Source organism: Schistocerca americana, chromosome 1, assembly GCF_021461395.2.
Source record: "Schistocerca americana isolate TAMUIC-IGC-003095 chromosome 1, iqSchAmer2.1, whole genome shotgun sequence".
NCBI classification, from domain to species: Eukaryota; Metazoa; Arthropoda; class Insecta; order Orthoptera; family Acrididae; genus Schistocerca; species Schistocerca americana.
This window is the reverse complement of record NC_060119.1, coordinates 526,222,285-526,510,642: the sequence shown is the minus strand read 5'-3', so window position 1 is coordinate 526,510,642 and position 288,358 is coordinate 526,222,285.

Sequence of the window (288,358 nt, the reverse complement as noted above, 5' to 3'; positions counted from 1 at the left end):
ACAATGGGTGCGACGATCTTGGTAGTCGCCATACCGAACCTTATTTGTAGTGCGTCAAAATGCTAAGCCTCCTTCGAAAGAACGAAAGCGGTTTAAGTTCAATTGTAAACGACAGAGTTTGTGAAAACTGATTAAGTTTACTTTTTATCTCTGGTTATTAATGTGTGGAACTGTAAAACATGTGAGGTACTGGCACACGCTTAATAAATTACTTGCAAAACTGATCGCGTTACCAACATGTTTTAAAATGGTTGTAGCACGGAAACAGTATGTTTCCTGACACGGGTCCCAATTCAAAATATTTGATACTCGGTCCCCACCACCCCACCCCCCACCCTCTCTGTAAGTCCTCCTAGAAGTTTCTAAGGGGAATTTTAGAGCATCCTGAATAAGTCTACAGGGTGGTTAGAAATAGTCTGAAATGCCTGTAAGGATGTTGCAAGGAAGACTGTGCGGAGATATAATTGTTAAGAAAAAAGTTCGTTGCGTTGCGCCGTTTCCGAGTTAATTGTCACTGAAGTTATCCATTCAGGATGTTGCGCGCCCAAACTGAAGTGGCCTTCTAAAATCGGTGTCGCCAAACGTCTGCTTGGTATAGTTTCCTAAAACTGAACAAGAGAGCGATACTAAAATTTGGACATGGGATGGCAGAAAGGATTGAACCCGACCCAATGGCTGAGCAGTCTCGTGCTCTGTAATCTACGTCATGGCAATAGACATTAATTGTATCTGGCATGCCACTTGAATTTGCACGTAAAACGGCCTGATTGAGTATCTGCAGTGCTAATTAACTGGGAAACTTTGCAACGTATCGATTTTTTTTCTTGACAATTATTTCTCAGCGCAACTTTCCCACCCCTATGAGGAACACGAGTACGAGCCTTCCATAGTGTTTCTGACAACACTTTAGAACCATAGTAGGAAATAACTTTTGTTCTGCCATAGATAAGTGGGCTGAATTGATACTAACATCCACTTAAACTATCCCGACAAATAAAAATCCAATTGAAGCGTAAATAGTTTACTATTCTGCAACGAGTAACCAAATGTCTTGAGTCCCATTTACCATAATAGAAAACATCCCTGAATATTGTCGGCGGAATTCGGGTTCACCCTGTATCTCATCTGAGTATAGACATAAAAGCAGGGTTCAGCAAGAAACTCAAATCTATAACTATACGATACATGTGACAATTACGTGCAATCCATACTTATTATAAAAATGATTGTTCGAACGTCGATGTACTAGAAAGGGAAACAGTGGTTGAGAAGGAAGTGAGACAGCGTTGTAGCCTATCCCCGTTGTTATTCAACCTGTATATTGAGCAAGCAGTAAAGGAAACAAAAGAAAAATTTGGAGTAGGAATTAAAATCCAGAGAGAAGAAATAAAAAACAAGGTCTGCTGATGACACTTTAATTCTGTCAAAGGCAGAAGACGACTTGGAAGAACAGATGAACGGAATGGGCAGTGTCTTAAAAGGGGGATATAAGATGAATATCAACAATAGCAAAACGAACATATAAGACACTGAAAGTAATAGATGAGTTTTGCTATTTGGGCACAAAAATAACTGATGATGGTCGAAGTAGAGAGGACATAAAATGGAGACTGGCGATGGCAAGGAAAGGATGTCTGAAGATGAGAAATTTTTTAACATCGAGTTAGATTTAAGTGCCAGGAAATCTTTTATGAGATGTAGCCATGTATGGAAGTGAAACATGGACGATAAACAGCGTAGTCAAAAAGAAAATGGAAGCTTTTGAAATGTGGTGCTACAGAAGAATTCTGAAGATTGTATGGGTAGATCACATAACTAATGAGGAGGCACTCAATAGAATTGGGGAGCAGAAGAATCTGTGGCGCAACGTGACTAGAAGAAGGGATCGGTTGGTAGGGCATGTTCCGAGGCATCAATTGATCACCAATTTAGTACTGGAGGGTAGTGTGGAGGGGGGGGGGGGGGGGAGTAAAAATCTTAGAGAGAGACCAAGAGATGAATACAGTAAGTAGATTCAGAAGGATGTAGATTGCAGTAAGTACTGGGAGATGAAGAAGCTTGCACAGGACAGAGTAGCGCGAAGAGCTCCATCAAACCAGTCTTTGGAATAAAGAACACAACAAAAACACGTGTGTGTGTATACGTTCCACATATCGTCCAAAACCACTGGACCAATTTCAGCAAACCTTGGAACACATGTCCCTCACTGTCGGGCAACAACTGCTGGGGGATAAGAACCACCTACCTATCGTAGCTCAGGAGATACCACGTTTAAATTTGTTACTTCTTCGCAACACATTTCCGAACATTATTCGCATATTCTGTTGGATGTGCCGACACAAAAATGTCTTTGAACGACACATAGTTGAAAAGATATGGCCTCTTAAACACTCGGATTCATGAAGAAATGCCGCATCATGAATGAAGTTTCAATACATGTATTCTTTACTACTAAGACACTTAAACTGTCGAGACAGCTTAAGGAAATCCCTGACACCTGGCAGCACTTTTCACAGCTTTAAACTGCGAAGCCTAAATGGCTCTAGGGGAAAACATTAGCCATCTATAGAGCTATGAAGAGGCGTTGTCGTAGAGCCGTTTACAATGTTGCTTTGTAGACACGAAGCAGCTGCTCCCGGCGTACAGAAACTGTCAGGAATACTGTTCTTATACATTAGTATATTACGCATATTTCTTTGTAATACTGTTTCACAATTTGAGAGAAGTTTTCACGAATACCTGGAAATTAAATTATTTCGATATTACACTACAACCACATATCATTTCTTGTTTTAGTTGGTAACAGAAAAATGGCAAAATGAATACGTGGACAATGGTTTGTTTGTCAGCTAGCATGTAGTAAATAACGACAGTCGGGATCACAACTTTCTGTCTAAACGGTGTTTGTTTGTTTATTGTAACAAACACTTCATGGTTTCTAAGACATGGCGTCAGTTATGTCATGGAGTATGTGTCGAACTAGAGGTGTTCCTTGACCTAGACGAGATGGTTTCATATTGGTGCGAACAATAAGGTGAGCTGGCAAGCACTGAGCCAGCTGCCTGGGCAGAGCTGTTTCAGGTCAGCAGCGGTGTCCTACTGCAGGGGAAGCTTCCCTTGGCGTTTATGTAGTCGAATCTGTTCCGTCGTAAAACAAATCTACTCTCGCTCGGAGACGGCGTCTGTAAAATCCGACGGTGACGGGCTGCTGTTTAGGCGTCTTTGTTTGCCTCCTTATTGGCACGCCGTGCCGGCAAACCCCTTTCCAATTACCGCTCCGGTGGATCACTCGGACCCCCGCCGGCTCACTTTGTAGCGGCTCCGCGTTATCAGTAACCCACGGGCGTTTCATGCATTATTCATGGCCGGCGTATCTTTAGATCGGCGCGATGCGGTTTCCCGGAACGAACGCCGGCTCCGAAACAGCCCGGACGGACGAAGGAGGAAGGCGAGGGTGGATCTGCGGGGGCGGCGGGATTGTACAAATCAGATGAAGAATTCGATTAGGGTGCCGCGTGCCCCGAGGTGCGCAAAACAATGCCTGCGTCGGCGGCGTCGGCGGGCTGGCTGCGCCCGGCTTGTTGATTGAATGAGCTGGCGCGTATTGATCGGAGCAGGTGGCCCCGTAGAGCTGCGTTTGTAAGGGTACGAGTGTGTGCGAAGGCGCGTGTATTGGTGCGCGGCGCTCCGCAATCGTCTCCACCCCCTTCCCACTTACTTTCCAAACGACCTGAAACAGGAAGGGACGACGGAATTCGTCCGGGAACCGGCCGACTGGACATTCGCTTTCGTGTCCGTTGGTCCAGACATTCAGACTCGTGAGAAGAAGACGGTGGTTTACATAGGTGGGAAAAGAATTAACGGCGCTCGATTTATAAATTGCTGTGTTGCAAAAAAGGCAAATAGGCGTTATGGGAAATGAAAGTGCAACACAAACCACATATAGACAAGTGAATGTTGATTCATGAAACTCAGACGGAAATTGATACAGTTATTAACGTAACTCTTCATTTAACCATCACTGCGTACGAAGATATTCCTGAAGTGTATTATCTACCCGTTGCTAATAACTTCTTTAAACATAGTAAGGCGAATTCTTCGACTTCTCATTTTCAGCCTCTATCTGACTAAGATCGCGTTAGTGTAAAGATGCAGCGCATTACTGTAGGTACTGAGGGACAATTGGCAGAACTAACTCCCCTGTGTATTGCTTCCAGGTTCTCAAGTGTACCGCAGGATCCAGTCATAGAAGATCTACGATAGTTCAGCTTACCGTTCCGCTAACAGGAGGTGGTGTTGATGGAATTATGTGTCTGCTGCATGCTGACAGTATTTATATCTGCCAGTCCAGAGTTCAGGCTTCAGGGGAAGGGGCGACATGCGGCTGCGATGGTGGTGGTTGGGGGAGTCTCAGTTGCCTTCCGCCCGTCGTCGCCGTTGCATCCCGCGAGCGGATGTTGCGTTCTGCTTTAGTGGAGCTTAGGATTTGCTCTTACACCTAATTGATTTGGAAGTCCGTATCCCTGTTCATTAACTTATTCGCATGTCCACACTGATTTCATGGCGTACTTCGACGAGGAGCACTGGAAACCACTGAACTAAAACATGTTTGTTTCTTGGTCATGTCGAAGAAACTTATGTCATCTAGCTGCACGGACACGAAAAACTACAGAAATTCTTAGAACAGAACAAGAGCGCCACACTCCCTTACTGGAGCCCAACAAGTCTGCAATAGGCGTCCTAGTTAAGCGTAAGGCCAACGGCTCGCTTTCCGACGGTTTATTCCCTAAGCCAACCTCTACGGATTTTTATATCTATGATTCCAGTTGCCATCAATGGAGAAGAACAGCGTGCTCAGCGCTCTAATACATGAAGCATACTGCATTTCAGACGAATTAAGTCTGACAGCAGAGGTGCAGCACCTGGAGTCCGTCTTCCGACGCAAGAGCCCCAAGAACGAAACGGAAAATACGGAAGAAGACGATAGGAAGACCACTTTCATGCCATTTGCTGGCAGACTACTGCGAAAATACCGCATAACGCCAGTTTTCCGCCCTGCAGCCAAAAGAAGAGCTTCTTTAGGAACATTGGTAGCGCGGTGTACCATGTTCTTTGTGGATGTGGAAGAACTTATGTTAGACAAACGACCCGCACAATGTGAGAGCGATGTATAAAACATGAGCACCACACTCGCTTATTGAGCCCAACATGTCTGCAATAGCAGACCACTGCACTGAGAACCGAGATAAAATGAGTTAGCAGCAAACGAAGTTTCTGGCTGCCACCGATGAATTCTGGGACTCCGTTTACAAAGAAGCGATTAAAATCTATGTGACTGATCATTTAATCAATAAGGACGCTGACTTCCAATTGATTAAGTTATGGGAGCCAATACTAAGGTGCAGCAATCTAGAACGCGGTATCCGGACGCGATAAGCGACGGGCGCAGTCGCACGTCGCCCCACCGCTGCTCACGGCACATAGCCGGCGAGGCCCGAACTCTGTGCCAACAGGCAAAGGTACGAATACCACCAGCACGCAGTTGACACAAAACTCCATCAGCACCTCCTGATGATGGCAGAGCAGTATTTCTCAGAAGTATCGTGAACCTTCGAAAACAGTTTACGGCAGTACACCCGAGAACGTTGGAGACATCAGTACGCCGGGAAAGCTTCAGAGCACATTTACGTATTCTTCAGATTTTCTTCTCCAGAAAGAAGTTTGCCACTTTTGCATCGTAATCCGTCTCACGAGGATAGCTTAAGTGCAATGTTGCAGCACCTGCAGAAGATGCCAGGGAGAATGCGTATCCAAAGTGGCAGATCGCACTTGCAGTTTCTAATGCCACAGCACAACGGGCAATGGAACTGCAAGTAGAGATATCGAATTCAATGTATGCCGAGTTGCCTTCCGCTGGTGCAGTGTTCTCTAGGAAGCTGAATAAGAACGAGGTGAAATATGTGCCTTACCGATCACTGAGGATCGAGACAGTATCAGGAACCATTTAGGCTTACGGGTGTTAAGGTATCTAGGACTGTTGCGATACAATGTAGAGTAGATAAGCGACACAATATCTTATAAAATCTAGATAAACACCTGTAGCACAACTCAGACCCTTCAGTTGAAGGACTATGCAACGTTTAGCCTATGACGAGCATTAGTACGTAATTTCAGTCCACGTATAAATCATTCAGATCGGGAAATTCAGTGAACAACACAACTACGTGGCCAGGAAGGGGACACAAGAAGCGAATCTGCCTTGTACTAATGTATGAACAAAACTATTATAGAAAAAAGTATTGCCAGACATGTGGGGAACAGTAGCAGATGCCCTGAAGTGCGTACTTGGAAACAACAGGGCAACTATACGCCGGCACACGTGGAGTATTGGGACGCCTCTGATGCATACGTGAACAGAAGCGTATATTTGTGAAACGCCAGTGTTTCACTTGTGTACCTGACTGACTGACGTTATAGTAGTACATTTATGAAAACGCACATCGCACTGTAGGTTTCTCTCTGCTTGGAGCATACGAATCCAAAGTAGTATATTTCAAATGATGTTTCGCGGCACCCTGCTACCATCAGGTCCACTCTATGGTCGTAACGAAGTAATAAAATACTTATCAGTAATGCCCAAGTCTATTCTGTCATTTATCTCTGATGAGTGCTGAACTGGTTAACTGGAAGGTACGCTTATGTAGTTACTGTGTATTAAAAAACTTTCGAAATTCGTGTTCATGGTGTTGTACTACCTAGTTGTTAAAACTGAGAAACGAAATATTTAAGACGTTCTATGCTGAGGTGAATGCCTACTATTAACTTTGACGGCATAGCTAAATCTGTCATGCAGTCGTATCCTATTTAATGTTAACAAACTTTCATGATACTTAATTATTCTGTCACTTAGCGACGGTGAAACCTGCCCTTCTCATACAATTCCGATTATCAGACTAACTTTAACATTAACTTAATTTGCTTCATATTTCAGATTTACTAAAATTTAGTTACACCAGATCGGATGAACAGCATATACCACCACATATATTCTGTTCGTTTACTGCATACGCATGCTATGATTGTTGTACGCTTGATGTGCAGCTATTTCGTGTAAGCAAACACAACTGGCTTTCTACGATAGTGCAGTGCCTCTGTTATTCCAATTTACGATGCAAAGTTCCTTTGCACATGCACTCATGCTCAAAGGAACTTTGCATTGTAATTCGGCATAACACAGGGACTGCACTGTCATATTTATCTGCCGATACCGTGCAAGCGACTTTCAAGTACAACATCTGACCTGTTCAAGTTATTCACAACGGATGTACGAGTACAGGTTGTGGACGCGTAGCTGACGACAGATGGAAGTCGTGCACGATAGCCAAATGGTAAGGCGACCTCACGCGATAAGTGGAAAATCGGGGTTCTGGTCCCGGTCCAGCATAAATTTTCACTGTCGTCATTCCATTCTATATCTGGTGGTTGTCTATGTTCGCAACTGCGAAGTACACAATTTAACTGTGCTTCCTGTTGCATGGAAATGACTCAAAGAAGATTCTTGATTCTGAAACGATTTTTCCAAGCTTTATTGTAACTTCCATATTCGTCTATTTGAGACTATATTGAAGTAAATGTAACTTCATTGTAACGAATACACGTAACTGATATGAAATCTGGAAGCAAGTATACGAGACTGCATCGAGAGAATTGTAATACTGCTGTATAAAGTACGCAGCTATTTCAGAATAGAGATTCTGTTACCCCAACCTATGCTGAAAGAAATGTACATTATAGTAATGAATATGAAAATATTTTAAAGGTAAAATCTTGCTATTTGAGACGATTCCAAATTCAAGTAATATAACTTCAAACAAAGACGTACATATTCCAAGGGAACTTAAAAATCGCATGTAACTTGAAACTGCATATTGTCGAGAACATGTATAAGGTGTACAACTTCGCTTCCTCCGTTTGCCGATAGTAATGATTTTACGTTTTTGTTTCCTATACAAAATGAGGTCAATAAGGACTGGCCCTAAAGTTTATTGTATTTAACTCTGGTTTAAAATCATATGTGGACATGGGGACACGTAAGACGGTGTACCATTGGGTGAAAACCTGTATGTTTGTGACTATGGTGTGTTGTGAGCAAGAAGGTATTACTATGACTGGGGTTGTAGTGTTTCTATAAATTTTAAAATAATGTGTCTGTGTACTGATGTCAGTGGTGAGATCTAAGAAGTTTATGGATTTGTTGCCAATTTCCATTGTGAACTGAATATTTTTATGCTGACTGTTTAGGTTTTTCCAAAATATGTTGAGTTGTCTTGTACTACTTGGCCACATACACAGGACATCATCCACATGTGTAATCCAGTGTTTTATATTTGCACTCAAAGTTTCTTTTTTTCTGAAAATGTTGTTCAAAACGCCCCATAAATATTTCAGCCAGCTGTGGACTGGGAGGCGAACCTTGAGCTAAACTATCTAATTGTTTATATGAGTTCCTTGCAGCTGGTAATAGTTCTGAACCAAGCCAAGTGGGAAATCACAAGTTATTCAATACCACAGGATTGACATTAGAATTATACATCAGCTATGCCAGAATGAACCATGGACCTTGCCGTTGGGGTGGAGGCTTGCGTGCCTCAACGATACAGATAGCCGTACCGTAGGTGCAACCACAACGGGTATCTGTTGAGAGGCCAGACAAACGTGTGGTTCCTGAAGAGGGGCAGCAGCCTTTTCAGTAGTTGCAGTGGCAACAGTGTGGATGATTGACTGTTCTGGCCTTGTAACACTAACCAAAATGGCCTTGCTGTTCTGGTACCGCGAACCGCTGAAAGCAAGGGGAAAGATATCCTCTTGGGTAAAATATTCCGGAGGAAAAATAATCCCCCATTCGGATCTCCAGGTGCGGACTACTCAAGAGGGCGTTGTTATCAGGAGAAAGAAAACTGGCGTTCTACGGATCGGAGCGTGTAATGTCAGATCCCTTAATCGGGCAGGTAGGTTAGAAAATTTAAAAAGGGAAATGGATAGGTTAAAGTTAGATATAGTGGGAATTAGTGAAGTTCGGTGGCAGGAGGAACAAGACTTTTGGTTAGGTGAGTACAGGGTTATAAATACAAAATCAAATAGGGGTAATGCAGGAGTAGGTTTAATAATGAATAAAAAATTAGGAGTACGGGTAAGCTACTACAAACACCATAGTGAACGCATTATTGTGGCCAAGATAGACACGAAGCCCACGCCTACTACAGTAATACAAGTTTATATGCCAACTAGCTCTACAGATGACGAAGAAATTGAGGAAATGTATGATGAGATAAAAGAAATTATTCAGGTAGTGAAGGGAGACGAAAATTTAATAGTCATGGGTGACTGGAATTCAAGAGTAGGAAAAGAGAGAGAAGGAAACATAGTAGGTGAATATGGATTGGGGCTAAGAAATGAAAGAGGAAGCCGCCTAGTAGAATTTTGAGCAGAGAATAACTTAATCATAGCTAACACTTGGTTCAAGAATCATGAAAGAGGGTTGTATACATGGATGAACCCTGGAGATACTAGAAGGTTTCAGACAGATTATATAATGGTAAGACAGAGATTCAGGAACCAGATTTTAAATTGTAAGACGTTTCCAGGGGCAGATGTGGACTCTGACCACAATCTATTTGTTATGAACTGTAGATTAAAACTGAAGAAACTACAAAAAGGTGGGAATTTAAGGAGATGGGACTTGGATAAACTGAAAGAACCAGAGGTTGTACAGAGTTTCAGGGAGAGCATAAGGGAACAATTGACAGGAATGGGGGAAAGAAATACAGTAGAAGAAGAATGGGTAGCTTTGAGGGATGAAGTAGTGAAGGCAGCAGAGGATCAAATAGGTAAAAAGACGAGGGCTATTAGAAACCCTTGGGTAACAGAAGAAATATTGAATTTAATTGATGAAAGGAGAAAATATAAAAATGTAGTAAATGAAGCAGGCAAATAGGAATACAAACGTCTCAAAAATGAGATCGACAGGAAGTGCAAAATGGCTAAGCAGGGATGGCTAGAGGACAAATGTAAGGATGTAGAGGCTTATCTCACTAGGGGTAAGATAGATACTGCCTACAGGAAGATTAAAGAGACTTTAGGAGAAAGGAAAACCACTTGCATGAATATCAAGAGGTTTGATGGAAACCCAGTTCTAAGCAAAGAAGGGAAAGCAGGAATGTGGAAGGAGTATATAGAGGGTCTATATAAGGGCGATGTACTTGAGGACAATATTATGTAAATGGAGGAGGATGTAGATGAACATGAAATGGGAGATACGATACTGAGTGAAGAGTTTGACAGAGCACTGAAAGACCTGAGTCGAAACAAGGCCCTCGGAGTAGACAACATTCCATCAGAACTACTGACAGCCATGGGAGAGCCAGTCCTGAGAAAACTCTACCATCTGGTGAGCAAGATGTATGAGACAGGCGAAATTCCCTCAGACTTCAAGAAGAATATAATAATTCCAATCTCAAAGAAAGCAGGTGTTGACAGATGTGAAAATTACCGAACTATCAGTTTAATAAGTCACAGCTGCAAAATACTAACGCGAATTTTTTGCAGACGAATGGAAAAACTGATAGAAGCCGACCTCGGGGAAGATCAGTTTGGTTTCCGTAGAAATGCTGGAACACGTGAGGCAATACTGACCCTACGACTTATCTTAGAAGAAAGATAATGGAAAGGCAAACCTACGTTTCTAGCATTTGTAGATTTAGAGAAAGCTTTTGACAATGTTGACTGGAATACTCTCTTTCAAATTCTAAAGGTGGCAGGGGTAAAATACAAGGAGCGAAAGGCTATTTACAGTTTGTACAGAAAGCAGATGGCAGTTATAAGAGTCGAGGGGTATGAAAGGGAAGCAGTGGTTGGGAAGGGAGTGAGACAGGGTTGTTGCCTATCCCCGATGTTTTTCAATCTGTATATTGAGCTAGCAGTAAAGAAAACAAAAGAAAAATTCGGAGTAGGTATTAAAATCCATGGAGAAGAAATAAAAACTTTGAGGTTCGCCGATGACATTGTAATTCTGTCAGAGACAGGAAAGGACTTGGAAGAGCAGTTGAACGGAATGGACAGTGTCTTGAAAGGAGGGTATAACATGAACACCAACAAAAGCAAAACGAGGATGATGGAAAGTAGTAGAATTAAGTCGGGTGATGCTGAGGGAATTAGATTAGGAAATGAGACACTTAAAGTAGTAAAGGAGTTTTGCTATTTGGGGAGCAAAATAACTGATGATGGTCGAAGTAGAGAGGATATAAAATGTAGACTGGCAATGGCAAGGAAAGCCTTTCTGAAGAAGAGAAATTTGTTAACATCAAGTATAGATTTAAGTGTCAGGAAGCCGTTTCTGAAAGTATTTGTATGGAGTGTAGCCATGAATGGATGTGAAACATGGACGATATATAGTTTAGACAGTAAGAGAATAGAAGCATTCGAACTGTGGTGCTACAGAAGAATGCTGAAGATTAGGTGGGTAGGTCACATAACTAATGAGGAGAGAAGAGGAGCTTGTGGCACAACTTGACTAGAAGAAGGGATCGGTTGGTAGGACATGTTCTGAGACATCGAGGGATAACCAATTTAGTATTGTAGGGCAGCGTGGTGAGTAAAAATCGTAGAGGGAGACCAAGAGATGAATACACTTAACAGATTCATAAGGATGTAGGCTGCAGTAGGTACCGGGAGATGAAGAAGCTTGCACAGGATAGAGTAGCATGGAGAGCTGCATCAAACGAGGCTCAGGACTGAAGACCACAACAAGAACAACATGTCAGAATATCAATGCATTCCAGTAATGGTATGTTGTAAAACAAACTTCAGACATCAAAAGATACTGATTTACCACTGTGTGAGACAGAAATAACTTTTATATTATTAACTAGGTCTACAGGGTTTGAAATACCATGCTGTGGTTTGAATTTAGTCTTGCTCTTAAGTAAGGTGTCCAGTTTACTAGCTAGTTTGTAAGATGGAGCAGTGAATGACGATACAACTGGACGAACAGTAACATCTTGTTTGTGCAGTTCTGGAAGCCCATACATTCTATGAGGCACTGGGCTCATATTAGTTAACAGTTTTGCTTCAAAATCAGAGACTATGCTTTTGCATGAATAACTGCATATTTAACATCCTCTTTGAATAATTTAGTAGGGTCTTTAGGAAGAACTTGAAATGATTAAAAATGTAGCTCGGTGTATATTTCCTGATGAATAATATGTAACCAACTTAGTCAATACTAATATTTCATCTGTCACGATCCCTTTCTTAATTAGTGTCTAACATTTCCAAATACATTAAAAATTAATTAGTTTAGACATTTAATTGCTAAACTTCTTCCACATGACACAATGGTGTGCATATGTTGAAAACACTTTGTGGGATCTTCAGTAGTTACCATAGTAAAGTAACCATTATCTGTTGTATCAGTTATCTTACAATTCACAAAAATCCTTACACAGTCTGCTTTTCCATACTTATCAAATACATCCCTCAGGTATGTTGCTATTATTCAGTGTATTATTGTAATATTGTTGCAAACAAATGATTCCCGCTTATTATCTGTTATCACATCCACTGTGATACACCTGTTAGAAAATTACAGTTAGCAGGTTCAGATGTTAACCTAAGTCAGTGAGTAGAACTGTTGGGTGAAATTGCGATCACTAATGGAGTTGGCTGAGAAATGATGTATTTATTTATCATGTTTGAAGTAGAATGCAAAGGAATACGTGATGGAAAAAAGAGAATTTATGTGTTGAATGAAGTATTGAAGATGGTGAATATGTGATTACATTTTATTTTATTATTACAGTGATATATATGTTGCAAGAGACATAAATATGTACTGTTTAAGGAATAGCTCTTCCCACCTCTAATTTTGAGAATATGGTGAAATATATATGTCTAATAATATAAGGAACGGATGGTATCTGTACATATAAAGCCAGTGCCCGTAATATCTGATTCTAGTAACGCATTGTAAAAAGATTAATCGTACTTTATTGCTTGTATAATATTCTCATTTTGAAGATGTCAGTTTTAAGTTGACCCATTTTGCGTTTTGTTTGGACTGATTCAGCAGTCTGGATAGTATCACTTCGACTTAGTGGGAACCTGTATACTGGTTAGCCTGTGATGGCAGTTAGTAATTTTGATCCTTGTTCAAGTCATTAAGAGAGAAGAACACTCTGAACAATATTGGTGAATGACCAGGTGTGTTGTGAATAAACATGGTATAGAAAAAGTATTTTGATGACATGCAGCATCCAGAAGTGCTGGAGGAAAAATAATGTCTCGACTGAACTCTTTTCAGGGTGACAGTACTCCAGCAGCCATAGAGTGTCATGTCGCCTCTTTTGCTGAACATGAAATAAAACTGAATATTGTAAAATGACAGTCTTGCGTTTATAGTCTTACGTTTATGTATCTCATCGACAGGTGTAATCCTTTTCACCTGCGTCAAGTTTAAGTTTTAATAAACTGAATCTTCCATTAATGCTGAAACATTAAAGAGAGTATGGGAAATACGAGCACGTATTTATCTGAAAATATACTTCAGATATATTACAGTATTTATCCTCTTTATCAAAGCTAGAACTTAGTTGAGTGATAGTAAGGAACATCTATCTCGATATGAAATTTAATATGCAGCACCAGATTTTAATTTCATGCGGAAAAGTAATTACAAGAAGGGAAAGCTATTTATTCTTTGGAATTACGTACCATAATCGAAAAAAGTGGAACTTTAGATTTCGCGGTCAGGCATGGGCCTTAACTACAACGCTGTTCATGTTATTTACGTCCATCAGCCTTTTAAACAGTTGAGCCTTGTTCTTGGTATTTAATATTAGGACCCTATTGTGGGTCCCACATGGACCGGAATTTAATATTCTTTGAGCTTCCGGGATCGGGAGTGTTTGAGCAAATAGACAGTATTAAATGGCATTTAATCACCTCCCAAAATAAGTATAAAGCCACAGAGGGAACAATATACGACTCCTGACGGGAGAAGCGCCACACTGCTGTTGTAAAGGAGTCCACACAACTTTTTCTTCGCAGACTTGTCTCTGTTACGTCTGCTGTTTACGCTGGTGTTAGGACATACACATGATGTGGTATATGTAAAATATTTGTTATATTTACGTAACATAGTAGATGAAGTATAGGAAGATTGGAATGAAACAGGAGAAAGAGAAAGAAAAACGAGCAGAGATAGATGAAATTACAGAAGACAGTGTTCTTGACAGTTCTAACGTTCAATGACCTGTTCATTGCCGTACTTCCATACGTCAATAGATTTATACAAAATACCATCTTTCATTTATATGTTCACTCACCAACTCCGCAAGAGCTGCTTAAAAAATAACCAGCTAATCCGTACTCAGCATAGGAAGCTCCATCTCTACTTTAGTGTCTACCGGTTTCAGCGTTATAATATGCCGTCAACAGGATCTTAAACAACAGAACTTTCAGCCATATTACTGACAAGAAGTACCTCAAACAAAGACACAAACAGTAGACTTATTGTCATTAATGATCTTATCTGAGCAAGTCTGAAAATAAACCCACCATGTATGGATATTCCTCAAACTATTATCCTTGTGTTAAAAGACGATAAGAATAAAAATCGTCAGACAGTGAATCAACGAAGGCGGATAAGCCCATAACGAAGTATATGAGCGTAGTACATCACTGAAAGTATTTATCAGGTAAAACACCACATGTAATAGCAGCATCAGATTGTCACTAGTAAAACGATGTAACATCAAAATAAAATCTCCATATGACCGCAGAGACACTGTTTAACCAGTATGCTTATGACCTATAGTAAAATAGAGAAGATGTCGGAGACTAAAATGATGGAAGCCTTGTCACGGTTAAGTATGTTACTAGTAGAATCAAAATAGTTTGCCAGACAACATCACATAATAAATGATAAGAAATTTGTAAACAGACATCAGTGGAAGACTCCTTTAGTTACGTCAGTGATATCCCAGAACACGTTGTGTTTGTATAATTCAGTTACGCATGTAGGCAAGCTGACAAAGGTGACTTTACTACTCCAACCCAATAACTAGAACGCTGCATCGTGCACTGTCTTAAATGGAGTAAGGAACAAGAAGTACATGCACATTCAGCCTCATAACACCTATCTAGTGGCGACAGAGACTTTTTTAACCTGGTAAAAAAGTAAGGATGGCAGGAAATTTGTAATACATGTAAGATAGACGATTAATATAATGCTCTCCTCAACACTTTTCTCTTGCACTTCGGAACTTCTTTTCTATTAAGTTTAAAACTTGGTACTGGCAGTAATAGACAACCTGATAGCTGACTAATGGATAAGGATATCATGTGGAACAAAATGGGAATTATATCAAATATTTAGAAATTGCAACAGTCGAGCTGCAGTAGTCCCTTACAAATAGTACTGGAAGGCGCTTAAAAGATGTCCTTAGGAAGGCAAAAAGCATGTGCTACGCAAACATAACATGAAACAATGAAGTATTTCCGTAATTATAAGTCCCTTAACACTATCTCGAGAAAGTTCTGAAAATTTGATTAGTATTTGTTGAGCAGTTTATCTTGTATAAACCAACGCTACTGGCTCAGGCAGACTCGCCCGTAACTTATCGGCGTTAATTATGAACCTTCTGAACCTAATTCATCTAAGTCCCATAGTGCTTAGAGCCATTTGAGCCTAATTAATCAGTCCCTTACTCACCTTCCCCTTCTGCAGTACTAAATCAGTGTACCTACCCCATCTGTTTGCTTTTACAGTTAATGTTATTTGAAAGTGTGAGGGTGTTTTCTAAATGTCTGCATAACGTGGGTACCAATCCGGTATTCTCCTAGTGGGATATGGAAAACCAGCTAAAACTCACATCAATAACGTCCATCTCTCCAGCCGTCATCTGTAATCATTGGAGCGGATTCGATCCGGGTCAAGTTAGGCTCTCAGAGTCCCAGAACCAACGCAATCCGGGAGGGTATAAAACTGGGAGTGTAAGTTACTAGGTGCCACGTTATCTAGGCAAAAGCATTGATTTTCGATGTTGAAGGGGAATACCAATCTAGAGTGAACAAAGCGTCCACCGTAATACATTCGGCTGACGACCTCTTTATATACCGTCCAATCATTTTAATGTGATCACCTGTCGGAAGCCTGAATAACCACCTTCTGCAGCGTGGACGTGTAGAAAAAGAGTCGATAATGTTCAGGAATGTGGATCCATGACGACTCCAGTGACGTGGTCGTAGCACACATTTCCCTAGGAGCCGGTTTTGGATAGCGCCATTTTGCCATGCACGGCCGGCCAGAGTGGCCGAGCGGTTCTAGGCGCTTCGGTCTGGAACCGCGCGACCGCTACGGTCGCAGGTTCGAATCCTGCCTCGGGCATGGCTGTGTGTGATGTCCTTAGGTTAGTTAGGTTTAAGTAGTTCTACGTTCTAGGGGACTGATGACCTCAGCTGTTAAGTCCCATAGTGCTCAGAGCCATTTGAACCATTTGAGCCATGCACGATATATTTTAAACACGGCGGCACGCTGTTTGCAAACTTGGCCGTTTCGGCAATGTTTTCACTCTTGGCCCGAACGCCAAGGACTCTGAAGTTTTGGACGTCAGATCAACCGCTCCGTTTCCACATTACGACAACGACTGCACTGTTTTCCGCGTCCATCCCGAATTGGTTTATGTACTCTCCACTACTAGTGCTGCCATCTTCCGCCTCTGAGAGGTTATCGAACTTTTGCGTCGAACATTGTTTGTGGTCACATTAATATGACTGGATCTTGTATATGCTAGGTTCCTCCACGCCCAACCCCATATCTGAAACTGTTCTCTGAAAATGAAGCTATTATTGGGTGGAGCTATTAATCGACCCTTGTAAAAATAAGGTGTCCCAATGCAGCCAGAAAGCCATTTCTTTCGTTGTTATACTTACTGGAAAGCACTACTATGCAGCACTGAATGATATTACTTGATGGACATTTGATTACAGAGCTGCCAAAATGCCTCTCTTTGATTTCTACTTTGTATCGAAAATATAGACATCACGAATTTTGTTACAGGCGATTTTCTACTGTATGCAAGGAGTCGCGCTTTTCCGACCGAGTGCATACATGTTGGTTCACCCTGCATAATGCCTTTAAAATTCCATGGCCCGTTAACAATGTTAACCGTTTCGATAACTTTTTGTAGCTGATTGCAGTTGCCAGGATCTCTAACGAAACTGGCCGTTTGTGGCACTTTTACTACTTTTTGTGCAAAACAATCCTTCAAGAACTAAGAGAAGTGAAACAGATGGAAAACTAGGCTGGCCATCAGCAAGTTAGACATCTCAGTGTCACACACACCCTTGCCGTCCTCCGACGCTGAGCTTGTGATTAACCAGCTTTGTCGCCGCATGTGTAACACAGCGCCAGCTGAATGTAGTGTATTTGGTAGCGAGCAAAGGGAGGAACATGGGCCTAGTGCTACTTCTCTCGGTGTGCGTAACTGGCGAAAGGCATTCCAAACAATCTAAAATTGTCGTATCGAAGGTACTGAGGATTTCTTACTGAGTAGCCAACAGGGAAGAAGCCAGGAATAATACAAATTTTGTGCAAGTTTATAAAATGACAACAAAACATTGTGGTATTGCCGAATCGACTGTATTTCGTATGAAGTAACACCGAAAGAATTTCTAGATGTGAGAGTGTATTGATTCTCCAAGAAAGGGTTACAATTGAAAACGGAATTAGGAAATTTGACGACTTTGACGAAGGGTTAGTGGTAAGATACCACGACAGAGCAGAGTATCCACCAGCTGGAAAAATATAGAGTGATTTCCGTCTGAAAAAAAAAAAAAAATAAAAAATAAAAAAAATAAAGAAGTGAAATATATACAAAATTTCTTAATGGAATTCTGAGAAATTGCTACAGCAAGAACGAAGATTTGTGTAAAACGTAGTTACCGATTACTGGGGACAATAATCTTCTAGAATCCCCAATAATACTTGGGTTTCACAAATCGGCAGGCAAAAATATATTTTACTCGACTTCAACGGAAATATTGGCCTGAAAGTATGCCTACCTGCAGTTTCGGGTAACCTATATCGGCGATTTGTATGGTGGGCGCAGTGGCGAAGGGTCAGCAAGAGCTGCAAATAAAAGAGTTTCGTGGGATAGGCAATATTATCGGTCGTAGTATGGTGAGCCGTCGGAACTGAAATCTTGGCGGCGGCACACAAGAACTCGCCCATCGTCGCGCACCGAGTCTCCCGTAAAGGAAATGAGTTTGTACGTGACACGACACAGTAATGATGTGTCAGATGTTGCCAGAATTAATTTCATTGTTTTTTAATAACTTTCGCCGGCCGAAGTGGCCGTGCGGTTAAAGGCGCTGCAGTCTGGAACCGCAAGACCACTACGGTCGCAGGTTCGAATCCTGCCTCGGGCATGGATGTTTGTGATGTCCTTAGGTTAGTTAGGTTTAACTAGTTCTAAGTTCTAGGGGACTAATGACCTCAGCAGTTGAGTCCCATAGTGCTCAGAGCCATTTGAACCATTTTAATAACTTTCTCGCTGTAAGTTTCTACGAGGTCAACCAGAAAGCAAGTTCATCAGCGACGGCATTTCCGATACATAGGTGGAAGAGCTTCACCGCTCTTACGGTATCTTATTTTATGTTTTCTCAATAATATCACTGGTTTTGTTTTTCCACAGGATGAAGTAAAAAAAGGTTTTTTCACACTTTCTTGTAACGTTAGCTTTTATTTATTTATTTTCGTAGCAGCCGACAAGAATTTTCTTTTGCGGAGTGTTGTAACTTCCTAAACACGCACTGTCGTTCTTTAGTGGATACAGGGCGTAGAACAGGTACAGATCGTGGACAGAGAATTCAGATATTAAGTTTTTTCTACAGGTAACAAGATCGCCGAGATTTTTATTTATTTATTGCCAAATTATAGACCTGCTACCTGATGTTTAAAACAGGTCGTACATCTTACAATTTTCGTTTTTCATCTTTTTACAATTTTCTTTCCTTTTGTTTTATCTACAACATTTACAAAGAATGATACTTTTCAAAATAGCAATAATTTAAGGTTGAAATATAAATAAAATTTTGTTGTTTTTTTAGGAATATAAAAAGAAGATAGGATAGATGAGAGATTTGTTAGTACCATCACTGAGTGTGACTGACGGTGAATACCTCGGAATGGTCGTTGACCGCGAGTCACACACACACACACACACACACACACACACACAAATGGTTATTAGTAGAGAAATAATGTTGCTTATCCTATTTATTACTAATCCTATATATTGACTACTTTAGGTGCCCATCCATGTACAGCATTTGGTGTTTTCTTGGTTAGATTGCCATGAATTTGCTTATTTACTGTCATATCTCAGCTCCTTCCTCCTGTTCCTCCTCATTGTCACTATTTTCGTTGTCACTGTGGGTATCGCTGTCCATACTCTGGAGATCGCCGAGATCGCTAATGCGCTGCTTCCTAGACTCGGGTAAGCGCGCCGGCCCGGATCGAATTCGGCCGGCGGATGAGCGGCGAGGGCCGGTATGCCAGCCAGCCTGGATGTTGTTCTTAGGCAGTTTTCCACATACCGCTAGGTGAATACCGGGCTGGTCCCCACGTTCTGCCTCAGTTACACTACTCGCATACATTTGAACAAGTTCGCATTATTTCATGGATTATACTCAACGCAGACAGGTGGGGTAAACTACTTCCGTTCTGGGCGCTTTGAGGTGACGGCAGGAAGGGCATCTGGCCACCCTCTGCAACTAACACTGCCAAATCCATAATAACAAGGCTGGCACCGCATTGGTTCGGGACAAAGGCCCAAGAAAGAAAGAAAATAAAAATAATACGTAACTTTGTTTGGGTAGTTACAGCATCCATCAATTAATACCAGTAGATTTGAATATTGAAATACATGCAGTTGCAGAGGTTTATAATTACTCTTGAATACAATCACTGTTCCGTAGATGACGAGCCCTGACGGCTCTGAAAGTGTAAATGTTATGAATTGACAAACACACAAAAGGGGGTCTGTGCATCAATGCTTGAAATGAAGTATACCTGTAGCTGAGCTCCGTGGAGGGGATGCTAGCATAAATTGGCAACGGTGTAAGCGTTCGGGGCAACATCCTCATGCCACAGTGGTGGCTATAGAAAAAATGTTCGGAATACTTACGAAAATTTGAAATTATCACTAGCTGACAAAGCTGTGGGATGACCTTGACTTGCCTATTTACGTGACGGTCGCTATAGAAAGCGGAGAGCTGTGGTTGGCGCCGGGAGCCAGGCACGTGGCAGGGTCACTCGAGAAGCGGCAGCGCGACCTCATCAGCATGTGACGGCCGACAGAGGAATTTCTCGTCTCCGGGCGGGCGAGGCCGGCGTGTGCCGGTCCAGAGCGGACACGCGGCGCGTCGCATTCCGGCGCCGGCGCTACACGGCTGCCCAGCGCCGGAACACGCCGGCCAGCGCAGTGTGCCCGCTCCGCGCTGCGCACCCCGCGCCATGCCCTGCCGTGTGTATTGAATCGCAGCAGGTCGCCGCGGCCATCACTGGGCGGCGCTGCTCAGATATTGGCAGCCCAGAGGTCGCCGGGATGCATACCGAACAGGCTTAAAGGCGACGGCTGGGGCGGCCGCAGCTGCGAGCGGGAAGGCGGGTCGCTCCGGCCCGCCCTCATGTGGCGGCCGCGCTGCACCCTGCTCTTGTTCGGCACTCATCCGTCGATGGAAGCCTCACAACTGTCCCGACGGCGGCTCACCTTTCGCTCTGTACAGACGTCGCGGAACAGTAGTAGAAATTCAACAGCTGAAGACTACGAGAGCTATTCGGAAAACAAGGAACGATCGGTCGCGGTATGGCAAACACGGTGAAAAACCCATCTGTTTTATTTGAAACACCATTCAGCTACTTCTCTACATAGTCGCCGTTGCGACTTAGACGTCTATCGTAGCGCTGCACTGACTTTTCAATACCCTAGTCATAGAAGGCTTCCCGACAATTTGCTGCGCTGGGCTGCAGCTCCTTGTCTGTCTCTAAATGTTGTCTTCGGAGCCAGCGGTTCATTTGGGCAGAGATGAAAATTCGGACTGCGTGGTCGTGTACTGTTTCTCCTGGGTGGACTTGGGCTTACAAAAAATGTAAACTAAATATTACGATAAATTTTATAAATAGTCGACAAGTCCGCCAAAGAAGAAGAGAGAGAACTACAACGGACGTGTTATTCCATGGACCCTTGCACTTCTATGCATGAACTATCTTTCCTTTGTCTTTCACTTATCTTATCTGCTTGGATTCGGACCTCAGAGGACGTTCTAGTGTAAAGCTCATATTGCTGTACCAGCTGATAATGCAACTTGTAATTAAAACTCGAAAAATATGTTATTTTGTCAAAAGAATTTTGCATATGTGGTCAACGTATTGTTAGTCTGATACCTAGACTGTTTTAAGTAGATGTGGACGTTAAGAAAGAATTTTCACTGTTAGGCGCCATCTTAGAAAAATCTTTAACGTTTTTCTTTTGTAAGTAGGCTGTTCAGGTCTTTATTTTGGTAACGCCAAATAGCGCTCTGTATGAAAATCACTGGCTGTGCTGTGTGCAGTCTGTGGCTGGTTGGCATTGTTGGAATATTCGATATTGTAGTGTTGGGCAATTGGATGTGAACAGCGCGTAGCGATGTGCAGTTGGAGGTGTAGGGAGTGAGATGGCGGAGTTTTGAGAGCGGATGATCTGCACGTGTGTCCATCAGAGACAGTAAATTTGTAAGACTGGATGTCATTATGAACACTATTAAGGTTGTTTGTTCTCTATCAAAATCTTTCATTTGCTAACTATGCCTATCAGTAGTTAGTGCCTTCAGCAGTTAGAATCATTTATTTAGCTGGCAGTATTGGCGCTCGCTGTACGCAGTAGTTCGAGTAACGAAGATTTTTGTGAGGTAAGTGATTCATGAAAGGTATAGGTTATTGTTAGTCAGGGTCATTCTTTTGTAGGGATTATTGAAAGTCTGATTGCGTTGCGCTAAAAATATTGTGTGTCAGTTTAGTGATGATCAGAATAAGTAAAGAGAGAAATGTCTGAGTATGTTCAGTTTTGCTCAGCTGTTTGAAAATCAAATAAAGTAAGGGGTTTACCAGCACAGTAATTCATAAATTTTTTTAAGGGGACGTTTCACTTTTAGCTCAATTACGAGACGTGCCGTCGGTTAGGACAATTAACTTTATTTCAGACCCCACGAGACCGGAGGCTGCTACTAATAATTTAACAATTTCATTTACAGATTTTCTTAATATAACGAGATAACATCCCAGGCACAAAAGGTCTGGTCACAGGATTCCAGTTCCATTATAGGATTTCATTTGTAGATGCTACTCTTGTTATCTTGTATTGGTGAATCGATACGATAAGTTACGTATTAAAGTAGTGTACATCGAACAGACTTGGCAAATATTATCTGGTGCAATAAGCACACGGCTTCTCACGAGCCTGGAATAATATCTGTAGTGTTGGATAGATAAGAAAAGGACAATTAATTATTGACGATTACGTAACTACCCTGAGAACTGAGCTAGTTTACTGAGTGCTTATACACCTCGGGCTAAATTAAACAACATATTACACTGTTGATAATATTCCTACATTAGTTATTTCTCTTTTATGCTGAGCCATTGCATTAATGTGTGTTTCTTTTTTGCATAAATCACGGCTCATATTCATTCCATTACATTACACTGATAGCAAAGAAAAGGAGTCACAAATGAAAATTTTTTATTTTATTACGTTACAGTCGGTAGTCAAATTCTCCCATCGGAAACGCTGCACGATCGTCCTCATTGTCGCTACAGTGTGCGTCCGAGAATTGCCATGGAGTATGAAACGCACAAGAGTTAGGTTGCGCGGAGTTGCATGAGATCATGCAGACACGCTCGGCAATCACCCAAACTTGGCGAGGGAAACTATTTTCTAGACATCTTTACGCTGTCACTGTGCGCTCAGAACTGAGCAGAGCGACGTCACGCTATCTAGTGGCATACTGGAAATACTGCGTAACATATCTGTGCAACGTTTCATCGGATTTCCGCTTTGGTTTCCATTCAGCGAACGATCGTCCCTTACTTCCCGAATAGCCTCTCGCTCGACTTGTGAGCTACAGCTAACGAATCTTCCAAGGATTGTAATAACAGGTCATGTCACTACGAGCAGTTTAGACAAGTATACTCACTCAAAATCAAGACTTTCTCACTTCAATACCGACAAAGCAAGAGTCACAAGGTAAGCAAATCCACCACACGTTGCCAGAAGGAAAATTCGCGGGACAAAAATCGAGTAAAAAATGTAGCATAGTGGACATTGTTGCTTAGTACCACGCTGAGAAAGCAAAATAAAGAACATGTGTTACGAGAAAGCTGTATTTCACCACCCTGATAACCTTTCACTCAATATTACGTAAATACATACATCAAAATAGTTTTGCATCACCCGGTTCCCAGAACTCCTGAAGATAGACGTTTACTGTGGATATTAAATCACAGACAATCCCTTTGTCACTAAACCCGCCCAAAGTGTAAACAACCATGCATGAGCAGCGTCTATTAGACAGAGGGCGTCCGACAGCCGATCAGTTCCAGTCATTCGACCAAGAAGGAGGTACACAACTCGTGTTGTCTGTAGTTCAACCATGTCTAGATGGTCAATACCGCGGTTCGATTCGCGTCCGCATTGTTACTTCGTGCCAGGAAGGGCTCTCAACAAGGGAACTGTTCAGGCTTCTCGGAGTGAACCAAAGCGACGTTGCTCGGACATCGAGGAGATACAGAGAGATAGGGACTGTCGATGACATGCCTCGCTCAGGCCGCCCAAGGGCTATTACTGCAGTGGATGACCGATAACTACGGATTATGTCTCGAAGGAAACCTGACAGCAACGGCACCATGTTGAATAATGCTTTTCGTGAAGCCACAGGACGCCGTGTTACGACTGAAACTGTGCACAATAGGTTGCATGATGCGCAACTTCACTCCCGACGTCAGTGGCTCAAAAATGGTTCAAATGGCTCTGAGCACTATGGGACTCAACTGCTGAGGTCATTAGTCCCCTAGAACTAGTTAAACCTAACTAACCTAAGGACATCACAAACATCCATGCCCGAGGCAGGATTCGAACCTGCGACCGTAGCGGTCTTGCGGTTCCAGACTGCAGCGCCTTTAACCGCACGGCCACTTCGGCCGGCCCGACGTCAGTGGCGTGGTCCATCTTTGCAACCATGACACCATGCAGCGCGGTACAGATGGGCCCAACAACATGCCGAATGGACCGCTCATCATTGGCATCACTTTCTCTTCACCGATGAGTGTCGCATATGCCTTCAACCAGACAATCGTCGGAGACGTGTTTGGAGTCAACCCGGTCAGGCTGAACGACGTCGACACACTGTAGATTTGTGGGGCCGACGTACGCCACTGGTGGTGATGGAAGGCGCCGTAAGAGCTGTACGATACGTGAATGCCATCCTCCGACACCGATAGTGCAACCATATCGGAAGCATACTGGCGAGACATTCGTCTTCATAGACGACAATTCGCGCCCCCATCGTGCACATCTTGTGAATCACTTCCTTCAGGATAACGACATTGCTTGACTAGAGTGGCCAGCATTTTCTCCAGACATGATGCCTGGGATTGATTGTAAAGGGCTGTTGACGGACGACGTGACCCACCAACCACTCTGAGGCACCTACACCGAATTGCCGTTGACGAGAGGGACCAACAGTACCTTGATAAACTTGTGGATAGTATGCCATGAAGAATACAGGTATGCATCAGTGCAAGAGGACCTGCTGCTGGGAATTAGAGGTACCTGTGTGTACAGCAATCTGGACCACCACCTCTGAAGGTCTGACTGTACGGTGGTATAACATTCAAAGTGTGGTTTTCATGAGCAATAAAAAGGGCGCAAATCATATTTATGTCGATCTCTATTCCAATTTTCTGTATAGGTTCAGGAAGTCTCGGAACCAAGGTGATACAAAACTTTTTTTGATGTATGTATAAAATTTTCTTCTCCATCTTTCTTCTTCTCGTCCTTCCCGAAGTAGCGACGCTTTGGGAAGTACGTATAGCCGCTATCTACATCTACATCTACATGATTACTCTGCAATTCACATTTAAGTGCTTGGCAGAGGGTTCATCGAACCACAATCATACTATCTCTCTACCATTCCACTCCCGAACAGCGCGCGGGAAAAACGAACACCTAAACCTTTCTGTTCAAGCTCTGATTTCTCTTATTTTATTTTGATGATCATTCCTACCTATGTAGGTTGGGCTCAATAAAATATTTTCTCATTCGGAAGAGAAAGTTGCTGACTGAAATTTCGTAAATAGATCTCGCACCCTTTCGATGTCCTCCGTCAATTCCACCTGGTGTATTGTAAGCTGTCTCTTTAGGTGGACTTGTTGCATCTTCTAAGTGTCCTGCAATGAAACGCAACCTTTGGCTCGCCTTCCCCACAATATTATCTATGTGGTCTTTCCAACTGAAGTTGTTCGTAATTTTAACACCCACGTACTTAATTGAATTGACAGCCTTGAGAATTGTACTATTTATCGAGTAATCGAATTCTAACGGATTTCTTTTGGAACTCTTGTGGATCACCTCACACTTTTCGTTATTTAGCGTCAACTGCCACCTGCCACACCATACAGCAATCTTTTCCAAATCGCTTTGCAACTGCGCAGGGAGGAGACCCCCCCCCAAGAGGGATCATTACCGACAAAATTTTATTAAGTAAATTTTTCATGCATAATGTTCGGCCGTAGCCGGCTTGGGCATACTGTGGTGGAAGGTGCTGGCCGGAAGACCATGGTCGGCACATTCCTGCCACGTGCTCCTCGGTCAGACTCAAGTCCCACGGGTTGGTTGCGCTGACGGGGGTACGCTACTAGCAAGACGAGTTGGCGGAATCAATCCTCCAATCAGAGACGTGTGATCACGTGGGGACGCGGCCGGGAGTGGCGAGGGCGGCTTGGAAACAGCTCCGCGCTCTCTTAGCTTCTGACCTCGGCCCCGAGTAGTCGCTCCTCTAGCCTCTGCCTCTCTGATGAGCAGACGGCAACCCCTCTTGGGGCTGCTCAGCCCTACGTAGGCACCACTGTACCTTCATTACAAGAATAAACTGGGTCCATTCCACTCAATTAATTTTCATTTTACAACGTCCTCCGCTCCTGACTTCTATCCTGACGAACAAGTGGTGTCAGAAGTGGGATGCGACCCACCTTACGGTTGTAAAATCAACTCATCAGTTGAGTATGAGTACTACAAAGGGGCCGAGGCTGAGAAAATAAAGGAAACTAGACCGAACGTGGCGAGGCTGCAGCGCGCCATGCGCGTGCCAGCCGGTCGCCTGCGTTGCAGAATGTGCGTGGCCGCGCACTAGCGCTCCACAAACGTGACACAGTTCGCCGCCGGACGTGAGCCGAGGAGGGTCCGCGATGCAGTCACGCTCGTCGACGCCGCCGCCGCCGTCGCAGCTGTCCGTGCTGTCGCCCGCCGCCTGCTGCGCCCGCGCGTGATCAACGCGCCTGCCGCCGCTCGTCGACACCGCCGCCGTCCGTCGTCTGCACGCCACCAAATAATGTAAGACGCTAGCGACGCTACGGTGGTGTAGATGCCCACACTATTGTGACATGCCGATCACCAGGCAGCAATCGGAGGCAGGAGCAGCTGGAGCGGATGAAGATCCCCTCTTGGCGCTGCAGTCCCAGTTAAATCAATTAATTCTAACTAACGCGGAGCTTAAGCAACAGATAGATGATCTTAAAATGGCTTCTCCGCAATCTAATGTTGCTAAGCCAATGCTAGTGGAAGATCAGCCGAAGCAGGTGATTCCACCACTTACGAGTGCAGAATCACCTGTAGCAGTAGCCACCTCTACTTTGGTGCAGAGCTTCCCAGCAGTAGCGTTATTCCGGCGTTCGCTGGAAAGCCGCACGAGGATATTCAAACGCTTGTCCAGAATATCCAGGACATCGGAAAGCTTTTTCGGTTGGCCAGATGAATTTCTCTTAAACGTGATGAAAATGAAACTCACCGGCGAAGCGCGGAACTACGTGCAGTCGGTCGAGAGCTTGAAAAATGCCCCTACCTTCCAGTCCCTTGCAACAGGGTTGATTGAAAGGTATACAGACAAACGTGGTACTAGTTACTATCGTGATTTGCTTTCCACCCTTAAGCAAAAAACGGGTGAAGATTTAGAAGCATTCGCGGACAGGATTAGAAGCGTCGCATGCCACACGTACGCACTAAGTGCCAGTTCTGCTCGTAACGGAGTTCTGTTTGAAGAATCAGAATGTCGTGTGATAGGGGGCGAAATCAAGGTAGCTTCCCCCTGCACACTGCACGAAGCCGTGCGATTAGCACTCTTAAGAGAGGAGGCGAGCCGATTTGTGGCCGTCTCCGCGCGGCAAAGCGAGCCCCGACGTGTCTTTTCGAACGATACTAAGTGTGGGCGCTGTAATAGACAAGGACATGTGGCAGAGCAATGTCGTGTGCCATATTGTCATCAGTGCAGGAACATGGGTCACCAAAGCGTGCATTGTCCAAATAGTAGGCCACAACCGCCAGCAAATTCCAGGCGAAATGCAAACCAACCACAGAATTCGGGGAACGGCCGCGGGGCAGGAAGTGCCACCCCTCCCGGCCCCCGTTAAAAATAGTGACCCCCCCCTAGTCGATAATGGATTCACGCAGGTGGCAAGCGTGGTTGTCGATGGTGTTAGAGGCCGCAAACCAATACGCGTGCTAATTGACACAGGCGCACAGATTAGCTTGGCATTTTTATCGAAGAGAGATAAAAGAACATTGCAACCGCCGCGGTACCATATCAGTGGTATTGGTCCCGGCATAGTGAAACCTGATGGCAGCTGTTGCGTTGAGTTCATGTTGGACTCCACAGAATATGCTTTTACAATGGAGGTTGTACCGAACAGGCGCACGGATTACGACATCATCCTGGGAAGTGACTTTCTGCGTCATTTCCAAGGGGTTATTGACTATAGGTTAAATACCGTCCAATTCGGCGACAACGTGCACCGTTTTGGACGTGACTGCACGTTGCGGGCGAGTGGAGCTGGGAAAAAAGGATCCGTTTCCCAAGTTTCGGAGTCTCCCGTAACGATGCTAAAAGCCGATAATCCCGTGGAGATACCAGAAGGCACAGGAAAGATTCTTTGGATGCCTGTCGGGATACGTGAATCCGAAGAGGTTCATTTCTTGGTAGATCCAGTCTGCCAGAATGAAACTCTTGACCAGATGCAGGTCCACGTAAAACGTAGCCTGTGCAAAGCGCAGCAAGTACAGAAAGAAAATTGCGTACCCGTGTGTTTAGACAATTTTAGTCACAAGCAAGCTTTAATACCGCGTGGTACAGTATTAGCCAGCTTACAGGTTATCACAGAAGATGAGTTGCCAATGAGAACCCCTTCTCTGAAAAAGAAAAAGACTGCTGCCGCCTCTCAACACCTTTTGACAATCACGTCACATCTGACAGATAAGTTTAAAGCTAAGCTTAGTCACCTCCCATTGCACGAACAAAAGACAGGAAATATTTACCAGCAACACATCTAATCCAACATGAGATTCCAACCGGAAATGCTAGGCCAATAGCTCAAAAAGGGTACCGAATTCCCTACCATCTTCAGTCAGTGGTAGAGAAAACTATACAACAGCAACTAGAAGCAGGAATAATACAACCCTCTTCTAGTGCGTGGTCTAGCCCAAATGTAGTCGTTCCAAAGAAATCTATAGACGGAGAAAAATCCTATCGCCTCTATGTAGACACGCGAACAGTAAACAAAGTTACTACTCCAGATCATTATCCATTACCCCGGATCGATGAAACACTCGATCGTCTGGGCAATTGCCGGTACTTCACAACATTAGACATGCGCAGTGGGTATCATCAAATTCCAATTGCTCCTCAAGATCGAGTTAAGACAGCTTTTGTAGTTCCTGGTGGCTTATATGAATTCTTAAGGATGCCTTTCGGGCTTCGCAACGCGCCAGCAACCTTTCAGCGATTTGCAGATCTGCTATTACGTGGGTTGAAACCTACTATGTGCCTTGTGTATCTTGAGGATATAATTATATTTTCAAAATCCATTGCTGAACATGCTGAACATCTACGCAGTGTACTGTTGCGCTTGCAAAATGCTAATTTAAGCTTAAAATTAGAAAAATGTTCTTTTGCTCAATCACAAGTGCAGTATTTAGGTCATGTCATCAGTTCTAGCGGAGTCAAGCCAGATCCACGATTAACTGAAGCAGTAGACACTTTTCCTATTCCAACAAATTTAAAGGAATTACAATCCTTCCTTGGTCTTGCAAATTATTACCGCCGTTTTGTTAAAGATTATGCTACTATTACCAAACCACTTACTAAATTGTTGAAAAAGGGTACTCCTTTTGTTTGGACGGATGAATGTTCGACCGCCTTTCAAACAGTGAAAACTATTTTAACTAGTTCACCTCTACTTGTTTACCCAGACTTCGCTGAACCTTTTATTTTATCTTGTGACGCATCTGATTTTGCTGTAGGATGTGTCCTAAGCCAAGTGCAAGATGGTGAGGAAAAACCTGTTGGGTATGCCTCTCGTCAACTGAATAAAGCAGAAACTAATTACAGTATTACAGAAAAGGAATTGCTTGCCCTTCTTTTTGGAATTAATTATTTTAGATGTTACCTTTATGGTCGCAAGTTTACAGTTCTTACCGATCACTCTGCTCTGCAGTGGTTATTGAATCTTAAAGACCCTAGCAGCAAACTTATGCGCTGGGCCATGAAACTGTCAGAATATGATTTTGAAGTTCGGCACAAGCCTGGTCGGTTGCATCAAAATGCTGATGCGATAAGTAGAAAAGTGCGTGTCATTCAACCAGATGAGGTATCAATTGAAGAGTTAAAAGAAGCGCAGCAGGTGGACGTTCAATGTCAAAAATACGACACCTTGCCAGAATTTGAAGTAAAAGACGACCTTTTGTATCGAAGAACTCCCCATGGAAATCGTTTGGTAATACCGGAATGCTTGCAGCAACGTATAATACGGCAATGCCATGATACAATCCAAGCATGTCACAACGGAAAACGAGCTACGAACGCTCGAATTGCGACACGTTATTGGTGGATATACCGACAACGTGACGTGGACAGGTATGTAAGATCTTGTCTGCCGTGTGCACAACGAGCACAAAATAGGCATCCGCGAGTGCCGCTGCAAACACTTCCTCAGGCATCTTCACCCTTCGAAATTCTTGCTTTAGATTTCCAAGGTCCTTTTCCACAGTCGCAACAAGGTAACAAATACATTTTGTCTATTATTGATCACTTTTCACGTTATCTAATTTTGGTTCCCCTCCCCGACATGACAGCTGAAACTATGGCGAGAGAGTTTGTAAATCGTGTGATACTACCTTTTGGAAGTCCTGATGCCATTTTAACGGATCAAGGAACCAATTTCATGTCTGCTTTATTTGTACAAGTTTGTAAATTGCTAAGAATCAAAAAATGGCGTACAACTCTCTTCCATCCTAAAGCCAACGGTCGCGTTGAACGCGTACACCGTACAATTTGTAAAATGTTATCCTATTATGTTGCAAAAACGCACGCTGATTGGGACAGATATGTACCGTATATTTCTTCTGCATACAACACCCGAATACATGAATCCACGGGGTATACCCCTTACGAAGCTGTGTTTGGACGGCCGATGAATTCGCCGTTCGAAATAGACAAACTACCTCAAGGTGTAGAAATAAAGGAAGCAAAACGTTTAGCCCGCCGACTAAAAGCGATCTGGTATAAGGTAAAGAGGAATAATATCAAAGCTACTAATAAACAGTTGCACAGGCAGAACAAAAATGCTGTTTTACCGACTTATCAAACAGGTGATTTAGTGTTACTACGAAATCCGGCAATCAAAAAGGGACGAACTAAAAAGTTCTCTCCTCGCTTTGAAGGCCCGTATCGGATTGTACGGTTGACCTCACCAGTCAATGCAGAACTGCAATTAACTGATCGTACGGTGATAGTGCACTTTGACCGCCTGCAACCTTACCACGGTAGGGCTGTGTCACCACAACAGGTCGCAGCCCCCGATCCGCCTGTGTCACCTCCACCTCAAGTGGAACAAAGACGAAAGAAAAAACGGAGGAGATTACCTCCACAGGGTTGTAGATACCCTTTGCGGAATCGACACCCTTATGGGTTGAGGTCGCGTGATTAATCACGCCTAATTAAAGTTTTATGTTATGTTTTATTGCAGCTTAGTTTAAGTTATTTTCTCCAGGGACTTGGAAGCAAGACGTGCCTGGCCACCACGGAGTTCCCAGCCATTCTCAATTGTCAATTTCCAGTCCTGTCATGTATTTTTGCTCATTTTTATATGTATGATTATGTTTTATGTTTTGCAAGCAATGCCACGCATTAGACGTCACGCAACTGACTTGCTTCAAATGCAACCATCACACTTGGTGTTGGCAGAACCGCGGCTGCTAACTCCGAATAATATTCTTCAATGTCCTCTATTGCCATCTATTAGGCAAACCAGTACATGTGGAGTATTTTTACTGCGAGCTTTTCTTAATACTTGTTACGTTGACGTCTAGTGTATTGTACTATATGTCGTAGTTCTGCATTTGCTGCAGCTATTCGTAAGTAATCGGAACAGATAAAGCCAGGACTTGAAATGCATACGCCTCGTACGCTTTGTTTACGGGACCAGCTGTTGGCGGGGCAACACATCAGCTGTCGCCTCCCCTCCTCTCTTCAGCGCTGTCCCTTCTCCTCGCCAAGAACTGGCCAGCGGCCATCATTTTTTCTCAGCCAGTAACAGCGCTCCGCGCGATGACGTATCTTATCACCACGTGCGCTGCCGCCTCCAGCGTCTCAACACGCGGCGCGCCCGAGTAGTTACAAAAACAAACCGCAAATTACTGCTCTATCCTCCGTGTATGACAGACTACAATGCATTTACCATCATTTTATCATTTTATATAACTAACAGCCTTTTTCAAAAACTCTTATTCTAGATAATTAGTAATTTCTAATTCATCATTGTTTCTGGTACACGCTAAGCGCGTGATATTTGTCGCTGCAGTAGCGGCCGGTCTCTCGCGGCTACATGCCGCCTCACATAACCGCTGACGTGCCGGTGCCTACTCCGCACCTACGCGTGCGCTGCGCGCTCGCTAACAGCTCCAAGCTGGTTTCTTTCATGCAGCCGGAAGACACGGCAAACAGAATTCATTCAAACATCCCAATAAATCTTAACATAAATGTTAAGTAGATGTGATTCATTGTTTAAATTCTTTTCCTCGTTTTGTTTCACATTAGCTGGATAAATCACACGAAGTTCTTAACAATTTACATTATTCTGCATACCTTAGTCTGCCAATCCTATAAGTGAAGTCACTACTGCTTTGATTCATTGTATAAGCTATAAACTACAGCCCTAACCCTCTTACACATCGAACTATGAGGATATTTAACGTTATCTTCCTTGGACAAGGCCAGATATGGGCAAACCAATGCAATGCCACTGGTTTTTCACGCTACTGACGAGGCACAAACGACTAATCGTCCGGGCTGCCGTATATCGGTGGGCGATTGTTCCTTGGTTGCTACGCAGTTACTTTTGCCCTCCCCATTTATTTTACTCTACCGCCGTGGTCATTGTTCTACCCTGTTTTCCTTCTTCTGTCGATGAGGAGGCCCCTACAACATGTTAGGTACCCTCTTCCGACAGTACCGGTCTTTTAATCTTACCACCTATTTACACCGAGATATTGCTCTCCCTTGTTGCAGTCTTGCCCCAAAATATCGGCCGATGATCCATTGTGAGATACGTACTTTGCCTCTAATTAGCCGGTGATGTAAGCGCTACGGGAACTGTGCCTAGTTGTCCTTTCAGTTCAATTTGTTATCGTCAGTTTTAAAACTAACACACACGCAGCCTAGCAGCCAGCCCCAGGTGGCCAGTGTTACATGTTAACGTTGAGCGTTCCGACTACTTACAGCATTATTATTATACATCATTGTGTTTTTATTTTCCTATCAATACATATCATTGTGTTTAATTATATTATGCTAGCGCTAGTGATTTATAGTTCATGATTTTCATTTTATGTAGTGTTATGTACTGCGCGCACAAAAAGTGACGCTATTTATGCATGTATGCTATTCTAGCTTCAGAGCTATTTTTATTGCTTGAACAGTCGACATTTTCCTAGTACAGCAGGTCGCTGATAACGCCGCTGATACTTTTATTCCATGTATCGCAGGAAACCCATGTGCCTACACTAATTCTTATTAAGTCAGACGGACGCCCTTAGGCCCGCTGAACCACGGTATCGCAGATAGCTCCAATGCACTGCCTACCCCTCAATTATTAGACAGGTTGCCGTAGCACTGTCCGCAGGTTGCTCCATTGCCCTGCAAATTATATAATCATCAATCCAAGTCTGCAGATTGCACTAATGCACTGCTGAACTTAATAGTCGAGTCACTCGCAGGTAGCTCATCCGCACCGCGAACTTGCACTTACACGTCACCGAATCCTAGGCTCCTCGGTTGACCACAAAACAATTCATACATCAATTACCGTGAGACAATTTGCACTCACACTACTCCTGTGGCACTCAACCACAAATGAACTGAGCCCCAGACGCTCTTTTATTACATTTTATACAACGCCACTTTCTTGTAGATGGCAATTCCATTGAAAAATCATCGGATTCTGCCAAAGATTTAGATAGCGTTCCCCAAATGGCAGCCTTTTCCGTTGCTGAACGGATTAGTTGCTTTTCACCATCTGACAGTGCAAGCTGCACTTTCAAGAACAATGTTGTTATATACACACACTGTCGGATTCTACTGACGTAGTCCCTTATGCACTTCGTCAACCGACTAAAAAAACAACTTCTCCTGACGGATTTCGTATCCGATTCGGAAGTTATGTTCGGGAAATATTCCCTTTATTTTATTTCTTGTCAATTATGATTACTTCAATGTCATGTTTTATTGTTATCAATTTATAGTTATGATTAATGTTAGTACACTTTATGGTTATACGCTATTTTTGTGTCATATTCGGTATTCCCTTTCAACTTTCATCGTTTCTCGACTGGAAGTATCTCTGATAGCACCTATTGGCCTTCAATTCGTATCCACCATCAGCTACCATTAGTCACACATTTACACAACACTTCATACGCCCAATAACAACTTACAACACACTCACACTGTTCATATCCACACTACCTTGGTGTAACTTGTTGATGTTACCAGACCTCTATTGTCATATACTAAGTACATGAACAAGGCTTTTATCGTTTATGCCCTCCGCTCTTCGGAAGGGGAAAGGGAAGTACGTACGTATGTACGTTAGGTTCAGTAGCAGTTTCTTTTAATCAACGACGTAATCAATTTACCTGTTGAGCACTTAAGTTGCTCTGTTAAAATGGAATCAAACGTCTTGTGACATCAGCTATTCGTTTATTATTGCTTTGCAATAAACTGTTACTTTTAAGTTGCACTTACAATGTCTTAGTCTCGGACGCAGAGCCACTAGCGCTCTCCGACGCTGTTATCTGAGCTCAGCACTCTGCCGGCTCAGCGCTGATAAAGCTGCGCTGCGCCGCCTCCACTGCTTCACGCCCAGCCTCTGTATTCACGAGCAACAGACTCGCTCTCGCTAACATTCATTTCCGACTTCAGTACAGTTAATCTCTCTATTGACCACTTCTGTAAGTAAAGATCCTATGATTATTGAGTTAACTTGAGTTGTCCTACCCTCATTCGGGATTTCTACAGCTGAAAAACCACTCAATATTATTTCTGAAATTTATGAAGTACTTCACCTGTATCGCCGTGTCGAGCCTTAGCGGGGTGGGTGCCCCTGCGTAGTGGCCAATACGTGGGAGGGCCTAGGCTGTGCAGGTTTACACCGCGATCACAGGATTCCTTCTCATTTTATTCATTAAAAAAAAAAAAACTTTCTTCGTACAAAATCTCAAATTAATTAACGACACTTGGCGTTCGTCCCGTAGCAGGTTGAAAAATTTTTTCCAGCGAGTTAGTCTGCGCTGCGTAGTACTGCCTCCGCGTTCAGCGTCCCTTTTGCTGACGCGTGATTGATCAGCGGATACTCAGTGTTGAATTACACCATTGTCTGGCCGCCTTGCTACCCCCACGGCTGCCAAACTGTTGGTTGCCTGCCGTGATTCTACTTCGTGGCCTTCTTCATCAGTAAGCGTGACTGGACGGGTTCATCGTCGCTACTTGCCAGGTAATTATTGCTACAACGTTGTACCCCCTCTCTCATCTCTGAATTACTCATCAAGTAAGCCAGGAAGTTTTTACTTGTGGGGTCACTAATACCTTCTCTCGCAGTCGACCGTTATCAACACTGGAAGCTGAAAGCAACCTCCCCTTTTACTATGCTGCGTTGGAGGTCCGACTTACCCGTAATTCTGACGGTATTCGGATGCGAATGAGGTTGCCAATCACGTGCGCAAATTGCGAATACGAGTGCTATCAAATATACATTTTTCCAGTCTCTTGGGCTACCCTTCATCACCATGTTGTTTGGCAGACTCAAGAACTTTTAATAGTTAGTCGGGATCGACAAAAAAATGGTTCAAATGGCTCTGAGCACTATGGGACTCAACTGCTGAGGTCATTAGTCCCCTAGAACTTAGAACTAGTTAAACCTATCTAACCTAAGGACATCACAAACATCCATGCCCGAGGCAGGATTCGAACCTGCGACCGTAGCGGTCTTGCGGTTCCAGACTGCAGCGCCTTTAACCGCACGGCCACTTCGGCCGGCTCGGGATCGACAATCTCACGCCACTCTCTCTCGCGCTGAACTATCCAGTTGCTTCCATACAACACATTACTTATGCTCCACGCTAATTTTACACACTAACACTACTGAGTGCGAGATGTCATTGTTTTTAGCTGAAACTACTACCCCTCCATGTCCTCGTGTTCTAGTCTCACTTCGTCAACCAATAATTCAGCCTGTTGGCAACAGTTTTCTGTTCGCTGTTCCACAGACTGTCACCGCCACCCTGGTGTGCCACCGTTCAATGTCAGAGACTGAATCGTACCGGGTAACACTGAATAATAGTGGCCTAGTGTATAACAGTTCAAGATGTGACGTATACGCTGCTTCTATGAGGATATCACCTCAATTGCACTCCACCTTTCATGTCACCATTCCCACATTTACCTTATACCTTCCTGAACTCTCTTTTAAACTCCATCACCATGAGAAGCTAAAGAATTTACCGAATACCAATGATTCAGATCTACTCCAATCGACCAATCATCTCCTTACCCAGGAACACAACCAAGTTGCTCTTGACCGAGTGGCCTCACATATTGCTGATTGGCACCAAACCAAGCGATTAACCACCGTTGTATTACCCAGCGCTGGTTCGGTAATAATCATTGTAATGATTCTGATTATAGTATCCTGGATACTCTGTAAAAGAGGATTTTGCGCATGTTTCATTTCCTTCCGAGAAGTAGTACCACCCCCACAACCTGAAGGTGAATATCACACCTGAAACTACCTGCCAACCTTGGTGCATGCGATCAGGCATGACCCCCCCTTAGAATTAAGTTGTAGTCTAGGTGTCAGGTCAATGAACTAATGTTGTAATGGATTTGTATTTCTATGTAAAGCCTATGGAATCACAATTTAACTGTCGAGTTTTAACCCTCATGTAAGTCATTTTGTTTTCTCTTTAAATTTTTATCATTTTGTAATGTTCTCATTCACCCACTTGGGCAATTATCATTGTAATCCTAGATTTAAGAACTCAAAGTAATATTACGGGGAAAAACCCCCTTGTGACTATTAGGCCTGGGAGCATTCTCTCACCCCCACGAGGGTGGAGTGTTTCAGTGTGCTGTGCTCCGGTGCCCCTCATCAACGCCTGGGTACCCACCACCACTGATACCGCCGACACACATTCACAGCATGGCGCCGCCCCACTGCCGTCGCACCAACTTCACAAGTTTGTTATTCAAGAGCCTTCCCTCAGGCCCTTCAGGCCACTTTGTAACTTTTGCACATATTGATATCACTATGTTATGGGACCCTTCATAAGGATCATATATTTTTTAAATGGAATAATCAATTAGAATAAGCTCATTCATTTTCATCCACAGAGCCTTCTTCGGAAGGGGAAAGGATGTGCAGGGAGGAGACCCCCCAAGAGGGATCATTGCCGACAAAATTTTATTTAGTAAATTTTTCATGCATAATGTTCGGCATACTGTGGTGGAAGGTGCTGGCCGGAAGACCATGGTCGGCACATTCCTGCCACGTGCTCCTCGGTCAGACTCAAGTCCCACGGGTTGGTTGCGCTGACGGGGGTACGCTACTAGCAAGGCGCGTTGGCGGAATCAATCCTCCAATCAGAGACTAATCGTGTGATCACGTGGGGACGCGGCCGGGAGTGGCGAGGGCGGCTTGGAAACAGCTCCGCGCTCTCTTAGCTTCTGACCTCGGCCCCGAGTAGTCGCTCCTCTAGCCTCTGCCTCTCTGATGAGCAGACGGCAACCCATCTTGGGGCTGCTCACTCCTACGTAGGCACCACTGTACCATCATTACAAGAATAAACTGGGTCCATTCCACTCAATTAATTTTCATTTTACAACGTCCTCCGCTCCTGACTTCTATCCTGACGAACACAGCTGATACTGGTCTTCGGATGGCCTTACTAGACAGTAAATTACAGCATCATCTGCGAACAACCTAGGAGAACTACTCAGATTGTCACCCAGGTCATTTACATAGATCAGGAACAGCAGAGGTCTCAGGACGCTTCCCTGGGGAACACCTGATATCACTTCAGTTTTACTCGATGATTTGCCGTCTATTACTGCGAACTGCGACCTTCCAGACAGGAAATCACGAATCCAGTCGCACAACTGAGACGCTACCCCATAGGCCCGCAGCTTGATTAGAAGTCGCTTGTGAGGAACGGTGTCAAAAGCTTTCCGGAAATCTAGAAATACGGAATGAACTTGAGATCCCCTGTCGATAGCGGCCATTACTTCGTGCGAATAAGAGCTAGCTGCGTTGCACAAGAACGATGTTTTCTGAAACCATGCTGATTACGTATCAATAGATCGTTCCCTTCGAGGTGATTCATAATGTTTGAATACAGTATATGCTCCAAAACCCTACTGCAAACCGACATCAATGATATAAGTCTGTAGTTCGATGGATTACTCCTACTACCCTTCTTAAACAGTAGTGCGACCTGCGCAATTTTCCAATCTGAAGGTACAGATCTATCGGTGAGCGAGTGGTTGTATATGATTGCTAAGTAGGGAGCTATTGTATCAGCGTAATCTGAAAGGAACCTAATCGGTATACAATCTGGACCTGAAGACTTGCCCGTATCAAGCGATTTGAATTGCTTCGCAACCCCTAAGGTATCTACTTCTAAGAAACTCATGCTGGCAGCTGTTCGTGTTTCAAATTCTGGAATATTCCATTCGTCTTCCCTGGTGAAGGAATTTCGGAAAACTGCGTTCAATAACTCCGCTTTAGCGGCGCAGTCGTCGGTAACAGTACCATTGGCACTGCGCAGCGACGGTATTGACTGCGTCTTGCCGCTTGTGTACTTTACATACGGCCAGAATTTCTTCGGATTTTCTACCAAATTTCGAGACAACGTTTCGTTGTGGAACCTATTAAAGGCGTCTCGCATTGAAGTTCGTACCAAATTTCACGCGCCTGTAAATTTTAGCCAATCTTCGGGATTTCGCGTTCTTCTGAACTTCGCATGCTTTTTCCGTTGCCTCTGCAACAGCGTTCGGATCTGTTTTGTGTACCACGGGGGATCAGTTCCATCTCTTACCAATTTATGAGGTATGAATCTCTCAATTGCTGTTGCTACTATATCTTTGAATTTGAGCCACATCTCGTCTACATTTGCATAGTCAGTTCGGAAGGAATGGAGATTGTCTCTTAGGAAGGCTTCTAGTGACACTTTACCGGCTTTTTTAAATAAAATTAGTTTGCGTTTGTTTCTGGTGGATTTGGAAGTAACGGTATTGAGCCTAGCTGCAACGACCTTCTGATCACTAATCCTTGTATCAGTCATGATGCTCTCTATTAGCTCTGGATTGTTTGTGGCTAAGAGGTCAAGTGTGTTTTCGCAACCATTTACAATTCGGGTGGATTCATGGACTAACTGCTAGAAATAATTTTCGGAGAAAATCTCGGAAGATGTTTTCTGCCTACCGCCGGTTTTGAACAAGTATTTTTGCCAACATATCGAGGGAAGGTTGAAGTTACCACCAACTATAACCGTATGAGTGGGATTTTTATTTGTTACTAGACTCAAATTTTCTCTGAACTGTTCAGAAACCATATCATTGGAGTCGGGGGTCGGTAGAAGGAGCCAATTATTAACTTAGTTCGGCTGTTAAGTATAACCTCCACCCATACCAATCCGCACGGAGTATCTACTTGGACTTCACTACAAGATAAACCACTACTGACGGACACAAACACTCCACCACCAATTCTGCCTAATCTATCTTTCCTGAACACCGTCTGAGACTTCGTAAAATTTTCTGCGGTACTTATTTCAGGCTTTAGCCAGCTTTCTGTACCTATAACGATTTCAGCTTCTGTGCTTTCTATTAGCGCTTTAAGCCCAGGGACTTTCCCAGCACAACTACAACAATTTACAATTCCGACTGTTCCTTGATCCAAGCACGTCCTGTATTTGCCATGCACCCTTTGAGATTGCAGCCAACCCCGTACTTTCCCGAGGCCTTCTAACCTAAAAAACCGCCCAGATCCCGCCACACAGCCTCCGCTATCATCAACGAAATTTGTAATCAATGGGACCAAATGACTTAGATGTACTGGCAGTGAGGTGTGATATAAGTCATACACTGAAAAAGGAAATCGCCGCAGTGATCGCACTCTATGAGCTTAAATTGTTGCTATGGTAATCAGAAACTAAATTTTAATCACCCAAGTCAGGTGCGAGCAAATAACGGCCCAAGGGCCGCATGCGATCCGCTAATGGTTCTGTGCGGTACACCAAGACAGTCATGATTTTTGTCTGAGAATTTATACCGTTTCTGAAATGTAAAGTTAGCTAATGCTTGCAGTCATTTTGAATGGCGTGGGCCTGCGCTAACCTCTGCTTCTACAAAGTCGCCTTCGAGCCAAAACTGTTGCCAACTTCTGACCTAAGTAATTTTTTAAAACAATTCAAAGTGAATGTTGGCAATTCAACCAAAGTATGAAAAGGATGGATTGCTTCTAACCGTTAAGATAACAAGTTGAGTTACAAATAGGCAGAACGAAAAAACTGTTACATAATGAGCTTTCATCCGAAAATGTCATTCACATGCCAGACTGCAGCCAGAGATAGGGGTCACATGTGGGTCAGGTTTGCCTATTTGTGTGAAAGTGCGTGTGCTTTCTTTTGTTTTTTGAACGAGGCTTCGGACGAAAGCCAAATGTGTAACAGTCTTTTGTTGTGCCTGTCTGAAACTCAGAGTGTCATCTGTACGGTGGCTGACTAATTCTTTCTTATCTCAAAGTAGTCCACTAGCATAAACTTTGCACAATTTTGACACTAATGATTTGGGAATCCCCATATAATGTAAAATAACTCTATGAAGTAACTCCCAAGCAACAGGTCTATCTTTATAGTTGTTACTTACATAAAGTCTGAAGATGACATTATAGCTTTCTTTCAGTGACATTACATTTAATACTAAAACTTCATATCTGCAACTAGTTTTTGCTGAATGCAGTCATCTACTACGCGTAGAACATTCCCGGTCATCGAAATAGATTCGATAGTGGATTAATAAAAAAGTAGAGAAATGTTAAGAGGCGGATTTAATGCTTTATGTCTCCGCCGTAGTCTGCCACTCTCCCCACTTGAGCGCAACACACAGACGTTTTTTACAACCACTTGACACTATCAGAAAGGTCATTGTTAGGGGTGTTATACAACTAGCGCGTCACATTTGTGTCTTCCTCGAACTCGACGAACCATCAGAGAGGCATTCTGCACTTTATCGTTTTGTGGTAGTTTCGAACTGATAACACCAATCCTCGTCACATGTGATGGTTTTCTGTAGAAAATCGCTATCAGCTTGTTTCATTTCAATGAAGTTGCTGTATGTCTTCACGCGTTGTTATTTTTGAACGGGAAATCATGTTGTGTGGAACAAACTTTGCTCACACTTTTCTCTTCTAAAATTCTGGCGAATGTCTTGAACACATAATTTAGAGATGTTCAATTCGTTGCTTCATTATAGTTTGTGGCACACAGTTGCCGCACGTCCACAACACTGCCTGCTGTTTGACTGACTGTTTTAATCCACATCTGTTTTCTACAGTTGTCAGTTCAAGCTGACTCCGTAGTTAGTGCGCTGTCGTCGCGTATACGCTGGGAATAAAATCAGTCTGTGAACTTTTACGTCTACATTTGCAGATAACGAAATTTTGCCTAAACTCTCTGTAGAAATAGAGGTAATAGCAATAAGCACCTTTGTTGGTAAGTACGATGCCATTTCAATCAAAGATTTGTGTGATAATAGTTACATATAATTACGACAACGTAATTTGTCTATGAAGTGACAACTGAATACGACGTGTGTTCAGTTAGTAATGGGAATTTCTGAATATGACTTATTGTGTTGGTTCTATTTGAGCGATTTTTCAAATTTGTGTTGATAAAAATCTTTGAAGAGGTAGCCACATTGGTTGCTTACGCCTGTTAAAAAGAAAACTTTTGTTTATGTACTGTAGGCGATTATTAATTTTTTACAAAATCAGTCAGATGATTTGTATTAAATTTTGCTGTACGGAGGGGTTTAAGTGCAGCAAAGTTTTAGAAATGTCAGATATTTGTTTTGGGCAGTCTCCTATGAGTGAAACAGGTGTTTCAAAGAAAGCCGTGAATACAATCACGAGCGCCGTGGACTAGCCACCATCTCATCAACAGATGAGGGACTGAAGAAATTGAAACGATCACTGAATGACAGTGGTAGAACTCACTGATGATGTTTGGCATATCAACTGCTTGATGTTATGCATCTATTTCAGATTTTTTGGGTATTAAAGACGCTATTGCAGAATTTGTTCTAACAAGGGAACCTCCCCATCGCACCCCGCTCAGATTTAGTTTTAAGTTGGCACAGTGGATAGGCCTTGAAAAACTGAACACAGATCAATCGAGAGAACAGGAAGAAGTTGTGTGGAACTATGAAAAAAATAACAAAATATACAAACTGGGTAGTCCACGCGAAGATAAGCAACACCAAGGACAATGGGAGTCTAGGAGCGCCGTGGTCCCGTGGTTAGCGTGAGCAGCTGCGGAACGCGAGGTCCTTGGCTCAAATCTCCCCACGAGCGAAAAGATTTTTCTTTATTTTCGCAAAGTTATGACCTGTCCGTTCGTTCATTGACGTCTCTGTTCACTGCAATAAGTTTAGTGTCTGTGTTTAGCGACCGCACCGCAAAACCGTGCGATTAGTAGACGAAAGGACGTGCCTCTCCAATGGGAACCGAAAACGTTTGATCGCAAGGTCATAGGTCAACCGATTCCTCCACAGGAAAACACGTCTGATGTATTCTATACGACACTGGTGACGGCATGTGCGTCACATGACAGGAATATGTTGTCGACCCACCTAACTTGTACATGGGTAAAAAGCTTCTTCTACGTTGCCCGATTTAGGTTTTCTTGTGGATGTGATAATTACTCCCAAAAAAGTGATGAAAACATAAGAGTTTGTCACATAAACTACAACAAATGAATCCAAAAGTCTCACAGTCGCACACTTTTCCCTGTGCTCTGTCGACACATATGTTTTTAACGTTTTCAAATTTTTCCGAGTGTAGATCGTCAAATCCTGCGTATGTCCAAGCAAATCTGAACATGTCCTGGAATTTTGGAGACCGAAGTTGATTATGTGTGAGTGCCTGAACTTTGATAATTGTCTGAAAATAAAAAATTAAAATTTTCGCTCGAAGGAAGACTTGAACCAAGAACCTCTCGTTCCGCAGCTGCTCACGCTAACCACGGGTCCACGGCGCTCCTGTGTTCTTTGTAAACTTGATGTTGCCTACGTTGTGCATGGACTAATCAGTTTGTATATTTTGCTTATTTTTTCATAGTTCCACACAACTTCTTCCTGTTTTCTCGACTGATCTATGTTCAGTTTTTCAAGGTCTATCCACTGTGCCAACTTATAACTAAATCTGAGGGGGGTGTGATGGGGAGGTTCCCTTGTAAGATCGTCAAATGTAGAACAAAAATATCGACAGATGGAAGTTGCTCAGAAGTCCCTAGGTGAAGTTAACAACAAAGGAGGACTATTGAAACTTGTCATAATATGTGACGAAACATGGACTTACCGATACGTCGTCGAAACTAAGGCTCAATCATCCCACTGAAAGCATTCTGTATTGCGAAGACCGAACAGCCCTCCGTAACTGGTGTCAAATGTGAAGGTTACCTCACTGTGTTGGAAATGTTGGTGTAGTGTACCAGTGTCCGTTTCTTGTTCGTGAATTTGAGGAAAAAACAAAACTTGAATGCCACCCCAGCCTTCATATTCGCTTGACATTGTCGAATGTGATGTTTTCTCTGTTCCCAGAAATAAAGAAAATCTTAAAGGCTTGCGTGAAATTAAAACACATCCAGGAGAGATTTAAAGCTATTCCTATGATCGAGTTCCAGAAGCGTTTCGGGGACTGAAAACGCGCTTATATAAGTGTGCAGTGTCTAACGGAGATTATTTTGTAATGGGTGCCATTAATATAGAAGAGTAAATAAAATTATTGGAAAAAAGCTTGCTATTTTTTAAACACACATTGTACGTGACAGAATCAAGAAGCAAGATATAAGACGCCCATCTTCGAGTTCTGATCCAGGGACGAATTTTAAATTGTCACTCGAAGTAGATCCCACACGTTGTCTGAAATGCTATCATCCCAGGAGTCGTATATATGTGTAGTGAAGAGCTGTATTTTCTTGTCGCGTGAAGTATTGCTTTGTTTCACGATTGGTTTGACAAGCATAAAAGGAGTTTGAAGTTAACGAGAAGTGAGGAACCGGTTATGTTAACAATGTAGCAGTGGGGTTCTGCTTTATTGGGCAGGAGTACCGCCCAATCTCTAACGCACAACGTGTTCACTTACTGTGTTATCGCACACCCGACGCTTTCGCTGGACTAACGAATTAATCCGACGCCAGACTCCCAGCTGGGGCGATGCATCATCACCAAAGTGATGGATTCTCCTGCGTAAACGGCAAGCAACAAATAGGGACCACTTTATATGATTCATTGGTCTATTTCACACAGTTCATTGCACAGATCGTACTGGCTGAGGGGTGGAAAATTAGTCAACTGCAAATGATACGTAGAAACGTGTCCTGAAATGCAACTCTCTCGAGTATGGTGAGCAACGATTTCATACGTCGTCGATATAGCTCGAGAGACAGGTGAAGATTTCAATAACAATAAAGAAGTAGGTCTAACATAACGTTGTACAATGATTACAGTTTGACATCTTTATTGTTAATGAAATAATTTATGTAAAATGTGACACTAGAATGTAGGAGTTTTGGGAAACTGAGCATTAAATTTTAGTTATGTACTAATAACTTCGGTCCTAGAAACTAACAACTATTTACTGATGGTATTCCGGCTTTGGAAAGAAGCTCCAATTACACAGATAAAATACTTGCTAGCTTTGTAGTACTACATTTGCTTAATCAAGTCCCGTTTTAAATTAAAATCTAAATTCTGATTGTCATTCATTAAACTGTGTCTAGAGCTAGGCTCAAGCTCTGCGCTTTAGCTGCAATATTCCAATGGTAAATTTTAATGTTTTTCCAGAGCACCAGTTGTTAGTGATGTTTCCCGATTTCTTGCAGGAAGATAGAGCACAACTAAAATCCTAGAAAAACTTCCTGGCGACACCACCTATTGTTAACACATTTAAGGAAACTAGAAATTTCAAGTTTTATTCAACTGATGTTCAGCCTGGAACGCTCATTGACGTATAATAGCGCAAAAGCACAAGAATATGTAATAACACACGAAATGACTGAGGTGGCGCAATGGTTAAACGATTGAAATCCGATTCTGATGGAGCGGAGCTTAAATCGGCGCCAAAACGTCCAAATGTTGATTTTTCGTTGTTCCTCTAAATCACTGACTTACAATTTGCACATTATCACCTCCTGGAGGTGTATTCACTTTTCTAGATTGGCAGCAGAACGAGTTGGACCTAGAGAGTGTGTCACTATAAAGAACACGAGCGCTGTGAGGGAACAGACCAAACGAGAATTGTATTTTCGAAACTTGGGTAAGACGATACAAGACAGCTGAGTGGTACTAATCAAAATTATAGTTCTAATAGTAGTTTAAAAATGAGAACACACAAGAAATGTATAAAAAAATGCTTTGAAGCGTAACTTTGTGAGCATTATTACTTAAAATTCTACAACCCACTATACTGTGAGCAGGTGTTGTGTTTTGGAATCAGTATGGGCACATCCAGTAGACGGCCCCAGGCTGTGTAAATAAATGTTAGAAAGAAATGTTGCGACAAGGGAATTCCGCCAGGCGACTCGGTGTTGACATCTTTGGCATTACCGACGCAACGGTCCCGAAACTGTTGAAGATGTGTGTGTTACAAAACGTTGTGCCTCCTTTTTGCGACGTCTAGTCAGTGATAGCACAGTGCATTTTAGAAGAAAATTTTCCCTGGAAGGCCGAGAAAAGGTGACGTCATGATTAGCGTAGTGAATACTTGATACATAATTATAAATCTCGCATGTAAGTGGACAACTACCATTTAGTTTCACTTAAGATGATTTTGTAAAACTGCATTCTGACGAAGCGAGTAAGTCAAATCAAATTAGATGTACGAAATTTTGAAACATTAATTGTTTCCAAAGCGGCTGTCTTTCCCATCAGAAATTATTGTTGCATTCATAATTCACCATTTGGAGCACTGTTGTTTATTGGTGCTCAAAACAGTGTTCAGTGGGCATTAAAATACCTTTTTGTCAACTGTCAGTTGAAAATGTCAAGTTCTACAATATATTTTCAGTGTTACGATAGCTACGCCTTAATTGACCGCATTTAAACTAAAACTGACAATGTGGTGGAAACTTTTACGTAAAATGAAGGTGGAGTGAGGAGAAAGGAAGGGAAAAAATTGATGACATCAGCTGCATCGGCGCTTTGTGCAGAATCATCGGCGATGAGCTGAAATGTGTGTCGGAAGGGGACACGCCCAAAAGTGTTTCGATAAGCCGCCGCTTCCACTCTCTTACAGAGGAAGACGATACCGCTCAGCCCAATTCGCATTATCGACAAAGACGACAGCAACGTCTTTGTACTAAGCCAGCAGTGCGAAGATTGAATTTTCAGAACTCTACGTAAAAGTTTCTATCACTTATAGTTCACTAAGGACTCGTATCTTGCCAGAATCAAGTGATATGTTAGTGTTGAGTGACAATTATCAATACTAATGATACTCATGTGGAAATGGACTGTACCATTAAGTAACTCATCTTCTCTATGTTATAATTAAGTGAATTAATACTGTATTTTATATGTTATAGTATCTATTCGACGTCCTCCTGGAGTAACATAAGGAATCCATCACAATACTGACGAGGGTATTTCCGTCCGGTACAACGCTTTACATAACTTTTAAAGTCACTTTTCAGGAGCATTATGGGTTTCTCGCGAGTAGGAAGTTTGTTATCGTTTTGTTAGATTGAGATAGGCCCGACTCTGTTCTTGATCCAGTCATGATCCACCTCATGCACGGTGATCCCATTTGTGTTTCGTACTTGCATTCGCTGTGTGTCATTGCCCAGTTTTGACGACTTCACCAGAATATGGTGAACTCTGCTTTCGATATTCTTTGAATGTTTGAATCTTTGTGGTGGAGCACACGAGAGTCCATGTTGCATTCCTTAACTTAATCTCGCTGATTAATGATGATTAATATAATGAAAAACAGTTTTCCTTGTGTTAGAATTTTGTGTTAAATGTTCCTGAAGTTCACGAGTACGTACCGTTTCGTGAAAAAATGTGGATTTTGAATAAACTTAGTTCGTTAAACTTTTCCGCAGTGTGCATACCAGCACCCCATTTTACCTCCTGTGGTCGTTAAGACACATTTACCCTGTAAAGGAAAGATACTAGAGAGCATTCAGTGAAGGTCTGTCGATCTTTCGATGCGAAGTCCAGTAAATTTCCATTGCATGGTTTCTTTGCGGTAGAATGTATAGTCAAATTCTATTAATGTTTGTGACCACAAATGGCTTGGCATTCAGTGTAAGAGAATTACAAGCACTGTTTTGTTCAATAGGGAGCTCACGCCTATGGAAAGATCCGTGTTATGTAACGAAAATAAGTTCCACCGAAGATACAGTTACCAGTATTTAGATGGTTTGAATATTTTATGAACAGTGGGCGGCTTTTAACGTATCACGGGACAGAGGTTAAGTCCAGGAGGAAGTATTAGCACTAAAGATAAAAGTCGCTATCAAGGAAAGTATGTGGGCTCGAGAAAAACATTCACACCACAATCCCGAGAGCGATCATCTGAAGGTCCGTTACTGCGCCAGTGATGTTCATTTATCTGCAAACCTCTGCACTCCCCCACTGGAGGCTGCTGTGTATGCTACGCCAAATTCGCCCATTGCCTACCGCCACACCAGTCGAGACCAGGAAGACAGTGCATTGTGTACGTGATGTTGCATTTTGGGAAATTATTTGGTGGATGCATTCCAAGCTCTGTCTTCGTCTGCAGTTTTTGCCCTCTACAGCTCCCTCTGGTATCATGGAAGTCATTACCTGACGTTTTAACATGTTCTACCATCCTGTACCTTCTCCTTGTCTATGTTTTCACATATTCCATTCCGCTCCGACTCTGCGGAGAACCTCCTCATTCCTTACCTTATCAATCCATCTAATTTTCAACATTCGTTTTTATCACTACATCTCACATGCTCCTATTCTCTTCTTGTACGGTTTTCCCACAGTTCACGCTTCACTACCATGTAACGCTGTGCTTCACACTACATTCTCAGAAATATCTTCTTCAAATTGAGGCCTACGTTTGATACTAATATACTTCTTTTGGCCAGAAATGCCTTTTTTGCCATTACTAGTCTGCTTCTGACGCCCTCTTTACTTCGTCCTTCTTGGTTGTTTTGCTGCCTAGGTATCAAATTCGATAACTTCATCTGATTCGTGACAATCAATGCTAATGTTAAGTTTCTCGCTATTTTCATTTCTACTACATCTCATTTGTTTGTCCTTCTTCGATGTACTCTCAGTCCATATTCTGTACTCATACTGTTCAGTCCATTCAGCAGATCATGTAAATCTTCTTCACTTTCACTTAGGATAGCAATGCCATCAGCGAATCCTATCATTGATATCCTTTCACCTTGAATTTTAATTCCACTCCTGAACGTTTATTTTATTGCCATAATTGCTTCTTCGATGTTCAGAAGAAACATTAGGGGCGACAGGCTTCATTCCTGTCTTACTCTCTTTTTAATCCGAGCACTTCGCTTTTGGTCGTCCACTCTTATTATTCCCTCTTGGCTCTTGTACATGTCGTATATTACGCGTCTCTCCCTGTAGCTTTCAACTATTTTTCTCAGAATTTCGAACATCTTACACCATTTTACATTGCCGAACCCTTTTACCAGGTCGACAAATCCTATGAACGTTGAAACGCGGTTCTGCTAGGGAATAGGGAAACGATAGGAAGTACTGGACCCCTTTTGTTACCACTCGTTTTATTTAACAATAATATCAACAAATTCCTTTAAAACAACAATATCTTAAGCCTGATTACTTTAGGTAATAAGAACGGTAAGCCACAAGAATTTAGTGAATCTGCTACCAATGTCTTATTATGAAACTAAGTCTATCTCATATATAAGAAAATTTTAAAACCACTGACAATTATGCTTCTGAAAGCTTAAATTAAGACACACAATATTTCCGATAGGTCTTCGGACACTGAGAACTGATGCTCTTAAAAACATTTACCTACATAACAACCTGCCAGAGATGCACCCAATAAATAGCATAATGAAGGTAATACAAAGGCACTTGTTTCGCACTCAGGAGTCAATCAATATCACTAAGGTTTTAGACTTCGGCTCCAAGGCCCTGTAACACAATTAGCTAGCGCCAAGTATTACTAAGAGTGGCACAGCAACAAACTTTCACAATCGTATGTTGCTCTTGAGACAAGGTTTAACAAAAATAATAAATATAATAAATACCCAAGTAAATATAATCAGCGCCAGACTAAATTAGCTAGGAATGACTCCAGGTCACTCGAAGCCAGAACGAAACCTTAACTTCGAGAAGCCAAGGCCGAAGGCGGAAGGCGGCAGTTCGTACAAGACCCACTTCTCGAGCTTCGACCCGAAGTCATCTCCCGCTATCCAGGATTTCATAGCCCCGGTATCCATAGGTGAAAAGGTAGCGCTTATTCCAAAACACCAGCCAGCCAGCTGTAACATTAAACAAGCGCACAGAACAGGTCATCATGGACAATACAAACAACGACCAAAAGATATTAAATAACCTGTTAAATTATTCACTAGTAAAGTGGCACACTGCCTTTGCCCCACTACGAATGAACTGCACAGGCAAGGTACAGTCAACAGCGCAATTCTTATCAATAACTTTAAGGAGAATTGCTTGCTATTAAGATATTTAAAATAACTTACAATTATTAGCAAGGCCAACGGGCCCTCCAATCATAGTCACAATTAAATTACGTGAACTCTAATGCTCCACTGTTCAGTGAAAACCGTAACGAGCACACTTCTGAAAATTTCATTATAAGCTTTACTGGGGCTCGCTGCGCTAAGGCTACTAAACACTCGAATGCAGTATATTTGATGAACAGATTAAGGACTTGCAGCTGATTACGTATTACATCAAACAACAAATTCCCACGAGCTGCCAGCCGGGGTGGCCGAGCGGTTCTAGGCGCTACAGTCTGGAACCGCGCGACCGCTACGGTGGCAGGTTCGAATCCTGCCTCGGGCATGGATGTATGTGATGTCCTTAGGTTAGTTTAAATAGTTCTAAGTTCTAGGGGACTGATGACCTCAGAAGTTAAGTCGCACAGTGCTCAGAGCCATTTTGAACCCACGAGCTGGAAGAGGACGCTCGTGCATTATATTAATATTTAACACCTGTCTTAAGCACCATGAACTCTTCATAGGCACACCATTGCTTCCGTGGCAACAGCCACGCGCTTATAGTTACCAGAAGCGAGGTAGCAGCCCTCAACACCTTCACACTCATGCCCTAATCACACTTGACTTTTCGCTGGACGTCCGATATGGCTTGCGTCGGGAACAGCAGGTTGCAATAAGCAGAGGACGACCGTAAACGGCCGTGTCCGGAACTGGCAGCCCGCAACCCGAGGCATTAACAAGCCTCCTCACAGGCGACAGGAAAGGCTCTCCACCCAGCTGCCCCACACACGTGGTCGGTTCCCTCTCCATTACAAGCGCACTCCGGCCTCAGGTAACATTGAACGCCAACTGTCCCCGTCCTTGGCGAGAGCCTCCAGTTAACTCCTCCGGCAAGGATAAGGCAGCGAATGCGAGGTACTTGCAAATACGCTGGCGCGCCAGCAACGCCACGGTTCGAACGTCTCTTGATTTTTCTCTAGTCTTATTTCCAATATCTAACGCAACGTCAGAGTTGGCTCTCTCGTGTCTTTACCTTTCCTAAAGCGAAACTGATCGTCATCTAACACATCCTCAATTTTATTTTCCATTCTTCTATTTATTATCCTATTCAGCAACTTGGATGCATGAGCCGTTAAGCTGGTTGTGCAATAATTATCGCACTTGTCAGCTCTTGCAGGCTTCGGAATTGTGTGGAGGATATTTTTCCGAAAGCCGGATGGTATGTCCCCAGAATCATACATTCCGTATACCAAACTGAATAGTCGTTTTGTTGCCTCTCCCCTAGCGACTTATCACTAATTTGAAAAAGGAGTTTAGGATAACAACATCCCGAGCAGCTGTACTCCAAGAACGATAACGACAACGGAGAAGAGAGGATGCAATGAACTCAAACATTCGTTTCTGAAGTCAACGCGCGAACCACGACAAAAAAATATTAAAATGGTTCTGTGTAGAACTGTCATCAGAATCAGTTCAGCTATGAACTTCCTTCCGAAAGAGCGCTATCCACGAAAGAGAAGAGAAACAATGTGTCGACATTGCATTTAGTTAACAGTGCAACACAAACCTACGCGATTGATATTGCTTTATCAGTGGACGAACGATTAGCAGACAAATTCTACATTTGCTTGTAAAAAACAGATGGAATATTTGGACCACATGTGTAAAAAAAAGTAGAAAAATGGTGCCCTCCAAATGTCTTAGTAGATGCAAGTGTGAACGAGAAGCTGGCGAAGTCTTCACCATATTGCGTTTGGCTTCTACAATGACATCTGCAGTGACATCTAGATTATGTTTGCAGAATCTTACAGACACGAGACACTCACCAACACATTGAGGGGGTACGCAATGGTTCTCTAACTATAATTTCATATATTTATTTAGCGTATGGATTTGGTATAACATATAGAAGTAATATCTTCAAAATAAAGTGATAGAAATTCAAAATGTAGTCACAAGGATGAAACAGAACATACTAAAAATGTATAAACACATTTATATTTTGAAGTTAAGACAGTGAACCTAATCCAGTGCAGAGAGTGAAACGTCAAAAACTCACATTTTACTCCTGGATGTTATGTAAGGCAGAATTCCGTGAGAACGTGGTGAACAGCCTGACGAGGTTTCCGGCAGATCACTTGTTCGGTTATTCACCATTTGTAAAATGAGTCACAACGGATGGCCATGTGATATTTTCATTCTGTTGAGTGTTTTCCATAATTGGCGAGGCAGTTATATTTTTGTTGTAAAGTAGGGTCGGTAGTGAGCGGAGCCTGGGCCGGTTTCAGTACTGCCCAATGTTCTCTCCACGTATCGTTAATTTTGAAATTTCCCGTCAAAAGGAGTTCTGCTAATTGTAGTTGGGAAGCAGTGTAGACTATGTCACTGTGCTGTGAAAAGTGCGGATTGGCTACAATTTTGTTGTATTCCTCTACCATTCCTTCCTGTCTGATAATATGAGGAGGAGTGGAATGGCTCAAAACAGGGGTAACCAAGAAAGGGGAGCGCTAATTGTTATCACTGTCTCATTTCGTTTGGCATGAATCTTCGTCACGTGGCGTTTATTTAACTAGAGTGGAGCGTAGTATTAGGCAACCGAATACACAAGCCTACGTGCTGATGTTCTGTGGGTGGTTGTGTTCCCAAGTAGTACTGCACATCTTATGGATTATATTGTTCCTGGTGCTGAGTTTCGATATGGTGCTTTTTAGAGGCTTTTTAAAAGATAGTGTTCAGTCCTTTTTTTTTGGTCATCAGTCTACTGACTGGTTTGATGCGGCCCGCCACGAATTCCTTCCCTGTGCTAACCTCTTCATCTCAGAGTAGCACTTGCAGCCTACGTCCGCAATTATTTGCTTGACGTATTCCAATCTCTGTCTTCCTCTACAGTTTTTGCCCTCTACAGCTCCCTCTAGTACCATGGAAGTCATTCCTTCATGTCTTAGCAGATGTTCTATCATCCTGTCCCTTCTCATTATCAGTGTTTTCCACATATTCCTTTCCTCTCCGATTCTGCGTAGAACCTCCTCATTCCTTACCTTATCAGTCCACCTAATTTTCAACATTCGTCTATAGCACCACATCTCAAATGCTTCGATTCTCTTCTGTTCCGGTTTTCCCACAGTCCATATTTCACTACCATGCAATCCTGTACTCCAGACGTACATCCTCAGAAATTTCTTCCTCAAATTAAGGCCAGTATTTGATATTAGTAGACTTCTCTTGGCCAGAAATGCCTTTTTTGCCATAGCGAGTCTGCTTTTGATGTACTCCTTGCTCCGTCCGTCATTGGTTATTTTACTGCCTAGGTAGCAGAATTCCTTAACTTCATTGACTTCGTGACCATCAATCCTGATGTTAAGTTTCTCGCTGTTCTCATTTCTACTACTTCTCATTACCTTCGTCTTTCTCCGATTTACTCTCAACCCATACTGTGTACTCATTAGACTGTTCATTCTGTTCAGCAGATCATTTAATTCTTCTTCACTTTCACTCACGATAGCAATGTCATCAGCGAATCGTATCATTGATATCCTTTCACCTTGTATTTTAATTCCACTCCTGAACCTTTCTTTTATTTCCGTCATTGCTTCCTCGATGTACAGATTGAAGAGTAGGGGCGAAAGGCTACAGCCTTGTCTTACACCCTTCATAATACGAGCACTTCGTTCTTGATCGTCCACTCTTATTATTACCTCTTGGTTGTTGTACATATTGTATATGACCCGTCTCTCCCTATAGCTCACCCCTACCTTTTTCAGACTCTCGAACAGCTTGTACCATTTTATATTGTCGAACGCTTTTTCCAGGTCGACAAATCATATGAAAGTGTCTTGATTTTTCTTTGGCCTTGCTTCCATTATTAGCCGTAACGTCAGAATTGCCTCTCTCGTCCCTTTACTTTTCCTAAATCTAAACTGATCGTCACCTAGCGCGTTCTCAATTTTCTTTTCCATTCTTCTGTATATTATTCTTGTAAGCAGCTTCGATGCATGAGCTGTTAAGTTGATTGTTCGGTAATTCTCGCACTTGTCAGCCCTTGCCGTCTTCGGAATTGTGTGGATGATGCTTTTCCGAAAGTCAGATGGTATGTCGCCAGACTCTTATATTCTACACACCAACGTGAATAGTCGTTTTGTTGCCACTTCCCCCAACGATTTTAGAAATTCTGATGGAATGTTATCTATCCCTTCTGCCTTATTTGACCGTAAGTCCTCCAAAGATCTTTTAAATTCCGATTCTAATACTGGTTCCCCTATCTCTTCTAAATCGACTCCTGTTTCTTCTTCTATCACATCAGACAAATCTTCACCCTCATGGAGGCTTTCAATGTATTCTTTCCACCCATCTGCTCTCTCCTCTGCATTTAACAGTGGAATTCCCGTTGCACTCTTAATGTTACCACCGTTGCCTTTAATGTCACCAAAGGTTGTTTTGACTTTCCTGTATGCTGAGTCTGTCCTTCCGACATTCATATCTTTTTCGATGTCTTCACATTTTTTCTGCAGCCATGTCGTCTTAGCTTCCCTGCACTTCCTATTTATTTCATTCCTCAGCGACTTGTATTTCTGTATTCCTGATTTTCCCGGAACATGTTTGTACTTCCTCCTTTCATCAATCAACTGAAGTATTTCTTCTGTTACCCATCGTTCTTCGCTGCTACCTTCTTTGTACCTATGTTTTCCTTCCCAACTTCTGTGATGGCCATTTTTAGAGATGTCCATTCCTCTTCAACTATACTGCCTACTGCGCTATTCCTTATTGCTGTATCTATAGCGTTAGAGAACTTCAAACGTATCTCGTCATTCCTTAGTACTTCCGTATCCCACTTCTCTGCGTATTGATTCTTCCTGACTAACGTCTTGAACTTCAGCCTACTCTTCATCACTACTATATTGTGATCTGAGTCTATATCTGCTCCTGGGTACGCCTTACAATCCAGTATTTGATTTCGGAATCTCTGTCTGACCATGATATAATCTAATTGAAATCTTCCCGTATCTCCCGGCCTTTTCCAAGTATACCTCCTCCTCTTGTGATTCTTGAGCAGGGTATTCGCTATTACTAGCTGAAACTTGTTACATATCTCAATTAGTCTTTCTCCTCTTTCATTCCTTGTCCCATGGCCATATTCTCCTGTAACCTTTTCTTCTACTCCTTCCCCTACAACTGCATTCCCGTCGCCCATGACTATTAGATTTTCGTCCCCCTTTACATACTGCATTACCCTTTCAATATCCTCATACACTTTCTCTATCCGTTCATCTTCAGCTTGCGACGTCGGCATGTATATCTGAACTATCGTTGTCGGTGTTAGTCTGCTGTCGATTCTGATTAGAACAACCCGGTCATTGAACTGTTCACAGTAACACACCCTCTGCCCTACCTTCCTATTCATAACGAATCCTACACCTGTTATACCATTTTCTGCTGCTGTTGATATTACCCGATACTCATCTGACCAGAAATCCTTGTCTTTCTTCCACTTCACTTCACTGACCCCTACTATATCTAGATTGAGCCTTTGCATCTCCCTTTTCAGATTTTCTAGTTTCCCTACCACATTCAAGCTTCTGACATTCCACGCCCCGACTCGTAGAACGTTATCCTTTCGTTGATTATTCAATCTTTTTCTCACGGTAACCTCCCCCTTGGCAGTCCCCTCCCGGAGATCCGAATGGGGGACTATTCCGGAATCTTTTGCCAATGGAGAGATCATCATGACACTTCTTCAATTACAGGCCACATGTCCTGTGGATACACGTTACGTGTCTTTAATGCAGTGGTTTCCATTGCCTTCTGCATTCTCATGTCGTTGATCATTGCTGATTCTTCCGTCTTTAGGGGCAATTTCCCACCCCTAGGACAAGAGAGTGCCCTGAACCTCTATCCGCTCCTCCGACCTCTTTGACAAGGCCGTTGGCAGAATGAGTCTGACTTCTTATGCCGGAAGTCTTCGGCTGCAAATGCTGATTATTTATCAAAATTTAGGCAGTGGTGGGGATCGAACCCGGGACTGAAGACGTTTTGATTATGAATCAAAGACGCTACACCCTTTTTTTTTTTTTTTTTTTTTTTTTTTTTTTTTTTTTTTTTTTTTTTGTTCGTTGCATCTGCTCGGGGCGGACGTCGTAAGACATCCCTTTAAGTTCGTTGTTGATCGGTTAACTCAGTTTTTTTATTACAGAGGGCAGCTAACCCTCTGACCGAACACGCTGAGCTACCGTGCCGGCTGTCCCTAGACCACGGGTACCCTTTTCAGTCCATTATTATTCCTAATTGTGGAGAAGTACATTATAGTTGAACTATACTTGGAAGTATAGAAGTGCTTGTATATTGCTGAGGTGAAAGTCCACACTTCAGTTTTGGTCTTGTTTGGTAAAGTATCTCCGCAGTTCTGTGAGGTCTTTGGATAAGATGATGCTGCATTCCTCTATGAACCTACTACGGCAGGCAAGCGCAATGTTGTTGGCATGTATAAATTTTGTAAAAGTGGTACTTGATCAAACCAAGACGTATTCAGGTTGAGTCACCTAACGTTACCGCTGGATGTATTTCGTAAACCACATCAAATACTGACGAACCGATTCCACAGACCGAACGTGAGGAGAGGGGCTAGTGTAATTGGTTAATACAAACCATAAAAAAATGCACGGAAGTATGTTTTTTAACACAAACCTACGTTTTTTAAATGGAACCCCGTTAGTTTTGTTAGCACATCTGAACATATAAACAAGTACGTAATCAGTGCCGTTTGTTACATTGTAAAATCTTAATTACATCCGGAGATATTGTAACCTAAAGCTGACGCTTGAAACCTCCGACGTTCAGTTGCGTGTTGTAACAAACACGGGCCACGGTCGCGCGAGCAGCATCCAGGGACATGTTTACGATGACGACCGTGTTTACGAGTGTGGCTGTAGTGCACTGTTGTGGTTTGGTCTAGCTGTCGCAGTGTCCGCATGTAGCGCTTGCTGCTATTGTTATTCTGCATTCGTCTCCGCACGCAGACCAACTGTAGTAAACCGTCTTACCAGACGTCTGTGATAGTGTAGTGTTGTAGTTCTGTGACCATGGTGTATTCGAACTCTGAAAAGGCGGAGATGATACTCATCTATGGCGAGTGTCAACGAAATGCAGCTGAAGCCTGCAGGGTGTATGCAGAACGGTACCCGGACAGAGAGCATCCAACGTGCCGCACATTGCAAAACATCTACCGCCAACTGTAAGCCGGCACGGTAGCTCAGCGTGTTCGGTCAGAGGGTTAGCAGCCCTCTGTAATAAAAAAACTGAGCTAATCGATCAACAACGAACTTCAACGGATGTCTTGCGACGTCCGCCCCGAGCAGATGCAACGAACAAAAGCGAACAAAATGAGATTAAAAAAAAAAACTGTATGCAACAAGTATGGTCGTAGCACGCAAACGGGTCCGTAACAGGCCTGTCACAGGAGAAGCGGGTGCAGTTGGTGTGTTAGCTGCTGTTGCCATGAACCCACACATGAGTACACGAGACATTGCGAGAGCCGGTGGACTGAGTCAAAGTAGTGTCATGCACGTACTGCATCGTCACCGCTTTCACCCGTTTCATGTGTCGCTACATCAGCAATTACATGGCGATGACTTTAATCATTGAGTGCAATTCTGTCAATGGGCATTACTAGAGAATGCGTTGCAGTTCTACCTGTTTACCGATGAAGCGGGTTTCACAAACCACGGGGCAGTGAATCTACGGGACATGCATTACTGGTCCGTGGACAATCCTCGATGGCTCAGACAGGTAGAGCGACAGCGACAGTGGACTGTAAATGTATGGTGCGGAATCATTGGCGACCACCTCATTGGTCCTCACTTCATTGCAGGGGCCCAAACAGCTGCAGCATACATCGTGTTTCTACAAAATGATCTGCCAACGTTGCTCGAAAATGTCCCACTGGAAACTCGTCGACGTATGTGGTATCAGTATGATGGTGCACCTGCACGTTCCGCAATTAACACTAGGCTGACCCCTGACAGGATGTTCGACGGGCGTTTCATAGTACGTGGAGGACGCATAAATTGGCCAGCCCGTTCTCCTGATCTTACACCTCTGGACTTCTTTCTATGGGGTACGTTAAAGGAGAATGTGTACCGTGATGTGCCTACAACCCCAGAGGATATGAAACAACGTATTGTGGCAGCCTGCGGCGACATTACACCAGATATACTGCGGCGTGTACGACATTCATTACGCCAGAGATTGCAATTGTGTTCAGCAAATGATGGCCACCACATTGAACATCTATTGGCCTAACATGTCGGGACACAATCTATTCCACTCCGTAATTGAAAACGGAAACCACGTGTGTACGTGTACCTCACCCCTCATGGTAATGTACATGTGCGTCAGTGAAAAAGACCAATGAAAAGGTGTTAGCATGTGGACGTAATGTGCTGTTCCAGTCTCTTCTGTACCTAAGGTCCATCACCGTTCTCTTTGGATCCCTACGTAATTCGGTGCTCTCCGATACACACGATGGAACAGCGGAGGAGTGGTACTCAAGCGTCAACTTTAGGTTACAATATCTCCGGATGTAATTAACATTTTGCAATGCAACAAACGGCACTGATTACGTATTTGTTTGTATGTTCAGATGTGCTAACAAAACTAACGGGGTTCCATTTAAAAAAACGTTGGTTTGTGTTAAAAAACATACTTCCGTGCATTTTTTTTATGGTTTGTATTAACCAATTACACTAGCGCCTCTCCTCACGTTCGGTCTGTGGAATCGGTTCGTCAGTATTTGATGTGGTTTACGAAATATATCCAGCGGTAACGTTAGGTGACTCACCCTGTATATTAAACAGGACTGGGGCGAGTACTGAGGAAGTACATTATTTAAATCTCTCTGACTTTTAGATGTTATTGGTTGGAAAGTTCTGAGCACATTATTCACTAAACGTTGAGCAGTTCATAAATAAGAGTTTCCCTCAAACCGTGTCGACAAAGACCACTGGGGTTTTCAACCGCTTCTGAAACCCAGACTCAAAGTGTGTTGTTGGGCTGAGTACTTGGTGGACACCACTGTGATGGTGTCTCAATATAGCCTTTTCTGCGGGCGCGTATTCTAGTAGCAAGGGGTCTACTTGCTGTAGAATTATTCTATAAAGGGGTTTGTAACAGGAACTCAATAGGGCTACAGGACGTAACTTTGAGGTGGGTTCTTCGATTTTTTCGGTTTCAGTATTGCAATAACTTTCGATTTCTTGAGTGCCTTAGGGATGTATCCTGTTTGCAGGATGCCATAGGAAAATTTGCTTGGCCATGTTCTTGTATGTTTTCCAGAGTTTTTGAGGAATTCGCGGTGCATTCCATCAAAATTGGGACCTTTGTCCGGCTTAGTGTTTTATTCGGCTTTAGTTATATCATCAACAGTAAGAGAGTCCTGGAATATACAGGATGAGCTGTTGTTGCTTGGCGGCGTACTTTCAGCTGCCGGCCGAAGTGGCCGTGCGGTTAAAGGCGCTGCAGTCTGGAACCGCAAGACCGCTACGGTCGCAGGTTCGAATCCTGCCTCGGGCATGGATGTTTGTGATGTCCTTAGGTTAGTTAGGTTTAACTAGTTCTAAGTTCTAGGGGACTAATGACCTCAGCAGTTGAGTCCCATAGTGCTCAGAGCCATTTGAACTTTCAGCTGTTTTTTAATATCTTTCTTATATTGTTTGTTATGTGGAACTTTAGAGAGCACTGCAACTCGCTCTGCAATTTGGTCTACCGATATTCCTCGAGATTAGCGTTCAGGTGGGTTAGACCCACCTAGGTTTTTAAGGAGACTCCAAGCTTTCATACTTGACTTTTTCAAGTTCATGTTGTTGTCTGCTCCAATTTTTTGCGACTTTCTACATCTAGATGGGCAAGCGGCCACAGGTGAAACGATGAAACGCAGTATAAGATATAGGTAAAAGTAATCTGTGACTCTTCAAATGTGAATTAATTTCTGTTTAAACATAAGATTTTAGCTTCTGTAGCGACGTCTCTTATCTCCTTCACACACTCTATTCTGTCTTACTGTCCGATGTAGACGTAAGCTTGCATCTACTTTGTCCTAACTCGTACTTATCTGTTTCAATGTCAATTTGAGACGAGGTAATGTGAAAGTCTTGATAAGGTGATGAACCTGATCGGCCCATTGTAGCAGTCTATATGCAAATGTGCATGTTCAATCATACAACCTGCCCTTCATTATCTTTTCATGATTTACGAAGTCCCATCACAATTTGTTGTATGTATGTTTATTCACGCCAGCACTGGCGATTCAGATCTTCATTAACGACGCACTGTCTGGCATCACTCTATTAATGACTGATCACGGAAATCAGCTACGTTGAGTTTCAAGCACAGTTTCTTTTTAATAATTTCGTTTTCTTTATCAGAACGTCTCGTCTTCCTGATAATATTACTGCTCTCATCAGTTCCATTAGTAAACATTTTTAATGATTAACTCTTACCCGGAGTAGAAATAGTATATGCATATTTATTAGTCTCCGGTGCTCTGAAACTCTTGGTAAAGCCTCTCAAAAATTCATTTGCACTGCCTTCTTAGGAAATGTTTCTAAAAGGGTTCAACACCCTCTAGTGAATAAATATAACCTTAAGGTCTCTTTCTCTATAGACAATAGTTTTCAGAGAAGACTTTTGCTTACAGTAGAAAATACTGGCGACTCGTTTTCCTATTCAGGTGCCTATAAATTAACCTGCAACAGTTGCCCATGCTATTGCATTGGTCATCTACTGATCGGCAACCACACTCTGAAAAATGTGGAAAACGTAACTGTTCTTTACAGAGAAGTCAAAGGGCTTATGCTGGATGTTTGGAAAGAATTAAAGATCTATGAACATCTAGACCGCAGAGAGGGGAATTTACTAAGCAACTAGCTGCAGCTCGCCTGTAGACAAATTTTCGCAAGAAAAGTCTTCATACGACTGCCGGTAGCCTTTGCGAGTGGTTCATTTCCTCAAAATAAATTTTGTGAATACAGTTTCATTTGTCAGTTTATGTTGTACTAAGATAGTGATGCCACTCACTATTATTACGTTTGTCACTATACAGGGGACCTACGAATTTTTGCTCTTTAACGTCATTATGTTTAATAGCATACTTATGCACTGGCATTATTACTTTTCGTTTGATGATGTACCGAAAGTCATATTAATCTGTTTAATGTCACTATGCTTATAATAACGTACCTTGGCACAGACATATTTTCTTACCATAACGTACTGATGGTTGTACAAGGGTCTTAACGTATGGTAACATATTTAATTTTGTGTTTGTGTTTTCCAACATTTCATTATATACCCGTGTATTTGTGTAATTGTGTTAGTAATTGGCTGTTTATGCCGCAAAGCATACATGTTTATCGACGCATGCGCCTCAAGATTTGTTTGCGTGGTACTCATGCCCTCTATTCTCCCTCAGTCGACATGTAGGTATTAACATGGTCTGGCATTTTATGTAATTGATTTTACTGATGTGACAATTCCTTGATTTTGGGGCCTTAATTTTTACAAATGGATGTACAGATAATCACCGATACAGTTCATATGGATGTGTTAAATAGCTTTGTTAACTGATTGTTTGCTAATGTGAAGTCTGTGAGTACTACTTTTTCTATGTTGATATATGTCATTTTGTTTCTGACATGGCTACACTTGTTGCAGGCAGTAGGTTCTGTATGACACGTAATACTGGTCCACGATGTTTTGATTGCAATTTATATTGTCGCGTTGTATGCAGGTTTCTTGTCCTTCTGAGGGGTTTCCATCCTTTGAAACCATGGTTAAGGTTAATTGAAAACAACCATTTGTTGCAACTTGTTGGCTGCCTTGTTTACCGGTTAATGCCTCTCTGTATCATCATTCCAGGAACATATACCCTTCAGAAACCGTGAAGTATATGTCTTTTAGTTGTTGTTTTAATGGCTTCGACAAATCTGCCGTGATGGTCGGTTTTTGGATAGGTTAGCCGTCCTTGCCAGAATACACACGTGCACCCTGGGTAACACCAAGTGAGGCACAACGACGTTTGGCAGTCAGATAATATCTTCGGGAATATCTTCACATCTCCTGCCTCTACTACGAATGTGGAATTTTATCCAGATACATTCGTTCGAAAGCAAATACTGCTCTTGTAAGTGAAATAAAGGAAACAGAGATCTGGCTTGTAAAAAATAAGTAACTCTGGCCTAACATTCGTCAGTTGCTCTGATGGCAGCTTACTGACAACCGGCAGTAGCTACGCGTGTCATTGCACCTTTGATGGTGAACGTGTTTGGTATTTGCTGCAGTGCAGCAGTTTGGAGCACGAAGTCTCTTGCTGTTGAGCGACTGCCGACTGGCTGTTCCCGCCGGCGTCCTCGAGTTGTGCTGGTCGCGGATTATCCGGGACGCGTGCCGCAGGCTTAGCGAGTCCCGGCGGCCATCCAGTGCTGGGACGCCGGCCATCAGCGCCGGGTTTACGGCGGGGCGCGGCCGTATCCTGCGACAGCGGTCGCCACGTGCCTCCTCGAGCGCCCCTTGACCCGGTAGGCCCTCGGCGGCGCTCCACAAATGCGTCGTAGCGTTTCTCACCGGTTCACTCCGCAACTGCTTACACGCTGCCTCATTTACGTGCATCAGGTCCCTTTGCAACTGTGAACCCTGACACGAGCAGTCAGTCTAAGAAACGAAGCAGCAAGGTGTTCCGGAGAACTGTCAAGTTAGGAAAGTACAAGTCAGGTACTAACACAAGTGAAACTGTGCGGAGGCGTCATGAGACGCACGTGTAGACCTCATTCCATAAGAGCGTCGCCCACTAAAATCAACGTTACAGTCCTGCCTGACACACGCATTGTCACTATTGTCGCTGATTGTTAATTGCTTTCTTACAAATTTAAAATTCTGTAAATTTATCGCACTGCGCAAGCTAGATCTACGTTCATCGTGTTTCCTCTGCACGCGACACACACCATATTCGGCGCTGATGACTATGACATTTTGTGTCTTAAATCACCAATCACATCAGATTTGTGACCAGTGCTACTGAAGAGTGCTATCTTAATAATAATGCCGACAGAAGCGAGCAAAAGCACGTAACATAAGAACTGGTACAGCGTTACTGACACACTAATGTCCCTGTTGCCGTGTGTCGTGGCTTAAGGAGCGCGTGTACATGCAGTGTAGAACACTTGCCCCCATCTGGGTTAAACAGTAGAAAGCAGCTGATCTGCAGCCTGTATCTACATAATACGCCTTTGCCTGCTTGTTGCCCCGTCGACTTGAAGCGAAAAATGGAGTTCTTCAGCATCAGTTTTCACCATTTAACACTGTTTGTAATATCCAAATAGTGGTATGATTTCCGATTACAACATTATCTTAGAGCAGAGCTAAAAAAAAGGGATCAGAAGGAGAATACTGGTGATTTTTTGTAGTATTCAACCACTCATTACTTTTCGAGATCTGAAGCGAACCGTGAATGGACCAAGTTTTGTTTAATTTCAGTACTTAATTTAATATTTTCATTCTTCTTATCTTGAAAATAAAATAGTTAAAATTTTTCAATCTTACTTCGATTTCTACGTTTATTACAGGGCTCAATTGGAATAAAATGGTTCAAATGGCTCTGAGCACTATGGGGCTTAACAGCTGAGGTCAGTCTCCTAGAACTTAGAAATACTTAAACCTAACTAACCTAAGGATAGCACACACATCCATGCCCGAGGCAGGATTCCAACCTGCGACCGTAGCAGTCGCGCGGTTCCGGACTGAAGCGCCTAGAACCGCTCGGCCACGGCGGCCGGCCAACAGCAATAAAAACAGAAATTCGGTTATTTTAGAAACTGTTTATTGCGAGTGGTTTTAATACTTAGCTTAAACTGGTTTCCAAAAAATTGATATTACCGAAAACAACTTGTGTCAACGATAATCGACAACCCCAGCGTGAATCAAACATTCACTTTCTACATTGATTAACCGAAGCTAATCTTAAGGAAGTAGGTAAAGAGGAAGGGCCCAACAACAATCACAACAACCCTTACCAGAATGAGGTTTCACTCTGCAGCGGAGTGAGCGCTGATATGAAACTTCCTGGCAGATTAAAACTGGGTGCCGGACAGAGACACGAACTCGGGACCTTTGCCTTTCGCGAGAAAGTGCTCTACCATGTGAGCTACCAAAGCAAGACTCACGACTGGCGGAAGTACAGTTGTGAGGACGGGGCGTGAGTCGTGATTGGGTGGCTCAGATGGTAGACCACTTTCCCGGGAAAGGCAAAGGTCCCGAGTTCGTGTCTCGGTCCGGCACACAGTTTTAAACTGCCAGGAAGTTTCACATCAAACCTTAATTGGGATGTATTCCGTATTCAAGAATTACAAGGCAACAGAAATAGAATATTAAGCACTGAAGTCGGGAGCGAGGAGTGCACAAATTTTCAATATCTAATTCGCATTTTATCAGTCATTAATTAAAATAGAAGCTACAAAAATCCAATAAATGAAGCCCCCATGAGGCTGAGACGCAAGAGAGACGGAAATACTGGACGCAGTGTGCATTCGCAGCCCGTACGCCGTACAGTCTCGCCTCATTTTGTCACCGCAAGGTGGCAGTAGTCCACAAGGTTCTTCCCTGATGGATGTGGACGCCTCGTGTTGACAGTTCTAGTGCACTCAAAAAAGTGACGCTGAGTGAGTCTTATTCGAAAACTCACCCCCAGCAAAAAAACAAAAGGCTGTTAGCGTAGGCATGATTTTCTACTGCCTTCTTACATGGCCGTATCTACAAAAATGTGTATCTTACCACTCAGTTCTGAAATAACTGCCCAGATCTCTTACTTTGCCGATACCTAGCTGGTCGTAGCCGCCAGTTAACTCTGTGGATTATGCCCCTGAGCTGCTGCTGCTAACGATGGAGATTCTTGAACGGTCGCCTCCGTCTTGCTCACATCATTAGAGTTGGAAAGCCGTTGCCTTAAAATTAACGTGGCCCATAATTATTCCTGTACAGAGGCAGTGAAGTGAGGTTACCTCCGTCACACTATCGTCTCGTGGTGGCCACACAGAAACAAGGGAGACAGGTTTCTTTTACTTTAATTTATAACTTAATTCTCTCATAAAATAAATGTAATATCACAAGGTACTGTAGGTGGACTTGTTTTGAAAAATAATTGTGTATGTTCATGAGCTTATTTCGAAATAAAATTCCACGAGACACGTAAGAAGCCTCTGTCGTTTCCACAGTGTTTAATGCAGCTAGATTTCTCGCGCAAAATAGACTTACAAATTTAAACTTCGTTTACATTGATAAGAATCAGAGAAATAACTTATTGTCACCTCATTTGAGATATTCGGCAGAGGGAGTACGCCGGAGGGGAATTTTAAGATCTCTTCTCTCCGGTACATAAAAGTATTCGCAACTGCGAATATGGATAACTATCGCTATAGAATGGAATGACGACAGCGAAAATTTGTGCCGCAGCGGGACTCGCATATCGCGACCGGTAGCCTTACCTCTTTTTATCTCATTTTGTTCTATATTGTTCGTTGAATTTGTTCGGGGAGGACGTCCGATGACACACGTTCAGGTTCTTCGTTGATCCATTCACTCAGTTTTCATTACAGAAGGCAGCTAGCCCTCTGACCGAACTCGCTGAGCTACCGTGCAGGCGCCCTTCGGCTATCCGTCCACGAATGACGGCCAGACCCAAACTTCCATATATCGTTAGCAACGCGTCTACAACCTGTACTAGTATCTCCATTATGTTTATTACTGTACAGGTGAGATATTTTCCTTGGAAGTCACTTGCCCGATGTCGGAGGGTATATGCGATTTTGCAGCACCTCTGTTGTCCTGAATTACAATATGAGGTTCCTGTACACATGTATGCATTATAGAGCTGACGGTTACCCGTATTCCCGATTGCGAATACATGTAATGTATTTCATAACAGCTGTAGTAGCCGCAGTGCCTTTTCCTTTGCACATATATGTGTGTCTAAAGGAGTATGGCATTGTAATTCAGAGTAACACGGGCACTGCACTATTGTACTTCCTCAGATGTTGTCCTTTGCCTTAACACTGCACAGTCTTACGAATATATGTCCGGAAATGCATCTTTGCCGTGGTAAATGCCGCTGACGAGTGAAGGTTCCTCTGACCACGCAGCGCGTGTTCAACGTGTATTACTTATGTGTGATTGACACACATTGGCTGAATGGTCAATTACTCATCTCTGGAACAAGGCGAGATGGTGTTTTGTGTACGGCAAGGCAGACGGCACCGGTGGAGAGGCAGCACAACTATAGCAAAACAAGTACCTCCAACCACGTCACACATTTCAAGCCCTTTATGTGTGATCAGGGTCCTTCCACACAGACGTATATTCAGGGAGACGGCGGACCGTGCGTATACCAGATTTGAAGGACCGTGTTCTACAGGATATTCAGACAAACCCTAGCACAAGTGGCCGAGCGGTTCTAGGCGCTACAGTCTGGAACCTCGCGACCGCTGCGGTCGCAGGTTCGAATCCTGCCTCGGGCATGGATGTGTATGCTGTCCTTAGGTTAGTTAGGTTTAAGTAGTTCTAGGTTCTAGGGGACTGATGACCTCAGAAGTTAAGTCCCATAGTGCTCAGAGCCATTTGAACCCTAGCACAAGCTCTAGGTAAGAGGCGCCAACATAGTGTAAACCAAAGTATGATATGTGTATCCAGCATGACAACCGCTACTATCTTATCAACTGCAACGAGTGCAAGGATTATCAGCAACGGATTTCCCTGTACGGGAAGGATTTTGTCGATGGTTTTTACACCAATTTTGGGATTTTTGTCATCTGTCCTCTTCACCGTCGAAGGAACTTTTACCAGGACTGTCATCTTCATAAGTGTCATCTGTAGCCTACAGACCATCCTTGGGGATGGCTGAGGCGTCTCATCAGCATCGGTTCAGACTAGTGTGTGGGCACGAATCCTTGGTGACCGCAAATTGGAACCGCTTATTATTCGACAACGCCTCGAAGCAGGAACGTACTTGGACTTCCTATGGAATACTCTGTCTGGACTACTTGAGAACGTGCCTTTCTCAAAACGACAGGTTATGTGGTTTCTAGCAGTGTGCACGAGTGCATTGCATCCCATGGAGGCCACTTTGAATACCTGTTGTGATGCCGATGCTATACAGCTCTGTACTATACTCCGGGGCAATTTGTTATCTTTGGACGCATACCGTAATTTTCCGAACATATGTTCTTAGTACCCTTTTTTCCTCCATATCCAGCCAGGAACCCGTCCCTACACTTTGTCATTTTATTAATGTTCACTCTTTATATGCAGTCTGCACAGTGAAATTGTTAATATGAAAGACTGTCGCCAAAGTGGCGGAAATGCTTGTCTAAAGGTGTGAGGATTATGCCAAATGATTTTACGCCGGATAATTTCCAGTGGCAGTAACTTTCCCTCGAATGGAAGCGTGCAATAGTAGGCTTGTTCCGGTGGAAGTAAATTAGCTACCATTTTTCAGGCGGTGAGGTGACAGCGGAGACGGGGCAGCGGCGTGTGTATAATGGGAGCTGTTGCGACTGCGGCCAAGCGGTGCGGAAGCCGCGCAGACAGGTGGCCGGGTCGGCTCCTCTGGAGTGCCGGCTGGCTAGCGCTAGCAGAAAGTAATAAAAGCCCAGGCCGGGCCGCCTCATAAATCTCTGCGAAACTTTTTATAAGGTCGCCGGTGATATTCCATTATCACACCGTTTCTGACGCGGCGACTTCCCTTTCTCTTTTTATACCGACCGTCTATTTACTTCAGGCAGATAAAATGTCGCAGTTCGCTGTTGCTGGTATGATGACAGGGTGAAAATTTTTCGTCAGGGCAAAAATTCTCTATTTTTCCTCCGCTACTCCTTTTGGGTCTATGCCCCAGATTTTGCAGTGAGTAAACTCCACTCTTTCGATGACAAACAATTTCATTTTAATAAATATGTTTTCTAGCCACAGATAATTTTATGATGAATAAGTGAAAATCTGAGTAGGTGCATTATCTGGAAAAGGTTGGCTGCTTTCTTTTCCACTGCCAGGGATAGACATCAAATTTTCATTATTACCTTGAAACCAAAACGGGCTACGTAATTAATTTTTGTTTATTTACTGCTATATGTCAGCAGTCCAGATACACCTGGTTCAAAAATGGTTCAAATGGCTTTAAGCACTATGGGACTTAACATCTGCGGTCATCAGTCCCCTAGACTTAGAACTACTTAAACCTAACTAACCTAAGGACGTCATACACATCCATGCCCTAGGCAGGATTCGAACCAGCGACCGTAGCAGCAGCGCGGTTCCAGACTGAAGCACCTAGAACCGCTCGGCCACAGTGGCCGGTCAGATATACCTGGAATACTGGCGCTATAGCAACTTAGAACGCTGCTAGAAGAGACACAACTTAATGGTCCGCCCACTGATAAAGTGGAAATGACTTGTGCCATTTCAGTTTTTCTCCTATAGCGGCGTGCTACCGTACTGACACATCAAGATTCCGTGTGTATCGGAACTACAGACGTGTACCTGCAAACAAACAACAATTAATCGGTGGAATTACATTTTTCTGCAGACGCACGAGTCTCAACTTTATCGCCGATAGGGATACTAGCTGAAGTTATGAATTAATGTTTGTGCCAAGGCTGGTAGTTGAACCCAGGTCTCCTCTTTACTGTCCTTCTGAAAAGGACAGTATTGCCAAGGCTTGGAGATAAAAATTTCTCCATGAAGATGTAATTTGACAAGATCAATGGGTCACCTACGCTTGAGATAAGGGCTGAATTTCTCCATGACGTACAAAGTTGGGGTGCTATTGCAATATCGGAAAGTCTCAGCAGTACTGACGATTTAAGAAGGAGGAAAATGGGCTGAAGGTGTGGACTGAAATTTGTGTCAGGCAGGGCATTGGAATAGGGTAGTTTTTGCAACTGTGCAACTCTGCAATGCCACGGTGAGTAGTGTTTGATACATCTGCCAAGTAAGCAGGAGACCTGGGTTCAAGTCCCATCCTTGTCCCAAATTTTAATTCATTCTGTCATCGAAAACAAACATTAGTAAAGTAAATATATTTTTTAATTAAGAGTGCCTTCCTCCCACTTACTTTTCATCCAGCGGGTCAAGAAAACTTCCGGAGTGTTTGACAACTATTGTTTGACCAAGTCAAAAATAATCTTATTTTATTTTCTTACGTCACAATCACAAAAGCAGCTTACACCCCGTTATCTCTTGAACTATGTGCTCTAAAAATACAAACACACAAATTTTTATCGATGTCGCTAAATAGAATAGATCAGACTAAATTTTTGGGAGTCGGTGCCAAATATACAGCAAAAAGAAAGAGAGAACAGTTTACTTTTATTGAAAGTTCAGGGAAAACTGGGCACTTGTAAAGATCTTCTCTATATGCACTTTCGAAACCTTTCCCAGTTACTGTAGCATCTTATGGTTTATTTTGTGTTTTCACGTGATTCTTAGCTTGATTGTGATGTTGAAGAATGTAATTTATTGGCTTTATTTTGTTACACATTTATGGCTGGCTGTTATAAGTTTAATTTCATCCATGCCGTGTGCTAAATATTGACGTAAAACAAAAATAAATTTTTTTGTAGTCCACAATTCGTAGTCTAGTGTCCATGCCGGCACGTGACCTTAACATATTCAGTCAGGGGATCGGCCACCTCACGTAATAAAAAAAAGTGAGTGACTGTATTTCCGTCTATGATCACTAGCTTGTTTGAATTTGAAAGATGTCACGTGACATCTGGATAGATCGAAATAACCGAAGAAAAGCAAAAAGTGGTTAGCGTCGAAGCGGAGTAACTGGTTCGATTCCCAGCATGGTCAGAGATTGGCTGTTGGTGTTGTCCTAATCATTTCACCTCATCTTCATCACAAAGGCGCGCAAGTCGCTGAAATAGTGTCGAACAGAAGCAGCTGAAGAAATTCAGAAGGGGGTCTCCTGGCAAATAATGCCTTACAGTCATTTATTGTTACTTTGTCAACTTTTACACATTTTTACACATAGCCAGAAGGCCTGCAACAGTTGTAGCCCATACACATACAAAAAAAAATTATAATAAATAGGAAACACAGCAATGATAAAAGTACGACTTGGAAAAGATAACAAAAGACAAGAAATGAAGCACAGTGTAAAAGATGATGTGACACAGTACATCTAAAGTTACACTTTGGAGAGACAAAGACATTTCTCTTTATAACAACTTCTTTCAGGGTATCATGAAATTCCTTTCATAACGTTGATAGTGTTCACCATAGCAGAATCAAGAGCAATTTTGATTTTCAAAATCATTAACAGTAAACTAAACTCCTTGTACTAAAGGCGACACAGGGCCCTGGCCTGTAGGCAGCAGCTGATCTCACTCCGTCCAGTGGCGTCATTGGACGCCAGGAAGGAGGAGTACATAGTCAATATGATACCTTCCGATCATAGATGGCTTTCACAACAAGAATCCACAGCTCACTGAAGTAGAACCGTAACTGGTTCCACGAGGCTAAGCCGTTCTACCTAGAAAAGTTCATGCCATTGTTGGGAATCTAACATTTCTGGTGTCAGCCAGGCTCAATGGTCGCTGAGCTGCAAAGGCTACTTGTGGAAATAAAATGAAACATAACTAGATACAGAAGAAAGTAAGCCTTCATACTCCTCTGATAACCCATCCTTTTACAATATATAAAGATACTCAATGTCATTTATATATTTTGTTCACAAGTGATTCAGCTATCCTTATCTCACAGAGATAAGTACAAGATGGTTACAATTGAAGTGCAACTATCCACAGAGTGGGATGTAGTTACCTTATGACAATGAAACTTCGTAGATATTATAATGCGTTAATGCGGAACCGATTTATGCTGGGGAAAAATTAGATCCAATTTTGGCCACCAGGGGAAAACTGTCACTGTGAACGAAAGAAAGACACACAAAATGTTTCGATATACACCGAAGCGCCGAAGAAACTGGTATAGACATGCGTATTCAAATGAGAGATATGTAAACAGTCAGATATCGACAGCGCGATCGGCAACGCCTATCTAAGACAAGTGTCTGCCCAGTTGTTAGATCGGCTACAATGGCATATTATTAAGAGTTATGTGAGTTTGAAAGTGGTGTTACAGTCGGCGCACGAGTGATGGGGCACAATATCCCCATGAATCCGATAACACATCAAATCTCAGACATAGCTGCTGCCGGGAACAGGTCCTGCAAGAACGGGACCAACGACGACTGAAAGAGACTCGCTCAAGGTGACAGAAGTACAACCCTTTCGAAAATTGCTGCAGATTTCAATGATGGGTCATCAACAAGTGTCAGCGTCCTAACGATTCAGCGAAACGTCATCATTGTGTGCGCTCGGAGCCGAAGGCCCACTCGTGTACACTTGATGACTGCACAACACAAAGCTTTGTGACTTGCCTGGGCCCGTCAACACCGACATTGGACTGTTGATGACTGGAAACATGTTTCCCGTCGGACGAGACTCGTTTCACATTATATCGGGCTGATGGACGTGTAAGAGTATGCAGACAACCTCATGAATCCATGGACCCAGCATGTCAGCAGAAGATTCTGTAATGGCGTAGTCACGTGCAGTTGAAGTAATATGGGACCCTTGATGCCTATAGATACGACTCTGATAGGTGACCTTGTCTCGTGGCTGGCTCCAACAGTAGAATGGTTTCTAGAATGAAATTTTCACTCTACAGCGGAGTGTGCGCTGATATGAAACTTCCTGGCGGATTAAAACTGTGTGCCGGACTGAGACTCGAACTCGGGACCTTTGCCTTACGCGGGAAAGTGCTCGCCCGACTGAGCTACCCAAGCACGACTCACGCCCCGTCCTCACAACTTTAATTCCGCCAGTACCTCGTCTCCTACCTTCCAAACTTCACAGAAGCTCTCCGGTGAACCTTGCAGAACTAGCACTCCTGGAAGAAAGGATATTACGGAGACATGGCTTAGCCACAGCCTGGGGAAAGGTCCGGAGCTCGAGTCTCGGTCTGGCACAAAGTTTTAATCTGTCAGGAAGTTTCATATCTAGAAACATCCCCCAGGCTGTGGTTAAGCCATGTCTCCGGAATATCCTTTCTTCCAGGAGTGCTAATTCTGCAAGGTCCGCAGGAGAGCTTCTGTGAAGGATTGGAAGGTAGGAGACGAGGTACTGGCGGAAGTAAAGCTGTGAGGATCGGGCGTGAGTCGAGCTTGGGTAGCTCAATCGGGCGAGCACTTGCCTGCGAAAGGCAAAGTTCCCGAGTTAGAGTCTCAGTCCGGCACACAGTTTTAATCTGCCAGGAAGTTTCACATCAGCGCACACTCCGCTGTAGAGTGAAAATTTCATTCTAGAAACCATTCTATTGTTGGAGCCAGCCACGAGACAAGGTCACCTATCAGAGTCGTATCTAGAAGGGTTGAATCCTCGTGGCAAATTAAAATGTGATACTTCGCTGGTACTAGCACAGCAATGATGTAAGCACCTGTCTGATCACCTGCATCAATTCATGTCCATTGTGCATTCCGACGGACTTGGGCAATTCCAGCAGGACAATGCGACAACCCAAGTGTCCAGAATTGTTACACAGTTGGTCCAGCAACACTCTTTTTAGTTCAAACACTTCTGCTGGCCATCAAATTCCCTAGACATGAACATTATTGAGCATATTTGGGACGCCTTGCAAGGTGCTGTTTAGAAGACCGCTCGTACTCTTATAGATTTATGGACAGCACTGCAGGATTAATGGTATCAGTTCCATCCAGCACTACTTCAGACTTTTCTAGAGTCCATGCCAGGTCGTGTTGTGGAACTTCTGCGTGCTCGCGGGGGCCCTACACGATATTAGATAGGTGTACCAGTTTCTTTGGCTCTTCAGTGTATAATGGATAACGGATTAGGAATGGAATGTGCAGAGAAAAGGTCAAACAAGTGATTCTATTATTAACCGTCACTCACACAGTTTGTTCAGTATAACACCGGAGGCGCCGACGAGATGCTGTTAAGCACCGGATTTCCGCCTGGTGGGCAAAATTGATCTCATGTCGTTCAGCGTAAATCGGTTCAGCATTAATGCATTAGCATATCTACCAAGTTACGCTGCCATACGATTGACCTCCGAGAGTAGTTCCACTTTAATTATAACCAACCGATACAGAAGTGTCGTCCTAACCGCCGTCTGCTTCACGTCTGCTGTGCAGCGAGCTACCTTAATTTAAGTATTAACTGTATTTTTCTTACTTGTCACTTTTTCTTCCATGTGTTTTTGCTTTTAGGAAGCTTTAATTGTCGAGTGCTATTAATAGTGTTCCATAGATTTCGTGTTTGTTTTGAATACAGTCAGAGAGAGTCCCTTTAGTCAACCATAGTGCCAGTAGTGCTACTGTTTGTTTTCAATACAGTCCAGAGACAGGTAGTGCTATTTTCATTGTTTTCTACAAGAAGAGGCTAGCAATCACAGTTTAGTCAATAATCAGCCGCCTTTAGTGAATTAGCAGTCTAGTTAAAAGTTGATTAACTCTCTTCAGTAAATTGATTCTTTAGGATGGATAGGATGTGTGACTGCTGTGTACGGACGCAGGAGGAGCTGGCCACTGTTCGCGAACAGCTGAGCGTGTTGATGGCCGCGGTCAGCCGTCGTCAGGCTGCTGCCTCGGAGTGTAGCGGCAGTGGGGAGTCTGGTGCGTCGCAAGGTACACCCCAGGTGTTTCATGCTTCACCCACTGTCCCTGCTGTCGAGACATCTTCGCGGGTACCGGGCGCGGTTGGGCCACCCTCTCCCCAAGGGGAGTGGCGGGTTCAGCGGCGTTCACGGCGCACGAGGCGGAGGGTAAATGTGGAGGCTGGCCTTGTGGCATCGCCCGCTCTGCCTGTGAGTGGACATGTGGCTGCTCCTTCAGCAAGGTCCGAGCAGGCACACGGGGGGAGGGGTTTATTAGTTATTGGGAGCTCCAACGTTAGGCGGGTGATGGAGCCTTTTAGGGAAATAGCGGAAAGGTCGGGGAAGAAGGCCAGTGTTCACTCTGTCTGCTTGCCGGGGGGTCTCATCCGAGATGTGGAGGAGGCCCTACCGGCGGCGATAGAGAGCACTGGGTGCACCCGACTGCAAATTGTTGCTCATGTCGGCACCAATGACTCCTGCCCGTCTGGGTTCAGATGTCATCCTCAGTTCGTACAGGCGGTTGGCGGAATTGGTGAAGGCGGAAAGCCTCGCTCGCGGGGTGGAATCAGAGCTAACTATTTGTAATATCGTTCCCAGAACCGATCGCGGTCCTCTGGTTTGGAGCCGAGTGGAAGGCTTAAACCAGAGGCTCAGACGATTCTGCGGAGATCTGGGGTGCAAATTTCTCGACCTCCGCTATCGGGTGGAGAAATGTAGGGTCCCCCTGAATAGGTCAGGCGTGCACTGCACGCCGGAAGCGGCTACAAGGGTAGCGGAGTACGTGTGGAGTGCACATGGGGGTTTTTTAGGTTAGAGAATTCCCTCCCTAGGCCCGACAAGACGCCTCCTGAGACGCGGCAAGGTAGGAGTAGGCAACATGCAACAGGGAATAACAATATCAATGTGCTAATAGTAAACTGCAGGAGCGTCTATAGAAAGGTCCCAGAACTGCTCTCATTAATAGACAGTCACAACGCCCATATAGTACTAGTGACAGAAAGTTGGCTAAAACCAGACGTAAACAGTAATGAAATCCTAAACTCAGATTGGTATATATACCGCAGAGACAGGCTGTACAGTGAAGGGGGAGGCGTGTTTATAGCGATAAGAAGTGCAATAGTATCGAAGGAAATTGACGGAGATCCGAAATGTGAAATGATTTGGGTGAAGGTCACGGTTAAAGCAGACTCAGACATGGTAATTGGATGTCTCCATAGGCCCCCTGGCTCAGCAGCTGTTGTGGCTGAGCACCTGAAGGATAATTTGGAAAATATTTCGAGTAAATTTCCCCACCATGTTATAATTCTGGGTGGAGATTTTAATTTGCCGGATATAGACTGGGAGACTCAAACGTTCATAACGGGTGGCAGGGACAAAGAATCCAGCGAAATTTTTTTAAGTGCTTTATCTGGAAACTACTTGAGCAGTTAAACAGAGAACCGACTCGTGGCGATAACATATTAGACCTTCTGGTGACAAACAGACCCGAACTATTTGAAACAGTTAACACAGAACAGGGAATCAGTGATCATAAAGCGGTTACGGCATCGATGATTTCAGCCGTAAATAGAAATATTAAAAAAAGGTAGGAAGATTTTTCTGTTTAGCAAAAGTGACAAAAAGCAGATTGCAGAGTACCTGACGGCTCAACACAAAAGTTTTGTCTCAAGTACAGATAGTGTTGAGGATCAGTGGACAAAGTTCAAAACCATCGTACAATATGCGTTAGATGAGTATGTGCCAAGCAATATCGTAAGAGATGGAAAAGAGCCACCGTGGTACAACATCCTAGTTAGAAAACTGCTGCGGAAGTAAAGGGAACTTCACAGAAAACATAAACATAGCCAAAGCCTTGCAGACAAACAAAAATTACGCGAAGCGAAATGTAGTGTGAGGAGGCCTATGCGAGAGGCGTTCAATGAATTCGAAAGTAAAGTTCTATGTACTGACTTGGCAGAAAATCCTAAGAAATTTTGGTCTTATGTGAAAGCGGTAGGTGGATCAAAACAAAATGTCCAGACACCCTGTGACCAAAATGGTACTGAAACAGAGGATGCCAGACTAAAGGCCGAAATACTAAATGTCTTTTTCCAAAGCTGTTTCACAGAGGAAGACTGCACTGTAGTTCCTTCTCTAGATTTTCGCACAGATGACAAAATGGTAGATATCGAAATAGATGACAGAGGAATAGAGAAACAATTAAAATCACTCAAAAGAGGAAAGGCCGCCGGACCTGATGGGATACCAGTTCGATTTTACACAGAGTCCGCGAAGGAACTTGCCCCCCTTCTTGCAGCGGTGTACCGTAGGTCTCTAGAAGAGCGTAGCGTTCCAAACGATTGGAAAAGGGCACAGGTCATCCCCGTTTTCAAGAAGGGACGTCGAACAGATGTGCAGGACTATAGACCTATATCTCTAACGTCGATCAGTTGTAGAAATTTGGAACACGTATTATGTTCGAGTATAATGACTTTTCTGGAGACTAGAAATCTACTCTGCAGGAATCAACATGGGTTTCTAAAAAGACGGTCGTGTGAAACCCAGCTCGAGCTATTCGTCCACGAGACTCAGAGGGCCGTAGACACGGGTTCACAGGTGGATGCCGTGTTTCTTGACTTCCGCAAGGCGTTCGATACAGTTCCCCACAGTCGTTTAATGAACAAAGTAAGAGCATATGGACCATCAGACCAATTGTGTGACTGGATTGAGGAATCCCTAGATAACAGAACGCAGCATGTCATTCTCAATGGAGAGAAGTCTTCCGAAGTAAGAGTGATTTCAGGTGTGCCGCAGGGGAGTGTTGTAGTACCGTTGCTATTCACAATATACATAAATGACCTTGTGGATGACATCGGAAGTTCACTGAGGATTTTTGCAGATGATGCTGTGGTGTATGGAGAGGTTGTAGCAATGGAAAATTGTACTGAAATGCAGGAGGATCTGCAGGGAATTGACGCATGGTGCAGGGAATGGCAATTGAATCTCAATGTAGACAAGTGTAATGTGCTGCGAATACATAGAAAGATAGATCCCTTATCATTTAGCTACAAAATAGCAGGTCAGCAACTGGAAGCCGTTAATTCCATAAATTATCTGGGAATAAGCATTAGGAGTGATTTAAAATGGAATGATCATATGAAGTCGATCGTCGGTAAAGCAGATGCTAGACTGAGATTCATTGGAAGAATCCTAAGGAAATGCAATCCGAAAACAAAGGAAGCAGGTTACAGTACGCTTGTTCTCCCACTGCTTGAGTACTGCTCAGCAGTGTGGGATCCGTACCAGATAAGGTTGATAGAAGAGACAGAGAAGATCCAACGGAGAGCAGCGCGCTTCGTTACAGGATCATTTAGTAATCGCGAAAGCGTTACGGAGATGATAGATAAACTCCAGTGGAAGACTCTGCAGGAGAGACGCTCAGTAGCTCGGTACGGGCTTTTGTTAAAGTTTCGAGAACATACCTTCACCGAAGAGTCAAGCAGTATATTGCTCCCTCCTACGTATATCTCGCGAAGAGATCATGAGGAAAAAAGCAGAGAGATTAGAGCCCACACAGAAGCATACCGACAATCCTTCTTTCCACGAACAATAGAAGGGAGAACCGATAGAGGTACTCAGGGTACCCTCCGCCACACACCGTCAGGTGACTTGCGAAGTATGGGTGTAGATGTAGATGTAGATATTCGTGTCTTGCATGAACTATTTCTCGGGATATGTTAGTGATGCCAGCTGCAAATACGTATGTAATCTACGACCGGAAAACGTCTGCCATGGCCCATGAACTCACTAACGTACCTATTCATTTTCTATCCTTAGTCGTCTAGCTGAAAAAAATCAATTATGCATACAATCCGATGTACGAGTATCATTACAAAGGTACCTGCTTTAGTGACTTCAATCGACTTAATGAAATCTTCAGTTGCTTAGAACGAAGTTTATACAACGAAGTTTATACAAATCAGTCAACTTGAGTACGTTTTGCAAGCAGGCAGCATACAAGGATATTGTCTCGTGTGTGGCTCCAACCGTAGAAGGGTAAAAACCCTCGTCGGAAATTAAAAAGTGGTACTTCACTGGCACTAGCACAGCAATAATATGAATAAGGAGGTTAAGAGATGCTAAGATGTCTTGGGATTGTTGCTTTAAGGACGGGTATGCTGTGGAGTGAGGGAATATCATCTTCGAGGAAGACTTTTCTTTCCTTTATTTTTATTATAGTTATTTTATTTCTTTGGCTATCATGGTGAGGATGAACTGATAGCGGCATACTTCTATTGTTCGACGGACAACATCAATAAAATGTGATTCTTGAGTTCCTCCCGGCGTATTTGATAATCAAAATATCCACGGGTGTTCTGCCGGTCTACAGTGTCCAACGGGAACAATATTTCGGCGATCATGCATGTCGCCATCATCAGGTGAACTGACGGACTGAGCTCCTGTGAACGTGCCGGTACGGAGATCCGTACGCTATGGCTGCTCAGGGGGAACTGGGTTCAGTCGCGGCGGCGGCCGGTTTAAATACCCTCCGCCCGCGGCGCGACCCCTCCGCCGCCCGCGCCCAGCACCACGGTCGCGCGGTGGAACAGATTGGGACGGCGTCTGAGATGACGTCGGTGTGATGGCTCTGTCCGCCGTGGTCGTCACAACTATACGTTTTCTCGATTTACTCTTGATTAATCCAATCGCTGGTTCCCAACCCTTGCTAAGATTATAGCCACAGTGACGGTTTATGAGGTCGTCATTGGTGCGAATTTCGATGGCCTGTCTAACAACGCTAAGGTTATTATGCATCACATCGATTCTGCAGCAGCCAAGGGAATCAAGAAACGAGCCAGCCTCGCATTGGTTCGTGAGAGAGTGCAATTCACCCACTGGAGCCTTGAGTTTATCTCACACGAATTACTTAAACTACATTTGCAACTGGCTAGTAATTTCACTTCTTTTTTCTGGGATTGGATTGATGGTGTCACCTGGGTTGCAGCTGATTCCGCCCATAAGAAGGCAACGGGACGTCAAATAGCTAAGTTCTCACGTCTCCTTGACAAACCATCTCTGCAGGTTCCGTGCAAGACTGTCATCAATTTGAGTGGCATGGTGTTGAGTGATGATGCGGTCTCGGTTTTGCAGAAAGGTCTCAACTTCGCTCCCACCCCCAAGTTCACTCCGGTCGCAGAAATTGTTAGTGCTGTTGAACAGGTTACAGCTCGACTTCCGCCTGAATCAGCTGAGGAAATACGTCGTGAACCTTGTCGTGCGTTGACGAAATCCAAGCCGATGAAGTCAAATATCACCAGTAAAGAGAGGGCGGCCATTCGTTATCTGAGGGAGCGCTCTGAAATTGTCTTACCGGCTGACAAACCCAATGCTGCAGTTGTTGTCTCTCATAAGGACTACACTGATAAGATGCGGAGCCTGCTACATGACGATTCCTACCGGATTATCAGCGTTGACCCTACAAAGAATGAGAAGAACAAGACGAGATCGCTTCTCAAGGACGCAAATTTACCGGAGGGTGACGCTAAGAAATTCTTACCTCAAGGTCTGGTACCGCCTAGACTATATGGACTTCCGAAGGTTCACAAAGAGGGGTTACCATTACGCCCCATTGTCAGCAACGTCAGGGCGCCTACATATTTGTTGGCCAAATACCTGACGGGAATATTAAGTCCTTATGTGGGTAAATGCCCTCATCACATCCGTAATTCCGTGGATTTTGTTAAACGCCTTGATAGCTTCAGGTTGGATGAGACAGATATCATGGTGAGTTTTGACGTCGTTTTATTGTTTACGAGGGTACCCCTGCGAGCGTCACTAGAATTGATTAGTCAGAAGTTTGACGAGAAGACCACCGAACGTTTTAGGCATGTCTTGAAATCCACGTATTTTCTTTTTAATGGAGAATACTACGAACAAACGGAGGGAGTCGCCATGGATAGCCCACTCTCACTGGTGGTAGCGAATTTGTGCAAAAAATCTTATGGGACTTAACTGCTAAGGTCATCAGTCCCTAAGCTTACACACTACTTAACCTACTTTATCCTAAGAACTAACACACACACCCATGCCTGAGGGAGGACTCGAACCTCCACCGGGACCAGCCGCACAGTCCATGACTGCAGCGCCCTAGACGTTCGGCTAATCCCGCGCCGCGAATTTGTACATCGAGAACTTCGAGGAGGAAGCCCTGTCGTCATCCGAATGGAAACTTACTTGTTTTTTCCGTTACGTGGAGGACACGTTCTTCATCTGGCCACATGGTATGGATAAACTCCTTGACTTCCTCACACATCTAAACTCCTTACACCGCAACATCAAATTCACTATGGAGACTGAAACGGAGGGTAAATTACCTTTCCTTGATTCTTGGTCAAGAGAAGGACTGACGGCACCCTAGGCCATGGGGTGTATCGGAAGACAACGCACACTGATCTGTATTTGCACGCAGACAGCTGCCACCACCCTCCAGAGAGGAATGGGGTACTTAAAACACTAGTACATAGGGCGCGCACTATCTCTGACGCAGAGAGTCTACCCCAGGAATTGGAACATCTGAGAACTGTATTTGGAAACAATGGGTACTCAGAGTGACAGATTCAACGTCCTCTCCGCCCAACCACTACTGCACAACCTGTGGAAATGGATGAAATCACGAGGGAGGAGGTAGGCACTGCGTTTGTTCCATATACAGGTGCACTCTCGGGGAAAATCGCCTGCATTTTGAAGAAACACCGGATCGGAACTGTGTTTCGTCCTCCGAATAAAACTCGTGCACTGCTGGGGAGCGCCAAAGATGACCTCGGTTTGAGGAAGGCCGGCGTGTACCAGATTCAGTGTCAATGTGGCAAGTAGTATATTGGTCAGACGATGCGTACCGTCGAGGATCGATACCGTGAACACCAGAGGCACACTCGACCGATGTATCCGAGAAAGTCGTCGGTCGCTGAACATTGTTTGTCGGAAAACCACGCTATGAAGTATGAACGCACGACGAATCTGGTACAGACGCCGAGATACTGGGACAGCGTTGTTAGAGAGGCCATCGAAATTCACACCAATGACGACCTCATAAACCGTGATTCTGGCTATAATCTTAGCAAGGCTTGGGAACCAGCGATTGGGTTAATCAAGAGTAAATCGAGCAAACGTATAGTTGTGACGACCACGGCGGACAGAGCCATCACACCGACGTCAGCTAAGACGCCGTCGCAATCTGTTCCACCGCGCGACCGTGGCGCGGGGCGCGGACGGCAGAGGGAGCGCGCTGCGGGCGGAGGGTATTTAAATCGGCCGCCGCCGCAACCGAACCCAGTTCCCCCTGAACAGCCATAGCTTACGGATCTCCGTACTGGCACGTTCACAGGAGCTCGGTCCGTCACTCACAGCAGGCAAAGGGCGCCAAGGCCGCCCCCCACACACGTAAACAAAACACGACAAACCCAACCAATCACACAAGAAAACAAAATACAACAACACACACTGACAAGGCCTGGGTGAAACCAAGACCGGACACACCCAGGGAAACATACGCAGAAGTGAAACCGTGGCCCTGTCACCACAACACCAACCACAGTCACAAGAATAACACTGGGAAACACACAACAACAACGACCAGGCCCACCAAGGCAGAGGAAGCTCTAGGGAACGCCACACACAGTCCCCAGTCCCCCCCCCCCCCCCCCACGGATCAGTTGTTAGGTGTTATGGTGCAAACCATGAACCTCGTCATGGAAATGATGAAGGAATTCAGGGAAGCCCAGAAACAGAACACACAGATCCTCGTTGCCCTTCAGGCAGCAGTCCAGCAGTCGCTCCCCTCTGCGACTTCCTCAGTAGATCCCCATCATGGATAGACGACCAAACATCCGAGGCCTGACAATGTGCGTCTTTAACGCAGACGGAATTGTTAATCAAGAGGTCGAGTTCAGAGAACTCATAAAGGAGTTCTCCATCGACATATGCATGATGGGGGAAACCCACCTAAAACCGGGAATAAAAGCGACAGTTCCCGACTACCTTAGCTACCGCAAAGACAGGCCAACCCAAGGCGGAGGAGTGGCCATATACATAAAAAGAGGGGTCCCCCACCATGAGGTATTCTTACCAGCTACCAATAAAATCGAAGCAGTGGTGGTGGAAGTAGCCACTGCCACCGGACCCCTAACAATCGTTGCAATCTACCGACCCCCACAAGACCAGATAGATGAGGGAGACATAGCTGCTCTTAGGGCAAATTGAAGGCAAACTCATAATAGGGGGCGCAACCACCATTTCGAAACATGGGGGCCAGTCGAGCACACACATTTTCCAAAAAATGGAGACAGGCCTGACGTGTTAGACATAGCTCTCATCAGGAGGATTACGGGGTTTGTGACCGCGAGGACAATCAACAGAATGTCCTCCGACCACAACCCAGTGATTCTAGAGGTCGACGTGGGAGAATGGGTAGCACTCCTACGGTACCAGACGTCTTACAAACGTACAAACTGGGAGCGATACCGAGAAACTGTCGCCTCTGATGTCGCTCGCGCTCCGCCACCTACTGCCGAAACAGTAGAACAAGGACTACAAGACCTAACAGGTACCATCCTGCAGGCAGCAGAAGAGGCCACCCCTCCACAAAGGGATGGCCCGCCGCCGCAAATACAGCTCCCGGAACACTTGCTAGCTCAAATTCGACATAAGAACAGAGTGGCAAAAGAGTGGAAGATAACCAGAAATCAGGCTACAAGGAGGCTGCTCAATCGTCTACAGAGAGAGTTGAAGGTAGCGCTCAATGAGCACAGAAACCAGAAATGGCAAAACCGCCTCACAGCCCTCAAAGTAGACGATCACACACTTTGGCAAGCAACCAAACAATTCACAAAAAGACGCGCTAGGATGCCGCCACTGCACGGTGAGCGGGGTCTGGCCTACAGCCATGCTGAAAAGGCCAACGGCCTCACCGACACTTTCGAAAAGCAGTTCCAAGCGGCAGAACCCCAGGACGATGAGCATGAAAGAGTGGTCCGTCGTCAACTGGCTGTCTTCCTCAATGCTGAGGAGGACCCAGAAGACGAACCCACAGTCTTTGCCCCTGAAGACGTGGAAAAAGTAATTAGGTCTCTCCCCTCCAAAAAGGCGCCAGGGCATGACAGTGTCACCAATCAGATGGTCAAAAACCTCCCACCCACGGCGATCGAACACCTGGCGAACGTCTTCAACGAGATTACTTGTTCTCGCGGGTCCCCAGCATGCTGGAAACACGCGGAAGTGGTCGCGATACACAAACCAGGGAAAGACCCTCTACTCCCGCAGCACTACAGGCCGATTAGCCTCTTGCCAACTCTCAGCAAGATCTATGAGCGCCTCCTGCTAAGACCCATACGGGAACATATTACCAGAGAGCAACTTCTTCCGGATTTCCAATTCGGATTCCGGCAGAACCACTCTGCCACACAACAAATCATGAGAGTGGTTGAAGCAGCCACAGAGGCTACTGCGGGATAGTGCTACTAGACGTAGCCAAAGCCTTTGACTCAGTATGGCATAGAGGGCTACTCTACAAGTTGTACACACAAGGGTTCCCCGGGAGCATAGTTAAGCAGATCAAAAGCTGTCTGTCGAATAGAACTTTCTCTGTCAAAGTAGAAACAGCCACCTCCACCAAAAGGCGTATTCGTGCTGGGGTGCCACAGGGATCGGTCCTGGGGCCCGTTTTGTACAGTCTGTACACTGCGGACACACCAACGGCCCCCCTGATGCACACCGCACAGTACGCTGACGATACAGCCTTCTACAAAAAAATGCGAACAAGGACCCGGTCATCCGCAGGCTTCAAAGGGTTTTAGATGACACAGAAACTTGGGCCCGTCGCTGGCGAATCACTATCAACTCCGAAAAGACGCAGGCTATGCTGATTACCCGTAGGCTCGGAAGGCGCGAACCCCCTCAACGCCCCCCCCCCTCCACCTTCACCTAAACGGAACCCAACTCCCCTGGCGCAGAACCGCCAAGTATCTTGGCGTAACCTTGGACTCTCGTCTTACGTGGAAACCCCACATGGACGAGGTCCACAGGAAGGTCTGCGCCAGAATGTCCATCCTGTACCCAATCCTCAACTCATCCAGCTCCCTTCCCTGCTCAGTAGGAGTGAACGTATACCAGGCCCTGATCCAGCCAGTCATGGAATACGCGTGTCCTGTCTGGGGATACGCGGCGATGCAGCACCTGGACAAACTCCAAAGGCTGCAGAACCGCGCCCTCAGGAGGGCACTGCGTTTACCTCTTGGATTCCCCATTGACGATTTGCACGCCGCTGCTGAAATCCCACTCCTGAGAGAGCGCTTTCAAGACCTGCCAAGGGCCTTCTATGAGGGTTCTTCCAGGTCGGGAAGCGTCCTCATCCACTCCCTAGGTCGGTATGACATGTCCCGCGATAAGCACAATCGCCCCATGTCGATCTTCGACAACTAAGTCGAAGAGAAAATCCCAATATCCATTCCCAAATCCTGCTCCTACCCAAATAACTACAATTATCTCACCAAATCTCAGGCAAGTACTAGACACACACAGAACAATCATCACATTTCACAGACACCAAAAAGTACAGACATAATCACGCACACAAGTACATAGGGGAGTAGAAGCCGAAAGGCTACAGACTCCCCCTCACACTTCCCCAAAGAGGGGAAAGTAAAAGATGAGAGCAGCAGTCCGTCATATCACCTGATGATGGCGACATGTATGATCGCCGAAATATTGTGCCCGTTGGACACTGTAGACCGGCAATTCACCCGTGGATATTTTGATTATCAATAAAATATTCTTCATAAATTTGAAAACAGGCTGTTGTTATTGAAAATACGGTGTTTCTTAAAATGCCATCATTTGAAGCAAGTATTTATTAAAGAGAACACATCTATCACTGAAGTTCAGCAAATGGCAGTAGGCGAGATGGGTAGTAGGATGAGGAGCGTGATGGAAAAGTTGAGATGGACCCCGGTCAAAGCTCTTGGTTGGTGGGAAGTGGAGAAAGGAAGGGAATGTAGGCAAAGAGTATGTTATAAACACCTTAAGAAACAATCTTCCACTTTCAGAATGTATGTTAAATTTATAAATGCCGCCATTGTAGTCCAATTGAGGTGTTGTTATTTTAAGCGCATCATACTGCCTTTGTATTTCATAGTATTGTAAATAGGTCACTAAGTTGGTCTAACAACCATTTGTATCTGCCAACTGTAATAAATAATGGAAAAAAATTAGATCTATGCACACGAATTACATTTAATTCTAGAGATTAAAGCAAATCCTCAGTTATTTTGATCTATTAGTCTTAAAAAGTCTTGGGAAGCAGAGAAGAGAAATTGCAGGAAATTAACAAGTTTGGACATAATCATCGGCAGAAGAGATTCTGAAACAGGTCAGAAATTTTCTGCTTAAAGAAATTCTATCATATTTGATAAGATCCATAGAAAGTGCATAATCGTAGCTTTATTCGGTATAACGAGAGAAAGCAATTGACAATCTAGTCTGTTAGTCTTTTCATTTTTGTATTAAATAGGAATTTCAGATTTATAAGTTTTGCGATTAAGCATTCAGAGTGGAGAAAAGGAGGATGGAGAACACACAATTCAAAAAAATTTCCAGCTTACCAGAGTTAAACTCACTATTTTGAAGCTTCGGTCATAAACTGAGAGATATTCAGTGACGAGCTCGCAAAAGTGTGTAAAAACGTGAAAATTTTCCTCAGATGAGACGTTCTTTGCTAAAACATAGACACTAAGATAAAGATTGTGATGGAACAGTGAAAGTTGGGCAAACTTTAAATCCCGATCCATGCCTGGTTACATTAGACTTAACTATTCTCTAATGTTGTCTGGATATAGCTTGACTTTTAAATCAACTCGGCTAAAAGTAGCGCTGTGCCATTCACTGGCTAATTTGATAAGCTGTGCTGTCGAAACAGCATTGCAGTGAGGTAGTCGATAACTGGTACTGTAGGCGGCAGTGATATTCACAATGATCAGTCTGAAGAGAGCATGAATATACTATTATTCTAACAAATGGTTCAAATGGCTCTGAGCACTGAACTTAACATCGGAGGTCATCAGTCCCCTAGAACTTAGAACTGCTTAAACCTAACTAACCTAAGGACATCACACACATCCATGCCCGAGGCAGGATTCGAACCTGTGACCGTAGCGGTCGCTTAGAACCGCTCGGCCACATCAGCCGGCTTGATTCTAACTAATATAACACATACGCATGTATGAACTGAGCCACCAGTGAAGCGTCTTTTCTTGATCAAACCACGCTTTTTATGCTAGAAATTTATATCAACAAGTGCAGTGTAATACAGTATAGTTCAATAGTAGCTTAATCGGACGAAACATCACTGCTAGCCACATCCAAATGCGCTCGCTAACCAGATAACTTCCGCTCACTCGTTGCTGACTGGCGTTCGTTTTATGGTTGTACTATCACAATGGTTCTTTTACGACCTATTGTTATTCGGAAACTTTTGCTCTGTTCGACGTCTTCATCCCTGCTTTGACCCTGTTATCAGGTAAATCTTGCCTCTAAGACCACAACCTATTACTCTTTCCATTCTGATTCATTCCGTGTTGTACTCCACCTCCAGTGGTATCCAGATCAATGAGATGTTAAACTGTTACTTTTTTCGACAAACATTTGTTTATTTGTATACGTTATAAGGGCAACTCTGCGAGAACGTGTGAAGATTTCAGTGGTCCCCCTATCCTTCTGTTACATCTACTTTTGCATCTATACTTCGCAATCCAACTTTCGGGTTTGTGGCGGAGGGTACTTAGTGCGTCAGCGCCATTTCCCTTTTTCCATGTTCCAGTCGCGTTGGTTCGTGTTCGCGGGAAGAACGATTGCTGCTGTACCACTGTGTGGGTTCGAATCTCTTTAATTTTATTTTCAAGGCTTATTTTCGAGACATACGTAGGAGGAGGCAATATATTAGTTGACTATTCTAGGAAAATACACACTCGGAACTTTAGCAGTAAACCACTCGGTGATGCCTGTCTTCCAGCATCTGCCAATGGAGTTTGTTGATTATCTCCGTTACACATTTTTGCTTACTATATGATCTGGTAACGAAACGCTCTGCCGTTCTTCGGATCTTCTTTAACCCATTTATCATTCGTATGTGGCACTGATCCCATACCGATGTACAGAATTCAACTGTCTAATGGATGTTTTGTAAACTACTTCCTGTACTGATGGACCACAATTCCGAAAGATCCTTACACACCAGTAATCGTTTGTGGTTGTCCACTTCCAATTGCTCCTTACGCATACACCTAGATACTTCATGGAAGTAACTGCTTATAGACTGCTTTGCAATCAAATAATCATACAACTATAGGTTTCTTTCGGTCTGTGTGTTCGTCATACGTTACATTTGTTTATATTGAGAGTCGACTGCCATACATTGCGCTAAGGGTCGATCCTGCATGAGGTGTTTCTGCATGTTGCTACAATTTTGCAGTGTTGCGTCTTGTCTCTGTACAACAGCGTCATCCGCGAAAAGCCTTATGGAGCTTCTGACATTAACTACTATGTTATTTATATACAGGGTGTCCGACCTAACTATGCCCTCTCAAATCTCTACAAGTAATCAAACATCACTTGCGACACAAAGTTACATTTCTTAAATGACACATGTCTTTTCCTTGTACCGAAATGAAAACTAAATGCATAGTAAGTGACGGCAGACTTTGTTTTACTGTTTTACGCCGTATACTTCCCGGAAAACTTAGAATTTAAGTAATGGAAACTGTGTCACAGTTTGTACCGAAATGTTGTAATGCCGTCATGCGGGTTTCCTGCACTGCCCTGAAGCCTGCTGTAGGCAACCCTTGCTCGGCGGAGCGAGGTGGCGCAGTGGTTAGACACTGGACTCGCATTCGGAAGGACGACGGTTCAAACCCGCGTCCGGCCTTCCTGATTTAGGTTTTCCGTGATTTCCCTAAATCAGTCCAGGCAAATGCCGGGATGGTTCCTCTGAAAGGGTACGGCTGACTTCCTTCCCCATCCTTCCCTAATCCGATGAGACCGACGACCACGCTGTCTGGTCTCCTTCCCCAAACCAACCAACCAACCTTGCTCGGCGCATTACGGCAGTAACTGTGGCGCCGTTGTCATCCTTTAAAGCTTACGTATTTCCGAAGGTATAAGCTATAGGACAGTGAAAACAAGTATGCCATCATTATATGTATCTTTAATTTACATTTCTGTAGAAAAACTTATACATGCCGTTTGAAAAAAGTAACTTTGTGTGGAAAGTGATGTTTGTTTACGTTTTTGGATTGTGCATTCCTGTCAGTTCTGTGAGCCCCTGATAAAGGTGCTTCCCTAGCCAATTTCAGTTTACACATTTTGTTTCGTTTCGGAAATATACGATGTGGTAGAGTTAGGTCAAGTACCCTGTGTACTGTACAAGTAACGGTCTTATAATACTCCATTGGAGTGTACTCGAAGTTAATTTTACTTCTGAAGACTTCTCTCCGTTCAGAATGATACGCTGTGTTCTGGTTGGTAGAAACTATTCGCTCCAGTGACACAGTTGTTCTGATATTCCGTACACTCGTGTTTTGTTCATTATGCAGCAGTGCGGAACTGCTTCGAACCCCTTCCGGTATTCAAGGAACAAGCCATATACCTCAGTGCCAGTGTGCTGGATTTCATACGACTGTTGTTTTCGGAACCCATGTGTTTCTTTGTACTTTGAGATGAGACTGCATATATACTCCACTAACCGAGCGGCTGTTTCCTCTGTGTAATTCACCCCTGATCTCTTTAGGGGAATCCTACAACTCTCCACCCCATGATCAGGTCCGTAAATGTGCTATTAAGACCGCCAAAAAATCAGCGAAGCCTCTGACTACCAACTCGGCTGCAAACCTAAAGACTACTGTCAACTATCATCTAGGGGACAACATACAAAACACTTCTGCTACCCCTTCTTGAGTACTGCTCGAACATTCAGGATATACACCAGACCATATTAAAGTAAAATATCGAAGCAAGTCAGAGGAGTACTGCTATATTTGTTACCCGTAGATTCTATCAACACGGGACTATTACGAAAATGATCAGTAAACTCATATGGGAAACACGGGAGGGATTAAAACTTCTTTTTTTCTTTTGAGAGACACTGTTGAAACACTGCCACCGGAATAAACCTAGCGTCAGGGGTCGTAAGCCACACACACACACGTTTTTCCCTCTCTCTATACGTTCCGTTTGCGAGTGGAATAGAAAAGGGAATGACTGACAGTGGTGCCATGCACCGTATGATGTATTGTGGACAACGTTTTTAGACGAAGATGTAAATGTGGGCATAGACATGTGGCACGTATACCGATGAAGATATTGGCCTGCTGCACGAATGATCAAATTAGTGCCTGACAAGAAAAGCGAACAACACCGGTAGTACAAGGCGAGAGAAGGAGTGAGAGAGAGGGAGAGGGGGGGGGGGGGGAGAATGTGATGCGGAATTTCCTTTGTTTCGCTCTGTTAGCCAGCCGCAGGCGAAGTTACTATCGGGAACAACAAAGAGCTGTATTCCGCGTGAGAACAGTGGCCATTGGGTAACGCTGTCGGGGTTTGGGGGATGCGATTTATTTCTCCCTCCACGCTGCCCCACCCACCTCATTTTTTCCCCGCGGGCAGGGAATTGGAATGAGCAGTAATTATTCAATCTGTTGCCACACCTACAAAAGAGCGCCGGCACACGGGGTGAAAGCCGGCAGCACGCCGGCGTGGGGCGTAGCCGGTGCCTGCCCACGCGAGTATCGATTGTATGTATCGCGCGGCACAGCGCCCCCAGCTATGTGTGTGTGTGTGTGTGTGTGTGTATGTGTGTCTGGCTTTTGTGCCGCCGCGGGGCACAGTATTTTCGGGGCGAACACGTATTATTTCGAAGTGCGCAGGACGTGCTCATCCCGCAGGGCCACATCGTAGGGTTAAGCAGGAGGTGCTTCCGTTGTCTGCCGTGACTTCACTATAGCTAGGGATAACTTGCAGGCTAATTATAAAGGCCCTTTTTTTCAATCTCTGACAGATTACAAGTAGATCAGCCAGAACATTATGACTATGGACCTACTATCGATGCAAATCGCTCTAGGGGAACAGGAGCGTCACCTGTCGAGGAACGGCTGCTAGTTCGGCACACACGCAGTGCATGTAATTTCAGTGAGCTTGATGTCCTTCTGTAGAGTTGGGAAGTCGAGCGATCTATCTAAATTTGACCAAGAGCAGATTGTGATGGCCCGGAGATTCGGTACGAGCAATTCGGAAACTACACCAGTTGTTGGGTGTTCGGGCAGTGCTATGGTGTCTTCAAAAGGTGGCGAAACCAAGGTGAAACCACTCACAGGCGTCACGGGGTTGAGGTCCACCCCTCTGTACACATGTCGGAAGTCGTAGGCTGGACAGGCTGGTGAAGTAGGACAGGCGGCGAACTGTGGCAGGACTGAGATCAGGCTTTAATGTTGGGCAGAATAACAGTGTGTCTGACTACACAGAGTACCAAATGCTCCTCACGATGGGCCTCCGCAGCCTACGAGCCATGCATATGCCAATGTTAACACCATGAAATCGTCAGCTACAACTGAAATAGGTACGCGACCACTGACACTGGACATTCTAAATCTACATCAACGTGATTACTCTGCTAATCACAATAAAGTGCTTGGCAGAGGGTTCAATGAACGATCTTCAAGCTGTCTCTCTACCGTTCCACTCGCGAACGGCGCGCGGGGAAAGCGAGCACTTAAATTTTTGTGTGAAATCCCTGATTTCTCTTATTTTATAATGATGATTGTCTCTCCCTATGCAGGTGGGTGCCAACAAAATGTTTTCGTAATTGGAGGAGAAAACTGGTGATTGAAACTTCATGAAAAGATCCCGTCGAAACGAAACCGCCTTTCTTTTAATGATTGCCACTCCAATTCATGTATCACATCTGTGGCACTATCTCACCTATTTTGTGGTAATACACATGATGCGGATCCCACACCTCACAGCAATACTCCAAAATAGGGCGGACAAGAGACTGTTTACACCACGCTTGTCCGCCCTGTTCTGGAGTATTTCTGTGCATCTGTTGCATCTTCTAAGTGTTCTACCAACGAACCGCAGTCTTTGGTTTGTTCCACCCACAAAATTATCTATGTGACCGTGTCAATTTAGGTTATTAGTAATTGTACTCTCTAAGTATTTAATCGAAATTACGGCCTTCACATCTGTGTGACTTATGGCGTAATCGAAATTTAGAGGATTTCTTTTAGTATTCCTGTGAATAACTTCGAACTTTTCTTTATACAGGGTCAACTGCCACTTTTAGCACCATACAGGTATCTTATCTAAATTATTTAGCAATTTTGATCGCCTGATGACTTTACAAGACGGCCAATGACAGCATCATCTACAAATAATCCAATCCGGCTACTCAAATTGTCTCCTATGTCGTTAATATCGATGGGGAACAATAGAGGGCCTGTAACACTTCCTTGGGGAACGCCGGATATTACTTCTGTTTTACACAATGACTTTCCGTCTATTACTACGAACTGTGATCTTTCTTACAGGAAATCACGAATCCAGTAGCACAATTGAGGTGATATTCCATAGGCACGCAGTTTGGTTAGAAGACGCTTGTGAGGAACGGTGTCGAAAGCCTTCTGGAAATCTAAAAATGTGGAATCAATTAGACATCCCCTGTCTATATCACTCATTACTCCATGAGTATAAAAAGCTAGTTGTGTTTCACAAGAACGATAGTTTCTGAATCCGTGCTGACTAGTGCTGACTATGTGTCAATAAACCGTTTTGTTCGAGGTACTTCATAATGTTCGAACACAGCATATGTTCCAAAACCCTACTGCAAATCGACGTTAGTGATATGGGCTTGTAATTTAAAGGGTTTCTCTTACTTCTCTTTTTGGGTATTGGTGTGACTTGAGGAATTTGCCAGTCTTTAGGTACGGTTTTTTGTTTGATGGTTCAAATGGCTCTAAGTACTAGTCTGAGGTCATCAGTCCCCTAGACCTAGAACTACTTTAACCTAACTAACCTAAGAACATCACACACATCCATGCCCGAGGCAGGATTCGAACCTGCGACCGTAGCAGCAGCGCAGTTCCGGACTGAAGCCCCTAGAACTGCTCGGCCACAACGTCCGGCACTTTTTGTTTGAGCAAGCGGCTGTATATAATTGCAAAATAAGGAGTTATTGTATCAGCATACTCTGAAAGGAACCTGACTGGTATACAATCTGTACCGGAAGTCTTGCCTTTATTAAGCTGCTTTGCTACACCGGGGATATCTACTTCTATGTTTGTCATCTTGGCAGATGTTCTTGGTTGGAATTCAGGAATATTCATTTCGTCTTCTTTGGCGAAGATGTTTCGAAAAACCTTGTTTAATAACTCCGCTTTAGTGCACTGTCACCAATGACTTCACCATTGTTATCGCGCAATGAAGGATTGATTGCTTCTTCCCACTGGTGTGCTTTATGTATGACCAGAATCTCTTGGGTTTTCTGCCAGATTCCGAGACAGAGTTTCGTTGTGGAAATTATTAAAAGCATCTCCCATTGAAGTACGCGCTATGTTTCGAACTTCTGCTAAACTTTGCCGATCTGGGGGATTTTGCAGTCTTTTAAGTTTTTCGGTGCTTCTGCAACAGCGGTCTGACCCGTTTTGTGTACCATGAGGGATTAGTAACATCACATTAATTTATGAGCTATATATCTCTCCATTGCGTCTATAATGTCTTTTTGAAATGATTCCACGTCTTTTCTACGCTTATATGATCAGATTGGAAAGTGTGAAGACTGTCTCTTAAAAAGGCGTTAAGAGAATTTTTATCAGATCTTTTGAAGTGGGTGTACTTTGCGTTTCTTTCTGACGGTTGTAGATGTTACGGTTTTAAGCCTAGCAGGAACTGCCTTGTGGTCGCTAATCCCTGTATACGTCACGATGATCCCTATTTCTCCAGGAATATTTGTTGATAAGAGGTCAAGTATGCTTTCGGAACCATTTACGCTTCGAGCGAGCTCATGAACTATTTGTTCAAGTTAATTTTCTGAAAAAGCATTCAGTACAATTCTGGATGACGTTTTGTGCCTGCCGTCGGCTTTAAACGTATAATTTTTCCAGCATATTGAGGGTAGATCGAAGTCACCACCGACTATAATCATATGAGTGGGGAATCTATTTGAAATGAGACTCAAGTTTTCTGTGAACTTAAAAAAAAAAAATGGCTCCAAGCACTATGGGACTTAACATCTGAGGTTATCAGTCCCCTAGACTTAGAACTACTTAAACCTAATTAACCTTAGGTCATCATACACATCCATGCCCGTGGCAGGATTCGAACCTGCGACCGTAGCAGCAGCGCGGTTCCAGACTGAAGCACCTAGAACCGCTCGGACACAGCCCCCGGCTTTCTTTGAACTGTTCAGTAACTATATCTTCTGAGTAGGGTAGTCGGTAAAACGATCCAATTAATAGTTTAGTCCGATTGTTAAGTATAACCTCTACCCATACTGTTTCGCAGGAACTATCTGCTTGAATTTCACTACAAAGTAAACTACTTGTGACAGTAATAAATACTCCACCACAACCTGTGTTTAATCTATCCTTTCTGAACGCTGGTAGATAGTTTGAAAATATCTCGGCTGAATATACTTCCCGGTTTAGCCAGCTTTCTGTACCTATAACTATTTGAGGTTCAGTGGTTTCTATTAGGGCTTGGGGCTCTCGTTCTTTCCCAACACAGCTACGACAATTTACAACTACAATACCGGTCGTTTCTACAATTACCTGCCCCCTTTTAGACGGACGCACTTTCTGTGGTTTCCTCAGACCCTCTATCCTAAAAAAACCGCCCAGTCCCTTCCACACAGCCCCGCTACCCGTGTAGCCGCTTCCTGTTGGTAGTGGACTCCTGCCACATTAAGCGGATCCCCGAAACCCATCACCATTGGCGCACTAGTAGAGCGTTGTAAGGTCTGATGAATCCCGATGACTTCATCTCGCCTATGGGAGCGCACGAATCCGTCTTCTTCCCGGGGAACAGCTCCTTGACATCTGTACTGCAGGAAGGAGACAAGCCAGCGGCGGCTCCATTATGCTCAGGGGAACATTCACGTGGACATTTATGGGTCCAGGGTAGATCTTGGAAGGCACCATGACGGCCAAGGAATATTGTACACTGGTTGCAGACCACATGCATGTTTCCCGACTCGAGTGGCATTTTTCACCAAGATAATGCGCAATGTCATAAGGCCAGGAGTGTGATGGAGTGGTTCGACGAAGACGCTGCCGAGTTCTAATTGATATGCTGGTCCCCCAGTTCGACAGATCTGAACCTGGTCGAACGCATCTTTGGTGTGATTAAACGTGGCGACAGTGCTCATCGTCCCCCTCCCCTTAATTTACGGGCATGTGATTTGTGTGTGCAGATGTGCTGCCAGCTCCGTCCAACAACCTACCAAGGACTCACTGCTTCCATGCCACGATGTGTCGCCGCTGATATCCGTGCCAAAAGTGAACATACTTGCTATTAGGTAGATGGTCACAAAGTTCCTACTCATCAGTATAAAAGACACCTGTATACCAAAAATTATTTTATTACTACCTTAATGACTGAAGAATTTATTGTACCTCTCCAATACCAACGTCGTCAAATGTTGCTGTCAATGAACTGTGACTGAAGATGAGGCCTACTATTCGTGGCCTGCAAGCAGAAGAGAGTAGTGCAGCAAACATTTATCGAAGACATATTAAGAAGAAAATAATGCTGATTTCTGGAATTGTTCTGATTCATAAGAACGTCTGTTCTCAAAGAGCTGGTGTAGCTCAATGGCTCATTGGTTAATATCGCAAAAGAAAGCCCGACCTCGAATGACGTCCATCTCTCCCTGAAGCGAAGAAGTGGCTGGGGGGGGGGGGGGGGGGCAGCGCTTACAAACTAACGAGGAGTTTTGAGACAACGCAAAGAATCAGTTCAGTTCATTGGTGGCAACATTTTATGAAGAGAGCATTGGATAGCTGGTCCGGAGTTACGACAGATCATTAAGATGATTATGTCGAAAAGTAATTAAGAGTGTAAGTAATTTTTAGTAATAAATTAATCTTTTATGTACACTTGTCTTTTATTTATGGTGTGTTTGAAAGGGGGAAAGAAAAGTGGAGAGATAGAGAGAGAGAGAGATAGAGAGAGAGAGAGAGAGAGAGAGGAAGGGAGAGAGAGATAACCTCTTATTATATCCATACATATTATAAAAATCCATCTATGTATATTCCTCATCTCCTCCTAAGCCACTTTATCGATTTCAACGAACTTGTTACACATGTTCGTTACTATCAGGTGACAGTCACTGTGGTGTAAGAATCACATGTCGATCAGAGCCCTGGGGGTGCGGATGGAAAAGAAGTGTTGCCCGCGACGTGTGAGTTCCCAGACGTATTTGAGAATGAGAACACTTAGCGACTTGCAACAAACTACATATAATTTCAAACCCTTACGAAATCTTCTCTCGCTGACCACGCCTACAAACTGATGAAAGGAAAAATGCTTATCGCTTACTACTTTTCCACTGTTCGTCCAGCAGAAGCACCACTAAGCCAAAACGTCATAATCTATTACTTCTTTACTATAAACTGTATTTGCGACTCATTTTACCAACTGTGTGTCCTTATACCACTGAAGGTATGTGCAAATTTATATCACTTTTTAGCACATAGTTCAGCAGATATATCGTCATAAAGCATGAGACGTGAAAACTGCAACATCATATAGGACGTATAAAGTTATTAATTCTTTGCTATTAACCCTGTTCGTAATAAATTCCAGACAGTATTCACATACGATTCTGCATGTACGTACAATCTCATATCATTGTGGGACATATAGTGCAGGAGATGTGGGGTCAAAAAGAGTGAGATGCGTGGCACACTGTGCAACGGGCGTGACGTTTAAACTTATTACTTTCTTGCTATTAACTCTATTTGCAGCACATCTAGAATATAGAATCCACATGTACCGCTGAGTGTACCTGCAAAAAATATTTTTATACGAAACAAAGTTCATGAGATATGAGGTTATAAACGTAATCACAAGGCCAAGCGTTGCTTGATTGGGAACATAACCTCGGCTATAAATAAATACATAGGCAACTCCGTGTTTCTCGGCTACTCTAATAATAAATTTCGGTCATCGGCTTTCTGACTGGTCTGATGCGAGCTGCCACGAATTCCTCACCTGTGCCAACCTCTTCACAGAAGAGTAGCACTTGCAACCTACCTAGTCAATTATTTGCTGGGTGTATTCCAATCTCTGTCTTCTACTACAGGTTTTACCTTCTACAACTCTCTCCTCTGCATTTAACAGTGGAATCCCGTTGCATTCTTATTGTAACCACGCTTACTCATAATTTTACCGATGCGTATTTTGACTTTCGTGTTTGCTGAAGCAGCCCTTCCGACAATGATTTCATTCTCGATTTCTTCACATTTTCCATGCAGCCATTTCGTCTTAGGTTACCTGCAGTTCCTATTTATTTTATTCCTCAGTGACTTGTATTTCTGAATTTCCCTAAAAGTTTTTGTACTTCTTTCTTCTATCACCACAAGTATGTCTTCTCTTATCCATGGTTTCTTCGCATTTGCGTTCTTTGTACCTATGTTTTTGTTTCCAACATCTGTGCTTGCCTTTCGAGAGATGTCCGTTCCCCTTCAACTATACTGCTTGCTGGTCTGTTTCATAGTGGTGTATCTATAGCTTCAGAGAACTTATATCTCGTCATTCCTTATTGTTTCTGTGTCTCACTTCTCTATGTATTGATTCTTCCTGACTAATCTCTTAAACTTCAGCCTACTCTTCATCACTACTACATTATGAGCTGAGTCTATATCCGCTCCTGGGTACGCGTTACAACCCAGTAGCTGATTCCCGAATCTCTGTCTGACCATGATGTAATCCAACTAAAATCGTCACGTGTCAACCGGCCTTTTACAAGTATACATCCTCCTCTTGTGATTGTTGAACAGAGTGTTCGCTATTACTAGCTGCAATTTTTTACAGAACAGAATTAGTTGTTCCAAACCCATATTCTCGTGTAACCTTTTCTTCTATTCCTCACCCTGCAACTGCATTCCAGTCCCCTTGTCACTATCAAATTTTCATTTCCCTTTGCGTACTGTATTACCCTTTCAATATCCTCATATACTTTATCTCTTCATCTTCAGCTTGCGACCTTGGCATGTATACATCAACCATCGTTGTCGACATTGGTTTGCAGTAGACACTGATAAGAGTGCCCCTATCACTGACCCGTTCACAGTATCATAACCTCAGTCCTATCTTCCTATTCATAACGATGCTATTCCCGTAATATAATATTCTGCTGCTGTTGATATTATCCTATACTCATCTGGCCAGAAATTCTCGTCTTCTTCAATTTCACTTGACTGACCCCCATTATATTTGAATTAAGACTTTGCATATCGTTTTTCAGATTTTCTAGCTTCCCCACTACGTTCAAGCTTCTGACATTCGACGACGCGACTCATAGGACGTCATTCTTTCGCAGGTGATTCAGTCTTTTTCTCTTGGTCACCTCCCTTTTCGCGGTCCCTTCCCGGAGATCGTAATGGTGGAGTATTCCGGAATTATTTGCCAATGGAGAGATCGTCATGACACTTTTCTACTTCCAGGCCACATTCCTGTGGATACAAGTTAAGTGTCTTTAATGCAGTGATTTGCATTAACTTCTGCATCTTCATGCATAGATCACTGCTGAGTCTTCCCCCTTTAGGAACAGTTTCCCACCCCAAGGACAAAAGGGGACCCTGAACCTCTGATCCCTCGTCCGCTCTCTTTGACAAGGCTGTTGGCAGAATGAGAGTGACTTCTAATGACGGAAATCTTCTGCCGCCAATGTTGATTATTAATCAAAATTTAAGCTCTCTTTCGAATCCGGGACTGATGACGTTTTGATTACTAATCAGAGATGCTATCCTTAAACCATTCCTACCTATCACAGGGACTGAATAATTCATGCTGTAATATCGACATTCAGTGGCTAGTTATTGCTAATTTTAAATCGCAGGGTAAATATCAGGCTCCAATGTTCAGCAGACTACATGGTTTCTTGTACACGGAATTCGTAAGTAAATTTGTAGTTAAACAGGAGGTATTTGGTATACATAACTCGCAGTGATAACGGCAACAGCCCAGTTAGGCTTCGAATGCGATAGCTGAAACTGAATGACAGAGACGGGTACGTCACGTTTCATAAAACTCTACACCAGAGCTCACCATATGTAGTAAACCGACTAGCAGCAGTGCACCAGTCTCTAGAGGTCCCATGACCAGATGTTTTTAAGGGACTGCAGATCTGGAGAAAGTGCTAGCCAGGTAGGCATTCGAACGCTCTACGTATCGAGGTACGTCAGGAAACTACTGGTAACATGTGGTCTTGCGTTATCTTGTTGAAAGAGTTCACAGAGTCTTCAAAGACAGAAACAGGCTTACAGAAGTGTAACGTCACCTGTCAACATTGTAGATTCTGCGGAACAGAAGTGATCGTGTTGTGGATCCTTCAGCAACCCATACAATCACAGAAGGTGCTGGGCCAATATAAAAAAGACGAATGCGAAATATTGTCGTTCGTTCTCCGTGAAGTCTCCATACATGGGGAGCACATTGTGACTCTGTACACAGTACCTGTACTTGGCTGAGGAAGAAGCGACATGTGCCTCTGCTGTGTCCAATGCTGTCATTTGGGGCACCACTACCCAGCACCTATGTCTGTGACTGTGGTAAAGGTACGTATGATGTCAGTCTGTGGTGCTCCAGACAACGTTACAAAGATCTGTGTGGATTCTTGTCTTAAAAATGAACACACTTTGAATGATGATTATTGTTAATGAAGTAAAAGACCCACGCATTGGACACCAAGAGAAAAAGCTACTCCTTATGTTTCAGATCTAGACTGCCATAAAAATGCGATGGTACTGTTAATCATAACTCAGGGAGAAGTTGTAGTCTAATTCACAATCGGTTTATTGATCATAAACACGACAAGAAAACAAAATTATTAAAGAAACAACACATAAAAAATTTTTTATTTGACAAATGCCTTACTAACGTGGGATCTATTGTGGACAAAGAGATCTGCTGGGAATCTACACACGACACTAACCAGAAGACTACTCGCTCTATCTGACTTCATACACGTGAATCCAGGTTATGGCATATGGCGTCAAACTACGCCACCACCAAGCATCTACTGGGTGATCAAAAAGTCAGTATAAATTTGAAAACTGAATAATTCACGGAATAATGTAAATAGAGAGGTACAAATTGACACACGTGCTTGGAATGACATGGGGTTTTATTAGAACCGAAAAACTAAAAAAGTTCAAGAAATGTCGGACAGATGGCGCGTCATCTGATCAGAATAGCAATAATTAGCCTAACAAAGTAAGACAAAGCAAAGATAATGTTATTTACAGGAAATGCTCAAAATGTCTACCATCATTCCTCAACAATAGCTGTAGTCGAGGAATAATGTTGTGAACAGCACTGTAAAGCATGTCCGGAGTTATGGTGAGGCACTGGTGTCGGATGTTGTCTTTCAGCATTCCTAGAGATGTCTGTCGATCACGATACACTTGCGATTTCAGATAACCCCAAAGCCAATAATCGCATGGACTAAGGTCTGGGGACCTGGGAGGCCAAGCATGACGAAAGTGGCGGCTCAGCACACTATCATCACCAAACGACGTGCGCAAGAGATCTTTCACGCGCCATCTGTTAGACATTTTGTGAAGTTTCTTTTTTTGGTTCTAATAAAACCCCATGTCATTTCAAGCATGTTTGTCAATTTTTACCTCTGTATCTACATTATTCCGTGGTTTATTAAGTTTTCAAATTTATACTGACTTTTTGATCACCATGTATATTGCACCATACAAAAAAAAAAAGAAAGAAACCATGGTATGACAGAACAGGGTGCTGAGAAATATATATTATATATTATAGCCCTACGTTGCAGCAGCGAATACTTTACCGTCCTGCTGGTCAAGATGGCACGCCATGATGTGTTCGGCGACTGAAGTCATGGATGGCGGCAATCTGTTGTTAAATGCACGTTCCAGAAAAATGCAAGTACTTGGTCTCACGTTCGGTTAATTCAAAATACAGATAGTTCCCAATGAGCCTCTGAAACCCCGATGGATTCCAGTGTGCAGGTGGACCCGTTTGCTGGTCTGCTAAACCAATCTGACTCCGTGCCGTGACTGTGTGTGTCAGAATACGTCAAATGTTAAGACGGCAGACTCAAGACAAATAAGTACACGCATGTGTCACTCGTTGTGACTGTGATGATATAAGCAGTACCTCTGACGGTTCAGGAGGTGACTGCCATAGGCTCTAAGTCACACACTAGCGAAGGACACAAGTCTCACCATTTAGGTAGAGACCTGCAGTTCTTTTCTAGCAAAGTGCCAGTACAAGAGACTTGTACAAGAGTGATCTTTCTTCCTTTATCACCACTTCCTCCTCAGCTCGGTTCCAAAAGCACATTTCTCTTTTTTACCTTCCCCTACTTTCACACAAGCTAATCACGAGCTGGGGCCCAGCATTCTAAGCTCAGAGAATGGTCTTTGCACTGCAAATCGATTTGACCAATCAGAGACATTAAAGTCAATTGGCAGGAAACGGAAAATATACAGCTTTGTGGCCTCTTTCCCACATGTTTGCCGTGTCTTTTGCTAACACAATAAAGGGTGGAAGCACAGCCCTCCACAAACAGCTTGTTATCTCCCCTGTTGCATCCACTCCAAAGTTTGCAAAGAACGGCCATAAACGCGGAAACAGCTTCGTTTTGAAACAGAGTCTGGACGTCTGGACGCCAGTTTCCTTGTCCCATGGAGATTCACAGAACGTTTACATTCCTTTTGGCGGCTTGCTCCCTAACAAGGGTCTATCCTCTGCTTTATTCCTGGCCTACAATGCGCTGTCAGCGACTTTTCGGCACTAGGCCATATACCTAGACGACTGCTCCCTGTCCAGCGCCAAGCTAATGTGTTTTTGTACAATGCGACTGTGGCACATGGCCATCTGGAAATGTCTCCTCACTGTTCTCCAGAAAAAAACGCGCATTGTCGGCCCACCAACGCCATGCTTTTACTGCAGTCGTTTAAGTCGGCACCCTGTTCCTTTGAATGCAGGTAAAGCTTACCATATTTCCTTCCATAGAACACGCAAACAAGACCATAAACTACTGCCAACCATTTCATCTTACGTATGATGTCAAATCGCAGTAAATCGTATTCCCTACACCGAATCAGAAGTGAGAGTGCCCTGCAATCTGTCAACTTCAAATGCTGTGATCGCAGGTAGACACTTTTATTGCTCTAAGATGACGAGTTACAGCAGTCTTATGCTGCCATCATCTGATCTCCTGGTACCTGCTATAAAACTAATATGGCAATTTAGTTGCAAGTTCTGGAAGATCAGATGTTAGCAGCGTAAGACTGTCGAATCTGGTCGTCTTTTAGCAATAAAAGTGTCTACAAACCGATCTCAATGCATGAAACGGGTTCATTTTGAACGTGGCTATAAGATCCTCAACGACCAAATGAATAATACACTAATGAATAATACATTAATAAAAGCGTCAGCAGCAGTGTTGCCACGTCGGAAACCAAACTGGTCGTCTGGAAGGAGCCTCTGCAAATCAGTATGCCTCTGGAGATGTATCAGTTGTAGCCTCTCAAACTGTATTCACAGCACAGGAAGGTGGCTATTGGTCTTTAACTATCTGGAGATGGCATATACTTGCCAGGCTTCAGAAAAGCTACGAACTCGATGTGCTTCCAGACTGTCGGAAATTCTGCTGAGTTCTGTCGGTTGTCTTAAAAGACGATTTGTAAAGTCCGGTCCTCCTGACTGATTGACAATAAGGGAGTTGAACTGGGTTTTGACTGCTTGCTTTGATATTTGTTGTATGATTTCGTTCAACTAGAATATTGGTAGACGTCGTGTTGTGGATACATGAGGTCGGCGATGGATGTAAAATCACTAGCTTTATCATGAGGTTCACGGATGGTTTTGTTGCTAGCGGCAGCTGTAGAATTTTGCTTGATTTTATTGAGCAGTCACGTCACTTTCCATCCCGTTCCATCTTCAAAACACAAGATAATTTTTCCCATCCATAATGAATTCTGTGAGTTTCCAGTGCAGCTCTGATTTCCTTCCTCATGTTATTGAGCAAAGGCTTTGTTTCACTGCTGGTGGCAATCCATTCTCTGCAGACATTATTCTGTTCTTTGATGACGTCCAGCCGTGAGGAGCGAGGCGTTCTTTGCCTGCTGTTGCTGGAGTCGCATCTTGAACTTCTCGGGGGGTTTCTTGGGTGAAATGCCGGAGGACTGCATTTGCTCCGGCACCTTGAGAATCGGGAGTGTCTCACGATATGGTTTTTGGCATGGCGTCCAACGCCAGGTCAAATACGACTCTCACATGGTTTCTCACAGTCGCCGTGGTGTCATATAGGAGTGACTTTGCAGTGGCATTATATAAGATACCCGGACTTCATCCGTTGATGGATAGCACATCGGATCCTGTGGGCGAATGGTGTCGTTGGCCTCCATGATGTTCAGAAGCTGGTGGCCATTTGCATTGGTCGCCCTAGAATTCCATGTGACGATTTTGCATTAAAATATCCATCGATAAATGTTCTATCATGGAGTCCCATAACTGTGGCGTAGTCGGGAGAATGGAGAAGTCCTCTTGGAGGTCTGTAAGCGGCTATGAATGTTACTCTCTCTTGTGCTCTATCGATTGCTTTTTCAGTCGCTTCCGTTTTCTACAGGTCTGGTAGTTGTAGGAGATGGCGATGAAGCGATTTCTTTATGGAGATAGCCATTTTGCCGCTTGCAGTCAGACACTCATTTTTGCAACAGCAATAGTTTGCTGCTCTAACGAGCTTTAATGAGACTCCCTCACGAGACATATGTGGATCCGTTCTTTGGCAATTCTCAGACTGCTTAATTCAATATGCCATTTGCTTTCGTAAGACGATAGTTATCCTACGATATCTTATGTCCATCGCTGGTGTTAATAGATGTGATGTACGCCTCTTACCAGTACCTCTCTCGTAGCACTATGACGGTTGATATATCACATAGAATGTCGCATACCACGTGGTTTAAAAGCTTCAACATGTCAGGGGGGGTTAAGACCGGCCGAAGTTCGGCTTTCGAAGATGTGTTGTCATTAGGAGTGTTGCTTTTACTGGATGAAGCTCCGGAGGTCTAGTGACAGAGGGCATCGCGGTGATTGCATTCTGTCGTCGTTTAGTCAGTCTCATGAACCATGGACCTTGCCGCTGGTGGGGTGGCTCGCGCACCTCAGTGCTGCAGGTAGCCGACCGCAGGTCAACCGCATCGGAGGGATGCCTGTGGAGAGGACAGACTAACATGTGACTCCTGAAGAGAGGCAAAAACCATTTCAGTAGTTTCAGAGGCAACATTCTGATTAATTGGCTGATCTGACCTTGTAATATCAAATAAAATGGCCTTGCCGTTCTGGTACTGCGAATGGCTGAAAACGAGAGGAAAGTGAGCCCTGGCGGCTCCAGTTCATTTTATCTTTGTCTTCGTAGTGGCTTTGTTCGCTTTTTCCGACCAGGCGACGTGTTTCCAGTCAACGATAGTCCAACGTCGGTGTTGACGGGCCCAGGCGAGGCGTAAAGTTTTGTGTCATACAGACATCAAGCGTACACGAGTGGGCCTTCAGCTCCGAAAACCCTATCGATGATGTTTCCTTCAATGGTTCACAAGATGACACTTTTTGATCGCCCAGCATCGAAATCTGCAGCAGTTTGGGGAAGGGTTGCATTTCTGTCGCGTTGAACGATTCTCTTCAGTCGTCTTTGGTCTCGTTCTTGCAGGTTTTTTTTCCGGCCGCGGGATGTCGGAGATCCGATGTTTTACGGGATTCCTGATATTCACGCTACACTCGTGAAACGGTCGTACGAGAGAATCCTCAATCGCTACCGCAAGATGCTGTATCCCATCCCTCGTACGCCGACTATAATACCACGTTCAGACTTACTTAAATCTTGATAACCTGCATTTGTATCAGCAATAACCGATCTATCAGCTGCGCCAGACACTTGCTGCCCTATAAAGGCGTTGCCGACTACAGCGTCGTACTCTGCCTGTCTACAAACCTCTGTATTTGAATACGCATGCTTATACTAGTTTCTTTGGCGCTTCAGCAAATAATGGAAACCTACAGTGTCTGAATGTGGTGCCTAACCATTGAAGACATGAAGAGGTGACGATGATGTGAGTGAGAGGTCTTAAAAGTAGCTATGTTTCGTGTCATTAAAGGGGGTCGGGGCATTGCGAGTAGTTAAACAGTGTTTCCAAGTGTGTCGCTACTGTTGTGTGGGAAATTGTTATTGAACGTAAATGTTATTAAGTTTACTGACTGTGGGTACTACAAATCTTCGCAGATGGTTGCATTTCGACAAGAGTTGAACTGAAGTATTTAATAAGTTCATCGATTAAATTGACACAAAGGATGAAATCTGATTTTTACACAACAGCACGGGGCGGTAACAACGATTAACAGAGTAGCCTTAAATCTAGTCCACACGAACTACTTTGGGTTTTCTATGACTGTCAAGGGTGTTTGTTATTGGTATCGAGTCCTGTGACATCACACTGTGAATATTAACGACTATTTTCGAGTCCTGAGTCAGGACATTTATCAAACTCTAATGCGACATTTTTCTAATGCATGGCACTCAACACATGCCTCACATATCTGGTAGATACATTAACAGATCGCTATATCTCTATGTACCACCTTGATATTACTAGCATTCATGGAATATGACATCAGATATCATATTCCGGGGACAGAGCTACGTAATTCTCACCAGTGCTGTTGTAAAATTTTACAGAAAACTGATCTTTGGATCGAGTCTTCCCCCACTCCAGCCGAAGCCCCCTCCTCCCGTTTCCCATAGAATTTGCATCCATTATAAGAAAAATTTATTACCATATATTACCAAAAATATTTCGCTGTTCCTTACATGCTCCAGATTTAAGGATGTAAAAGTAACGTTACATCTTTTTCATCATATGAATAGAACAATTTCCTTTTAAGTAGCACAATTAACTATGCACCAAAATTCTATTTTACTAGTAGCACTGATATTTGTTTCTTTGTTTCGCAGTTAAGTCATCACCTGTAGCATACTAATCGATCCTGAGCAAATGAGTGTCATTTTTTCGCAGTATGCGACTCTTTTTGGCAGCATCTGGCATAATGTCACAGTACTAACGAGCTCAACTAGGCGTTAAACAACTAATTCACTGTAAAGACTTGAATGTATGTCTAAGATATGTTTTGTTTTTGTGTTCGAACCTGACCCAAAAGCTGAGGACCCTACAACACAATCATGCCGCGTCACTCAATTCGTTGGTATCCGCTGGGAACCATACAGGGAAGAATATGTTCATCATCGTTACATTGCCTCGAAGACTGTGTCCTTGTATTCAGAGTTAAAATCTCCGCAGCAACTGTTGTAATCAGTGATGTGATGTGACACTACTGATGGTGATTTGACCGGGGATGGGGCACTGGTGGTACTCGAGAAGTGTAGGCTATGACGCAGAACCATTTTTCATTCGTTTCATTCACTCTCTCTCTGAGCCGAATGAACAGAACAGACTTCAGAATCTATACGTTATCGTCACAGCACGAGACATGACTCAAATTTAATTAGTATTTTTATCTTAGTGTAAACTTATATTCTCACATCCTGTCTTCAGTCTCCTGAATAGTTTGCTGCAGCTAGCCATGAATTCCTCTTAACATCAGAGCAGCACTGGGACTCAACGTTCTCAGTTATTTGTTGGATTTATTCCAATCCCTGCAGTTCCTACCCTACACAGTACTAGAGAAACTACTGTTTTACGTAGTACGTCCTATCATCCTATCCAATCTTTTTGTCAATGTTTTTCGTATGTTCCTCACCGATTCTGCGAAGAACCAACTCATTTCTTATCAGAGCACCTTCTTATATCATCACATCTCAAACACTCCGGCTCTTCTTTTTTACTGGATTTCCCATTTTCCTGTAGCCTACGTTTCACTGCCGCACAGCCGCGCGGGATTAGCCGAGCGGTCTGAGGCGCTACTGTCATGGACTGCGCGGCTGGTCCTGGTGGAAGTTCGAGTCCTCCCTTGGGCATGGTTGTGTGTGTTTGTCCATAGGATAATTTAGGTTAAGTAGTGTGTAAGCTTAGGGACTGATGACCTTAGCAGTTAAGTCCCATAAGATTTCACACACATTTGAACATTTTGAACTGCCGTACAATGCTGTGCTCCTAACGCATATAATTAGAAATTTCTTCCTAAATTTAAGATCAATGTTTGATTATAATACGCTGTTTTGGGTCTGCAATTCTGTCTTTTCTTATGCTAGTCTGCTTCTTTTATCCTTCTTGCGTGGTGAGTCATGCATTTTTTGCTTCCGATGTAGCAGAATTCCTTCACATCAACTTCATTGCCCCCATTTTGTCTCACGTCTGTCTCACGTTTGTCTCACGTCTGCTACTGCTCATTACTATCGTCTTTCTTTGTTTCATACTCAATTCTTAATGTATGTTTATTCAACTTCATTTCATTTTGTAGGCCCTTCAGTGCTTTCTCACTTTCTCAGAGGATAGAAATGACATAGCAAATCTTAAAGTTAACAGCTTTCACCTGAAATTTAGTTTCACTATTCAACGTTCGGTTTATACTATCATTGCTTCTTTGATGTAAAGGTTCAACAGTAAGAGCGAAACAGTCCACGGGTGTACTGCCGGTCCATAGTGTGCCCGTTGGACACTATGGACCGGCTGTACACCAATGGACTGTTTGAGAAATAAATACGCCGGGAGAAACTGAAGAAACACAGTAAGAGCGAAAGTTTGCATTCCTATCTTATAACCTTTCTAATCGAAGCACTTCGTTCTTGACCTCAATTCTTGTTTCCTTCTGGCTCCTTCACATATTACCCGTCTTTCTCCACAGATGAAACCTATGTTCCTGAGAATTTCGAACTTCTTTCATCGTTTTAATCACCAAACGCATTTTCTAGGTCTTCAGATCCTACGAGTGGGTTTTCATTTTACTTGAATCTTGTTTTCAAAAAATGGTTCAAATGGCTCTGAGCACTATGGGACTTAACATCTTAGGTCATCAGTCCCCTAGAACTTAGAACTACTTAAACCTAACTAACCTAAGGACATCACACACATCCATGCCCGAGGCAGGATTCGAACCTGCGACCGTAGCAGTCGCGCAGTTCCGGACTGAGCGCCTAGAACCGCGAGACCACCGCGGCCGGCGAATGTTGTTTTCATTATACGTAAAGCGCAATCAGAACTGCTTCCCTGGCTCCTTTATCTTTTCTAAAGTCAAACTAACACATCCATAATTTTCTTTTCCCTACTTCTGCCAATAATTTTTGTCAGAAATTTTGATGCATGTGCTGCTATGACGATTGCGAGGTGGAGCTTACATGCCCTTGATGTCTTCGGAATGGTAGATTCGTGGATTCTAAACAATAACCGGAAAAGCCGGTTCGTTGGCACTTCCTCCTATCATTTCAGAAACTCCGAAGGAATTCAGTCTATCCAGTGTGGCATATTTTGTTGCAAGTCTTCCAAAGCTGTGTTGAACTGTCTCCACATAATTGAAACCTTACATCCTACCTATCGATTCCTTTTTCTTCCTCAGTCACTTAATCAAACTTCTGATTGTCACTTCCACCAACGAGTTTATAAATTCAAAAGGAATTTTAATTATAACATCGGTATTATTTGACCATAAGTTTTCCAAAATTCTGTTAAACTCTGACTTTAACAGTGCATCCATTATGTCTTCGATATCGACTTCATTTCTTCGTCTGTCACCTTTCCAGTTATTCCTTTTCGTAAGAACTTTTAATGTACTCATGGGGCTGTTTGATTCAAATGAAACCAATTTTCTGGATCTTGGCCTTTACACACATTGTTGTGAGCTCAGATTTTTCAGTGAGAAACAATTTCACGTGTTTGGGTTTTTCACTAGTTAACCTAGATAGCTCGTTATTTTGTGAACAATTGTACTTCCATCCTGAATACCATTAGTCAAATAAAAAATTCTTACTGTTTTATTTTGATGCTACAGGTGTAAGTAGGCTGTTTAGGTTTTTTTATTGGTAACGCCACCTCTGTATGAAAATCACTGGCTGTGCTGTGTGCAGTCTGTGGCTGCTTTGCATTGTTGTAATACTCGCCATTGTAGTGTTGGGCAGCTGGGCTGTTAACAGCACGTAGCGTTGCACAGTTGGAGGTGAGCCGCCAGCAGTGATGGATGTGGGGAGAGAGATGGCGGAGTTCTGAAATTTGTAATTTGTCATGAACTGCTAGATATATGATGATATTAAGATCGAGTAAATAATAATTTTTTCAAAAAAATGAGGGAGCACAAAATGACATTTACCTTCACAGGAACTGCATTCATAATTTTCTTTTCAAGTACTTGGTAAGTTTTTGGTAGAATAACTTCTTGTGGTGCACCACTTTAATTACATAGACATTAAGATGTGAATATACATTTCCCTTGTCTGCATTGTTATCTTTAGTGTACTATTTTTTCTGCTTGAGCTATGTCATATTTAGGTATTTCATTTTCTGCTGCTGTTTGCCAGGCATAGTGCTACTGAATTTTAATTTGTGTTACTCTGCTATCCTCAAATATGATTTGCATTTATAATATGTTATTTACTTTGTAAAGATGTTTAGACATTATTTATTCTGTTCTGTTTTAATGCTCATGTGTAAAGTTGATGTTTCGAAAGTTATTCGATCTTTTATGTATGTACTTATGTCATAATTCCTGTAACACTGATGTATATGTTATTTCGATACAAATGTTATCTGTACTGTTACGTTCTTTAATGATGTATTTTGTACCTTTGTAATTGTATTTACATGTTGTAAATTTATAATTGTATAGACACCAGTTCTTCAAATTAAGTTACATTTCACTGCACACATTTCTGTTGGTCATAGTATATGGACAATATGTGATAAGTAGGGACTGTTAGTGTTTGCACGTGTGTTAATAATTCAGCAAGGGACTGGATAACAGCATTGCTGGTTCTAAGGACAATTCCAAAAACTGAGTGAGTGCACAAGTGGTGGTTTATGCACTTGCTATATTCTCCGCAAGACTCCTCGATGGTGATTGTGCACCTGCACAGTCGCAGCAGATGGCTGCTGATCATCTCTACAAGGACTACAGTGGGTCTACTCTGTGATGACCTACCTACCAATGTTCTTCAAAACGTCGAATGACTCTGCTGTGGGTTTGCTATGTTGTGGCCCATTACCTGTCAGCATGTCAAGAGTCAGCACTGTCTTTCCGATGGAAGGACACTACTTCTTCAAGACTGCATGGAAATCCACTACTTCTGTGTGCATTCTCTTTTACTGTTCAGACTTTGAAAAAAAAGAAAAACACTGTAATTTTACTGTGATGAATCAGGACTGTCTTTATAGACTGTGAGAAAATTTTAGCTTTTGACCAACATTGTATCAATAAGTGTGTGCATTTGATATCTTTGTTATTGTAATTATGAAAAATTTTATCAAATCATTATTGGCCACTGCCCAAAACCATTTGTAAACTTTTCGTGGGGAGCATGGGGGCTATGTAAGTAGGCTGTTTAGGTTTTTTTATTGGTAACGCCACCTCTGTATGAAAATCACTGGCTGTGCTGTGTGCAGTCTGTGGCTGCTTTGCATTGTTGTAATACTCGCCATTGTAGTGTTGGGCAGCTGGGCTGTTAACAGCGCGTAGCGTTGCACAGTTGCAGGTGAGCCGCCAGCAGTGATGGATGTGGGGAGAGAGATGGCAGAGTTTTGAAATTTGTAAGACTGTCATGAACTGCTATATATAATATGACTATTAAGGTAAATACAGTGTTTGTTCTCTATTAAAATCTTTCATTTGCTAACTATGCCTATCAGTAGTTAGTGCCTTCCATAGTTTGAATCTTTTATTTAGCTGGCAGTAGTGGTGCTCGCTGTATTGCAGTAGTTCGAGTAACCAAGATTTTTGTGAGGTAAGTGATTTGTGAAACGTATAGGTTAATGTTAGTCAGGGCCATTCTTTTGTAGGGATTTTTGAAAGTCAGATTGCGTTGCGCTAAAAAAAATATTGTGTGTCAGTTTAAGCACAGTCATGTGTAATTGTTCAAAGGGGACGTTTCACAGGACTTACAGTCCCTGAGTCTTTTAGTAATTAAATACTTCATCTTTGCCATCCTTGTATTCATTTTGTCATCGCTTTTTCCAACAGGACCTTTGTGGAGAACACATAAATTTCTTTGATATCCTCGCGTTGTCCTCACAGTGGAATTTATCAATGCTACAGCGCTTTCATTTCGGCTAAATGACTCCTCTTCAGCAAACAGTTCGTGGATGAAAGAGACTGCTGATGACAATCGTTAACGACGCAGTGCACCCACGCAAAGCGTTTCGCAAACAGGTTTACGATTCAAGGCTAAATAAACGTCGAAAAAGACCTTAGAGTTGCTCTCTTGGAGTACAATAAAACCGCATGCGCTTTCATTACATATAGAAGAAAATAATGCTATCCTGATTTTATGTTCCATTACTGACGGCCAAACAGTTCCTCATCAGCGGAAAAGGAAACAATTATTGTTTAGTTCACATTACGGCGGTTAAAGAGTAAAGAAAAATAAAGCTCCCACTTACAAGTGTTACCGATGTGTCCACAATGCTGACCTCATTTCTACATAAATTGCTGTCCATGTAGGTTTCACAGCTAGTTAATAAATTATCGGAAAAGTTCACAGATTTCTTTACTTTGCACATGTAAATCATCCGTAAAAATAGCCCACTCCTTCAGATCTGACATTGGGCAAATTATACTACACTCTATCTTAAGATTTTTCTCGTGTTAAAATTACTCGGACAAAGGGAAGGGTAAAGTAAAAGAAGTTCCCTTAATTTTTTGATATCCATGCCTGAGGCAGGATTCAAACCTGCAACCGCAGCAGCGTGGTTCCGGACTGAAGGGCCTAGAACTGCTCGGCCACAGCGGCCGGCATGGAAAAGTCAGCTGCAGGAGTTATAACAAATTACTTCAGTGTCGATACGGAATGAATCCTTACTGTTTCTGTATTTTCTCTCAACATACAGGCTAAACCAGAACTCCATCGACAAACTTTCAAAGGTGATAGTTCGCAACAGAACAATAAATAATGTTTGGTAAACATGGAACCTGTAAAGCATAGCGTAAGAGCTACAGGCACTTGTTCAGCTTCGATACTGTGGAACACATCTATTCCACTGCAAGCTCTTTGATTCGCATATTTTTGGAGGAGAAAGTATGGACTAAAACAAGAAAATATGCAGACCTTAACCGCGAGGTAGCACCCACGACCACTCTAGCGAGTGGACGTTGTTTACTGCTGCGCTGCACTTGCGTGTTTACATCGCTGTACTTGGGCTTCGCTGAGTGCTGTCCGCCCGTTAATCTCTGTGTTTGTTCATATCCCTTGTGATCTGATCGCTCCTTCTGTTGTGCTGCTGCTAATTGGAATTTCGATTGTTTAACCAAAATTTCGTCACTGGATTAATAATGGCTACAAGCCTGAGGAGGACTACTCTGGTATTTGCTTTTGACAAGGAATCCCGTCCTGTTCAGCCGACATCCCTGAAAATAGATGACTGGTTTACACAGGTAACTGGTCTCAATTCTGAAACCGTCCATACCTGGCAACTGTATCAGGAAAAATACTGTGTTTCTGTCAAGTTACTCAGTGCTGCGACTGATGATAAAATTTTACGAAAGTGGGGCTATAAAGTAGATTTTGTGGATAGAAATGGTTATAAAACTAAGGTTTGCATCTACAGAGCTGACACTGATTACAAAACCATTAGCATCTTGAATCTTCCCATTGAAATTGAAAATCATAAGATTAAGGAAGCTCTTTCAAACTACGGGCATGTTAAATCAATTGCGAATGAAAGATGGTGGTGTCGCTTCAAATTCCAATGTTTCAACGTGGTCCGCTGTGTACCGATGGACGTTAAGACAAATATTCCGTCCCACATAACTGTTTGTGAGTATAAGGCAGGTAGCTACAAGTCATATGTGTAACGAAATCGGCCACTTCCGACAGGAACGTCTGCGGCGAACTGTTGTTCTTAAAAGTAATTTCATACAGCGTCAGAAACTTACCTTAAATGATCTGTTGCCAAAGAATAGCCCAGATCAACTGGTTGAGGATATTAACGCAGCGGGACAAACTGATGTCTCCCTTCACGATAACAGTAAATTTCCCTCGTTAACAACAAAGGAAAACGTGAAACCGAAATGCAACAAAAAAAAAAAAAAAAACAAACAAACCTGGAGACAACTGATAGTCGTTCCGAGGACGAGCTGTCCTTTACAACTCTCTCAGTTCACATGAAAAAGCAGTGAGATGTGGAGGCAGAGGAACCGGAAGGCAGAATGCTAATGGAAACTGATGAACAGAAAGATAATAAACATACAGTACCAGAAACTGAAGTATTAATTTGCAAGGAACAACAGGTGAAGTAGCTGATTGCAAAGATCAGCAGCTATCTGTTAGTAAACAAATTCGGGGAGAGGTTGCAAAACTGCCGTCTCCATTTGTTTCCCTCGATCAGGAAGTGAGTGATATTAGAAAAGAACAAGGAAGTGGTGGCCAAAATGAAATTACGATTAACACGGCAGGGCAGGCGCCAGCAACAGAAAATGCGAAAGCGTCTGCTGCTACTCCAGACCAGCCGCGATGTGAAAAAAAAAAATGTGAATGTAGGTCGTAACCAAGGCAAGGGAAAATCCGGAAAGGGCTACCCAAGCCCAAGGAATGTTCGGTACGAAACGGTCCTACAGTCCTACACGAATCACTGGAGGAAAAATCAGAACGTTTACAAGGAAATCAGTCTGCCAGCGATTCAAGAGAAGACTTCAGAAGTAGAATAAAACGGCACAGTTCAAAATGGTTCAAATGGCTCTGAGCACTATGGGACTTAACTACTGTGGTCATCAGTCCCCTAGAACTTAGAACTACTTAAACCTAACTAACCTAAGGACATTACACACATCCATGCCCTAGGCAGGATTCGAACCTGCGACCGTAGCAGCCGCGCGGTTCCGGACTGCGCGCCTAGAAAAAACGGCACAGTAACTAATAAACTGATTGAATTGCAATTACATGTCTAGCCTTCCGAGAAAACTTAATAGTTTAACTGAAACCTGAACCAAAGGAAATTAAATTACTTCATCAGTCCAACTACACAGTGACGGCGCAATGACGCTATCTTACTCCGTCACCACTATAAACATAAATAAAATAACGACCAATTTGATATTATTGGCACTTAAGGAATTTTTGTGCGAATCAGCGACTGATATTGCCCTGTTACAAGAAGTTCTAACGTCGGATTTATTTAATTCCCGGTTATTTCAATTACATAAAAGTGTCTCACGAAACAAGCTTTGGAACAGCTGTTTTGGTGAGGGAAGTTTTCCAGTAAGTGAGGTGGAACGACTGGAGTCCGGAAGGGGAATAGGACTAACTATGTATGATGTGACTATCAGAAACTCGTAAGCGCCTTCAGGAAGTTCTCACTGAGCTGAAAAGACACGTTTCTTCAAAGACGAACTGATATACTTAATAGGGAAAAATTGTGTTTTAAATCGAAAAGATCTGTTACCAAATTTTAATTTCCCATGTGATCTAGAACAACTAGTTACTGTTTTAGAATTAAAAGCTATATGGGAAATCAAATACTCCTCCGCTGTTGAGTTCACTTATGTAACGGCAACATCTCGTAGCCGGATTGATAGATTATATATTTCTAAAAATCTTGAAACTTCCGTGACAAAAGTAGAAACCATTCCTACGTACATTTCAGACAATTCAAGTGTCTTAGCTTGCATAAATCTAACAAGATAGCCAGCTTGCCGATTCAAGAATAAGTGGAATTTGAACATTTCCTTGTTAGTAAATTATGATTTAGAAGACCTGATTAAAGAAGCAAGGGGAATATGCCTGCGTGCTCGTAGTAGATATGCCACTGCTATCGACTGGTGGGTTAAAATGGGGAAGGCAAAGTTGAGGAAGGTTCTTCCTCAATACAATGCCCAGAACGCAAGAGAAATTAAATGCACTATAGAATATTACCATTCTATTTTGAGAGATCTATATGATCTAGTCTCAGCAGGACCCTCACTTCGGATAGAGACATTAAAGAAGTCAAAGCCAAGATACTTAACATCAAGAGAAATCTAATGGAAGGGCTGAAGATAAAATCTAAGACAAATTCGATGACAGAAAACGAAACTACTTCCCTGTATCACTTAATGAAGCATACGAAAAACGGAAGAAGAAATTTTACTGATTCAATTCGAACGAAAAACTGTACGATTCTCAGAACCCGGCAGGATATCATGGACGAGATTTATCGCCATTATTCTGTAAATCAAAGTGGTGATGCATCCTTGACATCCCAGACCCTCGGCTGACAGAAGATGGCAACGAAAATTTTCTCGAGGTAGTCAGTAAAGAGGACGTGTATGAGACTCTGTGCACCTCACCACCAAAAAAATCCCCAGGACCGGAAGCTCTGCCATCAGAGTTTTACATCCGTTACTGGCCAAAAGTGGGTGCAAAAATCACGGACATTGTAAATGAGATTATTCGGGGTAAAATGATTCCGGCTGAATTTAAGGAGAGTAACATTGTTCTTGTGACAAAAAATTATGGAAACAAAGATCTAAATAATTTTAGTCCAATTTCAGTGCTGAACTCTGATTATAAATTAATAGTACACAAGAGAATTTCATGTCTTACAGATAAAATTATTAGCAAACATTGGAACTGCGGGCAAGGCAAAACCATTTTTCAAAATCTAGCAGAATTCAGGGATACCATTGCAATAACTTTTGTAACAAACATAAAGTGTGCTTTATTGCTTTTAGGTTTTTACCAAGTCTTCGATGCCGTAAATCATGAGTATCTTCTACAGACGTTGAAGAAAATAGGTTTAAACGATAGGGTTATATAGTTGATAAAGAACATAGCAACTGGAATAAATGCAAAAATAGGGGTGTACTGTCAACAATCCAGGCCGATACAAATAAAACGAGGTGTTCCTCAAGGAAGTCCTCTCTCCACATCGCTCTTCACCATTTCACTGTAACTTTTTCTCCGACATGTCCATTCTAGATTAAAAGGCTTAACATTATCAGGAAATAAAACAGTTATAAGTGTATGTATACTGACAATATAGTGGTTACTGCAATGAATAATGAAGAGGTAACCACGCTAGAAACAGTGATTGATACATACTGTGGAGCATCTGGAGCCAATGCAAACGAAAAAAAAAGTATGCTGTTAAATCTCACAGGTTTTGATAATATCAACGTCGAGTGGGCTGTATCAGTCCGACAACACAAAACACTTAGGATCACCCTGACAGCATGCCCCATGAAAATGACGGCCTTAAATTGGAAGGTTGCAGCAGATAAAGTGCAAGGAGCCATTATAGAGAATTTAACTCGATATATGAACAAGTTCAAAGAACAAAGTATATCAACTCATGCATACTTGCTAAAGCTTATTATACTGCCCAACTGTTTCCAATATCGAGAATGATAGTGAGGAGAATAATGTCGAAAATCACAAACATTTTATGGAAAGGTGAAGTGTTCAGAGTACCTGCTAAAGTAACCACTTTAGATCCTAAAAATGGTGGACTAGGATTAACTGATATAACGGATAAAATCTCTGCACTTTTTATCAAAAGGCAAGTTTATTTAATATGAGACTCGCGAGAAAGCATAACCAGCCAACTTTTCGAGATCATTACATCTCTATGCCTGCTTCCCCCCGACTGACGTGCAGAATATCAACAGTCGTTTACAGCATGTTAAGGTTTCCTATGTTGAGTTCAGTTATGTAAGTGCCAAAATCAGACAGTCACTACACTTAACATTAAGAGCCATAATGCGGGATCAAAAGAAAAGCGAAGGAAGGAACAACACAGAACGACTGTTTCCAAACGTTGATTGGACTGAGATTAGGAAAAACATTAGTTCTAACGTGCTCACGTCTAATATACGAGAAAAACGTCATGGTACAAGACAGTTAACAACATAGTTAGCACCAATGAAAGTCTGTACGCAATCGGACTCTGTGAAACAAATTTATGTCAAAAATTATTGACGCAATAATTCATAGATACACTTGCAGCGGTCACGTGAATAGTTGGAAGTGAATCCGATAGCAAATAGCTCTGATTACAAGGACATCCGCTGAGAGTATATCGCTGTCATTGATACACCGGTCCGAAACACGCTATTTCCCAGAGGCAAAAATACGCTCTGTACTCGTTGCTGCTAAATTTTGTTAATTATGTCATTAACAAACGAGGAGACAACAGCACTATAGAGTTCAAGGAACACATGCTGTATGAATACCACAAAATTAGAAGGTATTCGAATCATATGAAAAAGTTTGGTAATATGTTGAAAATTATATTTGAAAGAATGGGCATTGGTAATAAAAAAGAAGACTGTTTTGACAGTGATGTATTGTAGTTACCTTAAGGATATTATTTAAATTTGTACTGTAAATTTTTGGTGTATTCTTTTTCTATTTCAGAAAGCAGTTTTTGAAATTTTATAAGCTAAAGTACAGAACTTATATGACAGTCAGATTGTGTGTCTAATAGTGTCAAAACACAAAACATTAAAGCTGCATTATCGGTTTATAGCATAAATATGAAAATTGACAGTTTTGATGGAAATGTCTTTATCGATTGATTAAAACCATAAGATTGTATCCGATATAATGTAATATTCAGTGGCTGGCATGTTGCACTGTTCATTATTGCACTGTAATGTGTAAGTCAGTTTTCCAGTGAAAGATCTATTATATAGGTATGATCACTTCAGATAGTTAACATTCTATTACTGTCGCGAAAGTGTAGTTGGAAGGCTAGTCAACATTATAGTATCTCTTATCCTCCATTCTAAAGTATATAAGAGATTGATATGACTATTAAATTGTTTGTATGTGGGATGGGCGTAATTATTCCATATTCTGTACAAGTTTTGGTGACTTCCATACAATTTTGTGAAATGCTCATAGCTAGTCGGACTACGCTGAGAAGGTTGAAGAACAATTTCTTCCCTTAACCTGTCTCTCAAGGAGAAGAATTCGTTGTGTACATTAATATATTAATAATTATCCCAAAAACTTGCTGATATCAGTCATAAAGCGCTATTTATGCTTCTGTAAAGATTGGAGAACATGTAATTGAAAGTGCAGTTTTTTATTTATTCATGTTTGAAGAAGTTTGAATGTCTTCAAAAAACTTTTCTTGATGTTCAAATTAATTCTTTCTTGTAATTTAGTCAGTAACAAAATCTTCTGTTGTATTTCATTAACATCAGCATAATTGCAATGACCAAACGGTTTTTGTTTAAATCATTTTATGTAGAACATGTGAGCATGGTTAGTACATGTACTTCGTATGTATTTAAAATGTGTAATATTGCTCCTTAAATAAATATTTGAAAAAAAAATTGTGTAGGAGTACCGTTTTTAATTAAAAATTTAAAGAAAACGTCCTAGGTCCCGGATTCGAAACCCGACACCTCTAAAATTTTCATTAATAATCAGCATTGGCAGCTGAAGAAGTCTGGCATAAGAAGTGACCCTCATTCTGCCAACGGCCTTGTCAAAGAGGGTGGAGGAACAGATGAAGGTTCAGAGCACTCTCTTGTTCTTGGGGTGGTAAACTGTCTCTAATAGTAGAAGAATCAGCAATGATCAACCGTATGAGGATGCAGAAGGGAACGAGAACCACTGCATTAAAGACACATTCTACGTTTCCATAGGGCATGTGGACCGTAACTGGAAAAGTGTCATGATGAGATCTCCGTTGGGAAAAGACTCCAGAATAGCACTCATTCGTATTTACGGAAGAGGACTGTCAAGGGGAAGTGACCGTGACAAAAAGACCGAATAACGAACGAAAGAATAATGTTCTGTGAGTCGCGGCGTGGAATGTCAGAAGTTTGCTCATAGTAGGGAAGCTAGAAAATCTGGAAGGGGAAATACAAAGGCTTCATCTAGATAGCTGGGTTCAGTAAAGTGAAATGGAAAGAAGACAAGGATTATGGTCAGATGAGTATGTTATACCGAAGCCAAGGTAGCCCCAGGGGGCCGGCAATCCAAATAACGTCATAGAGGACGAGCTTGTCTATGCCCAAGGTGTAAGAAAAGCACCATGGCTAACACCGGCTATTTATATACAAGATAATTGAAACAGACATTCCGAGCACTACTTCCTGCAGGGAGAGCTCGAGCCACAGCCTGCAGGAAGTATCATAACGCCAAAACCTGGTTCGCTGGAGACAGCTATTTAGGGGCTAGAACCAGTCCTGAAGTTCAGTTCACGCCGAATGCCGACTTAGTGTACTGCAACCATTGAAGATTACGTCTTCGTCTTTGAATTGGACTGCTACTAGCGCGTGTGTCTTACCACGAACCTTTGTGGAAAATTAGAAGTGAACATCAGTTTGCCTAAATTAGGAGACTTTTACTGGTATATTTATTGTTACCTTTCGTTTGTTGTTCCGTCATCATGCTTGTGAACTTACATTAATAAAAGTTGTATTTGTGAAAAATTGCGAATTGTCAGTCACAACACAAGTGGCGACGAGTTGTTGCCCGCATGTGTCTTCCTCATGGCAGAAGTTGTCCTTCAGCTGCTGGTCCAAAGGCTGCACGTCTTACTACATTGTTTTAAACAGTTTTGCAAGAACTCTCAGAATACACAAGAACGTTTATTTACGGAACTCTTGCAAAACCGCCCGGTTCCGCCGCCCCCGCCGTTTCCAGCTTTCAATGTGGATGCTGAAGACTGGGAAACATACGACAAGCGGCTCCAGCAGCATTTTCAAATCCACCAGGTTGTCCAGGAGGCTACTCGTCGTTCCTACTTTTTCTCCTGGAACGAACCCAAAGTGTACGTTCTCTTGAAGAATCTCCAACCTCGACCTCCAGATTCTTTGACTTTCTCCCAGATTTGTGAGGTTCTCGTGGCTTACTACGAATGACAGTTCCACATGTTGGCTGTCCGTGTCGAATTTTACCAGTGTCAGAAGAAGGCTGGCCAATTCTATCGCCAGTGGTCAGCGGAACTGCAAGGTCTCAGCCGGCCGTGATGGCTGAGCGGTTCTAGGGGTTTCAGTCTGGAACTGTGTGACTGCTACGGTCGCAGGTTCGAATCCTGCATTGGGTATGGATGTGTGTGATGTCCTTAGGTTAGTTAGGTTTACGTAGTTCTAAGTTATAGGGGACTGATGACCTCAGATGTTAAGTCCCATAGTGCTCAGAGCCGTTTGAACCATTTTTTGCAAGGTATCAGCCAGAAATATCACTTCAGCACATGAGTCTCCAAACAATCCTATGCGGATGAGATCGTCCGCGACCACCTCATCCAGGCCACCGCTGACATGGCTTTCCAGCGCGACGCCCTCACACTCGACGATCCTACTCTGGACTATATAATTGATGTAGCATTCAAGTACGAAGTCGCTACGGCGGCCGACAAGTGTTTGGAATTCTGAGCGGAAGTGGCGGCCCTCCGCGACCACGACGCCTTGGAGCCTGTCGCATCACTGGCCGAGGTCGAAGACGTTGCCGCCATCCATTCCGATGACCGGCGCTGGCCATCCTGTTCTGCACAGCATCGACAGGGCAGCCGCCCTGTCCAGGAATTTGCCCTTGGATCACTCCGCGGGCCCGGCACAGACCGTCACTCCACAACAGTCCCTGCACTCTCGCCAGCGCCGCTAGCACCTCTGGCTGCCGTCCTGCCCGGGATACTTTAATAACCATGCACGGGAAGACTGCCCTGACAGGTGGGCGTATTGTGCAGTGTGTACCCATAACGAACATGTCAGTTCAGTCTGTTGATCTCGGCAGCCCCCCTCCTCATCTGGCCAATAGCAGTTGGGGGCCTAACCCATGGATGTCAACCAGGTGCAGTCTTCCAAGCTGATGATCGACGTTCAGGTCAACGGTTGGCCTTTGCAGATGCAGGTGGATACTGGAGCAGCGGTCTCACTGATCAACTATTCCACTTGTGCGAAGATTGGCGCCCCCTCCCCCCCCCCCCACCTCACGCCCACTCCTCGGTGTCTCCTTACTTACAGTAACAAACCGATCGCCCTCTTGGGTCAGTTCACGGCTTCCGTCATGTATAAATTGGTTCGCCGGGAAGTTACCTTCCTTGTGGTCAACAATGCGGCCACTGCAGATCTCTTCGGGTTGGAGGCCTTCTGGGCCTTTGGCTTCGCCATCGACGACAATGTTCATCTGGTGTCTTCCCAGGTTCCATTCTCAGCAGTCGATACCTTGTGCAAGGAATTCCAGGACCTCTTCTTGCGGGGCGTCAGCTGTGCTCAAGATTTTCGTGCGTCACTCCAGCTGAAACTGTCTGCCTGCCTGAAGAACTTCTGAGCGCGGCAGGTTCCCAAAGCCTTCCAGCAGCCTCTTCAACAGGAAATTGACTGTCTCACCATGGAGGGAGTCGTCACTAGCTCCGTTACAGTTCGTGGGCGACACTCTTGGTCGTCCTCAAGACACCAGATGGGTGTCTTCGAGTTTGTGGCGACTTCAGGGCTACGATTAACCCTCAGATACTGGTTGAAGACTATCCCCTTCCGCGTCCTGAGGGCCTTTTCTCTTCTTTCGAAGATCAATCTTACCAAGGCCTACCTCCAAATACCATTAGATGAGCCTTCTACTCACTTGGCTGTTGTCAACACACTGTTTGGGGTGTTCCAGTTGAACTACCTCATGTATGGCATTGCCAGTGTACCAGCCATCTTTCGGTGTTACTTGGAACAGCTCTTGCGGGATGTGCCAGGTTGTATAAACTACCTCGACGACATCGTCGTCACCGGCCGTACCACAGATGAACATCTCAATCATCTGTGACAATTGTTCCTGAGCCTGTGGGCCTAAAGTGCAACCTTCCTAAATGCTCCTTTTTTCAACCTGCTATCTCCTGCCTGGGTCACATCATTTCCCATGATGGCATATCGCCTACCTCCACCCACATTGCTTGTTTGCGCGACGTCCACCAATTGCGGTCGTTGGTTGCTAAAAATTACTATCGTAAGTTCATTCCCTCCGCCGCCCACATTGCGGCGCCGCTCCATCACCTACGCCAAAAGAACGTGCCTTTTCTTTGGTCCCCGGCTTGTGAATCGGCTTTCCAAACCTTAAAGCGGAGGTTGCACTCTGCGGCGTGTCACATTCCATATAACCCCTCTATTCTCTCTTACTTTCCTCTTGGCTACGGTCATCTCAGACTGTGGTGTTGGGGCTGTCCTTTTGCACCATCTACCAGATGGATTGGAATACCCTGTTGCATACATATCTTAACCCCTTACAGAGGTCCGATGTAAATAATCTCAAAGGGGCCCTAGCTATCGTGTTGCCTGTACCAAAGTCCTCCTGTACCTTTACAGTAGGTCTTTTCGCTTAATCAATAATCATAATACCCTCGTGACCTTATTTTCCACATCAGCCCAGTTACGCACGAAGACCTTCCACCGCCTGCAGCGATGGGCCCTATTCATTTCACGTTTTAGGTACACCATTCATTTCCGGTCCACCTCCCAGCATGCCAACGCAAATACCTTGTCACGGCTCCCTTACTGCCAGGATTCAGCATTCAATTCGTCGGACCTCCTAATTTTTCAGGTCGATGACGACACACAGGATGCGTTTGCTGCATTCCCAGTCACAGCTGAGAGGGTGGCTGCAGCGACGACCGCAGACCCGCTCCTCCACCTGGTGCACCACTATGTTCTCTGTGGCTGGCCGACGCTTCCTCCGGCTCGCGCCCAGGCTGACTTCCGATTCTTCTTCTCCATCCGCCATCAACTGCTGGCCGTCAACGGGGTAGTCCTCCATGTTGAAACTGACGCCACTCCACGAGTCATCTTACCAACTTCCCTACAGTCCCGGATCCTCCACTGGGGTATTGCCTGGAGGAAAACCCTAACACATCGCCATGTCTTCTGGGTAGGCATGACAGCGGACGTGGAACACATGGTTCAGGGTTGTCAGCAGTGTACCCAGGCCCTTCCCACACTGCGCCAGTCCTGCCAATTATTGACGGCCGCTTCCCTCCCATGCAAACGCATGTGAATATTGCGACACCCTTCCTCAGTGCTTTCTGGTTACTTGTCACAGATGCCTACTCCCACTTCCCTTTCGTTATCTGATGCTCCTCTATCACCACAGAGAATACCATCGTGGCCCTGTCAAAAATATTTTCCATTGAAGGCCTTCCCGTCACCTTGGTATCAGACAACGGCCCTCGTATTTGCAGTCAAGATTTCGCCAAATTCTGCCACGATAATGGTATCCATCACGTCTCTACCCCTCCTTTCCATTCCCTATCCAATGGAAAGGTGGAGCACCTTTTTCGCATTTTTAAAACTCAGATGAAGACGTTCACACTGTCCTCCAGAAGAAGCTCTTACGTTATTTTTCAGTACCTACAGTGCCACGCCGGTGGGTGACAAGACTCCAGCAAAACTGCTCCATAGTCGGCAGCCTCAGATCCTACTCCATCTCCTCCTGCCGCAAGTGGGACCTCGAGTCCTGCCAGGCACTTCCCAATATTCATCCGACTCCAAGGTGTGGGCTTGCGGTTTCGGGCCTCAGCCCAGCTGGCTTCCGGGGGCCATTATCCGGCCTCGTGGACAGCAACTGTTCGACGTACGCCTGGACGACAGGGTGGTTTCAAATCACCGCAGGCAACTGTGTCCTCGTGTCCTTCAGCAGCTGCAGCCTCAAATGCCGGCCCTCAGGGGCTACTTTGACTCCGGTATAACACTCCTCCCCCCTAGGAAACGCTGGGGCGGCACAGGTGACTACGGGGGAGAGAGTACCAAGACAGCCCGGTACTGTAGGCTGATCTGCAGCTAAGTCCTCCTGAAGGAGGCGGTGGAACCCGGCCGCCGGAGAGTATGGCACCGCTTTCCGTGCGAAGCGGTCCCTTTCTTGGGGCTTGTGTTGATGCCCTCTCCTCAGTTGATGGATTATCTTACCAGAGATAGCCAGCAGACGCTGGCTGCTAGCCCTGCGCTGCCGCATAATCCAGACCTGGGACAGCTTTGGGGCCTTCCCCTAATCCAGCTTCCCGGCCCCTCTTCGGCGACGCCTCGGTTAGACGATGCAGACGTCCCCATGCCGCTTGTCCAGGTCGACTTCGCCTCCCAACCGCCACTGCTGCGTCGTTCCTGCCGCCTCGCGCGGAAAGCGGCGCCATACTCTCCGGCGCCCGGGTTCCACCGCCTCCTTCAGGGGGGCTTAGCTGCAGATCAGCCTACAGCACCGGGCTGTGTTGGTACTCTCTCCCCCGCTCACCTGTTCCTCCCCAGCTTTTCCAAGCCCTGAAGTTCAGTTCACGCCGAATGCCGACCTCGTGTACTGCAATCGTTGAAGATTCGTCTCTGAATTGGACTGCTCCTAGTTCGTGTGTGTTACCACGAACCTTTGTGGAAAATTAGAAGTGACCTTTAGTTTACCTGAATTAGGAGACTTTTACTGGAATCGTTGTTGTTACATTTTGCTTGTTGTTCTGTCATCAACTTTGTGAACTTACATCAGTAAAAGTTGTACTTGTGAAAAATTGCGAATTGTCAGTCACAACAGCGTACAAGATAATATCAACAGCAGGAGCAAATGGTAAAACTGGAGTAGAATTAGTTTTGAATAGGAAGGTAGGGCAGAGAGTGTGCTACTATGAACAGTTCAGCGGCAGGGTTTTTCGTATCACAATCGGCAGTAAACCGACACCGACAACGATAGGTCAGGTATACATGCCGACATCGCAAACTGAAGTTGAAGAGATAAAGCAAGTATACGAAGATATTGAAAGGGCAATATGATACGTAAAGGGAGGTGAAAATCTATTAGTGATGGGGGACTGGAATGCAGCTGTAGGGAAAAGAGTAGAAGAACAAGTTCTTTTTTCTTGAGTCATCAGTCTTCTGACCGGTTTGATGCTGCCCACCACGAATTCCTCTCCTGTCGCAACCTCTTCATCTCAGAGTAGCACTTGCAACGTACGTCCTCAATTATCTGCTAGATGTTTTCCAATCTCTGTCTTCCGCTACAGTTCTATCATCCTCTCCCTTCTCCTTTTCAGTGTTTTCCACATATTTCTGTTTCTCCGATTCTGTGCAGAACCTCCTCATTTCTTATCCCCTTAGGTGGACTGATAAGGTAAGGTAAAAACAGGGTGCAGAAGAATATAGGCTTGGAACAAGGAATGAGAGAGGAGAAAGACTAACTGAGTTGTGTAATAAGTTTAAGCTTATAATAGCAAATACTTTTTTCAAGAACCACAGTAGGAAGACGTACGGTATACTTGGAAAATGGCGAGTAATACAGGAAGATCTCAGTTACATTACTCATTATGAGGCAGAGATTTCTAAATCAGTTATTGGATTGTAATGCGTACCCACGAGCAGGTATAGACTCAGATCATAATGTAGTAGTGACGAAGAGTGGGCTGAAGTTTAAGACATTAGTCAGGAAGAATCAATACACTAATAAGTGAGATACGGAAATACTAAGGAATGATGAGATACTCTTGAAGTTCTCTGAGGCTATAGATACAGAAATAAGGAACAGACCAGTAAGTAGTACAGTTGAAGTGGAATGGACATCTCTAAAATGGGCAATCACAGTAAGTTGGAAACAAAAACATATGTACGAAGAACGTAACTGCGAAGAAACCATGAGTAGCAGAAGAAAGAAGTACAAAAATGTTCAGGAAAATTCAGGTATACGGAAATTCAAGTTATTGAGGAATGAAATAAATAGGAAATGTAGGGAAGCTAAGATGAAATGGCTGCATCAGAAAGGTGAGGAAATCGAAAACGAAATGATTGTCTGAAGGATTGACTCAGCATATAGGAAAGTCAAAACAATCTTAGGTGACATGAAAAGCAAGGGTGGTAACATTAAGAGTGTAAAGGGAACTTCACTGTTAAATGCAGTGGAGCGTGGGGATAGGTGCAAAAAGTACGTTGAAGGCCTCTATGAGGGAGAAGACTTGTCTGATGTGATAGAAGAAGAAACGGATTCGATTTAGAAGAAATAGTAGATCCAGTATTAGAATCAGAATTTCAAAGAGATTTGGGTCACTTAAGATTAAATAAGGGAGAAGGGATGAATAACACTCCATCAGCAAAAAAATGGCTCTGAGCACTATGGTACTTAACATCTGTGGTCATCAGTCCCCTAGAACTTAGAACTACTTAAACCTAACCAAGCTAAGGACATCACACACATCCATGCCCGAGGCAGGATTCGAACCTGCGACCGTAGCAGTCCCGCGGTTCCGGACTGAGCGCCGGAACCGCTAGACCACCGCGGCCGGCACTCCATCAGCATTTCTAACATCATTGGGGAAAGTGGCAACATACGGACACTCAATTCGGCGTGTAGAAATTATGAGTCTGGCGACATGCGAGACCATCTGACTTTTGAAAAAGCATCAGCCACACAATTCCGAAGACTGCCAAAGCTGACAAGTGAGAATGATCGCACAATCAGCTTAACAGCTCATGCATCCAAGTTGTTGACAACAATAATGTACAGAAGAATGGAAAATAAAATTAAAGATGTATTTTAGCTGGCTTTAGTTTTAAATGTTAGTTTGGTTCTAGGAAAGGTAAAGGCACCAGAGAGGTGGTTGTGACGTTGTGGTTGATAATGGAAACAAAACTAAAGAAACATCAAGACACGTTCATATGATCTGCCGTCCTGGAAGAGGCGTTCGAAACTGTAAAATGGTGCAAGATCTAAGAAAGTCTGAGAAAAATAGGGTAAACTATGGGAAGTGACGAGTAATACACGATATGTTCCAGAGCCAAGGCGGAATAATGACAGTGGTCGACAAAAATCGAAATGCTCGGATTAAAAAGGGTATAGGACAGGGATGTAGTCTTTCTCCCCTCCTGTTCAATCTGTACATCGAAGTCGAATTGATGGAAACAAAACAATGGTTCAGGAGTGGAACTAAAATATAAGGTGGAAGGATATCAATGAAACGATTCGCTGATGACATTTCTATCCTGAGAAGAAGAATTACATCATCTTCTGAATACAATAAACAGTCTAATGAGTACAAAACATGTATTGAGGGTAAATTGAAGGACGGCGAAAGTAATGACATGTAATAGAAATAATGTCAGTGAGAAACCAAACATCAGGATTGATGATCACGAAGTAGATCAAAAGCAGCTAGCACTGATAAAAAGGACATTCATGCAGAGAGAAGTCTACTAGTGTCAAACACAGGCCTTAATTTGAGAAAGACATTTCTGAAAATTTACGTCTGGAGTACAGCATTGTATGGTAGTGTAACATGGTCTGTGGAGAAATCGGAACAAAAGAGAATCGAAGAATTTCAGATATGGTGCTACAGACGAATGTTGAAAATTAGGTGGACTGATAAGGTAGGGAATGAGCAGGTTGTGCGCAGAATCGGAGAGGAAAGGAATATGTGGAAACATTGACAAGGGGATGGGACATGATAGAACGTTTCTTAAGACATCAGAGAATGACTTCCAAAGAACTAGAGGGAACTGTAGAGGGCAAAAACTATAGAGAAACACAGAGTTTGGAATACATCCAGCAAATAATTGAGGACGTAGGCTGCAAGTCCTACTCTGAGATGAGGTTGGCATAGGAGAGGAATTCGTGGCGGGATGCATCAGACAAATCAGAAGACTGATGACTCAAAAGAAGAAAGAACCACTGTGACACTGTTTCTATAGACGAGACATGTTTACCAACAGCGATGACAAATAAGTGTTTGTAGATCTTAAGATATGCATTTTAGAGCCCATGTTCATTTGATATTGTGTTTTTGTTTTTTGGTCCACGCTATCAATTTTGAAAGTTTGTCGATGGAATTCTGATTCACCATATATGTACCAGGTAACTTTCCCAAGGCCCCAGGCGTATTTTGTCTCTTGTTCTGACAGACATTTTTAATGTGTAACACGTCATGACATAACGAGAGCGTCTCAATTTCTTAAAAGATCTCCTCGTCTCTCTTAGAAAAGTTTTGAATTGGATAGTATCTGTCCAAGAATGCAAACAACATGAAGTGTTCACTCTTCGAATTATCTTAAAAACTACTGCTACTATAAAATTTAATAAATTCGAAATTGCCACCATGAATATATCCCTGTTGATGACCTCTATCCCATATTCTCACCACAGTGCACTCTCATAGGCCTTTGGAAGGGTACTACCCAGTAATTCAAGCGCTAGTAAAACCACTTCAGAATACTCCACTTTCTTTTATGTCATTGATGTAACTGGATTGATGCAGCCCGCTACGATTTCCTATCATCCTGTCACTTCCCTTCTTACTAGTCATATCCATACGTTGCTGCCTACGCCGATCCTGTGGTGAACTTCCTGTTTTATTATATTTTTATCAGTCCACATAATTTTCCTTATTTTTCTATAACGCATCTCATGCTTCGACTCTCTTCTTTCCGGTTTTCTGAAAATTCATGATTTTCTTCTATACAAAGCTGTGCTCTAGCGTACAGTCTTAGTAATTTCTTCCTCCAATTGAGGCCGATATTTCATATTAGTAGACTTCTTTTAACCAGTGTATACAATAATTATGTGGATAACGGAATAGCAAGATGTACACTGACCCGCAATGATACTGGTAAGTCAACTATAGCTACTACCTAGAACTTTAAGTAGAGATTTATGAAAGTAAGACAAAATTGAGCAATTATAATGCAGTGAATAAAAAGCAAAGAAAAGCTCCTCATCGTGACCCAGACGGGCTCACAGGGACTGAATGATCGCCGAATTATCCCCTATGACGTCATACGTTATCTGGGCTTACGAAAAATACAGACCCCACGATAAACTTGTGACGTCAGACTAGTCAGCTTGTCCGTCATACTTCACCAAAGCTCGGCTCCGTGCAGGGACCACGGGAAATCAATATGTCGTGTGCTATCGAAAGCTTGCATGCATTTAAACGCGCAGTTATTAAACTATTCTGAAATAGTTTTTCGCTCCCGGCCGCAGACGACTGCTAGCAATCCTAAGACCTGCTGGACCACACGCTGTGATGTATGCGCCACGTCCTGTCCTTCTCGTGGGTCTCGCATTCGGTGTGGATGGACGTGGGGTCAGCCCACCGTTTCCTGGTCGTTGTCTGGTTTCTGGTCGCACGTTCGAATCCTGCCTCGGGCATGGGTGTGTGTGATGTCCTTTGGTTAGTTGTGTTTACGTAGTTCTAAGTTCTAGGCAACTGATGACCTCAGATGTTAAGTCCCATAGTGCTCAGAGTCATTTGTCTGCTTTCTGGACCTTGGAGCCGCTCCTCAGTTGGCATCACGAGACTGAGTGGTCTTCGTTCCAGCACTTGGCAGCTTGGCAGTACCGGGTATGGAACCCTGGACCTCCACATTGGAACCAGACATGCTCACCACTCAACTACGGTGGCGGACTACTTTTTGTCACATCAATGAAGTAGGTGACCTCCCCATATAGCTCCGGAGGCGGACGTATAATGTATAAACGTGGGGCATAAAACATTGCTTTTTTGATCTGCTGGTTCATTGAAAGTGTCAATTTTTATAGATAGAATCCATTAGGGCTCTGCCCGTGGTCTAGGGGTAGCGTCTTTGATTCATAATCAAAACGTCTTCGGTCCCGGGTTCGATCCCCGCCACTGCTTAAATTTTGATAAGTAATCAGCATTGGCGGCCGGCCGAAGACTTCCGGCATAAGAAGTCAGCCTCATTCTGCCAACGGCCTTGTCAAAGAGGGCGGAGGAGCGGATAGAGGATCAGGGCACTCTCTTGTCCTAGGGGTGGGAAACTGCCTCTAAAGGCGGAAGAATCAGCAATGATCAACGACATGGGGATGCAGAAGGCAATGGAAACCACTGCATTAGAGACACGTAATGTGTATCCACAGAACATGTGGCCTGTATTCGAAGAAGTGTCATGATGATCTCTTCATTGGCAAAAGATTCCGGAATAGTCCCCCATTCGGATCTCCGGGAGGGGACTGCCAAGGGGGAGGTTACCATGAGAAAAAGATTGAATAATCAACGAAAGGATAACGTTCTACGAGTTGGGGGCGTGGAATGTCAGAAGCTTGAACGTGGTAGGGAAACTAGAAAATTTGAAAAGGGAAATGCAAAGGCTCAATCTAGATATAGTAGGGGTCAGTTAAGTGAAGTGGAGGGAAGACAAGGATTTATGGTCAGATGAGTATCGGGTAATATCAACAGCAGCAGAAAATGGTATAACAGGTGTAGGATTCGTTATGAATAGGAAGGTAGGGCAGAGGGTGTGTTACTGCGAACAGTTCAGTGACCGGGTTGTTCTAATCAGAATCGACAGCAGACCAACACCGACAACGATAGTTCAGGTACACATGCCGACGTCGCAAGCTGAAGATGAACAGATAGAGAAAGTGTATGAGGATATTGAAAGGGTAATGCAGTATGTAAAGGGGAACGAAAATCTAATAGTCATGGGCGACTGGAATGCAGTTGTAGGGGAAGGAGTAGAAGAAAATGTTACTGGAGAATACGGGCTTGGGACAAGGAATGAAAGAGGAGAAAGACTAATTGAGTTCTGTCACAAGTTTCAGCTCGTAATAGCGAATACCCTGTTCAAGAATCACAAGAGGAGGAGGCATACTTGGAAAAGGCCGGGAGATACGGGAAGATATCAATTAGATTACATCATGGTCAGACAGAGATTCCGAAATCAGATACTGGATTATAAGGCGTACCCAGGAGCAGATATAGACTCAGATCACAATATAGTAGTGATGAAGAGTAGGCTGAAGTTCAAGACATTAGTCAGGAGGAATCAATACGCAAAGAAGTGGGATACGGAAGTACTAAGGAATGACGAGATACGTTTGAAGTTCTCTAACGCTATGGATACAGCAATAAGGGATAGCGCAGTAGGCAGTACAGTAGAAGAGGAGTGGACATATCTAAAAAGGGCTAACACAGAAGTTGGGAAGGAAAACATAGGTACAAAGAAGGTAGCTGCGAAGAAACCATGGGTAACAGAAGAAATACTTCAGTTGATTGATGAAAGGAGGAAGTACAAACATGTTTCGGGGATATCAGGAATACAGAAATACAAGTCGCTGAGGAATGAAATAAATGGGAATTGCAGGGAAGCTAAGACGAAATGGCTGCAGGAAAAATGTGAAGACATCGAAAAAGATATCATTGTCGGAAGGACAGACTCAGCGTACAGGAAAGTCAAAAAAACCTTTGGTGACATTAAAAGCAACGGTGGAAACATTAAGAGTGCAACGGGAATTCCACTGTTAAATGCAGAGGAGAGAGCAGATAGGTGGAAAGAATACATTGAAAGCCTCTATGATGGTGAAGATTTGTCTGATGTGATAGAAGAAGAGACAGGAGTCGATTTAGAAGAGATAGGGGATCCAGTATTAGAATCGGAATTTAAAAGAGCTTTGGAGGTCTTACGGTCAAATAAGGCAGAAGGGATAGATAACATTCCATCAGAATTTCTAAAATCATTGGGGAAGTGGCAACAAAACGACTATTCACGTTGGTGTGTAGAATATATGAGTATGGCGATATACCATCTGACTTTCGGAAAAGCATCATTCACACAATTCCAAAGACGGCAAGAGCTGACAAGAGCGAGAATTATCGCACAATCAGCTTAACAGCTCATGCATCGAAGCTGCTTACAAGAATAATATACAGAAGAATGGAAAAGAAAATTGAGAATGCGCTAGGTGACGATCAGTTTGGCTTTAGGAAAAGTAAAGGGACGAGAGAGGCAATTCTGACGTTACGGCTAATAGTGGAAGCAAGGCTAAAGAAAAATCAAGACACTTTCATAGGATTTGTCGACCAGGAAAAAGCGTTCGACAATATAAAATGGTGCAAGCTGTTCGAGATTCCGAAAAAAGTAGGGGTAAGCTATAGGGAGAGACGGGTCATATACAATATGTACAACAACCAAGAGGGAATAATAAGAGTGGACGATCAAGAACGAAGTACTCGTATTAAGAAGGGTGTAAGACAAGACTGTAGCCTTTCGCCCCTACTCTTCAAACTGTACATTAATGAAGCAATGATGGAAATAAAAGAAAGGTTCAGGAGTGGAATTAAAATACAAGGTGAAAGGATATCAATGATACGATTCGCTGATGACATTGCTATCCAGAGTGAAAGTGAAGAAGAATTAAATGATCTGCTGAACAGTCTAATGAGTACGCAGTATGGTTTGAGAGTAAATCGGAGAAAGACGAAGATAATGAGAAGTAGTAGAAATGAGAACAGCGAAAAACTTAACATCAGGATTGATGGTCACGAAGTCTACTACCTAGGCAGTAAAATAACCAATGACGGACGGAGCAAGGAGGACATCAAAAGCAGACTCGCTATGGCAAAAAAGGTATTTCTGGCCAAGAGAAGTCTACTAATATCAAATACCGGCCTTAATTTGAGGAAGAAATTTCTGAGGATGTACATCTGGAGTACAGCATTGCATGGTAGTGAAACATGGACTGTGGGAAAACCGGAACAGAAGAGAATCGAAGCATTTGAGATGTGGTGCTATAGACGAATGTTGAAAATTAGGTGGACTGATAAGGTAAGGAATGAGGAGGTTCTACGCAGAATCGGAAAGGAATGTGTGGGAAACACTGATAAGGAGAAGGGGCAGGATGATAGGACATCTTCTACGACATGAGGGAATGACTTCAATGGTAGTAGAGGGAGCTGTAGAGGGCAAAAACTGTAGAGGAAGACAGAGATTGGAATGCGTCAAGCAAATAATTGAGGACGTAGGTTGCATGTGCTACTCTGAGATGAAGAGGTAAGCACAGGAAAGGAATTCGTGGCGGGCCGCATCAAACCAGTCAGTAGACTGATGACAAAAAAAAAACAAATCCATTGTTAAATTACTGTAATTATTTAACCCATAAAATTGTAGTAGAGCGAATGCACTTAACACACTGAAAGACAAGAGCATCACAACCCTTTGTTCTAAAACAATCATAAGTTACAACATTCTGTTGCTTCTGTTTGTAGTAACGTCTAGTATGTGTGTCAAAGTGCTTCGTAATAATATTATTAGTCTACTTTCCGGCTTCTTTGTGAACGTGTATAGCGCGCATGCTGAGATCAAACGAACACGTTCCTCAAGGGCTTTTATCCGACCGCTAGTATGTAGCATAATTGTAGCAAATGCTATCAGTTCACAAAGTTTACAAACCCAACTTAATTTATTGGCATATATTTACAAAGTAAAAGAAAAATAGATAGGACGTTTGTATGATGAGAAACCTTTTTAAACAAGCTTAAAAATAACATTTTATTTTTGTATCTGACGCAAGGACATAGCTGTCCGCATACATGTTATTAATATATTTTCCATTTCTGCGTCCTCCAAAATGTGTATCCCCAACAACGTAAGACGAATCTCAAATTGCGCTTGAGACTACGATCAAAAACACGTCGAGCGGTAGTGCAGCCTGTACAGAGACTGCGAATGCTTTACATCTCACGTCCATGTCCTGTCCTCCTTGCTTTTAATGCACCATCATTTCTATTCTAGAAAACACCGAAGCGGTTTCAGTACACGTGACCCATTGTTGAAACGCATTCAATGGTGCGTGGGATTAGTAACGCAGGGACTAAGTGCGTCTGCTGTGATAATTCATAGAAGCTCTCGACAACACGATCGTGGCGTGTACTCATGTTGTCCAAGGCTTTGAAAGTTTCCATTAATACCGCTGATCTCGTGGCAAAGTAAGACCAAGGAGTTTGCTCTCCACTGACCTCAGGTTTGTTACCAGCTCGTATTCTTGTTGTGAAGTGAACGCGTTTGTTAATTTCATATTTAATTTGTCAACTCTGTGGGCAGGATTATTCTTTGCTTTATGAAACTATATTTCCAACGTTGATTTTGATACGCTAAGCTACTTAGATGCTTTTTAAATTCACATTGGAGAAGATAAAAGATCCACTTCTGTTGATCGGTCTTTCTAATGTAGATTCGCACCAACTGTCAAACAATGGAAAAACTTAAAGAGTAATTATAATTGCAGAAAAAAATGACGACGCTGAACGGGGTACTGTCCCATTCTGCTCCGTCCCATTGATTGCTCACCAAGACCAAATTATACGTTAACAACTTTTATGGAACATTGAAACTGACGAATTTAAAAGTATTGTGTGAATAACGTACCACGAATGTCGTGCTCTTTAACATTACATGTCATTTGAGAGTATACATTTAACAGTTAACGGCTTACCTTGTATTCAAAGAATTCGTAGCTATAAATGTACTCACTTACAAGTAATTCGAAACTAAGTTAAAGTGACTGCCATTCAGAGACATAGTTCACTGTAGTTGGTTGCTGCACTCTACAGTATAGAAAACAGCACAATCCGTTGTGACCCGCTATCCCGTACCACCCCGAGTCTCCCACCCTACACCTTGCACACGAATCAATTTGTAGGAAGTGAAAGTGTATCAGGGCCTCTCAATTCTTATTGCTGGCATACCGAATATTCTGTGAATGCAACATAACAAATATGTAATAAAATTTTATTCAAAATTTCTGAATAACTCGTTAGAAATAGCAGTAAAGCTCCAATAAGAAGCTAGGGACGCTTATTTGGTATGTAATATACCTAGAGAAGAACATTGTGCTTTGAAAGAGCTTGAAAGCCAAATCTGAGACCTAAAGAAATGTGACTGCTATGAAAGTCGATCCTCGTTCCGTCGTTATAACGGAAATATAGAGAGAACAGCTGCCACAAAAACAACTTGTTATTCTGGTAGATTCAGACGAACCGTATTGAGAACTAAACTTCGAATTTAATCACCCACATATTCTTTGATGTTCCGTGCCGTTAGAGCAGTGTCTTTTTGAATGCGTAATGAATAAGGTAACGAACTGTTTGTAGCCACCTTCATACTGCAGCGTTCCTCTCACGCACAATATCGTAGTGTAGTCTCCTTCAGCATTCAGTCAGTCAAAATGAAATTACTAACGTCGTATTTCGTTTCTGTGTATACTTTACGTGTCTGCGAGGGTTTGTTAATGAAGCAGATAGGAGAATCTGTTTGATGAGTAGAGATAAGCGTTTGTGAACTCGTTACCTGAACAGTGTTGGTTGAAATTGGTAAATGTTATTTCGTGTCTGGTACCATAATTACGTTATCCATGATAGGAAATATTTTTTCTTGTCATAAACGTCTCATATTTTTTATATATCAGAAAGATAACATTTTGTCACGTTTTATTCCACATTATAAGGGAACACGTTCACCTCCGCTTCTTCTGCAAAGACAACGCATATAACAAAAATCGGAGCAATGTTAAGACTAGCCGTTGGAGTGATGCAAAACGAAAATATACAGTATATACATGAAACGCGGAAGCGTGCGGGACTTGGAGGATCTCGCGACTTGACATGTGGAAAATATTCAGCATGTTGTGTTCAGGCAAAGCGCTGGATCGAGCCGGGTACCATAATTTATGTGTTCTGAAAAGTACCTCCATGCGCATCAACGTCAAACAGATAGATCTTAGAAAGTGTCTGGTAGACTCGTAGATGATGTACTGAAGTGTCGAACCATGTATAAGGACCATGGATGTTTCACCGAGATATTTAAAACGGGTATCCATTTCGAATGAGTTGCTGCTTTATGTTCTATCTTCCAGACATATGGCTTGGTGGTCTTGCCGTAGCGTTCTCACTTCCCGCGCACGAGGTTCCGGGTTCGATTCCCGAAGGTGTCAGGGATTTTCCCTGCCTCGTGATGACTGGGTGTTGTTGTGTTGTTTATATCATCATTATTGATCCCCATTACGGTCGGAGGAAGGCAATGGCAAACCTCCTACGCTAGGACCTTTCCTAGTCGACGGTGCGGGCCTCCCGCATCGTTCCATACTCTCCTCAGAGTATGGGACCTCATCATCATCAGTGAAGTGAAGTTTTGTCCATGATGTTCACTTGGCTGGGTAACGATATATATTTGAACAGAATGTTGTTCATCTTTGGTTTATGGTTTCTAAAAGTTCAGTGCAACTTTTTCAAATGATAATGGATTCTTCTAAAGCAACACATTAATAATAACTAGGGTCCTCTATAAGTATGTTTCGAAGAACATGTGGTGTTATCCTTTTGAGACCACATTATCTTAACTAAACTAGCTTTGTGTCGTTCGCTATGACGAGTATAGAGTTTCAGGAAGTTAGATGACCGTTCTCATATTACACGAAACAATAATACGTAAATCTCTATAATAATGATGGCTCGTACAGCACATCACACAAAATTCGCTGTAATAATATTTCTTTCAGGCAACAGAAGTTGTAATCTAAAAAAGTGACAGAAGAATGTTCACAGAGCGACTTCTTGCCACTGATTTTTTGTCTGATATTCTGCACAAGGCGATCGGTACTCTTTAAATTTAGTACAATTAACACAGTTCTTGAAGCGCTTTCAGCAGCTGCTCCAGAATGTATACGATACGATGCGGTTGAATCCATACAGTCACGTACTGAAAGTCTTATCGGACGTGAACAAACAAGTGGCCAGGTAAGCCTTCAATTATCTAAAGCGGTGGTTATTATTCGTCTGGCCCACCCGAAGTACCCAGCGCACAAAATTATATGTGTTGTTCGTTCTCGAGCATCTCTGTTAGCCACTAACGGACTGGATATAGTAAAAAGCGGTCGGGACCTGCTGAACAGCTTTGGAAGAACTGAAGGAATCTGATAGCGCTGAGATATTTTAGTGCTACGTGTCACAAACCCACCACTTTCTCTAACACTTGGAACGCAAAAAAAAAAAAAGAAAATGAAGTTTTACCGTTAGTTTTTGAAACAACTGACTCGATCCTACTTAAAGGCCTGAATGAAGCAACCAGTCTGCATAAGATTAATCAAAGCTGTAGGTGAAGAAGAAGGGCTGTACCAGTCATAACAATGAAGAATCCTATATCTGACTTATTAATTTAAATGTATTTTCCAGTTAAAAGAATTTTAAACACTGCAAACGGTGCTATGCAGATGGTGGCAGGTGGTTGTCTTCTTATAGCATTAGTCACATAGGTCATTTAAGTATAGCGATAAGGCCAATTTTAGCCAGCAAGGTGTCGACAACGAGGTTCTCTGTGATGGACAATGACTAGGCGAATTTGTGTATTGACTGGTACGACAAAAGTGAGCTGACTGACACTGGTGGTAAGAAAACACCAGAGTAGACAGCTTTCTGTTGCCTCAATAAAGGGCAGTTCCCAAAAAGAAACGTCTGCCTTACAAGCGAATTCTGAGGCAACTCTCCAGATGTTGCTATTGCGTGGCTGGTCCTAAATGACAACCGCCTTCCAGAAACGCATCGTTGCTATCCTGGAGTCCTCCAAACCAAAGAGCCTCTCCAGCGGACAAAGCCGTCTTGGTAACAACCAATAATTTCAGCTGGAAGAGTTTTCAGTTAATCTGGCCAAAATTTACTCCCGTACGGAGAAAATGATAAGACATTGCCTCAAGGACAAATTCTCCTGAGACCTGTCCTGCTATAAAAGATTCTCAATTTTCTGATTTTCTCTCGAAATACCTGTGTTTCATTTGAGTGGACAGTATGGTGCGTTATCTAGAAGGTGGGGGGGGTGGGGGAAGTGTCAGTACGATAAATTGATGCCAAGTATCAGCTTTAATTTACGACATGTTACTATGGCAATTTAGTACTTCTTCAGTACTGTGTATTTTTGGAATCTCATTTCATGAACATATGTATCTACTGTAGACAATAGCTACAAGTGTTGTTTTTGTGACTTTGCTGTGTAACATGTTTTGATAGTACTGCATATTTCTTAAATAATTGTTAAAATAGTGATGTCCACTAGTTAACGCTGGGACTTGGTGTCACATTTTGGAGCACTAACCTAACCTAGCGTCCTAGGCAATATCAGTGATGCCAATTTGCAGTATATTTCTTGTTGTGATTGTTGCCAAATGGCATTATCTGCCTTATTATTATTATTTTTTCTAAGGACAAGAACAATAATGAGGCCATAAATGCACAACACAATGCATGTGATACCAGACAAGATCCTTGCAAATTAAGGACATAGGTGTATTGACCAGACAGGACAAAAGTGTAATTTATATTGTAAAATGGTGTGCCCATAAACCAACCATATCTGCATCTGGGAAGATTGGGAAGCAGCCTATGGATCAATGTAAATGATTTTTTAAGAAAGCCGCGTGATACATCCTCGTTGATCGTCCAGCAGTAACCGACTGCCAAATTAAACTGTGGGTCTTATAGACCTTACTGATAGGTTATATATATTTTATAGGATCTACAGCAGAACCATAAAGTTGATTATAAGAACTGTTTTTCACTTCATAGACTTGGGAACTACAAATAGCTGAATTCAATACAGGGTTGACCGAATTAAGAACGATGAGTCAAAGAAGAATATCCTGCAGTATCTTGATTTCAATCTAAGAATTGCAGAACATTTGTTAAGTGGCCAAACGGAACAACATTCTGAATAAGAAGATGAAGATAATTTCTAAGCGGCATAGACTATAGTCCTCAGAATCACCGTTACTTGCTGTAGCCCGTTTGGCAAAAAATGGCTGAGTTGGAAAATAGCATGAGTTGTAGGACCAGTTACTGCACCAAGAAAACCAAAATAAAGAGCCAAGGATGTCTAACATAGGAGAACAACCTTTTCTCGAATATCAACAGAAATAAAATTATCACAGTTTACGTCTTTTCTTAAAGTACAATCAGTGTATGAATGATACCGTCTGATAAGATTTATTTTGTATAGCTTACTTCACAAATTAAGAACTTTTTTACATTTTCATTTTCTTTCTAATGCTTGCTTGTATGTCATCAAGACCAGCGGTCCGGAAAATCATGAACATTTTCTAAAATCTTAAATTTTTGGTGATTCCATTATCACTTGTCTAACAGGTTCAAAAAAAAAGTTTCAATCAATTCATTACAAGCGGTGCCAATATATGGAAAATAGGGAGGAAACATTGTTTCTTCAATGTACATATATCTAAGATATTCATGATTTATTCTTTCAGTCTCTGTCATAAACACGTCGTCTCCATCTTGCACATGCCGGTGTCCTAGCAGGTGGTCCCGTGCAGGGCGCCCCTGTCTGGTTAGGCAGCGGGGCGGACAGCTGAGGGCAGGGCCGTGCCGTGACGTGGCGCGGGCCGGTCTTTGACGCCTATTGACTGCCGCCTGCCAGCTGCCAGAGACAGACTCGGACGCTGATCGCGACGCACACTAATCAACGACAAGCGCACGGCGCTGCGGCCTGCCGCTGACCAGGCGGCCACGCCCTCTCTGTCTGCTCGTTTGTCAGCCGACGGCAACAGTCGCAGAAAGCGGTGCCGCGCAGCACAGACGAACGCTCCGTATCAGACGTTACTTAGTCTCTAGGACGTCATTTACGTTATACCCCCGATGTTTTGTAAACGTAATAATTCTCAGCAGTGGTCACGTTTTAATTTATTTTAACAGACTATCGGTTTCCGCTATACGGCAGTCATCATCATATCTACAGGACGGAAAGATAAGCACAGATATTTCAGAAATTACAAAACATGTTCATGAACCTGATACAAACAAATGGGGAATAGGTAACGTAATAACCAAAGAAAGGACAGCGGCGCACAGGACGCGAAGCCAAAAACATATAATTAAGAAAATGGATGATGGTGGCAGAAGAAATTTCGACAGTCATTTGCAGCGGATATTCACTGTAACTAAATGAAAGAATTTTCACTCAAATGTATGCCCCAGTTTCTGATAGTAGTAATACTAGTGGAGTATTTCATAATACGAGAAAATGCCACCCACTATTAAGCTTCCCAACGCAACGCATGACATTTTAAAGTAGTGCTGTAATTGGAAGGTGTGTGTGCCAACTTTAGTCTTTGCGAGTGGTCAATAAATATCTGTCGTAAGGTTAACTCTGAAAAATGAGCTTGTTATTTATACTATGGTATTGACACTGTGTTCAAGTCGGCTGCTTGAAGAAAATTTCGTAAAAAAGGAAATCTCAATGAATCAACTCGATTTTAGTAGCTATATATATTTTACCTCACGTATAAATAACTATAATTGAAGGAGGTGCAGAAAATATGCCCGAAAAGTCCCAGTCCTACAAAATTTACGTTGCTATCAGTGATAAGTGCAGAGTGGTGAAACGCCAAAATGCATCACTGGTCAGAAATCGATCGTCCCAGGTTCGATTGTTCTATGATCTCGAGGGAACCATCTGTTCAAAGATCATGTGGTTTAATAGGCTGGGATCTCCACCATCCACTGAAGTGACGATAGATTTCCGTCCCTATAACGCAACTATCCAAAATGTACTCTTCTCTGTTCGTGTCCCACTGCAAGCGATTCTTCTATTCGCATTTGGTTTAAATAACATTAACGGTCGTCATCTTTATGGCGTTTGTAGGGGGTGGGGCTGACTGGCACTACTTCTCCTTGACCAGTGTCGGGCCCTCCAGCACTCAACTTTGCTCACCTTTCCCAAGTCTAGCAGCCTGCTGGCTTGAGCTTTCGGCAATGGAAGCTGCAAACTACAAACCACTTGTCTAGTGTTTACAGCAGACCTGACAGATTAGTTGCTAAAAGCCTCGACGTGATCAGTACGGGTCCGCTTAACGAAACAGTTGTCTTCAGCAGCTCCAAACGGGTTATTCGTTTGGGCAGTTTTTACTATGGAACTGTACTCATTGGGACTGGCAGGAAGAGCGTTTGGTCTCTACCGTTTCTTCATCCGTATCAGTTAGCTCTTCTGGTTTCCTCCACAGTAATACTGGTGGCCGCTGTCGCAAATCGCGACAAGTGTATAACTAATATAAATTATGCCTGAATGTACGACGTAAAGGAAATTGTAGGGTGATTCCGTGATGAAGCTAAAAACTTTCAGGGACGATAGAAAAGGGTACATTTATCAGTTTGAGGTAAGGGCCTGTGCCGTCCCAGCGACGATTGTGCCGCAAAGATATGTAAAACAAAAAAACTGGGAACGACAAATATTATACGACGAATTAAATGTACACGAACCTTATGTGTTTCATCGACCGCATAGGCGGTGGAAAATATCCATCTTTTATTGTAAATATTAAATTTTAATCTTAGTATCAAGGAGTAAACTCTTAAAATGCAATAATCTCTATGGCGTTAAAAATGGAGAAGAACGCTCCTAAATTGTTCTTCTCTTCCATCGGTTCTTTCTGGTGTTAAAAAGCAGACATCTTGCTGCACGAAAGTAATGTAAACCTTTATGCTGTTAACCTTGTCAATATAGTACGTGAAAATTTCTATTTGAGTTATTTCAATGTGCAGTGAGCCCTCTGTCACGTTCCTTGCCTTGGTTTAATTTTTTTTAAGACGCTTACAGCTCCACAATAATAACATCCGCTGCTTCAGCGGACACCATTACGCGACGATCTAGAAAAGCGAAATCATAGCGAAAGCGCAGAGATCGTCCGCTTTAACATTTAACAACCATTTTGTCACAGCAATGAGCCGCAGCGGAGAGCAACATTAGTTTTAAGATTTTACTTTCCAGCTTACGCCGAGAGCCAGGATTCAACTACCACAGCCTGAATATGGTGGTAAGAGAAGTATTCTTCGAGTGTTGTGTGGTCCACAATAAATTTTTGAGTCCACGCTCTTTACAGAGCAAATAAGCCGAGGCTAATTATCATACTGTAATATTTTCCTTCTCACGTAATATTCTAGGAAGTAGAAATCAGCTAACTAGTTTTCATTTGGACCACACAATTAAATTTAAAGTTACCAAATAAGTGAAATAAATAAATAAATAAATAAATTTAGTACTCCAGTTGAATAGGCACTTCATTTGGCGCCCAACTTCGGCGCATGAAAATTTACATATGTATATGTATATGTTTTATGTACTTACATTACCATTGCATGATATTAATGTCTATGTAAAAAATTTTTTCATTCACAACAACCAACACCCTGAGACAAATGAAAAAAATGTTCTTCAAAAAGGAAACGAAAGGAATTGAAACTGCCAAACCTATATAACAAAATTTTGTGCGAAATATCAAGGCCATACGCACACGAAAAATTCTCCGTCAAAGCGGTAAGCAGTGCTAACAGTTTGCATTTTTTATGTATTTGTGTGTTTTATTTTAGAAGGGATATATGCACATTTGTGTTAGTGTTTGAACTGTTAGTTGTCCCAAATTAAATGTATGATGGGTAAAGTAGGTGAGGCAAAGCCACCTGTATCTGACGAACACCATTTGCTAGATATGGAAGTAGAAAACAATGTCCAGAATGTAAATGAATCCCATGCCACAGAATCGAAAAACATACTTTCCGAAGCAGCGGGCGAGGCTCTGTGGATACCAGATACTGCACCACAGAGTAATGAACAAGTGATACCTGTAACTCCACTGCATGTGCAGGGGAGCGAGTGAAGTGGTAAGAGCCGGCCGGAGTGGCCGTCCGGTTTTAGGCGCTACAGTCAGGAGCCGAGTGACCGCCACGGTCACAGGTTCGAATCCTGCCTCGGGCATGGATGTGTGTGATGTCCTTAGGTTAGTTAGGTTTAAGTAGTTCTAAGTTCTAGGGGACTGATGACCTCAGAAGTTAAGTCCCATAGTGCTCAGAGCCTTTTGAGCCATTTTTTTTTTAGTGGTAAGATGGGCCGAACAACGGTGTGTTCACCTGTTCCCGATCCCTACGCATAATTTTTGCGACGACTCGATCAGATACTCGAAGAAAGAGAACAAATTTTCGAGAAACAACTGAGTAGCATACATTCCGAATTGTGGAAATGCGTAGCGCATGCAAAGAAATACCAGACCTAGTCCAAAACTTAACTAGTCAGATGCAAAATTTACAAATAGCTCACACTAGTCTTAAAGACGAAGTTCAAAACTTGGCAAGTCGTGTCGAAAATGTAGAGCTTGAGGCACGTCAGAACGTAGAAAAACATCTAGACGGCCAATCAATGAAGGCCGAAAAAGAGTTTCATGAGTGGCAATCTGTAAAGTGCAGCGAAATCTTATCAACGATCGAAGTAAGCGTAAAATCAGCTGTTGAACAAGCGACAGTGGATCTGAGCGCGAAAACCGACGTCAGCGCTGCCGCAATCCAAGCAGAATTAGTTCAGCTAGAATCGCGTGTATCAGCGCAGTTATCCGCTTGGCAAAGAGATGTCGCTCGGAGAGTAACCGAACTGGAAAAGCAAGCCGACTGTCGAAGACCGGTAGCCAGTTAGATTCATGGCTTGGAAACAGCAATAACGTAAACAATGTGCAGAGCGATTACGCGCATGCACCACCGGTTGACAACAGCAATTTGCAGCGCGGAATGCCTTACTGTTCACCGCCGGATATACGGATGGAAGTGGTCAGTGGTAATTCACCGTACTATAAAGAGGATAAAGTGATTAAACATAGGCAGCTTCAAACCCTCAAGAACGGAAAGTGTACCGTGCACCCCATGGTATTCATTAAAAGTTTCCGTAATATTTTTCCACGGGGATGGATGGAAAGGCAAAGAATTCAGTTCACTGTATCACTAATACAAGTTGATGCGACCCTCTGGGCAACGGAAGCATCCGAGAGATGCCATACCATGCAGCAGTTTGAGTCCGCATTTCTACAAAAGTTGTAGCCCAATTGTACACAGGAAAGATTAAGGAAAGAGTAGTATAGTTCTGCGATGTTCAATCCAGGACTGGGAGCCCTCCGCAAGTATGTTGAAAAGTCTATTAATAAGACTAGACACTGGGATGAACCAATGTCTGACCGAGACATAACAAGGCTAATTAAAATGAAATTACCTAGTGGCATAAAAAAGTTCTTCATTAATGTACCAGAATATGACCTTGAACAGTGTAGCTAGGTTGTTGACTAAGTAGATTTGCTTATCGAAGACATGCAAAGCGAAGGTAAATTTAATCATGTAGGCAAAAAGCTGAAAACAACCGCAACAGTATTAATCAAACACCTAATGGTAATGGTAACCGTAACAAATGGACCCAACTGAATCGAGGGTCGAATAATGGTAATGGGTATACGAATCAATTTAGGAAAAGACGTCGCGATGGGCGCATGAACCACGGATACAATGGTAACGGTAACCGTAACCAAGGGCGAGAGCACAATGAACAACCAGCGCAGTGGCAACCATACAAGGGGCCACAATGGGTACAGATTTCCAACTAATCTCCGAAAATGACTGCTGGTTACAACAACAACAATATCAAAATAATACGGCTTATCAAACTGCACCACAGGGGAGTCAAAACAACCGACTCACAATCGCAACAATAATCAAAGTCATAACGTGAGAATAGTGGAGGTGACCGACAGCTGTCAATCCGCTGTAACCGACGCGTCAAACTAAAACTAGTCACTATCTGGTCTTCATTGCTGGCTGTGAGAGGGTGTTGTGAGTACACATTCCACATAAAAGATGCAAATCTAAAAATGCTGAGGTACAATAATGGAGTTAACATTGAGGATAAATTAATGAACGTTCCTGAGAAGTGTCAACAAACCATTAAAGATTGTAATCTCCCCCTCACTTATCGACCTTAATGACAGTGAAAAATTAAACCGCGTGTACCTAATGGAAATTTGGGAAAAAGCAATCGTTACCGAAGTTAATCTGTCGGTAAAGAGGGAGGAAAGGGTTACATCTAAATGAAAGGAAAAATGCAAATGAAACTGGTGGAAATTAATTTTGGAAAGGGGTAAAGTTCCCAGAATGAGATTTTCACTCTGCAGCGGAGTGTGCGCTGATATTTAACTTCCTGGCAGATTAAAACTGTGTGCCCGACCGAGACTCGAACTCGGGACCTTTGCCTTTCGCGGGCAAGTGCTCCACCAACTGAGCCACCGAAGCACGACTCACGCCCGGCACTCACAGCTTTACTTCTGCCAGTACCTCGTCTCCTACCTTCCAAACTTTACAGAAGCTCTCCTGCAAGGTGGTTATTGTCTTCATTATTTAGTGTATCTTTCTTAAGTATTCAGTTAGAACTTTTCGCGATACCTCGTTAGCCAATGTGTTTAAGGTCTGAAAAGTTTCCTCTCGTCTATGTAGTTGATATGTGTCATAGTTGGGTAGTCTGTCACGTAGTGTGTTTGCGACGTCATTGAAGAGCGGACATTCGTAAACTACATGTTCGGGTGTACCCATCGGATCGCCACAGTCACACGCTGGTGTAGCCCTCTTCCCAAATCGACATAAGTATGTCGGGTAGGGTCCATGGCCAGTGAGAAAATGGATCAGACCTCGTGTGGGCTCAAAGTATTTCAATTCCAGGCGTTCCCTTACATCAGGTATAAACTGGAAAGTTCTGCGTCCAGCCTCTTCTACCTCCCAAGACTCCTGCCAGAGTTCCTCCCCTCTTTTCCTTATTTCCCTTTTGTGCCCCACCCTAATACCCATGATTTCTACAATCTTCTCATGATTTCCCTTCTTGGCCCAATACCAAGCCGCCTGTTCTCTTATCTTTATGTCCAGAGGGCAGAGCCCCATTATGACTAATAGGGACCCCCCTGGAGATATTCTGTAGGCTCCCACAGCTCTTAATACCGTGCTTCTCTGGACCCTTCTCATTGCCATGGCGGGCACAACCCTCGGGAGCCTGTGCGCCCGGACTCCCGAACCGTAACCCACGATTGAGGTTAGGATGCTATTGTGGTAGAGTCTAATTAGGTGTGGAGGGAGATGGAATCTTTTATGGCCTATTGAAATGAGGTTATTTAATATCTGGAGAGCTCTCTGGGCAACGGTATCAATGTGTTTTCCGAAGCTCCACCTCTCATCAATGATAACTCCTAGATAGCGTTTCTCACGTCGTTGGAGAACTGGTGAACCATCAATTCTGACAGTCGGATTTCTGATGAGATGTCCTTTTAGCAACAGGTAAGTGGATTTGCTGGACGATAGCGTCATTTTAGTCGTATGGCACCACTGTTGGAGTTTGTCTATAGCTGTCTCTATTTTTGGTTCAATGTCTTCGCGGCTACGGCTGCCAACCAACAGGAGGAGGTCATCCGTGTAGGCTATCACCTCTAGCACCTCATCACTTTGTTGTAGTCTGTCTAATAGAGGCTCCATATGGATGTCCCAGAAGAGGGGTCCTAAAACAGAGCCTTGGGGACATCCTTTGGTAACTGTTTTTCCAACTCCTTCGCTAGGGGATGATAGCCAGACCTCCCGATCCTTGCAATAGCTCCTCAGGCAACCGTATAGCGGCTCTGGACATTCTTTCTCCCACAATCAGGAAAAGAGCGAAGGCCACCACAGGTTGTCGAAGGCGCCACTGATGTCAACCATTATGCCAACCACGTATTTGTGTGGGTTCGAGCCACAGACCTCAGCCGCCAGGGCGATTGCATCAGATGCCGACCGCCCCGGTCTGAACCCGAACTGCCTGTTGCTCATCCCGCACAACACTCGGTGTGCTGCCAATCTGCCAGCTAGCAATTTCTCCAATATTTTACCAAATAAATCCAGCAAGCAAATCGGCCTGTATGATTTCACTTCCGCGGGGTCCCTGTCTCGTCCATTCTTTATAATGACTACGTTTGCCGTTTTCCATTTCTTTGGGAACTTTCCTTGTCTAAGGCATTCATTATACAGATGCTTAAGCGGCGCAGTCAGCTGAGGCGCCAGGAACTGCACCACCTCCGCCACAATGCCGTCTGGCCCAGGTGCTTTTCCTCTTTGCAGTGATCTCATATGGGCTGCTACCTCCTCCTCTGAGAAGGGGTAGACAGCCGTCTCATTAATGTATTCTTCTTGTTCTTCATCTCTCAGTTGCTTCTGCCCCTCTGCCTCCCCATCCGCATTGTCGTCAGGCAACAGGGACCGGAGGAGGACCTCTGCAGTCTCCTGCCAAGATTCCGTCATCCTGTCCCCGAACCTGACTGTTGATAGCTCCAGAGGAGAGCGGATTTTTTCTCTTACCAACTTATATGGAAGCCCCCATGGGTCCATGACTAGCTGGTTGAGCACGAAGTTTTCCCAGCTTCTCACCCTAACTTCACGCAGTTCCTTTTGGAACTTCCGATTTTCCTCCCTATATAGCAACTGCCACCTTTGTCGTTCCTGCCAGACGACACTGCGCTGGTAGTGCCTCCTCAGCCTTCTGACAGATTGACGCAGTTCTCCTAGTTCAGCAGAGCATGGTGACGGAGAGGCCGCCATGGCCCTCCTCCTAGTTGGTACAGCTGCCCTCACCGCTCTTGTCACTGCATTCACCAATTCCTCCGCTCTCTGGTCTACGTCCATGTCGAGATGCATGTCACTTTCCGGTAATGGAGGAATGTCACGCTCCCTTGCTACTCGTTCCCAATCGGCTCTTCTGTAATTTAGTTGTACCTCCCACCTCATGGCCCAGCGGCACTCTCTTTCTCCTAAGGTGAAAGTTATCAAGTTGTGGTCGCTTGTGGTGGCGTTATCTGTAACTCTCCAGTTTTGAATATTACTGGCTGTGTTTGGTGTTACAAGAGTGACAGCAATATTTGTGGCCTGTCCTCCTCCTGCAGCGTAGGTAGGAGGATTGCCAGGCCTGTTGGCTACCACAAGTTGTGATGCCATAATGAGTTCCTCGACTCTTTCACCATTTGCATCTCTTGTGCCACTGTACCACAGGGGGGATTACCATTAATGTCGGCTGTTATTACAACTTTTCTTCCCCGCAACGCAGTGGTAACTCTCGCTAGGTAGTCTGTGTGCTGTTCTATGTTACCACCATGCTGGAAATACATGTTTATGATAGCGATGATTCCCATGGGGGATTGCAGCTCCACGACGTTACAGTGGCTAGTTGTAAACTGTGAAAGTGTGGTGACTCTCAAAAGTTTGTTGGTAATTACAATCGCCGCCTTCAGGTCATCCCCTCTGCTGACTATTTGCCAGCTTGCGGCAGCAAATGCGATTTTCCCAGCCAGGCAGTATGGCTCCTGTAGACAGAGTACATTTAGTCTCCTCTCCTCCACCTCCCTTCGGAGCTCCTGCATTACGAGTCTGCTGTTATGAGTGTTAAGTTGTCCAATATTTATTTTTGTCATTAGGGGAAGTACGTATGTATTCGGTCATGTGGCCAGGTCTTACTCCAGTCGAACGCAATTCGTTCATGTGCTAGTACTGATTGTTGATAAATGTCATCAAGATCAAATTTCTCACCTCGTCTTTCGAACACTTTCTTGAGCAGGTCTCGCAGGGCTCCGAAGTCGGTGGGGAGATTCACTGATTTTAGCTGGATTCTGTCAACAGCGTCCATAACCGAGAAGGTTATCTTCCTGCCGTCTTCATGTCCTACACGGACCACATGTCGTAAGCCAGTGGTCAGGGTAGCCGGCTGCTCCAGTCTAGATAGTTGCATGGCGTACTCCAGGTTGGGGTACACCCTTACCGGATCGACCGGTGGTAGTCTCACTATTGATGTGCTTTGTATACACTCCTGGAAATTGAAATAAGAACACCGTGAATTCATTGTCCCAGGAAGGGGAAACTTTATTGACACATTCCTGGGGTCAGATACATCACATGATCACACTGACAGAACCACAGGCACATAGACACAGGCAACAGAGCATGCACAATGTCGGCACTAGTACAGTGTATATCCACCTTTCGCAGCAATGCAGGCTGCTATTCTCCCATGGAGACGATCGTAGAGATGCTGGATGTAGTCCTGTGGAACAGCTTGCCATGCCATTTCCACCTGGCGCTTCAGTTGGTCCAGCGTTCGTGCTGGACGTGCAGACCGCGTGAGACGACGCTTCATCCAGTCCCAAACATGCTCAATGGGGGACAGATCCGGAGATCTTGCTGGCCAGGGTAGTTGACTTACACCTTCTAGAGCACGTTGGGTGGCACGGGATACATGCGGACGTGCATTGTCCTGTTGGAACAGCAAGTTCCCTTGCCGGTCTAGGAATGGTAGAACGATGGGTTCGATGACGGTTTGGATGTACCGTGCACTATTCAGTGTCCCCTCGACGATCACCAGTGGTGTACGGCCAGTGTAGGAGATCGCTCCCCACACCATGATGCCGGGTGTTGGCCCTGTGTGCCTCGGTTGTATGCAGTCCTGATTGTGGCGCTCACCTGCACGGCACCAAACACGCATACGACCATCATTGGCACCAAGGCAGAAGCGACTCTAATCGCTGAAGACGACACGTCTCCATTCGTCCCTCCATTCACGCCTGTCGCGACGCCACTGGAGGCGGGCTGCACGATGTTGGGGCGTGAGCGGAAGACGGCCTAACGGTGTGCGGGACCGTAGCCCAGCTTCATGGAGACGGTTGCGAATGGTCCTCGCCGATACCCCACGAGCAACAGTGTCCCTAATTTGCTGGGAAGTGGCGGTGCGGTCCCCTACGGCACTGCGTAGGATCCTACGGTCTTGGCGTGCATCCGTGCGTCGCTGCGGTCCGGTCCCAGGTCGACGGGCACGTGCACCTTCCGCCGACCACTGGCGACAACATCGATGTACTGTGGAGACCTCACGCCCCACGTGTTGAGAAATTCGGCGGTACGTCCACCCGGCCTCCCGCATGCCCACTATACGCCCTCGCTCAAAGTCCGTCAACTGCACATACGGTTCACGTCCACGCTGTCGCGGCATGCTACCAGTGTTAAAGACTGCGATGGAGCTCCGTATGCCACGGCAAACTGGCTGACACTGACGGCGGCGGTGCACAAATGCTGCACAGCTAGCGCCATTCGACGGCCAACACCGCGGTTCCTGGTGTGTCCGCTGTGCCGTGCGTGTGATCATTGCTTGTACAGCCCTCTCGCAGTGTCCGGAGCAAGTATGATGGGTCTGACACACCGGTGTCAATGTGTCCTTTTTTCCATTTCCAGGAGTGCAGTAGAGCTCGTGCTTGAGCTTGTCACTATATTTTCTTGAATTGGCTTTTTGTTCGTGTGATCGTCTTTAGTGGTTGCCACAGCCACAGGATGCCCTTGCCGTTGTTGGTGTAATTTCGGCTTTGTTCCACGGCTTTCAGAGGAGAGAGTTTCGGCCATGAGGGGGAAGTTAGTTTGTATGCCTATGACCATTGTTGGGAATTCAGTTTGTATGGCTTTGTCTTCTGTTTCAATTTTAGCGGCGCCCGAGAGCGACCTCAGAAAATCCTTGAATCTATTTGCCCTCATGGCGTCCCTCCTCCTTTTGCTCGGGGACTTTCGTTTTGGCATCCTGTTCGGTATGCCGGGCTCAACCATAATCAATTCTAGAGATTAATCTCTGCTCCAGCATTCTATATGTCAGTCAATTCCTGCCTGTGGCTCCGCAAGACTTTTTCCCTCGATTTTTGCGTGGTATGCAAACTGCCGCCGCATTGCAGTCTTTGCGGCTATGACCGTTTTCCCCACACTTAATGCACGCCGGCTGCCTGGTGCACAGCCTTAAGATGTGATCCAAGTCACCACAGTTGTGGCAACGAGGTACCACGACATAATCTCGTGTACTGATGGCATGAAAACCTACATATAATCTGCCCATTGTTGTTATATTTCTCCACATTGGCGCTGTTACATCGGCGACGTGATGAACAACATCACGACCCCGTGGCCCAGTCTTAAATTTCAACTTGAAGCAACTCTTAAATTCTTCCTCGTTCATTCCGTCAAAGTTTTACTGTCTGGTTGTCTCTGAAAGTTCGTCATTTGTCATAATCGTGGGAACGTCGTATAATATAACGAGAGGATTTCTTTTCCTTGGTGGTTCACATTTGACCACCGAGTTCAGTTTCTGGTTGTTCAACAATTTGTCTTTGTCCTGCTCAGAGGTAACTTCGACAATTACGGAGTTTCTGCTTGGTTTTATCTTTTTAATTCTAATTTTGTCTTTTACAGGATCTATGTTTTTTGTAAAAAGTTCCTGTATTTTCTTTACGCTCGTGTCCTGTCCAGGCAGTGTCCTAAGGAAGACTGCTGTGTCTGTTCTCTTTGTCATTTTACCAATTGCGTCTCTCGTCGTGTTTTGTGGGCGCCTAGTGGGCGCTTGCGCGGCCACGGCTGCCCGCGTCTTTGCCTGTTGCCTCCTTAATCTGTCTTTTTCTTTTTCTAGTTCCTCAACCCTGCCTTCAAGTTTAGCGTGGGCAGTAGCCCATGCTGCTAATTCATTTGTGATGATGGCAAGTCCTGCTTGGCTTATCTTCCCATTCTTTATTTGTTGCTCCATGAGCAACGTGATTCTAGAGTGTCTCTGCATCACTGACTCATTCTCTGCCTGTCCCTGCTCGTCTTGGGGAGAGGGATCAAGCGCAGCGGAAGCCCGTTGAGGCGCACACGAATCACTCGTTTCATTTGTGGCCATGATTGTAACGAGTGATGAAAAAGGTGGGAGCCCGTCTCTTGCCCCGGACCGGCTCCTCTGGCTTGGGGGGGGGGGGGGGGAGGGGCTTCTGCAGCTCGCCCACCGACCTCGCCCCTAGGTCAAGGGCACTTCCGAGCTGCCGGGTTCAGCCCACCGTCGCCAGTGCACTGGTCCCCCTCGGTGACCCCGTCATCGACGATTTCACGCGACGCTCTTCGGCAACTGCACCCCGCTTTCCAGAGAGGCGGATGCACCTCTCGCCCTTCGCCGCCTACTTGCCCGAGTTTCCACCTCTCGGCCAAGGACCCACTCCTACTCAGGTGGCGGGCCGGTCCCCCAGACGTTCGGCGGTCTGGACCCATCTAACCTGGCCCAGGCGAAGTCACCACCTCCTGGGTTTGGCAGAACACGCCCCGGTTACCCAGGGGCGCGGCGAAGCACCCTTGCCGACTCACGCCGCGATCCCACGCCGACAAACGAAGTCGCCGTCATGCAGATCACCTGCTGGTCTGTGCCCTGCGAACAGAAATAGACTGGTGTTCGGTCCCTCGACACAGCTCCCCCTGTGCCACGCACCCTTCGCTTTCGCATCGGGTTGGGTGGCAGCTCTCCCTTTTGTCGCAAGGCAGAACGCCAAGCTTAACATCTGGCACCACGGGAAGGCGGAAAGAGCCACTTGGGAAGGAGAGGCTATGAGAGACGCGTTACTTCCCCTGTGAGGACTGCCGCGGAACGCCCGACTGGAAGCGATACGCCCCAGTGCGAGCCTCCGTGCCTTACGGCGCGCCGGCAACGGGCGGGCCCGCGCCGAACGCGCCGTCAAGCGACCGACCTCACGCCAGACAATATTGTAATTTAGCTGAATAAAGAAATGCTACCGAGTACTGCTGTATCACTCTGCACTGCCCCTCGACGCTCTTGAACGAAATAAGGCGCGGTGGGTGATAGCATCAGCTCTGCCATCTGGAGTCCCAGGTTCCACTCCCTAACCCCACAACAGTGATGTCAGAAGTAGTGCCGGATACAGCGCTGGTACTGGATTTGCACTCCAACATCTTATGTCGTGCAAGTAGGCTTGAGGTGCGCCTGTGTAGAGGGGTTGTTGAGGTGTTTGGTTGCATTCGTGATGGGTGGTCGTGCACTTTTTGTTACGTTTTGTCATTTGGGAGGTATTCGTCCATACCAGTATATGGAGGAAAGCAGGACTGTTAAGCTGCACATGAGCACGATGTGGAAGGGTGAATGATGTTTGATTTATGGTTTATGTGTCATTCCTTCGTTTGGATGGACTATTTAAAAGTAAAACTAGAAGAGCCTGTAGATTTATCTGGATTCAGGGAAGATGGGGGACGTGATAACATAGCGCCTAAGCGATCTAATTTTTGTAACCTGTCATGCCACGAATTACTGTGTACAAAGTGGGTGCCAAAGAATTGTTTTATTTATAAGAGATTTGGTCATTTGGCGCACAATTGTGCAGAATGTAGATGGGCGATGATTCGCCGCAAGAACTAAGTTTAAGGAGCAGCAGAGTGAAATTAATGACAACTGTGGTGCTATAAGCAAGAATGGTGGAAACACGACAAGCAGCGGAGCTTGCAGCAGTAACTACAGCGGAAGGTGTAGCCGCTCTAACAGAGCAAATTCGGGTATTGTCAGAGGCGAGGATAAGTGACAAAGAAAAATATGAAGAATTAGCAGGGAGATTTGAGGCATTCCGAATAGGGGAAGGGACATTGGGTGAAAGTAAATTACAGGTCTTGTAGTGTCATAGACCATTTGACCCGGCAATCGCGGCATTGATTGACCCCTTTTCGGATAAAGCAATGGAGGATGTGTCGGTATTCTTTAATGACATTATGACAATGGCTTAGGCCAATTGGTGTTCAGATGTTGTAATGTTGAGAGTGGCCTAGTTACTCTTGATAGGGGATGCCCAGTCGTACATATTGTGCCATGAAACGTTGAACAATTTGGGGACGTTTTGAGAGCTTGAGGCTGGGTTACGCCAGAGGTACCAAAAACAGAATAGTACCAAGTTTTTTAGTGAAAAATTATGTGCGTTAGTTATGAGCAGAAATGAGACTGTGGAAGTTTTCTCAGACAGGATTCGAAAACTGAATGCACAAACTTTCGAACTGTTACAGAATGGGGAGACTAATAAAGTGCTGTTACAAGAGGCCGAGAACAGAGCGTTAGATGTGCCTTTGCTGGGAGTACTGCCAGAGATGTCACATTGGGTGAGAATGGAGAATCTCAGTGATCTTGCGGCGGCTCTAAGGATTGTCACATACTTAGAGGAGGTAGATTATGTGACAAAGCATAGGGTGGCGCATAGAGTCCTGGCAGCGAAAATTAAGTGTTTTGGTTGTGGCCAGGTAGGGCACATTAGGAGGCAATGTCAGCGCCAGTTGCGGTGTTACTCATGTGGGAAAATGGGTCAACGAGCAGTGAACTGCAGGAGTAAAATTAGGGGGGAACCTCGGCGACAGCGGCCGTTAAACAAGAACGGGACTGCTTCAACCGTTGGGTTTCTATAAATACGGACTTGCAAAAGAGACGTGAAGCCACTCTCGAGTAATGAAGAGTTGGATAATGCGCACTGTTTTGTGCGGAGGAGTTTAGCTCACGCAAGTTATGTGGAAGGAGATTATAGAGTTCCTGTAAGTATAGATAACTTTGGCAGAGCAGATTTTAGCTTGTCGAAAGGGTTGTTATTGGCCACGTTTGGGGTTTTTGATGAAGGAGACCTTGATAGGAAGGATTTAGAGGCGAGCCATAAGCAAAGTGTCGATCCAGCGCAATTTAGGGGAAAATTACAGCATTAGCAAGGAGGAGACAAGGTCGCGTTGGAGGAATTGTTATTGACATTTAACTATTTATTCGGAACGGAGGGTAGGCTACCGGCAACACCGATTACGAAGCATCACATACCAACAGAAGATATTGCTTGAAGTATGAGGCTAGGCCAGAGCCAGGAGGACGATCTGTAAGTGGCTGACGTGTGGGAATTTATCCCTGCAGTAGTTTCTGTCCCTCTCTGACACTACGTCAGAAGCGAGGGGAAAACCAGCACAAATAGATGGGCAATTTTAGCTATAGGAGAAGAGAGTTCCAGGTAAGTTGAGTGTTGGGATGGACCTGTGCTGGTCTGCGCTTGCAGGGGCAGTCTGGCTGCAATATTGTAAGAATTCTACATAAACTTGTACTCTGTTTATATGTACATGTTTGGGCTCTATTCCACATCCAGGGACACAACACCGGGGCTGGACGGAACGGCAGCCTGGAAACTGGAGATGGCACAGTATGCCTGAAAGAGGGCAGTAACAGCAGTCTGCAGTGGGTCCAGGAGGGGCTCGGTTCCACTCCAATCAATGGACCAGGTTCGCTACCGACCTGGTGTATCACGATCCGGGCGAGACATACGTTGCGGGAGGTGCAGCGGTGCTGCAGCAGTGCCAGGGACGGTGGTGGGTGTTGCCATCCTTCAAGCACCACTAGCGGCAAGTTGCAACACTGCATTCAGGAGGGCACAGGTCCGAGTCCGGTCCTGTCCTGGGAGCAGTGGCAGCCCAAGGGCCACGGGTCACCAGTACGTCCATCTTCGTCCCCCTCGGACAGAGCAGGCCAAACAGGGAGGAGGGCAGCGAGGACCAGGGTCTGTAGCAGTCTCTGAAATCGCGGGCAGCAGTGTGGCACAAGACGCGACGCATCGGCAGGTAGTGATCGGGAAGAGTGTGGCTGACTTCCAGCAGAGAAGCCTTGTTAACGGAGCAGTGGCGTCGGCATACCAGGAGTCTGCTGAGCTGACTGGACTCGCGGGACAGCGCTGCGGGCGACACGCTGACACTGCGCTGCACCAATCGAATACTGTAAATTAGTTGAATACGGAATGCTACCTAATACTGCTGTATCACTCTGCATTGCCCCTCGACGCTCTTGAAGTTTCTCAGCCTCCTGAAGAAATACGGCATGGTGGATCCCAGCTTTAGCTCTGCCATGTGGAGTCCCAGGTTCGACCCTCCAACCCTGCAACGCATTTGATATTTCTGAACGCTTTTTTCATAGTAGGCAAATCCGATGAATATGTCTTGATTTTTCTTAATTGTTGCTTTCATAATCATCTGCAACGTCAAATCTTGTCTGTGGTTCCTTTTCTTTTTTTCCTCTTTTCAGACTGGTTTGATGCGACCTTCCAAGAATTCTTCTCTTGCAACAACCTGTTTATCTTAGAATAGAACCTGCATCCTGCGTCCCCAATTACTTGTTGGTTGTGGTCCAGTCCCTGTTTTCGTCAACAATTTTTGTCCTGTAATGTACACTTCAATACTGCCTGTTCGTTGATCTATCTTCTATATACTTCAACACTACCTGTTCATTGATCTGTCTTCGAACAAGAGGTTGACTATTATTTTGTAGTTAGTTTTAATTTAGTCCATTTCACATTTATAGCTATAAATCAGTACTTAACTTGTTAGTTGGTTGTTGGTCTCGTTGTATTCCATCGAGTATTTTTCTGTTCCCAAGTCGTCTTTGTACCAAGAAATATTAAAAGGTGCAAGAATAGTTATTTGCTAATTTCCGATGATAATCCAATAAATGCAGTTTCTGAACTTTGAAGTGGATATATTCTTCAGTATTCCCACACTCAGCACTATTAACACATAATAATTCTACCTTCTGCAGTACTACAAAACAATATCAAGCCCCTTTGCAACCACTCTTCTGTCAAAAGGGTGCATCGTGCATCTTACAGCACATTTCCTCCAAGTCTCTATACCTCCCTCACAGCGACCTCACATAGAGCTCAAAGAGTTTATACAATTTTCGTTAGTAATTGCTGTTACAATTTCGAAACAATTAATAATCAGTTCAAGTGAAATGTTTCAACATTAATGTAAATGAGCAGAATATAAATTTTTCAAGTTTTTTTTATGAATGTGTGTACATGGAAACTATAATCAGGCTGAAAAGATCGATATCCACTCGTATCGTACGTTTCTTATAATGCTGTTATTAGGGTCGCACAACAAAGTTATTGCTTGATGTCGAAACACATATCCTATCATCCTGTCTTCGCCTTTTCTGTGGAGAACTTCCTCATTCCTTAACGTATTCATCCGCCTACTTTTCAACATTCTTTTGTAGCAGAACATCTCACACACCTCGATTCTCTTCTGTACCAGTTTTCCTATAGTCCACGTTACACTACCACACAATGCTAAGCATCAAACGTACATTCTCAGAAATTTATTCCTCAAATTGAGCCTTTGTTTAACAACAGTATAACTCTCCTTCCCAAGAATTCTCTTTTACCCTCTGCTATTCTGCTTCTTATATACACCATGCTTCATACGTCATGGATTATTTTGTTCCCAAGGTAGCGCAATTCATTACCTTCGTCTATTTTGTAATCACTAGTTTTGATATTAACTTACTTGACTCACTCGCTGTTCTCGTTTCTGCTACTTCTTACTACTTTTGTCATTTTTCGGACTCATATTCCTTACTCATTAGACTGTTAATTTCATTCAACAGGCCCTGTAAGCGTTCTTCTCTTTCACTGAGGAAAGAAATGTCGTCAATTGATCTTATCATTGATATCCTTTCACCATGAATTTTAATAAGCTCTTTTTTGTTTCCGTCATAACTTCTTCGAAGTGTAGATTGAACAGTAAGGGCGAAAGAATGCAGCCCAGTCTTACATGCTTTGTAATCCGAGTACTTCGTTCTGAGTCTTCCAGTCTGATTGATCCCTCTTGGTTCCTGTACTTTTTTTTTTTTAAAAAAGGGTTCGAATGGTTCTAAGCACTGTGGGTCTTAACATCTGAGGTCATCAGTACCCTAGACTTAGAACTACTTAAACCTAACTAACCTAAGGACATCACACACATCCAGGTCCGAGGCAGGATTCGAACGTGCGACCGTAGCAACAGCGCAGTTCCGGACTGAAGCGCCTAGAACTGCTCAGCCACAGCCGTCGGCTACTTATTGCATATTAACCATCTTTCCCTATAGCTTACTCCTGTCTTACTTAGAATTTGGTTTCTTTATCATTCCTGAAACTAAATTCATTGCCATCCAACATAACTTCATTTTCTCTTCCATTCTTCTGTACGTTATTCTTGCTTGTAAGGTTGAATACCTGCGGTGGTAAGTGGGGACACTTCTCGCACATATTGTCCCTTGGCATCTTCGACACTGTGGATAATACTTTTATGAGGATTTTATATATGGAATTCTACAGCCCACCGGTTGCAAATATCTGTTTGGTATAATTTACGTAGGTTTAGACGCCTATTAAGGTAGCCCTCATCGGAATGAAGTTTTGAAGAATCATACAATTTCATTGCGAAAAAGAAATGGTCAGAATGTAGAGCAGCTATGCTCAATTCAAAATTAGAATAAAATGCATTCCTAGCTAGCAATAATATCTGACTGATCGGCCCAGTGAGTTACATTGATGCCAAACTCTCTCCCTTGCACTTAATAAAGGACTCCTAATGTTGACAACTTCGCTTTTACTTTCACTGAAGTTTGTTTTGATTTAACTTTCTATTCATTTCATTCCTGAGGGACTGACATCACATTATTTTTGTACTTCCTTTTTCGTCAATCATTTGAAGTAGTTCATCTGTTACGTAAGGTTTCTTTTATTAGTTACCATGTACTTATTTTTGTCCTACGTGTGATCGCCCATTTTAGCGATGTCCCCTCCTCGTTAACTGAACTGCATGCAGTGGTATTCATAACCGCAGTACGTACCGCCTTCGAGAATTTAAAATTCATCTCTAACTAACTTAGTACCTCAGCATCCCATTTCTTTCCACAGTGGTTCGTCCAGACGATTCTACCTTCCAGCATATTTCAGTCGTCCTGTGCGCCGGTACTTGAATCGATAGTTTGTAGTAAAGTCGACTGGCAGAGCTAGTCATGTATCATAGCCCGGATAGCAGCAACAGCAGGAAAAATTAGGATCCTCTTATAGTCTTTGACCATGTTAGACAGAACAGGTTCCGTCGGTGTAACCTGTGTTTACAACTTGTGAACGTCTATTGTAACTTGTGAACCTCTGTTGTAACCGAACTAATTGTATTGTGTTAATGTTGTCTCTTGGTAACAAAGAATTAAAAGTAGTCTGTGTCACGTTTTGTTTACTGTAAGATTCGATATCATCATAAAATGGTGTTTCACAGGAAAAGACGTTAGAAAAAGTGTTTTCGATGTCCCATGCATCTTCCCAGAGTTTGTTGGTATAATCATCGCGCGTAAATTGTGATCCGAGTATTTATATGCCCCTACATACGCCTTACAATCCAGTTTCTGATTCTCTAGCTGTCTATGACGTAATCCAGTGGAAATCTCACCCTTTCTCCGGCTGTTTTACAAATATACCTTACGTTATTGTGATTTTTGGACAGTTTATTACTTTATTAAGTGAAATGTGGAGTAGAACTCAGTTATTTTCCTGTTTTAATCCTACTACTAAGCGCATATTCTTCCGTAACTCTTTCTTCTGTCCCCAATACAGTCCCTCACGATTATTAGATTATTGTCTCCATTTACATGCTGAATTACCCTTTCAACATTCTCATATATTTCCTCTGTTTTGTCATCTTCTGCCTGCGACTATTGTTGTTAGTCTGCCGTTAGTTCTGATGAGGAGAAGCATATCACTGAACTGCTAGCAGTAACTCAGTCCCAACTGTACCTCCCGATTTCCAACAAATTCCACTTCCGTTATACCCTTTTCTGCTGCCTCTGATATTAGTTTGTGTTAGTGTGACCAGACATCTTTGTCTTCTTTCCATTGCAAATCACTGAGCGCCGTACATCTGTTTGCATCTCTCTTTTCAGACATTTTGCACCTCCAGCCGGTCCTAAGCTCTGACATTTCACGCTCCGAATTGTAGAATGTTCCTCTTTAGTTGGAGATTCAATCATTTTGTCGTGGTCGTCCTGCTCTTGGCAGCTCTCTCCCGGAGATCCGAATGGGGACTAACATGGAGCCTTTTTCTTATAGGAAATATACTGAGATGTAAATGGTCTGGACATGAATTAAGCGAGATATCGTTGCCTTCAGTAACGTTCTTGGTGATGGACTCTCAGCACTATACATTTTGCGCACTTCATTAACACGTTATTCTTTATAATCGATATGGGTAACTAGACAATGGATCCACCTTCTTGAGCGCGGTTGTACAAATACGTCCGACCTCCTGTGCGAATCTCTGAGTAGCAAACGGGATTATAATGGACAGGAACTGCGATTAGGTGGCGCTCCGTGGGAATGTAGATCGGCCGTGAGGCGTACCAAGGTAGTCCGCACTTTTGTGGTAAAGCAGTGTACCGGAAGTTGCCGGCACGGTAGCTCAGCGTGTTCGGTCAGAGGGTTAGCTGTCCTCTGTAATAAAAAAACTGAGTGAATGGATCAATAACGAACTTCAATGGGCGTCAGGGGACGTCCGCCACGAACAACTGCAACGAACTATAACGAACAAAATGAGATTAAAAAAGAAAAACAAAGATGTCGCAGTAGTTAATGCACTTGCCTAGTAAGCAGGAGATCCCGGTTTCGAATCCCGGTCTCGTATACATTTTCTCTCGTCGCCACTGATTCAGCGAACGTACCGCTGCAGCTGACAGCAGTGATCCGCCTCACTTTAAACGTTATTGTTACCAAGAATTTCTGTGTGAAGACAGCAGAGACACAACAGGTATAGTTTGTTACAGGTTGTGAGTGATTAATATTATGTGCTCTTTGTACGATTGAAAATTTTTTGATGGCCTGGTTTAGTCGAAAATGTCTAGTAAGACGGCATTCTCGTTCACTCGAAGTTGATGCTTGGAATTTTTGGCTACAAGGATACTGAAAGTCAGTGGGGCATACTACACCCATTTACAACGAGGAAGTAACCCATGCACATGGCCATATCCGGGTGATCTAGCTGTGTTTAGATGTCATCGTGAATGTTCGCAGTAGAGAGCTGAAGATGTACAAGAAAAAGGTTGTTATCACATGAACATGTCCTACAGACAGGGGGCTAACATATGACAAAATGACCCCTGTATCAATATATCAAAAAGTTTGTGTTTCCAGAACTATATTTTCTAGTCTGTTTCTTTTTTTTGTTTAGTTTTAATTAATATTTCTCCTGCAATAATAATATGTGACAGTCGTTTCGAACAGATGGCATATTTTGAAATCATATACAGGGTGAAAATTAGCTAAAACGACAAACCAATATCTTCTCTAATGTCATGATTTCCTAAGAGCATTAATTAATCCTGCAGATGGTGTACTCAGTCTCCAGTTGAAGGGATTGAGTTCTTATTTAAATGTTCCTGTTGCACTAATAGAAGGAATACTTCACTCTTCAGTTGTATTAGCTGTTTCGCCTTTACTTTCCGTTATACGTCTTGATCCAGGACAGTGCTTGTTTACTAATGAAGAGACGCACTTGCAGTGAGTGCATTGCTGTGGTTGTCACTTACTACGCAGCAATGGGGTCTTCAACATCCACATTTCAAATGTGTGGATTGTGTGCAATCTACCTGCCACATTTAATTGCCATCTTCAAGCGAGGTTCTACGTGAATGTGTGGGCAGGTGTTGTTGTTCGAGGATGATGGAGCGCCGGCATACTTCAGACGTCCTGTGTTCCGGTACTTGAATCGACAGTTTCTAGTAAAGTCGATTGGCAGAGCTTGTCGTGTATCGTAGCCTGGATAGCAGCAGCAGCAGGAAAAATTAGGACTCTCTTATAGTCTTTGACCATGTTAAACAGAACATGTCCCGTCGGTGTAACCTGTGTTTAAAGTCAATGGCGGCACTTGTGAACCTCTACTGTAATTAAGTTAATTGTATTGTGTTAATGTTGACTCTTGGTAACAAAGAATTGAAAGTAGTCCGTGTTACGTTTTGTTTAGTGTAAAATTTGTCCGCGGCTCGTGGTCTTGCGGTAAAGTTCTCGCTTCCCACGCACGGGGTCACGGGTTCGATTCCCGGCGGGGTCATGGATTTTTCTCTGCCTCAAGATGACTAGGTGTTGTGTGTCTTTCATCATCATTTCATCCTCATTCACTCGCAAGTCGCCGTAGTGGCGTTAAAGAACCGCCCCGTGAGGGGTCTCCCGGCAACCAATGCCATACGCTCATTGTTACTATAAGAGTTGATGTCTTCATAAAACGGTGCTGCACAGGAAAACACATTAGGAAAACTATTTTCGATGTCCCATTCAACTTCTCAGAGTTTGATGGTAAAATTAATTTTCATCCAGAGAAAACTCCTTCTGCAGGTTTATAAAATCCGCACAGAGAAATATGACAGTAGAGAAAAATATTTGTTTTGATATCCAGTGTAAACTCTCAGAGTTTGTTGGTTTGAATAATTTTCACCTCGTATAACCTTTTTGAAATATAGAACACAGAAACGCAGTGTATTAGGTGCACTTATGCATGGAACATCTGGTATTTCATGTTGTTATGGAAGAAATACAGAAATACACTGAACTGTACAAAGGAATTACACACACGTCTGTACGGTATAATAAGATTCCTAGATACCGCAAATATTCCGCTGCAGTTGGCATAAAAGTCAGAGCTCGCAGAAACTGCAGATACGTGAGCGGGACGGCAGCACTGACGCAGGAGAAGCGACGGGACACGATATAAAAACAAAGAATCGTGGCAAAATGCTTACCGTGCTCGGCTGGGGCTTCTGTGTTGTTTTTTATTCTGCGTTATTCCGCTCATTTTTGAATGATGTGAGAGCCCTGAGCGCAAGACTTTTGATGCGACCAAGTCGGTAGCAGCTCCTGAAATGGAAACATGAAATGTCTGCTGTTTCGGCATCCATGGTATATGCTGCGTTTGCTTATCCCGTGTGCGAGCGCGCGCGCGTGCGTGCGAGTGTGTGTGTGTGTGTGTGTGTGTGTGTGTGTGTGTGTGTGTGTGTCTACGGGAATGAAATAAAATATAGTGCCATATTTTTGGAGCTTTGCTGATGGAATGTTCGTTGTGGGAGAGAGAGAGAGAGAGAGAGAGAGAGAGAGAGGAAGAGAGAGAGAAAGTGGGAGCTATGCTGATTTATAGTATCGGAGCTGAGGCCTCACGAACTGCATTCCTCCCTCTTCCTCCCCCATTCCCCCCCGCTCTCGTCTCTCCCACTCCCCCACCTCTAGCGCTAGCTCACAACCAGCTGCGTCGGATCCATCGCGCCGACACTGGTCCTGATAAGCCACACGCTGGCAGCACCGATAGCGTAAAAACAAAGCGGTATTTCTTGTGGGGTAAAGCCATGCCATATTTGTTCCACTTCTACGGCTCATACCGTTAAATATCTCCTTTTGAATCTTTATGCGACGACATTCTCCTGCTTTTCTACTGCTCCACTTCCTTCTCAATGTGCAAATAATCTTTGACGTACAAGTTACAAAATCCGTGGACGCATCTCTCTGTGTCCATGAAACTGAATTTAATGCAATATTCACCGTGCAGTCGTATTTTTGTCCCCAGCATCCGAGTGTGCCTTTAAAAGTGGTTACAAAGTACCTTTACATGGAAATAAAACTTAGATAACAAACGATACAGACAAGAAGAGAGAGAATTTTCAAATGTGGTATTACAGAATAATGTTGAAGATCATATGGCTACATCGGTTAATTAATGAAGAGGTTTCGGCAGTGGATTAAATCGGGCGAAGAAGAAAATTTGGACACAACCTAATTGGAAACCATGGTCCGGTCACAGTAAGCAGATTCAAGTGGATGCACGCTACAGTAGAGCACGACATGTATTCGCAGTTTCGATTATGGACAACCAACAGCTTTGTAATGGAATGACGACGTTGGAAATTCGTGCCGGACCGCTATTCATATCCCGATGTCACGTGTATCCCATGCATGTCCGAAAGAACATTGCATCGTACTGCTGAAAAACTCAGGAACTGCGTTATCGTATGCTACAGTAGATATTCGTGGATGAATAGACTCGGACACGACAGAGTGGAACGAACAAATACAAGGCGCTAAGGAATGAAGTAAATAGGAAACGCATGTAGCCTAAGACGAAATGGCTGTATGAGATACGTGAAGAACTCGAAAGAATAGTGATTGTCGAAAGGACTGAACTATCATATAGCAAAGACGAATTAACGTGCGGTGAAAATGAAAGCAAGAGTAGTAACTTTAGGAGTGGAGTGGGAATTCAACTGTTAAATACTGAGGAGAGAGCGGATGTGTGGAAAGAGTACATTAAAAGCCTTTAAGAGAGGAAAGAGTTGTTCGATGTGATAGAAGAAGGAACAGGAGTAGATTTAGAGGAGAAAGTGGATCCAATATTAGACACAGAATTCCAGAGAGCTTTGGAGGACTTAAGATGAAATAAGACAGAAGAGCTGGATAAAATTCCATCAGAATCTCTAAAATCTTTGGGGGAAGTGGCAACAAAACGACTATTCACCTTGGTGCGTAGAGTGTATGAGTCTCACGACGTACCAAATAACTTTCGGAAAAATATCATCCACACAATTCCAAAGAGAGTAAGCGCTTACAAGTGCGAGAATTGTCGCACAACCAACGTAACAGTTCATGCAACCAAGTTGCTGACACGAATAATGTACAGAAGAATGGAAAATAAAGTTGAGGATGTTTTAGATGACGATCAGTTTGGCTTTTGGGAAGGTAAAGGCACCAGAGAGGCAATTCTGATGTGGCAGTTGATAATGGAAGCAAGACTACATAGAAATCGGATCACTGCCACATTAGAATGTTCCACAAGTCTGAATAATGAGCGACACGACAAGAGTGTCACATGGAGATCACACGATGAGGCCACCTCCAAACTCTGTCACGTGTTGGAGTCACAAACAATGGCGGTCGAGTTTCAGCTACGTCACAGACAATTAAAACTCAATAGTGTTCTACGTTCCTTGCTGTGAATGTGGTAGCCCATGTGAGCATTAATTGTGATCCTAGCAAGTAATGTAGTAAATTTTTATTCCAAATGTTGGCAGTTGTCGTGTATTGATGGTGGTGTAAAGCGGGAAATTATACGCTTTCATTATGCACAAAGCACGTATATGCTCGTACCTTGGAACCAGCAACGATGCAATCCTCGTCTGCGCCTCGGACTACAGTACGGGACTCCCTGCGTTCTCTGTTCCTGCCCCCTTATATTCCCTAACGGGGAGGGTAACAGCACTGATAACGAACAGCACTAACCACACTCTGGTGGCCGTTCCACCTCCCACTGACAGTTACACCTCTGATCATTTACAAGCCCGCCAATGATACGCACACATATGAAGTTACATTGCCATCAGACCATGTCTTCTGGGTGCCCCTTATTTCTTGTCAGGCATTGTACTGCTTCTTCCGGTATTTCGGCTGTTACACGTGCAGCCAGACGGTGGCTGAGTTCTGAGTGCCAAGAGTATCTATTTATACTGTGAAATGCTAAAATCACTTAATTTACAGATAACCTGTGGAATAAAATACAGACGCGTCACGGGTAAGATAACTGTTGATAGTGCCAGACATGAATAAGACTTACGCGTCTAAAAATAGAAAAAAAGAAAAAAGCCGTAAACACCAGTTCATCAAATCCACAGTGTTTATCACATTAGTCGTCAGGTATTAAAATGAGTGGCACATGTTGGAATGGCAAGTACTGAACAATCAGAACTAAAATTTCTGTTGGAGCGCTGACGTGAAACGAGACATTTCCATGTCGTGATGGAAGTGTCCATTTCTATTGGGCAGGATGTATGTAACAGCTCTCAATAGGAGCCGGGTGTCAGCTTCCACGAGAAGAGCTACTCTGTTGGTGATGGATGGAAGATGGTTCAAATGGCTCTGAGCACTATGTGACTTAACTTCTGAGGTCATCAGTCGCCTAGAACTTAGAACTAATTAAACCTAACTAACCTATGGACATCACACACATCCATGCCCGAGGTAGGATTCGAACCTGCGACCGTGGCGGTCAAGCGGTTCCAGACTGAAGCGCCTAGAACCGCACGGCCACACCGGCCGGCCAGATGGAAGATCGCATCCAAAATTTCCGTAACCCATGGTAAGGGCAGTGAAAATATAAATGTTCAGTTACTTCAGATACTTAGCTGAGAGAAGGCAGGTGGGCCGTAAGCGTTCGATGCTACATTCTTGTGCTGTGCTTATGCTTTATCTTATATAGCTTTTACCACAGTGATTAACTGCATAGATGTCCGTCGATCATCCTTCATCGCTTCCAGACGAACTGCCACTTTAGTAGGTGAGCGGAATATCAAAGGTATTTTGGCTTTCTGAATGCAAAGGTGTTCGCTACGTAGCCCACGGGAGCTTAAAACCTCCTTAACCATGGGTGCCACCACCGACTACCTCTATTGGTAATGATCTATGAGCAGCCACAGAAGATGTACCAACACTCTGTGTGGACGTCGCATATGTCCTCCTCTACGCTTCCTCACTGAACTAATCCCTAACGACCTAGATGCCGTTGAGCAACAAACTTTCGTTCTTCTTCACTTTAGTGAGAAATGTTAAAATTTGTTTTCCCTTCCGGAAACAGGGGGGGAAGACGCGTGACTGGTCCGCAGCCTTTAGCGGGACAGCATAATCCGTCAGGCGGAGGCTGTGTCGCGATGTAATGCAATCCATCTCGCGGCCGACGGCCTGCTCGGAACACCGTAAAGAAACTGAAAGGCGGTATTATGGAGAGAGGACAGAGCAGAGATTGCGGAAGCTTTCGCGCTCGTAAAGCACATTCATTCCGCGCGGCTCTTTTCCGGAGAAAACATCGCGGGACTGGCTTAAGGCATGGCGCGCGCGCTTCTGCGACGTGGAACGGCTAAACGGACGTTGCAGACTCGTTCTCGAAAATTCCTTCCTGACAAGAAAGAAAAGAAACGTGCTCAAGAAATGCGTAATACGCACCACGGTAAATACAGTGGAGAGCCGCATGCGGCGATGGAAAAGAAAACAGATGTCCCCTCTTCGTGCGCTCACTGTCTTTTACGACGTCGACGGGAAGAAGAACGTTTTTTTATTAAAACCTCTTGAAGACAGCTCGAAATACACGCAAATGAATGATAAAATTACTACACCTATCAATATTTTGAATGAGTTGTAATGGATGTCTGCAGGCAGCAGCTTACTTGCCTGCACATTCCAATTCAACATCGTAGTTACACTGACTTTGAAAATGGAACATACATTTCACTTCCAGTTATTTTATCAGTTTTATATAGTACTATTATGGGCTCAACTACATACTTGCTTGTGTTTTCCTGGACTTTACCCATGAGGCCGTACAGGATGGTGAGATGAGGATATAAACACGTGGACCGTGGCTTTGAGAAGCATACAAAGCGTCTGCACATGGGATTAGCACATTATAAGTACATTTATTGTATTACACTGGTTAACAGAAGTATATTTTTCTGTAACATATACGGATCTAATTGTTTCTTATGTGCTTTTGACTTCTTAATTAGAAATACGTCGTTTAAAATGGATCAACAAGTACGGATTTTTAGTTACAAAAATATTTATGTGTTTTAAATAAAACTTTAAAATAATCCGAACAAATGACTGTTGATTACAAACACTGAAGAAGTAAATATTCTTAACTAATTCCAGACATTTGTCTTTTTGTAAGAACAGTAACAATCAAGCAACAAGAAAATTCTATATGGCATTAAACAGTTTTTCATAGTTTTCTCTTATTTGGCTTTACAATTTTCTTCAAAATATAACAGCAGTCGCTTGCCTGGATGCCACTGAACCTATTATCTGGTTTCCATTGTTCTAATGTCTTCATGAAATCTTTCACCGTTCGTCACTAACAGCTCCTTGGTTTTCAGGAAAACAGTACAAGTGTGAATGGAGGAAGTGCAGTTTTAGAGACATTCAGTAACTCACGGCATTATATATCCTCAAAAGGGTTTTAGCAAGACATTTGGAATTTTTCTGTTCATGCCAAGAAAGCCTTTCACTACCTTCGCAAATGCAAAGCACTGTGATCCATTTATCTGGCTTCCTCTCAAATTTCACGTCATTTATGACATTATTTTTGTGAAGATAAAATTCCTTCCTTCATGTTAGCTTTACTTAGTTTAGGAAAAACTACCAAATACACTACTGGCCATTAAAATTGCTAAACCAAGAAGAAATGCAGACGATAAACGGGTATTCATTGGACAAATATAGTGTACTAGAACTGACATGTGATTACATTTTCGCGCAAATTGGGTCAAGGGTAACCGCAGCCATGGTCTCCGAGCTGATAGTCCATGCTGCTGCAAACGTCGTCGAACTGTTCGTGCAGATGGTTGTTGTCTTGCAAACGTCTCCATCTGTTCAATCAGGGATCCAGACGTGGCTGCACGATCCGTTACAGCCATGCGGATAAGATGCCTGTCATCTCGGCTGCTAGTGGTACGAGGCCGTTGGGATCCAGCACGGCGTTCCGTATTACCCTCCTGAACCCACCGATTCCATATTCTGCTAATAGTCATTGGATCTCGAACAATGCGAGCATCTATGTCGCGATACGATAGACTGCAACCGCGATAGGCCACAATACGACCTATATCAAAGTCGGAAACGTGATGGTACGCATTTCTGCTCCTCACACGATGCATCACAACGTTTCACCAGGCAACGCCAGGTCAACTGCTGTTTGTGTATGAGAAATCGGTTGGAAACTTTCGTCATGTCAGCACGTTGTAGGTGTCGCCACCGGCGCCAACCTTGTATGAATGCTCTTAAAAGCTAATCATTTGCATATCACAGCATCTTCTTCCTGTCGGTTAAATTTCGCGTCTGTAGCACGTCATCTTCGTGGTGTAGCAATTTTAATGGCCAGTAGTGTATGTAACTACGCAGGCTTCCGCGAACGGTGTCATGATGATTAAAATTCTTCTGGGTGTTTTACGAGTCATTGTATAAAGTACTTTAATTATAACTTAAAACCAACGTTTCGAGCGCACAACGAAAGTTTTCTTCAGGGCAAGGCTGGTATGAGAGGAGGAAGGTTGCCTACGCTTACTACAGACTATCGGCGGCGGTACGTCATGTTTGAGAAAATTTATCGGCCTTAGAACATAAAAAGGCTTGTCATGACGAAAGTGAGAGGGTAGGAAAGGAGCTATTCGCGGGATAGCCGGCTTGTCAATGACGCGACCGTCTGAAAATCAGCGCTTTGTTTCTGGTGGGGACGTTTTCTTTGCGCATGTTTGGGATGCGTGTTTAGGCTGTCACGTCCGTGTCCGGCATTGCTTCTGCTCCGCAACCACTTGCAGCCCTTTGCGCTGGAATGGCCGGCAGCCAGGATGCCGGGAATTCATAAATGGCTCTGAGCACTGTGGGACTTAACTTATAAGGTCATCAGTGCCCTAGAACATAGAACGACTTAAACCTAACTAACCTAAGGACACCACACACATCCATGCCCGAGGCAGGATTCGAACCTGCGACCATAGCGGTCGCGCGGTTCTAGACTGTAGCGCCTAGAACCGCTCGGCCACACCGGCTGGCCCGGGAATTCATAGCCGCTCTTTCTATGTGGGCACGTCAACGCAAAATACGAGAGGCATTTGGAATTGTTAAACAGCCTAACAACATGAATAGCGTCTTATGTACAGTGACACGGTACAACAACCAGAAGTGTTTCAATAAACTACTTGTAGCCAGCCCCTTTGGCATTTATCAATACATGTTTGGTGCGAAATGGAGACAGCAGAACATTCTTCGGATCAATTAGGCACATGCAGGATAAATTTTCTCACCAGCTTGATAAGATATTCTTTTCAGTCAGTCAGTAGAAGACTTGTAGGGGTTCTGAGACACTTTGCATTTGAATGCAAGTGTCAGTGTGGGCTTCCTACACACATGCACAAGGGAGGGGCAATGTCTTGAACATACGATGTCATCAAGATGGCCCTGGCTTATCAATGACATCATAATCCTAGCAAATGATGAAACCAGACCACATCCCCATTAACCCCATCCCCCATTAATCAAAGTTGGTGGAACTAACCCAATTCGTGGGAAAAAATACAAGATGATGCGTCTACTGCAGTCTTCGTAACCCATCCAACTAGAGCCCATTATTTCAGCCACCATCAAAATGGAACAGCTCAGATACATCGGAAGGACTTGGATTACTTGTCCTAAAATTACATGTGCTCTCTATCCACACATAAAATAAGTCATCAAAACACACACATACTTAAAAATGCTTAAACAACATGTTAACTGCGTAAAATGGAGCCATGTAAAAAAAGTTATCAACTACGTTTTATTCCCGACCGCAAAAAATTGTTTCTGGACTGCTCCAATATCACCTGTAAATTTTGTTGGATGTTATATAGCAATTGTAATGAAATATGAGAATGTATAAAATGTACTCTCCATAAACCTTTGAAAACCAGCAACTGGTTACGTGAAGTAGTTAACAAACGGTTCAAAATGGTTCAAATGGCTCTGAGCACTATGGGACTTAACATCTATGGTCATCAGTCCCCTAGAACTTAGAACTACTTAAACCTAACTAACCTAAGGACATCACACAACACCAGTTAACAAACGGTAACAAATAGTTAATGAAAATATGTTTATGTTACAAACTATTCCATTGAACCTTACAAACACTAAATAAAATCGACTCCTACTTGAAGCACTTATTGACTTTCGTTGACAACAAGTGGATGAGCTTGTGATCATTCAAAGCTCTATTATTGTACGACAGTAGGATTAAGACGTGATAGATTCTCGAAATTACTTTCCACATCTGTGATTTTTGGTCAAATGTCACATTGCTCTTTACATGACAAAAATATACGCAATCAACACAAAAATGTTTAATGTTTACAGTAAGAATTACAATGATATCCCCTACCCTCAGACACACAAGATCTGTGTCCCAATACTACTTCCGTGAGTTAATAAACTGCTTAGTCACATTAACTTGACCAACTTTCAAAAGCCTGAATAACGATATTTTGCGGCACGAAACGCTACAAGAAGCTGCACTAGGTTTCTCGGTTGAGGATCCATGACGTGAACAGCCCGATTGATATGATCCCACAGATTCTCGATTGTATTTAAATCCAGGGTGCTTTTTGGCCTGTTGGGTACAGTAAACTTCGAACCCCACGCAGATCGAGCAAGCTGTGTAATACATTTATTGTATTCCTGGTAGATGCCGTCGTGCTGAGGAAAATTAGCCTCTGAGTAGGAGTAGACGTGATTCTCAGAGATATAAGCATACCTGTGTTGATCCATGGTGCCCCCCAGAATTTCGAAATCACCGAGGGAATGTCACATAAACGTTCCTCTTAGGATAGCTCTGCGCCCTCCGACTTTGTGTTTGCTTTCAAATAGTTCACATCAGACAGGCGAAGAGCCACCTGTAAAACATGATTGATTTGAAAAGGGCGCCACAGTGGAACTCAAGCTGTAGTGTGAAAATTCCAGCCTTAGTTGCTGATGAACAGCAGTCTGCACGACTGCATGTACCAGGCACCTGTTATGGAGGCGCATCAGCAACAACGTTCGGTGAATATTATTTGGGGAAACACAGCTGACAGCCCCCTGTGGTCGGGTGCTCAAAACGTCTATTCGCCTGTACACATCTCTTCTGCCTGCGTTGACATTTGTCATCTACGGCCTGTGGTGCACCACACTTGCCACTGCGGTTGTTCTGGATAGTGCCACTTTGCCGTGTATTGTATGCTATAATAATGGTGCCATGAAAGTTTACAAATTTATCCACTTCGGAGATGCTTCCATCCCTGGCCCGAAATCCAATGATCCTGCTGTTTAGCATGTCAGATAAATCACTCTGCTTTGCACATCCCCCAACAGGCCTTATATACTCTCCACGCTACCATATACTGTCTGTGTATAATTATTGCATGTTAGCATTGAACATAGGCGGTAGTCACATTGATGTGACTGGACTGTGTCGTTACAAATAAATTGCTGAGGAGACAAGTCTGGCCTAAAACATTGATAGTAATCTGCATGTTGGGTAAAATATTAGGAAAATGTGTCAACAAATAGGCATTGTGAATGTAATTATTTAGACCTACTGCTGTTGTAGATATTTTCACATCTGTAAATTTTACAACAGTATCTTAATTACGTAAGGAACATTACCATCTCGATTAGATTTTGTCTACTGTCATCACCTAAAGTTTCGCAGTAATGTTCCACGACCAATTTAGGATGAGTGAAATAATGCCACATTAGAAAAACTGTAGTCGGTGATACTGATTGAAAATTATTGATTTTCACTGTAAATGTTCGGGGTCAGTCGGATTAAGTACAGAATTAACTGCTCTAATATTTAACAGTCCGAACTACACTCCTGGAAATTGAAATAAGAACACCGTGAATTCATTGTCCCAGGAAGGGGAAACTTTATTGACACATTCCTGGGGTCAGATACATCACATGATCACACTGACAGAACCACAGGCACATAGACACAGGCAACAGAGCATGCCCAATGTCGGCACTAGTACAGGGTATATCCACCTTTCGCAGCAATGCAGGCTGCTATTCTCCCATGGAGACGATTGTAGAGATACTGGATGTAGTCCTGTGGAACAGCTTGCCATGCCATTTCCACCTGGCGCCTCAGCTGGACCAGCGTTCGTGCTGGACGTGCAGACCGCGTGAGACGACGCTTCATCTAGTCCCAAACATGCTCAATGGGGGACAGATCCGGAGATCTTGCTGGCCAGGGTAGTTGACTTACACCTTCTAGAGCACGTTGGGTGGCACGGGATAAATGCGGACGTGCATTGTCCTGTAGGAACAGCAAGTTCCCTTGCCGGTCTAGGAATGGTAGAACGATGGGTTCGATGACGGTTTGGATGTACCGTGCACTATTCAGTGTCCCGTCGACGATCACCAGTGGTGTACGGCCAGTGTAGGAGATCGCTCCCCACACCATGATGCCGGATGTTGGCCCTGTGTGCCTCGGTCGTATGCAGTCCTGATTGTGGCGCTCACCTGCACGGCGCCAAACACGCATACGACCATCATTGGCACCAAGGCAGAAGCGACTCTCATCGCTGAAGACGACACGTCTCCATTCGTCCCTCCATTCACGCCTGTCGCGACACCACTGGAGGCGGGCTGCACGATGTTGGGGCGTGAGCGGAAGACGGCCTAACGGTGTGCGGGACCGTAGCCCAGCTTCATGGAGACGGTTGCGAATGGTCCTCGCCGATACCCCAGGAGCAACAGTGTCCCTAATTTGCTGGGAAGTGGCGGTGCGGTCCCCTACGGCACTGCGTAGCATCCTACGGTCTTGGCGTGCATCCGTGCGTCGCTGCGGTCCGGTCCCAGGTCGACGGGCACGTGCACCTTCCGCCGACCACTGGCGACAACATCGATGTACTGTGGAGACCTCACGCCCCACGTGTTGAGCAATTCGGCGGTACGTCCACCCGGCCTCCCGCATGCCCACTATACGCCCTCGCTCAAAGTCCGTCAACTGCACATACGGTTCACGTCCACGCTGTCGCGGCATGCTACCAGTGTTAAAGACTGCGATGGAGCTCCGTATGCCACGGCAAACTGGCTGACACTGACGGCGGCGGTGCACAAATGCTGCGCAGCTAGCGCCATTCGACGGCCAACACCGCGGTTCCTGGTGTGTCCGCTGTGCCGTGCGTGTGATCATTGCTTGTACAGCTCTCTCGCAGTGTCCGGAGCAAGTATGGTGGGTCTGACACACCGGTGTCAATGTGTTCTTTTTTCCATTTCCAGGAGTGTATGACTCTCTAAAACGTTTACCAGTTAGAATATTACTCTTTAAGGCATTCACCGTTTGGAACGGGGGCTCCCTGAAACGTTTATAGACTGCATATCCTATAATCAACTACTAAAAATACCAACAATAATAAAAAATAAGCAATATAAAACACAACACGCATCCATACCAAACATAGACACCAAACATGAAAACCCAATTATAAAAGAAGGAAGAAGGTGTTTTCGATTTTACTGCGCTGTATCACCTAAACTAGAGAGCATCTAATCAGTTTACACGCGCAACACGACCAAAGATTACAGAGACGAACATCTCAAAAGAAAATCAAAGAAAACGAAAAGTAGCAGAGTCGATACCTCGAAATCAAAACTCCTTAACATTTATCGAGTACAAGAAACACGTTTATTTTGCACCAACTGTAACTACAGATCTCAAAAATTCCAACTTCGTTCCCAAAAGAAGTATGTAATTTCGAGCACAAAATACCATTTGGAAGCAAAATGGACCTTCAAATTAAAGGCTGTTCATTAAAGAATTATTGGTAATTTTTTGACAACATAACTTTCTTCAAGCCCACAAATTTGATTGTCCAACTCAAAATAATCCCCTGCCAAGAGATGCATTCTTAAGAACCGCCTCCACAGCAATCACCACTGATACTGATGATGGGAAATGCCACCTACGAAGCTATTTCGTCGGGTTAGAGAATAGAAAAAATGTCACATGAGATCTAAACTGGACAATGGGCATGGTGAGGGATGCACTTCACACTGATGTTTGCAAGATATTCAGGAACAATTTGTGAAATATGTTTTTGTGCATTACTGTAGTGCAGGAAACAGCCCATTTCGCCGATATGTGGCTTTTGGTACACGATACAGACTTTTTTTATTTTTCACACTATGTCTTTTGTATTTCCCAGTTAGTGATGTGTGTGCATGTAGAACTTCAGAAAATGAGATGACCATATCTTTCCCAGCAGATTCGACCGCTTTCGATACTTTGAGGGTTGGTGAAGAAGGGAAGAAGGACATTTCTACAACGAGCTGTGCTGTTTGCTCTCAGGATCAAAATGATGTTTCATCACCTGTTAAGTAAAGTCTGAATCGTTCTCTAAAATCAACTCAACTATATATAAGCTTTCATGTGAATGTCCTTTTGTCCAGGATCAGCAGTCTTGGAATAAAACGGACAACAACGCGTCCCATGCGTAAATATTCTGTGATCATCCTATATGTGGCACCGGATGATACGTTATATATTTCAGGAAGTATTCTTATGTTTATTCATCGATTCTGCCTCACAATGGCCGTAGTGGTGCTGATGGTTTTTTCTGTAAGGCCGGCCGCGGTGGTCTAGCGGTTCTAGGCGCGCAGTCCGGAACCGCGCGACTGCTACGGTCGCAGGTTCGAATCCTGTCTCGGGCATGGATGTGTGTGATGTCCTTAGGTTAGTTAGGTTTAAGCAGTTCTAAGTTCGAGGGGACTGATGACCACAGTACTTAAGTCCCATTTTGCTCAGACCCATTTGACCATTTTCTGTAAGAGAAACTGGAGGTCTGGCTCCACCTTGATATAGACTGTTTAAACAATTTGAACCAATTTTGAGCTGTGCTGTCAGGAAGAGCAGAATCCCAGTAAGCCTCCTGTATCACAGCATAGGTCTCAGTTGAAGGGTTGTTGAGATGAAAGCAGAATTTCAAAGTTGCATATTGTCCATCATGGGTGACTTTCATTGATGTGGTAGGCGATATTGAATGTGTCTGAGACGGCACACCTTTCATAGGCGAGAACTAGGACTGACAACCATGAAACTAGTTTGGTGTGTTTGTTAGACATTAAGCTATCGTAACATTAGCACTTGTTAAGAACTACTCAACACTTTGAAAGAACAATGGGCATTCAAACTAAATGTTTCAAAATCTAAATTAATTGTTTAACTAATTAAAACATACTCAGCTAAAATAACATATAAGAAAGCAGATGACTGTAATTCTATCTATGTACACCCGCTCTGTTCATTTCAGTTCCTTGTAACACACACATGAGCGCTACTGTTGTACTAACTTACAACTTAATGTGGACTGAAAATTAGCAAAGTAAACAATGATAATATCTTAAGCTCGTAAAAAGACGTTCGTCCATTCATCTGGGAATGCATAGCAATATGATCAGAATGCGTTTTGCTGATATGAGAAGAACCTCTGTAAAAGTAGAGCAATGTCTATTATCATCCTAGCCAGTTTTAGTTCAACGAGCACTACTAACCGGAGCTGATAGGAAATACATGTTCTCTAAAGCATTAAGCAGATGACACACAACCAAATTGGCAGTCTGAATTAGTGAAGGAAGTAAATAATTACATTATTTAGGTTGACATTTTTTTTTAGGGTATAATGCACTCTCAGATTACATATTCCCACTTCTAACTTGTTCTAAATATCTGAAAAATGTAAAGGGTTTATTTATTATTTGTAGTTTTGTGTATACTCTTACATGAAACCCCTTTTTTTGTTCGCATTATTCACTGCAGAACAATTTCCTCATTTGGCCAGTTACAGACTTTCCTTTAAATGTCTCTATTTCCTTAAAAGCTTATCAGTGATATTAGTCAAGTACCAATCATCATCAGTTTCAAATTGCATTAAACTCACACTGTTTATATTGAGAGATATTTTTTTTGTCTTCACCTGACTTGAACCAAGGAAACTAGAAGGCTACCGAAAAATTTGTTTCAAGAGATTGATTATTGAGACCAAATTTGTTCTCGAAAACACGAAAACAGGAATCCAAGAAACGTTTGGTTTCCATCAATTCAAGACTTTTATCTGTCACACCAGAACATATTCGTCCCCTAATGGAGATCAATAGCCACTGTTTCGAGATCACCTTATTTATTGGATTTTGCTGCAAGCATACCCATTATCGCTTATACGATAGTCGACTTGGTTCAGCCTACCAAGATCTCGACCTGCCTGTATATTTTCCACTGCTGTCTGCAGATTCTCTGCTCCACGATCTAGATGAAGGTACTAAACCATGGGTTCTCCGCTGCTATTTGCAGAATTTGTAATATTTCATGAAAAAGTGTCTGAGTTGCATTCATATATACGACAAGAAGTGAAAGGTAGACTGCATAAGCAAAACAGTTAGCAAGTAAAAGATCTCCGACACATAATTTTTTGCAGAGGGTTACCATACATGTCAAATTTTTGTACATATTTCTGGGAAGTGATTCAGCTTACTACAGCTGCTAGCAGAAACTGCAATAATGAATGAAAAAGGCACACGCACATTAGCAGTTAGTAGGATAATGGTGTAATATTGTTAATAGTAAAACACATACTTGTTAGAATTACATTTATTTGGTTTCAACAAGGAAACTCATTGAATGATGTTGACAGCTAAAGTAAATGGTAGCAATGCCTTCCTGATGAAGCTCTGCTTTTAGACCCCAACATCCCAGCTGAATAGGCCGAACTGCTACCAAGTTGTTCCGAGACTCCCTCGTGAGCAGTTACTGGAGATTGGATTCCTTTGAATTTCTTATCTCTTGTGTGAAATCCTGCTTAATCAGCAATTTTTTGGGCAGGTGGGGGTTGGTTGGGGGTTGGTTTGGGGTTGGGATGTTTGGGGAAGAGACCAAACAGCGAGGTCATCGGTCTCGTGGGATTAGGGAAGGATGGGGAAGGAAGTCGGCCTTGACTTTTCAAAGGTACCAACCCGGAATTTGCCTGAAACGATTTAGGGAAATCATGGAAAACCTAAATCAGGATGGCTGGACGCGGATTGAACCGTCGTAAACCCGAATGCTAGTCCTCCTCTCTCGGTAACTTTTTTTTGAAGATTTTGTTTAATGTGGAGGACAATTTGTTACAATTTACCTGTAACATGGAACGAAATTTATTACAATTTTACTCTAACATTGACAAATTTCACATGGAGAGTAATTTTTTGCAATATTACTGTAACATGGAGATAAATTTATTACAGTTTTGCTGTAACATGAAGGAAAATTTTATTAAAGTTTTTTCTCTAACTGTGGTTAGTTTCTTACACAGAAAGCTATTTTTGCGGTAATTTGGAATATTTGTGGCAATTTCGCCAGGACATCTACAAGTTGTTACACAGAGCGCAATTTGTTACCGTATTGCTTTAATACAGAAGGAAATTCGTTACAACTTCGCTGTAACATGGACCGTTTGCTAGAGTCTTGTTGTAACATAGGTCAACTTGTTGTTTTTCAATTTCTGTGGCATATGGAGTGCAGTTTGTTACAATCTTACTGTACGACAAATTACAATTTGTCATAATTACACTGTAAAAGGGAAGGGAACCTGCTATAATTTTGCTGTGACGTGAACAACTCGTTACAATTTCGAATTCTTGGTTTGCCATAACTTATCAGGACATCTTCTATAGTTGATTTCACTAACATCTGTGTATGGACACTGAAACAATGTCGAAGTATGTCAATTTTGCTAAGTATTGGAAAATGTTTATCTGCAACCAAAATTAAAATTATTATTTTGGCTCATTTACTACAGATTATTTCGGTTGTGGATTAACAACCTGACCTCTATTGTGAAGGCAGTAGGAGATATTACAAAAAAGAAGAACAGAGGCGGAATATGAAAGGAAATATGTAGTGAAACAGCAAAATAAATAACAGCTGTTTCTTCACTGAGGAAGGTTACTAATACGTATGGGCTAAATTTCGTGATTATGTCTTGATGTCTTGTCAGAATGTATTAGAAGTTCAATATATTTTCTTATTCCATTCTCGGATGAGGGCATTCACGTTTTACACGGCAGTCTTTTTCTGAAATTATAGAAACTACTCCAGAAAAGTAAGGTTACATCATATTCGAGAACATATTGTAAGATACAACATGTTCATGTACGTTTTAACAAATATTCGACCGAAATTTAGAAAAATACAATGGAAAAACTCTTGTCAGTGCTGTATCTAGTAGTCTATCTGTTATATTATTACTCTGCAGCACGCAAACATCTAGTAAATGAAGCCAAATTAAGCACAAGTGTTATAAAAAGCTGCATACGTTTTGAAATAGAAACTATAGAAAACCAGCATAAGTTTCAATTTCCAAGATGAGTAAAACTGTTTTGACATTTAAAAAACTCAGTTCATTTGGAAGTATCACACTCCTTGCTAAAAGCCTTTTCTGCTTCAGTGTACAAAATAGCGTACGACCAATAAAATATGGGTTAACAGCACACGTTTTATAAAAATCTTTAAGCATATAGCATTTTAGTCATATTTAAATAGTTTTAATATGTTATATAACACTAAAAAATAAACAAAGCGGAAAAGGCTGCACAAAACACAACCTCATGTATAACAACAACAAAAACTGTAGAAAACGGTGGAAACTGCTCATTGCTGTCTCCAGGCGGCTCGTGTGATTCTAAAATCAGTCACTAAAGTACAATACAAAAGAACGGGGCGTTCGTAGGTACATTATCATCTAGGCGCAACAGTCTTCCGTACTGTAACGTCTAAGTATAGGAGATTATGAACTTCTCAAGAGTCAAACATCGCCGTAGGCTGCGTGGAGGGCTTAGTGTGTAAAAGAAAAATAGGACGCAGGCTTGTGGTTGCCCGGGGTGAGTATATACGCCTAAAGGGGCAATAAGCGTCGGCTGTAAAACCCAGAGAGTCGATAAGCAAGTAACGGGCCAGCCAACATCCTCTGCTATTGGCTCGAAGTATTTCAAACTCTGTTTTCCTCTACAGTTTTCACCCTCTACAGATCCTTCTAGTACCATAGAAATTACTCCCTGATGTCATAACACATATCCTACCGTACTGACCTTTCTTCTTGTCAGTACTTTCCACATATTCCTTTCTTTGCCGACTCTGCAGTCGCCTTATTGCATACCTAATGAGTCCACCCAATTTTTAACATTTATCTGTAGCACCAGATATCAAATGCTTCGATTCTCTTCCCTTCCTGTTTACTCACAGTCCATGTTTCACTACCACACAATGCTGTGCTACAAACGTATATACTCAGAAATGCCTTCCTCAATTAAGGGCCTTGTTTGATGCTGGGAGACTTCTCTTGGCTAGGAACGCCCTTTTGCAAGTGCCGTGCTAGTCTGCTTTTGATGTCATCCTTGCTCCGACCATCATGGGTTATTTTGCTGCCTAGGTAGCAGAACTTTTTAACTTCGTTATCACCAATCCTGATCTTAAGTTTCTCGCTGTTCCCATTTCTATTACTTCTCATTGCTTTCGTCTTTTTTCGATTTAATCTCAATCCTTATTCTATACTCATTAGACCATTCTATTCTTCAGATCCTGCATTTTTTCTTCACTTCTACTCAAGACAGCAATGTCCCCAGTGAATCTTAATATTGTTATCCTTTTACCTTGATTTTCACCCTACTTCTGAACCTTTCTTTTATTTCCATCATTGCTTCTTCAACGCATAGATTGATCAGCAGTGGTGGAAGGCTACATCCCTGTTTCCGATTCGTGCACTTACGCTCTCGTTGTTCCCTCTTGGCTCTTGTACACATTGTATAAGTGTAATTCCCTATAGCTTAGAATTTCGAACATTTTGCAGCATTTGACATTTTCGAATGCTTTTTCCAGATCGATAAGTTCTATGAACGTGTCTTGATTTTTCTTTAGTCTTACTTTCACTATCCACCACGGAGTCAGAACTTCCTCTCTGGTGCCTTGACTTTTCGTAAAGCCAAAGTAATTGCCATCTAACGTATCCTGATTTTTCTCTTCCTTTATTCCGTGTATTATTATTGACTTGAATGGGTGAGCTGTTAAGTTGTTTTTGCGTTAATTATTGCACTTATTGGCTCTTCTTGTCTTCGGTGCGGTGTGGATGCTTTTTTCCCGAAGGTCAGATAGTTTTATGCCAGACTCGTATAGCCTATAGTGTGAATAGTCGTTTTGTTGCCACTTCTACCGATGATTTTAGAATTTTCGTGGAATGTTATCTCTCCCTTCTGCTTTATTCGATATTTCGTCTTCCAAAGCTCTTTTAAGTTCTGATTTCTACATTGGATTCCCTATCTCTTCTATTCCGACTCCTGTTCGTTTTTCTATCAAATCATCAGCAAATCACCCCCGTCATATATTCAATATACTCTTTCCATCCATCCTCTCAGTCTCTACTGCATGTAACAATGAGATTCTATTAATGTTACTACCATTGCTTTTAATTCCACCGAAGCTCTTTGTGACTTTTTCGTGTACTGAGTAGTCATTCAGACAATCACTTCTTTTTTGGTTTCTTCACGTTTTTCCTTCAGCCATTTCGCCTTAGCTTCCCAGCGCTTCCTGTTTATTTCACTGCTAAGTGACTTGCATTGTTGTGTTCCTGAAAATTTTCTCTGAACAATTTTGTACTTCTTTCTTTCGTCGATGAACTGAAGTATCCTTTCTGTTACCCATGATTTCTTCGCCTTTAACTTCTTTGTACCTATGTTTGTCTTTGAAACTACTGACTGCCCTTTTTAGAGATCTCCATTACTCTTCAACTACCTACTTAGCTATTCCTTACTTATCACGGTTATATATAGGCTTACAGAACGTCAAGTGTATTTCTTCATTCCATAGAACTTCCATATGTCACTTGTTTGCGCATTGATTCGTATAATAGTGCATAATATAATTAAATCGTGAAGACAAATTGATAACTGACTCGTTACCTTTTGCATAATTTGCCATTTCGATAGCAACACCATCTACAGCAGACTGTGCAACCTGAAGGGAAATAGTGCCGGACTCTCCGTTGATTATAATTGTTAATAAGTGAAGTCCACCAAGGTGAAAGAGTGCCATTGCACTATATGACACTATTTTCGTCCTTATGTTGTAAATGCTGTTTTAGAATTCCTTATGTCTCAGAAGCCTGAAAAATAATAGTTACTTTACTCAAACTATACCATTAAGAATGCGCCAATAGTATTCTGAAATGTACCGATTTCACATCTGGCAAGATGGAAGGGTACACTTTCTTTTGCATAACGTGAATTGGAATGCTCTGGAGCGACCGGTATTATTTCCCGGTCGTCGTGTGTCTGGCAGTCGGTTGGAGGCCGAGCAGCAGTGCACTCGGGACCCGTAGCAGTGAAGTCGGGGACGGAGCGCCGGCGGGGCACCGACAGCCAGTGCTCGCCGACTGCTCGCGACACACATGAACTGTCCGACGGAGGGAGATGGGAGCGGGACAACTGTTGGTTGGTCGTTCGGTTGGTTGTCTCATCGGCCGACGTATATTTGGTCCTTTCACCGTTTCCAGGCATGGGCAGTTAATCGGTTGGCGTGGAGCAGCGAAGAAGTCTCCGTGGCGCGTGTCTGGTCCGCGCCGCTGCCGGGGTCCACGCTCGGTCAGAGTGAGAGGGGCTGTTCCCATTGCTACGAGGCCCGTGGCTCACCGATCTCGGACACGAAAGTTAAGTCTTTTCTTAACTTACCAGCCAGCCCCAACTGTTCACATTGTGTAGATTCAATTTCGTTGTGGGCTGTTGGGACATCCAGCCGCTTGGGTTGGTCTGTAAGTCCAGTCGATTTTATTTAAGTTCAAATTTCGCTTGAAAAATGAAATGTTTTGACAATGCAGTGTATGGTGTTCGATAGACACGTATATGCTCTTCTAAAGATTTTTTTTAGTCCTTTTTTTTTGCTGATGTATTCTCTTTTAATTTATTAAATGGAGTGTCAAGTCGGCACATAGCAAAATTTTGCATACCTTCTGCTTTTTGCGTTAGTCTAGATGCCAATGCCACAGAAGTTGCTCGAGGGAGCTATGAAGTGTAGGGAGAAGAGGCAATGGCTGTTATGACGGCTTCAAATTGGTTTAATTCAGAGAGGGCAATTTCTATCTCAAAGACATGCATGATCAAAAAATGGTTCAAATGGCTATAAGCACTATGAGACTTAACATCTGAGGTCATCAGTCCCCTAGACTTAGAACTATTTATACCTAACTAAGCTAAGGAGATCACACATATCCATACCCAAGGAAGGATTCGAACCCGCTGTAGCATATGGTCATCAATTGTGGCAATGGCATTACGAATCCTTTGCTTCAAGTCAGCAAAGTCCAGTATCTGTGTTTGATACACGATATCTTTTAAATATTCCCATTAAAAAAGTCCAAGGGAGTGATATCTGGCGAACGCAGTGGCCAAGGAATTGGTCCATCCTTCCCTATCCATCAACCTGGAAATGTTTCACTGAGGAACCGACGAACATGCTGCCCCCGATGTGGTGGTGCACCGTCTTGCTGGAAAATGATAGTTGGTTGTAAGTCAATCAATTGTGGTGCTACATATTCGGTCAGAAGGTCGAGGTAAACATCTTCAGAAATTGTTGAATCGTTGAAGAAAAATGGACCAATTATTCGGTTGCACATGATTCCACACTGCACATTCACTTCTGGACTATCCCGCTGAACCTCCCTAGTCACATGGGAGTGTTCAGATCCCCAGATTCTCACACTGTGTCTATTTAATGTCCCAGAAACATGAAACGTTGCCTCGTCACCGAAACAAACTCTCTTGAGGAATGCTTCATCCTTCGAAAGGCATTCCAGCATGTTGAGTGCAATCTCTGTCCTTTTTGGCTCGCCATTTGGCTCAAGTGTCTGTAACAGTTGCACTTTGTAAGCGTACAACCGTAAATTCTTGTGGGGAACCTTATGTACCGCTGAACGTGGTAGTTGCAACTGTCTGGCAGCAGTGCGGATGGACTTCGTAGCTGAACAAGTGACGACGTTTAAAACGCGATCCATGTTTTCCTCGAATGTTCTTGATCGCCCGCTCCTCTCTTTATCCAACACTGTCCCTGTCCCCATAAATTTTTTGTGCCATGTACAGACTGAAGGGCGCGATGGTGGATCTCTTCCATACGATATTCTGAAGTTTCGTTGAGACTGAACATCCGATTTTGTCTCAATAAACCAGGACACACATTGTGCCTTCTCTTGAGCAGTTGCCATTTCATATAGGTCAAGTTCCTTCTATCAACTGAGTATATGAAACGCAAAATTTTAGTATATATAAAAACTTTAGTAAACAGTGATTATAATAAAAGAAATTTTGTCAAAATATTTCAACAACTGCCGTTGTAATAAAATTTTGAAGTTGTGAAGGGACTTTATGGACACCATGTATAATGAGTACAGTAGCACAAGTAATTGGTGAAGGAAACATGAAAGCTATTGTGTTTGCAGATGATCTAATGATTTGAGGGAATAAGGAAGAGGAAGTACAAGAGCAGATGGACGTATGGGAATGAACAGTACAAAAATATGGGATGAAATTTAGTATATGTAAGAGTGAGGTGATTATCACAAGAACGAAGGAGAAAGGAACAACTGGAATAACAGTTGGTGGAGAACGATTGAGGAGAGTGGAGAGTTTCAGATACCTAGTAAATATGGTGCAAGAACATGGAAAAAACGACAGAGAAATAAACAGGCGGGGGAGAAAAGCAGAAGCATTTCTGAAGAGGGTAAGAAGTCTGATATGGAGCAAGGATGTACCCCAAATCCATAAAAAGGTTATATACCGGTCATACTGTGTCCCGATCCTGGGTTATGAAAGGAAGATAAAAAAGCGAAGTACAAACTAGTGAGATGAAATTCTTGAGGAACAGTACTGGCGTGACAAAGATAAACAGGTTAAGAATGGAGAGGATCCGAGAGTTAATGAAGATGGAACCATTACAGGTGAAGATAGAGAAATCATGACTGAGATGGTATGGACATGTTAAGGGAATGGAGGAGAACAGGATACCCAGGAGGATACACGAGATGAAACTGGAAGGATAGAGTCCAAAAGGAAGACCGAGAGACAGATGACTGAAAGGAGTTTAGGAATGCGTCCAGAAGAAAGGAGATGACTGGACCAAAATGAAGACCGAGAGATGGCGGCAAGACAGAAGACGATGGAAAGGCTCATGTCACAAACAGACCTGGCCAGAGGCTGGAAACTATACAAGATGATAATGATGATTTAAAGTCAGGCAATTAGGAAATATCAGTTAAAACACAAAAAGAAAAAAATGTTACACAGTGTAACCAGAAATGAATAGATTAGCTCTTAAGTCCAGAACACGTCGATATGGTCCTGTTCCTTACCCTAGGCAATATACTATAAATACCAGCTTGTTTAATTTACGCAATTTCAGTAAAAATTACTCAAAAGGATTTATTGTAGTATTACCAATTGTAGAATACGACGAAATGAATGAAATGTATCTACCTTATGCGTGAGACTTGTGACTCCATAGCACCGTGTGGCTCTTCATGTTGGATTACTCAGGTTTAGCCACATTTCGGAAGACGAATGCCAGTGCACAAGAAGACACGGTGGGAACAGTCGCCAAAGATAACACAAGCCATTACTTTATTCTCGCATCTAAGAAATTAATGGACCATTGCACCATCTATCTATTTGCTATAGATGTAAAGAGATTGAATGTTACCGAGCTTCAATTCGAGCATGAGGCTGGATGTTAGAGATGATGAAACGAGGGAAGGCAAAATATTACTCGCACCTTTGACGTGCAGCAGACAATTAATCACCAAAGTTTTAGCTTTTATCTTAATTACTTATACAGGAACTAGCAGGGGTACGCGGCTTCTCTCAGGGACTTGATATGCGATTGTGAAGTAGTTGCAATAAAAGGATAAACTTCAAAGTATAACAGATAAAATTTTTTATTGGAAACATATTATAACTATTTACAATACTTGTTAAAGTATGAGAGATAAAAAAGTTGTTGCAAACATATTCAAACTATTTACAACACTCGTTTATAAACAACATTTTTCATTTTGTCATCCAGGGCATACAAGTACAAATTTTTCGAATTTCCTACTCGAGAACAAGCTACGTACAGTTGACCGTATGTGAAGCAGGGGTTTGAGATTGATGCCGCAATATTTTAAGGTTTGTCCTTGCACTTTGTTACCTGTAAAACAGTGTGCGAACTTGACTGGAAACTGCAGTCTTTCAAATAAGAATTGCAGTTCAGTAGAGATCAGGGGTATTTTTCAGTCATAAGTTCGGTTTCGATGATATTATTTTATAGCTGTTTGATGATCATCCTTGTTCCATTACATAGTTTTGGTGAGTTGAGATTTCTGAGTAGTGTGATCGGAGATACAATTTTACGTCGAAGGCAGTGTAATGGTATTCCTGGTACTTGAAAAGAGATTAGAAATTTTGTAGGAAATTTAACACCTTCTTCAAGTGTTTACCATCGTGTCGATCGATTTGTATATTGTCTCTTCACTGGGAATTTTCTTTTGAATATTAAACCTAATAACGTCGACAACATTATTTTTAGTTCCCAAAAGTGCCCCTTTAAATAGCCAGTATTCGGATGCTCCTGATATTTTATAAATGGGGAATTGTTATTCGGCTATATTCAACTATAGTTTTCAGGCGCAGTGGGCAGTTCGTCTTCCGTCGACAAGTGTGGCTGCAATACCGGATGATACCGGTGCCGGACGATGCCAGTGCAAGTGTGATGTGGTATTTAGCGCCTATTTCCGTCAGGAATAAATTTATTAGAAACATTTTCACGGTGCGTCCAAGTAAGTAATTACGCCAGTGTTGTCGATCCAGTCCATGATAACGTTGTAAATTTCCTTTTATTGTCACTGAGGAGTGGTTTGTTGTGAGCAATGTAGTAGTTCGTTGATGATGTAGTTTTTTCCTCTGTAGTTTCGAAGTTTAGCACACTGATAGCACCTTTTCGTGGTGCTTGTATCTCAAGTTGCCCTAAGGTCTGGTTGTTTATTGCTAAATATTCATCTTCTAGGCGAATGAGTTTTTCATTGAAGAAGTCGTCGTAGGATTCCATGGTCAGTTCAAGATGAGCATGTCGGATTTAGTACCGTATGTCGTCACTCGTACTCTCTGTGAGGGAGTCCCATAGCTGTTTTTGATTCGATGGATTATACGTTGTTAGAATTAGGGCGAGTAAGTCTCTTATTTGTTCAGCTGTGGGTATGCGTGAGTCTTCTTGTAGTGTGAATTCCCAGCGGCTGTCGATTTTAAGTAGTCCTAAGCGTTGGCAAGCTTCTCAGTACGTCTGGCGTAAGTAAGCGTCAACAGACTTGGCAACGCCCCTTGTTTCGTGTAGCAACATCCGGAAAGAGAAACATTCGCCGTTGTTGGGAAGTACGGTGTATAATCGGCCTAGTGGTCCATTTTAATGATTCCTGGATGAACTATTGGAATTCGTTTTCGTCGTTGAAAGATTCTCCTTATTGTGCTCCACGTATAATAGGTAGAGGTGTCAACTTATAGTAATGTTTTCGTGAATGGGTGTGCTTGGCACGGTAAAAAGCTGTTGAAGTTGTGTCCTGATAGTTTCGGTTCGCTGGCAGTTTCTCTGGCGGTGTCTTTTGTGAAATAAACTCTCTGTCCAGTCTCCAAACGTACTGCTAGATCTTGCACAGCCGGTTCTCGTTCGTGTACGGGAAAACCGAAAATCCGCCACGCTGTTACTGTTGAACTACCTTCCCATTTGGTACATGAGGATCTCGTAGTGTGTGTTTTGTTGTTCGCTGTCTTTGGCTACCTGAAATACTGCCATGTCACTGCCTTTGTTCACATACTTACAGACGTATTTGGTAGATTTCACTGAATTGCAGTAGTCTATGTTTATGTGTGTTTGGAAGATTTTGGAAAGTAGTAGTCTATTTCCAGCTTGTCGCTGCCTCGTATTCGAATTTTTCCTGTGAAGCCACCACTTTTGGGTGATCGTCTTCTGTGTTTCCGATTTGTGTGTCGTCCAAGTGTGGTTTTGGGTACTCTTTTATACACTTTCCATCACTTATAAATAGCGAACTGGGGTTTAATGGCCCGCATCATCCATGAATCATATGTTTTTCACTATTATGTTGTACAGTTGCGGAACTTCTTATGAATTGGGAAGTCCAGCTTGGATGATTTGTCGATATTTGTGGGATGAATTCCGTCGTGTAGTCTTATGAGATTGTGTGAGTGAGGCATTTCTCGATTTTGCCATTCGATTGTGTACACCCAGCATCTAACGGTTCTAGAGACGTGGTATTTTGTGTTGACTCCAATGAATCTCATTTGTTTTTGTCGGAAAACTCGGGCAATTATGTTGTGTCGATGCATGGAAGCTTGTCCGTATCTTGGTTGTTCTTTGATTTGTGACCACGAAGAGTCACATGTCAATATTATGAAAAGGTCAGTTTGCCCCATATTTTCTTATGTAGGTCATGACTTTTTGAGTGTGTTCGTGGATGTATCTCGGACATTCTGTGTATGATAAGATTACCATTGTTTCAATGCAGTCAGTGTTTCTGTCTTTTATGATTACGTCTCGAAGATGGATTTATTCTTCCCTGTGTAGTTTTTTCCGATTCAGTCTTACGGAAAGCGTCCGTTCTGTTTCGGTTTTTGCATACAAATCTACCAGGAATTGTTGAGAATGTGGCTGTGTTTCATTGTCTCAGATAATTTAACGGTAATCGTAGCTCCCTTTGGAAACGACGTCTTTGTTTGTTTCTACTTCTGTTTCACTTTTGTTTCACATTAAAATGATATCCGTCTCCTCTGTGCAGAAACATTAATAAATACTGGAGGGCATCATATGAAGTGCGTGTCTCTGCAATGCTTCTCTTCTTCGTTGTACAATAATCGAATTACTTATTATTTTTCATTAACAAAATACGCACAAACGTATATATATATATATATATATATATATATATATATATATATATATATATAGAGTAGTTATATAACTAGACTAGTAATGCATGTTTCGATATTTTGGACAGGTGTGTTGAAAATACTTTGATAACACATTATGTGTACAACTTACTTTCTAAAAACGGTATTTCACAAACCACCCTTATTACACATGGATGTGTGTAGTTTGAAAGTTCCTTTAATTTATCTTGTAACAAAAGTTTTCGCGTTCCAAATTGTTTATTTTGCAAAATTTCAAATTTTCACAAAATTCCATTTCACAGTTTTCCAGAATATTAATTACATATCAACTTCTACATGAGCAACTTTTTTTTATATATGAGCGTTTCGAAGATGTTTGCTCCATACTTAATACGCCAAATTATTTTTTGGGATGTGTTTTACCACATAAAAGTCAAACTGTGCACGAAAAACAAAAATATTGCAATATTCTGCCCCCCTGTGCACGCCTGTCATGTTTCATCAAGATCGTTTATCGACACTATTGAATATTTTATTTTAAATTTGAAGATTCTTGTTGGCATATTTGAGCTCAGGTCGTTCAGTACCGTGTCAGACTCTACCACCTTACCAGATTCCTTGTTTCTTCACATCAGATTCCTCCCCCTCTTCTACCACACTTTGAGGCTGTTGCACTCCATCGTACAAAACTTCACGTACTTTTGCAACTATTTTGCCCTTACGCCTGAATATAATAAACGCTTTCCATCTGCGCTTCGTAGGCTAAGGCCGTTGCATATTTTTATTGCTTTTTTAAGGCATCATTGTTGCCATATTTGTTTATTCATAAAATCCGTCACTACACTTCCTGAATTTTAACCGTTTCAGTTCCGCCGAACAACGTTTGATCTTCCTCTGTGCAGTGACCATTGTTCGTACACGTTTTCCATCCACTCCGATTTGGCAGGTATGCGCTTTCTGCTTATTTTGCCTTACGCACTGTCAGGCCATTAAATGTGAACTGTAGAGTAATCGTGTTGATGTAGACGTAGATGTGTTCGTAAGTAATCTATGCTGCTGCATTACCTACACATAAGTAAGAATTTTATACTTTGTCGTATCTATTTTGAACCTTATCATCAATTTTTCGTCTGCACCTTGGCTAAAAGTATTGTTCAGGCACTTGAAAAACCAACTAGATAAGGGACAGACATACTGAGCGGAAAATCAAACTGTCGGTTCTTCTAGAATGCTAACATACAACGGGATACCATTTAACAGAGCAACTAATGAGAGTTTACATAAATTAGACATAATTTTGTTGGCTTACTATTTATGTGGATCACGATGCAATAAATTTTATATTTCTGTTATGGTTATCAGATATGTCAACACAGAGAATAACTTGATATACAACTATTAAGAACTTCCCATGAAAAATGAAACTATTAAAAATGAATTACTGGAGGATGAAATGGCCTAGGATACTGATGTTTCATTGTCAACTCTAGCTATTCTCTCCAAGTTTTCGGTGTGTTTGGCACTCTGTAAGACAAATTTAACGTGTCTGCTAGTGCAGCTTACCAATGATCGAAAGGTGGTGGCAACGATGGGCTCTAGCGAAAGTGCAGTTATAACAAGTCGTCAGTGTCATGCCGTTCTTCCATCACAACTCCGCTTTTTTCACAGGACATTCTGAAAGCCATGTGTGAAGAAAGTCAGGCAGCTGTAGTATGTACTGACTTTCGGAAAGCATTTCACTTAGCAAAACACTAACTCTAATTATCAACCAAAATCTGTGACTGGATTTACGATTTATTGCTAACGAGAACGCAGCATGTTATATCGAATGAAAAGTCCTCGGCAGATATAGACGTAACTTAACTGTGCCATACGTAAGTGCTGAGACCTTTCCTAGTGAAGCTGTATGTCAATGAGCTTGCAGATAATATTAAAAGCATCATCAAATATTCCATGCACGATGCAATTAACGAAGTATTGTCTGAAAAGCGCTACAGAAGTACTGAATCAAATCTTACAAGAGTTTGAAGTGTTGCAAGGATTGTTCGTCAATGTGAAATTGTGTACGCAGTAAAACTAAAAAACCCGTTATCCTATGACTGCAAAACAGTGAGGCATAACTGAAATTGGGCAACTCATTCAAACAGCTGTGTGTAACAATTTATAGGGTTACAAAATGGAACGATCACAAAGCGCAGTATATGTAAAGATCTCCTTTTATCAGCAGGATACTGGGAAAATAGATTCATTCCATAAAGAAGAATGCCCACAAAACACATATGCGATCCATGCTAGGTTTGTGCTTAAGTGTGTGGGACCCATACCAGATAGGGTCAGCATAAATGATGAAGCAAAGAAGGACGGCACGGAAATACACGAGATTGTTTAGTTCAGGGAAAAGCGTCAAGGAGATGATGCTTCCTTTCGTATTTGAGGTCCATTGCTTTTCATCCCTTGCCTTTCTGCCTAGTTTTATTCTGTATACTATTATTTTAATTTAGGATCGTTCTGAATACTAGTGACTATGTGTTGACACCACTGCACAAAGTAGATAGAATAAGAACAATTTTTCATTAGTTTTTAAATTAGTCTGCCTGGAGACTTGTGACATTCATTTAAGATCCATCCAACTTACAGAAGGTAGCTGCAATGACATAAGATTATTGCAACTACAGCGTAGCTTCCAGTGGGCACCACTTGTGACGACAACGGATCTTAAGAAGTGCTGAAGGTTCAGCAATAATCTGGGACGTTGCTCTTACGAAGCGCAGGCCACTGAATACTGGAGTGCTGCATGAAATGAACACCGCGTTATTATATTAGTCGTTACAAATAAGGATGCAGGAGGTAGTAACATTTTTTTTGTTGATTCCAGGGCACAGTGACATCTTTCGTAACTCCTGCGAAGTGACCAATGAACTTAGGCTATATCCTAAATGACAGTCTTCCTCATTAAGAAAAACTGAGCTTAAATAATGAAAAAGCGAGAAACAACTGGCAGATGCAATGGGGTTCGATCAAGACATCTAAAGGAATACAATATGGCCATCTGCAAACTAAAATAGTGTTATTTCCTTGGTTCACTGTTTGGAATAGGAACAGACGAATCACAACAACGTTTGCGCTCCTGCGCTTAAATCATAACAAATTCACAACCTACCTGTTCCCAATAGGGCTAAAGGAATGTCCATTATGTGACTTATAGAATGAGGAAGGAGAGGTGAGTTATCTACTGTTCTCGTGTACCAGATAAAAGGCACATCAAAAATTCTTCATCATCGCATTGCTTAATGCAAAGATTTCTTTCCCAACCTCGGCTGCACTGTACTAGTATTAAATGTAATGTGAGTAGTATTAATTTTTTTTTCATCTGTCTTCTGACTGGTTTGATATGGCTCACCAAGAATTCCTCTGTTGTGCCAACCTCTTCTTCTCAGAGTAGCACTTGCAACCTACGTCCTCTGCCGGCCGCGGTGGTCTAGTGGTTCTGGCGCTGCAGTCCGGAACCGCGGGACTGCCACGGTCGCAGGTTCGAATCCTGCCTCGGGCATGGGTGTGTGTGATGTCCTTAGGTTAGTTAGGTTTAAGTAGTTCTAAGTTCTAGGGGACTTATGACCTAAGATGTTGAGTCCCATAGTGCTCAGAGCCATTTTGAACCTACGTCCTCTGTTATTTGCTGGATGTATTCAAAGCTCTGTCTTCCACTACAGTTTTGCCCTGTACAGCTCCCTCTAGTACCATGGAAGTCATTCCCTCATGTCTTAACAGATGTCCTATCAGCTTGTCCCTTCTCTTTATCAGTGTTCTCCACATATTCCCTCCTCTCCAATTCTGCACAGAACCTCCTCATTCCTTATCTTATCAGTCCACCTAATTTTCAACATCCGTCTGTAGCACCATGTGTCGAATGCATCGACTCTCTTCTGTTCCGGTTTTCCCACAGTCCACGTTTCACTACCACACAATGTTGTACGCCAGACGTTCTTCCTCAAGTCAAGGCTGATATTTGATATTAGTAGATTTCTCTTGGCCCGGAATGCCCTTTTTTCCAGTAATAGTCTGCTTTTGATATCCTTACTCCGTCCGTCATTGATTATTTTACTGCCTAGGTAGCAGAATTCGTTAACTTCATCTACTACGTGACCATCAATCTTGATGTTTAGTTTCCCGCGGTTGTCATTTCTACTACTTCTGATTCCCTTCGTCTTTCTCTGTTTATTCTCAATCAATACTCTGTACTATTCATTCCGTTCAGGGGATGATGTAATTCTTCTTCACTTTCATGCAGGAAAGCAATGTCATCAGTGAATCGTATCATTGATATCCTTTCACCTTGAATTTTAATTCCACTCCTGAACCTTTCTTTTATTTCCATAATTGCTTACTCTATGTACAGATTGAACAGTAGGGGCGAAAGGCTACATCCTTGTGTTACATCCTTTTTAAATATTAAATGTGTGTGCCCTAAATACCTAGAGACATTACATGTGGATTTTTGTTTGCTATGCTTTCTTTATTACTGTGGTATAATTAGTTTATGAGTAGTTTATAGTGGCGACATGTATCAATCATTTATTCATTCCCTGTTTTTTTATAAATAGCAATTCACAAAGTGTGTAGTGAAATAACCATTAAGAGAGATACTCTAGAAATGTGACGGATATCTATATGGCGATGACCAAATGCCAATCAAAAATATAAAAGTATGAACACTACAGTAGCACTGAACGAGTCCTTAATATCAAGGTAAGCTCATTGCTCGGAGACGCAATGTGCTTTTACTAAGTGAAGGAACGCTGAAAAACGAAATTACTTCTAATGTGCTTTCGTAATTCGAATTACGTGAACTCTGCAAATTGTAAATATAATGCGACCAGTTTATCGAAACATTTTACGAAAAGTTTATTATGCAAAGAGACATTATGAAATCCGCTCGTAACCCATCTCCAAGTGGCCTCGACTAACGTTATCAGTGTTCACATGGCTCAAACGTTGTGCTGCTTCGTGACTTTTTACAGCTGGTCATAGTATTAACGCTGTTGCTTCGTTAAAATGACAGAAAAATCAAAATACCTAAACTCATTCAGTAAGGAAAACCGTTTCTTCCATGTCTTCCTGTCATTACCGTGTCAGCGCCTTTTACACATTGTCAGTGAAGTCACAGCCAATTTGACGCCGTTTGTATCGCCTCTATTGGAGGTATTCTGCTTTCCACCTCGCTATGCCACGTGCACCTTTCTCAAAGTCACTATTACATTTTCAACCAACTAAGCTCGCGAAAAACATTGCCTGCACTGTCTAAAGGCAGTTCAGCCTGATGCCGTCTGTAACTTATTTATAAAAATTCTACAGTTCCTTTCTGTGAAGTGATCAGCATAGCTGATCTGGTCACAGATTTAGTACATATTTCTACCTTTACAGCAATAAATGTCTTTCTTCACAACGACTGAAAGGATTCTGTATGACACCGTAATACGCATTGCTGGTTGTGACAGTTTCTCTCAGCTCCGACAAGAGTTATGTACGGCACACATCTGACATCTACTCTACTCCTTCAGTAAAAGAAACACTGCCGTGAGGTTCGACTCCCCCCTCGGGCATGGGTGTGTGTGTTGTTTTTAGCATAAGTTAGTTTAAGTAGTGTATAAGTCTAGGGACCGATGACCTCAGCACACATTTCAACATTTTCATCTTCAGTAAGAGAAAAATAAACTTTATTTTGTCCATAGTGTATCTTGCTGAACTCCATGATTGTTATTCAGTCGAGAATTTTTGATTGAGAATGCAGCCGGTCAGAATTTTAGAAAGCTTCATTTTATTGTCATGACCGCCTTCCTGTCCGCCCCCGGTAGCTGAGTGGTCAGCGCGAGAGACTGTCAATCCTAAGGGCCCGGGTTCGATTCCCGGCTGGGTCGGAGACTTTCTCCGCTCAGGGACTGTGTGTTGTGTTGTCCTAATCATCATCATTTCATGCCCATCGACGCGCAAGTTGCCGAAGTGGCGTCAAATCGAAAGACTTGCACCAGGCGAGCGGTCTACCCGACGGGAGGCCCTCGTCACACGACATTTTATATACCGCCTTCCTGATGGCTACACATCTTGGTTTATTGTAGCATCAGAACTGTCAACAGCATGTCGTACGCTTGTGTACTGCATAAGAACACGCGAATAGTTAGCACCACTTTAAATGCTGGATGGATTACTTGTACGATAAAAAAATGAGCTAATTAGTTGGCAGTTGATGTGTACGGAGTTTATTTCCAACTATTCATCAGACAGAATTCGTAACTATTGCAAACAACTTTCTTTATACTGCAAGTAGAGCAGTGAGTAACAGAACTGTCGGTCCAGAAGATACAGAACTGTGTTACTATGGTCGTCTTGTAGCCATGTAGCCCAAAATCAATAGTACATATATGCTACGCTGCATAGTACAATGAAATATTGCTGTCATATTGTTCAAATGGCTCTGAGCACTGTGGGACTTAACATCTGAGGTCATCAGTCCCCTAGAACGTAGAGAACTACTTAAACCTAACTAACCTAACGACATCACACACATCCATGCCCGAGGCAAGATTCGAACCTGCGTCCGTAGCTGTCGCGCGGCTCCAGACTGAAGCGCCTAGAACCGCTCGGTCACAAAGACCGGGCGAAATATTGCTGTCATTGAGCTGTAGTGCAGTGGATAAAGGTTTACTCTGAGTAGCGCTTCATGATGTGAGAATCAAATAGTCTTGTGTGCGTTTCTATTCCAGCGTTACAGGAATATGGTACGACGACGCAAAGTGCAGTGGTTGTGTTGAACAAGCTGGGTTCTCGTGCACATTTAATTCCGGAAGACGAGAAAATTACGACGGGTGTTTCTGAAAAAAAAAAAAAATCTAGTGTAGTATTGTTTTCACACTGTGCTAACGTTAGAGTAATTTTTTTTATCATGTCGGATGGTATATCTGTTGAAAACAAAAGGACCACTGGACTGCTCAAAGCACCGACCAGTATCTCGTCGAACATCACTATCATGAACTGACCTAGAACCTGGAGTAAGATGCAGAGCGAAAGTGCAGTCGCTTCTTGCTGTAGTAGTTGATGATGATATAAATATTTTAAAAATAAGAAGCTATGTATATAAACCTACTTTGCTATACATTTTCACATCATTACAGCACTTCTGTTACATTTTAATTCTCATATTTCATTATGATTGCCTGCGATGAAATGTAGCCTTTTGGATCGTTCGGTAATTCGGGATTTAAGCTGCGAGTCCTTTAGTTATATAAAATGTTTGTTCCAAGTCGATTTCTCGGTTCAGAAGACATGTATAGAGCACAAACCAGAGAGGTTTACGAATAGCCGTCAGCTAGTCAGCTATACTGTGATAAGCGACAGACCGAATGGCCATGCAGTGCATCACTCCGTGACGTTATCGGATATGAGATCCGAGGAGCGTTCATATTGGAGAAAGGAAACAGCATTTTCTGTTTGGGGCCGTCCTTTGCCACACAGCAGGTCAAAAACATTTAAATATTTTCGAAGGTTGCAGATGTGTCTGAATTAAGGATCTACGAATAATACTATTACAGACTAAACGAAAATAAATTAACACTGAAACGTTACAAAAATATTTATTTACATGTGTTTCAAATGAAATATTATACAGAAGTTGATTTCACAAAGTAATCATGAAGAATCAAGACAATTCGTTACTGATATATGCGCATTACCTGTCAGTTTCGAGAAAGAAGTCAACGAGACCAATTTATATCACACTATACTACCGGAATTCGACATAATCGTTCTGTTTCCCTGTATCTGAAGCTATCAATCCTACACAGGGTGAGCTGTGCTCCGGCTGGCGTTTGTGCCATTGACAGGTTGGCATCGTGTATTCGGATTGTGACCTCTCGTTTTGTTAGTGCGTTCACTGCCGCCACTACATTTGCTCGCTTTGTCTGTCCGTGAGTGGCAACAGCGGCGTTTATCGACAGCGAGTACTGTGGTACTGTCTTTGGAGCGACCTCTGGTATTTACGGGTCGTCGTGTGTCGGGGTTCAGTGGCGGGACGGAGCAGCAGTGAGGCCCGACAGCGCCAGTACTCGCCGAGGGAGCTGCCGTTATATGCAGTGCCCGACGCAAGGATGTGGTCGCGAGAGTGCACGACCACGTCGAGGTCCGAATTCAGCGAGTTTAAGTTGAATGGATCGTCATATTCTAGTAGTGCAACTTTCACTTGTGTGTGTGTCCGTCCGCCTAAGTAGCCTCATGCCATCAAGCTGTCAGTTGGCGGGTTTTATACTCCGACGTTTCCCTTGCCTGACCTGACTGGCAACGACCAATGGTTGGTCCTTCGGTCGGTCGTCTCAGTTGACGACGTGTATCTGGTCTTTCGACCGTTTCTGTGCAATTCATCTTGTTGTTGTATAGTGACTGCTTTAGCATTGTTTGACTTGTTTGTGGAATTGTCTTTTGCGGTTCCACGTTAGATTTTGAATAGGCAGATTGGTATTAAACCTGTCTGCGTACTAGGATTTGGTGGAGCCAGCTTGTGTAATTAAATGCCTGTCATTTGATGATGTTAACTGTTATTCCATCGTGGTATTGGGTATCGCATCTTAGGTGGATTTTTCGAGTGTGCTGGTCGTCCTTTAAGCTGTCCCTAGTTTGAGTTGCCATTCTGTTAAGTGAGCTTAGCTCTTGGCTTACGCAGCTGTAGGGACTTGTCTCAGGTCGATCCTTGGAGCACTGTCTGTGGATCACTCCCTTCTTTATTTGGTCTGATTGTGTCAATAGTTAAAAAATAATATTTTTTAAAATTATTCCTATTGATCATGGCCTTCAGCCGACAAATAATTTGAATTCTTTCTTAATAAGGCCTTCAGCCGTCAGTGTATCTTGTGTTACAGTCGATTCTTTAAAATGATTGTTTTTAAAAAATTATTTCCTTAAATAAAGTGTACTTGTTTACTGTACCACCAACGGTAACTGATTAGGCCTCGTCCACATCTTTTCCTGCTTTCTCTAAGTCCCACGTATCACAGGGTGTTTCCCTAAGACCGTGCAAAAATGTAAAAGAACATAGAGAATGCTCCATTGAACAACTTGAGGTAGCGAATCATGGAGTCGGAGAAGCCAGCTTAAGGAGATGTGGAAGTAAACTTGTCTAGCGCTTTGTCTATTATTACTGTTTGCCAGATTATTTAAAGCTAACAAGAGTACAAGTTTACACGTACTGTCCTATATTTTTTTAAATTCCTTATTCAATCCAATAATATCATACATCATAACCCACCACCTTATACATTAGTGGGTCTTAATATCTACAATACACTTCAATGATGTTAGCAGCATTTTTACTTTTTTAATTCTAGTTTTAGTCTACTTACATGCTACAGGAAATAATGAATTAGTTTCTTAATGGGTAAGTTCTACTTTATACTCTTAACTAGCTATTCTAATGGCTACTTCCTGCAGCGTTACAGTTGTTATCTAAACCTACTATGTGGCCGTGCCCACCGAGCTAATCCCAGTGGGCGTGCCCCTGGCACCGGGCTGGCCCTTGGAGAATCGCTGCAGGTTCTGTTTGGGATGTCCTTTCTACTTCCTACTGAGAAATTAACTAACTACTAGGTCGCTATCGGTGTGCAGTTGTCAAATTCGGGTGTTTGCGCACCTTCCCCCTATTCCAGAGCGTGGCGGATTCCTACCGTCACGGCGATTGGCCAGTCCACGCCCTGGCGGAATGGGATAGGTCGCATTGAGTCATGTCATGTTCGGTTCATGTGTTTTCCCTTCGATATTCTCGCAGGAACTTTGCTGATACCTCGCTGGCAAGGCGGTTTATTATGTCGAATGTGGTCGGGTTTCTGATTAAGTGATAGGTGTCGTTGTTTGGTAGCTGGTTTCTGAAGTCGCTGGCTACATCATTGTTTGACTTGTTTGTGGAATTGTCTTTTGCGGTTCCACGTTAGATTTTGAATAGGCAGATTGGTATTAAACCTGTCTGCGATGATCCGGGGTACCCTGTTCGGCTCCGCTGTCACACGAGGGGATAGCCCTTTTCCTGAACCGGCAAAGATATGCCGGGTATGGTCCATGACCTGTGACGAAGTGCAACAGTCCCTTGCTCGGTTGGATATGCGAAAGTTGGAGGCGTTCTTTGATGTTCGGGAGCAGTTGGTAAGTCCTTTTGCCTGTTTCCTCTCTGTCCCAGAGTTCTTGCCATGGCTCTTCTCCTCTTCTTTTAATTGAAAACTTATCCCCCACCCGCACTCCCAAAATGCTCTCAGTTTTTTCTACATCTCCCCTTTTCACCCAATACCAGGCCGCCTGTTCCTTGATTTTGATGTCCAGGGGACACACCCCCATGAGTGTTAGTAGTGCCCCTCCAGGAGATGTTCTGTATGCTCCAATGGAGCGTAGAAGCATGTTGCGTTGCACCATCCTCACAGCCATACCAGGCAAGACCCTCGTGAGCCTGTGTGCCCAGACTCTAGATCCGTAACCCACGATGGAAGCAAGAAGGGTGTTGTGGTATAGCTTTATGAGTTCCAGTGGAAGATGAAATCTGCTGTGTCCTATCATGATGAGACTGTTCCGAACTTCTAATGATCTTTGAGTTGCAGTTTGAGGTGTTTGGCGAAACTCCATCTTTCATCAATTATCACTCCCAGATACCGGGCCTCGCGACGCCGAATTACTGGTGAGCCCTCAATTCATACTGTAGAATTTCTGGCCAATTGGCATTTCAGTAATATGTATGTCGACTTGTAAGGCGCAATGATCATTCTCGTGTTGTGGCACCATTGTGTGAGAATTTTTAATGTCCTATTGAGTTTGGGTTCGAGATCTTCGCGGCTCCGGCCGCCAACCAGCAGAAGGAGGTCTTCCGCGTAGGCTATCGCCTCTAGCACATCCACACTGTTCTCCAAGCTCTCCAGGGGAGGCTCCATGTTCATATTCCAGAAGAGCGGTCCCAGAACAGAGCCCTGTGGACACCCCTTCGTAATTTTCTTGCCAATTCGCCCGCTAGAGGACGATAGCCAGACCTCTCTTTCCATACAATAGCTCCTAAGACAGCCGTATAGCGGCCCTGGACACTCTTTCTCCTGCAAGCAGGAGAAGAGTGAAAGCCACCACAGGTTCTCGATGGCGCCACTGATATCCACCATGATGCCAGCCAGCTATGTACTTTTGCGGAGACGACCCAAAGACCTCGGCCGCCAGGGCAATTAAGTCACACGCAGATCGCCCCTGCCGAAAACCGAATTGCCTGTCGCTCACCCCGCACAGAACTCGGTGTGCCGTCAGTCTGTCAGCTAGTAACCTCTCCAGCAATTTTCCTAACAGGTCCAACAGACAGATTGGTCTGTAGGACTTCACTTCTTTCGGATCTTTGCCCTGCCCTTTCTTGATGATTACGGCATTGGCCTGTTTCCAAATTGTGGGAAATGTTCTGAGGCGCAGGGCCTCATTGTAGATTCTTGCTAAAGGTGTTACCAGTTGAGGAGCGAGGTATTGCACCACCTCCACGATGATGCCGCCTGGTCCTGGGGCCTTTCCTTTCTTCAGTGATTTTATATGCGCCGCCACTTCCTCTTCTGAGAATGGATAGACCATGGTGTTATTCTGGTATTCTTCCTGCCTAGCCTGCCTAATTAGGCGTTGCTCTTCGGTGTCTTCTTCAGCTTTGTCATCAGGGAGGAGGGAGTGGAGAAGGACCTCAGCAGTTTCTTGCCAAGACCCAGTCATGCGGTTTCCATCCCTAACTGTGGAAAGCACCATTGGTGACCTGATTTTCTCCCTTACTATTTTGTAAGGAGTGCCCCAGGAATACATAGCCAATTGGCTGTGCACGTATTTTTCCCAGCTTTTCAGCCTGACTGCTCGCAGTTCCTTCTGGAACTGCTCTTTGGGTTCTCTGTATGTTTGTAGCCATCTTTGTTTTTCCTACCAGACGACACTTCGCTGGTAATACCTCCTCGCCCTCCTGACAAACTGACGCATCTGCCCTAGCTCTGCAGACCATGGTGGTGGAGAGGCCGCCACGGCTCTCCTCCTGGTTGGTACAGCATCCTTCACCGCCTTGGTGAGTGCGCTCACCAGCTCTTGGGCTTGTTTATTGACATCTTCGCCATGTCGGGCGTCAAACTCTCTTGCAAGGTGCTCCCAGTTAGTCTTGTTGTAATTTAGTTGTACTTCCCACCCTATGTCCCAGTGGCACTCCAGATCTGAGATTGTGAATGTGATCAAGTTATGATCGCTGGTTGTGTCTCTGTCTGTGACTATCCAGTTTTGTACGTTGGCAGCGATGTTAGCTGTCATCATCGTAATGTCAATGTTGGTTCCCTCGCCTCCCCCTCTCATATAGGTGGGAGAGTTTCCAGGTCTATTGGCAATGAGAAGCTGTAGAGACAAAATAGTATCTTCCAGCTTGCCTACTCCCTCGTCTCGAGTGCCACTGTGCCACAAGGGGGATTTGGCATTCACGTCCGCCACCACAACTACCTTTCTTCCTCTCAGCACCGTTGCCACCTGTGTGAGTTGGTCAAGGTACACTTCAATATCTGTACCGTACTGAAAGTACATATTTATTAGGTATATGACGCCGATTATTGGTCGTCCGAAAGGTGTGAGAGTACTGTTACCCGCAGTGCCTTATTAGTTATTATGATGGCGGCTTTCGAGTCGTCCCTGAAACTTACTACTTGCCAACTCATGGCAGCAAAAGCTATGTTCCCCGTAAGAGAGTATGGCTCCTGCAAACAGAGCACATCAAGGCTCCTCTCCTCCACCACTCTCCGAAGCTCCTGCATGACCAGCCTGCTATTGTGTGCAATTAGCTGCCCTATCTGTATTTCTGTAGTCATGGAAAATATGTATGTACATATGATTCTGGAAAAGTTTTCGTCCAGTCATAAGCTATTCTACCATTAGATAGGACAGATTGATTGTAGGTTTCGTTTAAGCTGAAAGTTTCGTGTCTTCTTTCAAATACCTTCTTTACTAGGTCACGAAGGGTGCCGAACTCGGTGGGAAGATTCATGGTCTTTAGTTGTACCCTGTCAACAGCCTCCATGGCCGAGAAGGTGACCTTACGCCCGTATTTAGGTCCTACCCGCACTAGATGTCGTAGTGCGGTGGTCAGGACAGCGGGCTCCTCCAGGCGGGACAGTTGTAGGGAATGTTCTAGATTTGGATATATTCTGACCAGATCAACCACTGTTCTCACAGCTATTGGTTGTCTCGATTCAGTGCTGACATTTGTATTATTAGTTGTTTCTGCGTTTGAACTGCTAATTGTGTTGACCTCCACAGGCGGTTACAGTACAGACTCCCTTGAACGAATGCTGGTCGGCCCACTGCTACAGGACGCCTGTCTAGAGTTGCCTGATTTCCTGGCGTTCGCGATCCCGAGCAATAGGGAGAGGGGGCTGCCACTTGTTCCTGTGAGTCCGTTTGGAGGCATGCATCCTTTATTTCCCTCCTTCCGTCTCTTCCTTCTACAAGTATTGCGGGGAATTGTTTGAACTGGGCTGCTCTCGCCACATCCCTTCTCCTCTTGCATGGGGATTTCCTTTTGGGCATCCTGGGTGCCGAAGTAGGCTCAGCCATAGTCGGTTCTTGATATTAACCTCTGTTCAAGCATCCTGTACGTTGGGCAATTGCGACCAGAGGCATTGCAAGTCTTTTTGCCCCTCCTTGTGCAGGGGATACATGTTGCAGTTCATGTACAATTATTTTTAACATGATTTTCTTCTCCGCACCTGGAGCAAGCCAACTTCCTTTCGCAGTATTTGTGTATGTGATCGAGATCACCCCTATTGTGGCAGCGAGGTACCACCAAAAAGTCCCGTACATTGATGGCGTGGAAGCCAATGTAAATCTTACCCATTGAGATTAATTTTTTCCACATTTGACTAGAGACTTCCGCCACATGATGCACTATGTCTTTGTCTCTTGGTCCTGTATTGAATTTGAGTTTGAATTCATTTTTGTAATCTTCTATACTTATGTCGTCAAAGTTCTGATTTTGGACTGTTTCATAAAGCTCATTAATGTCAAATGTAACTGGTATGTCATACATGATTACTAGCAGATTTCTCTTTTTCAGGGGGTTCGCATTTTACAGCCTAACATAGTTTTTGATAATTTAGTATCTTATTTATATCGTCCTCTGTTGCTACATCAACTATTACTATGTTCTTTGTAGCTTTTACTTTGTTCACTTTAATTTTATCTATTACAGGATTAATCATTGTCGTGAATATCTCTTGTAGCTTCTTAGTATCTTGACCGGGCAACGGCCTCAAAAAGATGGCACTGTCCGGTCTTTGTGATACTTTGACTATGGTGTCTCTTGTTGTTTGGCTCTTAGGTGTAGTTTGAGCAACTACACCAGCCCATGATGTTGTTGGCTGCTTGCGCAGTCTTTCATTTTCCTTTTGGAGTTCTTCAAGCCGCCCCTCGAGCTTCGCGTGAGTGATGGCCCAGGAGGCGAGTTCGTTTTTCAAAGTCAGGATCGCAGCCTCGCTTATCTTGCCGTTTTTGACATTGGCTTCCAGGTATTGTGTGATCCTGGCATGCCTATCACTAATGCTTTCCTCAGTCTCCCCGAGCCCCCTGATGGGGAGGGAACAGTAAGCAAAGAAGCCCTCGAAGGCGCACATAAATCGCTTGGACCCAGCCATATTGTCGACAAGCGAAAAAAGAATTGTTAGCCCATCTCTTGCCCCGGACAGGCTCCTCTCATGGGGGGGGGGGGGGGGGGGGGACAAGGAATGCAGCTCGCCCACCGGCCTCGCCCCAAGGCCAAGGGCACTCTCGAACTGCAGGGTTCAACGCGCCGTCGCCAGCACACTGGACCCCATCAGTGGCCCCGTCATCGACCTTTTCACGCGACGCTCCTCGGCAAGTGCACCCCGAGCTTCCACCTCTCGGCCAAGGACCCACTCCTACTCAGGTGGTGGGAAAGTCACCCAGTTGTTCAGCTGTCTGGACCCAGCTAACCTGTCCCAGGCGATGTCACCACCTCCTGGGTTTGGCAGAACATGCCCCGGTTACCCAGGGGCGCTACGAAGCACCCTTGCCGACTCGCGCCGTGATCCCACGCCGACAAACGAAGTCGCCGTCATGCAGAGCACCTGCTGGTCATTGCCCTGCGAACAGAAAGGGACTGATGTTCGGTCCCGTGACACAGCTCCCCCTGTGTCACACACTCTTCGCTTTCGCATCGGGTTGGATCGCAGCTCTCCTTTTGGTCGCAAGCCAGAATGCCGAGCTTAACGTCTGGCACCACGGGAAGGCGGAAAGAGCCACTTGGGAAGGAGAGGCTATGAGAGACGCGTCATTTCCCCTTGTGAGGACTGCCGCGGCACACCCGACTAAAAGCGATACGCCCCAGTGAGAACCTCCGTGACTTACGGCGCGCCAGCAATGGGCAGGGCCGCGCCGAACGCGGGCGGCGTCAAGCGACCGACCTCACGCCAGACGTACTGTCCTATTTATTTACATTCTTCATTTCCTGTAAGGAAACAAGGAGGAGGAGCCTAATCACTAGGAAGTTTTTCCTGGGCGGTCCTATTCCATGGCCTGCGAGATCACCTGACCTTAATTGCCTTGATTATTTCCTACGGAGATATGTAAAGTCACTTTAGTTTGAGACACTAGTGTATACAGAGATGGAATTAGTTGCCAAAATTGTAGCTTCCCGTAATGTGATTCGTAACACGCCAGGGATATTTGTGAGAGTGGGTCAGAATCTTGTTCGCCGATGTCACGCTTGCATTGAGACTGATGGTCTTTGGTTTCAGCACGTTTTGTAAGCTACAAAGCAGATGGTACTGTCATTGTGTCACTTATGGTATTCGCAATTAACTATAACTAATGCAAATAAAAAAGTACTGTGATTTTAGTTCTGTTTTTTGCTTAGGCCTTTTCTTAAAATAAAGTCAGTTGGCATTTACAAACAAAAAACCTGAAGGAGACGAAATTAATTAAAAATAAGTATGAGAACTGGAAGTAAACTGGAGGTCAAATGCTCAGTCGTCACACCGCAGGTCGTCTACTCAACAGCACAGATAAAATGTCCAATATCCTATCCTAGGAACATAAATCCAGAAATCCTTTATGAAGATATTCGTTTCACGTCATGCATAGCTACATGTCGTAAAGCTGATACTTTCGAACGTCTTTATTCCTTTCCTTCTTTTTTGGGTTGGGTATCACTAGGTCTTGCTTGCTTTTCTAAGCTCTGGGTTGAGAAATTTTGTTTTTGTCATTGTTGAATCTTCTTTTGTTTTTTATGGGTTTCTTTATCTGCGAAGAAGGATATCCAAATAATATTTCTCTCTGCATTAAGCAACGGCAGGAAACGGCCTTACCGCAATGTATAAAACCCGTGATATCACCGAAGTTAACCGCTGTCGGGCGTGGCCGTCACTTGGATGGCTGACCATCCAGCCGCCATGCGCTGTCGCCATTTTTCAGGGTGCACTCAGTCTCGTGATGCCAACTGAGGAGCAACTCGACCGAATAGTAGCGGCTCCGGTTAAAGAAAACCATCATAACGACTGGGAGAGCGGTGTGTTTACCCTCCTATCCGCATCCCCAACTGAGGATGACACGGCGGTCGGATGGTACCGATGGGCCACTTGTCGCCTGAAGACGGAGTGCTTTTTTTTCACTAAGCAACGGCCACCTGGGTCATATTAGAGACTTCCTATAAACTTTGACTTGTTGGCTTATTGGCTTTTTATATTCCACCAATAATTACACACATTAAATTACAGAGATATAAAGAGGAATAAACGAGCTTTCGAATAGTGTATTATACCTAGTAGATTATTTATAATTTTCTCTATATACTTCAAAAGTACCAGTCTCTTATGGTCAAAGGTAGGACTCAAAACTAATGACAAAATTGGGAAATAGTATCACAGTTGAAATGCATCGCTATCCGAGATCTACATCTGGCGTTTCTGCTCGCAGAATTGAATTGTGCATGTAGTTATATGAAAGTCCCGCAGAAGTCAACGTAGACATCCTCCACGCTCCAACGTCCGTACCTTGTACTCTTACCCGATCGTCACCCAATCTCTCACTGGATGGCCATGACGTGTGAGCGCGTTACCAACAAGACTGTGTGAGAGAGACTTAATTCGAACTTATACATCCGGAGTACGAAAGAAGGTGGCTGTAGCAACGTTTGCGAGATATTTTCGTTAGGAACTGATAAGAACAGAAATCATGTTGGTGACGTGTACTGCGTCAGCTGCTCTGCCCATCTGTCTTACAGATCCTCTACGACGCGTCTGAAGACACATGTCTGCAGGAGACGACGAAGTTGAAGTTACGAAGCATTACGAGCTTCAGTGAAAGACCCCGTAATAAAGAAGTGAATAGAAATGTGTGTTACGGTCTTTCATCCATTCAGATAAATGGCTTGTGGAGGATTTCGCTCTTTAAGCCAAGAGTTTAAAATGGTTGTTCAGAATTTGGGCAGGTGGATGTCTAACATTCTACCTCATCCTTCGACTGTGGCACGAAATACTGAACGACAGGCCAATGAAATACAAGAGAGTATGATGCCAAGTATTTTCTAGATGATAGCTGTGAATCCATTTGCATGTACAGCGGATTTGAGGACTGATCCATACTGGGAAAGGTGTTACCTATCGCTTACTGCACACTTTGTTGAGCGAGATTCGGCGCATGAAAATGGCAATAAGTCACATTCCTGGGAAGAAAAAATCTGGGGAATTTATTAAGGATCACATTGAGGAAATATGTAATTTAGGCGTAAATCTCCAGCATCTTCATAACCTTAAATACATTCAAGACACTGCAATCCTTTCCACATTGCACATGCATAGCTCCTCTTTTCAATTAAGTTCTAAAACATGTATCCGATGCCGATTATTTGAAGACTGTGATTGCAGCGGTTTATTGCACGACTTATGCTGCCAAAGACACTGTCCGTGTCACGAAGAAAACAGGTGACGTGATTTCGTTACAAGACAAGCTTGAAGCAAGAAACGGAGAGTAGATGGAGTAAATTATTCAGACTGCTACAGTCTTCAGTTAGCCAGTACGAGAAAATCATGGAGATAACTGCGGAGAAGGGTGTTCCTGAATATCTTAATAGCTACAGCAACGGAACGGCAAAAGTACTCGTGCCATCTTTCCAGCCATTGAAAGATATGACAGAATTTTCGAAGGCGAGAAATATCCTACAGTTCATAAAGTGGATAATCATTGAAACGGAGGACCCGACGATACAGAGGTACGTTTCTTTAAATTATTATAAATTCAGTTTCGTTATTTAACACACGCTGCACGTCCAGCAAATGTAAATTGTAGTTAGTTTCGAAACACTATTTTCAGAGCCACTGGAATTTGGCAGTACAGTAAAAACGTCGCATTATTTCGTGTTAACTATAGATACTACGTGCGCTGCATGAGCGTTGTCTCCGTCTCATGGTGGAGAAAGTAGATAAATCAGACGTTGTAATGAATAGCAAATTTCTGTGGCAATATTTCTGACTACTGAAAACGATGCCCGTTGCTGATAAACACGTGATGCTAAATTCCGTGCGTCATATTTGTGACGAAACCAGTTACAGGTAAGCAAGGATAAAATCATTAAATGACAGTAATATACTATCTCTTTTTATCTTCTTCATCTCCCTCAAGCGTTAGACCAGATGGTCCGTTGTGTCTTCTTGATCAGTCCATCTTCTGTTGGGTTTAACAGGTTTGCTTCTTCCTTTAGGGATGTACTGCAGCAGTTGTTTAGGAATACGTTCATCGCTCATTCTTTCTGCATGTTCTTTCCATTCTTTTTTGTACTCCTTAACTGAACCATTTAAGTTATAAATTCTTAAATTATTGTGCATGGTCTCATTTTTAATTTGTCTCTTCTTGTTACGCCCTACACTGTTCTCAAAAATCTCTTATCGGGAGCTTGGAGTCTACTATGCGTTCTGGCGTTCATACTCCAGTTCTCACTTTCACATAGTTTACAGGCAACTGGCATAACTCTATGAAATTGGTCCGTCCGTACTTCCCTCTGAGAGTTCTTCGGATGGTGCCACACATCATATTGAATCTCGCCATCTGTTTTTCAATATCCATCTCGCCGAGATAAATGTCACAACCCAAGAATCTGAGAGTGCTAAGTTGTTCAAGAATTCTGTTTTCCGGTAAGAATATACATCTGGAAGGTTATGAGCCTAAGAATGACAAGGAATTGGTTTTATTTTTCGATATATTTCAGTTATGTTGCTTCGCCATTTTATATAGTTCATATAACGCTCCCTGTTCGTTATCTTCGTTATCGGCAACTGACGGTCAGCAAAAACTAAATTTTCGTAATATATGTTTCTTTGTAATTGTCCTATATTACATTTTATATCCGGTGTTTCAGTTCTCATTCAACGTTGTCTAAACATAAAATGTATAGATGAAATACAGCCTATTCTGAAACCTTTATTAATCACGTTACCTTCCATTAGGAATGTGGATGCACTCAACTACTGTCAAATGACTTTAAAATTATGGAGAAAAGCAATCGGTGGTTCTTTTATTTCAGGTTATAATGCAAATCTAGATTTTGGCAGTGCCTAGCCACTATCAGTGTTAAAATGTACAAAAAGTACATAGTCAGAAGATAGTATAAAAAGATATCATTTGTGGCATAACCGATATCGTTTGCACATACACTCCTGGAAATTGAAATAAGAACACCGTGAATTCATTGTCCCAGGAAGGGGAAACTTTATTGACACATTCCTGGGGTCAGATACATCACATGATCACACTGACAGAACCACAGGCACATAGACACAGGCAACAGAGCATGCACAATGTCGGCACTAGTACAGTGTATATCCACCTTTCGCAGCAATGCAGGCTGCTATTCTCCCATGGAGACGATCGTAGAGATGCTGGATGTAGTCCTGTGGAACGGCTTGCCATGCCATTTCCACCTGGCGCCTCGGTTGGACCAGCGTTCGTGCTGGACGTGCAGACCGCGTGAGACGACGCTTCATCCAGTCCCAAACATGCTCAATGGGGGACAGATCCGGAGATCTTGCTGGCCAGGGTAGTTGACTTACACCTTCTAGAGCACGTTGGGTGGCACGGGATACATGCGGACGTGCATTGTCCTGTTGGAACAGCAAGTTCCCTTGCCGGTCTAGGAATGGTAGAACGATGGGTTCGATGACGGTTTGGATGTACCGTGCACTATTCAGTGTCCCCTCGACGATCACCAGTGGTGTACGGCCAGTGTAGGAGATCGCTCCCCACACCATGATGCCGGGTGTTGGCCCTGTGTGCCTCGGTCGTATGCAGTCCTGATTGTGGCGCTCACCTGCACGGCGCCAAACACGCATACGACCATCATTGGCACCAAGGCAGAAGCGACTCTCATCGCTGAAGACGACACGTCTCCATTCGTCCCTCCATTCACGCCTGTCGCGACACCACTGGAGGCGGTTGGGGCGTGAGCGGAAGACGGCCTAACGGTGTGCGGGACCGTAGCCCAGCTTCATGGAGACGGTTGCGAATGGTCCTCGCCGATACCCCAGGAGCAACAGTGTCCCTAATTTGCTGGGAAGTGGCGGTGCGGTCCCCTACGGCACTGCGTAGGATCCTACGGTCTTGGCGTGCATCCGTGCGTCGCTGCGGTCCGGTCCCAGGTCGACGGGCACGTGCACCTTCCACCGACCACTGGCGACAACATCGATGTACTGTGGAGACCTCACGCCCCACGTGTTGAGCAATTCGGCGATACGTCCACCCGGCCTTCCGCATGCCCACTATACGCCCTCGCTCAAAGTCCGTCAACTGCACATACGGTTCACGTCCACGCTGTCGCGGCATGCTACCAGTATTAAAGACTGCGATGGAGCTCCGTATGCCACGGCAAACTGGCTGACACTGACGGCGGCGGTGCACAAATGCTGCGCAGCTAGCGCCATTCGACGGCCAACACCGCGGTTCATGGTGTGTCCGCTGTGCCGTGCGTGTGATCATTGCTTGTACAGCCCTCTCGCAGTGTCCGGAGCAAGTATGGTGGGTCTGACACACCGGTGTCAATGTGTTCTTTTTTCCATTTCCAGGAGTGTAGATTACATACCACTATATCATAGCATCAATGCATGTCCTAGTACGTCAGTTCCCTATTTTTCGGGCTTCTGTCACAGTTCGCTAAAGACTATAGTATAATGAAGATAGGCTTTGCGGAGAACGGATAGATTTGTTGTATGGTACCCTGTATATGAATTACGTAATACGTAACATTCAAAGAAAAGCAATTATAGTTTCTACTATAACTTCAAATTTGCATAGGAATAGCACAAAATAAAATATAAGCAAAATTGTTTACGTTGCTGTCTGAGTTATTGACACATTAACGGCAAGTTTAGAATATGTAAAAAATTCTGGAGTCGCTCCTTGTGAGCCAATTGTTTTGTTATTCTTTTAAACACACAGAAAATGCGAGATTGGTAAAACGATATTTGAAAAATATTTACAAATCATAAGGAGGCATACGCTGTATGCTACGACTATTAGAACGGATTTGCCGCGCGGTCTAGGGCGTCTTGCCACGTTTCGCGTGGCTCCCCCCGTCGGAGGTTCGAATCCTCCCTTTGGCATGGATGTTCGTGTGATGTCCTTATCGTAAGTTAGTTTAGATCAGATTAAGTAGTGTATAACCCTAGGGACCGGTGTCAGCCGTTTGGTACCGTCCCATAGGACTTTACCACCAATTTCCAACTTATTTCATTAGAATTTTTTTATCTTTTGCACTAATTTTCTCTTTAATTACACATCGCGACAAGGCAAGTGGTTCCTCTTATTTACTTAATAGTTCATAGATGGCACCAAATGTCACCAAGATGGATAGTTAGTGTGGCCTGCTCCTCCGTTAAGGATGTAGACTGTAGAGAGTACCAATCTCTGTGTCGCTTCAAACAGATTTTCATTATACGTGCAATAAAACCAATCTAATGAATTACTGTTATTAGCAATGTTTATGCATCTAAATTAACGTAGAATGTTAAAAGTTCTTTAGGTTCAATGTTATAACCATCGTATTGGTACAGTGTTTTGTTAATGGCTGCTACATATTGGCAAGACAGCAGGACCTATATCGTACCCTTTGAATCAAACCTTTCACTACTTCCCAGCAACCAGTTTTCAAACAATTCCCAAATATGATTATTTACATAATGATCTGACCATTCATTATGTTGCAGAGAACATTTTTGTTAGCATCTAATACGATGTTCCTGCGTAAGTGTCAGAAGGAAAGGTACCTCAACCTCCTAGAAAAGCTGGAGATATTTTTCCATCACAAAAAAAGAAAAGAAAGAAAAGGATGACTAATTACTGTGATCCATAATTTTTAAACCCTTTATAAATATATCATTTGGCGATATTTTCATATTCTAGCTTTAAATTTAATTGTGTTCCTACGTATAAAGGGTGTTACAAAAAGGTACTGCCAAACTTTCAGGAAACATTCCTCACACACAATGAAAGAAAATATGTTATGTGGACATGTGTCCGGAAACGCTTACTTTCCATGTTAGAGCTCATTTTATTACTTCTCTTCAAATCACATTATTCATGGAATGGAAACACATAGCAACAGAACGTACCAGCGTGACTTCAAACACTTTGTTACAGGAAATGTTCAAAATGTCCTCCCTTATCGAGGATACATGCATCCACCGTCCGTCACATGGAATCCCTGATGCGCTGATGCAGCCCTGGAGAATGGCATATTGTATCACAGCCGTCCACAATACGAGCACGAAGAGTCTCTACATTTGGTACCGGGGTTGCGTAGACAAGAGCTTTCAGATGCTCCCATAAATGAGGGTTGAGCTCAGGTGATCGTGGAGGCCATGGAATTGGTCTGCCTCTACCAATCCATCGGTCACCGAATCTGTTGTTGAGAAGCGTACGGATACTTCGACTGAAATGTGCAGGAGTTTCATCGTGCATGAACCACATGTTGCATGTTGTGTCGTACTTGTAAAGCCACATGTTCTAGCAGCACAGGTAGAGATCCCGTATGAAATCATGATAACGTGCTCCATTGAGCGTAGGTGGACGAAACTAAAATGAGCTCTAACATGGAAATTAAGCGTTTCCGGACACATGTCCACATAACATCTTTTCTTTATTTCTGTGTGAGGAATGTTTCCTGAGAGTTTGGCCGTACCTTTTTGTAACACCCTGTATACAAGTACTTTGGATAGCTTCGATCACACGTAATGGTATACCTTTTTTTCATAATATCCATTGTTTTCCTCTGGACACAATGCAGAAAGCTTTCCTATAGTCTATAAAAGCTATTCAGAATATTAAATCATATTCTCTTGTTTTTTATATTATTTGCTTTAATGAGAAAATGTTATCTTAGTAGGACCTTCCTTTCTGAAGAGCCGTTTGTTCTTCGAGTAATATTCTCTCATTCTCTTTACTTCTGTCATCACATACAGTAGCGCTCAAAAGTATTATGACATAACTATTAATTGGTTTTAAAAACAAATATGAAACATGAAAATCAGTAATTTATTTCATTGGTGGACATTCAACCAAATAGCTCTTGTTCGCAACATAATAGAGAGTAATTTTTTAATGAGGACTACGGTAGTGTAAGAGTGTTTTGCCATTGTTCAAAAAAACAATTTTAACACATAATTGTCATCTACCGTAGTAAGAAAATCAATATTTAGTGAGATATCCCTTGGCTTTTATGACAGACTCACATTGCATCAACTTTCAGAAACGATCGATAGGAATTTTATCCCTCTCATTTTTTGTATTTATTCTGTGATCCAACTCATCCCACATATATTCTATAAGATTAAAATCCGGAATTCGACTTGGCAACTTCAAAACCTTAACTTTTTCCGTTTTAAAAAAATCACTAATGTGTTTGTGCATGGGATCTTTATCGTCTTGAAAATACCATCCAGCTGGCAAGTGGCTTTATAGTGTGTATTAGCACTTGAGTCTTCAATACTTTTTCGTAAACGAACCGATCGATGTTAGCTTCAATTAGAACTAGCGGTCCAACTCCAGAGTGTGAACAACATCCCCAAACCATCACACTGCCACCTCCATATTTCACCGTGGCGATTTGGTACCGAAAGTCCCATATTTCATTTACAGTATATCGAACGTAGTTGATACCATCAGATGACATTAAATTAAATTTGCTCTAGTCACTCCCTGGAATTTTAGACAAGTCGGAACTTGACCATGATCTGTGCCGTTTTGTAAGCGCGAGTCGGGCCTTGCTTTTTTTCATAGATACTAGAGGCTTTTTCGTCGGCTTTCGTCTTTGTACTCCAAAGAGTTTCAAGCATCGTTTCACAGTGGAAACATGAATGCTGACGTCATATTTTTCTTTCAGTTCTATTTGTATCATCACAGCCGACTTGCGAAAGTCACTTGTTGATAACTTTTTTGTGATTAGAAGACGGTTTTTTGGACGTCCACTGCGAGGCTTATTTTCGACAGTGTTTCGTTTATTATAGAATTTTTTCCATGTACTAACAAGCTGATGAGATACTTTAAAAATAGGAGCAACTTCGGCTTGTTTTTGTTTTTGCTTTAGTGCATTTATCACGGCGTTTCTAAAGTAACTGGAATATTTATTACATTTCGGCATATTGAAATAATCGGTGTATGAAAATATCAGTAGAAATGAGAACCAAGAAGCAAGTAACGCCCACGAATTCACGGAGAAAACTGCGTGTGAAAATACTTTTGAGCTCGCTAAAAGTCGTATTTGTTGGGCAACGCAAAGTGTACACAAACAAGTTGCAAGCCCCCCCCCCCCCCCCACAACACTCAAGACACTGTCCGATAGTGTTCTATTTTAAGAAAAATAATAACGAATTTTATGTTGTCAGATACTTTTGAGCGCAACTGTATACAGTGTATGGCGCTTTTAAGAGACATATCTCTATCACAGCTTGTTATTATTCTTCTCTTAATGATATGTACTGCTATTTCTTTCTACCATTCCGATGGTAATGTTCTTCACTTCCAGCATTGATTTACAAAATCTAAAGTCTTTTTCAAGGTATTTAAAAAGTTGTGTAATTAAGATGTCCGTTCCAGGAGTTCGTCGAATATTGGAACTCTCTAAGACCTTTTGAATTTCCTTAAGATCTGTGCTATTTATTTCCGGAAAACATCAGTTGATCTCTTCTACTTCCTCATTCTCCTCTTCTTCCGTCAAATGATTTTCATACAATTTTTCATTTGGTATTAAAGAATCTAATATTTAGGTAAAACCGAGGACGCCCAGGTAAAAATGTGAATCTCTATATGTTTGAAAAAGTTATTTTCTGTTGGTAACGAATTTAAGTTCACAAAGTCTCGTAACATTTATCTATTCTGATTAACTGATGATTTTCCATTTATTCCGATTATTTCCTTACTGAGCTGTTTATCGATTGTAGCATTCCTTTCTCCTCCTCTGACAAAATTTTTGCTATGGAATCAAAGATACTTCGCAAGCTCTTGTAGAAATGATTAGGTGCTCTCTTTCTTTCTTCCTTCCTCTGAGGCATATACAGATATAATGCTCATATGTCCTGTACCTATTATTAAGTTCCGCCTTACAATTCTTTCATTTATGCAACTGTAAAATGTTATGAAACTTCCTGCCAGATTGAAACTGTGTGCCGGACCGAGACTCGAACTCGGGACCTTTGCCTTTCGCGGGAAAGTGCTCTACCAACTGAGCTACCCAAGCACGACTCACGCCCCGTCTTCACAGCTTTACTTCCGCCAGTACCTCCTCTCCTACCTTCCAAACTTAACAGAATGTTTCATACTGTGCACGACAGGCCGGGTGCGGCGCACTCGAGCGAGTACGAGCGAGCAAAACCCTCAATTTTAAGATGTCTGTTTGCTGGCTCCATCGAGTGCTTACTAGCAGAGGGTCCAATAAGTGCTGCCACTTTACAGGTTTGACCATACTTACGGAGCTATGAGGAGCGGACCATATTTTATTCACGTACTTTATTGGAAATGTTAAGCTATGTTACAGTGTCACAATACGCTCTGTAGCGTTAGACACTCTTCTGGAAGCCATCTCAAGAATATCAGGGCCATCTAAACAAAGCTTCTTCTCACTGTCCTGATGGCGAGCACTGACTACCACATCGCTCTCATCCAGCGTAAGGTGTGTATGTGTGTGTGTGTGTGTGTGTGTGTGTGTGTGTAAAGAAGCATAGCCTACTATCATGGGTGGTGACAAGTCCTGATACTCTGAAGACATGCGAAATATAAATTTCTAGTGCAACAGAGAATAAAGTTAGCGATCTGACTCGAAAATAAAAAGAAAGTAGTCCCACAGCATATACATTCATAAATTCGGCCCAGCGAAAAGAAATGATGGCGTACATATGTAATATGTGTGAATAGTTTGTAAATGCATAGGTTCCTGAATTTAATAGATTACTTTGGTCGTGTGTTAGCCTTCTCCTTATAGCGCCCGGTTCTAGAATGGGGCTGTCTCCCATTTTGTGTACACCACCAACATGTTAACGGGAACGACATTTACAATAACTACATGAGGAGACATTAGCTCTTCAAAAGTGCTGAATGATACCTTACCACAGGGATCCACCGTTGCACCTCTCCTGTTTAATTCCTGATATTAGACCATGCGGGCGACTGGGCAATAGCTACACAACATAGAATCTTTGAAAGTATTGAAGAAATCCCAACTTCTGATTTAGACGTCTTAAGACAGCATTTACATAAATGGAGGTTAGAACCAGAAAATAAAACAGAACATGCATGTTTTCTTCTGTCCAGTACACTGGCACACAGAGCCCTTGATGTCTATTTTGAGGGAGTCAAACATCATCATAAGATGTATTCAAAATTCCTTGGGACCATGATAGACAGAACCGTTTCTTTTAAGGAGCACTTTACGCGAACATCTGCTAAGCTCAAACGCAGAAATAACATTCTCCACAAGGTCCGCGGCACTCCTTTACGATCGTTAGCAGACACTCTTAGAGACTCGGCGCACGGATTGGTGTACTCAGCAACTGAGTGCTGTGCGCCTGTCTGGCATAACAGTTTACAAGTAAAAAAGATAGATGTAAAACTTAACGCAGCCTACTCTCACGTCTGGGTATCTAACTTGAGCCATATTCCACCTCTTGGTATGAGATGGAAGAGCGCGCGGTTGCGTGAATACCATTAGGTTGCTGATAACATCGACCTTCCAGTATTGAATGATTTATTGCCTGTGGAGCAAAAAAGGCTGAAATCAAGATATGTCGCTCTTACAACCTCTAGGAAATTGAATTCAATACCATCGAAGAATGGAAACGCTGCTAGCAAACAAACTGTGTTCCACAATGTCTGCCCTGGCCAGACCCGGGCAATTTGGACTATCTGAAACGGATTCGGCTGGGCCACGGCAAATGTGCAGACAGTTACTATAAGTGGTGTAAATCTTCGTCACCATCGTGTGACCGTGGTGCGAAACGACAGTTGATCCTGTTGTATCAGCATTGCCTCCAAGAGCCTACAGGGCTTCTTTCAAAGATTTCCTGATAGTGACGAGTGGTGTGATAAAAATACATAAAAGACCTCGATATCGATATATAACTATTGTCATTTGTGTTATTTTATGTTCTAAATTTGTGTTTAAATGGTGAATTGTAATAGTTTTTTAATATTTATGTTCACTGCGATACAATAAATAAATAAAAGTATGCACATGAATTCAGAAAGAATAAAATAGTGATCGATTGCAGTCCTAATTCGCTTCGTACATAACATTGTATTGCATAATGAAAGTGACACAACACGATGTGTGCAGCGGCCAACAGACCAGCACACGATTGTCTACCTTTTATCAGCACCAGAAAACTAATTAACATGCAAATAATACTTAGTTCCAGTTCTGTATTTGAGTGGGGACTCGTCAGTGTGACTGTGACTTGTGTAGTTAACTTTCTTATGACAACAAGATGATAACACAACAGTGTGGCACATTTAAAGAGATCAAGTAAAAAGAAGGATAAGGTTCAGGAAAATGAATTCATAACACGTAAGTTTAACAAGCAATCTGTATAGGCTAAAGAGTAGAAAAACCTTTAGAATCCGGTAGGAATATTCCTACCTATATTCTAGTCTTAATCACATGATTACAATTTCTTCCAAAATCATTTTTTCACTTCAAGAACAGCCAAAGTAGTCAGTGGTGTAATAACCAGCTTCCAAGCGGTTTCTGACAACACTGTGGGAAACATACTATCGAAACCTACACGTGGAGTAATACAGACGACCATTACCTCCTAATCTCGCCACTCAGCACTAACCTTCAACACAGAAAATAGCTCGACTTGCTCTTATCCCGTCCCTTGTGCATAATAAAGTCTGCTCACCAGCGTAGGCCTCGACCAGACAAAAGCAGCTTCTCAACATCAGAAACATAACACCTAATGCTTTTTTGATTGTACCATGCCACGCCCAGACAAGAAGTGACCAAGAATATTGGTGAACATTTTCAAACGAGAAAGACATGTTACACACCTGAGGACGAATACTAATGATAAAGAGCAAAACTGACTGCTCGAAGTGTTAAGTTTATTACACTGAGCTTGCAAAGCTGTTGTTAAGTAGCCTGTATTGATTAATATAAACTAATTAGAGCTTATCTCAGAGCTTATAGCAGTTATAACAACCACGATATACAAAATTGTGGAGTCAATTGCTCGAGCCTCACATATAAGAAAGTCACACATAAGCACTATTAATAGATATAAGCGTTTGAGATATAGAAGTACCATCCCCAGACTAAAAAAAAACCAGAGCACTAAGAGACTAGTTGCTAAATTATTAAGCAAATAACCATTCAGAGAGCATTTTTTCCAAGACTTGGCTGCCTAGCATTCCAACACGTACCATTCATTTTTAAAATGAATGCTAAGCAGCCGAATCTCGGAATAAAATGTTCTCTGGATGTCAATAGTAAAAGCCTGTAGGCAGCATCTTAACTAAAAAATTTCCACAAATTTGAAAGAGACCCGCTTTTGAAAAAGAATATCATCTTCCATGGATCACAGAACACCTGCAGTCTTTGTCGGTTGGGGAAAGAACACAATCAATCACTGTAATTTATGAAGAAATATTGCCTATGTTCATAAGAAAGGGCGTAGAGGATACATCTCTTTCTTGCTTTCTTCCATCCTTCCTTCCTTTGGTTGGGCTATCGTTTTCACTTGCAGAGCTCTCTTAGTCTGATGTGTTGTATTCGCCATAAAAACACATTCTCCTTACGCTGAACTAATACATCCAAAAACGCGAGAAAGAAATTCATCTCTCACTCATTGGTGAATCTGCTATTTTCTTAAATGGAGTTGAGGTGGGCAAAAACTGCAGTACTTTGTCCTCGCCGTCGGCCTCAGTTATGAATGCATCACTGAGCTGTCTGCAGCACACTGTCGATTTTTAAACTGCAGAGTTGAGCACATTTTCTTAAAAGCCTCCAAAAACAAATAAGTCAACAGCTGTGACACAGGGGTACCCATGATGCCAACGTTCAAAATATTCTTGATATAAAAAGTAAGTGGAGGTTAACATAGGAATTAATAGTGCTCGTATGCCTTCCTCTATATTGCTGCTGATGAGTGATAAAAGAGTAAAAAAAATGCTTCAAATGGTTCTGAGCACTATGGGACTTAACTTCTAAGGTCATCAGTCCCCTAGAACTTAGAACTACTTAAGCCTAACTAAATTAAGGAGATCACACACATCCATGCCCGAGGCAGGATTCGAACCTGCGACGGCAGCGGTCGCGCGGTTCCAGACTGTAGCGCCTAGAACCGCTCGGCCACCGCGGCCGGCACACTTTTGGTAAGTCAAATTAAGTGCTAAAGTCGAAACTCCGAATCGTTCTCCTTCATGTTGCAGTAGCAACACGTTTTGCCTTTCCGTTTTAGTCAATGTACAATCTCATGAAATGATCAGTTTCATTGTAGCTTTTGACAGAGCGGGGAAAAGGAGTCACTGGAAACAACTGAAAGAGAAAAATTTACTCAGGCGTGACTTGCCTTACACTCTGGGTGAACAAAGCCCACAGTTCCCATTTATGTTGAGAAACACGTCACACAAACTGAAGAAAACATCTGAGGATCTGCTATGAAGCTTTATAAAATCTTTATTGGAGCGGAACGAATCACATTATAGGTAAGGAAAAAAAGTATACTGGGTGATGTGTGGAATGATCAGTCCCCAGAGGGTACAGAAAATAAGAGAAGCCGAAAAGGGAAGCCGTCACAAATAAATATTTCCTTCTCTTCAATAAAAAGCACTTTCTCGAAACAGTGCGGCGGGACGCCGCTTCCCTCGGCAACTTGCTAGAGGTGGAGGAAACTCCGGAGGGAAAACTTTAAACCCGATCGCAGCGGTCCCCGAGGTTTAGAAAACAACAGGGGAGCGGCGGGCGCCGAGAGGAGTGAAGGGAGAGAGAGAGTAGTTTATTTTAGCAGAAGTTCGACGCCTGGCCGCGATGCGCCACTGCATTAAACAAGTTGTCTGAAGAATCGACAGAGGAAAGCACTCGCGACGCTGTCGCTGGCTGGCTAGGAGCTGCAGACGCCGGCGTCAGCGTCGCTTTACGGCGACGCCGTAATGTGAGGGCGGGCAGCCCTTTATTATTCACCGGCCCGTCCTTCAGGGACGCGTCACTTCGGACAACGCTCGCCGTGTCTTACGTGGGACGGGACCCTCACCATCAGCGAAGAAGCACCAGATGCGACTTCAAACATCAATTGAGTCGGTGCTTTATCCGTCAATTCTATTTGGATCAAAGCCCCTTCGGAGCGGAAGTTCTCTGCGGCGCTGACTGCAGCCTCCCCTGCCTTGTATTACCGTCAGTTCCTCTGTCATTCCGGTGTCTGAATGCTTCAACTGCTGATACAATCATCTGTGGAAACAAAGGAAGAACATTACATTTCCATAAAATGTTTATAACTTTGCGCTCCTAATCTGTAGTACTTTCTAAAATAATTAAGGCAAATGGCAACCAAACGATAATTCAAGCTAGTGTTAGAATATAATGAGACTGGGCACATCCCAAAGGGAGCAAAGGCTGGTAAATGCGATAAATGTAGCACAATTAGCTTAAAGGCAAATGTATCAAGTTGAAGGTAGGAATAGTGTACAGGAGGATGGGCGAAAATCGAGAAGTTGTTAGATATCAGGTTTCAGGAAAGGTAAAGCAATAAAAGAAGTTCTCACGTAACGAACGCAAGACTTACGAGAAACCAATTCACTATCAGAATATCTGTCGACACGGGAAAAACATTCTGTAGTGTAAAATGCTGCAAAACGTTAGAAAATATTGACTAAGAGAAACCTTGTATTAAACTTTAAAACCAGATTACTTTCTCCAACATATTATATGATACATATTGCTATAATTCTTGTCGTCAACAACAGCTGAAGATCCGAGGAAAGTTAACATGTTGCAGCAGCCCATAGTAACTGACTACTAAATCAACTGCTTCATCTGAATTTATACTCTGCAGATTTCTACTAAGTGCATGGCAGACGTTACGTCCAAGTGTAAAAGTTATCAGCATTGTTTCACGTTCCTTTCACCTATGCAGCGTGGGAATAATGATTTCTTAAATGCTTCCGTGTCTGCTATAATTAATCTAATTTTGTCCTCACGATCTCTACGGGGGCGATACGTAGGGGGTTGTCGCCTATTCCTAGAGATCCCATTTAAAGCCGGTTCTAGAAAACTTTGTAAGTAGGCTTTCTCTGGATAGTCTGCGAGTCAAGAGTGTAGCAGTTTAGTTTCTTCAGCATATTTGTAACACTCCCTCAAAAATCAAACAAACCTTTACTCGTTCGTGCTGAACTACTCTGGAAACCTTAAGTATTTCCTATTAGTCCTATTTGGTACGGGTACAAGACTATTGAGCAATATCATAAGATGTGCCGCAAGAGTGATTTGCACGCAGTCTCCTTAGTAGACTGTTCGAATTTCCCCAGTATTCAGCCAACACAGCTAAGACTACCACTTGCATTACCCAAAACTGAGGCTATGTGATCATTCCATTTCATACCCCTACAAAGTCTCACAAACTAAACTAACTCCACCGGAACAGGCCATGAAGAGCCATCGATACTGACCGGTCGCCGTGTCATCCTCAGCCTACAGGCGTCACAGGAAGCGAATATAGAGGGTCATATGGTCAGCATACTGCTCCCCTGGCCGTATGTCAGTTTAGGCACCGTACAACGTATTACACCAACGTATACTTGTGAGCTGAACGATTGCAACCATCACTCACTTACGAATATACTACGCCTATAGTCAAAGGATACTGTGTTCCATTTTTCTCTTTCATTTCGTTTTGTGAAGTGCACAGCTTCAATTTTTGAATATTTAAGAACCTCTGAAATCTTATCAAAATCTGGTTGGTTTTGGTTTGTTTGGGGGAAGAGACCAAATTGCGAGGTCATCGGTCTCACTGGATTAGGGATGGACGGGGAAGGAAGTCGCCCTTGCCCTTTCGAAGGAACCATCCCAGCATTTGCGTGGAGCTATTTAGGGAAATCACGGAAAACCTAAATCAGGATGGCCAGACGCGAGATTGAACCGTCGTCCTCCCGAATGCGAGTCCAGTGTGCTAACCACTGCACCACCTCACTCGGTTATCAAAATCTGAAAGAGTATTTATGGAGGTTCTTTCAGACAGTACTTGATTATAGATAACTGCGCTATGGGCAAAAAGTCTTAGGTGGCAACTAATATCGTCTTTGAGGTCATTAATACACTACTTACACATAAAGGGTCACAAAATATTTTCCTGGGACACTCCAGAAGTTACTTCTACATCTGTCAGTGACTCTCAAACTTGATGCATCCTCTCTACCAAGAAATCATTACTCCTGTCATAATCGTCGATCCTTAACTACGATCCTTCTGTTGATGATGAGCGTAAATATGGTACTGAATAAAACGCTCATCGGAAACTGAGAAATACTGCATCTATAAGATCTCCTTGAACCAAAGGTTTCAGCATGTCACGTAAGAAAATATATTTTTTGTTTCATGATCAGTGTCCATGCTGGTTGGCATGGATGAGGCCATTCTGTTCGGGATATTATGTTGTTGTTTGTTGTTGTGGTCTTCAGTCCAGAGTCTGGTTTGATGCAGCTCTCCATGCTACTCTATCCTGTGCAAGCTTCTTCATCTCCCAGTACCTACTGCAACCTACATCCTTCTGAATCTGCTTAGTGTAATCATCTCTTGGTCTCCCTCTACGATTTTTACCCTCCACGCTGCCATCCAATGCTAAATTTGTGATCCCTTGATGCCTCAAAACATGTTCTACCAACCGATCCCTTCTTCTAGTCAAGTTGTGCCACAAACTTCTCTTCTCCCCAGTCCTATTTAATACCTCCTCATTAGTTACGTGATCTACCCACCTTATCTTCAGCATTCTTCTGTAGCACCACATGTCGAAAGCTTCTATTGTCTTCTTGTCCAAACTAGTTATCGTCCATGTTTCACTTCCATACATGGCTACACTCCATACAAATACTTTCAGAAACGACTTCCTGACACTTAAATCTATACTCGATGTTAACAAATTTCTCTTCTACAGAAACGATTTCCTTGAGATTGCCAGTCTACATTTTATATCCTCTCTACTTCGACCATCATCAGTTATTTTACTCCCTAAATAGCAAAACTCCTTTACTACTTTAAGTGTCTCATTTCCTAATCTAATTCCCTCAGCATCACCCGATTTAATTTGACTACATTCCATTATCCTCGTTTTGCTTTTGTTCATGTTCATCTTATATCCTCCTTTCAAGACACTGTCCTTTCCGTTCAACTGCTCTTCCAAGTCATTTGCTGTCTCTGACAGAATTACAATGTCATCGGCAAAGCTCAAAGTTTTTGCTTCTTCTCCATGAATTTTAATACCTACTACGAATTTTTCTTTTGTTTCCTTTACTGCTTGCTCAATATACAGATTGAATAACATCGGGGAGAGGCTACAACCCTGTCTCACTCCTTTCCCAACCACTGCTTCCCTTTCATGCCCCTCGACTCTTATAACTGCCATCTGGTTTCTGCACAAATTGTAAATAGCCTTTCGCTCCCTGTATTTTACCCCTGCCACCTTCAGATTTTGAAATAGAGTATTCCAGTTAACATTGTCAAAAACTTTCTCCAAGTCTACAAATGCTAGAAACGTAGGTTTGCCTTTTCTTAATCTTTCTTCTAAGGTAAGTCGTAAGGTTAGTATTGCCTGGCGTGTTCCAACATTTCTACGGAACCCAAACTGATCTTCCCCGAGGTCCCCTTCTACCAGTTTTTCCATTCGTCTGTAAAGAATTCGCGTTAGTATTTTGCAGCTGTGACTTATTAAACTGATAGTTCGGTAATTTTCACATCTGTCAACACCTGCTTTCTTTGGGATTGGAATTATTATATTCATCTTGAAGTCTGAGGGTATTTCGCCTGTCTCATACATCTTGTTCACCAGATGGTAGAGTTTTGTCATGACTGGCTCTCCCAAGGCCATCAGTAGTTCTAATGGAATGTTGTCTACTCCCGAGGCCTTGTTTCGACTCAGGCTTTTGAATGCTCTGTCAAACTCTTGACGCAGTATCTTATCTCCCATTTCATCTTCGTCTACATCCTCTTCCATTTCCATGATATTGTCCTCAAGTACATCGCCCTTGTATAAACCCTCTATATACTCCTTCCACCTTTCTGCCTTCCCTTCTTTGCTTAGAACTGGGTTGCCATCTGAGCTCTTCATATTCATACAAGTGGTTCTCTTTTCTCCAAAGGTCTCTTTAATTTTCGAGTAGGCAGTATCTATCTTACCCCTAGTGAGACAAGCCTCTACATCCTTACATTTGTCCTCTAGCCATCCCTGCTTAGCCATTTTGCACTTCCTGTCGATCTCATATTTGAGACGTTTGTATTCCTTTTTGCCTGCTTATGTTAGACCTAAGAATATGTTCTAACATTCTATAACAAATCGAAGTGAAGGATTATGGACGATAGTTATGTGTATCATTTCTACCACTCGTAAACGGGTGTGACGTGACCTTTCTTTCAACTACTGGGCATGGTCTTTTTTCGAAGGATCTGTGACAGACAGTAGTTAAAAGAGAGGCTAACAGCCGCAAATTCAGTATGGAATCTGATAAGGATTCCGTCAGGACTTGGAGCCTTTTCCAGTTTTCACAACTTCAACTGTTTCTCAACACCACTGGCAGTAACACTTGTTTCACTAAAGTTTTCATTCCTACGAGGATTAAATTAGGGCAATTCTCCTGGGATTTCCTTGGCAAGACGAACATCTGAAAAGGGACTTAAGTATTTCTGCTTTTGTTCTGCTATCCTCAATTTCAGACCCTGTCTCACGAGAGACTTTACATTAAATTTGGTGTCACTAACAACATTTACATATGAACAGAATTTCATTTGGTTCTTTTCACAAAAATATGCTACGGTAGTCACTTGAAGGCTTTACGGATTCCTCACTTGGCAACCAAACGCTATTCATTCAGCATGTCTCTATGTATAGCTATAATCTAATTACACCTATTATGAAGTCGTTTCTGTTTGTTTAGATGTATCTTTACAGTGACTGGTTACCATGAAGGATCCCTCCTATTTTGAACTGTACTGGATACATATATATGTAGTGTATCACAGACACTGTCCCTTGGACTGTTCAGAGATGTCAATAAACCCGCCCAAAGGTGTAAACAACATACCACCAGGAAGGAGGTACACGGCTCGTGTTGTCTGTAGTTCAACCATACCCAGACGGTCAATACCGCGGTTCGATCGCGTCCGCATTGTTACTTTGTGCCAGAAAGGGCTCTCAACAAGGGAAGTGTCCAGGCCTCTCGGAGGGAACCAAAGCGACGTTGTTCAGACATGGAGGAGATACAGAGAGAAAGGAACTGCCGATGACATGCCTCCCTCAGGCCGCCCAAGGGCTACTACTGCAGTGGATGACCGCTACCTACGGATTACGGCTCGGAGGAATCCTGACAGCAACCCCACCATGTTGAATACTGCTTTTCGTGCAGCCATAGGGCATTGTGTTACAACTCAAACTGTTCGCAATAGGCTGCTTGACGCGAGACTTTACACCCGACGTCTATGGCGAGGTCCATCTTTCCAACCACGACACCATGTAGCGTGGTACAGATGGGCCCAACAACATGCCGAATGGACCGCTCAGGATTGGCAGCGCGTTCTCTTCACCGATGAGTGCCGCATATGCCTTCAACCAGACAATCGTCGGAGACGTGTTTGGAGGCAACCCGGTCAGGCTGAACGCCTTAGACACACTGTCCAGCGAGTGCAGTAAGGTGGAGGTTCCCTATACGGGACTGCCATCCTCCGAGACCGATACTACAACCATATCGGCAGCATATTGGCGAGGCATTCGTCTTCATTTACGACATTTCGCGCCCCCATGGTGCACGTCTTGTGAATGACTTCCTTCAGGATAACGGCATCGCTCGACTAGAGTGGCCAGCATTTTCTCCAGACATGAACCCTATCGAACATGCCTGGGATAGATTGAAAAGGGCTGTTTATGGACGACGTGACCCACCGACCACTCTGAGGGATCTAAGCCGAATCTCCGTTGAGGAGTCAGACGATATGGACCAACAGTGCCTTGATGAACTTGTGGATAGTATGCCACGAGGAATACAGGCATGCAGCAATGCAAGAAGACGTGTTACTGGGTATTACAGGTACCAGTGTGTACAGAAATTTAGACAACCACCTCTGAAGGTCTCGCTGTTTGGTGGTACAACATGCAGTGGGTGGTTTTCATGAGCAAAGAAGAAGGGCGGAAATGATGTTTACGTTGATCTTTATTTTTCGGAACTCTCGGAACCGAGGCTATGCGAAACTTTCTTTGATATATTTTTCGGCGTGTTTAATTGTTCTTCGTACTTTGATGATCGTCATCACAACTACACACACACACACACACACACACAGACACACACACACACACACACACACACACACACACACACACACACATATATATATATATATATATATATATATATATTTCGGCGTGTTTAATTGTCCTTTCTACTTTGATGATCTCCGTCATCACAACCATGTCTTGCTCACTGATACCAGTTTCCATGCGGACATCCTCACAGAGGTCAGGTGTATTTGTTACCATTAGGCCCAAAATTTTTCCTTCGTGAGTGCGGTTCTGAACCACCTGTTCCAGGCGCTTTTCAGAAAAGGCATGTAGTAATGTTTTACAGGGTACCTTGTCACAACCACCACTAACAAAATTATAATTTCCCTAATTGACTTTTGGGTGATTAATGTCGCGCAGTTGACTTCACCATGGCTTAGTGACTTAAGCGAAAACGAGCTCAGGTTTTCTCTAATGTTTTCGGTTACACCAGGAGGTAAGTCTGGTGCTCAATAGAGGGATTCAGTTTCAGTTTTATGATCACACCTGATCTGAGTCTTGCACAAACAACCTCCCTTGCAGCTTCAGTTTCTGTCTTGGTCGATTTAAGTGTCTTGAATACTGCGACAACTGTACCACCTCTAGTTTCTATTAGCCTATCTTTTCGATGTATACCTAAATTTTTCCCTAAAATCTCATTGCGTCAACTTCAGGTTTTAACCAGCTTTCTGTAACTATTATTATGTGAGCTTCACTGCCCTTCGGTGACGCTTCGTACTCTGCCACTTTGTTGCAAATGCTTCGGCAGTTAGTTACTAATACTTTAATACTCTGGCTTGCAAAGGGAGGAGTGTATTTCTTTGAATCTTACACTAATACGTCTGGGTCTTCTACAAGTGTCGTCATCTGGACTGAATGGAAAGTAACCTAATCTAAAAAAATCTATGTGTGCGCTCCACACTCGGATACCTGTGTACCAGCCTCTGATGTTCAGTGCACACCTGACCCATTTAGGAAATCGCAAACTGGCTTAGAAGTCTCTGAATTAATCCTTCGAATCGACTCAGAACCACGGAGCTAGGATCCGTTCTGGCGGCAATGCTGTTAACTGTGTGCTTCGTTGAAACTCCGTGAACGAGGCTGGCCTTCTCTACTTTCTCTGCCAGTCGCTGCAATGATCCATGTATGACCTCGGAGACTAGATAACAGACACAGTTAGTTCCCACATGTACCAGAGTCTGCAGTTATTTGCATCTTGTTCCCTCAATGGCTGCCGGAATAGCTTCTTCAGTATGTTGAATGAGGCTCCTCAGTCCTACACACAGAATGCACATGGTGTTCCTACCTGTCCCTGCTGTCATTTCGGTAAGTGGTAACATCACTCGCTGGATGTTGGCAATGACGAACACTAATAGACCTTACACTTTTACGTCCGCCTCGTCTTTACACAGGCTAAAGCAGCGTTCCCAATAAGTGAAGTGAGTCCCAGTGGTTTAGTTTCACTTTCAGTGAAAGTCAACACCTCGGACTTGTTGGTTAGGGGGATCGGTATAACATCCTGACTCCACCGTGATCCCTAATTACCTTGTATATGACGTTTAGGCCTCTCATTGACACGCCACTCGCATTCAAGTAAATGAGTAGTGACAGATCCATACTTCTTGCCAGTATCAACAGGCGGGTATAGTACTTGTGGCACCTTTGGCAAGCCATCCTCCGGAGTTCTCCTAGCTCTCTCTCTCTCTCTCTCTCTCTCTCTCTCAAACACACACACACACACACACACACACACATATATATATATATATATATATATATATATATATATATATATATATATATATATATATATATGCTCCATTGTGAATGCTGTTCTCGAACACGGAATGTGTTAGTTGACGTTTATAAGCAGCTGCAATCGCCATGACTGCTGTCAAACGAGTGGCAGCGGCTGTGAATATATATGTATATTCACAGCCGCTGCCACTCGTTTGACAGCAGTCAGGGCGATTGCAGCTGCTTATAAACGTCAACTAACACATTCCGTGTTCGAGAACATCATTCACAATGGAGCTGAATTGTGGTTGGTACATGCAATCTTTCACAGGATAGTGAGCAGATTTCTATAAGGCTGCTAACTAAGTTTTAATTTGTTGAGCTAGAAATATTTCTAATTCCCTTAAGAACGAAAGCAGTCAGTACAGAAACGAGATTTATATTAACACAGAAATCTGTGATAAAAGTTACTGGTATCATAACACTTTTTGACGCTAAAATCGCTAACAAACTCGGAAATATCGCTTATTTGCGATAAATGTAGAAAAAACACAATCTTCTAAAAAGGGAAAGCTACACTACTGGCTATTAAAATTGCTACACTAAGAAGAACTGCAGATGATAAACGGGTATTCATTGGACAAATATATTATACTAGAACTGACATGTGATTACATTTTCACGCAATTTGGGTGCATAGACCCTGACAAATCAGTATCCAAAACAACCACCTCTGGCCGCAATAACGGCCTTGATACGCCTGGGCATTAAGTCAAACAGAGCTTGAATGGCCTGGAGGTACAGCTGCCCATGCAGCTTCAGCACGATACCACAGTTCATCAAGAGTAGTGACTGGCGTATTGTGACGAGCCAGTTGCTCGGCCACCATTGACCAGACGTTTTCAATTGGTGAGATATCTGGAGAATGTGCTGACCAGGGCAGCAGTCGAACATTTTCTGTATCCCGAAAGGCCCGTACAGGACCTGCAACATGCAGTCGTGCATTATCCTGCTAAAATGTAGGGTTTCGCAGGGATCGAATGAAGGGTAGAGCCACGGGTCGTAACACATCTGAAATGTAATGTCCACTGTTCAAAGTGCCGTCAATGCGAACAAGAGGTGATCGAGACATGTAACCAATGGCACCCCATTACCATCACGCCGGGTGATACGCCAGTACGGCGATGAATACACGTTTGCAATGTGCGTTCATCGCGATGTCGCCAAAAATGGAATCGACCATCATGATGCTGTAAACAGAACCTGGATTCATCCGAGAAACTGACGTTTTGCCATTCGTGTACCCCGGTTCGTCGTTGAGTACACCACCGCAGGCGCTCCTGCCTGTGATGCAGCGTCAAGGGTAACAGCAGTCATGGTCTCCGAGCTCATAGTCGATGCTGCTGCAAATGTTATCGAACTGTTCGTGCAGATGGCTGTTGTCTTGCAAACGTCCCCATCCGTTGACTCAGGTATCGAGACGTGGCTGCACGATCCGTTACAGCCATGCGGATAAGATGCCTGTCATCTCGACTGCTAGTGATACGAGGCCGTTGGGATCCAGCACGGCGTTCTGTATTGCCCTCCTGAACCCACCGATTCCATATTCTGCTAACAGTCATTGGATCTCGACCAACGCGAGCAGCAATGTGGGGACACGGTAAACCGCAATCGCGATAGGCTACAATCCGACCTTACACGAGGCACCACAACAACGTTTCACCAGGCAATGCCGGTCAACTGCTGTTTGTGTATGAGAAATCGGTTGGAAACTTCCATCATGTCAGCAAGTTCTAGGTGTCGCCACCGGCGCCAACCTTGTGTGATTGCTCTGAAAAGCTAATCATTTGTATATCACGGCGTATTCTTCCTGTCGGTTAAATTTCACGTCTGTAGCACGTCATCTTCGTGGTGTATCAATTTTAATGGCCAGTAGTGTATATGTAACTGGTACTCATAATAATGGATGTCTCATGTCACGCCTGCTTGAAAAGAATTACAAGTATGGGAACAATACTCTAGAATTAGCCACAGTAACGTCTTGCATTTAATTTACTTTACAGGAGTATAAAACTTCCTCTGATCCCCTCCAAGTAATGAGTTTGCTAAATTAGTGCTGAACATCTTGAGTGCCGCACATTTTACTGGGACGATTGCGTAAAATCAGTATTAAGATAGGAGAATTGAAGACAGATTTCCTGTGAGGCTTAATGGAAAGTTTGATATATCCGTAAAAAAAATCAGATACAAGATGCCAGTGCGTCCTTTTCTATTACACAAGCAGTTGAAGTTCTTTTCACGTAGGCGCGAATCAGGGATCTAGTGAACACAGAGTCGCATTCCTAGGATCATAACAGGCCGATGTAGCCTGTGCAAAAGAGTGACTCAGGTACTCGGGTGAGTTAAATGAGGATCCTTGCAAATGAGAGGACATGGTTCCCGCCAAACTCTTTCGGGTAAATTCAGTAACCATGTATTCGAAGACCACTGTGCTACCATCATTTCGCCACGAACGTATATCTTGCGTAGGAATCTTGTAAATAAGATATGAGGGATACGGGGCGTGAGGGGACGTACAGTCAGCCTTCCTCACTCAGTACACGAATAGAATAGTAAAAAAATCTATAATACTGATGCGATGTGCCACACTCTGAAAAAATACTGTCAGCATTTTATTGGTTATGTATACAAATTTAAACTCCGAATATATCATAATATATTTCTTAGTGATGCTAAAGCATTTCAATACAATTAACATATCGAATTATACAGTTACTATAAGCACGACACTCCCACTTTTTTAAATAATTTGAAATTTATTATTTTACATTTGTTGTTGGCTCTCTATAGCACAATTTAAATTACACATTCTCTCTGCACTTATAATGTACATTTATCATCCATCGTTCATTCTGTAAAATATTTATTTATACGCATTAACAGTGGCATATTAAAACCCAGACCCAAATTCGGAGAAACACAATCCAGACAATTCCGAAAATGGCAAGAGTAGGAAATGCGAGAATTATCGCAGTAACAGCTTAACAGCTCATGCATCCAAGTTGCTGACAAAAATAATGTACAGGACAATGGAAAGGAGAATTGAGGATATGATATGTGACGATTAGGTCGGCTTCGGGAGAGGTAAAGGTAATAGAGAGGCAGATCTGATGTTGCAGTTGAAAATGGAAGACTGAAGAAAAATCAAGACATGTTCGTAGGGTTTGTCGACCGTGAAAAAGCGTTCGACGATGTAAGATGGTGCAAGATGTTGGAAATTCTTAGACAAATAGAGGTAAGCTATAAGGAAAGATGAGTAATATCGATATCTACAAGAACAGACAGGGAGGAATAAGAATGAAAGTCCATCACGATGTGCACGAATCGGAAACGTTGTAAGAGAGGGATGTAGTCTTCCACTCCTGCTGTTCAATCTGTACGTCGAGGAAGCAACGATTGGAATAAAAGGAAGGTTAAAGAATGGGATTAAATTCAAGGTGAAATGATAACAATGTTAAGTTCGCTGATGACATTGCTATCCTCAGTGAAAGTTAAGAAGAAGTACACGACGTGTTGAATGGAATGAACGGTCTATTGTGTACAGAATATGGATCGAGATTTAATCGAAGAACGACGAATGTAATGGGAAGCAGCAGAAATGAGAACAGCGAGAAACTTGACATCATAGTTGATGATCAAGAAGAAGTTGGAGTTAAGAAATTTAGCCAATAAGCTAGTGTTGGGTGGAGAAAGGAGAACATGATAAGCTGACTTGCACTTGCAAAAAGAGCTTTCGTGTCCAAGAGAAGTCTACTAGAATCGATCATATGTCGTAACTTAATGAAGAAATTTCTGCCAAAGTATGTTTGGCGTCCACCATTCTGTGGTAGTGAGATATGGACTGTGGGAAAACCGGAACATAGGTGAATTGGAGTATTTGAGATATGGTGCTACAGAAAAATGTTGAAAATTTGATGAACTGATAAGGAAAGAAAAGCGGACGTTCACCGCAGAATCCACGAGGAAAGAAATATATTGAAACCTCTTATAAGAAGAAGGAAAATGATGATAGACATCTATTAAGACATCAGGGAATAACTTCCATGCTACAACAGGGAACTGTAGAGGGTAAATACTGCAGAGGAACACAGAGGTTGGGACACATTTAGCAAATAATTGAGGATGTAGGTTGTAAATGTTACTCTGAGGTTGTCACAGGAGAGGAACTCTGGGCGAGGCGCGTGAAACCAGTCAAAAGACTGATGATTAAAACAGGAATAACGGTATACCGAAGAAACGAGAAGAAAATCGAGCATGTGGTAAATGAGGATCAGTTTGACTTTTTGAAAGCAGGCAGTTTTGACGTTCCGCTTGGTAATGGAAGCAAGACATTAGAAAGGTCAAAACCCAGCTACTAGCAATCTTGACGTAGAAGAAGCGTTCGATACAGTAAAACAGTGCAAGGCTAAAGAGCAGTACAAGCGAGAAAACAAAAATGGGGAACAGAGAGCGAAATGTTCTGATGGTAAGAGATTTGACACAGTGATATAGCCTTTCGCCTCTAATATCCCATCTCTACAGCTAAGCAAGTGTAATAGAAATAAAAGAGAGATGCAGAAGAGGGATTGAAATTCGGGGTAGCCGGCCGGAGTGGCGGTGCAGTTCTAGGCGCTACAGTCTGGAACCGCGTGACCGCTACGGTCGCAGGTTCGAATCCTGCCTCGGGAATGGATGTGTGTGATATCCTTAGGTTAGTTTGGTTTAAGTAGTTTTAAGTTCTAGGGGACTGATGACCTCAGCAGTTAAGTCCCACAGTGCTTAGAGCCATTTGAACCCAAATTCGGGGTAAAATTAATCCAATTATGAGATTCGCTGACGACACTGGTAGACTCTTCGATGAGATTAAACCGAAGAAATAAAAAAAAAAAAATTGGAGCAGCATAAATGAGATCTCCCATAAACGTAAAAGTTGGGGACCATGAAGAAGACAATGTGAAGGAAAAGAAGACAACGTGAAAGTGTTCTGCTTTTTTAGGAATAAAGTTACATGAAGGATGGAGCTAGGAGTGTATAAAAAGCAGACTAGCACAAGAAAAGGAGGTATTCTTGTCTCAAAGATGTCGGCTGGTAAGAATAACTTGAAGTAATTTGAAGAAGAAAATTCCGAGTATGTACCTTCCATGAACCATGGACCTTGCCGTTGGTGGAGAGGCTTGCGTGACACAGCGATACAGATAGCCGTACCGTAGGTGCAACCACAACGAAGGGGTATCCTTTGAGAGGCCAGACAAACGTGTGGTTCCTGAAGAGGGGCAGCAGCCTTTTCAGTAGTTGCAGGGTCAACAGTATGGATGATTGACTGATCTATCCGTTAACACTAACAAAAACAGTCTTTCTGTGCTGGTACTGCGAACGGCTGAAAGAGAGGGGAAACTACAGCCGTAATTTTTCCCAAGAGCATGCAACTTTACTGTATGGTTAAATGATGATGGTGTCCTCTTGGGTAAAATATTCCGGAGGTAAAATAGTCCCCCATTCGGATCTCTGAGTGAGGACTACTTAGGAGGACATCGTTATCAGGAGAAAGAAAACTGGCGTTCTACGGATCGGAGCGTGGAATGTCAGATCCCTTCATCTGGCAGGTAGGTTGGAAAATTTAAAAAGGGAAATCGATAGGTTAAAGTTTGAAATAATGGGAATTGGTGAAGTTCGGTGGCAGGTAGAACAAGACTTCTGATCAGGTGAATACAGGGTTATAAATACAAAATCAAATAGGGGTAATACAAGAGTATGTACAATAATGAATGAAAAAATAGGAGTGCGAGTAAGCAACAACAAACATTATAGTGAACGCATTATTGTGGCCAAGATAGACACGAAGACCATGCCTACCACAGTAGTACAAGTTTATATGCCAACTAGCTCCGCAGATGACGAAGAGATTGATGAAATGTATGATGAGATAAAAGAAATTATTCAGATAGTGAATGGAGACGAAAATTTAATAGTCATGGGTGACTTGAATTAGGTAGTAGGAAAAGGAAGAGAAGGAAACGTAGTAGGTAAATATGGAATGGGGGTAAGAAATGAAAGAGGAAGCCACCTGGTAGAATTTTGCACAGAGCATAACTTAATCGTAGCTAACACTTGGTTCAAGAATCATAAAACAAGGTTGTATACATGGAAGAGGCCTGGAGATACTCGGAGCTTTCAGATAGATTATATAATGGTAAGACAGATTTAGGAACCAGGTTTAAATTGTAGGACATTTATAGGGGCAGATGTGGACTCTGACCACAGTCTAATGCTTATGAACTGTAGATTAAAATTGAAGAAACTGCAAAAAGGAGGAATTTAAGGAGATGGGATCTGGATAAACTGACAGAAACAGAGGTTGTAGAGAGTTTCAGGGAGAGCATTACGGAACGATTGAGAGGAACGGCTAAAAGAAATACAGTAAAAGAAAAATGGGTAGCTTTGAGGGATGAAATAGTGAAGGCAGTAGAGGAACAAGTACGTAAAAAGACGAGGGCTGGAAAGAATCCTTGGGTAACGAGAAAATATAAAAATGCAGTAAATGAAGCAGGCAAAAAGGAATAAAAATGACTCAGAAATCGACAGGAAGTGCTAAATGGCCTAGCAGGGATGGCTAGAGGACTAATGTAAGGATGTAGAGGCATATCTCACTAGGGGTAAAGCAGATACTGCGTACAGGAACATTTAAGAGACTTTTGGAGAAAAGAGGACCACTTGTATGAATATGACAAGCTCAGATGGAAACTCAGTTCGAAGCAAAGAAGAGAAATCAGAAAGATGGTAGGAGTATATAGAGGGTCTGTACAAGGATGATGTACTTGAGGACAATATTATGGCAATGGCAGAGGACGTAGATGAAGATGAAATGGGAGATATGATACTGCGTGAACAGTTTGACAGAGCACTGAAAGACCTAATCCGAAACAAGGCCCCAGGAGTAGACAACATTCCATTGGAACTACTGACAGCCTTGGGAGAGCCAGCGTTGGCAAAACTCTACCATCTGGTGAGCAGGATGTATGAGACAGGCGAAATACCCTCAGACGTCAAGAAGAATACAGTAATTCCAATCCCAAAACAGCAGGTGTTGACCGTTGTGAAAATTACCGAACTATCAGTTTAATGAGCCACAGCTGCAAAATACTAACACGAATTCTTTACAGAAGAATGGAAAAACTGGTAGAAGATCATTTTGGATACCGTAGAAATGTTGTAACGCGTGTGGCAATACTGACCGTACGACTTACCTTAGAAAATATATTAAGGAAAGGCAAACCTACGTTTCTAGCATTTGTAGACTTAGAGAAAGCTTTTGACAGTGTTGACTGGAATACTCTCTTTTAAATTCTGAAGGTGGCAGGAGTAAAATACAGGGAGCGAAGGACTATTTATAATAGGTACAGAAAACAGATGGCAGTTATGAGTCGAGGTGCATGAAAGGAAAGCAGTCGTTGGAAAGGGAGTGAAACAGGGTTGTAAGCTATCCCCGATGTTATTCAATATGTATATTGAGCAAGCAGTAAAGGAAACAAAAGAAAAATTCGGAGTAGGAATTAAAATCCATGGAGAAGAAATAAAAACTTCGAGGTTCGCCGATGGCATTGTAATTCTGTCAGAGACAGCGAAGGACCTGGAAGAGCAGCTGAACTGAATGGACAGTATCTTGAAAGGAGGATATAAGATGAACATCAACAAAAGCAAAACGATGGTAATGGAGTTTAGTCGAATCAAAACGGGTGATGATGAGGGTATTTGATTAGGAAATGAGACGCTTAAAGTAGTTTTGCTATTTGGGGAGCAAAATAACTGATGATGGTCGAAGTAGAGAGGATATAAAATGTAGACTGGCAATGGCATGTTGGATATAAGATGTAGACTGACAATGGCACGGAAAGCGTTTCTGAAGCTGAGAAATTTTATAACATCGAGTACAGATTTAAGTGTCAGGAACCCGTTTCTGAAGGAAATTGTATGGAGTGTGGCCATGTACGGAAGTGAAATATGGACGAATAATAGTTTGGACAAGAAGAGAATGGAAACTTTCGAAATGTGGTGCTACAGAAGAATGCTGAAGATTAGATAGTTTCATCACGTAACTAATGAGATGGTATTGAATAGAATTAGTGAGAAGAGAAATTGAGGCACACCTTGACCAGAAGAAGGGATCGGTTGGTAGGACATGATCTGAGGTATCAAGGCATCACCAATTTAGTATTGGAGGGCAGCGTGGAGGGTAAAAATCGTAGAGGGAAACCAAGAGATGAGTACACTAAGCAGATTCACAAGGATGTAGGTTGCAGTAGGTACTGGGAGATGAAGAAACTTGCACAGGATAGAGTAGCATGGAGAGCTGCATCAAACCAGTCTCTGGACTGAAGACCACGACAACAACAGGACTAGGATGTTATAAATTAGCAGTTTTGTTTTTCTTGTAGCAAGGCTATTTATGGAAAGTTACATATTTGCAAAGTAAGCTGTGTTTCTTGCTTGTACTCTTTCCCTTATAGCCTTCCAATACTGTTATCATTTTGTAAGTAGGCTGTTTAGGTTCTTATATTGGCAACGCCACCGCCACCTAGCGCTCTGTATGAAAATCACTGGCTGTGCTGTGTGCAGTCTGTCGCTGGTTTGCGTTGTTGTTTGCTATTGTAGTGTTGGGCAGTTTGCTGTTAACAGCGCGTAGCGTTGCGCACTTGGAGGTGAGCCGCCAGCAGTGGTGGATGTGGGGAAGTGAGATGGCGGATTTTTGAAAGCGGATGACCTAGACGTGTGTCCATCAGAAAGAGTACATTTGTAAGAATGTCTGTCATGAACTGCTATATATATTATGAGTTTTGAACACTATTAAGGTAAATACATTGTTTGTTCTCTATCAAAATGTTTCATTTGCTAACTATGCCTATCAGTAGTTAGTGCCTTCAGTAGTTTGAATCTTTTATTTAGCTGGCAGTAGTGGCGCTCGCTGTATTGCAGTAGTTCGAGTAACGAAGATTTTTGTGAGGTAAGTGATTTGTGAAAGGTATAGGTTAATGTTAGTCAGGTCCATTCTTCTGTAGGGACTATTGAAAGTCAGATTGCGTTGCGCTAAAAAATATTGTGTGTCAGTTTAGTGTTGATCAGAATAGGTAAAGAGCGAAATGTCTGAGTACGTTCAGTTTTGCTCAGCTGTTTGAAAATCAAATAATGTAAGAGATTTACCAGCACAGTAATTCAATAATTTTTCTAAGGGGACGTTTCAATTTGTTATTAGAGCTCCCAAGTAGTTAAAAGAGGGTGAACACTCCTTTGAAGCATTTCCCGTTCATGTTTAGGTCTTTAGGGGTTCTTCTGGCCTGAGATTGTGACATTACCATATGTTTTGTTTTCATTTACTGTGCGGCCAATTTTTAAAGCTCCAGTTACTATTTCCTGGTATGTTTCTTGGAGCGTATTGATATTCCTTCCTGCTACAGCAATATCATCAGCGTATGCGCGCATCTGGCTAATTTCTATAAATATGGTGCCTGTTTTGTTGATTTTATTTACTTCACTATGCAGGGCTACATTGAATAGGACAAGTCAAAGCTTTCACTTGTTCTGCTAAGGACCTTTACTTTTACTCTTGTCTTTGTCATTGTCATTCTGATTAGTCTAATTAGTGTAGCACGTATACCAACTTCTTCCAGTACACTTTACAGTTCTTGCAAGTTTTTTGCTGTGAAAGGCTTGTTTGAAATCGATGAATAAGAAATGCAGATCTATATCAGATTCATAGAACTTTTCCATCATTTGTCTTATCACAATTACTTGATCAGTTGGTCCTCTGTCTGACCGAAAGCCGCACTGATATTTCCCTAGTACGCCTTCCACGTACATCAGTATCTTTCGTTTAATATCCTCGTGAAGATCTTATAAGCTTTGCTTAGTGTTATATGTCTATAGTTTCTACATTCTGTTCCGTAACCTTTCTTGTAAATGGGGTTTATTATTCCAGTTTTCCAATTATCTGGTTTTTCCCATATATCTGATATTAACGTGTGCAGTTCTGTTATTACAGTCTCCGCACCAGTTTTTATAAATTGCTGTCTTTCCCAGGGTCTCGACTGTTGTTTTGACTTGTGCCGAACCTGGGAGACCTCTTGCAGTGTAGCATTATTGTCTACTTCCAGCACCACTCTTTCCTCGCGTGCAGCTGTCTCTCCATCATCTTGGCTGGTCCTTAGTGTATCTTTGAAATACTCTGCCCATTTTTCCACTATATATGCCTTCTCTCTTATCATTTTCCCATTTTCTCTGGAACATGCAATTATTTTTGAGTGGAATCTATTCTTTATTTTGCCCACAGCACGATAGAACAACTCTTCTAGTTCTTTAAATTCCACTCTCTTTTCTTTCTGTCACACAATCTGTTAGCTCTTCTCCCTAATTCCCTATAATGTTCCACATGATGTCTGGTTTCTCTCTGAGCACTTTCGTTCTTGCTCTGTTTTTCTCCTCTATCTCAATGTATCTCTCAGATTAACGTTCACTCTTGTTTGGCACATAGTTTACTGTCAACACCTGAATGTTTTTGTTCATGGAAAGTGGGTATACAGTCCCACTATAACTACGTTTAATTCAACTGAAAATTGATTAACAGCGATACACAATAACATTAATATTTACAGAGAGAAAATATTATTGACTTAATACTTCGTACTTACTATGAATAATTATGTCACAAATATTATGACTTAAAGCAATAACTCTAACCCAACCTTAAGACAGCGCACCTATGAAGGCTAATCGGAAAGGAAGGTCCGATGGGGCACGTAATGGAAATGACAGTGAAAATCTGATGAAGTTTTCACTGATGTATTAGACAGTGTCTCTAGTAGTCCCAAGGATCACGTCACGTCTATCTTTTCAGTTCTGAAGGTACAGAGGGCATATAAAGCGTAGAAAATAGCATGTCCCGCCAAGCATGTGGGCCTTGTGAGAGATTTCACCTGATGTCATGCAGCCCACAGAACATAATTGGCATGCGTTTCTTTCTTCATCACAATTCTCGGCCGCTCTTTAGATGGGCAGTGACGAGGCTGCTGCAGCGTCTTGGATGGGAACTGTTTGATCACCAACAATACAGCCCAAAATGGGCTATCCCCAGAGTTTCATCTCTGCTCACATGAAGCTCTGGGTATGAAGACAGCATTTTGGCACAGACAACGAGCTGTAGACCAGCGAAACGAATCAGCTGAAAGTGCAGGCAGCTGCTTTGTACGACGAGAGTATTGGAAAGTTGGTACAACGCTACACCAAATCTCTAAGTCGAAGCGGCGACTATGTGGATAAGCAGCTCGATGCTATATCTAACTGTTGCAAAGAACACATTTTTGTTTTTAACGATGGTTTCCATTTCGCGACCGATAGGACCTTACTCCAGAATAGCTCTAATATAACGTGTACTTTAAGAGAAATATTGTTATGTTGTATATGTATGAGGTTTGCAGTTTTGGGGAAAAAATTTACTATGTGCACAGGTACATCTGAAAATGGGTCGTGAGGTCTGGAAGTCGGTCACAGAATACAAAAGGTATAAAATATTTCAAATGGCTCTGAGTACTATGGGACTTAACATCTGAGATCATCACCCACCTAGAACATAGACCTACTTAAACCTGAATAACCTAAGGACATCACACACATCCATGCCCGAGGCAGGATTCGAATCTGCGACCGTAGCAGTCGTGCGGTTGCGGACTGAAGAGTCTAGAACCGCGCAGCCTCAGCGGCCGGCACAAAAGGTATAAAATCATCTTTGCAACCTGCGGCTACTTTAGTTAACCTTCATATGTCGTCCAATGACGTATCCCACGGCATAACTGATTAGTCCTCCCGATGACATGAGAGACGACAAACACCAAAATTAACAGAAGCTAAGGCCCTCCGCCAGCCTGTTAGCGCATGCTAAGCAAAAGAGTGCAAGTGTTACAGACACTGTGCTCTTACACCGGACAAGAGCGAACGTTTCGAGCACCGCGACCTGCTTGCTGTGTCGGTCACCTTCTCGGGCTTCAAACGGGGTGCACGACCGCCGCTGCCGTAGGAACAGACGCGGCGCGTCGGCTGCGGCGAGGTACGGTGTCGGGTTGCCGCTAGTGGGGACCGCCTAGTAGTGCCGCGCGGCGCCGCGCAGGCTCAGAGACAATAATTAGCGGCGGCGCGCGCGGAATGCGCAATTAACGTCGGCTGCGCCCTCTGCAATATGACGGCCGGCTGGCGCCACTTTGTCATGCGAAGCCCGAGGCCGGCCCACGGCAGGCCCGGCGTCAGCGCGCCGTAACTGGCGACTGGCGGCTGCCGACTCCACCACGCCCTCTCCGGTTACACTAATAGCCCGCGGGGAAGCCGCAATTCTCTGGTGACCTGCTGCTTTCTTGCTTCTGCACCGGATCGCAGTGGGACACTCAGGCGGCTGGCCGACATGCGTTTCTTACGTCCACCACATCTTCGCGCGCAAATACACCGGTCTTTGTGAAAATTGCAACACTGGAGAAAGTGCTGGGTGTTTCATGGCTGACGTGATCATTTCAGCTGGTTCTATATTCCACGCGTCTGAAGGACCGTGACCAGCGTCATAGAAGACATCCTTCACGGTACCCCAGCCAATGCGCTAGCTAGACAACTGCTGTTTTTTTTTGGGGGGGGGGGGGGGAGTGGGGATTTGGGGTGAGAGGGTGGATCAGACAAACTCCGGTGCAGTACAACAGATGCATCACAGTGTCTGAAATGGCGCACGAAGTGGAAACATGTCCTAAAGTTAAAGTAAGAGGAAAAAGTACGATTCTTGTTAGCAATACAACACATATAATTTTCGAGAAATTCTCGCAGCATATGGACCAAATTGCAGTGCAGCCGATATGAAATGTTAGCAAGAATTTGACCATTGGTGATGCTGATAGGAATGTCAAGTCCTTGCACCATGCGATTCCCAGCTTTTCGACAAGCTGAAACAACATCACGGGGCAACAGATTTTCCAAAGTTAAAAAGTACACACAGCACTTCTCGAAAGGGGTGGATTTCTACCGTCGAGAAATTGATCAATTGGTACAGCGTTCCGACTGTTGTTTACAAAGACCTGGCGACTATGTCGCAAAGTAGCGTCATATATCTGTGTCAACGTGATGTGTAGGGCACAAAACTTGATTGACCTGCCCTAATAAAGCGTAAGTTACTTTTTGAAGCCCTTTCGAATTTGTAGGATGTATTCCAATTTACAGAATTCAAACAATCCCATAGGCTATGGCTCAGCCAGGCCTCCGCAGTATCCTTTCTCCCAGACGTGATACACTTGTAAGGTATACAGGAAACATCTGTGGTTCTTTGAAGGTAAGAGAGGCGTTGTCGGAAGTATAGCTGTGAAAGCGGGTCGTGACTCGGTCGAGTACTTCGCCGTAAAAGGCAAAAGTCCCAGATTCGCATCCGCCTTCGAAACAAAGATTTTCTTTGCTAGGAAGTGTAGTCAAAAATTTATCAAAAAATTCCGTTTTTCAACTTCGCTGTATTGGGATCACAATCACTTATTTCATACGACCAGCTAATGTCAGCGATGTGCTTACTGAAACCCCGTAATTTTACCGTATCGTGGACACCAGCAGTTACAAACATAAATTACAAACATGCACATTGTAACTTTCCATAATTACAAGGTAATGAGGAAGCGCTTGCACACAGTACATTTCCGAAATTAGCTGATCGCTTCGAATAAATGTCTGTGGTAGTACTACAGTTAATACACTCAAGATGCAAATTGGTGTTGCCTTCGACTTCACTATTTTACCTCTAGAGCTACCTCTAGCTCCACGTAAGTGTTTTCCACATGTTCCTTTCCTTTGCAACTCTGCGGAGATCCTCCTCATTTGTTATTGTATCAGCCCACTTAACTTTCAACGTTCCTCTATAGCACCGTATGTCAAACACTTCGAGTTTTATTTTCTGTGTTCCAGGAGTGCAGGATTCACTACCATCCAATGCTATGCTACACATGTACATTCTCAGAAATATAGTCCTCGAACTAATACCAATCTTTGATACCCATACAATTCTTTTTGCAAGAACGCCCTTTCTCCCTCTGATAGTTTTCTTACTACTCTCCTTGCTTCGTTTTTAATGTGTCATTTTGCTTCAAAGGTAGCGGAAACCCTCCACTGTATCTGCTGATCTGTCACAAATTTTGGTGTTACGGTATTTACTAATCTCATTACTATTACTACTCTTTACTTTCGCTTTTCTTCGGTTACCGACATCCGTATTATGTACTCATTAGATTGTTCGTTTAACTGAATCGCCTACTGTGGTATTCATTACAGCAGTGTCCTCAGATTTAAAGAACTTCAGACACGCCTCATCGTTCCTCAGTAGTGCAGCTTCATGCTTCCTTTCGCATCCACTTTTATGGGCGTTTCTCTTAAACTTTAACCTACTCTTCTTCTTTACTAATTAGTGAACTGAATCTCTGGTTTTGGGGATACCGTAAACTCCACTATATGGTTTCTGAATTATGTAATACTACCTGGAATCTTCCCTTGCTACAGGTCGTTTCCAGGTGAAGCCCTTTCTTCTATTATTTTTGAACTGCGGATTCGTTATTGTTAGCTGAATTTATTGCAGAAATGAGGTAATTAATTTTCTCTCACATTCCTACTACCGTGCACGTATTCTTCCGTATTCTATCTTCTGTTACTTCGATTCTGACAAAAATAATTCTATGGGTGAACTGTTCACAGTAACTCACAATCTTACGATACAGCTCATTACTAATTTTACCCCTCTTGCACCATTTTCTGCTGGTGTCGATATTGCTTTATACGCACCTACTTAGAAATCTTTATCCTCTTGGCATTTTCTTCGCTAGCCTCCATTTTATCTAGACTGCACCTTTTCGTTTCCCTTTACAAACTTTCTAGCTTCTCTACATACTTCCCACATTCAGTATTCCGAATTGGAGAAAATTATCTTTTTATCTTTCATTGGGTATTCAATCTTTTACTCACGATCAGCCACCCGCTCCCCTCACTGGTCCCACGCAACCTCCTGAAATTATAAGCACAAGAATCGCAGCATCTCATAGTTGAATGAAATGCCAACCTTTCAAACAGCACTCACAGAAAGTCATCTCCTGAATCAGACTGTTGTGCCCGTCGACAACGAAAAGGATTACGTCTTTTTTTTTTGGTCATCATTCTTCTGACTGCTTTGATGCGGCTCGCCACGAATTCCTCTCTATAGATCCCTCTAGTACTTAACAGATGCCCTATCATCCTATTCCTTCTCCTTATCAGTGTTTTCCACATAATCCTTTCCTCTCCAATTCTGCGTAGAATCTCCTCATTCCATACCTTAACAGCCGACATAATTTTCAACATTCGTCCGTAGCACCACATTTCAAATGCTTCGATTCTTTTAAGTTCTGACTTTCCCACAGGCCATGTTTCACTACCATACAATTCTGTACTCCAGACGTACATTCCTGGAAATTTCTTCCTCAAATTAAGGCCCATATTTGATATGAGTAGACTTCCCTTAGCCAGGAATGCCTTTTTCGGTACAGTTAGTCTGCTTTAGATGTCCTCCTTGCTCTGTCTGTCACTGATCATTTTACTGCCTAGGTAGCAGAATAGCAGAATTCTTTAACTTCATCGACTTCGTGACCATCAATCCTGATGTTAAGTTTCTCGCTGTTCTTATTTCTACTGCTTCTCGTTACCTTCGTTTTTCTTCGATTTACTTTCAATCCTTACTCTGTACTCATTAGACTCTTTATTCCATTCAGCAGAGCGTGTAAATCTTCTTCCCTTTTACTCAGGGTGGCAATGTTATCAGCGAGCCGCATCACTGATATCCATTCACCATGAATTTTAATTCCACCCCTAAAGCTTCCTTTATTTCCATCATTGCTTCTTCGATGTACAGATTTGACAGAAGGGGCAAAAGACGAAATTCCTGTCTCACATCCTTTTTAATCCGAGCGCTTATTATTCCCTCTTGGCTCTTGTACATATTGTGTATTATCCGTCTCTCCCTACAGCTTACCTCTACTTTTCTCAGAATTTCGACCAACTTGCACCATTTTAGATTGTTGGACGCTTTTTTCAGGTCGACAGATCCTAAGAACGTGTCTTGATTTTCCTTTAGTCTTGCTTCCATTATTAACAGCAACGTCAGAATTGCCTCCTTCGTGCCTTTATCTTTCCTGAAGTCAAACTGATCGTCACCTAGCACATCCTCAATTTTCTTTTTAATTCTTCTGTATATTATACTTGTAAGCAGCTTGGATGCGTGAACTGTCAAGCTGTTTGTGCGATAACCCTTGTAATTGTCAGCTCTCGCAGTCTTCGAAATTCTTTGGATGAAATTTTTCCGAAAGTCGGATGCTATGTTGCCAGACTCATACATTTTACACGCCAACGTGAAAATTCATTTTGTTGCCACTTCATCCAACCATTTTAGAACTTCTGGTGGAATGTTACCTACCCCTTCTGCCTTATTTGATCTTAAGTACTCCAAAGCTCTTTTAAATTCTAATTCTAATCCTGGAACCCCTATCTCTTCTAAATCTACTCCTTTTTTTTCTTCTATCACATGAGACAAATCTTCCTCCTCATAGAGTCTTTTAATGTATTCTTTTTACCTATCCGCTCTCTCCTCTGAATTTAACAGCGGAATTCCCGTTGCACGCTTAATATTACTACCTGTGACGTTGCGAGTTAATGTGCGATAACAATTATTGCAGTAAGCCACATTGCAGTACAGCCTGCAGTACTGGATCTGGAGGCTGTGAAGAAGACCGCTAGTTGTGGCCTACCAATGAGTCATATACACCTGCTGCTACTGCAGCCTAGAACGGCTCCTGTGTCACTTCGAGCGACTGTATGTTCATGTCACCTCTGAGAACCTAAACAAATGATATTAAATATTATTCAATTAATTTCGCAATCGGTACACTTGAAACGTCCCCAAAGAAAAATTATACATGACTGTGTTTAAATTGACACACAATATTTTTAGCGCAACGGAATCTGACTTTCAATAATCCCTACAAAAGAATAGCCCTGACTAACATTAACCTATAACTTTCACAAATCACTTACAAAAATCTTCGTTACTCAAGCTACTGCAATACAGCGAGCGCAACTACTGCCAGCTAAATAAAAGATTCAAACTACTGAAGGAACTAACTACTGATAGGCATAGTTAGCAAATGAAACATTTTGGTAGAGAACAAACAATGTGTTTACCTTAATAGTGTTCAAAAGTCATAATATACACTCCTGGAAATTGAAATAAGAACACCGTGAATTCATTGTCCCAGGAAGGGGAAACTTTATTCACACATTCCTGGGGTCAGATACATCACATGATCACACTGACAGAACCACAGGCACATAGACACAGGCAACAGAGCATGCACAATGTCGGCACTAGTACAGTGTATATCCACCTTTCGTAGCAATGCAGGCTGCTATTCTCCCATGGAGACGATCGTAGAGATGCTGGATGTAGTCCTGTGGAACGGCTTGCCATGCCATTTCCACCTGGCGCCTCAGTTGGACCAGCGTTCGTGCTGGACGTGCAGACCGCGTGAGACGACGCTTCATCCAGTCCCAAACATGCTCAATGGGGGACAGATCCGGAGATCTTGCTGGCCAGGGTAGTTGACTTACACCTTCTAGAGCACGTTGGGTGGCACGGGATACATGCGGACGTGCATTGTCCTGTTGGAACAGCAAGTTCCCTTGCCGGTCTAGGAATGGTAGAACGATGGGTTCGATGACGGTTTGGATGTACCGTGCACTATTCAGTGTCCCCTCGACGATCACCAGTGGTGTACGGCCAGTGTAGGAGATCGCTCCCCACACCATGATGCAGGGTGTTGGCCCTGTGTGCCTCGGTCGTATGCAGTCCTGATTGTGGCGCTCACCTGCACGGCGCCAAACACGCATACGACCATCATTGGCACCAAGGCAGAAGCGACTCTCATCGCTGAAGACGACACGTCTCCATTCGTCCATCCATTCACGCCTGTCGCGACACCACTGGAGGCGGGCTTGCACGATGTTGGGGCGTGAGCGGAAGACGGCCTAACGGTGTGCGGGAACGTAGCCCAGCTTCGTGGACATGGTTGCGAATGGTCCTCGCCGATACCCCAGGAGCAACAGTGTCCCTAATTTGCTGGGAAGTGGCGGTGCGGTTCCCTACGGCACTGCGTAGGATCCTACGGTCTTGGCGTGCATCCGTGCGTCGCTGCGGTCCGGTCCCAGGTCGACGGGCACGTGCACCTTCCGCCGACCACTGGCGACAACATCGATGTACTGTGGAGACCTCACGCCCCACGTATTGAGCAATTCGGCGGTACGTCCACCCGGCCTCCCGCATGCCCACTATACGCCCTCGCTCAAAGTCCGTCAACTGCACATACGGTTCACGTCCACGCTGTCGCGGCATGCTACCAGTGTTAAAGACTGCGATGGAGCTCCGTATGCCACGGCAAACTGGCTGACACTGACGGCGGCGGTGCACAAATGCTGCGCAGCTAGCGCCATTCGACGGCCAAACCGCGGTTCCTGGTGTGTCCGCTGTGCCGTGAGTGTGATCATTGCTTGTACAGCCCTCTCTCAGTGTCCGGAGCAAGTATGGTGGGTCTGACACACCGGTGTCAATGTGTTCTTTTTTCCATTTCCAGGAGTGTATATAGTAGTTCATGACATCAATTCTTACAAATGTACTCTTTCTGATGGACACACGTCCAGATCAGCCGCTCTCAAAAATCCGCCATCTCACTTCCCCACATCCACCACTGCTGGCAGCTCACCTCCAAGTGTGCAACGCTACACGCTTTTAAGATCCAGCTGCCCAACACTACAATGGCAGACAACAATGCAAACCAGCCACAGACTGCACACAGCACAGCCAGTGATTTTCATACAGTGCGCTACGTGGTGTTACCAATAAGAAAACCTAAACAGCCTACTTACATAGCCCCCATACTCCCCACAAAAAAATTTACAAATTGTTTTGGGCAGTGGCCAATACAGATTTGAAAAAATTTTTCATAATTGCAATAACAAAGAAATCAAATGCACACACTTATCGATACAATGTTGGTCGAATCTAAAATTTTCTCACAGTCCATAAAGACAGTCCTGATCGTTCAGCATAGTATTAATTACAATTTTATGCACAAAGTCTGAGCAGTAAAAGAAAATGCACACGAAAGTAGTGGATTTCCATGCAGTCTTGAACAAGTAGTGTCGTCCTTCCAATGGAAAGATAATGCTGACTCTTGACATGCAGACAGGTAATGGTCCACAACAGAGCAAACCCACAGAAGAGTCAGTCGAAGTTTTGAAGAATATTGGTAGGTAGGTCGTCACAGAGTAGACCCACTGTAGTCCTGGTAGAGATTACGGTATTGGTGGGCCACCAGAGGTGCAGACCCACTGCAGTCCTTGAAGAAATAATGGTATCGGTGGGTCATCAAAGGTGCAGACCCGCTGTAGTCCTTGTAGAGATGGCCAGCAGCCATCTGCTACGACTGTGCAGGTGCACAATCACCATCAAAGAGTCTTGTACTATATAGCAAGTCCATAAACCACCACTTGTGCACTCTTAAAGTTTTTGGAATTATCCTTAGAACCAGCAATGCTGTTAACCAGTCCCTTGCTGAATTATTAACACACGTGCAAACACTAACAGTCCCAATTTGTCACATGTTGTGCACATACTGTGACCAACAGAAATGTGTTCAGTGAAATGAATGCTTACAAGTTACTTAATCTGATGAACTGGTGTCCATTACAATTATAAATTTACAATATAAGAATACAATTACAAAGGTACAAAATTCATCATTACAGAACATAACAGCACACATAACATTTGTAGTAACACAGGCTTTACAAAAGAATAGAAATAAACATATACATCAGTGTTACAGGAATTATGACATAAGCAAATACATAAAATAATGAGAATAGTTTTCGAAACATTAATTTCACACATGAGCATTAAAACAGAACGGAATAAATAATGTCTAAACATCTTTACAAAGAAAATTACACAGTATTTGAAAAATTCTACAACATAAATCTTATTAGCTAAACACATGAAGACAGGAAAAAGACAATTACACAAGGGTACATAAACACATAGCGGAATAATACAAAAGGAAAGACTGGGTTCGTTTTCAGTGTAACATTTGGTACTGCAGTCCAACCCAAAACTTCATTCCATAGATCTTTCCTCTTATTTCAACATCTGTGTCCACCAAAAAAATCCTATCCAAGCATGCTTTCTGTATTTATATGTTCACATATTTCTTACCTCACTATTTATATTCCATTATCTTACCTCATCATTTATTTCCAAGAAAATCCTACCTAAACCTGTTGTCCCTAAACCCTACTTTTTTTGTTCATATGCTCTTTCAAAATACTTTTTTGGCCAAACCATTTTCTTATAGCTTCTCAATGCATTTCTTCCAATTCATCACAACTTGTTCTCTTATATAGCCTACCCCATCTTAAGCTAACTTAAATCTACTGAGCTCAGATGCATAAACTAAGGGACGAGGCAATGCACCAGCACAAAACAATTAACACAAACAGCAATGACAAAAAAATGCAAATTGGCAAAGTTAGCAGCAGTAAATCTAAATTGGCAAAGCAATTGCAATATTACAACTAATATAAGGCACTGTGCAGCAAACAAGAAAAATAAATCATTAGTAAAACTGGCTTAACAAAGTAATACAAAATGAAATTCAGTAGCACTATGCCTGGCAAACAGCAGCAGCAAATGCGATAACTTATATCTAATCATGACAAACCCACAAGCAAAAAAAATAGCACACTAAAGACAACAATGCAGATAAGGAAAATGTCTATTCACATTTTAATGCCTATGTCATTAAAGTGGTGTACCACAACTTGTTCTACCATAAAAATTACCAAGTACTTGAAAAGAAAATTATTTATGCAGTTACTGTTATTAATCCCTTCTTACTGTTCTTTGCTTTCCAAGTGCTCCTTTTTCGAAGAATGTGGATCATAAAATTGTTATTTAATAGATCTGATGACAGAAAGTGTTCACATTAGCAAATGCACTTAATTTTATTTTATAAAACCAAAGATGCAATACGCCTGGAAGACAGATATCAAATAAAATAAGCAACTATGTACAAAGTAAAGCATAAAAATATCATTCAATAGTCATGTGGCATTTCATAAGTTAGTAGAAATTCTCTCAACTCTCGTAGAAAGACGCTTGTCATAATCGGGAATGCAGATGTAGGTATCTTTCCAAGTAATGAGCGTGTCGTATTTGCGATGCTTTCTAGAAAGGAATGTCAATAGCTACGTGCACGGCCTCTCCCTTTTTTTTGTTGTGCTTCTGAAAGGCACGGCTTTTTTTACGAGGCGACTGTCGCATAGTTTTGCGCCCACAGCGCATTACGTCAAGGTCACTTGACTTTCTTACCGAAATATTTACTACAGCAGTTTGCACTACAGTGACAGTCTCATATAAAAAAATTCACAAGTCAAGAAATTGCGTTACAAATGTGTAGAAACAAAATACTATTAATATAACAGCGTCCAAAAAATTTTCGTCGGCATTGTAATACATTCACGCATTTACATACATTTCATAACTCTTAAAGTACGATTCTTGGTTTCCAACAACCTTTTTCACAAACCAGAGTCCCTCACCACTACTCATTATTCCTTACCTTATTACACATATACATATTCGTCGACACTTCTTTAATATTTCATCATAACAGATATGTAGCATAATCAAATTCCTCATATAGCATCAGCCTATTGATCATAAACATACCTCAGCAGCATAATACACATTGTCGTCGTAATAATAACATCATAACACCTCGGTTAAATCTCAAAAACGTCATAGCTGTCTGCACTAATTTCAAAACCTAAAAAAATTATCTGCTCATTTAAATAGTGTCATCTACCTCAAATGTACTTTAAAAATCGTGATCCCATACCACAAATCATTCAAAGCACTCATGATATCACAATGATTCCGAAAAAATGTGAACAGTTCACACAGTACAGACAAAATACAATTTCATAAGTGTGAAGTTATCCAACTGTGTAATTGCATAAACAAGTGTCACTGACGTAGTAAAAAAAAATGTTTGTCTCTCTCAGTTAAATGATCAGATAGCTGTGTAATTATGTGTTAGAGAAATATGGTACCGATGTGAAAAGTTGTATAAGCAAATACCATATTAGCTAGGGCTCCTTGTGCTTGCCAAACACATGGTACACAAAGTAAGCATGTACCCCTCTGAGGAGTAATGTAATTATACCCTCAGGTGTTACAGATTACAGCAATGGAATGAAATGTATCAGGGAAAACCTTTGTATCATTGTAATTCAAAAATCTTTAAAAATAAATGTTATAAGTACAAAATTAATCACTCAAATACGTGTCCTTTAGAGCTAAATGTGCGTCTTGCTACAAGATAATTCTGTGGAAGTGTCGTAGTTATCGTCCTCCGAAAACTAAGTTCTGCAGAAGTCAATGTACTTACCTCATGATAAACAAAAGTAAATGATATGCGTATAGATATCGTAACTATTACGTACATTACTGTGATCAAGAAAGTACTATACTGTAACGTATTGTTGTGCTACGAAAAAGGCTGTCACATTGTAGCTATACCACAAAAGTTACTACTAAAACATGTTTTACTTTCCCGAAGAATTCAGAAAAACAGAAGGACTGCAAAAGCAACAACGTAAATTGTGTCACACATTAGTAGCGTCGTGATATAATCGTGTAGCTGTCAAAGAAACCAAATGCTAAGTCATCTTTAATCCCACAGAAAGTACTTCAAATAAAGAATGTATTTTCAAGTAAACTAAAATGTTGCATTAAAATCTCATTAGCAGTATGTGTATATGTTCTAAGTATGTAAGCCTTATAGTCGTTACGTAATCGTGCAACTAACAAGCAAGAATGTACACACAGGATAACACTGTGTCGTCTGTTCACTATAACAATGCATTCGTAAGTACTGTCTAAATATGCTCCCTAGGTTCTAAACTGGATAGTTTATTTTAAAACATAGTTGCATGTTAACTGTTTCTAAGTGTGACAAAGAGTACTAAAAACATGAAGTGAAAAGTTTTATGGCAAAGACAAAGTTAAAAAGCAGATTATCTTTCAATATATGAAACGGCCCCGTAGAAAAATTATACATGACTGTGTTTAAACTGACACACAATATTTTTAGCGCAGCGGAATCTGACTTTCAATAATCCCTACAAAAGACTAGCCCTGACTAACATTAACCTATACCTTTCACAAATCACTTACCTCACAAAAATCTTCGTTACTCAAGCTACTGCAATACATAGAGCGCCACTACTGCCAGCTAAATAAAAGATTCAAACTACTGAAGGCACTAACTATTGATAGGCATAGTTAGCAAATGAAACATTTTGATAGAGAACAAACAATTTGTTTACCTTAATAGTGTTCAAAAGTCATAATATATACAGCAGTTCATGACATCCATTCTTACAAATGTACTCTTTCTGATGGACACACGTCCATATCACCCACTCTCAAAAATCCGCCATCTCACTTCCCCACATCCACCACTGCTGGCGGCTGAACTCCAACTGCGCAACGCTACGCGCTTTTAACATCCAGCTGCCCAACACTACAATGGCAGACAACAATGCAAACCAGCCACAGACTGCACACAGCACAGCCAGTGATTTTCATACAGAGCGCTACGTGGCGTTACCAATAAGAAAACCTAAACAGCCTACCTACACACTACCTTTTGTTATTCAGGAGAAGATTGTATAAAAATTTCAACATTGCAACTACCATAGTTTCAGAGACAAAAAAAAATGACTAAAAAAGTAAAAAACCGGCACTCAGGGAACTAAATTCAGTTAGGAAATGTAATAGTTTATCTTTTGGTATAATTGGAAAACATAAACAGAACTCTCAGTATGCAGAATTAATAAATTGAAATTTTCATATTATAACTTTAGTTATTTTTCGTTTTCGTAGTATAAAAATCAGACAAAATTATTACTTGTGTCTAGTATTGTTGTGGGAATAAATGTGAGTAAATGAGAGTGTGTACGTGTGACATTCATCAGATTTAAATGTTGCATGATATACCGTCTTCAGTAACGTGCAAGGGTTACAAGCCTGTCGTGGGAAAATAATCCTAGGGAATTTACGAACTTTGCTGATGACGTATGTCTAGGTGTGATTGCTATTGTAACAGAGCAGCCAGAAAGTCAGTTGGAGTAAAATCAGTAACTAAAGAATATTTCCAGAATTACTGCCTTTTCGTTTTCGTTTATTAAACATTATTTACATATTTGTATGTCGGAATGATGTAAATGCGTCTATGTATAAGGATTGGGGCAGGCCAGGTTTGGCGCGAGTATGATCATGAGTGAGCATTCTGACTGGCAGCGAGTATGATCAGCCAATCAGAATTGAGACGGTCCCGCTGGTTACCTGATAGTTATACTGGGAGTGATGCTGGAAGAATGGATTCGCTCGCTAGCTTTGAACGCTAACGGTCATGTTACTAGTGCCAGTCAAAATAATGTGTAAAATGAAGAAATAATTGGCTTCTCTCGTCCAGACAGTGTGGTCGTAAAAGCAGTTGCATTTTCGGAGAGTTTTATGAAGTTGGAAGTTTTGGAATTGTTTTGTTGGAAAGATATTCGCTTGTGAAAATTTGGCCTTGATAGTATCCACATGGCATGTTTCAGTATTCAGCGACTGAGCATTTTTGGCGTGAAATTTCTTTTTCAGAAATCCACAAGAAGGACCGAATATAATAACTCAAACTAGTGGTGAAATTAATGACTGTGAAAACGTTGTTTAATTCAGGTCAGGTCTGGACAGATTTTTGGCTGCTATCCGTATAAAATGTGTGTATCAGTAGTGAACTGGAAGAAAATGACCAATAGTGGACTGAATAGTACCGTTTCTTTGCCTATAAAGACAAAATAAACATATTTGTGTGGAAATTTCGAACATTATTTTCCAGAAGTTAATCAATTTTCTTACTGCCCGATAAAATTGAATGACAGTTTTTCTAAAGATCTTTCTTTCATTACTAGAGTTGCGCGGATTCAGTAATTGTAGATATTAGATGGTGTTTTTTATCAACGATGCTTTTACATCATCTTGTAAGCATCTACTTTGCTAATTGAAGGGACATCGAGTAGACGCCGTTCTGAGGTAGGTGGATTTTAATGTACAGCTTGCACAGAGAACAAAAACCCCGCCCCTTCACTCACCCTTGCTTTTAATTTTACCGAAGGTTGGTTTGGCTTTCCTGTATGCTGAGTCTGTCCTTCCACAATCATTTCTTTTTCGATTTCTTCACATTTTTCATCAGTCATTTCGTCTTAGCTTACCTGCACTTCCTATTTCTTTCATTTCTCAGCGGCTTATATCTCTGTATTCCTGAGTTTCGCGGAACATTTTTGTACTTCCTCCTTTCATCAATCAATTGAAGTATTTCTTCTGTTACCCATGATTTCTTCGCCATTTTCCAACTTCTGAGATGGTCTTTTTTAGAGATGCCCATTCCTCTTCATCTGTACTACCTACAGAGCTATTTCTTATTGCTGTATGTATAGTCTTAGAGAACTTCAAGCTATCTCGTCATTCCTTAGTATTTCCGTATCCCACTTCTTTGCGTACTGAGTCTTCCTGACTAATGTCTTAAACTTCTACCCACTCTTCGTCACTACTGCATTATGATTTGAGTCTATATCTGCTCCTGGGTATTTCTTACAATCCAGTATCTGATTTCAAAATCTCTGTCTGACCATGATGTAATACAAGGGAAATCATCCCGTATCACCAAACCTTTTCCAAGTATACCTCCATCCCTTGTGTTTCCTGAACAGATTATTCGCTACTACTAGTTGAAACATGTTACAGATCTCAATTAGTCTTTCTCCTCTTTCATTCCTTGTCCCGAGCCCATATTCTCCTGTAACCTTTTCTTCTACTCCTTCCCCTACAACTGCATTCCAGCCGCCCATGACAATTAGATTTTCGTCCCCCTTTACATACTGCTTTACCCTTTCAACATCCTCATACACTTTCTCTATCTGTTCATCTTCAGCTTTCGACGTCGGCATGTATACCTGAACTATCATTGTCGGTTTTGGTCTGCTGTCGATTCTGATTAGAACAACCGGGTCACTGAACTGTTCACAGTAACACACTGTCTGCCCTGCCTTCCTGTTCATAACGAATCCTACTCTAGTTACACCACTTTCTGTTGCTGTTGATATTACCCCACACACATCTACCCAGAAATCCTTGTCTTCTTTCCATTTCACTTCACTGACGGGTACTATATCTAGACTGGGCCTTTGCACATGTCTTTTCGGATTTTCTGGTTTCCCTCTCACGTTCAAGCTCTTGACATTGCTCGCACCGACTCGTAGAACGTTATCCTTTCGTAGGTTATTCAATCTTTTTCTCATGGTCAGATCCCCCTAGGCAGTCCCCTCCGAATGGGGGACTGTTCCCAAATCTTTTGCCAATTGATGAGATCATAACGACACTTTTTCAGTTACTGCCCACAAGTCTTGTGGATACACGTTACGTGTCTTTAATCCAGTGGTTTCCATTGCCTTTTGCATCCTGATGCCGTTGATCTTTGCCGATTCTTCCGCCTTTACGGCAGTTTCCCACTCCTAGGACAAATAAATGCCCTGTACCACTGCCCGCTCCTCCGCCCCATTGACAAGGCCGTTGGTAGAATAAGGGTGACTTCTTATGCCGGATGTCTTCGGGCTTCAATAGTGATTATTAATAAAAATTTAAGCAGTGGTGGAACTCGAACCCAGGACTGAGGACTGGTAAATTTTAGGGTTGGTAAGCAGGGCACAAGGGCTGCTGGAGTGGAATGCTGAGCCCATTTGAGGATACAAAATTTATTTTCACCATGTTAATTAAGACAGCACTGGTAACTACACAATGATGAATCAGAATGGTATAATTACAATGATAATAATTCAAAACATTTTAAATGGAAAACAGCATTATGGCCCAAACTTTTAAATAATAAAGAGTTACTTTTCGCAAGTATAATTTTAACATAACTGTAGATCTGAGATCATCAGTTGTGAACATGAAAAATAAAATTTGTAAAAGCTATTAAGTTTCAAAAGTACTCAAATAGCAAGATCTCATAAACACGTGAATTACCTATAACGGAAAACATTCGGCAATTTGATGTTATGATAGCTCGAAAGTTCTACACAGCAATCAGCACATTCTCAACGTTTGGCGTTCACATCGGTCGTGCAACATTGTTATTTTGTATATATATGAGATTTACAGTTTTGGGAAAAGAATTTACTACGTGCACAAGTAGATCTTAAAATGGGACGTGAGGTATCGAAATCGGTCACAGAATACAGAAGGTTCAAATGGTTCTGAGCGCTACGGGATTTAACATCTGAGGTCATCATTCCCTTAGAACTTATAACTACTTAAATCTTATTAACCTAAGGACATCACACATATCCATGCCCGTGGCCGGATTCGAGCCTGCGACTGTAGCGTTCGCGCGGTTCCGGACTGAAGCGCCTACAACCACTCGGCCCAACGGTCGGCCGCGTCTGAATTCCGTGCTCGAGAGGTCAAGTGACAATAACAGGCAGGAGGACCTGCACACACCAATAACGGCTTCTAGAGCACACAAACCCAGTATTAACACATAGTTCACAAAAATAATAAAACCAACAGCCAAGCACTGGGTAACACCAAATAAAGGAAGAGATGTTAAACTTTATAGCGTGACAGCCGCAGTTACGTATTAAAGCAATAGTTCATTAAAGAAGCTCCAATTATGTGGAACTCACTTGATAAATTTATGAACCACAACTAGCTGAAGGTGATAGTGACCAGACAATGTGGCAACAACCTTACATACTAAAGCACCGTTTGACGGCACAAAATTGGTACTGTGATAGTTGACAACAAAAAGTATACAATTCGAATTTCATTTGACAGCAGAAGTTTTATATAGAGAATAAATTTTGATTCATAAAATTAACCACATTAACAATAAAAAATAAAATAAACGAATCGCCGAGTATCGGCCACACTTGTGATGCAACGGAGCCAGGGCACACCGCAGTTAGATGGACTTGCTATACGAAGTATCCCGGACCCACGTCCAAGTGATTTAAAGAATAACAAGCGAAAATCAAACTCGTTACACGGAGCAGTGACATCCAAAGGCCGGCCGGAGTGGCTGCGCTGTTCTACGCGCTACAGTCTGGAACCACGCGACCGCTACGGTCGCAGGTTCGAATCCTGCCTCGGGCATGGATGTGTGTGATGTCCTTAGGTTGGTTAGGTTTAAGTCGTTCTAAGTTTTAGGGGACTGATGACCTCAGATGTTAAGTCCCATAGTGCTCAGAGCCATTTGAACCATTTTTCGACATCCAAAGTTTGCACCACAAAATGGCTCACCATTTAAAGTTAGTTCCCCTGCTATCACCCGCAGCAAGACTGCAACACAAGAGGCGCGAGGATCGACTGTGCCCGCCGAAACCCGCGCCCCGCCCGCTACCGAAGGCAAGGGAGCGGCTGGCGACGCTCGACAGCTTGGCGCGAAAGGGCAAAAGCAGCTCGAGTCGCGTCGGCTAATCACCGAACTTTTCGGGGCGGACGTCTCTCCCACCAAGACAGCTACACTAAACATTACCTTACACTCCCCTGTCACTGGACAGTCATGCACCATTCTCCCACCGGCGTCGCAGCCACAAGAAACCGAGGCAGCGGCGGCGGATGAGGATACAGAAAACCACTACACAGGGCCCTGGCAGGTGGAGGGCCCAAAACGCAGACCCAAAAAAACACCAGCACAAACAAGCGAGCAACCAAACTCGCTAGGCAACCGAAAGGCGCCGTTGCCTACACCCACTAGCTCATCTCAGGCTAGCAACATTAACACAAAACCAAACGCAAACACAGCTGTGGCGAACAACAACAAAGCACACAAAGCCACAGCAGTGCCCATACAACACAAGACTGGTTTCCCCCCGGTTGTTATACAAAACTACGGGAACCTTAGTGCCCTTAACACTGCATTCGCGGAGAGGCACATAAACAGCACATTACATGCAAAGTACTCGGGGGATAGGGCCTCACTGTACGTTGCCACAGACAAAGAATATAAAGATCTTCTGACCTTCCTCAAAGATCGGAAGATTGAACATTACACGTACAGAACGCTGGACGAGAGAACCCAGCAGTACGTGATCAAGGGAGTGGACCCCAGCACCCCCAACGAGACAGTACATGCGGCCCTCTGTTATCTGGGATTCGACTGCAAAAGTGCCTCCCGGATGACAGGGTTCCGTACACACGCACCGTTACCACACTACATGGTTGAGTTAGCCGACACGGCCGATTCCCGCGCCATCCTGCAGATAAAGAGCTTTCTGCGGATGGACGTACGTGTAGAACACTATGAACCACCTAACGTCCCCCAACAATGCAACAACTGCCAGCGGTTCGGCCACTCGGCCCTTCGCTGCGGCCTGGCAACTCGCTGCCGCGGATGCGCTGGCAATCACAGATCCAACACATGTACACAAATACAACCAAACCAGCGACGCTGCGCCAACTGCGGTGGGCCCCATGCGGCAAACTTCAGACAGTGCAACTCATACAAACAGGCGCTGAAGCGAAAGCGAGACATAAGTAGGGTACTGTACGACATACCACGTCCAAGGCCAGCGCCGAACCCAGTAAGGAACGGCGTAACGTTTGCCACGGTTGCACACCCTGGCGGGACGGCACAGGCTGCGGAACCTCAGCGCCCTACACACACACGTGAAACAACCGCTGCAACAGCCACACAACAACCACAGACAACACCTGAAACCCAGCAAGCATCGGTACCAACACCTATGCCCCCAAACAACACGACCCCACTCCCGGAAATCACGCGCTGCGAAGAAACGCATCGTATACAGGAAAACACACCCACACAAGAACCCCCCGAACCCCAAGCCCAGAGGAGGAATAGACGCACACGCAAACACAGGGCGGGGAACACGAATCCACCACAACAGGCCACACAGCAACAACGGAACAGCAACACACAGGAAAACAGTCAACAAGACACCGAGACTGTAACTCACACTACCATCCCCCTCACCACAGAAGTAACACAGGCGCCACAACATCTGCCACAAAGTACAAATGCCGCTCCTAACAACACATCAATACCCGCACAAGCGGCCGCTAACTCCACAACAGCACCTCAGGCTGCCACACCCAACACCAGCACACCACCTGGGGGAATACTGGAAACACTATTCCCCCGACACACGACCGTTCAAATCCTTACCAAGGTGCTGACGGCCGTCACTACACTCATCACCCAGCTCATGAGCGCCGAACCCGGGCAATACTGGGCTGTCATACACACTGCCATCACAACACTCTTTCACACTCTTACATGAATAATACACCACACCCGGCCCATAACGCAGACCCGCATACACTATCACGGATCCTGTTCTGGAATGCAGACTCGATCCACAACAAAAGGGCAGAATTTGCCGCGTTCATGGAGCGCAAGGGAATCCTTGTCGCGCTACTGAGCGAGACTAAACTTAAACCGCACAAACAATTAAACTTTCCTGGCTATTGTGTCTATCGTACCGAACGACCGGGCGACGCCGTGGCAGGTGGAACTGCAATCGTCATACACAAAGACATTGAGCACACAAACATAGAGCTCCCCGAACTGGAAAAAATCGAGGCTACGGCCGTCAGAGTCAAGTTCAACGGAGCCTACACCACGCTGATATCGGTATACAACAGCCCTGTAGGCATCTCAACACGCGATATCAGCACATTACTCAACATTTCACCGCGAGTAATAGTCGCTGGAGATCTGAACGCAAAACACCCAGAATGGAATTCACGCATACGAAATCCCAACGGCAAAAAATTGTACGAACATTCGCTAGGTAGAAACTACATTACACTAGCGCCGGCTGAACCGACGCACATTCCCTATCAGAGGGGACACAGGCCAGACGTGATAGACATGGCCCTCATCAAGGGCATTACAGCGACACTCAACGTTGCCGTTGAAAACGATCTGCCCTCAAACCACCAACCTGTAATACTATACATCGAGGAAACACTGCAGCACACAGAACAACGCAAGATGTTGGACTACGGGCGTGCGAATTGGACATTGTTCAAGCAAACGCTTGATAGCCACATCCCACCTATACACGAAATTAACGAAACAGGACAAATTGACGAGGCAGTGGAAACCCTCACTAACGCCGTCCGGGACGCAATGGCAGGCACCATACCTGATCGCACCTCACAACAACGCAGTGCGGCCCTGCCCCAGGAAATCCTGGGCCTAATCTCAATGAGGAATCGCCTCAGGAGACAATGGCAGCGCACCAGGCGTCCGTACTTCAAACGGCACATTAACAGACTACAGGGCATCATACACGATAAAATACAGACACATAGAACACAACAGTGGAATCAAAAACTCGAAGGGCTGGACACCGCACGACCTGGCGTGTGGCAGCTAGCCCGACATTTCACCAGGGAGAAAATATACACCCCAACGCTTCAAGGGCCTGACGGACCTGCATACTCAGCGGAAGAGAAAGCAGAACTAATGGCTCGAACACTCGCAGCGTCATTCACACCGAACCTGGTACCATCAGATCCAGTGTTCACACTTGCTACTGACCAAGAGGTTACACGCATTCTAGCCCAACCATCGCGCGACGACATTCGACATGCTAGCACAGCCGAAGTCTCCTGGGCTATAATGCATTCCGCTGCTAGGAAAGCCCCTGGTCATGATGGCATTCAAAACCGTGTCCTCCAGGAGTTCACGGATAAAGCAACTGAGTACCTAACACACATAACGAATGCCATACTAAAACACCAACACTTCCCCGCCTTTTGGAAGACGGCCAAGGTCCTGATGTTCAGGAAGCCGGGGAAAGACCACAGCCTCCCACAAAATTACCGACCCATCAGCCTTCTGAGTTCGCTCAGTAAGATTGTTGAGAAGGTGATTCTCAAACGCATCACTAGGCACTGCATAACAAATGACATCCTGAGACCGGAGCAATTCGGCTTCAGGAATCACCACTCCACAACACAACAACTCCTACGGGTCGTTGAACATATAACACATGGCTTCAACATAAACAAAGCTACAGGGGCAGTGTTCCTGGACATCGAAAAGGCTTTCGACCGTCTATGGCACAACGGCCTCATCCGCAAACTCAGCGACGCGGGATTCCCTGACGGGCTGCTGCGTCTAATACACTCATACCTCACAGACAGGAGTTTCAACACTGACGTGCAGGGAAAACAATCAACACAACACGGTATACATGCGGGAGTACCCCAGGGAAGCATCCTAGGGCCCCTGCTGTTTAACCTCTACATAAACGATCTCCCAACCACACACAACACAATGATGGCAATCTACGCGGATGACACAGCCATCCTTGCGCAAGATTGGAAACCATCAAACATTACGTCACGCCTGCAGACTGCACTCAGAGTGGCCGAGCCTTGGTTGGAGAAATGGCGTGTTAGAGTAAACGTCGACAAGTGCGAAGCCGTTCTGTTCACTAGAAGACCGAAGCAACTGCGCAAACACCGCTACTGCAGACCAATAACTCTACATGCACGCCCAATACGTTTCCGTGAGAAAGTCAAATACCTCGGTGTCTGGCTGGACCGGAAATTACTCTGGGGGGACCACATACAACACATGACCAACCGAGCTAGCGCGAGGCTCAAACAGCTCTATCCTATGCTCAACAGGCGTAGCACACTGAACAGAAGGGTGTCGAGGTCCATGTACATGACACTTATCCGACCCCTGATGACGTACGCAGCTCCTGTCTGGGGATACGCTGCGCCTACACGTCTGCGCCGTCTGCAGCTCATACAAAACAAAGTACTCAAAATCATAAGCAATGCTCCACGATACACACGCATCGCGGACCTTCACCGGGAATACCGACTTGAGACTCTCACGGAGGTAATCCACAAACTCACCACAAGACTATACAGAAACTCCAGACATTCGCAGAACCCGTTTATTCTGAATCTGGGGAACTACGACCACAACCATAGATGGAAACATAAAAGACCAAAAGACATACTTGTAAGGACATAACATCTATGGCCAAGCATACGCAAACATAACGGCACAGGCGAGCCCCTGTTAATCAGACCCATTACTGGATATCCAGCTGGATTGGAGTACACTGCCGAATAACTGGCACCACACAGGGAAGCCGTACCGTACACTGCATGCAAACAAGCTCCACACATCCCCCACACAGTGAGATGATCTATGGCCGATCTCCCACTACTGTATAATGATCTTGATTGTTCCAGGAATGCAGCAGCAGCAACAACTGGGACACATCGCCATCGCTTGTCATGGTAATGATGCATGATACCTATACTAACAAATCCAACCTTGCATGAACTATCGCAGCTAGTAAGCCACTACTGCTCTTACTACCCATCCCACTGTCGCAGAGGTTTTTTTCCCACGGCACGAGCCATGGCACTTTTTTTCCTCTGCTCTTCAAATCGCTACCCTCACTCGCGTTTCGTCCACTATCTATCACCTGATGGACCGTGTTAATGCGTAGCCTTACCCAGACGCACGGACAACATCACAGCCCAGCATCCTGTGATCCACATACTAGACAACTAACATGTTTACGGAGGTGACAGTAGAACTTTTGGTTTGGTCACCACGTTGGTGCGGGCGTGGAGGGGCCCCATCTCTCTTAACCTCGCCGTTAACATGCATGCAAGGGTAAACTTCCGCGCTCTCCTCGGGATTCCAGATAGACACGACTCTTAAACAGAGCCTACGTTGACCGGTGACTGCTTCCGCACTCCAGTTCCGCTCACCTCCAGACACAGGCGCCGGAACGTCAACACCACACGTCCCCGCAGTACACCGAGAACCGACTGACTACTCGCTATGCTCCGTACGCTGGCTTCCCACCGTCACTGCCGCCAACCGAGTCTCCTCACTTCCCCGACCAAGTCTCCTTACCTCGCGAGCTGCGGAGGTCTTAAATAGAGGACGCTAGCCAACCAGGACGCCGGAAAGCGCGTAACTTCGACAAAGGAATTATCCTGCCAGGAGCATCGCAATAAGTCACGGCTCATGGACGTTTTGATTACTAATAAAGACGCTACCCCTAGAGCACGGTAGCACGAAAAGGATACAAACCATGTTAGACACAAAGAGCGCCAGTTCTTTTTCAGTGACCAAACATTTCTACATTCCAAAATATTCCATGCGCTCATTAGATGGATGCGATCTATCGAATGGTGGATAGACACACAAATCATCCACAGTTTGCTTAAGTGCACGTTGACAAGAAATATGTTCAGTCTGAAATGAAACAGAACAGAATTTTGTTGAAAATATTAGTGAACTAAGGTCATGTTCAGAACCTATTCCGGAATAGGAAGAGAATTTATATTATAGTTCCATTACAACCCTATTCATGATTCTGAGGAAAGACATGCAGAGTTCTGTGTGCGTTTTCATTAATGTTGGGAACTGCATTAAATAGTACAGAGCTGTACTACTAATTTTATTTTTTACCATTGATTTCGGTCCATTTCAAATCATGCAGGGTCATAAAACATATTCAACTTGGTACTCTATAGCTACTAAAACTATTCGTTCTCAAATGTTCTGCGGTAATATAACACATGCTATAACCGACATGTTATATTATTGTAGAACGTTTACAAACGGGACTATAGTTATGGACTACCCAGTTCATCTGTTTTATTATAAATGCATGGTCTCAAATGGAACGAAAACAGTAGTGAAAAATAAAATCACTAGCAGTGCTTAGTGTTATACACGTACGTATTCATATTACGTAGGTCTAGAGGTTATAGAGGGGACTTAGTAGGTCAAGTTTTATATAGGAAACAACGTCCTGAAACGTCATCCAACGAGTCCTCCCTCGGAGATGGGTGTGTGTGTGTTGTCCTTAGTGTAAGCTTAAGTTAGATTTAGTAGTGTATAAGCTTAGAGATCGATGATCTCAGCAGTTTGCTCCCGTAAGATATTATCACAAATTTGCAAATTTTATAATTTTGGACTCGATCGCTTTCGGTAGAGGGAGCCTTACATCAAATTGATACATTTATCCTTCTCCATTATTCTAGAAAGTTTGTAACATCATCACAGAATCACCCTGTATATACACACATTTACAAGCGCCTGCATCAATAATTTTGGCGCTCTGTAGCGTCGTTGGATTGCGAAACACCCTGTATAATTGAATTCCTCATACGATATTATTGATCGAAATAACCCCTTTTGTGACTACGAAGTCTTTCATGATGGAGTCCTTGCTTAAAAAGTTCACGGTTTACTTGCCGTGTCAAATTTGGATAAAAATCCCGAGCTTTCGATGACTACCTCCGTCATCTTCGTCAGGGGTAAAACTGACTGTCGTGAACCGTTTTTTTTTCTTTATTGTCATTTTGATACCTTACAAACAAGGTAGGCTGGCAGCGCCCTATTTACGCCGCTCTTCGGCCATAGGTAAGACACACAGTATAACAAGAATAAAACAAACATGCATGGAGGGCAAAAACGGGAGACGAACATAGCCAAAAAAAAAAATTGTTCACCACTGCACACAACGGAGAATACAGAATGTCACACGTGAACATAGGAGCTCGGACGGAGAGACACTGATGGACTGACGGGACGACGCCGGCCGGAGCGGCCATGCGGTTCTAGGCGCTACAGTCTGGAACCGCGCGACCGCTACGGTCGGAGGTTCGAATCCTGCCTCGGGCATGGGTGTGTGTGATGTCCTTAGGTTAGTTACGTTTAAGTAGTTCTAAGTTCTAGGGGACTGATGACCTCAGAAGTTAAGTCCCATAGTGCTCAGAGCCATTTGAACCATTTGACTGATGGGACGAAAAACAGGAGCACTGTGGCGACGACCTCTGGCGCACGAAGACGCACAGTTCACACAAAATAGCAGGGGGCCTGCCATGGGGAAGAGGTGAGCGTAGGAGAGAGAGGGGGAGGGGGTTGATGCCAGTGGTAGAGAAAAATGGAGGGGGAGGGGAGAGGGTAGGGGGAGTGTGGAAGCCCAGTGGGGGGGGAGGGGAGGGAGGGAGGAACAGAGGAGGGAGAGAAGGGAAAGAGGGTGCCCTGGAGGTAAAACACAGGGGGAGGAAGGGGAGGATCAAAGTTGGTAGGAGGAGTAGATGGAGGGGATGAGGGCATCATCAGGGAGGGGGAATTGGCAGAAGCCACCTTGGGCAAGGGTATGAAGTGTGGAGAGATTGAGAGCGGTTAGGACGGGGGTGGGAAAGGATGGGAGAGACAAGCGGGTGAGGGAGATCAAGTTTGCGAGAGGTGTGAAGGCTCCATATCCACGTGACAAAAATAGGAGGTGTGGGAACGGAATTAAGTTTTAGAGGATCTGCATGGGGGAGAGGAGGCAGATGCGACAGGTGAGGTGGAGTGCATGGTGTTCCAGGATTTGAAGTGATTTGTAGAAGCTATGAATGTTGGCGATCCAGGCGGAATGGGCATAACAGAGGATAGGGTGGATGAGGGATTTATAGGTGTGGAGGACGGTGGAGGGATCCAGACCCGACGTGCGGCCAGAAAGGAGCTTGAGGAGGTGGATTCGGGAGTGTGCCTTGGCTTGGATCATCTGGAGATGGGGGGGGGGCGGGGTCCAGGAGAGGCAACAGTCAGGGGTGACGCCAAGGCACTTGAGGGTGGGGATGAGGGTGATAGGATGGCCGTAGGTATTGACATTAAGTCAAGGAGGCGGAAGGAAGGGGTGGTTCTGCCTACAATGATCACCTGGGTCTTGGAAGGGTTGACCTTGAGCAGCCACTGGTTACATCAAGTGGTGAACCGGTCAAGATGGGATTGGAGAAGGTGCTAGGAGTGTTGCAGGATGGGGGCGAGGGCAAGGGAGGCGGTGTCATCAGCATACTGGAGAAGGTGTAAGGGGTGGGGTAAAGGGGGCGGTATGTCCGCCGTGTAAAGAAGGTAGAAAAGAGGGGAGAGGACGGAGCCTTGGGGCACACTGGCGGAGGGGCAGAAGGTGTAGGAATCTGTGTTATGGATGGTGAGATAGGAAGGAAGGTGGGAAAGAAGGTAGGCGATCAGACGGACGTAGTTAATAGGAAGGGCAAATGTTTGGAGCTTAAAGAGGAGACCAGAATGCCATACATGGTGATAGACACGTTCAAGGCTGAGGGAGAAGAAAATGGCAGACGACGAGAGTTGAGTTGTTGAGAGACGAGGTGAATGAGGTGAAGGAGAAGGTCATTGGCAGAGAAGGATGGCCGAAATCCATGTTGGGTAGTGGGAAGAAGGCGGTGCTGGAGGAGATGATGGTTTATGCTTTGGGTGAAGATCGATTCCAGAACCATGCTGAAGACTGAGGTAAGGTTCATGGGGTGATAGGAGGAGACAGTGGATTTTGGTTTGTTGGGTTTGAGGAACATCAGGATGTGGGAGGTTTTCTACAGGTTGGGCCAGGGTGTTGAGGAAGGAGGTGGGAGCTTCACAGAGGTGACAGTAGGTGACACGGTCATGACTGGGAGCAGTGGTGTGTTTCGTGCAGAGTGTAGACATGATATCTTGAGTAGTGATTGGGGCATTGAGTTTGGTGTGTAATGTTGTCCGAGTACTGGAAGCCAGGAGCGAGTGGAGGGGCAGAGGTGTCAGTTCGATTGCAGACATCAGGGAAGAGGGAGTAATCGAACTGGGGACTGTCAGGGAGAGTAAAGATATCAGAGAGGTATGAAGCAAAATGGTTGGCCTTACTAAGGTTATCATGAAAGGGGCGGCCATCATGAAGGAGAGGGGAGTAAGGGAGGGGCGCTTAGATCCGGTAAGGTTGCAGAAGGCTGACCAGTACTTAGACGAGTTGTAGTGTGTCCCAGTCACATGTGTGAAGGAAGGCATCATTTAGATGGTGGGATTCATGGAGGAGGAGGACAGCCTGTGGGGGTAAAGTGGGATGGTGTGAGTGGATGGCGATGGTAGGGATGTGGGCTTCCATGGCCTCAGACAAGGTCTGCTGGAGAAAGGAGGCTGCACAGGTAACATCATAAAGGTGGCGGTAGGCGAGTGGGTGGCTATCGATCTGGGTGGTGAGGGTATCCCGTAGGCTTTCCACTTGGCACGGGAATAGTCATGGAAATATTTCAGGGGAGGGTTTGTGATGGTCGGGATGGGGGCGACGACCATCTGATACAGTGAGGACAGGGAGATGGTCATTGCCAATAGGGTTGAGGACATCCATCGCTATGCAGCCACGGAGGTTAGGGGAGGCCAGGACGACATCAGGATTGGTTTTGGATTTGGGGCAGGTGAGTTGGGGAATGGGAACAAGGTCACCTTCGAGGGTGGAGAGGAACCGATGCCACCACCGCCATAGCTGGGTGGAGGAACGACTATGGATGTTGAGGTCGGCGGCAGTCATGTAGGAGGAGAAGCTACAGTCGATGTGGGAAATAAAGTCGAAAGGAATAGGGGCAGAGGGGCTGACATAGATGGTGGTGCAGGTAATGGTAAGGCCGGGGAAGAAGAGTCTGAGGATCAGGTGTTCCTTGGGGTCGGGAAGAAGGGGGTTGGAACCGAACAGGGATCTGCTAATGGCTACTCCGCCACGCGCTATCAGGAGGGGATTATCGGGGTGGTGAAGGAGATAGGGTGATGTGTGGACGGTATGTTGGGGCTGGAGAAAGGTCGTGGACCAGTGAGGCTTCCGCTTTTATAAGCAATGGACGGCTTGTCATTGGATCTATGACGTCACAGTGAAAACGGCGCGTATGGACGTGGCGGCCTCTATGTCCATAGATTTTGTTTGCGCGCGTTATCCAGCGTTGCTTGCAGCTCCATCCATCGCAACAGGTGGAGAACTGCGAGGAATGTAAGAAGTCTCCCTCTGCACTCTTTCTTTATCAACTGCGCAGTTCCATGCATTGCTAAGTGCATATCCGGAGTGTCTGTTGAAATTATTTTCACATAGACTAATTTCAACTTCTTCCCTGATGACCGTCACAATAGTTTGAAGCGTAAGCAAGTAGTCTTGTTTCATCGAATAGAATCTTATGTTTATTTAACAAACTGTGCTCAGCCACCGCTCATTTTTCTAGATACCTTTATTTCAGGTGACACTGATGTTCCACACAGCGTTTGGCAACAGTTCTTATAGACTGGCCCGCATCATTGTTGCCACACTCGGAAGGAATGCTGTAAATTCCCAGTACTCTCAGGCCGAGATTATCTTTTACGGGTCGCAACATTTCCTTAATCTTCCTGGGTGGCGGGAAGACTGGTCTGATTTCCTGCCGGCTCAGGACTCTACCGATCCTGCTGGTCGTTGCACCGCAGAATGGTAGCCGCGAGATGTGTTTGTCCTCTTGACGTGTTCGAACAGGGTCCTTCCTAGGTTTCTTCACCAGAGTAGATCTGATATCACGATCAGCATATCCATTTTTCCTAAGTACCGTCGTCAAATGGTTAATCGCGGGGCAGAAATGATCCTTGTCCGAAATAGTCCTTGCTCTGTGTACCAAGGTATTCAGAATAGCTCTCTTCTGAGTTGGGTGGTGAAACTACGTGCGTTTAGATATAAATCTGTATGCGTCGGTTTTCTGTACACAGAATGTCCGAGACGTCCATTTGATTTTCGCTCCACCAGCACATACAAGAAGGGTAACTTCCCATCGTTCTCCAGCTTCACTGTAAATCTTATGTTCTGGTGTATGTGAAAATAATTTGAATAGAGACTCCGAATATGCACTCAGCAATGCATGGAAGCGCGCAGTTGATAAGAGCGCAGAGCAAGGCTTCTTACATTCCTCACAGTTTTCCACCTGTTGCGATGGATGGCGCTGCAAACAACGCTGGATAAAGCGCGCAAACAAAATCTATGGAGATAGAGGCCACCATGTCTTTACGCGCCGTTTTCAGCGCGACATCATACAGCTAATGAGAAGCCGTCCACTGCTTATAAAAACTGAAGCCTCACAGGTCCACGATAGTCAATTTTACTTCTGACGAAGATGACGAATTAATTCATTAAATAACAAATTACAAGCAGCAGGTATTTTCTGTGATTTGTCAAAGGCATTTGATTGTGTGAACCACAACATCCTTTTAAGTAAATTAGAATTCAGTGCTGCAAAATGGTTCAAGTCATACCTCACTAACAGGAAACAAAGGGTATCAGTGCAAGGGACCAGTGAATTAAGTCATCAGTCATCATCAGAATGGGAAGAAATAACACGTGGTGTCCCACAAGGATCCATCTTAGGGCCATTGCTTTTTCTTGTGTACATTAACGATCTCTCATCAGTTACACTGCCAGAAGCAGAGTTGGTTTTGTTTGCAGATGACACAAGTATTGCAATAAATAATATGTCAAGTGTAGTTCTAGAAAGATCTGCTAATGATATTTTCATGGATATTAATAAATGGTTTAAAGCCAACTCATCGACATTAAACTTCGATAAGACTCACTATATGCAATTCAGAACCTGTAAGAGGTTTCCACCCAGCATATGCATAAAATACGAAGAAGAGCAGATAGAAGAGGTTGACAGTCTTAAATTCCTGGGATTACAACTTGATAATAAATTCAGTTTGGAAGAGCACACCACAGAACTGCAGAAATGCCTTAACGAATCTGTATTTGCAATTCGAGTGTTAGCAGACATAGGCGACATAAAAATGAAAAAGCTTGCATACTTTGCCTACTTTCATTCCATAATGTCATATGGTATAATATTTTGGGGTAACTCTTCAAGTCAAACAAAAGTTTTCAGAGTCCAAAAGCGTGTAATACATATTATTTGTGGAGTAAATTCACGGACGTCCTGTAGAAACCTCTTCAAAGAACTGAGTATACTAACTACTGCCTCTCAGTATATTTACTCATTAATGAAATTTGTCCTAAATAATATATCTCTTTTTCCAACAAACAGCTCAGTTCATACATACAATACCAGGAACAAAAATGATCTGCACAAGGACTTAAAAGCACTTACTTTAGTTCAAAGAGGGGTCCACTACTCAGGAACACTCATCTTCAATAATTTGCCAGTAAACATAAAAAATTAAGTTACAAATAAAGATCAGTTTAAAAGGAGCCTGAAAGACTTACTAGTGGCCAACTCCTTCTACTCCATTGACGAATTTTTTAATAGACACAAATGATGTATTGTATATATTCATACTATTAGTATTGTTATTTCAGATTTAAAAAAAATAGTAATATATAAATTGACATGCTCCACATCCACGAGGATCTCCTCAGCACGGATCTATGGAACGAAAAACTAATCTAATGTAATCTAATCTAAATCTAATCTAAGTCATCGAAATCTCGGGATTTTATCTATATTTGACGCAGCAAGTAAACCGAGAACTTTTTATGCAAGTAGCTCCTTTTGTATTTGCAGAGCCAGTCAAGGTGATACACAACTATGTTTCACCTACACGCTGTAGTCTAAACATATATTATTTTGGCGTTATTCCCGAATCGCAGATATACCTCAAAGAAGTGTCTGTCGGCATCCATTGAAAAGGAGACATACATTTTTCTGGACGTTCTCCGTATATAGTCTCTCTATGAACGGGACGTTAAACTGTATTCTTCTGTATTGCTTCATAACGTGAACATTTAAACTTAACAGCGCCTATGGAACTCTCTCCTGAAAGATTTACATTCTTCTTGAAACACTTTCATGGTGAATCTTAGTTTGCGCATCTTGTTAACAAGTCAGTAATGTACTAAAGTTTTATTGTGTTAAATATGAAAAATATAGCCTTTTGGAGTACAACGTTTACAATGCAATTATTACAACAAAAGGTACTAGAATTATTACTGAATCGTTATTTTTCCATTGTAACGGAATAAAAATGTATAAGATGAGTTCTCAGAAATGACAGAGCATTTCCCTGTTTTCGTTTTGCAGATCTGGGTCACGAGAGTGTTTATGTATCAAGAGGTGACGCGGCTAATTAAGCGTCAACAGAGAACACAAACACAAACACACACACACACACGCACACACAGACACACATACACAAACACACACACGCATCTGCAGGGCGCCTCTTATTTTGAGTTTGTTATCGGAACAAATATTTCGTGAGTTCGTAATTAAAAATGGACTGGGAATAAACGCTAGGCTACGTTTTTTCGGAGCTGTTTAGGTACATCCCAACCCTTCGCTTTGTTTTAACTCTTATTTTGCAATTGGTCATGCTCGTATCGTACAACTTTGTGACCGTAGCCTAAAGTGAAGCTTTCATATCTCCATCTACGTCAATAATTATAGACAAATGGGTAATTTATGGTTGGAAATACCAACTCTGTTGCTCTTGATTTGCTTCTTTTCATCCGATGAGCTGCGTAGTGAAAAAAGGGTCATTCAAAATACATATCCTTTGCTCAAACAGAGTTAAAACAAAAAGGTATGCGCTATGTGTGATCGTCTGCAGTGAAAAGTAGCGCAGCTCTTATTCTCTGTCCCTTTTCAATTGCTAAATCATGAAATATTTCTTCTGGTAACCGTTTGATTTCTTGCAGCTATGTCAGAACTAACGTACACTAAGTTGAAAAGCATACGGACACCTCATTGCGTATGCTGTGTGCATATATATATATATATATTTCGTTATCAAGAGGGAAAAAACTGGCGTTCTACGGATCGAAGCGTGGAATGTCAGATCCCTTAATCGGACAGGTAGGTTAGAAAATTTAAAAAGGGAAATGGGTAGGTTAAAGTTACATATAATGGGAATTAGTGAAGTTCGGTGGCAGGAGGAACAAGACTTTTGGTCAGGTGAATACAGGGTTATAAATACAAAATCAAATAGGGGTAATGCAGAAGTAGGTTTAATAATGAACAGGAAAATAAGAATGTGGGTAAGCTATTACAAACAGCATAGTGAATGCATTATGGTGCCCAAGATAGATATGACGCCCAAGCCTACCACAATACTACAAGTTTATATGCTAACTAGCTCTGCAGATGATGAAGAAATTGATGAAATGTATGATGAAATAAAAAAAATTATTCAGACAGTGAAGGGAGACGAAAATTTAATAGTCATGGGTGACTGGAACTCGATAGTAGGAAAAGGAAGAGAAGGAAACGTAGTAGGTAGATATGGAATGGGGGTAAGGAATGAAAGAGGAAGCCGCCTGGTAGAATTTTGCACAGAGCATAACTTAATCATACCTAACACTTGGTTCAAGAATCATAAAACAAGGTTGTATACATGGAAGAGGTTTGGAGATACTCGGAGCTTTCAGATAGATTATATAATGGTAAGACAGAAATTTAGGAACCAGATTTCCAGGGGCAGATGTGGACTCTGACCACAATCTATTGGTTATGAACTGTAGATTAAAACTGATAAAATTGCAAAAAGGTGGGAATATAAGGAGATGGGACCTGCATAAACTGAAAGAACCAGAGGTTGTACAGAGTTTCAGGGAGAGCATAAGGGAACAATTGACAGGAATGGGGGAAAGAAATACAGTAGCAGAATGGGTAGCTTTGAGGAATTAAATTATGAAGGCAGCAGAGTATCAAGTAGGGAAAAAGACGAGGGCTAGTAGAAATCCTTGGGTAACAGAAGAGATACTGAATGTAATTAATGAAAGGAGAAAATACAAAAATGCAGTAAGTGAAGCAGGCAAAAAGGAATACAAACGCCTCAAAAATGAAATCGACAGGAAGTGCAAAATGGATAAGCAGGGATGGCTAGAGGACAAATGTAAGGATGTACAAGCACATATCACTAGGGGTAAGATAGATACTGCCTACAGGAAAATTAAAGAGACCTTTGGAGAAAAGAGAATCACTTGTATGAATATCAAGAGCTCAGATGGAAACCCAGTTCTAAGCAAAGAAGGGAAAGCAGAAAGGTGGAAGGAGTGTATAGAGGGTCTATACAGTGGCGATGTTCTTGAGAACAATATTATGGAAATGGAAGAGCAGGTAGATGAAGATGAAATGGGAGATATGATACTTTGTGAAGAGTTTGACAGAGCACTGAAAGACCTAAGTTGAAACAAGGCCCCGGGAGTAGACAACATTTCATTAGAACTACTGACAGCCTTGCGAGAGCCAGGCCTAACAAAACTGTACCATCTGGTGAGCAAGATGTATGAGACAGGCGAAATTCCCTCAGACTTCAAGAAGAATATAGTAATTCCAATCGCAAAGAAAGCAGGTGTTGACAGATGTGAAAATTACCGAACTATCAGTTTAATAAGTCACAGCTGCAAAATACTACCGCGAATTCTTTACACACGAATTGAAAAACTGGTAGAAGCCGACCTCGGGGAAGATCAGTTTGGATTCCGTAGAAATGTTGGAATTCGTGAGGCAATACTGACCCTACGACTTATCTAATAAGGAAGATTAAGGAAAGGCAAACCTACGTTTCTGGCATTTGTAGACTTAGAGAAAGCTTTTGACAATGTTGACTGGAGTACTCTCTTTCAAATTCTGAAGGTGGCAGGGGTAAAATACAGGAAGCAGATGGCAGTTATAAGAGTCGAGGGGCATGAAAGGGAAGCAGTGGTTGGGAAGGGAATGAGACAGGGTTGTAGCCTCTCCCCGATGTTATTCAATCTGTATATTGAGCAAGCAGTAAAGGAAACAAAAGAAAAATTTGGAGTAGATATTAAAATTCATGGAGAAGAAATAAAAACTTTGAGGTCCGCCGATGACATTGTAATTCTGTCAGAGACAGGACTTGGAAGAGCAGTTGAACGGAATGGACAGTGTCTTGAAAGGAGGATATAAGATGAACATCAACAAAAGCAAAACGAGGATAATGGAATGTAGTCGAATTATATCGGGTGATGCTGAGGGAATTAGATTAGGAAATGAGACACTTAAAGTAGTAAAGGAGTTTTGCTATTTGGGGAGCAAAATAACTGATGATGGTCGAAGTAGAGAGGATATAAAAGGCAGATTGGCAATGGCAAGGAAATTTGTTAACATCTAGCAATGTGGGATCCGTACCAGACAGGGTTGATAGAAGAGTTAGAGAAGATCCAACGGAGAGCAGCGCGCTTCGTTATAGGATCATTCAGTAACCGCGAGAGTGTTACGGAGATGATAGATAAACTCCAGCGGAAGACTCTGCAAGAAAGACGCTCAGTAGCTCGGTACGGGCTTTTGTTGAAGTTTCGAGAACATACCTTCACCGAGGAGTCAAGCAGTATATTGCTTCCTCCTACGTATATCTCGCGAAGAGATCATGAGGATAAAATCAGAGTGATTAGAGCCCACACAGAGGCATACCGACAATCCTTCTTTCCACGAACAGTACGAGACTGGAATAGAAGGGAGAACCGATAGAGGTACTCAAGGTACCCTCCGACACACACCGTCAGGTGGCTTGCGGAGTATCATGTAGATGTAGATGTGGATATATTGATTTAAGTGTTAGGACGTCGTTTCTGAAAGTATTTGTATGGACTGTAGCCATGTATGGGAGTGAAACATGGACGACAAATTGTGTAGACAAGAAGAGAATAGAAGTTTTCAAAATGTGGTGCTACAGAAGAATGCTGAAGATTAGATGGGTAGATCACAAAACTAATGAGGAGGTATTGAACATAATTGCGGAGAAGAGGAGTTTGTGACACAACTTGACTAGAAGAAGGGATCGGTTGGTAGGACATGTTCTGAGGTATCAAGGGATCACCAATTTGGTACTGGAGGGCACCATGGAGGGTAAAAATCGTAGAGGGAGACCAAGAGATGATTAAGCATATTCAGAAGGATGTAGGTTGCAGTAGGTACTGGGAGATGAAGAAGCTTGCACAGGATAGAGTAGCATGGAGAGCTGCATCAAACCAGTCTCAGGACTGAAGACCACAACAATATATATATGTCTGTGTGTGTGTGTGTGTGTGTGTACGCGCAAAGCTCTTCATCTTATCTCACACATGTGCAGCAACAAATCGTCATCTTTCTGTCACAATGATTTAACGTAGTGACTTTACTCGAGAGATCCACTAATTAGGCCATTTAGTTAGGGAGAATTCCCCGTCTAAGTCTATATCGGTACTTCGAAACCCATCATGCGAAGTATGGCGGAGGATGCATCGTAGCCACCTTTGTTTTCCACTTCTCCGTCGCTCCTTCCACCTCTCATTTTCTATTCAGTCTGTGGATGGTATGCTAGAAGAAAATTTGCCAGTATCTCTCTGTAAAAATAGCTCTCTGTATAAATACCAATGTCTCAAATTATTTGCGTGACATGTTTGTTGAACGAAGTTGTATGTTCCTTGATTCATGTCGGAACGTGGTGTCCCGGAATTTTTGAGTAAAGATGTTTGAGACTCTGTTACGATCTACGTTCTACTGCAACTTGGGATTAAGAAAGTCTGTGACACTCTCATTCTGAGTAAGTACACACGCGACGCTCTTCTAGGAAACTATTCTATCTGTTAACCACCTTTCATTCCATCAGGAACTGTTGTGCACAGTGACCACAGGTTATAAGAGGGAGAGGCACACAGCAGTCAGTAACAAACCATTACTTTATATTATGGTTCCAAATCTAGATTTCGGCTATAAATAGCTATCTTCATTGGACTATACACGGGAAGCGACTATACGGATGGCGGGGGCTGTGTGGGATTGGGCGACTTTTTAGGGTACAAGGTCTCAAGAAAACACAAAAAAATGGTTCAGATGGCTCTGAGCACTATGGGACTTAACATCTAAGGTCATAAATCCCCTAGAACTTACAATTACTTAAACCTAACTAACCTAAGGACATCGCACATATCCATGCCCGAGGCAGGATTCGAACCTGCGACCGTAGCAAGGAAAACACAGAAAGGGCGTCCGTGTAAAAGGGGGGGGGGTAAAACACAGTAAGCTAGTTGCAGAAACAATCGGTATTGTAGTTGTAAATTATCGTAGCTTTATTGGGAGAGAACCAGAGCTCCAAGCCCTAATAGAAATCACTGAAGCTCAAATAGTTATAGGTACAGAAAGCTGGCTAAAGCCGGAAATAAGTTCATCCGAAATTTTTTCAAACTATCTAACAGTGTTCAGAAAGGATAGATTAAACGCAGCTGGTGGTGTAGTATTTGTTACTGTCACAAGTACTTTACCTTGTAGTGAAACTGTGGTAGATAGTTCTTGTGAAATAGTATTGGTAGAGGTTATACTTCAGAATCGGACAATTGGATCGTCTTACCGTCCCCCCCCCCCCCCCCACGACTCTGAAATACTGAAGTATAGTTGCTGAGCAGTTCAAAGAAAACGTGAGTCTCATTTGAAATAAATACCGTACTCATATAACTATAATCGGTGCTGACTTCAATCTCCCCTCGATATGGTGGAAAAATTATACGTTTAAAGCCGGCGGCTTGTACTGCATGCTTTCTCGAATAATCCTGGACAAATAGGGAGTATCGTGACCGAATATAGGGATTAGCGACTACAAGGCTGTTGCTGCTAGGCTGAATACCGTAACACCTACAACGATCAAAACGAAACGCAAGGTATATCTATTTAATAAAGCTGATAAAAATGCTCTTAACGCCTTTTTACGAGACAGTTTTCACTCCTTCCGATCTGATTATGTAAGCGCAGAAAAAATGTGGAATCTTTTCAAAGAGGTAGTACTGACGCAATTGAGATATAAAAAACCACATAAATTAATAAATGATGGTACTGATCCCCTATGGTACACAAAACGGGTCAGATCGCTGTTGCAGGAGCAACGAAACATGTATTTGAAATTTAAAATAACGCAAAATTTGCGAAGTTTTGCATAAGTTCGAAATATAGCGCGTGCTTCAATGCGAAATGCTTTCCCCACAATGAAACTACGTTTCTGAATCTGGCAAAACCCCAAAGAGATTCTCGTCATACATAAAGCAAACGCAATCAGTATCTTCACAGCGCGATAACAACGATGGAGTAAATGACGACAGTGGTATTACAGCAGAGTTAATAAACACGGTTTTCCGAAACTCCTTTACCAAAGAAGTAAATATTCCTGAATTCCAATTAAGAACAACTGCCAAGATGAGAAATATAGAAGTAGTTATCCTCAGTGTAGCAATGCAGCCTAAATCACTTAATAAGGGCCAGGCATCTGGTCCAAATTGTATACTACTCACGTTCCTTTCAGGGTATTCTGATACAATAGCTCCATATCTAGCAATTGTATACAACCACTCTCTCACAGAAAGATCTGTAACTAAGGACTGGAAAACTGCTCAAGTCACACCAATACCCAAAAAGAGAAGTAAGAGAAATCCAATGAATTACGGGCCCATATCACTAACGTCCATTTGTAGTAGGGTTTTGGAAGATATACTGTGTTCGAGCATTATGAAGTACCTCGAAGAAAACGAGTTATTGATATATAGGAGAAAATATCGTTCTCATGAAAGACAAATGGTTCAAATGGCTCTGAGCACTATGGGACTCAACTGCTGAGGTCATTAGTCCCCTAGAACTTAGAACTAGTTAAACCTAACTAACCTAAGGACATCACAAACATCCATGCCCGAGGCAGGATTCGAACCTGCGACCGTAGCGGTCTTGCGGTTCCAGACTGCAGCGCCTTTAACCGCACGGCCACTTCGGCCGGCTTATGAAAGACAACTAGCTCTTTATTCTCATGAAGTAATAAGTGCTGTGGACTGGGTATGTCAAATTGATTCCCTATTTTTAGTTTTCCTCGCAAGCGTCTTCTAGCCAAACTGAGTGCCTATGGAATATCGCCTCAGTTGTGCGTCTGGAATGGTGATTTCCTGTCAGAAAGGTCACAGTTCGTAGTTGTAGACGGAATGTCATCGATGAAAACGGAAGTAATATGCGCCTTGACCCAAGGAAGTTTTATAGGGGCTCTATTGTTCCTGATCTATATTAACGACATAGGAGACACTCTAAATAACCGTCTTAGATTGGTTGCAGATGATGCTGTTATTTACCGTCTTGTAAAGTCATCAGATGACCAAAACGAATTGTAAAATGGTTTAGATAAGATATGTGAATGGTGCGGAAAGTGGTATTTGACCCTGAATAAAGAAAAGTGTGAAGTTATTGACATAGTACTAAAAGAAAGCGGCTAAATTACGAATACGCAATAAGTCACTCAAATCTGAAGGCTGTAAATTCAACTAAATGCTAAGGGATTACAATTACAAATAACGTCAGTTGGAACGATCACATAGATAATGTTGTGCGTAGAGCAAGCCAAAGACTGCGATTCACTGGCAGAACACTTAGAAGGTGCAACAGGTCTACTAAAGAGACTGCTTACACAACGCTTGTCCGCCTTATTTTGGAGTACTTCTGTGCGGTGTGGGATCCGCGTCAGGTGGGACTGGCGGTTGACATCGAAAAAGTTCAAAGAAGAGCAGCTCGTTTTGTATTATTGCGAAACAGGGGAGATAGTGGCACAGACATGATACGAGGAGTGGCAATCATTAAAACAAAGGTGTTTTTCGTTGCGACGGGACCTTCTCATGAAATTTCAATCACCAGTTGTCTTCTCCGATTGCGAAAACATTCTGTTGACACCCACTTACAGAAGGGGAAAAGATCATCACGGTAAAACAAAAGAAATGAGGGTTCGCACATAAAAATGTAAGTGCTCGTTTTTCCCGCGCGCCGTTCGAGAGTGGAACGGCAGAGAGACAGCTTGAAGATGGTTCACTGAACCTTCTGTCAGGCACTTTACTGTTAATAGCAGAGCAATACTGTAGGGGTGGATGTAGATTTTTCGTTACTATTCAACCGAATCTTGGCAGTTCACGTCACCATGTGTTCTTACAGCTGCATAGGCGTGTTGGATTGTTACGAAAATGCGCTGTATATGTCTGTTTATAGCCCAAATCTGAATTTGCAAGCATAATAAAAGCTAGTGAGGTTCCGACTGATTGCTGTGTGCCTGTTCTTCCTTATTCTACCTGTTCGCCTAACTGAGCGTCGTAAGGGTTCCTGAACGATAAACAACTCTCAAGGATTGCTCGAACGAGTTTCTTATAAGTGACCTGTTTCGTGTTGTTCTACAATTATTCACTAATCTTGTATTAAACCTTAATCAGGGATAAGAGTTCTTAGGTGGAGGTTTCATGCGAAATCGCTCCGGCATCAATCTCCAAGACGTTTGAATGTTGTGACCGAGTCCTTTGATCGGTTCAGTTTAATAAACAGCCCTCATTACAACCAGTAGAATTTTTATGGAGTGACGATTTCACTGGCGGTCATACAATTTACATTTACTGTTGTACCAGGCAACAATGGGCAGAGTCTTTGAGGTAGCCATTACGACTTTTCATACCACTATTCTATTTATTGTAAAAAAAGTATATTGACTTTTAATCTTAACAATGCGTGAAAGTATACTGGTCATGACTAACAACTGCACCGAGCGAGGTGGCGCATTGGTTAGACACTGGACTCGCATTCGGGAGGATGACGGTTCAATCCCGCGTCCGGCTATCCTGATTTAGGTTTTCCGTGATTTCCCTAAATCGCTCCAGGCAAATGTCGGGATGGTTCCTTTGAAAGGGCACGGCCGACTTCCTTCTCCGTCCTTCCCTATTCCGATGATACCAATGACGTCGCTGTCTGGTCTCCTTCCCCAAACAATCAAACCCAACTAACAACTGCTCGCTTTTCTACTTGGGTGCTCAAAAATTTTGTAGCGTTGCAAGGAACTCATTAGTTCAGCGCCATTCAAGCTTGCCTTGAGGGCAAAATATGAAATCCTGTTCGATACATCAATAAAGGTGATTTAGAATTCAGTTCGACAACGAAATGGACTTGATGGTTGTACTGTTGGGTCGTTCTTCTTCATACCAGGTAGTACCGTTAAAAAGTGAATTTCCGTGCAACTTTTTCTGCCTCTGACACAATGGCGCACGTATCGCAAGCATTCCGCTTCATTCCGGGCAAAAAGTTAAGTTTCTAGGCCCATTCAGCTTGCTATCAAGTAAACACCGGGGCTTTTTACCAGGGACAAATAGCGACTGGGAAGATAAGCCTCATCGCACCACAGCGAAGAAGGTTGTATCTGTCTGCAGTCAAACCAGTAGCATGGTCACGCGCTTGCGCCACAAGCTTTACTTCTTTTTACGATAATGTTAACGAAGCGATAGTCAGGTGTCCGTGATGAGTGCAATGCATTGTGATTCTCGGGGGCAACCAAATAACAGATATTAATCTGCTGCCACTGAATACTCTCTGAATTCCGACAACAGTGGGGATAAATGCAACAACAGAATTTTTTTGTTCAGCGGTATGGAGATACTGCAAATATTGTCCAATTGTAGCGTACGTGAAATAAAGTGGAGTGGTTTTATAAGTGATGTGAGTTGTATCTCATTTTGATAAACTCCTAATAACTTGATAAATATCCTTTCTCTCTTATTTCGTCTTAGCGAAATTGGATTAAATCCCTTCATGAGCTATTTTACTCTGTGTCGCTTATACGTAGTTAGCAATTTTCCATGGTTCTGGAAAAAGTGATACTGTTATTATTTTACAGCTTTGCATATTAGAATCACTGTTTCATACGGTACTAGTGGAAACAAATTGATAATTCTTCATCTGTGTGGCCATAGAGCACGTAGTTGCTTCATAATTCTTGAGGGTATTTTTGTTCTGTCGTTGCAACTACAAAAATGCGTGATTTTTTCAACAGACGCGGTTCGCTTTATTGATGTAAGGCGTCATCAGTGGTCTGTACTTAAGTTATTTACTTATGATTTGCTTTTTAGATCGAAAAACAGATAGTTCAAATGGTTCAAATGGCTCTGAGCACTATGGGACTCAACTGCTGAGGTCATTAGTCCCCTAGAACTTAGAACTAGTTAAACCTAACTAACCTAAGGACATCACAAACATCCATGCCCGAGGCAGGATTCGAACCTGCGACCGTAGCGGTCTTGCGGTGCCAGACTGCAGCGCCTTTAACCGCACGGCCACTTCGGCCGGCTAGATAGTTAAGAATAGGTTGATTTGTACTTACGGTGATTTTTCGCCTAATGTCTCGCTTACATCGGGAAATGCCGTCTGATACCATATCGTTGTTTTTTGTTAGACAATGATAATTTTGGTCTAATTTTTAGATTTTCTGCAGCACTATGCATTTCTCACAACACACTCTTACGCACACCACTGTATTCTGTTTGTTTTTGTAATTCAAGTACGTGTTGTTGTTTATGTTTTGTAGTGTTGCCAACATAACCTTTAAACTACTTTGCCTTTGATCTACAACATTAAAAAAAATTAGATTTTAGTATGTGTGTAATTCTATTTAACTATGATTTTGTGTGTTTATGTACCGTGTAAGAATAGAGAAGGAATAGCGATGGAGTGGGTTTGTCTTTTAGGGGAGGGAGAAACCATGATGAGTGGACATAAGTATATAGCAGTGTGAGTTAGAGCAGTAGGTAAGGAGCGAGAAGTTAAATGGAACTCTCAGCTGGGGTTATGTTCCCGTGGTCTAGGGGTAGCAGCGCCATGGTCTCGTGGTAACGTGAGCAGCTGCGGAACGAAAGGTCCTTGGTTCAAATCTTCCATTGAGTGTAAATTTTGCCGGCACGGTAGCTCAGCGTGTTCGGTCAGAGGGTTAGCTGCCCTCTGTAATAAAAAAACTGAGCTAATCGATCAACAACGAACTTCAACGGATGTCTTACGACGTCCGCCCCGAGCAGATGCAACAAACAAAAGCGAACAAAATGAGATTTAAAAAAAAAAAAAAAAAAAAAAAAAGGGTAGCGTCTTTGATTCATAATCGAAACGTTTTCCGTCCCGGGTTCGATCCCCGCCACTGCCTAAATTTTTATAAAAAAATCAGCATTGGCGGCCGAAGACTTCCGGCATAAGAAGTCAGCCTCATTCTGCCAACGGCCTTGTCAAAGAGGGCGGAGGAGCGGATAGAGGGTCGGGGCACTCTCTTGTCCTAGGGGTGGGAAATTGCCCCTAAAGGCGGAAGCATCAGCAATGATCAACGACATGAGGATGCAGAAGGCAATGGAAACCACTGCATTAAAGACACGTAACGTGTATCCACAGGACATGTGGCCTGTATTAGAAGAAGTGTCATGATGATCTCTCCATTGGCAAAAGATTCCGGAATAGTCCCCCATTCGGATCTCCGGGAGGGGACTGCCAAGGGGGAGGTTACCGTGAGAAAAAGATTGAATAATCAACGAAAGGATAACGTTGTACGAGTCGGGGCGTGGAATGTCAGAAGCTTGAACGTGGTAGGGAAACTAGAAAATCTGAAACGAGAAATGCAAAGGCTCAATCTAGATATAGCAGGGGTCAGTGAAGTGAAGTGGAAGGAAGACAAGGATTTCTGGTCAGACGAGTATCGGATAATATCAACAGCAGCAGAAAATGGTATAACAGGTGTAGGATTCGTTATGAGTAGGAAGGTAGGGCAGAGGGTGTGTTACTGTGAACAGTTCAGTGACCCGATTGTTCTAATCAGAATCGACAGCAGACCAAAACCGACAACGATAGTTCGGGTATACATGCCGACGTCGCAAGCTGAAGATGAACAGATAGAGAAAGTGTATGAGGATGTTGAAAGGGTAATGCAGTATGTAAAGGGGGACGAAAATCTAATAGTCATGGGCGGCTGGAATGCAGTTGTAGGGGAAGGAGTAGAAGAAAAGGTTACAGGAGAATATGGGCTCGGGACAAGGAATGAAAGAGGAGAAAGACTAATTGAGATCTGTAACATGTTTCAGCTAGTAATAGCGAATACCCTGTTCAAGAATCACAAGAGGAGGAGGTATACCTGGAAAAGGCCGGGAGATAAGGGAAGATTTCAATTAGATTACATCATGGCCAGACAGAGATTCCAAAATCAGATACTGGATTGTAAGGCGTACCCAGGAGCAGATATAGACTCAGATCACAATATAGTAGTGATGAAGAGTAGGCTGAAGTTCAAGACATTAGTCAGGAAGAATCAATACGCAAAGAAGTGGGATACGGAAGTACTAAGGAATGACGAGATACGTTTGAAGTTCTCTAACGCTATAGATACAGCAATAAGGAATAGCGCAGTAGGCTGTACAGTTGAAGAGCAATGGACATCTCTGAAAAGGGCCATCACAGAAGTTGGGAAGGAAAACATAGGCACAAAGAAGGTAGCTGCGAAGAAACCGTGGGTAACAGAAGAAATACTTCAGTTGATTGATGAAAGGAGGAAGTACAAACATGTTCCGGGAAAATCAGGAATAAAGAAATACAAGTCACTGAGGAATGAAATAAAAAGGAAGTGCAGGGAAGCTAAGACGAAATGGCTGCAGGAAAAATGTGAAGACATCGAAAAAGATTTGATTGTCGGAAGGACAGACTCAGCATACAGGAAAGTCAAAACAACCTTTGGTGACATTAAAAGTAACTATGGTAACACTAAGAGTGCAACGGGAATGCCACTGTTAAATGCAGAGGAGAGAGCAGATAGATGGAAAGAATACATTGAAAGCCTCTATGAGGCTGAAGATTTGTCTGATGTGATAGAAGAAGAAACAGGAGTCGATTTAGAAGAGAGAGGGGTTCCAGTATGAGAATCGGAATTTAAAAGAGCTTTGGAGGACTTACGGTCAAATAAGGCAGCAGGGAAAGAAAACATTCCATCAGAATTTCTAAAATCGTAGGGGGAAGTGGCAACAAAACGACTATTCACGTTGGTGTGTAGAATATGTGAGTCTGGCGATATACCATCTGAATTTCGGAAATGCATCATCCACACAATTCTGAAGACGGCAAGGGCTGACAAGTGCGAGAATTATCGCACAATCAGCTTAACAGCTCATGCATCGAAGCTGCTTACAAGAATAATATACAGAAGAATGGAAAAGAAAATTGAGAATGCGCTAGGTGACGATCAGTTTGGGTTTAGGAAAAGTAAAGGGACGAGAGAGGCAATTCTGACGTTACGGCTAATAATGGAAGCAAGGCTAAAGAAAAATCAATACACTTTCATAGGATTTGTCGACCTGGAAAAGCGTTCGACAATATAAAATGGCGCAATCTGTTCGAGATTCTGAAAAAAGTAGGGGTAAGCTATAGGGAGAGACGGGTCATATACAATATGTACAACAACCGAGAGGGAATAATAAAAGTGGACGATCAAGAACGAAGTGCTCGTATGAAGAAGGGTGTAAGACAAGGCTGTAGCCTTTCGCCCCTACTCTTCAATCTGTACATCGAGGAAGCAATGATGGAAATAAAAGGAAGGTTCAGCAGTGGAATTAAAATACAAGGTGAAAGGATATCAATGATACGATTCGCTGATGACATTGCTATCATGAGTGAAAGTGAAGAAGAATTAAATGATCTGCTGAACGGGATGAACAGTCTAATGAGTACACAGTATGGTTTGAGAGCAAATCGGAGGAAGATGAAGGTAATGAGAAGTAGTAGATATGAGAACAGCGAGAAACTTAACATCAGGATTGATGGTCACGAAGTCAATGAAGTTAAGGAATTCTGCTACCTAGGCAGTAAAATAACCAATGACGGATGGAGCAAGGAGGACATCAAAAGCAGACTCGCTGTGGCAAAAGAGGCATTTCTGGCCAAGAGAAGTCTACTAATATCAAATACCGGCCTTAATTTGAGGAAGAAATTTCTGAGGATGTACGTCTGGAGTACAGCATTGTATGGTAGTGAAACATGGACTGTGGGAAAACCGGAACAGAAGAGAATCGAAGCATTTGAGATGTGGTGCTACAGACGAATGTTGAAAATTAGGTGGACTGATACGGTAAGGAATGAGGAGGTTCTACGCAGAATCGGAGAGGAAAGGAATATGTGGAAAACACTGATACGGAGAAGGGACAGGATGATAGGACATCTGCTAAGACATGAGGGAATGACTTCCATAGTACTAGAGGGAGCTGTAGAGGGCAAAAACTGTAGAGGAAGACAGAGATTGCAATACGTCAAGCAAATAATTGAGGACGTAGGTTGCAAGTGCTACTCTGAGATGAAGAGGTTAGCACAGGAAAGGAATTCGTGGCGGGCTGCATCAAACCGGTAAGTAGACTGATGACCAAAAAAAAACGGATGGCGTTGTGTGGTGTGGGGTGGGCTTGTGGGAGAGTGGGAGGGGGTGAAGGATGGAAAAGGATCTTTTCTTTTTCATGTAATTTCATCAATTATTCTCTATAGAGTCGGGTTTCCAATATTTATATGGCCATTGAGCAACTATGTATTTGATATTTATGCTTTTTGGATGTGAAAATTTTCTTGGAAAGGGAGGAAGTGTCTGTCTTTACCGATTTTTGCAATAAGCAGATAGTTTTCAATATTGCTTCGTCTATGGTGTTCTTCGTTTAGATGAACCGCAAATGTTGAATGATTTGTGCTGTATTTGAATGCTCTGATGTGTTCTTTATATCTATATCTTATGTCAATTGTCTTGCCAGTCATTCCAGTGTACATCTTTTCACAATCTCTGCAACTGAGCTGATAGATACCACATTGCTGGTATATCTGTATGCTTTTGATTTTAGCTTTGGGATGTGCTTTTGTATGGTATTGTTTGTTTTGTAAGCAATGTTTATGCCTTTTTTTAATATGTTTCCTATTTTATGAGTGAATTTGTTGCGGTAGGTCATTGTATGCCGTTTTTTTTGTTGTATTGCAGTTGTATGAGTTAGTGTGCTGTGATTAGTTTTTTGATTATTTGTCTCTTTATTTTTTAGTTTAGTTTGTCTACCACTGTTTTTTTGTATCGACTTTTGATGCTATTTGTTTTACAATAGGCTAAGTCTTTTTGGTAATTATAAGTGTTTAGAGGGATCCTGTTCAGCCTGTTTAGTGTGTATCTGATTGCTGCTTGTTTGTAATTATGTGGGTGGTTTGAAGTTTCATTTAAGATAATATCACTTGTTGGCGATATCTGTGGATGTCAAATGTGTGTTTATTATTGTCTTCTCTTATGGTTATGTATACAAAGTTGACATAAAGTTCACAATAGAAGAAGAACAAGAAAACACACTGAACAGTGAAAAATAATGTTGGTATGTCACAAGATTCACATAACAGCACAGTGAAAAATAGTGTTAATATATTGGATCAGAATATCAGGGGATTAAAAAACAAAGTAGGTGAGCTCCTTGTTTGTTTAGAAGATATAGAAACTGAGGATGGAATAGACACACAATCTGTCTGAGCACCATATAGTCACAGGTATGGAAATTGTAAATGTAGGAGGATATAAGCTGTCAGCACATGTAAGTAGAGACAGTAAGAAAAGAGGGGGAGTTGCTATATATGTTAAAATCAGTAACAGTGTGAAGAATTTGGAAACTAAAAAATGTTGTGTAGAGCAACATGCAGAGGTATGTGCCTGTGAGCTTAAACTAGATAATGGCACTTTTATAATTATAGTTGTGTATAGGTCCTCATTGGGAAATTTTCAACTATTTTTTTTTACTTGTAATCCTTGTTGTGCTACCTGTCAGACAAAGGAAAGCAAACTATGGTTTGTGGGGATTTCAATGTAGATTTTCTGAAAGAGTCTGATATAAAGCTTGACCTTGAAGTATTACTTGGTTCTTTCAATCTGACATCAGTTATTGATTTTCCTACTTGGGTAGTACAGGAAAGCAGCACACTGTTAGATAATGTTTTTGTAGACCAAGATAAATTTAATCAAATAAAAACTTTTCCTGTTAAGAAAGGTCTGTCAAATCATGATGTACAGTTAGTTAAAGTATATGATGTAGCTCCATACAGTAACGCAAAACAGTCCTCCAAAATAGTGTGTACCACTACTATTTAACAATTCAAAATTTCAGGTAAAGCTTGCAACAGTTAGACTGGGATGAGGTGTACAGGGAACATTGTGCTAACTTAAAATTTATCATATTTCGTGACACGTCTGTGAGTTTAGTTGAAAACAGTTTCCCCAAAACAGTGAAATATTATTGTAAGAAACCACGTGAAAAGCCATGGCTTAGTAAAAGGTTAAAAATATCTTGTAAACAGAAAAGGCAAATGTATCTTATAGCTAGGAGGAGTTATGGTCCTGAAACAGTGAAACATTATAAAAAGTACTGCACTTTATTAAGACAAGTTATTAAAAATTCCAGACGTATGTGCATTATGTCTTAGATTAATACATCTGTTAATGAAATTAAAACAGTGCAATTGAGAGCACAAGAAGACTGTATTTCTGTCAAACACAATGAAGACTTTGTTAACAAGAAGTCAGAAGTAGAAAACATTTTTAATAACCATTGCTAAGTATTGTAGAGGAAATAGAATCCTGCTACTCATTAGAAAATGCAAGGAATTATATGGAAGAAGCAGTAACTATGCAATTTGATAAAATTAAAATTCAACCCACGTCTCCTACTGAAATTAGGAAAATAATAAATTCACTCAAAAGTCAAAGCTCACATGGAATTGATGGCATTTTCAACATTGTACTAAAAGCTTGTTCCCAACAAATAAGATGGATTCTCAGCCACATATATAGTAACTCACTGAAACAATGCACTTTTCCAGATAGACCGAAATACGCTATTGTTAAACCATTGCATAAGAAATGGGATAGATCTGATGCTCACTTCTGACAGCTTACCCAAAATTCTTGAAAAAGCAATATATTCAAGAATAGCATCACATATTTGTGAAAATGAAGTACTAACAAAATGTAAATTTTGTTTCCAAAAGGCACTTCAACAGGAAATGCTATATATGCTTTCACTGATCAAATATTAAATGCATTGAATTACCCAACATCACCCATTGGGATATTTTGTGATCTCTCAAAGGCTTTTGCTGTGTGAGTCATGAAATTATTCTAAATAAGCTTAACTTGGACAGTGCACAAATGGTTTAATTCATATGTAACTGAAAGAATGCAAAAAGTTGAAATTAACAGTTCAAATAGTCTGCAAAAACCAACAGAGTCCTCTAACTGGCGAGGTATCAAGAATGGTGTCCCACAAGTTTGTCTTGGGTCCCTTATTGTTCTTAATATGTATTAACGACTTACCACTCAATATTCATGAAGATGCAAAGCTAGTTCTTTTTGCTGATGATACAAGTATTGTAATCACACCCAAGAAGCAGGAATCAGCTGAGGAAATTGTAAATAATGTCTTTCAAAAAATTATTAAGTTGTTCTCTGCAAATGGACTCTCACTAAATTTTGAGAAAATACAATTTATACAATTTGTACAGTAAATGGCGTAACTCCATTGATAAATATAGACTATGAACGGAAGTCTGTTGCTAAGACAGAATGCTCAAAATTTCTGAGTGTGTGCAATAATGAGAAATTGAATTGGAAGAAACACATTGATGATCTGCTGAAACGGTTAGGTTCAGCTACTTATGCTATTAGGGTTATTGCAAACATATCAGTAAATTAGCCTACTAAGCCTATTTTCATTCGTTGCTTTCATATGGCATCATATTTTGGGGCAATTTGTCATTGCAAAAAAGCATGTAATCAGAATAATAGCTGGAGCCCCTCTTGCAGACATTTTTTAAAGAACTCAGGATATTCACAGTACCTTCAAAATACATATATTCACTTATGAAATTTGTCATTAATAACCCATCCCAACTCTAAAATAGCAGCGAAGTGCAAAGATACAACACTAGAAGAAAGGATGATATTCACTGTTCTGGATTAAATCTCACTTACGCACAGAAAGGGGTGAATTATGCTGCCACAAAAATCTTTTGTCATTTGCCAAATAGTATTAAAAGTTTGACAGATAGCCAACCAACAAAGGAAAGCAAATTAAAAGAAGTTTAGAATGACAACACCTTCTACTCAGTAGATGAATTCTTAGGTATAAAGTAGTAAATGTAAAATGAAATTAGTTACTTAATTAATTGTTTTGCATAAAGAAAACTAATGTTAAAGTGACACCTTACACATCATTAATAAATGTCGTATTCATGATCCATGGAACAAGGATTAATGTATGTATGTATGTTCACGATCTTATTCTTCACTATATGAAAAGAGTGTTGTCAGTGGACACTTGTAGCATGTGAAGATTGGAATATGCTTCTGACGTTATCGCTTATCGCGCAGCGCTGTCTTCTTGGTTCTTGGTCATCGTTCTTAGTCTGTGTTTTAACATTTTCTCCTATGATAATCCATCTGAACTTCCGCTTCATCAAACTTTCCTTATTTATTCGCAAACTTCACACCAACCATCCAACCGGTTCCTTCCTGATATCTAATGCCCTTACTTGTACTAGTTTTCAACGTAACGATACACTCAAATAATCTTCATTTGTTGTCCAAACGAAGCATTATTTGTATCATCTAACTTGTACATAATATTCAGCAACAGGGATATTTGTTCTCGAGTTGATGGAAGGTCATTGTGATGATAATGATTTGTTTATCCTTTAATGATTTGTTTGTCCTGAAATTACAGACTGAATTCACATATGATTGAAGTGAATAAATTATTCTCTCTAACAGAAGGCACTCACGAGAACGAGTTATACAAGAGATAAAAAGAGACACTTTCGTTACGTGGCACAAATGTCACAGGTTCTCGGTTTCTCCACTAGCGGTGCCTGATTGGATTGTTGCTAGACTTCCCTTAGTTCAACGATACTCAGACTGCAGGAGGGGGGGCGGTGGGAGGGGTAGTCCCAAGGCCTCCGAAAAGGTCCCCTAAAAATGTTATCAGCCTAAAGAACAAAGCACATCAAATTTCGTCTCACGTTTAGAAAATCAAGTCTTATGAATATGGCGTCATTGTTGATTTTATAAAAGTTACTTCCTCCCTTAGCATACGATAGCCGAAAATTAAGCGACAAGGAGCACAATAAATGCCAATAATACTATGCTAAAGAACTGCAAACAAAAGATTTTGTGGTGGAAAAGAAGGTATACTCTGTGCACGTAACTATATACACAAGCATGTCACCGTGCTGCCTCTTTCTTCTGTCTCTCTCTCTCTCTTTCTGTTTCTACCTCTCTCGCTATGATCTATCTTATCTACAAATGTGGTGAACATTCTACTTCCACGTTTCCACCTTTATTTCATCCACAAACACCACGAACCTCCTCGAAGCATTTTGTCAAGTCGCTGTCTTCGTCATCCGGGGTACATAAATCTATGTCGCGCAGCAGAGTACAGTTTTTATTCGAGGTTTGCCATTGCAGTGCGCAGTCCATTTCAGCATGGCGATTCCGCAGACTACCCTCGGAACTCAGTATATTCGATTCGCGGTTATTATTGACTGCAAATGTAAAATTGAATATCATTTGGCGATATTGTTCTGTGTTTGTCATGCTGTAAAATGAAACTATTTTAAAAGATTGTCTGAAGTGTTAGCTTAGAAACGTTGCAACAAAATCTTGCATAGAACGTTCGTAGGTAGTTCGTCAGGAAGATGCGGCATCAACCTCAAGGATTTATAATCAAGACTATGAGATTGAAGAGGCGATGCAATGACTTCAAGCAAGATTCATGGTTTCAAGCATTAAGATGTCTCACGGCTCACTAATGATGAAAAAGTATGATGAACCTTACATCAATACCGGATTTGTTGATTCTAACGGCTCATCTTTCTGGATGTTATGTAGCAAGCTACTTCCGAATAGTTCCATGGTACATGCAAAGACGCGCCGACATTTAGAACCGACGCACCCCAACTGCAAAGACAATAATGAATAATTTTATATACTAGGAAAGAAAAGTTGTTAAAAAGCCAATAAAGTATTGAGTTTGCTGTTCAAACTGTGAATGAGAAAGCCATGGAGGGATCTGCACAGTCATGAGAAGCGCATACTACTGCTGACACTTAATAACACCACGTGTGTCAGACATAACACAACGTATGCTCGTTGAGAAATCTGCGAAGGATCTTTCTACAGTGCAACTTTGAAACAAAACTGTTTCGTATCGGATTAATGTTTCATAAGCTAAATCAAAGAAAAATTTGTTGATTGCTTTCAACACAAGAAATTCTTCTTGCAAATGGATGAGTTGATTGATGTTGCTGGACTTGCCATCTTGCTGACAATTGTACAGTATCCCCACAAACTTTTACTAGAAGTCTTTCTTGTGCGTGGATCATTGCCGAATATTTAAGATGATTAACAATTTTCTTAAAATAAACCTTCTCGAATGGAACGATTGTATCGACGCTTGTAGAGATGAGGCCAAGGCAGTGACTGGTGGAACAGCAGGATCGGTAAAAATAATACAAAATAAAGTGCTGAACTGTACTTCCAGCCATTGTATCCTGCATAGGCATACACTCACGATGAAGAACATGCCGCCAAATCCAAAATTAGTTCTTGATGAAACAGTAAAAATAATAATACTGTTTTAGAAATCAGTAATGTATAATATACCTATTTTTGTGTGATTTTCAATAAATGATTATAGTTAAAGAATGAACATAAAACCAGGTTCCTTATTTTAGGTCTTGGTAAAATGTTTAATATTTTAAAGAGTTCTGACCCCAAAAAAGATTGAGAACGCTGTCCTACAATATCCTGCAGGTAACATACACTTTCAGCAATTTAGTGCTCCTTACCAGCTCT